This window comes from Choloepus didactylus, chromosome 6, assembly GCF_015220235.1.
Source record: "Choloepus didactylus isolate mChoDid1 chromosome 6, mChoDid1.pri, whole genome shotgun sequence".
Classification (NCBI taxonomy): Eukaryota; Metazoa; Chordata; class Mammalia; order Pilosa; family Megalonychidae; genus Choloepus; species Choloepus didactylus.
Window position 1 is genome coordinate 75,671,399 of NC_051312.1, and position 288,358 is coordinate 75,959,756.

Genomic DNA, 288,358 nt, shown 5'->3' on the forward strand with positions numbered 1-288,358 from the left:
CTAGGCCAAGGGCTTGCCATGGCCGTATTTCTGTTATGTGTTTGAGTCCTTTGGGAATTGCTGAAGTCCTCAAGTCCAGAAGGGTGTGTGCCAAGTACATCCACAGGTGTGCTGTTTCTCCCACAGATGGGCCTATGATCTGGTGGCACTAAGCACTGACGAGGGGCTGGGCAGGGACCCCCAATGGCCAGGATTGTGGTAGGACAATGAAGCCTGGATGTCACTGAGTTGGTCTGAGGCAGAGAAGGTCCTCAGCCCCACCACAGGGCAAGGGCTTCTCCGACCATCACTTTTCTTGGAGGTAAGTGGTTTGAATTCCTTCTGCATTTTCTAGGAGCTAGCTTGTCTCCATCACTACTTCTGTCTACAAGAGTAGAGCAAATGGTTTATGATTAGAACCCAAAGCAGCAAGATCCTGTGCTAGAATTGTTTTAGTGGTGGGTAAAAGTTTAATCTTTTTTCTCAGTCCTCAACCCCTAGATAGGTAGAGTTTCAAGCCTGAAATCTGCTTTTCCCAAACTAGTGGTTTACTTTGCCCCCTGGAGTCAAAGAGGTCATGAATTGAAGGTAGGTGGGAAAATCTTTCTTCATTTATATAAACATCTTCTTCATGGATAAATCAGAAGACAAAGTTCCCTGATGAGGTTTCCTGAACCTGATCTCTTCCGAGCTGGAAAAGATCCTATGGAAGCAGTGGTGCCACTGAGGTTTATGCATGGGAAGAGTCCTTTAGGGGGACAACTGCTGACAGCTACTGCTACATGGACTTGGAAAATGCACATAATGGAGCAACAAATTCAGCCAAATGTCAATATTTGGTCTGCCAGATATAAGAAGCATTCAAATAATTTATAAACTTTTCTAGTTTATGGAACTCTTTAAAGTCACAGACATACCCCTTGGGTTTCCTTTGAGTCCATCTTTATTTCCTTTAAAACCTCAAAGTCACAGACATACCCCTTGGGTTTCCTTTGAGTCCATCTTTATTTCCTTTAAAACCTCAAGATCAGTAAACTTTAAAACAAAGAAAAAAATCAGGGATGCTGCATCTGATCCCATGTTGTCCTTATTCTTACTGTTTTGGTAACATGGATATATTCTACTTTGTTTTAGTTCCTGGAGGGAAAAAAAGGAATACCTTTCAGCAAGGAGATGTCAAAACCAAGTGGCAGTTGCTGCCCAAATGACATTTTCTTGACCCAGAAACCCCAGAGGGGTCTCAAGGGGGCAGGGAGGGCCAGCCATTGTTAACACACTAGTGCGAGCCAGAGGACCCACCATAGCAAGTCAGGCAGCTTCATCTTGCAAATCCTCCAGGACCAGGTGCACATCACACTACATGTCACTGGCCCCTCAGCGTGGATTTCAAGAGTGGCAAACATTGGAAGGCAAAGTTTAAATGTCTTTCAAAACTATTGATGCTGTTCAAGATGGTGTCACAATTTTGTAGAAAACAAGATAAAGCAAATAAATACATTAGAAAAATATTTACTTTGGTTGAAATACTTTCAACTCCAGGTGTTCTAATTCAGAAAAGAGCATCCTGCTGCTTCTCTTCCTTTTTTTATGTGATGGTCAGGATGCCTTCTTCCCCCCTCGGGGGCTTGGTCCAGGCTGCCTGGGTCTCATTCTCATAAAACATTTTTTAATTAATACTTTCCATCTAGAAAAAAAAAATTAGAAAATACTGTCCATAATGTTGGGCCATAATGGAAATTTGTTACTTGGCTAAGATAGCCCATGAGCTTTCTTAGTGCAGGCCCAAAGGGCTCTCAGCAGAGTTCCAATCTGAGTTTAAAGACAAGTAGGCAAGGAGACAGCATTTTTTTTTTACCAATAAAAAAATGTACAATTTGTGGCCACGCCTTTCTTTATGAACCTCTGTTTTGCTCACATATTTCTGGTGCTATTTTCAGGTAAGGATTATTTGAAAGCTTTATTTTAGAGCTAAAATTTTAAATTTGCTTCGAAAATGCCTCAAGGATAAAATATGCATATTTTAAAAAATGGATTAAGGTAAACTTGGAATGAAAGTAAAACTTGTTTCTGGAAGGTTTATATAGTTCATTTACTCATTTCTGAAGCCTGAATATGCACTTTCAGACATTTGAAGAAATGATTTTATTTCATTATTCTCTGAATTTGATGAATTTGAAAAATTACCTTTCTTTGATGAATTCAAATCTGGATGCTGTCACCAGACAAAAAAAGATTTTGTCCAAATGATTTTTAGGAGGAAGTCAGTATCTTGGATACGATGTTCACTTGATAGGAAAAACCATTAATATTCCTATGTCAAATGATGGTTTTGGAAATAACTTTAATGTAATGGATAATTATTAGAATAATAACCACAATGAATTTAGTACTAAGAAATTAACTTTTTAAAAAACTATCTTTACTGTTTGGGAAAAAAAACTGAGTTTTCAAAAAATAAGGAATATCATATAAACTATGCCATGAATTGTAAACTATTAAATGCAATGTTAATTTGTCTGGCAACACTGATCTATAGCTTCACGGAGAAATCTACCTTATGATGAAGTTTAAAGAGGCAATGACTTAAGAGGAAAGCACTTCTGGCCCAGGACCCTTTGGCCTGTTCCTCCCTTTCCAACAGGAGGTGCCTCATGAGGAGCCAGCTGTTGGGGAAAGTTTGGCACCGGCCTGTGGATGAGCTGGGTGGCTTGAAGCCACTAAGGAGACTAGACTGCAGAGGTGGCTCCCAATCCTCTGAGGCCTTCGGGACCATCTTCAGTCTTGGCTCTTACTCCTTACCTGGCCCAGAGCTACTGAACACACGTGGGAAGGCACCCAGGGAGGGAAGGTCAGAAATGATTATATCACTGGTTTAGTTTTGCAGCCCAAAGGCCCAGGGAGCCTAGGCAGTGACAAAAGAAGTGTGATCCTGCCAAAGTTCTTGGGAGAGCCTTGATCTGTTCTCTGGGAAGACTGAGCAAAGGCTGCTTTTCACCTGACTTCAGAGAAGCTGGGGGCAGGCCAGTGGTGCTCAGAGCCTCTGTTTGCCCCACATCTTTCAAGAGCCAACCCTCTCTTTTTCCATTATCCTTGGTCTTGTGCTGCAGCTCTTCCCTGGGATACTCCCTTGACATGTGAGGCAATTTTATTCTCTGATTATTTTATTTTCCTCAGCTTTACCTTCTTACCTCTTCCACAAAGCTCAGCCTATCTTGGAGTGCAGTGCAATAGAAGATGGACTGGAGTGTGCTATCATGGAACGGCTCACTCATATGTGTCTCCTCTTTGGGAAGGGCATCTCAGAGACACATCAGAGTACCCTAAACATTGCCAGTGGCTTGTCTCTGGCTTAGAAGGTCCCAAAGTAGCACCAAGGAGGGGGTGCTCCAAGTAGGGCTCTGGAAGGGACCTTAAGCAACAGGTGGGGCCATCCTCTCTGGCTTGAGTGTGGGTGTCAATTCCTGAGGCTGGACATTCCCAGGATAGACACTCCCAATAGCCCCTAGTTTGGTCATCTGTGAAGCGGGTGACCATGAGCAGTTACATGGCCTGAAGAATTCTCAGGCTCCATACACAGGCTGCAGACATTGTTTGAGGTCATGTGCACATCCATGTTTATGTCCTTTTCTTGGTTCACATTACTGTCTTATCTGAAATTTCTAGCAAGGTGGCTGAATTGGGAGAATGCCAGGGTGGGAGAAGGACAGTGGACTAGACCCTGACTATTCTTTATGGCAGGACTGCTGCAAGAGAGGGAGGGACAGACAGACCATCAGAGGCACCATGGCAGCACTAGAGAGTGAGGACTTCATGTGAGGGAGCAACTGACAAAGGGTTACATTCATTCAAACTACATTTGGGAAAATCCCTCTCTCTTAATTGACTACAATCATTCTTTTTGAGGTGAAGTCTTCAGAAAAGGGACAGACAGCCTTAACTTAGCATTTTCATCTCTAACTATACTCCAAAGCATGGGACCTTCCTGTTTGCACCTTTACTTTGGCTGAGAGATGATCAAAAACAACAATAAAAACAACAAACAACCCCACATCCAATTCAAGCTTTTGAACTGTCAGCAGCATGATAATAATCATGTTTTTCCTCCAGGGTATCTTGTGACACTGTACATGCTGTCTCAGTCTTAATCAGTTGCTCTCCTATGCTCTGTTTGACTGTGCATGGATAGTGCTGCCCTCTCCCTCTCCTTCTCCCCTCCTTCTTCTCCCTCCTTCCCCATGCATGTCGAACATTCCATGTGCTTTTAAAGTGACAGTTGTCCAGAAAGTTTTGACTGGGTGACCTCCCCAACCTACTCATATACCCACCATCTTCAAAGATGGCCCTGATAAGTCATATGTTCCAGTACTCCATTCTGGAGTAATATCTTCCCATTCGATCTGGGCTGGCCCTATGATGTGATCTTGACCAAGAGAACGTGGTAGAATAACCCTGTGTCATTACAGAGGTTATTTAGAAGAAGGTTTGCAGCATCTACCTGGGCATCTTGCAATGCTTTCCCTGGGGGAAGCCATCTGCTAAGCAAGGAGTCTAACTACTCTGAGACCTCCATGTTGTGAGAAAGCCCAAGCTAGCCATGAGGTGAGACTATGTGGAGAGAGATACCCAACCAGCCTCCAGCTGTTCCAGCCATCCCAGCTGAGGAGCCAGACGTGAGTAAAGCCGTTATGAACATCCAGCCCCATCAGGCATGCAGATTGATTCCAGCCTTAGCTGCCATCTGACTGCAACCATGAGGCTCCAAGAAAGAACAATCACCTAAGCCCAGTCAACCCAATGAATCATGAGATGATAAATTACTACTTAAACCACTAAGTTTTGTGGTGGTTTGTTATGCAGCAACAGACAATTGAAACACCCACCACTGCAGGACAGGATGGTCATGAAGATTGCAATACATTTTACGTATCTATCTTTTGTCAGTCTTCTTGGCTTAAGTGTGAGAGTATAACTTTCTTCTCTTCATATGAAACATAGTTCTATTGATGGCCATGAAGTCTAAATCATTCCATTTTGAGTCATGATTATTGGAGTATTTGGAAAATATCCACATTGTTGAAACTTCTTTCCCCTCCCCGACTGCCTCTCTGGTCATTCACCAGTGTATCTTGGATATCACCCTGCCTGCTGAATGTGCTCTGTTCACTGGCTGAGAAAATGCTATGGCAGCAACACACATCCAGGGTAGACCTCCCTGAAGAGAAAGACAGCAAGAGGAAGGGGCTGAGAATCCAGGCCAGGTGGGAAGGGGAAGACACTGGTATCTCCCTATCTCTTGGTATCAGCTGTCCCCAAAGTCTCTTCCTAGGATCTCACCTGGATGTTTCTCTTTCCACTGCCATTTCCATTTTTTTTCCAAGGTATTTCAATTGCCTTGCTTATCCAGGAAAAGATGTTTGAGGATCCCCTTCCCCCCAAGTTTAATGAGACAAGGTTGGAATTTTTCAAAAGGAGTATTTACTAGGAAACTAAAGGGAAACCAAACAGAATGCAAGAGAACAGAGGCAGATACAGATGGGCTCAGGGAGTTCAAATTTATAACTGGCCTCTGGCCAGAGCTGTATTGGCTAGGTAAAGCTTTCCAGACACAAAGCCACCAGCTGGCCATGTTGGGAGGCCGCTTCGCCTGCTGGACCCTACAAAGCCACCTTCTGTTTCATACCAACAAGTCAGAGAGAACTCAACACACTAGTACCCCAGGGCTGCTAGCTCTCTGGACAAGAAGATCCTGAGATGGGGAACAATAGGCACAGCTGGCCCCAGCATCTCCTACACTGGCTCTCCTTGCCAAGGACATGCCAATGTCTAACGGGATGGCTGCCAGTCTGGTTTCTCTGGGGCCATTCTTCTGGGCTCATCTGCCTGGCTCTAGAGTCAATATTTCCACTGACTCACCTGCTGGCACAAGCCCTTCATGCTTTGGTTCTAAACACTGGTGTGGTGGAGAATGTCTGAATGGGAGGGGTGAGTGCAGGGGAATCTTGGGCTAAGAAAGTTGAATTCTTCTCATGTCATCAGACAGAGGCAGAACCTTGGGTTCCTTTTGATTCTGGGTGGTTGAAAGCCAATCAGAGATGGAAATGGATTAAGTTGGCTGGGGAACAGGTGAAGCTTGAGTGTAAAAACACTGCCTTCACGCCACCAAAAGCCTCCATCCTTTTTAGATCTGTCATCAGAGTAGAGCTTCTTGTACCAGGTAGCTGTGGCAACAAGAAGACATGCACTGGTTCTGCTCTCACCCAATTAGTCCCACATTGAAATGTTAAATGAAGACTGTGTGCTTTCCAAGAAGGTAAACTATAATCCAACTCTGGATTCTTCTGCAAAGAGATTGTATGAAGAGGGAAATGTTATCTTGGAGAAGTGGTACAAATGTGTGGGTGAGGGTGCCTAACACCCATAATCGAAGAGAGGGGACTATACTAGGTGACAACCCCAGTCTCCCCCAGGTATGCCGAAGCCTTTGGTTTCATTTGTACGGAGGCAGAAGCGATGAGGAGTACAGCTGGTGGCGGGTTGGTGGACATGGCCACAAAGGAAGCTGAGTAATGAATGAGATACCTGGGGAGAGTCCTTGACCTTCACTCTTGCAGGCATTTCCATTCCCCAAGCGCTGTGAAAGTGATATATGTGTCTGAAAGGGAAAAGGAAACTTCTCTCTGTGGCTGCCCAAGGCTATGCCTCTGGGCTGTTGCATATGAAAATATCACAGAAAGCCCTCAGGCCAAGAAGGCCCAAATGCTGTGCCTTCCTTCAGGGGATGGCTGTGTTATATTTGGTGACCTCATCTCACACAGTGCTACACACATTTCTGAGGTTGCACCCTTGGTGGACAAATATGCCTGGAAAAGGACAATATAGAATGCTTGTACCATTGAGATGTGTGCCTCTCTAAAAGGGTAGACAATTAACTTTCATTCTAATGTCAACACCAGTTGAAAGAAATGGCTGTTGGCTACCTAGTAACCTGTGTTGGGGATTCTGACTCATCAGAATCTGGGTTCAGCAGAAAAGGGGGCCATGTTCAACTGGTACTCTCTGCTGTGTACATTGGAGGGGGCAGTGAATTTGCTGTGAACTTGTCCTCTTTGCACTAGATTTTTTTCTAGGGGAACAGCTTGCTTGTGCTATTACTCTTCCGGGGTCATTCCTTGCAAAGCTGGAGCACTCCTTGGGGAGAAATTTAATTTTTGGAGACAGTTACGAGCTCAAAGGTGAATTGAGATCCGCTACCTATTTAGCACCTGGATGTATTTTTTAAATATTCTGCCTTCCAGGGCATTCAGCAAATAACAAAGTGTCAGAGTAACTGCTGTCAGGGCAGTACTAGGTCTCCACCACCAGGGGCCTTTACATGAATCATTAAGAGTCCTGGTACTCCGGATGCTCTTGGTACTCTCACTATACAGTTGGCTTCTTCCACAGACCGATCTTGGTTCTTGACAACGCGACATGTGCTTCCCCTGCTGCGTACCGCTGTGGGCCTGTTCACGTCCACCGCACCCAATCTGGAAAGAGGGCCAGTTACTGCTGTGGTTACAGCTGAGCTTTTGGTCACTGGAGTCGTCCAAGTATTGTTGGATGGGAAAAGTTACTTAAGATCTTTTTAGATAGTTGTCCACCGTGTCCTTGGCACAAGCAGTCCTCTTACCCATAGTCATCGTTTCTGTAGGAACAAGAAACAAAAAGAATGCTATGGTTTTCATTCATTTGACAAACTTTAAGTGTGTCCCAGACAAGTGCCAGGTGAGGATACAGAGACCATGAGTAAGACTCAGACTCTGCTTTCAAAGGGCTCAGAGAGGGAAAAATTACAATGTGAGAAGCTGCTGAGTAATAGCATAAAAACACTCTCGGTGGTGTAAATCTCCCTGACAACACGGGACATGACTCCCGGGGATGAGCCTGGACCTAGCATCATGGGATTGAGAAAATCTTGAGCAAAAGGGGGAAGCGAAATGAAACAAAATAAAGTTTCAGTGGCTGAGAGATTTCAAATGGAGTTGAGAGGTCACTCTGGAGGTTATTCTTATGTGTTATATACAAATCTATTTTTAGTTGTTAGTGTATTGGAATAGCTAGAAGAAATATCTGAAACTGCTAACTGCAACCCAGTAGCCTAGATTCTTGAAGATGAGTGTATAACTATATACCTTACACGGTGTGACTGTGTGAATGTGAAAACCTTGGGGCTCACACACCCTTTATCCAGTGTATGGACAGATGAGTAGAAAAACGGGGACAAAAATTAAATGGAAAACAGGGAGGGATGGGGGGAGATGGAGTGCTTTGGGTGTTCTTTTTTACTTTTATTTTATTCTTTTTTTTTTTTGGAGTAGGGAAAATGTTCAAAAATTGATTGTGGTAATGAATGCACAACTATATGAAGGTACTGTGAACAGTTGATTGTACACTTTGGATGATTGGTATGTGAATAGATCTCAGTAAAACTGAATTTTTAAAAAATGCCCTTGGTGCAAAGAGGAGTAAGGGACTACCTTTGAGGGGATTGAGGATCTACAGACGGGATTATGAAGGATGTCTTAAGCTGGGCCATTTAGATTGAAGAGGAATCCATCATGCAAAGAATGGGGAAACTCTATTTCTGGTAGAGGAAAGAGGCTGCGCAAAGGCACAAAGGCAGGAAAAGACATGGCATTCTGGAGGAATCATAAGAATTTGGTGTGTCCAGCCTTTAATGGGAGGAGTGGAGTGGTAGGAGGTAAGGCTGGGGAGGAGGGAGGGAGTCCTTGTTCCCAAGCTGTGATGCATGGGCTTTCTTATGGTGGAATCCCAGACTTGGACTAAACTTAATTTAAACTCAAATCTTACAGTACAAATTGAGGGTATTAATGCTGTAGCCACAGAAAAAAGGAACACTGGAGTCACAATGATGGATACAGTAATACGGTGATAGCAAAAATTATGCATGTAAACTATGGGAGAGCAGCAAACATTCTCAAACTGAAACATAGGGACTGCATTTCAGAGATCATTCTGAGACTATAATTTGGGGAAAGTAATAAAAGCCAGAGTGTACACTGTAGAGGGAAACTACTTTGGCTTCCTAGCTTCTTATTCCATTTCTCTGGATTTCCTTGGCTAGGGACCTGCATGTGTCTCTCTTTTGCCCACTCAGTTCTAGGCAAAATCTCATTCTTCGTGGAGATCTCAGTTCCACTCTCCACCGCAGCAGTCCCTTCACTCACTGCTTTGGGTACAGCTCTCCCAAAGTATCCAGCCATAAGGGCCATCTCGATACCCAGTTTGTTGTGGTCCAATCCAAGGCCTGCTTGGAGGACCGGGAGGCCATGCTGCCAATGGTCAAATCATAGCGTAGTTCTGACCTGTTCGCCAAGGTAGCTGGGCTTTGCTCACTTAAGTGAATTTCTTTAGGTATGCAATTAGCTGGAATCAAGCTCAACTCCAAGGAATACTGAGGAGTGGCCTACTGGTCTCCTCCTTCTTCAGGGAAGCCCTTCGGCTGAATTTCCTTGGCTCTGATCCTGCCTGGTTCCAGCATCCTTTGCTTTCCTCCTCTAGATGATGCCACTAAAATCCCAGAATCCTTCTGGTCTGCCAGCCCACAAGAGAAAGCAGTTTCAGTACAGATCGGCGGGAACATCTCTACCAGGGATCTTGCAAGAGAAGTTTTTTGGAAACAAACACCCTAGAGAAAGTCAGGCATATAAGTCAGCTCTGTAAAAAGAAATTTGGTTGACCTCGGAGAAGGGCAATTTTGAGTATGGCATTGGTAAACTGTCCTGGGGCCCAGCCTCTTTTGTCTGTCTTTTGTAAAGAAAAACTCAGCTAAACAAAATAAAACTATAATGCCTTCCCAAACCCCTATAATCTAAAGAGCTGTTTCTCAACCAAGATTTCTATAAAATGGGGTGTAAGGAAAGAACCCCCATCCCCAGTGGGGTTTGGGTGGGGGTATGGGGTGGAGGGACAGTGACAGTGGCTCAAGCACTGGTGGCTGCAATGCTGGCCTAGCTGGTTCCGGTGCTGGCGCCAGGTCCATTTCAACGGGCAGCAGCAGCAGTCCCGTTATCAGACTCAGCGCCAGTGGTTTAGATGGTACCAGGAACTTCGACAACAGCAACCAGAATTCTATCTGAGCAGAGTGGATTTTAAGTTAATTAAATTGTCCTGAGACATATGCTTCCGATTTGAATTAAATTGAGATTTGAATTAAATTGAATTGAAACCAAAGATGGAACTGTCCCAATGAAAACTGGAATGCAAAGTGACATTTTGATTACAGAAATGACAGCTGATGTGAGACAGGCCATTGAAACTGACCCCAAGTTAAGAACATGAAAAGCCTGAGTGGAGCATTAGATGGTATCTTCCTGTGAATTTGAAAACAGGCTTTGATTGCAGGAACTGTCTCAGGGCTTTGAACCAAGAAACCCGTCAAAAATTGAAGTGATTCATTACATGATTCAATCTTATATGTACTTGATATTGTTACACTTGCATTTTAAAATTTTATTTAAAAAGCACTAAAGTCTCCAGACTTTGTTGACAGTTTATGGTTTAGCACAACTTTGTAAATATATGAAGAAACATCATGCCCTGCCTGCTCAGAATCTGATGAGCCTTCTCCTTTCCATAAAGAGGGCATTCTTCTTTCCTCAATCCCCTCTCTCCACCAAGAATCAGTATGTTAAAGAAAGAAAGTACCATGAATATAACTACACTGCCAGTCAGGAGACTGAGGGAGTGACATGGTTAATCAAAGTGTCCATCTGGGTAATAGCTATTACTTATTAGGCACTTAAGCACCAGCTCTATCCTAAGGGCTTTGCATACCTCATTTCATTTAATCCTTGCACAACCTTCTGTGATATAGATTATAGTTATATTTTTACAGATGATGTAACTGAGTCCGAGAAAGGCCAAATAACAAAGGTAACAAATGGCAGAGCCAGAATCTGCCATCATTCCTTTATGGATCCGAATGTATGCACATAAACACTGTGCCAAGGATGGCAAATGATTGCACTTCAGATGCCAACTCTGCTCAATTGTTAGTGGCTGCCCTGAATGTCATTCTTAAAAGGACTCTGAGACAAGAAAGGAACTCTCAGCAGCCCAGACTTGGTAGGAAAGTGTGTTAGGATCCATTATCAAGCCAACCTCATGGGGTGGGGGGCCGGGAACAAATGGTAGCTGGTGTGACATGGAGAGTGCTGTTACTGAGAGGGGTTCGTTAGAAACAAGTGAGAAACAAAGGGCCAGAGAGGATGTGTCTTTAGAAGGCAAGAGGAGTACAGTCATATTTTTTTAAATGAAAGGGCAGTTTAGGGAATTACTGCAGGGAAAAAAAATTACTCTATCTGACAAAGTAAAGTGAAGGATATTTGGAGTTTGTTACTCCTGGTTTACATTCATTCATTCATTACATTTATTCATTTGTTTATTCAACAAACATACTGAGCACCAGGCAAAGGTGTTGAGCACTAGAAAGATGACGATGAACAGCATGTGGCCTACTTTTGAAGAGCTCACAGTTGTCAGTAAATGTTAATAAATGACTACAGAATCATTATAGAGAAAGAAGACTATAGAGAAAGAAGAGAGAGTAAAATGAAGTCTAATTAGGAAGCAATCAGAGTAGCAACTACCTGTGAGTGTAAGGGTGCAGAATTCCATCTACCCAAAGCAGGGGCTAAAAAAGGAAAAAAGAGTGTGATTAAAAAAAAATGGCTAAGGGTGAGAGTTGAAAGATCCAAGGTTACATGTGATGCACTGGATTGTGAAACAACATCCCATTTAAAAAGCTTGGGGATGCCTCCCACTGATAACACAGCAAGCAGAAGCCGACCCTAAGAAGGGACTTGCCTTGTTAACTTCCAGCTCTGGTGAAGTTCCTCCAGGAGGCAACCCATGCCATGCCTCAAGTCGGTGCACAATTACCCTACCTCCACAATTTGGAACTCAAATCTCTGAACAGTCGTCTGTAATCTCAGTTGCTCAGAGTGTCTGAGCTGACAATTCTGTTCCTGTTAACTGGAAAAGTAACTTTGCAACTTCAGAAAGGTATAACAAATAATTATAAATGATGAAGTAATGAAGCTTTTGAATATGGTATGTCAAACTCTCAAATGCTATTATTTTGCTATCATGATCAGGCTCTGTGATACTTTGTTTTTGTTTTTAAGGTAAATGCTTACAACCTGATATATTGGAAAACTACTAAATTTATGATTTTAATAGATCTTTTTAGGAGAACTTAACTAGCATACTGCTTAGGAAAATCCAGTTTGCTAATATTATAAATTTAAGTTTTAAGATGTTGAAATGCTTAAGCTAATTTAATATAAATGTCTAAGATTTTATTTAATATCCTTGTAAGAGTTTTTAAGTGTCTGAGAAAAATTTTGATTGCTAACATCTTCTCTGTTAAGTGTTTGATATAATCATTCTAAATTTGTGATTTTAACTTAAAATGTTTAAGGGAATGTAGCTAATCAATTGTTTAAATGGTGTTTTCTTCTTTAATTTGAAATATTTAAGATAATTTGATTAAGTGTGAAATTGGTATTTAGAAGTTTAGGGAAAGTTAATCTGTCAAATTAATGAGCTAATTGATAATTAACTAAAGACCAAGTGAAAATGAATATTTTAATTTCAAAACAAGATGATTATATATATAAATAATCATTATTATACATATTAGCTATTATATATAATAGCTATTATTATATAGCATTTAGTATGTACTGTTCTAAGAGTATTACATATATATTAATTCATTTATTCTTTAATGTAACTCTCTGACGTAGTGTTAATATCACCATTTTACAGATGAGAAAATTAAGGCAAAGAGATGTTAAATGACTTGTTAAATATTAAATGATAAATGTTCTTGGCTTACCAAGAACATCAGTATCTAGCATGTTGATAAACTCAACGTCAATTTCAATCCTTACCTTATTTAACGTATTGGCAGCATTCGATACAGCTGACCATTCCCTCCTCCTGGAAAGTGTCTTCTCTTGCCTTCCAGAATAATACACTCTCTTGGTTTTCTTCCTACGTCAATGACTTTCTCCCTTCTTGGTGTCTGTTAGTTTCTCTTCTTTCCATACCTTTACAAGTTGAAATATTCCAGGACTTAGTCCTTGGATCTCTTCTCTTCTCTGTTTACATCTCAACCATCTCCAGATTTCTCTATCTCACTCTACTGGATGTTTGTGTGTGGACATCCAATAAATGCTTCAAACTCAGTATGTCCAACTCCTGGTCACCCTGCACAGGTGCTCCACCTGCATTCTTCCTCAGCTCCCTTCATGTCAACTCTATACTTCCAGCTGCTCAGGCCCCAGCTGCTCGGAATCATTCTTCACTTCTTCTCATACCCTACATCTTGCTGCACCCACCTCCAACATTTTTCCAGAATTTAACCACTTCTCCTGCTCCTACCCTGGTCCAAGTCTCTATTATCTCCATCCGGATTTTAGCAGTGGACTCTCAATGGATCTTCCCACTTTCATTCTTGCTCCTATACAGTCTATTCTCAACACAGCACCAGAGAGATACCTGTAGATTTCAAAATATGACTTGCAGAATCTGTCTAAGAAATTGATGATCATTTTCCAAGTTTCAGGATAGAAGAAACTGGAATTCTATCCAGCAAGAATTTGATACTGACATTGTACAGGCATTTTGCCAGGGACTGGTTATACAGAGATGAAGAATACTCAGTGTCAATCCCGAAAGAGCAGCTGAATGTGCTATGGACGACATATATACAGGTTATATCAAGTGGCATCACATGGTATGTTAGGGATATTCACAGGGCACTAGGAGAAGAGAGCACAGGCAAGAGACAACTAATTCACACTAGGAGGATCCTCACAATACTTCCTAAAGAAGATGACAACCTATCCAACTCTTAAAAGGTGAGCAAGAAGAGGTAGAAAGGATAATACAAGAAGTTAAGGCACAAACAGGGGCATGGAGATGAATAAAAAGCATGGTGTGAACCACCTGCGATTAGGCCTGGTGCCAACATGGAGAGCAAGGAGGAGATGGAGGCAGGAGATAAACGGCTCAGAGGGCCCTGAATGCCAAGGTAGGAAAACTGATCTTGATCTTGTTCAGGATAAAGGGTAGTCATAGAAGGATTTTAAGTAGGGGAGGAACAAGGACATATTTGCTTCTTGGGACTTGGACTCTGGAAGCAGTGTAGAGATTAAATTGGAGAGCACACAGGGGAACTGGGAAACAAGAGTTGACAGTGTGGGGAACAGCCCAACCCCCCTTTTGCCTTGATAGATGTGGGTTACTCTGGCCACGTAGGAGTATTGGTGAGTGACGATGGTAAGGAGGTAGTTGGCTTTGGGTCTTGAGAGCTCTACACAGCTGGTCCCAAAACAGGACCAGAGAGTTCTGCATTTCCTGTAAAGTGACAAATCTAGCCCTGAAAAATGCCAAAGAGCCACAAATATAAATTCCAAAGAGAAGATGAAGAGTCATAAATCAACCCCCACCTTACCTACTCTAAATTTTAGCACCTAATAAAATGGATGCTAGATTTATTCATCTATGAACTTGACTTCAGGATATCACCATCACCACTTACGGATGGTGGGCATTTTCTGGCTAAAGAGCAAGACCCCGGTGTGCTTTGGGCTCTCATTTGCCTGACATGAGGAAGACATGGAGGGAAATGCACCTAGCCTGTTGGGTCTGGGGGATGCCCTGAATATCTCCACTGGGTGCTGTGGCCCACTCTGAGGAGCTGGGTGCAGACTGGATCTGTCTTCACCCTCTTGGGCACTCTCACACTGACCAGCTCCTTCCTGCCTGGCAATCATCACATATTGGAGGCTCCACCATGGAAAAGAGAGAAAAGGCTCAGTTACCATCTGTAGCAAAGATCAGTAGTGAGCCCAACTGGCTAAACACATCAACTCAGTGAATAGTGAGAGGCCCTCCCTTTCATCAGGGGGAGGGATCACAAGCTCAGACCTCAAGGGGATCACAGTCAAGAGGGAAGACAGATGCACCCAACTAATTACAAAGCAAAAGCAAGAGGCGGCAAGTATTTTGGTAGTATTATGGGAGTATTTTGTTCTAAGTGGGATGTAGTGTGTTGGAGACTTCACAAAGGAGACAGCTCTTAGACTGAATTCTGAAGATTATGTAGGACTTACATGGCGAGAAAATGGAGGAAAGATATTTGATCTAGGCTGAGGGACCAACAGGATAGAGGTACAAAACAGCAGATTTATTTACAGAATGGAAAGAGATCTAGGGAGCCAGTAGAAGACTTTGGTGAGGGGAGACATGGTCATATCTGGGTTCTCCTTCCTGTGTTAAAGTGAGAAGAAAGGAAATGTGGGAACCACTCTGGGGCTGTTGAAATAGTTTCCACAGACCTGCTGGTGAGATGCCAGGCACTGGGTGACCTCCTTCTTGGGCATCCGCTGGGATGTGGTTGCAGGGAATGAACACATCTAATATGTTGAACAGAACTTCATTTTGAAAAGTCAATTGAATGTACTATTTTTAAAAAATTTAGTGTGTCTTGTAGCGTACTTCTCATTAAGAGAAGAAGAGAGAGGTTTTTAATCTGTTTGCAGTTTGAAAAGAGGGTATAAAACACTTCTTTTCCCCCAAAGGTTTAGAGGCTTATATTGCTATGACTTTTGGTAATATTACTAGGATTAGCTTTTCACCTCAAAACTGCTCATAATGTAAAAAAAACAAAAAACAAAACTATCAGCACAATTAATTTTCTCTTAGCTGAGTATCAGCTCTCCTCTGAAAAACACAGCTGATGGTAGACGATGAAACCATCTCTCTCCACAATGCCATTAGCACTGAGCCTTTATGTGAATTAGAAACAGGAGGCCCCTCAGGCAAACCTGGCGAGTGGAGAGGAAACTGGACTTCAGCTTCAGGCCTCCCATCAGCCTGGTGCCCTAGCAAAGGGAACACCCACACAGCAGTTTGCCGTGGCCCTGGGGGAGAAGCTCTTGGGGAGCTACTGGGGGCTTTAGGTTATGCAAAGATAAAGGCCAGGTCCAGCACAGAGGCTGAGCTCTGTGAGGCTGTGTTCTGCTTAGCAACAGAAAATGTGTTCCCTGTAGGCAGTTTCCTTTTGGCAGGGACAGTTATGATATTAAGTGGATGTTTCTTTCCCTGGCTACAGGATTTTCAGCTTCACATCATCTGTTTTGTCCTATAATTCAGTGTTGTCCCTAACCTTGAGAAGAATTTTATTAAATGCTAGAGCCTGACATCAGCTGTGGGGAATTGAGGACGGGGCTATACCCAGTCTTGGGATAAGCAGGGCAGGGAGAGGATGGCAGCCTGAAGCAGCAGTCCTGAGACCTCTAAAGATGCAAAAAGAGAAGCCAGAGCACAGATGAATGGGCAGAGATGTGAGGCACATAAACAAACATTCTTCAGGGAATGGCAGAGCCATTCTGGGGAGAAGTAAGTGATTTAGGGCTAGACAGAAGGGGTGGAGGTTCAGATCAGGTGTTTGTGCATTAAATGAAGGGTGATTCTTGGAAGTGGAGAACCCAAGTACCTTGAATTCTCACCAGGAGGCTGGAAATAAGGGTGGGCGATAAGGAAGAGGGAAAAAAGTGACTGAGGATATAGCAACCACTGGGAAAGGGACAGCTCCTCTTGGATTAATTAGGATTTGGCTTGTTACCTGCAGGGAAGCTGAGCTCACTTGGCCCTGGAGGGAGTGTCTGGGCCTGTCAGACAAGAGGAGACCTCAGAGCGGACAGGCTGAAGGGGACAGGCTGAAGCTCAACTCCTCTTGCCTGGTGCTCCTGCTTGAAAGGGAGTGCCATCAGAGCCCTAGGGACATTCCTACTCCTTATGTGGCCTGGAATCCCTCTTCCTCCTTGTCCCCCACCATGCCCACCCTGCCTCACTCATCCATGCCAGCCACACCCGCCTCCTCTCTGCTTCTGGGCATGCCACCCTCATTCTTGAAACTGCAAAGCCTCTGCACTGGACATCACCTCTGTGATGTGAAATGCTCTTCCCAGGTCTTTGCTTGGCTGTCTGCTTCTTGTTAATAAGGTTCTGCTCGGTGACCACTTCTTAGCGAGGCCTTCCCCACCACTCAACACAAAAGTAGCTCCCAGTCACCCCATCACTTCTCTTGGTTGTATTTTCATACTTGAACGTACCATGACCTATTTTCCTGCTTCACTGATAGAGATTTCTCCTGTCCCCTTCTATGAGAAGGCCAGTTCCGTGGCAGCAGCAGCAGTGATCTGGCCTGCCTTGCTCAAGAGCATATTCCTAGCATCTGGGTGGCACACAGCAGGTGCTCAATAAATGTTGGCTGAATAGAGGTACAACTGGCAGAGCTCAGGACAACTGAAGACTACTGTGGGAACTGATGATAAAAATGCTTACAGTCAACCCTCAGGGGTTAGGAGAACACATTTTGGAGTTTCTTCCCAGCTCATGCTGACAATATCCCCCATCTGAAGTGCCCCCCACCCACAACAATGAGTCCGTGGCTCTGCTCTCTACTCCCCTCTATGGCCATCCCCCACCCCATATCCCAATGCCTCAGCTATCTGGAACAAGGGTGAACACCCAGCCGAAGATGGGTGAATGAAAGGCCCTCCAAGAAAATAGGGGAAGAGGAAGAAATGGAAAAACGAGGTAAGGAAATGAGAATACTGAGGTGGGGGTGGGGTGGCATGAAGTAGAGGTTAAGAGAGGAGAGAGGAGAGACAGAGAGAAAATTAAAAAAAGTCTGGCTTCCCCAAAATTCCCAGTTTCCAGGCTCCATGTCCTTCCTGGAACCTAGATGCATTTCTGTCCTTGAATTCCACAAAAGTTTCCTATTTCCCTACAAAATATCCTGAGCAAGTTCCATTTGGTTTTTATTACTTATAATTAAAATAAACTAAAATAAAAGAGGTGGCACTGGACATCAATGCCATTCTGTGCCTCCCGAGAGCCTGAGGCTTCCTGGGCTCCTCATAGGAACAAATGCTGCAGTTTCTTCAGGACCTACTGAGTCAGGAAGTGCATCAGAAGCCTCAAGTATGTGGCATGGAGTTATTCTTGCAGTCCCTGGAACCAGGTGAGTTTGCAGAGCCACCCTTGTCATCCACAGGTCACAGGGCTGCCTGTCTGAACCAGGTCCGTTCTGTCCTTATCGGTCTCAGGTTCTGGCCTTAGCTCCATGCTGCAGCTTCTTCAGAGCCTACTTTGGTGGAGGTCCTGCCACCCTGCCTGCTTCTGCCAACCTTGAAACTTATTGCTGGCAAAGGCCCTGTGGCCAGTGCCCTGTCGGCCAGCCCATCCTGCACAGCTATTCGAGCCTTCTCCACTGAATCCATCTGCTCTGTCTTCCTCTCTTTTCACTGCTTGTCTTGTTCAGGTGCTGGCCTGTTCTACCCTGAGGTCTCCGAAAGTGACACTGTCAACACTACCATCTGTCAGTCAGCCTACCATCTCTCTCTCTCTCTCTCCATCTCCCACCCCCCGTCTCCCCCTCCCCCACTGTCCCCTATATGTGAATGTCTCTCAATTCAAATTACTTAGCAAATCCTAGGTGCCAGAGACTTTGTTAGTTGATTCATATACAGTATTTAAGTAATCTCATCAACAGTCCCATGGTTAAGTATTCTTAAACCTATTTTGCAAGTGAGAAAAAAATAATTTTAGTAAAGAGAAGGGACATAGGAAGGTCACATGACTTGAAAGCTGCAAAGCTAAGATTAGCTGGCAGTGCTGGAGCTGTCACTAATTCCCTCTCTTCCTGTTTTAGTCTTACTCCAACTCTCTTATATTTCCCTGACTCAGTGAGGCCTCAGGTACACTTTGGTTCTGGTTGGCATCAGGTATAGCTATGAGGTCTGGATTGGCTTTAGTCATTTCTTATAAATTTATAGTACAGAAGTTTTCAAAATATGCAAGTACTCATCACTCAACTTCAACAGTTACCCTCATTTCACCTGCCTCTTCCCCATGCTGGTTTTGAAATCAAAACCCAGACATTATATCATTTTATCTGTCAGTAACTATGCATCTCTAACAGAAAAAGACTTTAAAATATATAACCATAATACAAAATTAACAATAATTCTGGAACATCATCTAATACCTGTTTGTGTTCATATTTCCCTAATTGTTTAAAAAAATAGCCTTTAATAATTGGTTTGTTTGAATCAGGATCCAAACACATTGAATGTGGCTGATTTGTCTCATTGCTTATAATTTCCACCCCCTCTCCATTTTATGCTGTTTATTCTGTAGAATCCTCCATATTCTAAGTTTGGTTGTCTATATTCTCATGGTCTGATTTATAATGTGTTGTTCTACCCCATGTTTCCTGTGAACTGGCAGGTGGATCTGGAAGCTTGATTCAAGTCAAATTTAAAAATTTTTGAAAGAATATTTCACAGGTGGGGAAGTGTTGTATTAAAGCAAGTGGCATGTCATGTCTGGTTGTCCCATTTTTAGTTATTTTATGATAGATCAGTGGGTTTAGATGTCATGTCTGTCTTATCCATCCGTCATAAAGTTGGGCAGAGTCAAGAGAATCCTAAGAGAACTGGAATCCTAATGACATAGTAAATGTCATTACGCACCACTGGTCTTATTTATGTAAAATAAATGCCTTTTATTGTTTAAATGTCTGAATTGGGTTTTCTGTTCCTAGAAACCCAAAGCATCTACCTGATTCACGTGACTCTCCTGATAGTTCCAATAAAACTCCTGGGCCTAAATTGGGTCAGGAGCCCATCCTGAGCCAATCCCTGAATATGCTGCTTGGACTCAGACCTGGGACACACAGACTCCCAAAACTGAGGGTTCAGTTACCTCTACCCAAACCACATGGGCAGAGAAGAGAGGAGCATGGGTCCTCTTACCAGGAGAGAGGAGAAGGAATATGGCATAAGCCAAATCATAATTTTTCACTTCAGGGCCTGTGCTGTTTTGGAACTGTTATGCACCCCACAAAAGGCCATGTTCTTTTAATCCATTCTTGTGGGTATAGACCTATTGGGGGTGGGGCCTTTTAATTAGGTTGTTTCCTTGGAGCTGTGACCCATCCAATTCAAGGGAGGGTCTTAATCCCTTTACTCGGGTCCTTTATGAGGATTAGAGAGATGAGAAATGCTAAGCAAAGCAAGAAGAACTCACAGGAGCTGAGAGAAAGAGTCATTGAAACCAGAACCCAGGAGAGAAGGACCAGCAGACATTGCCACATGCCTTCCCCTATGACAGAGGAGCCCTGGATGCCAGCGGCCTTTCTTCAGAGAAGGTATCCTCTTGTTGATGCCTTAAATTGGTCATTTTCATGGCCTTAGAACTCTAAAATTGTAACTTAATAAATCCCTGTTGTAAAAGCCAACCCATTTCTGGTATATTGCATTTCAGAAGCTTTAGCAAACCAAAACAGGGCTTTTCAAACTATGACTGGTAGGACAAATCATGCTCTGATTTGAAGGAATCAAATTTTTGTAGCCCCAATATTTACTCTTATCGGAATATAACATTTAAAAACACATTTGTGGAAAAACCTGCAGAACATAAAATGACTACTCAAACAAAAAAGAGTACTCCATTAGCTTTTAGGATTAAAAAAAAAAAACAGGCTTTCAGGTAATCAATTTTACTACATATTGTTTATTGTGCATCATACTGGTTTTGAAAATTATGGTTATATTGAAGCAGATGATTAGGTGGAGGAAGAAATAGCAGAAGCAAAATGACTAAAAGTAAATTAGCAAAAAACTTACATCACAAATCATTTGGGAATGTGGAGTCATAGTGGATAGTGAACTGGTGCCAGCAGGACAGGAACAAGAAAATTTTCTTGAAAATTCTTAGGTATTGCTTTAGTCCTACACTCTTCAGTGAGCTGGATAATCAACAAACAGAAGGGAAAAATCTTTTGGAACCAACATAGCTGTGTGATCCATAAACTGAACCTGAAAGAAACTGGTTGTGTTCTAATATAGCTGTGTTTCTTCAGAGCTGCCTGGTCTTCAGAGAAGCAGTTTTGAGATTTGCTGAGATGTGTAGACATATACACATTTTTCTGAGAAGGCAGAGGAAGAAAAAGAAAAGTACAATCTGAGCACCTAAAGGCTGCCCAATTTATATTGACAATAAAGTCATAAAGAGAGAGAGTCTTTCCTAAGGGAGCAAAGAGAGGTTTACTTGAATTCAGTCAGAATAACTTGGGTATGTATGCCCAAGAAGCACTGCAGCTTTCCAAAGAACACCGTGATGTTAAAAGCACAGTATGGAATCAGATCTCATATCAAGCCTGTACTAGCTAGCTTTTGCTGTAATAACAAACAACCCCAGTGCAACTATTACAACAATATATATTTATTTCTTGTTCATGGCTTTGTGGGTTGGCTGCAGCTGGACTTGGCTCCAGACAGATATAAGTTTACTTCTCTGTTTTCTCATTCCAGGACCTAAGCTGAAGAGGCTGCCCTTATGCCAGTATATTGTTCCCGTGACAGATGCTAAAAGCTCAAGGGGGTAAGTAGAAACATGTGATGCTTCTTAAAACCCTCACTCAGAACTGGTAGATTGTCATCCCACTCAAAGACAAGTCACAGATCCAAGCCCAAAGTCATTGGGGTGCAAGATCCTAATAAGGGTGTGGCGGTAACAAATAACCATGAACAAATAATACAAGCCACTTCATTATGCTAGCTTTACCACTTATTTGCCTTACGATGTTGGATAAGTTAGTTCATCTGTGAGGTGGGGAAAATACTGTTTACCTTACAGGGTGAGGGTTAAATTAGAGGATGCATGCAAAGCACTTTAGCACAGTGCCCTGGATAGAACAGCCATTTGAAGAAGGAAAACTATCATGATATTCTCATTACTCTGAAATATGGCATGATAGGCAAGATGTGCCAGTTTGTCAGAGGCCATGGCTGGCACTGGGAAGAAGGCAGGACACACTGACAGCTTAGACGGGCACAGTCAGGATGGCAGAAGAAGAGGTGGTGGTCAGGCAGGGGGGGAAGGTGTGGAGGTGGTGGGAAGCCCAGTGCTCACGAACACTGGGCAATGGACGGATGGACGAGAGAGAGCTCAGGCCGCAATGGATCCCTCACACAACTCTGAGAGCGCAGTTAGTGTGAGGGTGGCTGTGTCTTTATCCTCCCAATTCTAGGGCGGCCAGGTCACCTCACTTCCCTCAGGTAAGGCAGACTTTGCTCCTGGAGTCCAAATCCAGAAGCCTCACACCCTTGCTTTCCTCATCTACTGCCCTGTTGTCTCTCTTCTCCCCATTGTCATCCACATCCTTCCTGGTGCTTCCTCTTCTCTGAACCAACCTCCTTCTTTCCATGGTTTCCAACCCTCCTCTGTGCAACAGATGGTTAATTGTCTACCTTCCCTACATCCTTAACCCTTTATTAAAACCTCTTCACCTGACTGAATTCTGGTTCTCCTCTGAAGTCAGCTCTCTCAAAAGAAGGCTGTCTAATCTCTTTTACTCCATGTATCTCAGGGTGGGGTGGTGGTGGTGCCTATTTTGTTCTTTAATGCCTCTGCTTCTCCCCTTCTTATAAAACCCCCACTCTACCTTCTACCCTGCTCACTGCTACCGTCAGTCACATCCCGGGCCACCCCTCTTCATTCTATGAAGACGAAGGCCCCTGGCTGCTCCCAGTTTCCCCTGCTATTGTTCCACATTAATAAACCTGGCTTTGTAGCTGGCTCAATCTTGGAGTTGACTCATGGGGCCATGAAATCACAGTCGGGCATTATAGGGAAAGATTCAGGTTTCTGGGGAAGTTTTAAAGGCACAGCCTCTAACTCAGTGTGTCCATTGAAGAACTATGTTTTGAAGGCCTATGAAAGGTGAGTTAATTTGAAAGAATTCTTTGTGCTCTGTAATTAGCAGAGATTTCGGAACTTTATCAAACTATTCCAGAAAGGCTGGCAAACAATACCATGTGGTACACAACTGAAGACACAGTGGGTATAGTTGCCATTTCCAGCATAGGTTGAAGAGGAATAATTGCAGCATGACATTGCAACAAATAAAGCACAGTCATATTGTTGAAGCCAGCACATTTGTCATCTGGATGCTTTCTTCTCCAGAGCAGGAGGTGTGTGTGTTACCCTGTCCTTCCATCTTGGGGCCAGCCACCACAGGGATGTGGAGTCCTGAGCTGTGAAGATAAGAGCTGCACCAAGAGACCAGGTGGGCTCTGCTCGTTTATCAGGAGCCATCAAAGGCAATGAAAATGCACTCTTGTTTCCCCACCAAGCCTCAAGCTAGGGCCCTTGATCTGAGTCTGCACCTCGCACTGCAAAGGCTCTTTTCAGCATAGATTTGAGAAGCAGCAGATGGCTCTGAACCCCTTCTGGAGACCCTGGCCTTCTCTACCCTACTCTGTCCTCGTTCCCTGCTGTCTTTGTTCCCTGCTGCCTCCTGTCTCTTGCCTTCTCAGTTTCACAAGCAAAGTCACTAAATCATCTTGAAATGTGAAATATCCCAAAGTTGACAGGACCTCAAAGTCCAGCAGTATTTCCTTCTTGAGGACCTTCGTAAAAGACCCTCCAGAGATTCCATACTGTTAGGCAAAGCATGAAATACTGTCATTGAAGGATTTTTCTGTTCAGCTTTGTAGTGGGTAGAACTTTAAACACACGAATCTGCTGAAATTGTACAATGACTGTCAATGAAAAGAGCTTTGTGGGCCCCCAAAGCCTTTATCTGTGACTCAGGAAAGGGACTTGCACGCCTCATGCTGAGCACATGGGAATCTGTGCCACTGAGAATGTGGGTCCCCCCCTCCTTCCCTCATTCAGCCAGTACTGAGCACCGACCCATGTGCTGGGGCCTACACAAGGGTCTAGGAATTCAGAGATGGATGAGATACAATCCCCGTTTTCAGGAAACTCACAGCTTATATAGGAAAATACACATGGTGTTACGAAATAGCATTATGGGAGCTAGTATGGCTATGTTTGGGTTGAATCCCAAAGAAGTGCTCATTTGCAAGGCAGCTGTGGGGAGGTATCCCAGCAGAGCGAACAGTGTGTGCAAAAGCAAAGTGGCATCACAGGGCACAGTGAGTTCAGGGTCCTAGGAGTAGCTTGTTTGGTGTGGCTGCGGTATAAAATGTTAAGAGGCAGTGATGAATTATTACTCAAGACAGATGAGAAGCGGCCAGGTCATGAAGGGCTCTGTGTGTCACTCCAAGGAATTTGGGTTCTACCCTGTAAAAGGAAGCCAGGAAGAGTCGGAGAGAAAGATAGAATTGGGGTGAGATGCCAGAGACCTTTCCTGGGTGTATTTACTGTGGCGCTGGAAAGCTGGTAGCATGTCTCCTGCTCAGAGTGGCTCTGACACATGGTTGAGATTCATCAGACCCAAAACCATTGCGCCCAAGGCATTGGAAAGCTCTAGCAGCACCTCAGTCAGTGACCTCTCCTGCTCTGCATTTCAAAGTCACCAAACTCCACATGCCAAAGCAAAAGGGCACCAGGATGTGTGGGCCCTGGGCCTCGGGAGTGAAAGCCAAGTAGCAGTCAGGCCAGGTTCTGCTGGGACCCAGGGTAGACAACCCCAGGCACTGCTGGTCCCAAGGTGTGCCCTGGGCTTCCTTCCTAGCTCCTGTCAAAGATTGGGTCCTTCCTGCCTAATGGAGGGACAACATTTTATTATTCTGGAGTCACTGCAAGAAGCCTGGGGTACTGCCAAGGGGCCAAGGCTGGCTCAGAGACAGAAAGGCAGGGCGGGAACCCACTAGCACTTGTTTTCCAGGAAGAGAAGATGAGGAGCCAGGAGGGGGATGAGGCAGGCCTCAGTGCTGGGCATCATGAGGCAGTGGCTGCCACTGAGGCAAGGGGACCCAGCCAAGGACAATGAAAGAGAAAGGCAGCAAGTTCCCTGCTTCTGAGGTGGGGAACTGGGAGGAACTCAGAGCAGAGTTCAAGGCAGAAACTCAAGTCTACCGACTGGACCAGTGTGGGGCTGGAAACCTGGTGGGATGAGCTGAGATGCTAAAGGGCAGCACAGGCACCTGCTGCTTTTCCTGCTGGCACCATGTCCAGGTGGACTTGCAGACACGGGGAGTCGGATCAATGTGGAGGTTTTCCAGTCATATTAGAGACAGCCCCAGGATCTCTGAACTCTGACCTCTGTGGAGCAGGGTAAGATGGTTAGGGCTGTAAAGGGGATGGGTGAAACACTGGGCACGGTGTGCCATTGCTGTGAGGGTTAACTGGATTAATCCATGCAAGGGGTTAAAAACAGAGCCTGACACATAAAAAACAGCACATAAGGGTTAGCTATTATTATTATTACCACTATTATTGCATTACTGTCATTGTCATCATCATCATCATCATTATCACCATCATCAGGCTCATCCAGACAGTAAAGGGAGAGCCTGAGGACCACGGCAGATGAGAATCTCAGTTCCTCCCTCTGGCCTGAGAATGTACCCCTCTGCCAACATCACCAACAGGCTGTGGCTCAGCTTCTGAAGGATCAGTGCAGGGAGCTCTAGGTTCAGGTATTTCACACAGGGCAGCTCTCCCAGGTGGGTGTTTCGGTTTGCTAATGCTGCTGTTATGCAAAACACCAGAAATGGATTGGCTTTTATAAAGGGGGTTATTTGGTTACAAAGTTAGAGTCTTAAGGCCATAAAAGTGTCTAAACTAAGGCATCAAAAACAGGGTACCTTCACTGAAGAAAGGCCATTGGCATCTGGAAAACCTCTGTTAGCTGGGAAGGCACATGGCTGGCTTCTGCTTGCTCCTAGGTTGTGTTTCAAAATGGCGTTCTCCCAGGACATTTCTCTCTAGGCGTCTGGGGGATTCTCTTAGTTTCTCTCAGCAAATTCTGGGCTATTGTCAGCAAAAGTCTGCTTTCAACAGCCACGTTCAAAATATCTCTCTCGGGTGGAGCAGTGTCTAGGCCTTGTGTGGCTCTTTTTATAGGACTCCAGTGATTAAATCAAGACCCACCCTCAATGGGCAGGGCAAAATCTCCATGGAAACATTAAATCAGAATTATCACTTACAGTTGGGTGGGTCACATCTCTATGGAAACACTCAATCAAAGATTTCAACCTAATCAACACTAATATGTCTGCCCCCACTAGACTGCATTTAAGAACATGGCGTTTGGGGGACATAATATATCCAAACGAGCCCAGTGGGTATCTTCCTTAACTAACCCCCAGCCCACGCTGAGCACTGTGCAGGCAGGACAGGCCATGGTCAACTTTGTGATCTGGTGCCTAGTAGAAGACGTGGCACAGAAGTGTTGTATAACTATTTGCTGAATTAAATTTTTAAAAGAATGCTACCTCCCACAGATCACCCAGACAGAAGTTTTTGATGGGACTGCATTTATACATCTTTCCCAGGCCTCTCTTCCAGTCCAGCAAAGGTTACTGCCCTTTGGTCTCTATGTGCACTGGAGAGAGTTCAGGGTTAGTTACCCTGTCTGCTTCCCCTTGAAGGAATCAGCACAAGGTGCCAGGTGGCTGGTGCATGCTGGAGGTGGAGGGAATGGTCAGGGAGGACTTTTCCTTCCCTTTCTCTGGGCTGTGCCAGGACCCAGGTTATTAAGAGACCTCGCTGTGGTTCCTGTGGTACCAAATACTGGGTTTGGGGGTCAGGAAGTTGTCACGATGTTACTGGGCCTGGAGGTCACTGGGCAGGAAGAATAGCTCAAGAGAGGCCTTCCGGGGAGCTCCCAAAGCAGGAGAAACAGGGTCTGGCCAGGACTCCATGAGCCCCGTGAAGCCTGGTTTCTCCTTCATTAATAACAATAGCTAATATTATTGAGCACAGACTATGTACACTGCAGTATTCTAAGTGATTTATTTTATTAACTCATTTAATTCATACAACTCCAGGAGGGAGATAAAAAATAATTTCTACTTTATAGGATAACTATAAGTATCCATGAGCTTAGAGACTAGACACTCCAACTCCATGAACTTCCCTGGTTGGGAGCATCTCATTTCCTCTGTGGCCCTCCACTCAGGGCTGGGCACAGCTCTAAGGTCAGCTGGGTGCCCTCCAGGCTAGTGTGGCACCTGGACTTGATGCCGTGCCTGGGGCTCATTCCCACCTTGGGGCTTCCAAATAGCTGCTGCCCATGCTGGCTACAAAAGCTAGGTCTTTTGAGTAACCTCAGAAGGAGTCATGTGCTGTGTGCAGGAAGGAAGAATGAGGGCAGCCCAGACTGGCCAGAGAACTGATGCGGCAGTCATGAAGACTCAGCTCTCAAGTAGGGGACTTCTGCAGGGCTCCACCTGTGTGGATAGTCCCTCTGGGATCCTGGCGTTAGGTACAGAGGTACAGAGCCCGATAGCCCCGCATACTAGAATTCTCTCTCTGGTATTAGGAAGTTGGGAAGCAACCGCATCCCTGTGGGCCACCAGTTCCCTCTCCCCAAAGCTGCTTTGTGTGATGTAGAAAGAACTGAAAGTGGCAGAAGATAGAAACCGCCCACAAAATCCCATGACAGAGACTGGGAAGGGCAGTCAGAGATGTAGGAAGAAAGCAGGATGGTTCAGGGAGCTAACAGAGCACCAAGGTTTTGGAAGAAGCCTCGGGGGCAGGAGCAGAGTGAGTGCAGGGTCAGGAAAGAAGGGGTGCAGAGCTGAGCCTGCAGCCAGGGCCTTCTAGCTGGGTCTGAGGCGGCCAGGGCTGGACAGGGTTCCGGCTGCTTTCAGAGGCTGCAGGCTGTCATGGCAGCAGATATTGGACACTGCAATTCTCCCTTCTGCTTTTCTTCCTCCTCTGTACATACTTGCATGTTAACATCAATTATTAAAATTTACCTGGTATCCATTAAGTGCAGATACTGTGTGGGGCATGTTGCATGCATTTGCTCACCTAAGTCTCATATCAGCTCTTATTAGGTGGGCTTTATTATTGAGCCATTACAGGTGAATAATCTGAGGCTTAGAGAGGTTAAGAAACCTGCTCAAGGACACATTGCTGGTAAGTGGTACGGCTAAGACACGAATCCAGGTGGTCTGGCTTCAGCTCGTGCTTTTAAATGGAAAGCCCCAGCCTTGGCTTTGAGGAAGTGAGGGTGGCCCAGGACCCCTGCAGAATCTCAGCAGAGGACTCTCCTGGAAGCTGTGAGGCAAAACAAGCTTCCCTCCAATCTGTCCCCAGCCACTGATCTCTAAGTCCCAGGATTAATCCTGCTTTGGAAAATCATGAACTCCATGGAAGATTGAAGGCACAGTCCAGGCTCCTGCCTGTCAGCCCATTCCTGCTTGGCCCTTCGTGTGGCGGAGGTCTCCAGGGAGGCAGCAGCTACAGGACACGCAACACATGCTACCTCCGTGGGGAATGCACACACACAGGCCTCCGTTTGCTATGGAAATTGGACAGTTTTTCACTTAAAATCATCTGAAAACAAACTTCAGTGACTTCAAAGTTATGTATTCACAGAACATTTCTAGACTCTGGAATAGGATTAGATGGTAATGAGTTAATTGATGGTTAAGTGTGTAGATAAAATGAACGTGCTGAATCTTTTCCGTAATTATCTCTCCAAGGAGCCCCAGCAGCTGTAATTACTGTCTGAAGCCGAAATTACAAACCAGCTATAGTTTTAAGTAAAGAGAGTTGCAGGCCCAGCTCGGTCTCTGAGGAAGTCAGTCCCTACCAGCACAGGAGTCCACTAGGACCCCTCAAAGAGGGAGCACAGCTCTTGAAGAGGTTCATTTCCCAAACCTCAGGGAGAATGTTCTTACAGCTCTGTTCTGTATCCCTGTATCCCTGCACACTGCTGTGCTCCCTCTCCCCTGCTGCTAGAAATCCTTCTGCCCTTTCTTGCCGGAACATTTCTCAGACCAGCCAGCTCACAGGGATCTCTCACACTGGGGGCCGGAGAACAGACTGAACAAAGGGGCACTTAGGGATGGTGGTGGAGCCTGGAGGTTGACTGGTCGTGCCCCTACAACTCAGAGTCTATAACCTGTTGGTGGCCAACATACAGAATGGGGTTATAAATCTACTTCCATCTACAATTAACCAGAACGGCTGCCTTCACTGATCAAATGAGTTCAATCATGATCAAATTATTTGTAGGAGCTAAGTACCTACCTGGATAATTATGCAAAATCCACTTATTCATTCAACAACTACCACAGAATTAAGGTTTACCTCCTATGCGCCAAGTTCTATGTGATGGAATGAGTATCTGCTGGTGAACAGAGCAGACATGGCTCCTTCCACAGCGAACTGTGGATCCTGAGTTATCCTCTACTTAACTTGGAATATGTCAAAGGTCCTGGCCAATTCAGTCTCAGACATCTGGATCTGCCTCTGGAAAGGAGGTAGTCGTGTAGAAGAGATTTTCGGGGATGGGATGGGCATGTTGCCGTGAGGATAGAGTACATGACTGCTGATTCCAGCAGAGCTGGTTGGAGACATGGGCTTGGGCCCTTAGGGCCTTTCCTGCTGCAGCCTCTTTCATCCATCAGCACTTCCTGAGATGCCTACCATATACATAGACTGTGCTCCTCTGTAGATCAGTCCTTGTACCCCTCAATCCATGAATCCTGTGCCCTATCCTTACGCAGGGTTCTTACTAGGTATGAACCAGGCAGAACACAGCACCAGGTATTTTTGCTTGTAACACTGATCACAACTTATAACATTACAAACAACTGAATTATTTATTTATGCCTAGCTCTTTAGCCAGACTACAAATCCCATGGGGGATGGGACCAGCATCTCCCCACTATATCTCCAGTTCCTGGCAGAGTGCTTGGCAACTGCTCAGAAATATTTGGCTGATGAATGAAAACAAGTCCTAAAATGCTAGGGAGGAGGAAGGCAGATGTGACTGGCATGCTCCACTCTAGAGGAAATCAAAAGTCCCCAACTACATCCTAAAGGGGAAGGGGTGCTCAAGTCCAAGGTGCTAAGTGGTAAAGTCTGTAGAATGATGAGCAAATCTAGGCTTCCACATGGGTACAACAGCACTATTTCTCATTCTCTCTTTCATTCATTCCCTCTCTCTCATTCTCTCTCTCTCTCTCTCTCTCTCTCTCTCTCTCTCTCTCTCTCTCTCTCTCCCTCTCTCTCATTAGCTTCCGTCACTAGACTTTGCTCCTGGTTGGCAAGCATCATGTCTTTTTATTTGTGAATCCTCAGTGTCTAGACATTGTGTGGTATAGACTGGCCCTAAATAAATGTTTAGTCAATGAACTTCAATGAACCCATCAGAGCCTGGAAGGGTTACCTGCAGTGACGTCGATGGCCAGTGGAGGGCAGCAAAGGGTAGTAGAGCCAATGGCCGAGGGCTTCGGCAAAACGCTATTTGCTTGTCACTGGATGCCTGGCACTGAGGCAAGGGACAAAGGAATATGTGGGGACATCAAGGGCACCAGGACCAGAGGAAACTGCTGACAGGAGTCTAGTGAAGCTCAGGGTCATAAAGAAGGAAGAGCAAATTGAGTGAGAGCTAGAGAAGTTTGTGGCCAGTGCTGGGGGTAGAGGTGTGCATGGAGAGAGAAACTGAAATCCAGGATCCCGAGGTGTGTAGAAACAGAGTCACAGTGCTAATGGTGCAAGCCTTGTGCTGAGCACCCCTGGAGCTTCGGCTATCTCTGGTTTTCAAAGTGCCAAGTGCCCTGAGAGTCAGGCCCAACACCTTCTTCCAACCTGGTCTGGGCTGAGGGATGTGAGGTGCCGGACCAGATGAGGGACGGGTGCAGAGCCATGTTCTCAGGTCCCTGCCTCAGGTGCTGCCACAGGGTGGGAACCAGCAGAGTTTTTGGTCTTCAGAAGAAAAGCTACATCTTCTCAGCTGGGTTTCACTGGGTAGCAGAGAGCTCATGGCACATGCAGAGCCATGATGGAGGCAGGTGGGGACTGGGTCATCAGCTACCTGCCAGAATCATCTCTTACCTGGAGAGGTTCTTAATGCAGGACTGCTGGTGTGGCGAGCGTCGGGATCCGGACTTGATTTGCAGCTGTGTGGGGCATAGGTTGGCTTGAGCCTTTTGGAAACTGACTAGAAAATGGTTTGTTTCTAGGAGGATGGATGTGAAGCCCAGAGTTATAGGAAAAAATCTGGGTGGGGTATCACAGCTGGACGTATGGGCAACCGCTAGGGAAGAAGGGGATTTGTGTTTTTCTTCAGTCTGAAAATGGGACTGGGCTCTGCTTCTCACGTCCTCATCTCCTCTGGGTCCCATCCCTGCTTCATTTTCCCGAAGGCCCACAGGTTTCAATCAGAGCTTTGAAGTCTCTCTGCTCAGTGTCTCCAGCCCTAGCTCATGGTTCACCTCTTACCTCCTGGCCTATTTTCTCACTTGGTGTTGCTCAGCTGTGGCACCCTTGGCTTCTTGGCCTGAGGTCCAGTTTCTTGGAGGGCCTTGGAGGTGACACTGGTGTCTGAATACTGGCTTCTCCTTGGCACCCATGCAGGCTCCTTGACATTGGACATGCACCACCTCCTTTCTGGCAGCCCACCATATGCCCCAAGGCTGACCCTCCTCCGTCTCCTGTTCCTTGTTTCCTGGAGCAGACAAATTTGCCATTTTCCCAAGAGGTTTAAATTCACTTTCTTAGTGCAGGTCTCAAACCATCACGAAACCACTGGAGATCGAGCAGCTTTTCCTTCTCTGTTTGTGTGTTTGTCTCCACTAACTATGTATAATTCCAGTTTATATAATTTTTTCAATTCTCTCCTGGAACTTTGTCCTTGCTGCTAAGACACATTTTTAGGAAAATTTTCCAGTCTGCCTCATCCTGGAGTCTGTATGATTGAAACCAAAAGGGCACAGTGGGTGTCTGCATTCTGAGGAGCAAGAGGCGGCTTCTCTGGTCGGCGCTGAGCCCTTCAGCACTTTAAAATAAATCCTCAAAAAGGGCCCTTTAGGACTCTAAAATAAATGCTCAAAAACCAGTCAAAAACTACTCACAGCTGGACTGGCTGGTGTGAATGGGGGTGGGAGGGAGGGGCAGGGTGCCAGTCAGAGCTGGGCGGAAAGGATGCCACAGGGAGAAGCTTCTGCATCAAGGGATGATGCTGACATCAGAGATGAGGTCGGAGCAGAGGTGTGGCACATCCATTCGCGTGTTAGGGGTGGGACACAGGGGAGGACACACAGGATGACAGACCCGAAGGCTGCAGTTTCAAAGTGCAGAGGAGAGCGTCGAGAGAAGGTTGGGCCGTTCCACAGAATCTGATCAAAGGTGATGAAAGAATAAGAGCCGGGTCTGGATATGGCAAAAGGCCCAGCAGGACCAAGGTGGGGAAACAGCTCTGGCTGAGCCAGGGTGGAACTTCTTCTAGGACACAAGAGTGAGCAGTAAGTACACAGAGAAAACCCGGGTATCAAGAGACCCTGCCGGAGAGGAGGCAGGCAGGTGGCTAGAACTCAGTTCTGGCAGCTACTGGCCTATCCATTTCCTTCCCCTTTCAGCCAACAAACTTGAAGGAGTTGTCTGCATTCATTAACTCTAATTCCTCACTTCCAGTATCCTCGCTCCTGTCTCCTTCCACTCTAGAGGCCACCAGAAGCCACCACTCCCCTGAGACCGCTATCCTCGAGAGGAGGAAGGCAGAGAGAGAGACTTGAAGCAGCCCAACCAACCCCTGGATGCATGGAAGAGTACTCTCTTTTTCTTAAGAAATTTGAGAAATCTGAAGGGAAACTGAAGGATGGGGCACAGTGTTGGGGAATGATCTTAAAATATATGAACTTTAATTTGAAACCGATTTGAACACATTTTGCCACGCAGGCCTGGTCGGCGCCCTGACACTGACTGTCCTAGTGTGTTACTCTGTGCTTTTGTGCCTCTCCCAGTCCTTGCTCCCTGTCCTGCTCCTTGATAGGAGGAAATCTCCATCTGATTTTCCTTGCTGATAGTTGTTCTAGATTTCTTTTTTCAGTCTCTCACTCTGGGCCTCAGCAAGGAGAGGGCTGCAATGCAAAGAAACTGCCTGTCTGACTCGAGGTCCTTCTCACCACATTAGGGTCACCCCCGAGTCTGGAGCTCTCCAGGGCTCATGCTGATTCACTGGCCAGTTGGGCAAAACTGCAACCTCCCTTAAAGGGGGAAAGCTTTGTCAGAAAAGCTCAGAGCTTCCTGGCATGCACTTCCCCAAGGGATTAAGGGCTTAAAATTCAGGCTAAGTAGCCTTTTGTCAGGAGATTATGGGCATAGGCATTTTCACTGAAAAACAGGTGAGCCGATGTGCCGTCCTTCACATGAACACAGGCCCAAAATAGAATCTGACTTACTGTCAGCTAAAAGGGTAGGAGACAGGAGCACGATGAGTATGTGTGCGCATACACTCAGGAGAGAGAATGTGTGTGCATCTGTGAATGAGGGTTGTATGGATATACTCAATCTATCTTTAGAAGAGCATCCTTCAGAAGGTAGAAAGTGAATGGGTACATTTTGTCAAATACTGTTGTGCTAAGAACATACTAAAATTCCTTAATCTTCCCCTCTGTCCTCATCAGCTCTCCCTCTTCCTCAGCCCCTCACCCCAAATGCCCCGTCTTTTCTCTACCATTGTGTAGCTCAGTAAATGGCACAGCCATCCATCTGGTTGTCACAGAGGCCTGGGTATCATCCTGGACTCCTCTCTCTCCCTGACCTCTCACTCGATTTTAGGTGATAAACCTTCTTAGGTCCATTCTTTCCAGTCCACCCCTCTACTGCCCCACTCCTCTGGCCCTGAGCACAGCTCGCCCTGACCACAGCAGGTCTCTCTGCCTCTGGTTCAACCCCTCTAGTCCATGACCAGAGTATGTGGCAGCTCTTCTTCAAATCATTCCAAAGCTCCCCCATGGCTTCAGCAGAAAGTCCAAACTCCTTATCGTGGCCCAACAAGCCTCCTCCTCCTTTCCTAGCCTCCTCTCCTTCCCCTGTGCACCCTGTGTTTCAGTCATCCCGAACTCCCTGTTGTCCAGGCACCAGCCCTCCTCTTTCACATCCTTGAGACTTCAAACATGCTGATCTTTCTTCTGGAAATTCTCTTGCCCAAGGGGAGGATTCCTACTCATCTTTCAAGAGTCTGCTCAAGAGAGGTCAGCTTGGCTCTCCTGTTTACTCCCTCCTCTTTGGGAGGCTGGGAAGCGTTAGGATTGAACTGGATTCCCCCAAAACACACGTTCAAGTCCTAACCCCCCTGTCCTGGGAATGTGAACATATCTGTAAATGGGATCTGTAGACATTATTGGTTAAGATGAGGCCAAACTGGGGTAGGCGGCCCCTTAACCAATATGACTCATGTCCTTATAAGCAGAGGAAATTTCAACACAGTAAGACAGGGACAGACAGAGATAGACAGCCACCATGTGACGGGCGCAGAGACAGAGCTATGCCACAAGCCAAGCAACTACATGGATTGCCGGCCACCCACCAGGAGCCAGAGAAGCACGGCACAGAGTCTCCCATTTAAGAAGAAACATGGCCCTGCCAAACTCTGATTTCAGACTTCTAGTTTCTAAAACCCTGAGATCATCAATTTCTGTTGTTTAAGCAAACTAATCTGTGATACTTTGTTACATTAGCCCCAACAAACTAAGACAAGAACTCACCCATCTACAGCTTCCATACAATTTCTGAAAACCATTATATAATTTATTATATTATATTGCAATGATTTACTTGTCAGACTCCCCTACCAGACTCCCTGAGGGCAGGAACTCTGTCTTCATCCACAGCACATAGTACCTGCACCAAGCAGCCAGCAGGTGACCTCCTGGGGAGAGTGAAGGGGTCAACAGGTAGCCAGTTACCTCAGGGGACTCTGTCACAGCTCTGACTTATGACACAAACATTAGACAAGAGTTGCCTCTTCCTTCCTTCTGTGGATTTAGACAATATTTTTCTTCAGTTATAAACACCCAGTTGGTGTCTCTGTGCTGTTTCGCATTGTATGGCTAAACACGGCTCCAGACCAGAAGGTTAAATACTTGTAAAAATAATCTATCTGTGCTCATGCAAATGTGACAACCCAAACTCAGGCATGCAGCATCCTATGCAGAGAAGCTAAAACCAAGGGGGATGAAGTTGACTGGTGAATGTACGTGGTGAAGAGTCTAGAATTCTGGTCTTAAGAAGAAAAAGCACTCTTGATGGCCCTAAAATTGCAAGTAGTTGGTTATAATTCCCTAATACCTCTTATTATTCTCATATTGGATCAAAATTACATTGGCCTTCCTGAAAATGCATTCTGTATTTCAGTGTTTTTCATAGTGTAGATTGTGACTCATTATTGGGTTTCTAAAAGCAACTTAATGACTGCTACTTTTCTTTTTCTTTTTTTTTTTTAATGAAATAAAAATAACTGAGTTATCACATGTATGGGGAAGTATTACTTCATTAAATTTTTGTTTTATATCTGTGTGTGTCAAAATGTAAAATGCCTGTCTTAGGGTGCATCCCAGCCAAGATCATTTGAGGCACACTGCTCTGTTCCACAGACAACTGGGAACTTACTGAAATACTCTGCCACACCTTACATTCTTGATGCTAAAGTCTGTGAAATTCCAACAGTCAGAGAACAACAATTTGGAATATCCTTAGAAAAGTTATCATTTGAGCAATGCAGTAGACCATCGAAAGTCAGCTGCTGAAAATTCTGGCTGGCTGCAAAAAGGAAACAAATATCTGATGAGCATCTTTCACTGCCATTCACTGTGTTAGGTACTTTCATATATTTTACATCATTTAATCATCACAACAGGTACTCAAAAGTAGGTACTAGTATTCCCGTTTTATGGAGGAAGAAATTGATCCCCAAAGAGATTAAGTAATTTGATGAGCTCAGACAGCTCAGCTCATCATGTGGCACAACCAGCATCAGATTCTCCTTTCTGTTGGACAAAAGTCATAGCAGAACTAGGGTAGCCCACTAGGAAGTTTAACTGTGCCATGCCTTCTTTGTTGATTAAATGATGTTGCTTTTCCTCAATTTTTGTCTGCTTCAACCAAAGTAGCTTGTCTTTGTCTTTTACATATTCAGTTTCTAAACTAAATTAAAAAGTTCTCAAAAAGTAAACAAACCAAAAAAAAAGCACACAAACAAAAGCCTGGATACCATGGTGCACCGGTTTGAAACTGTTACAGACCCCAAAAGAGACACGATCTTTAACCAATCTTGTTGGGTACAACCTTTGATTGAATGTTTCCATGGAGATGTGACCCATCCAACTGTTGGTGAGATCTTTGATTAAATTTTTTTATCTTAATGGATATGTGACTCTGCCCATTCTGGGTGGGGCTTAATTAGATCACTGGAGTCCTTTAAGAGAACTCACGGAGAGAAAGCGCTCAGAGAAGCTGAGAGAGACATTTTGGAAAGAAGCTAAGATGTAATCCAGAGTTTGCCCCCCGGAGAAACTAAGGACCAATGCAGACCCAGGCGCTTGGAGATGCAGACAGAAAGACGTTTGGAGATGCAAGGCTAGGAGACAAAGCCCAGAGTTTGCCCTGGAGAAGATGGGAGAGGAATTCCAGATGCTTGGAGAGAAATGCCACAGGAGAACCAAGCAGAGAGTTGAGAGAAGCTAAGAGAGACAGAAGCCCACAGACATTTTGGAGAAAGCCATTTGGAGACACAACCCAAGAGCAAGGGACCAGCAGACACCAGCCACGTGCCTTCCCAGCTGACAGAGGTGTTCCAGATGCCATCAGCCTTCCTTCATTGAAGGCATGATGATTTAGTTTGGACACACTTGTGACCTTAGAACTGTAAATTTGTAACCTAATAGACCCCCTTTATAAAAGCCAGTCTATTTCTGGTGTTTTGCATAATGGCAGCTTTAGCAAACTGGAACACATGGGAAACAAACAATCTAGGTCTTTATGCTTAAATCTGCTAAGAACTAACGTAAACTTGTACATATATATATGTATAAGCAACAAATTACAAATAATCTACAATCAGCCAGGGCTGCTGTGGACCCTCCAACTTGGGGGCTAGACTCAGCAAGTTCTTATATTCCAATCCAAATGCAAATTCATGTCAATTCTCCTGCAGATTTCCTGGAGCTATGAAGGTTACCTTGTCTCTTGCTTAGCAAAACTCACTCCAAATCTTCTTTAAATGTCTTTTATTTTTATGTCCTTGTCCCCTCCGCTTTCCCCACCTCCTGCTGCTCCACCACTTCTCTCTTTCCCAACCTTCTCTTCCTTCAGTTTCTTTGACCTTGCAGAAGGTCCCTCAAAACCCTTCCACCATATCCCACTCAGCCACTATTCAGCAAGCGTCTCCCAGCCAGGAACATAAAGCCCCTCAAACAGGCCAGTTAACATTCTCTGAACCTGGCGATCATGGAGCAAGTTCAGCCCTTAACTTCTAATTCCTCCTCTCTTGGATGTGAATGGGGGTCTGGTCTAGCTCTGCTCTTTCTTTAGTAGGCTCGCTTCTCCATTATTCCCTGGCTCATGGACTCCTCGTCTGGCTTTTGCAGCTGATTTCCTAACCAAAGAGTTATAGCACCCTCTGCCTGCATTTGCTCAAGAACTCTTTTTTTTTTTTAAATTCAGTTTTATTGACATATATTCAAAGTACCATCATATAGCTGTGCATTCATCACCACAATCATTTTTCCAACATTTTCATTACTCCAAAAAAATAAAAAAATAAAAATAAGAATAAAAATTAAAAAGAACACCTAAAACATCCCCCCATCTCCCCATTCCACTCTATTTTTCATTTAATTTTTGTCCCCATTTTTCCACTCATCTGTCCATACACTGGATAAAGGGAGTGTGAACCCCAAGGTTTTCACAATCACCTGGTCACACCATGTAAGATACATAGTTATACAATCGTCTTTAAGAATCAAAGACGATTCTCACTTGCAACTGGGTTGCAGTTCGACAATTTCAGGAATTTCCTTCTACTATTCCAATACATTAAAAACTACAAAGGGATATATAGAGAGAGCATAAGAATACCCTCCAGAATGACCTCTTGACTCCATTTGAAATCTCTCAGCCACAGAAACTTTATTTTGTTTCATTTCTCTTCCCCTTTTCTCAAAGAAGACCTTCTCAATCCCATAATGCTGGGTCCAGGCTCATCCCTGGGAGTCATGTCCCACGTCGCCAGGGAGATTTACACTCTTGGGAGTCATGTCCCACGTAGCTACATCTGAACAACAAAAGAGGTTCTCTGGGGGAGACTCTTAGGCACAATTTTAAGCAGACTTAGCCTCTACTTTGCAGTACCAAGCTTCATAAGGGCAAGCCCCAAGATCGAGGGCTTGGCCTTCTAAATTGATAGTCAAGGACTCTCTTTTGAAGTTCAGAGACCATCCATCTCAACAACACAGGACTCAGCCCTGTATGTCCATTGCTACTGCCATTATTAATCCAGTTTCTAGCTCCTGCTACTGAGGAAGTCCATATCCAGAAGGGCAGTCTCCTGGGCTCCCATGAATTCAGACACAATCTGTAAAGACAGAGAAAGCAGCTACAGCTGTGCTGGGCGCTTTAGAGAATTATTGGCTTGAAGCAGTAAGAGGTACATCTTCTGGGCTGAGAAGTCCTTGAGGACTCCCACGTGATTCAAAAGTTCTTTTCTTCCCTATTATTCCCTCTCTAGCTTTCAAGCATCTCTTGCAGAAGCAGCTGAGGCTAAAAGCTAATTCCCTATTACAAAACGGCAGCTTTCTCAAAGCTTTTGCTATTAACTCTTTCATGCCCGCTTACATGGATGGGGGTGAAGCAGAGGGACTGGAGGTAGAGCTCATGGTGCACTGTGTGCAATGCTTAGATTCTACCTGGACGCAAGTGGTATGATTGATGACAGTATCCCTGATTTCCCCTTAGTATTCTGAGTGTGCAGGGTTGCTTTGAGTTACTATTTCTTTCTCTGCAAAATCCCTGGGTCCTCCTGATAGGAGATTGGATTCTAAGTAAGCTCACATTCACATGCTATTCTGTTCTACAATTGAAGTGTAATGGAAGTGCCAAGTTATTTTTGAGCCGTAGGATAAGAGACCTTGACACTCATCCTGGGAGTGGGCATTCTGTACCTTTAAGGAAAAGAAAATTTTAACTGCAAGTGAAAGATCAGATAGTGTCACCTCCAACTACTCATCCGTGAATACAATGTTGACTTTCCCCCTGCAGGCTCCAGGTGGAGAGACAGAACTGCAGCTCTGAGGCTGCCCTGCCCTTGCTTTGGGGACCTGTGATACAATCTTCCAGAGCCCAGGGGCCTTGGCTGTCAACTCCTTGCTGGACCTTTTGTGCCAAAGAGAGCCCTGCTCCCTCCACCCTTGTGCCTCCTCCACCAAGCTGACCTGGCCTGCCCTGCTGGAATCCAAACTCAATCCTAGAAGTTTGCCATGAAAGCTCTCCCATCATTGCCTTCTCCAACGCAGCTTGCTTCTTGAGGTGACCCTGAACCCAGTCCTCAAGGAGGGAGAATGCAGATAAAGCCCAGCAAGAGGCATTCTATTTGGATCCATTTCTCAGTGCTCCTTCCAAGACCTCATTAAGCATTCATAACAGGAAGGAAAAATCCAAAATGTTTACTTTTTTTAATTTGTAATTTAATTTACTTTCTGGATTGGTTTTATGATCTTTCGTCTAGTAAACTTTTTCAATCTGAACATATTACTTTTATATGAAGGATCTAAGCATAGACCATTCAGATCCTCAGCTGTGTAGGAAAAAAATCACTCCTTTGTTTTCCTGCCTCCTCATTCAAATCTGCTTCTGATTCTGACAATCTGAGCACAACTCAGTATAGAATATCATATACCTAAAAGTTAAGATTGCATTATGTAATTGCTAAATGACTTGTAAATTACTCCTTTCTTGATAGAAATACCCATTTCAATTTTCAATGTTTTCACATTTCATGTTCTGAATTTTATTTAAAATGGAGAAAATATGTAATTCTACTATTACTGACCACAGACTTTAAACATACAATTGCACTTTAGCTTATAAACAAGAATAAAAGATATTAGAGATGCTAAAATATTGCTATTAAAAGTATAGATTTTCATTTTCATTTTTAAATAAATGAATAGCAGTATATGATAGGAGATTTTAATGCAAAAGGATAGTTACGTGACTGATATTCACTCCTGACTCTCTGTGCCTTTATCAACCCAAGGCGGTGATCTTAAAATGGAGAGCTTCCCACCCCACCAGTTTCCCCTTCAAGGCCATGGAGGATTTGAATTTCCCTCTGGGTAAAAAAAAAATGCAATAAGGAAAGCAGGTTTTTCCCCTAACTTTATACAGTGTTTACATGCCACTGGGAAGGAAATACCTCACTTTTGGTCATGACTGTTTGAACACACAAGCTACTTAACCATTTAAAAAATAATATTTTTTTATCAGGAAAACTTTCTGAGAGTCTACCACGAGCCAGGCACTTTGTCAGGTGTGGTACAACACATTAGCGAGCAAGACAGATGGTTTGATCTCAATGTCAGCTTTGGGAACAGCTCTCTTCACCCTGAGACAAAACAAACAGGTGTGGGGAAGGTTGCAGGGGTTGGGGGTGTCCATCAGTGTCCTGGATAAAATGTTTTCAGTTTCAAGTAACAGAAATTCCACCTCATGTTGCTTACATAACAAAGGGAATTTATAGGCTTACATATCCATAAAGGACAGAGGTAATGTATGTTCAGGAGAGGCTTGATCCAGCAGCTCCACCCTATGACGAAGGGCCTGGTTCCTTTTAATCTCTCTACTCTCCCTCCTACGGGGTTGGTGCCACCAGGTCATAGCTCCTCCTAGGTATAAGCATTTTTGTTTACATTCGACAAGAAAGAGAGAGCATCTTTGTCCAAGCATTCCCACCAAGAGTTCTCTAATACTCTATGACTGGATCATTTTGTGCAATGCTAATCTCTAAGGTTGGCTGACTTGTTTAGCTTAGGACTAATTCATATTTTCTGCTTATTCAGCCAAGGATGGAACCAGGCTCCCTAGAAACCCCAAACAGAAATCAAGGCCATCTGAAAGGGGGGACTGATGCTAGGGAGGCAACTAACAAATGTTCATACAGTCTAAGTGAGGGCACCCACAGAACTGGGCAGCTTTCCTTCTGCTTTCTGTTTGGGGCCTAAGAAGTAAAACCATCTATCCCAACATTCCCTACAAAGTCAACTCTACATCAACCTGACTTTACTAGGTATTGTCTTCATTAGTACAACTTTACTATTCCAGGAGACGCTTGCCAAGAAGCAGAAAAATTGCAAACATTATTCTTCATTATAGCAACCACGCAAAAGACCATCAACTCTTTCTTAGACACCATCAACATTTATTCTCCAAGACTCTTTAACTCTGGCCTCAAATCCTCACCTAAACTATTATATCATGATTCTTACCAAATTCTAACCAAGCTCCTCACTCCCTGTCCTCCTCCCTGAACTGAAAGACCTACCTTAAATCAGACTTCAAAATCTCAACAAATCAGACCTTGCTCCTTCCCTGTCCATTACTGGCAGAAGCAATAAACTCGGCTTTGCCTTATTGCTGGTGATATTTGGGAGGTAACATTCAACAGGCACATCTCCAGAAAGACTCATTTCCAGGAGCAGTGGCCTTCCTGGATGCCCTCTGCTAGGTCAGGTCACTCCAATGTTGCCCCAGGCCCCTTACCCCAAACTATCAGGAGGGGGTGTGGTCCTTTCAGAGAGTGGCATAAATCATTCTGGTTCATTTCATCTGCAGGGGAAGAATTAGATCAACATATTAGCAGTTGTCTCTGAATGCCATTCTTGGAGATGGAGAGAGCAGAAGGCTCAAATCCATTGTCATCCAACTTCCTATTTAATCACTATTCAAGTGTGCACACAAAAGCTTCAGGGCAGTGACTGCTGGGGCAAGGTCATTTGTGAACGAGAGGGAGAGTCAAGACGCAGTTGACTTTCTGTTCAGGCAGAAATGTGATTTTCTACCACATAGTTATCTTTTATACTTCTAGTGTCTATCCTAAATGCTCCCATGTATTGTAGGACTCCTACCACTACAGACCTTTGGAAGAGTCACTGTTCTTGTATCTCAGGAGTGGCTGAGAAAATGTCTAGTATCCCCCCACCTCCCGTCCTCCACCAGGTAATTCAATACAAGAAAGACGACTTATCTGGGAAATTCCGAATGATCTTGGGTTTGTTTACTGACCACTTCCTCCACCAGCTGGAAACACAATGCCCCATTAACACTAACCATGCCTGTTTGTCCAAACTGCATTCTGGCCAGTTATATCAATTGGCACAGTTTCTAACAAGCTTGTTAATGTTTTTCAGATTCCAAACATGTAGCACATTTTTATGTTCTCTGCAATCAGCTTTGCTTCAGCAGCCTTGCAAGTGTTTACGGATACTGACATGTACCTCCAACCAATAAAAATTCTTTTATTTTGTAAATTTAAAAAAATCTCAAAAAGAAGTCTTTCATTTTGTCCAAAAAACACTTCCCCACTAGTTTCTCTTCTCTGTCTTCACAGGTAAGTGGAGCTAATCACGGCCTTGTATAAAATGGCTGCTAAAATGTTTCACTGGTGATTGAAGCCAACCTGTGGGTAACTGTCCTGGTCACTTCCTGATCAGTTCTCATTCAGGGTGCACCAGCCTGCTATTCACCACACGGATGTCCGCAGCATTTCTGCTTCCTCCCCCTCTTATGAAAGAAGATACTGAGGTACTTCTAGGACCTGGGCACCTGTATCAGTGCAAGGGAGACCTTCACTCTTTCCTAAGGTGCCTAAGTTGTTGTTTAGAATATTTCTCAACTATACTCAAAGCCATTACCATCCATGAGAAGGCAGTTCAAGGGAACCAAGAGAGGAAATGACCTCTTATGTCTTTCTCCTAAATGGAGGAAAGGTAATCAAAGCTTGGGGCTTAAGTGTCATTTCCAGTTGAATAACCTGCTGCAAATTCATTCCCAAAACCTTTTACACTTTGTCCCAAACTGACTCCTACTCTGGACTTCACTGAATGTGAACTTAAGGAACTTCAGAATTAAAGAATCCAATTTTTTTCATTATATATCTCATTCACCATCAAATATTAATTCAATGCCTATGTAACAGGGATGGAATTTTCATTCTCTGTAAATCATGTTGTCCCATAGTTCCCCCATGCACTGGATCCATGCGATATATTCTTGAAGCTGGGAGCAGATGACACAGAGGTCAATGATAAGCTAGTTCCTAGTGAAACAAGAGTCTTGAAAGCCAGACCTTGTCAAGAGAAAAGAGACACTTCTAAATTCCAAATGTTTCCTTTTAATATTGGGAGGAAACCTTGGAGAGCTGCACATAATTCAAGGGTAGGGAGAAATCATGCTATGATATATCCACAGATAGGTAGAAGTAGAGAGCTTCCAGTAGAAGAGATGGGGAGAGGGGATGAAAGAGGCTCTGAGAGGAAGGTCCTGGCTTCACAGCTCAGGCTTGAAATCTCAAATTCCCAGTGCATTGAGGGGGAAGCTGAAGGCAGATGTGGCCTCCAGGCTATCATGGGGCTACCAGAACAAAGTAGAAACGGCCACGTAACTCTATGGAGAGAGGGAGGGAGCCTGTAATGACACCGAGTCTCCCATTGCTCCATGTGTCCTGAGTGACCAGAGGATGTGGAAAGGAGGTAATGTATTTGACGGCAGGGAGTCAGGAGGGTTCCAGCAAGGGGGAAGTGACCCTGCACCAAGGGCTGCAAAGATGCTGTCTCAGGCCAGGCACGACGGGGGTTCCGCCAAACCTTGGAGATCCGCAGGCTGTCAGGAGCAAAAGTGGGGCCATGTCAGCCCAAAGGGTGGCCGGGCACTCCGGGAGCAGACTTCTTGCCTGGCTCGTGCTGACAGCACAGGCAGAGACACCTCAGCAGCAGAGGCAGTGAGAACAGAGCCTGATCCTGACACGAGCAGCACAGCACACCCCAGTCAGAGGAAAGCACACAGACTTCCCACTGGCACGAAGGCCTTCCTGATTCCTCCTCCTGACTCCATCTCGGGAAGGAGGAAAGAGCGAGGAACCCCTAGAAAGACGGCAAAATAGCTCTAGTAGGGAATTTGAACCTTACATTTCACTATTTGAATATTTACCCCAAAGTAACTGAGATGACCTGGAAAACACTGAGAACTGTTTAATTAGCAAATTCAAGCTTATTTTTTCCCCCTCCTGTTCCTTACCAGGATGGTATCATTTTAGATAACAAACTTGCATTTTCTTACAGAGGCATACCTTATTTTATTGCGCTTCATTTTATTGCCTTTCGCAGTTACTGCGTTGTTTACAGATTGAACGTTTGTGGCAATCTTGTGTGGAGAAAGTCCAATGGCAACATTTTTCCATACAGCATGTGCTCACTTCATGTCTCTGTGTCACATTTTGGTAATTGTTGCAATATTTCAAGCTTTTTCATCATGATTATTATATTTGTTATGGTGATGACCTACTATTGCAATTGTTTTGGGGCCCATGTAAGATACCGGACTTAACCAATAAATGTTTGAGCTCTGACTGCTCCACTGACTGCCCTTCCCCCATCTCTCTCCCTCTCCTTGGGCTTCCCTATTCCCTGAGACGCAACAATATTGAATTCAGGCCAGTTAATCACCCTACAGTGGCCTCTAAGTGTTCAAGTGGAAGGAAGAGTAGCAAGTCTCTCACTTGATGTCAAAAGCTAGATTAAGCTTAGTGAGGAAGACATGTCAAAAGCCTAAATAGGCAGAGAAATCTTTCATGAAAGGAAATGTCAATCGATGTGGCAAACTTCAATGTTGTCTAATTTTAAGAAATTGCCACAGCCACCCCAACCTTCAGCAACTATTACCCTGAGCTGTTGGCAGTCATCAACATTGAGGAAAGACCCTCCACCAGCAAAAAGATTACGACTTGCTGAAGGCTCAGATGATGGTTAGCATTTTTCAGCAATAAAGTATTTTTTAATTAAGGTATGCACACTCTTTTTTAGACATATGCTATTGCACACTTAGACTTGCGCACACAGTCCAGTGTAAACATAACTTTCGTATGCACTGAGAAACCAAAATATTCGTGTGACTCACTTTACGAGATACTCGCTTTATTGCAGTGGTCTGAAATGAACCTACAATATCTCCAAGGTATGCCTGTGCTATTTTTATGTACTTTAATGTTTCATAGACTGTCCATTTCCATACAGAAAAAAACATTTTGTTTTCTGAGATACTGAGTCATTATGTTGGACCATGTATATTGGGTGCCTGTTATAACATGGTGTGTATGTGTGTGTGTTTTGACAGCATGTGGCCCTCCAGGCACCAACTACTCATCTCCTCCGTTACCTCTCCACCACCAACACACACATTAGGCTCATGCTCAGCCCACTTTCCCAGTTCCTGAGCTATTCCCTCAGTGGACAAGGTATGTGATCACCAGCCTCAGCACACTACTGACTGAAGACTGGAGTTCACATTGTTTCCAAACACCTACAATCTGGGGTATGTATGGGCACCTTCAGTTTGTCACTGCTTGCTGAGTGGCAGCACTTTCTATGGATTTTCCCATCCTATGCCTCAGTCCATGCTTTATTTTCATCTCAGATGCCTTCCTCGGTGGTTCAGCTCTCTCCAGGACCAAAGCCCTGCAACATACCCAAACCCACTGGATGGGAACCTGATCTACTTGGCATTCTCTAGTTCTGTCTCCCCACCCTTTCTTGCAGAATGGCTCCTGTTTCCTAAATTTGCTGTGAATAACATTTTTCCCAGAATGTTAAAGACTCTGGCTACCTCACTTCAAAATCTTCTGGGTAGCAGTCAGTTTAGTGAATTTCCCTATCTTGCCCAGGAACCTTCTCAGGGAGTGTACTCCCAAACTCCTGCTGGAGTTTCCATGACCCCTGAGCTATAGTGAATCTCCCATGGGATTTGTGGAACACAGAGACTTCAGGTAGGCAACCGAGGAATAATATCTAGAGCAGGTTTAAAGGGCTTGCTCGAATAACTGCTAGACATGGTGGGTAGCTGATGCCTGTTTTAGTTCTACAGCTCTATGTTTACATCTGGCTGAGGGTGATAAATGACCATGTTCTTTCCAAGGTATTCTCATCATACCTGCCTATTTATGTTGGGAACTATATAACCCTGAGTGGAAGAGGGGTCAGTGAGGTGGTCCCAGCAGAAGCCAGCCTAGGTGGGATGCAGAACTTTAGCCTTTGTACACACACATATAAAAGGCTGAGCTTGGAGAGAAGAAGTTGACCCCTACTCACTCAGACTTATCCACGACTGAACGCCCCTTGAGTAGGTCTTTGTCATTTAGAATTTTGCACCTTTGCCAATCAGGATAATGTTACTGATGTTTATTGTGTATACCGATTGGATTATCTTTCTTCTCTTCTCTTTTAGAAAATTAAAATTTGATTCAACCAAATAGTGTCTGTGTCTGGTCTTCCCAGCACACTAAGCTCACTACTTGTTAAAACAGAGGTCATGCAGCACCACACAGGGAAGCAATGAAAACCTGGAAGTATTTCCTATTATTTCCCCCAAGGCTGATGATGTAGGTCAGCTCTACATCCAGGAGGGTGAGAAGATGTAGTCAGGCCACACTTTCTTTGGCTATAGGGAGGAAGGTGCTGTGGTAAGGAGCCCAGGAGAGCTCTGTCATCTCCTGAGATGACACGGAAGGGATGCCCCTTGCCCCCAGTCACAGGTAGCCTGCTCTGGGGAGTCTACCCAGCTTTATATGCTATTAACATCATGGAGAGTAAAGGGAGCAGTGTTGGCTGACCTTTGAGTGTGCAGTGAAGCCATCCAGAATCCCTGAGAGAGGATGGATTTTTTAACTCATTGGCTTTGAAGTCTCCATCTGCCACCTGCCCTGGCCAGGTCAGGGTGTACTGGATGCAACCCCAAGCAGGCTGCCAGATCTCTGTGGGGTTCAGTGCTCAGGCCTAACCTGGTCCCTCAGTCCCCAGCAGTGAAGCGCTTCTGCAGAGACTACCTCCCTTCATATTAATCACAACTTCCCTATTCTCTCTTTCATTCATTCATACATGCTTATGGGTACACACACACACACACACACACACACACACACACACACACACCAACTTATGGAGAGTACTGGAATTTAACTGTTTTGTTTTAAAATAGAAATTTAAAAGATTCTTAGAAAGTGTAACGTATCTTTGAGGCCAAGGCAAAGAGGAAAAAAGACAGAATTTAAATATATGCAACTCTGTCCAGCCAAGTCCTGAATGGCCTCCTTCCCCAATTTAAGGTGACTGCTCACTGGGGGTGGGGGTGATGTGGGAGTGGGATTAGGGTGTGGGGAGTGGAGGATCCTCAATATTTCTTTTATCCTCCATGACAAAATGATGGATGATGTTCCCTTGTGTGACACAGTCCCACAAGAACACACAGCAGTCCCTCGGAATGTGGGACATATATAACAATGATCAAAACTGAGTACTCTACTTTATTAGGTGCCACTATTGTGCTGTGTGTCACAAATGTTAGATTATTCAACCCTCATAACCACCTTTGTGAGATAGGCATTGTTGTGGTTCCTTTCAGATAAGGAGCCTGAGGTGCAGATAAGTAATAACAAACAACTAGTAAGTGGCAGCACCAAAATTCGAATCTAGGTCCATCCAACTCCAAAGTGAGTGCTTCTAACCACTCTGCCTCCATCCTCACGGCTGTTAGCAAAGCATTCTGGCCTCTCCAAAATATTGCTTTTCATCTCATCTGGTACCATTGCCCCAATTCTGCCAGTCATAGGTTTATTTTTAAAAGGGAAAGAATTGCTTCTCCTTTCAGGGTGGAGCTGGAGTGCTGGCATACACTTCAAACAGACAGAAAGCACTGGGAAGGGGCAGCCTCCCTGGGTCTGCTGTGCATACAGAGGGTACAGGCCTTTCATTTCCGTAGGTCTGCTGCAACCCTTGAGAAAGGACCATCGTATCAGTGGGAGTAATTCTAGCTGCTGTAACAGGTGAACTCCCAAATTCAGTGGTTTAACCCTACAGAAATTTATTTCTCACTTACATAACTGAAGAATACAGATTTGCAAAAACCCAGGAGCTCAGCATTTAAGGACTATGTGCCACATGGTCAAAGTCATGCAGCACTTCTTCCTCAGCACTGAAGGAAGTCCCCAAGGCCTGCTTTCGACACTTTCCTCTGTCTAATGTGCATGTTCCACCACTCAGAGCCTGGTGTATGACATGGCACCGTGGTTATTCCCGTTAGGGTTATGGAGAAAGAACGGCTTGTCCACAGAATCAGGGCTCATCTCTCACCCCCACACCACAACCCGATCCTTGCTACTCTCCTACTCTCCCTGTTTCCGGAGTGGCACTGAGCTTCAACACCATTACAAATAAGAATTAAAGTCAACAGTGACTTCTAGGGGTGCAAAAAGTCTATTCCAACTGCTCTAACTGTCACTGCTAGTGACAGACCCCGATGATTTAATGAGCCCACAGATGGATTCCTTTGAGAATTCCATCAGGAGCTGAAGAAGCAAGGTGCAGTTCAGTCACACCAGTTCCTCAGCTAGGACTCCAGTGGTTTATAGGTCCTATGTGTCTGCTTTAGGGTTTATTAATTTTGGGTCCAGGAAAGAAAGAATCATGGCTTCTACAGCCCGTGAGCAGAGACGTCCTCAGGGACCCTGCAAATTAGAAGGCCCCAGGCTCTCCTTGAATACACCAGAGGCCCTGATGCTTAGAATCAGTCCATAAACCTTGCCTTGCCTTTCTTATTGTACCATTTTCAACAAAAAAGGGAAGAGAAATGAAACAGTGAAGTTTCAATGGCTGAGAGATTTCACACGGGGTCAAGAGGTCATTCCAGAGGTTATTCTTATGTATTTTATAGATATTCCTTTTTAGTTTTTAGCGTATTGGAATAGCTAGAAGGAAATACCAGAAACTGTTAACTGCAACCAAATAGCCTTGATTCTTGAAGACGATTGTATAACTATATAGCTTACACTGTGTGACCATGTGGTTGTGAAAACCTTGTGGCTCACACTCCCTTTATCCAGTGTATGGACAGATGAGTAGAAAAGTGGGGACAAAAATTAAATGAATAAAAGGGGGTTATAGGGGGATGGGATGTTCTGGGCGTTCTTTTTTACTTTTATTTTTATTTTTATATTCTTTGGAGTAATGAAAATGTTCAAAAATTGACTGTGGTGATGAACGCACAACTATATTATGGTACTGTGAACAACTGATTGTACACTGTGGATGACTGTATAGTATGTGCATATATCGAAATAAAACTGAATTTTAAAAAAAAGGAGTACATGCCCATTTGGTTCTTGCCCTTTTCCTCCTTTCACTGGCCTGCAAGACGTGATGGCTGGAGCTCAGCAGCCATCTTGCACAACAAGGTGACCTCAAAGAAGAAACTCATGCTGGAAGAGTCAAGAAGAAAGACAGAAGCAGCCTAGGTCTCTCTCTGTTGAACACTGAGCCACAGTAACACCACAACAGCTTTCCTCTGAGCCTTGTTTATGTGAGAAAGAAATAAATTTTCATTTCATTTGCTGTTGTTTTTGATTTTGGGATTTTACCATATGTCGCTGAGGCTGATCCTAATTAACCATAGTAAGTGAATGAATGAAGAAATGATGAGGGAGACAATTAGGAAATAAAGGAGTGAGCCAATGTTGCTAAGTGGCTCCTGGAAGAATGTTTCAATTATAATTCTTCTGAGTCTCTACCCCTGCTGGGAGACAGGCTCTTCCCAGGAGCCAGCTGGAGAATGTGAGCCCTTTGAGTTGTTTTCCATCTTTATCACAAGGGAGAGGGGAAGCCATGCTGCCATCGAACAGAGTCATTCATGCCCTGCTGGCTACCTTGTAGGACCCTCTTTCAGGGAGTATCTTTCCAGAAAGGGTCACTAGAGACCAAGCCCAAACTCTGGCATAGCCTGGCTTGAGAACAAAGTGGGAATGTCCTGCTCAGGGACAATGTACTAGGAGGGCACACCAATTAGGACTGCGAACAGGCTCAGCCCCACTCCTCCACAGAGATTAAAGGTGATCAGGCCTCCCTCAATAGTGGGCTTGAGTGATTACAAAGGCCTTTATGAAGTCAGGTTGAATTATGTAGGAAACTCTGCTGTAGACCTTTCAAAATGTCTGAAAACAAATTCTGACTTCATCATCATTCTTTTCAATGAGACTAAATAATAACAAAAAGAACTCCATAGTTTTACTCTTTTTAGTACCTATCACATTTCAGGCACTTTATATACTTTATTCCATTCTCACAACAATCCCATGAAGCTGGTTTTATTGTCTTACTTGACATGTGGAGAAACTAAGTCTCAGGTCTAAACAACCTGCTCAGAATCACAGGCCTCCTTTCTCCTAGTCCAGGTTTCCTTCTGATCTCAAGCTATATGAATGTCTGAAACTCCAAACTTACCCAGGTCCTGCAGATGCCCCCCAAAGGTCAAGCCAAAGCTATAACATAGGGTCAGAGAGTCTTGGCACATCTTTTTCTTTAAGACAATCACAGTGAGGGGGTGGCTCCGCATTCTGTGTTCAAAACCTACCATGCTGGTGGTGAGACACAGTCTCAAATTGAATGTAAGTCCTGAGGCCCCCAGGAAATGCAGCCTGGGAAACCCATCTATGACCGTAGGTCTTGGGGCACTCACATTTTTGGTGGCTCCTGGATTTCAACAGTGAAGCATTTATTCTCCTGCAAAGTGGAACATGTAGGGGTGATGTCTTACCTCCACCAAGGAATGCCAGTGTGCGATGGGTTTCCGAGGATATGACAACATCTCACTCCAGTGCTCTCTGCCCAGTCTCTCAGCCTCGTTGCCTACTTGACACACGCCGATGATCTCGTTGTGACCTACACTGTGAAAATGCCCCCAATAGTTTTTTCTTAAAATTTTTATATGTAAGAACAACAGGAATTCAGTTAAGCTGATGGAGGAACTGGGAATTCACTAACTTAAAACTGTAGGCCAAGCTCAAAAGCCAACAGGACTAGGGGTTCAATATTGTACTCAGTGGCACAGAGAGGAAGGGCAGAGTCTGGCCCTCACACACTTCAGTTTTTGTACCATTGGCATGGGTTAGCTTGCTCCCAAGGACTACCCCCAAGCCCCCTATTCGAAGAACTCCCTGGTGCATGCTAAGGATGTCACTCCTGATTCTGGAACTATGGTGACCTCTAGGCCTCCCAATCACGTAATGACAAGGGGGCCATTTGAAAGGAGTTGCTTGCAATAATGGCTGTTCAAGTTTCTGCAAGAAGCAATGAAGGACGTGGTAAGGGATCACATCTGCAACTGGCAGCTGTAGTCTTGAGCCTACCCAGAGGGCCAAGTGGAGGGGGCTCCCCTCTCTTTAAAGAGCAGTTTGTAGTCTCATACTCTCCCTCTTTCCTTCCAAGCTCAGCTTAGCTTCTTTGACCCAATGTGATTTCCCAACTGTAGAGAGACACTAAACTCCTTTTTTTAGAGTCAATATTTTTGAAACTTTCCTTGGGTGGGTCCTTGCCTTGGGCCAGTTTTCTTCATTAATTAGCAGTTTTTGGTTAAAAGTCTTTGCATAACTGGAATGATATGGCCCATACTTTAATACTTTGGGATCCAAATTCACATATTATTTCCCTTTATTTTTTCCTCCTGCAAAAAGATGAGTGGTTTTTCTCTTTCTATTTGTATAGGGGAAAATGAGAGGGAGGCAAGGGTGGGGAGGTAGTGTGAAAGATATTTGATTCTATGCTCATTAAAATCAGTTGCATGCAGAAGCCCTGTGAATTTTGCCATGGATTTTTTCCAGGCCAGAGTCATGAGTTTACTGAGAATTAAATTGAAGCAGAGCTCACATAATCAGATTTGTCAATGTAGGAAACGTGGCAATAGCTTGAAAAATGCTGGCCCAACCTTCTACAGTTGGTGAGCCATGTCCCCTCCCGTGGCCTGACAGTATCAGTGTTCTGTGCTGCCCAGAGGAGGCAGGACAAGGTCTACTGCCCAGCGTGGGCTGTCACACCCATGGGCAGCTGAGCCAACCCACATGCTCCTTGGGTTGGAAGACAGTCATGCTTTACCCAGGCACCTGCTGGAAAGAGTGTTCAGAGCACTGAAGCTCCCTCACTGACAACATTTCAGAGGCATGTGGGCAGATTTTTAGCTCCAAATAATATTTGTAAGATTATATTAGAAGTCAGAATGGCTTTTTTATAATTGTGCTCAGACCACGTGGGTGGTTTCCAATTAGAAAGAGACTTTGAATTTCAGTCTAATGACTGGTTTAACATGTATAATTCCCTGTTGGTACTTCCTTTGCATATTAAAATGACTGTTTCTCAAATCCGTCCTTTAAATACACAATTGGCTACAATGCAGGCTATAAATATCTGTTCTGTGCTGTATTAATTAAAAAGTCAAGCATCTTATACATTTTAATGCCCACTGTCATCCATACTGATTCTAGCGTTTCCAAGAGAACATTTCTGTGTTTGCTATCAGACTTAAGTAGATGGAAATGATCTTTACTAAACACTTTGGGAGAAGAAAAAGAAGATTGAAGTAATGTATTTAAAAATGTTGACGGTCTGGCTAAGGTAATTATTCTGCTACTTTGAGTGGAATCTTTCTCATGAAGGGCAAGCCTGTGAGAAGAAGATAAAGATTGGTGGGGTGACAGTTCTTGAAGCTGAGATTCTAGGGGGCATGCAGAGATGGAAAGGGGGAAAAGTGAGGGAGTGGAGGAGATGGAGGAGGAGAAAGAATTAAGAAAGAGAAGGAAGAGAATGAGAGAACCAGGACGCAATTTGGTAATTTGATTCTTGTAGCATGGTTTGAAAAATGTGGCTTCTTGTCCATCTGCTTTCGACCACCACTGCTGGTTCAACTCATTTCCTGCAGCCTGGGACACCAGCTAGGAATCCATGACTATGCTTGCCCTCTGCCCTCCCAGCCCCAGCACAGGAGATTTACACTAAGAGCAGCATCTCACCGGTCGTAATCCATGACCGCTATGGACAAGTGGATTTGGTCAATGTTCTCGGGAGGGACATCAAAGACTATGGCTTCATTGTAAACAGGGTTCAGCGTGTTTCTCTTGGTGGACGTTTTCCTCTTCTTCAGGCGCCTGCCGTCGCACATCAGGGAGACTTTCACATAGGGATCTGTACAGACCAGGAGAAGCAGGGGTACTGTGAGCATAAGTGTAGATTCAGGCTGGCAGTAATGTCACTGTGGGGTGGGCTTTCACAAACCATGATATGCGGAGCTCCTTCACCAGCCTGTGGCCTGGATTTGGAGGGTTTTAATTAACAAGACATGGGCAGCGACCGCAGTTGGGATAATTAAGTCATTCATCCAAGAAAAAGCACAGGACACTGTCTCCTCAAAAAGCGTGAAATTTAAAAATAGTGTGAAAACATCTGTTACCAAATCAGAAAACATTTCAGCAAGCATTCAAGATCCTCCTGGCTGCAGTAGGAAGAGAAATACATAGGCATTTCTAAGCCGGACTGCAGACCCTGGAGGCCACAGGTCTTAAAGAAAGGGGAAAAGACTGGGGGTCGATCTTCTTGCAGTCCTGGGTCTGGAGCCCCCAGAAGGGCTGCAGTCAGGCTGCAAAGGAGGAGGCTTGCCAGGGGAAGAAAGGACCCAGGCTTACTCATAGTGAAAGGCTGTGATGGGGGCAGGTGACAAGGCTGGCCTCTGCTCCAGATGCTCTCCTGGTCCCTCCACCTGCCTCACTGTCCTCCCGCCTTGTCATGACTCCTGGGCCACTGTCCAGGAGGGACTGAGGGCCAGAGGAGTCACGCCTGTTTTTACTGTTTAGAAGAGCCATTCAGTGTAGGAAGCAGAATACGTGGAATCGGACGTTCTTTGATTTCAACAACTGGGAGCCAGCGTACTGGGTGTTTTGTGCCCACATTTGGGGAGGCCCTACAGAGACTGCTTGTAAATTTGATAGTAGGAACTGAATAAGGGACATTTTTTTTTTGGGGGGGGGAGCAAATTTTGTTAGGGTTTAGAATTTAAATGTACATGCTCAAGTCACTGGATAAACCAAACTGCATAGTTCACTGATGAGCGTTTTAAAAGGAGATAGGACTGGCCTTCAATTTAAGCCTGGGGCAGTGCTGCTTGTATCTGAGGAAAAACACAATTTGATGAGCTACGTCAACACATGCAAGTAGGTCCAGTTCACTATCATGGCAAGGTAAAAGACCCAAGAAAGAATAATAATAATGATGATGATAGCTAACATTATGCAGCTTTTAGTATGTACCATGCACTGTTCTTATGGCTTTATATGTATTAATTCAGTCTTATGCAACCCAGTGAGCCTGATACAAATATTACCCTCATTTTACAGATAGGGAATCTGAAGCCCAGACAAGTTAAGTGACTTGCCCAAGATCACACAGCTAACAGATGATAGGACTTGGATTAAAACCCAGGCAATTTGGTTCCAGAGTCCACACATTTTACTACTTCACAAGGTACATTAGAACCACGGAGGAAAGTTGAATTTGAGAGTGCCCCACCTGAAGCTCCTGTTATGTCCATTGCCTTTAAATTCCGGGCTTTTATAATGGTAATGGTCAGCCTGCCAGCAGTTGGAAGATAACAGAGGGAAAACATCAGCTCTCCAAGATCCACATTGTCCTGTTGAGAAAGCACAAACTGCACATTAGCAAGTGTCTTCAGCCTGGTGTGCCTGAAGATCAGGTGGCAGGAAGAGGCCACCGTACCCTTTTTGCTGATCACATGAATCCCTGGAGTCTCTTCCTGCCATGTCAGTAACATGGGAAAAAATAAATCCCTGCACTTTGGGAGCTCCTAACCCTAAGGAAGCATAGTCTGTCTTTAGAGGGCAAAGCTTTGGAAGCTGTCCAGGGCCTTTGCCACCATTCATGCAGCCACAAATGGTCCTGCACAGCCTCATGTAGGTCCACATAGCCAGAACACAGCCCCTGGTGCAGAGGTCCCGAACCTCCAGCCTTACACAATCCACAATCCACACAGACCCCCAGGACAAAGGGACACAAAGAGGTGTGCACAGCACTGCACAGGACACAGCAATGCACAACCTCACAGGACTGCCAGCCCCACAGGACTACATGGTCCCACACAACTACACGGCCCACAGCACTGCACAGCCCACAGCACCGCATGGCTCCACAGCATTGCACAGCCTCACAGGACTGCCAGCCCCATAGGACTACATGGCCCCACAGCACTGCATAGCCCAAGCACTACACAGTCTACAGCACTGCATGGGCCCTCAGCACTGCACAGCCCACAGCACTACTTGGCCCCAAAGCACTGAATGGCCCCACAGGACTGCATGGCCCCACCGACACTCTAGCTCATGATTCTGCACACAGCCTCACGCAATATTGTGCAGTTTCTCAAACAGGTCCCCACATAGCACCGCATAGTTCCTTGTCTTTCACACTGACCCACACAACCCCCCCTGCCAAGAGCCCCACAGAGATTCTCCCCTACATTGCCCTACACAGCCTCTACTACACTTTCTCACAGAGACCCACAAAGTCACCTGTGGAACTCTACACATTTCTCCAAATAGTCCCCCCTCCATACACACATGCTCCATACACCCCCCTCACTCCCCTACACAATCCCCCCAAGTTTTCTACAATACCCCATATATCCCTGCATATTCTCCCTCCCACAGTGCTTCACAGCCCTGCATGGCCCTCAAAGCACTGCACACACCTGGTCACACACAGTCTGTTCAGATTAGCACATGGCTCCACCAACCCTGGGAACTTTCACCCAGCCCCTTACACAGTTCGGCACGAAGACACTGCAAGGGGCTCAGAGTGACCCCACACTGCCACAGCCCCGCACATACCCAGACACTGGCCTGGTCCCACCCAGCCACTCACAGTTGCCAGGCACCCTCCCTTGGACCCAGACCCTGCAGGTGCCTCTGCTGCTGGCCTCTGGGGGTTCCCACTTTGCCGCATCTCTTGCCTTCCCTTGGTTGTCTCTAAGGAGCCTATTTTCCTCTGCAGGAAAAGACATTTCCTCGGGCGGTTCTCAGTCATTCAAATAGGTCAGAAGACTCTTCTCCTTCTCCCTTTTAGCCCAAGGAGAGTTTAACCAGAAAGGAGAAAAACAGTTCATTAAGTTTTAATTTCTGGGAGATATGGGAGGTTATTGAGCTGGGTGCCTGTGTCTAATTAATACAGTTTCATACTGACAATGCTCTAGGGAGTCAGGTTTTTGCCCTTAACATCCACAGCCTCCCTCCCCTCCCAGGATGCTTCTATCTTTAGAAGTACAGATTCAGCTCTGGAAGGTCACCTCGCACAACCTTCCTTCCTTGACTGCATCCACACGAGGATGAGGCAAAGGGAATCTATTTGGTCACTAAGGCAGATGGATTGCTCTGTAACTTCGTGCATCCCTTGCATTGGATAAATAAATTACCTCAGCTTGCAAGCTTGTTCTTGGTCTGGTTCTTGGAACCTGGACCTCAAGAGACCCAGGCGGCTGAGCCTTTCCATTTGGGGTTGGGTGGAGGAGTAGGACGGGACAGAGTTCTCACATGGGGCAAGCTTTGGATTGTTTTGTGGTGCTGAGTTCTCAATTGCAGGAGGAGCAACTACCTTCATTGAAAAGGAAAGATGAGCTTCCTGCTGGTGGCAGAGGGCAAAGAGAAGCAAGGGCTGTCCCCACAAATTATCTTTTTCCTTTCTTACTCCCTGGCTTGTTCCTTTGCCATTTGACTTCTCCTGTCTGCTTTAAGCAGAAATGCCCAGACACCTGGTTCTTCCCTCAGATGGCTTATTGCTGTACTTAGCATTCTTCTCCTTTCCCTTCAACTCCCTGGAAAAGAGCTTGATTTGACAAAGCAAATATAAGAGTAACCAAAATTGTGCTTATATAACTTGACAATCCTTAATTCTTTCAATACACATTTCCTGAGGGTCTACAAGGTACAGATACTCTGCAACCTTCAGGATTTAAAAATGTATAGAGTTTTAGTCCCTGCCCTCAAGGCTGACGCATAGAATTAAATGTGATCTGTAAGATTACTTCTGTGCTAAGTATGTTGTCTTTTTTTCTGACATAAACCCCATTTTACAAATATTTGTATTTATGGCTGGTTGCTTGTTAAAAGGACAAGCTCTTTTCCAGGTGTTGTTCTGGGAGCTGAATCTGCAGTGGTAAACAAGGGACATGGTCCCTTGAGGAGAGATGGACTTGCTGGGATATAGAACAGGAGTTCATGGGTACCTGCTGCTGGTTCTGCTTTCTCCCCATCAGCTGATGCTGATTTTGGGTCAAGAACCTGTAGATCCCCATGTTTGTAAACATTCCCTTAAACCAGTGATTCTAAACCAGGAGCAATTTTCCTCTCCCAGAGGACATTTGGCAATATTGGGGGACATTTTTCATTGTCACAATGGGGGGCAGATATTACTGACATCTAATGGGTAGAGGTCAGGAATGCTCTACACATCCTACAATGTACAGGGCAGCCCCTCACAACAATAAATTACCCAGTCCAAAATGTCAATAGTGCCAAGGTTGAGAAACCGCCTAGCAGAAGTGCTTATTAGATTGTTAGTAAAAGTTTTTCTGGAATGCTGATCAAAGTCAAATGAACTGATGGTAGAGTGTTTGGCTTCTTCTTTAGTTTTACAGGAGTCAGTTATTCAGAATTGTCACTTGTAGCCGATGTCCCTGAAAGTACAAAGGAAAGGAAAATGCCATACAAAGAAATTCTTTATTTCCTCCTGTTTTGTGAGGCCAAGTTCAGTATTGTTGGCAAGATATGGAATACGGCAAATATATGTTAAATCTTTACGTGCCAATCTGTAACTCCTTCTGCATGATGTGCTTACCTGGCGTGGCCTATGACCGTTGTAGTTTCTGTCTACCTCATGCACTTTTGCATTCCTCTTCTTGGACTCTTCTGGCGAGTACCTTCCCAAATCTCTGAGGTTCTGGGAGGGCTGCTGCAGGAACTCAGGTTGACCAAGTCATTCATGCCCCTGTTCACTGCTGTTTGTTTAGGGATGGGTATGTAAACCAAGCAGGGCCACTTAGATTCCACCTTGGGATGGAAACTTTAATACTGGGAGAGGGAAATTCTCATTCTATTGGGTGTATTCATTAGGAAGACATGAAATAGAATTCTTGCAAGGTTCTTATACTATATATGAAGTGGTATAATATTACTTAAAGTTAGACTGTATAAGTTAAAGCTGTATACTATAAACTAGAAAAAATGACTAAAATAAGACAATAAAGAGATATCAACCAAGGAGATAAAATGGATTCTTATACTCAATTAATCCAAAAGAGGAAAAAGGGAATAAAATCAGATGAGAACTCACACCTAGTAGAATGGCCATCATCAAAACAAACAAACAAACAAACAAACAAACCCAACAGAAAACTACAAGTGTTGGAGAGGATGTGGAGAGAGAGGTACACTTATTCACTGTTAGTGAGAATGTAGAATGGTGCAACTGCTCTGGAAGGCAGTGTGGTGGTTCCTCAGGAAGCTAAGTATAGAACTGCCATGTGATCCAGCTATTCCATTACTAGCTATAAACTTGGAGGAACTGAAGGCTAGGATACGAATGGACATTTGTAAACTGATGTTTATGGTGGCATTATTCATGACTTCCAAGAGATGGAAAGAGCCAACATGTCCATCAATGGATAAGTGGATTAACAAACTGTAGTATATACACATAATGGAATATTACGCAGCTGTAAAACAGAATAAAGTCATGACGCAAGCAACAACATGGATGAACCATGAGGACATTATGTTGAGTGAAATTAGCAAAAAACAAAAGGACAAATACTATATGGTCTCACTAATATGAATTAACTATAGTGAGCAAACCCTGAGACTTAAAGTTGAGAACACAGGTTATCAGGAGGTAGAAAGGGGGTAGGGATTGGGCTTTTGATGCTGTAGGAGTACAGAATGTTCAACAGAATTAACTGTAAAGAGCCAGAAATGGATAGCACAATACTATCTGATGATAGCACAACATTGTAAGTATAATGAACAAAGGTGAGTATGAGTATGGTCAAAAGAGGAAGGCTAGAGGCATGTATAACACCAGAAGGAAAGATAGAGGGTAAAAACTGGGACTGTATAACTTAGCAAAACTTAGAGTGGACAATGATGGGGACTAAACGTAGAAATATAAGAAAGGTCTTACATGGGGGAGAAGAAGTGAATATCAGCATTGCAAGGTGTTGAAAATGGGATGGTATATGGGGAAAAAATACAATCAATGCAAACTAGGGTCTATACTTAACAGTAACATTGTAATAGTCTTCCATCAATTGCAACAAAGGCAATATACCAAAGCTAAATGTCAATGGGGGATATAAGGGAGGATATGGGATTCTTCCTGTTGTTTTTCCTTTTTATTTTTTTAATTCCTTATTCTTTTATTTTTTTTCCTCCTCTTTCTTTGCGGAAGAAATGGAAATGTTCTCATATAGATTGTGGTGGTGAATGCATAAATGTGATAACACTGGGAGATACTGACTATTCACTTAGGATGGATTGTATGGTGTGTGAATGAAACTGTTTAAAAAATAAACAGAAAGATACAAGTCCTGGAGAAGATATGGAGAGAGAGATATACCTACTCACTGTTGGTAGGGAAGTAGAATGGTGCAGCTCCTCTGTAGGGCAGTGTGGAGGTTCCACAGGAGGCTAGATATAGAGTTGCCATATGATCCTGCAACCCTGTTATTTGGTATATACTTGGAAAAGTGAAAGCAGGGACACGAATAGGCATTTGCACACCGGTGTTTATGGCAGCAGTATTCACGATTTGCAATGGATGGAGGTGGTCTAAGGGTACATCAACAGGTGAACAGAAGGGCAAACTGTGGTGTATACATATGACGGAATATGGAGCAGCTGCAAGAAGGAATGAAGTTGTGAGGCATGCAACTAGGTGAATGAACCTTGAGGACATTAAGTTGAGTGAAATAAGCCAGAAATGAAAGGACAAATTTTGTAAGGCCTCACTAATATAAACTAACTATAATGAGCAAATGCTGAAAATTGAATTCAAGAGCATAAGTTATCAGGGGATCGAATGTGGGCAGAGATCGGACAATTTGGTGATGCAGGAGTACAGAATGTTCAATAAGGCTTACTGTAAAGATTCCTAGATTGTAAGCTTTTACAACAGTCACACCTATACCTGAGTTTAAACTGTTATTTAAGAGATGTCTATTTGTTACAAAATTTATATTCTCTATACCATACTATCTAATTTAACCTGGATGGTCAGTTTATTTAAGCAACATAATTACATGGAAACGAGAATAGGGAATAAGATCTTGTTATTCTGTACAGTTTAATGTGATACCCTGATACATCCCAGAGTATTTTGGGCAGAAAATAAAAAAGTATTTGCAAAGTCCCCTTGAGGGACTGGGAAAAAATGTGGAAATACTAAACTTCCCCATCTAGGGAAATCCTGATATTCTTGCAAGCATTGGGGATTCCCAATTTAATAAGCCAAGCCCTTAACCTTGGGGCTGGTCCTTACAAAACTTATTCCTGCAAAGAAGAAGTAAAGCCCATTTATAATTATGCCTAAGAGTCACCCCCAGAAAACCTCTTTTGTTGCTCAGATGTGGCCTCTCTGTCTCTTAGCCAACCTGAAAATAAACTCACTACCCTCCCCGCTATGTAGGACTTGACTCCCAGGGGTGTAAGTCTCCTTGGCAATAGGGGACATGACTCCCAGGGATAAGCCTAGCCCTGGGATCGTGTTGTTGATAATGCCTTCTTGACCAAAAGGGGGAAAAGAAATGAAAAAAAATAAAGTTTCAGTGGTAAAGAGATTCCAAATAGAGTTGAGAGGTCATTTTGGAGGAATTATTATGCATTATGTAGATAATCCTTTTTAGTTTCTGGTGTATTAGAATAGCTAGAAGGAAATACCTGAATCTGTTGAACTGTAATCCAGTAGACTTGATTCTTGATGATGATTTTATATAACTATATAGCTTTTATTGTAGGACCATGTGATTGTGAAAACCTTGTGGCTCACACTCCCTTTATCCAGTATATGGTCAGATGAGTAATCAAATAAAGACTATATATATATAAATAAATAATGGGGGAGAGAAGGGGCATGGGATGTTTCAGGTGTTCTTTTTTCTTTTTATATTTTTCTTTATTTTGGAGTAATGAAAATGTTCTAAAATTGACTGTGGCTATGAATACACAAATATATGATGATACTGTGAGCCACTGACTGCATATTTGGATGGATTATATGGTGTGTGAATATATCTCAAAAAATTGCATTTTTAATAAAGAACAGATGAGCAACAGAGAAAACAAATAGTAAGTTGGCAAATTTAAACTCAACTATTTAAATAATTACATTAAATGTAAATGGTTTAAAAATACAAATAAAAGGCAAAGTTGTCCAACTCAACAAAAAAGCAAGACCCAATTACATGCTGCTAACAAGAAGTATACTTTAAATATAGAGATATACATAGATTAAAAATAAAAATATAAATAAAGATATGCTCTATTAACCCTAATAAAAATAAATCTGGAATGGCTAAATTAATGGCAGACAAAGTAGATGTCAAAGCAATGGATAGTATCAGGAATAAAGTAGGCTATTTCACAATAAAGGGGTCAATTCATCAAAAGCACATACAATTCTAAATGTTTATGCAACTAGTAATACACACTCAAAACACATGAAGCAAAACCTGACAGAACTACAAAGCAAAGTAGACAAATCTTCCATTTAGTTAGAGATTTCAACATCCTTTCTCCATAAGAGATAAAATATACATGAAATCAGTGAGAATATTGAATAAATGAACAACAGTATCAACCAACTTTACCTAATTGGCAATTAGAAAATATTCCACCCCAAAGCAGTAGAATATGCATTTTTTTTCCAAGTGTACACAAAACATTGAACAAGATAAATTATATTCTTGGCCATAAAACAAATCTTAATAAAATTTAAGAAGACTCAAATAATGCAAAGTATCTTTTCTGACCACAATACAAAATAAATTAAAAATCAATTAACAAAAGAAACCCAGAAAATCTTCAAATATTTGGAAACTAATTAACACACTTCTAAGTAGCTCATGGGTCAAAGAAGAGCTCAAAAGGGAAATTAGAAATTATTTTGAACTGAATGAAAATGAAAACAGCATATTAAAATGTGTTGAACGCAGATAAAGTAGGGAAATTTTCGGCGCTAAAATGCCTATGTTAGACATGAAGAAAGATCTCAAATCAATGACTTCAGCTCCCACCTTAAGAAATCAGAAAAATAAGAGCAAATTAAACCAAAAGTAAGCATAAGAAAAGATAAATCCTCTAATAAATATTAGAGGATAAATCAATTAAATAGAAAAGAAATTAACAACAGAGAATATCAATGAAACTAAAAGCTGGTTATTAGAGAAAGTAATTAAAATAAATAAACCTCTAGACAGACTAATCAGGAAAAAAAGAGAGAAGACACAAATAACCAAAATAAGGATTTAGAGAGGCAACTTTACTACCGATTCTACAGTTATTAAAATGATATTAGGAAACATTATAAAAAATGTTTGCCAACTTACATGATATGGACAAATTCCTTGAAAGACACAAACTAGGAAAAGCTTGTTCATTAAGAAATGGATAACTTGAAATCCCTATATCTATTAAAGAACTGAAATCTGTAGTTAAAACCTCCCCTTACCCTAAACCTACAGGTACAAATGGCTTTTCTGATTAATTCTAGCAAATACTGAAAAAAGAAATAAGACCAAGACTAAACAAAATCATCTAGAAAATAGAAAGGGAGGGAATACTTCCCAGTTCATTCACTGGTTGTCTGGAATTTGGTAAGGTGAAAGGGGGTGTTTATAAAAGCATGAGGAAACTTTTGGAGGTGTTGTATATGCTCAATATCTTGATCGTGGTGACAGTTTCAAGAATTTATATATATATATATAAATACACTTTAATCATGTGCACCTTATCATATGTCAATTATATCTCACTACTGGCTGCAGAAGATGTGTTATGTACAGAACAAAGATAAGGACAACAAACTTCTCATCAGAAAATATAAAAGCCAGAAGACAATGGAGCAACATTTTAAAATACCATGAAAAAAATTAAGCTTGGAGAATTCACCACCAGCAAAACTGTACTACAAGAAATGTTAAAAGAAGCTCTTAAAGCAGAAGGAAATTGATAACAGGTGGAAATTTTGATATCCATAAAGAAATGAAGAGTGTGGAAAATATATATCAGTAAATATAAAGACATTTTCCTAATTTTTAATCTCTTTCAAAGTAAACTGCCAGTTAAAAGAAAAATAGTATCAATGTATTATATGGTTTATAACTCACATAGAAGTAAAATGTATGACAAAAATAGCACCAGATTGAGAGGGTGGAAAGCATAACTTCTGTAACATTCTGATAATCTACATGAAGTGGTATAATATTATTTGATGGTAGCATCCAATAAGATAAAAGACGTACCTGTTGAATACTAGAGCAAACACTAAAAAATGAATTTAAGTATATTTAATAGTCATTATTAGAGATAAAATGGAATCATAAAAATATTGAATCCAAAAGAAGGTAGGAAGAAAAAGAAAAAAAAAAAAGGAACAAAAGTATAGCTGGAACAAATAAGGTAGATATAAATGCAACCACACTGATAATTACATTAATTGTATATAGCTAAACTTCAACTGAAAGGACAGATATTGTCTGATTAGATAAAAAGCAGAGCAAGACCCAACTATATGATGTCTACAAGAAATCCACCTAAAATGCAAGAAAAAAATAGGTTGAAAACTAAGGGATAATACCACGCGAACACTCACCAAGAGAAAGCTGGAGTTGCTATATTAATATCAAAGAAGGTTTCAGACCAATGAATATTACCAGGAAAGAAGGGAGAAATTTTATTTGAAAGGGGTCAAAGAATCAAGAGGACACAAGAATCCTAAATGCATATACATCTAATGACAGCCTTCTAAAATATATTAAACAAATGTGATAGAATTGAAAGGAGAAATGGGCAAACCCATGAGAAGAGTTATGAGATTTCAACACTCCTCTTAAGTAATCGATAGGAAAGCAGGCAGGAAACTAGTAAGGATATAAAAGACTTGAACAGTATCCACCAAATTGACCTACTTAATATTTACTCCACCCATCAATATTCCACCCAACAACAGCAAAATACACATTCTTTTCAAGTGTACACAGAACATTCACCAAGATAGACCACGTTCTGGGCCATAAAACAATTCTCAATAAATTCAAAGATTGAAATTACACAAAGTATGTTCTCTGATAGAAGAGAATTAGACTAGAATTCAATCATAGATATATAGAAAATCTCCAAATTCTCATTATTATTCACAGTACTACTTTCTACCAAGTCACTACAAACATTGAATTAAGGAATAATGAATTTTGCTCTCAGGGAAAATACAGGGTTAGGTTACTGTGAGCCTCTGATCACATTTTCACATCAGCTGACCAATACTTAATATTGTTTTACATGTGTTTCTATTTCAAGACATCTTATATATATATATATATATAAAATAAGTTAGACAAGATAAATTATATTCTTGGCCATAAGACAAGTTTCAATAAAGTTTAAGAAGATTCAAATCATGCAAAGTATCTTTTCTGATCACAATACAAAATAAATTAAAAATCAATTGACCAAAGAAACACATTGCATTGCATGTCTCACAGCTTCACTCCTCCTCGTAGTTGCTCAATATTCCATTGTATGCACACACCACAGTTCACCATTCTGGATTGGCTTTTATAAAGGTGGTTTATTTGGTAACAAATTTACAGTCCTAAGGCCAAAAAAGTGTCCAAACTAAGGCAGCAACAAGAGGATACCTTCACTGAAGAAAGGCCAATGGCGTCCGGAACACCTCTTTCAGCTGGGAAGGCACGTGGCTGCTCCTGAGTTGCATTTCAAAATGGCTTTCTCCTAAATGTCTCTGGGTTTCTCTTAGCTCCTCTCTCTCAAATCCTGTGAGTCCTTGCTTCTTTCTCCCAGGATGTTTCTCTCTAAGCATCTGGGGGTCCTCTCTTAGCTTCTCTGGGGCAAACGTTGGGCTTCATCTCTTAGCTTAGCATCTCCAAACGTCCTTCTGTCTGCATCAATAAGCATCTCCAAGTGTCAGCAGCAGTGTTGGCTCCTGACCTCTCTTAAGTCCTCCAGTGAACCAATCAAGACCCACCCTGAATGGGTGAGGTCCACACCTTCTTGGAAATAACCCAATCAAAGGTTTCACCCACAGGTGGGTGAGTCACATCTGCGTGGAAACAATCAAAATATTCCACCCAATAAAAATTGGGTTAAAAGTTCATGGCTCTAAGGACCAAACTCCACTTTGTCTAGTTTATGGATGGATGTGTAGAAAAGTAGGGGAAGGAAACAAACAGACAAAGGTACCCAGTGTTCTTTTTTACTTCAATTGCTCTTTTTCACTCTAATTATTATTCTTGTTATTTTTGTGTGTGTGCTAATGAAGGTGTCAGGGATTGATTTAGGTGATGAATGTACAACTATGTAATGGTACTGTAAACAATCGAAAGTACAATTTGTTTTGTATGACTGCGTGGTATGTGAATATATCTCAATAAAATGATGAAAAAAAAAAAAAAAAGTTCATGGCTCTTCTGGTGTCCATAACAGTTTCAAACTGGCACAGTTATCAGTATCAAAAATGGAAGAAAGCACATCCCTAGAGATCCAATATATCTTAAAAGGATAAGAAGGGAATACTAAATTTGACAATACATAAATATGACAATAAATGTTACAGTTCATATAAAATTGACAAATTAAAAGACAAAATTCACCATGCCACACTAAAGAAGCAGACAACCTGAAGAGTCTTTTTTTTTTTTTTAAATGAAAGGACAATATATATTTAAACAGAGCTCAAAGGGGGTAACCCATGATCTCATCGGAGTGCATCCAGAGGAAAAAAGGGAAGAGGGGCCAAATGAGACTCAATCAATGGCACTCCCACACCTTTAATGTTTGATCTATACTGCCAGTAACCACATACGCTACCATCTTATGGAAATACAAGGTGGTAACAAAGTGTTCATACACATTGAGGGTCCTCATGCATCTCTTGTTCTTGTAATCCCATACAAATTGGGTCTTGTCATCAGCACAACTCAGAATAAACTTCCCCCAAGAATGGAATAGAACTCCATGTATCTAGTTATCATGACCCACAAGGGTCATACGGCACATGCCAGTACTGACGTCTCACATCTTAACTGTCTTGTCTCTGCATCCAGACAGCAAAAATGGCCCAGGTTTGCCACTTTTTAAAGTCTCAGATCCTGTTCCTTCAGAGATGGAAGAATATGAGCTTTCTGGAGCCCAAGAAATGCATTCTACCACATGCTCTTGTTCTCAGAGCTTGGCTTTGCATTCCTTTGTTGCTATAACCCATACGCATGCTGTCCAGTCATTGGAACAGCTAGCTATCAGGGTGCCATCCTGATCTGGCCACACCATATGTACCCATTCTCTATGTACTGTCTTCACACAGTAGCCAGCATTTCCCACATTCTTATAGTTTTATCCCTCGAGGCAGACACTATCTGATCTCCATTGGGCATGATGGCTCCTGAAGAAACACCGTGGTCATGGCCATGCATGGTTCTGATACATTCAAAGCCCTGCAAATCCCAGAGTTTAATGGTCATATCTGCAGAACAGGAAGCCAGAACCTTGCCACTGTGATCAAATGAAATATCCTGTACAGAGTCTGTATGCCCCTTAAGAATTTGTTCAAAATCTCCAGTCTCATAATCCCATACCTTAATTGTAGCATCCTCTGAAACAGAGACCATAACACTAAACACAGGATGCAAAATGACTCAAGTGACTGGACTCCTATGACCAGTTAATGCATTATTTTTCTGGTGAATGGGGAATCTATTCTTTTGGGTCTTGTTTTTGACCAAGAGGTCTACTCGATGTAAATTCTTCTTTTGCTTCATTTAGTTTTGATTCTAATTCCATAATCTTCTTTTGTAATCTAATAATAGACATCCATTTTTTTTTCAAAAGACCAGCATACTTCTTATCTAATTCTTATTCATATCTAATTCAGCTTCCTTTTTAAAAACTGAATATGCTTCTTCATAGCCATTTGAATGAAGATAATCTGCTATAGCTTGATTTAGTTCTTCTCATTGTCTCTGGGACAGCACCATTTTGGCTGTAATGTCAAACTTATGTGACATAGTGGTATCTCCCTTCTTTGGGAAATCAAAATGCTTTACGATCCCTGTTTTTATAATTAAATATGCCACTAAGTAGCTTCCATGCAGGAAAAACATGATTCTTTGTTCAGTGAATCCAACCAGTAATCAGAAGATATTCAACAAGTAAGGTTCATTCCATCTGATTTGGTGGGTGGATACTACAGATTGTTCGGTGGGCCAGCCCACTCCTCCTTAGTGGGGGTTAAGGATGGACCACTGCAAAGCGGGTGCCGTAAGGGGGTTGGCTATCCTCCTCAGGTCAACCCCATCCCAAGGACAGGTGGGGGATGGAATGCCTGAAAGACAAAATTTACCATACCACACTAAAGAAGAAGTAGATAACCTGAAGAGTCTTATATCCATTAAATAAGTTGAAGTTGTAGTTAAAAACCTTCCTACAAACTAAACTTCAGCCAATTTAAGGAAGAAACAACACAAGTTCTATATGTGCTCTCTTCTAGAACACAGAAGAGGTAGAAACGCTTTCTAACTCATTATAAGAGGCTGGCAATATCCTGACACTAAAACTAGGCCAAGAAATTATAAGAATCCCTCATGAACATAGACACAATTATCCTTAATATTTTAGAAAACCAAATCCAGCAACATATAAAAAAGGATATGCATTCTAAACAAGAGGGTTTATCTTGGGAATGCAAGGTTGGTTTAACATTTGAAAAGTAATCAAGGTAATTCACCCTCTCAACAGATTAAAAAAAGCACCATACAATAATCTTAATAGAAACACTTGACAAAAGTCAAAACCCATTCATGATTCAAAACCTTCAGCAAAACAGGAACAGAAGGGGACTTCCTTCTGTTAGGAAGGACATCTATGAAATATATAGCTAACTTATTTAATTATGAAATATTGAACACTTTTCCCTAAGACTAAGAAATATGATAGAAAGTCTGCTCTTACTATTTATATTCAACTCTGTACTAGAGCCTCTAGCAAGTGCAATAAGGCAGAAATAAAAGGCACACATATATGAAATGATTTCTTATGGGGGAAATCCTCAGGCATCTGTAAAAAGCCACTAAAACAAATAAGTTTGGGCTAAACTTACACTAACAATGAGACAACTGAAATTTTAAAATATACCTACATTTATACTTAGGGAAAAGTTTAATAAATTATGCACAAAACTTGTACACTGAAAATTGAAAAACATTGCTGAGAGAAATTTGATGAGACAAATAAATAGATATTCCATGGTCTAGTGTTTTTATGTTTCCTATTTCTTTATTTTCTTTTATTTATTATTTCCTTCCTTCTATCTACTTTGTGGTAAATTTTCTCCAGTTTTTCATAGTCCTTAAATTGGAAGCTTAGGTCATGGCTTTGAAATGATAACTTCCACTCAAATATAAGGATTTTATGCTATAAAGTTCTATTTTTAGGTGACAAATTTCTAATGTCTATTAGGTCAGGTTTGTGAATTTTGTATTCAGTCCTCTTTATCCTAGAATTCATTATGCATCTGTCTTTTAAAATATTGTTTCTTACTACCCTACTATGTTTCACAGCCAAATTATTAACAAATATTAAAACTATGGTTAAAATTTTCTCACTTCTTTGTTCATTGCAGTTTCTTGAATCTATATTGTTCTCTTTGTAGATAATATTTTTATTTTGCTTGGGTATGTCCTTCAGAGTCTTTCTTCCAATCAGGATTCCTAAGTAGTTAAAAAAATCTTTATTGCACTCCAATTCTTTTTTTTTTTTTTTTTGTATTTTTTATTGTGAACTTTAACATATATGCATAACAGTGATAACTTTCCAAGTACAATTTTAGAAGCAGTTAGACAGCAAATTTCAAAGTATGTCATGGATCACAGTCCCACAACTTCCATTATTTTAAAATATAACATACATACAGAAAGGTGTCATCTCTTGATGTACAGCTCAACAAGCAGTCATACAGGTAATTTCAAAAAACTGTTACGATGTGGGAGGACAAATGAATGTCAACCATGCAGAGTGTGGGAAAGGGGATGGTACTGGGGAAAAAATATAATCAAAGCAAACTGGAGTCTATGGTCAACAGTAACACTGTAATTTGCTTCCATTAAATGTAACAAAGGCATATACCAAAGCTAAATGTGAATGAGAAGAGGGTATAAGGGAGGGATATAGGATTCTTGGTAGTGGTGTTGCTGTCTGACCCTACTACTGTATTGTATGGTATTTTATTTTTCTTTTTATTATCTTTTTTATTATTTGTTAAAAAAAACTTTTTTTCATAGTAATCAATGCGTTCAAGTGCTGACTGTGGTGATAAATGCACAACAGTATGATGATACCATGAAAAACTGATTGTACACTGTGGATAACTATATGGTATGTGAATATAGCTCTATAAAACTGTAGGGAAAAATATAAACAGGGATAAAAATGCTGGAGAAAACATGGAGAGAGGGATGTATGTATTTACTGTTGGTTAGGAGGGAGAATGGTGGAGCCTTTCTGGAGGACAGTGGGGTGGTTCCACAAGAAGCTAAGTATGTGGGTGCCATAAGGTCCTGCAACCTCATTAGGGGGCATATACTTGGAGGATCTGAGAGCAGGGACATGAACGGACATTTGCACACTGGTGTTTATGGAGACGGTATGCGTGATTTGCAACAGGTGGAGGTGGCCTAAAGTTACAATGACTGAGGAACAGAATGGTGAACTGTTCTGTGTGCATACAATGGAATATTAAGCAACTGCAAGAAGGAGTGAAGCTATGAGACACCCAGTGAGGTGAACGGATCCTGTAGACAGCATTTTGAGTGAAGTATGCCAGAAACAAAGGCAAACACTATGATGCCTCACCAATATGGACTAACTACAATGTGTAAACTCAGAATTGAATCTTAGAGCACATCTTATCAGGGGAATGGTTCCTAGATTGTAAGCTCTTAGAGCAATCACATCTATTCTGAGATGCTGATCCCTTTGTGTATAACCTGATCGATCCCTGGAACTTTGGGTGTGACACCTGAAACTCAGAGCTAGAACTTGGCAGATATGAATGCCAGTATTAGCGCATACAGTAACTGTTAAAAAAGCTGAAAAAGTGTTCAGACTTCAATTAGAGATATGAATGAAGAAGATGTGGTTAGGACTAGGGCAAATCTGGCCAAAGGGCAAAGGACGATACTGACTATGTTTTAAAACTTCAAATTCCATGTGAGACTAAGGGAAAAAATGTTTTATTTGGTGCAGGATCTATATTTCCTAAACAATTTAACTCGTACAGTTTGTTCAAATACCATAATTACATGGAACTTTGAATAGGAAGTGAGACCTGGCAGGTTTGCATAGGTTAGTGTGAAATAGCAACACACCCCAAAGTAATTTGGGCAGAGAACATATGCATGGCCCCCCTGAGGAGCTGGGGGAAAATGCGGAGGTGTTGGGCTTCCTCACTTGGATTGTTGGCTGATGTTCTCACAAACACTGGGGACTGGAGCCCTGTGCCTTGGGGCTGGCCCCTATGAAGCTCATTACTGCAAAGGAAATCCTAAACCTGCTTATAATTGTGCCTAAGAGTCTCCCCCTGAGTACCTCTTTGTTGCTCAGATGTGGCCCTCTCTAGCTAGCTAACTCAGCAGGTGAACTCACTGCCCTCCCCGCTACGTGGGACCTGACTCCCAAGGATGAATCTGGACCCAGCATCATGGGACTGAGAACATCTTCTTGACCAAAAGGGGGATGTGAAATGAAACAAAATAAAGTTTCAGTGGCTAAGAGATTCCAAATGGAGTCGAGGGTCACTCTGGTGGGCATTCTTACACAATATGTAGATAACCCTTTTTGGGTTTTAATGCACTGGAATAGCTGGAAGTGGATTCCTGAAACTATCAAACTGCAACCCAGTAGCCTTGACTCTTGAAGATGATTATGTGGCAATGTGGCTTACAAGGGGTGACAGTGTGATTGTGAAAGCTTTGTGGATCGCACTCCCTTTATCCAGTGTATGGATGGATGAGTAAATAAATGGGGACAAAAACTAAGTGGGGGGAATGAATTGGGTTTTCTTTTTTACTTTTTTTTTTATTCTTATTTTTACTTTTTCTGGTACAAGGAAAATGTTAAAAAAATAGATTGGGGTGATGAATGCACAACTATATGATGGTACTGTGAACAGTTGATTGTACACCACAGATGACTGTATGATACGTGAATATACCTCAATAAAACTGAATTAAAAACCTGTTATGGGTTACAGTTCCAAAATTTCAGTTCTTTCCTTATTATGCAATACAAGGTATATACAGAAAGGTGAAGACCTTCAAGGCACAATTCAATGAGCAGCTATAGAGCAAATCCCAAAGGATGCTTAGGCTACAGTTCCACCAGGTCATTTACCTCCTTCCAGCCATCCCAACACCCGAGCATCCAACAAAAATCTATAATTATATCAAGTTTCAGCATTCATAGACCTTTGTTAAATCTTGTCTGTTGCTACCCCTTCCTTTCACTTAATCTCTCGCTCCATCTTCAGGGGTGTGTAGGCAGTGAGCACCCTAACTTGCTCATTTTGAAAGGGGGTGTTGACAGGATGGGGAAGGGGGCCGCCTCTGATAGTTGATCTTAAAAAGGCTGTTGCCCCCAGGTGTTAAGATTTGTCTGGTATAGGAACATACTGGTGGATTTAAGTTTCCGAAAGATAAAACTTAGTGAGTGCATCTTTTATAGAATCTCTGGTAGGGACCTAGGTATTTGAGGGCTACTTTTGCTAAGGGCATGGCACACTGTGGCCATCTGGGATATCTAGCTGGAGCTTGCATAAGAAAAACCTCCAGTATAGCCTCTCAACTCTATTTGGGATCTCTCCGCCACTGTGACCACAGCTTGTTACATTTCTTCACCTCCCCCCCCACCCCGCCCCCGCCTTTTGGTCAGGTAGGCATTTTCAATCTGTCGCTGCCAGCCCACATAGCCAGGAAGATTCATTTCCCCGGGAGTCATGTCTCTCGTGGGGGGCGGGGGGTTAATGAATTTATTTGCCAAGATTGTGCTCCAGTTCTTAAAATAAGTTGGCTGGGCATAGAATTTAGTTGTTTTATCTTATAATTATTTTACATTGTTACAATGTCTTCTAATACTTGATTTCCAACTGAGGTATATGATGCCATTCCTTTGCAGGCTTTTCTTTTTCTCTCAAGCAGATTTTAGGACTGTCTCTTTGCATTGTACTTTGTCCTTTGTACTTTCTGAAATTTTCCCAGGAGGTATTTAGATATCTTGTGGTTTCCACTGATCTTGCTTGGTCCTCAGTGATGGATGTTAATTAGAATTTTTCCTTCTTGCTTTGATATATTTCTTTCAGTGATCAGTTGATCTATTTGCTTATTTGGGACCTTCTTTTTCATGAAGTCAGTTTTCCTCAGATTCTAGGACACCCTTAATTGTCTATACTTATAATTGAAGGGTAAAAGCAAAAGACCTCTCCTATTATATTTGTCTGTGTGCATTTATGCCTTTTTAGTTTCTTGACTATCATTTTAAGAGGGGCTTCAGGAGGAACGGAGGGCAATCTCTTGGTTTTTATCCAACACATTTAACATTTAATTCTGATGAACTATTTTTTAATACAATCTGTCCAGTATTACTACCACCAAACTTAATGAAACTCTGGCTTTATGGGAGGTTACATAAGTTAGGCAAAGAGAGTATTATTATTAACAGACTTTTGATAACCCAGACTTCTCATTATATTTTCAGCACCACACAAACCCTCATTTCAGCTTACTCTTTCACATATGTCTTCCTGTGCTGAAGTGGGGAGAGGTGGTTGTGGTCCATGTGTTCTTGTACCCAGACCTCACACATCCTCACCCAGAGACCAACGGGTGATGTCACGGAAGACATTCTGGAAACAGGTTAGCTAACAGCAGGGCCTGGCAGAGAGGTCAGATAGGACTGGGGACAACCATAACGCATAGAACTAGCAATCTACAACAAAAAAATATGTAGAATATTTCTGTATGTTTGGAAACTAAGATATATACTTCCAAATAAACCATGGGTCAAAGTAAAAATCTAAATGAAAATTAGAAAAATATTGAACTGGATGATAAAAATACTACATTTCAAAAGTTGTAGGATGCCAACAAATCCATATTAGGGAGACATTTTTAGCTTTAATTGCATACAATAGAACAAAATGAGGCTGACAAACAATGATTGAAGCATATATCTAAGAACTTATAAGAAGAAAAACAAATTAAACCCAAACTAAATAGAAGGAACAATGAAGAGCAGAAATTAATGAAATTAATTTCTAATTAATCTAAATTGTTGATTTAGAGAGAATCAACAAAGTCAAAAATTGGCTCTTTGAAAGACTAATAAAAATTGCTAACACCTTACAAAAAAGATATAAAGGATAAAAAAGAAAGGGAGCAGGGGAGAAAAAAGGTACAAACAACCATGTTAGGGTTGAAAATGTAACACGCTTCAGATCCTAAAGGAATAAAAAAATGAGGATTTTACAAAGAACTTTACACTTACAGATTATTAGATTTAGATAAAACGGAAAAAATCCAAGAAACACAAGATTTACAAAATAGTTATAAGAAGAAATAATGACTCAGTTTCCATATCTCATTAAAGAAACTGAATCTGTAACTAAAAACCTCACCACAAAGAAAATTTCAGGCCCAGTTGGGTTTATTGGTGATCTACTAAGCATTTAGGAAAGAAAGAAAGCCAATATTACACAAACACTTTCAAAATAGGAAACGGGGAATACTCCCCAACTTAATTGCTTTGAAGTCATCATATTTTGGATACCAAAACCTGATGAGGCCATTATAACAAGCCAAGCAAAATTACAGTCTGTGTTAAGGTCTGAAGGCGCTAGGACAGTTGGTCTTCTCCTTAACTATCATAACTTACCCACCAGGCACTTTGTGGAACAGGCCTGAAGATAAACTTCTGGGAATAGAATAAAAATTAATATAGGAACAAAGAGACGAAAATAAGAATAAGGTCCAGAGGAAAGTGAGGGAATGGAACAGAGCTAAGAAATCTTAGAAAGCAAACTGTCATATTTTAAATATGATATAACAAAAGAAGATGGAGTCTGTGAAGGTAGAGCTACTCTAAATTATGCCTCCTTTTGAATGTTTAGGAAAACAAATTTCATGTAAAAAGGGACAACTAAAAGTATAAAGTCAAATCCTTACCAAGTGTTTATAAGAAAAAAAATTAAGGAGAATATTCTTCCTGAAGACAATGAAAGCATGCCAGGAAGACATCCTCACAGATCAAATAAACTTTGACTTTCTATTTCAAAATGAGCTGGAAAACATTAAGAAAACAATGACATGAACACATCCATAATATGACAAAGCTTAGGAAAGAATTTAGAAATAAAAGAAAAATATTAGTTCAGAAGTGAAGACTAAACTAGAAGGAACACTTAAAATGAATAAACCGACAGATTACATCTTATGAGAAATAGAAAATGAAATGGAGGAAAATGTTAACAATTTTTAAAAAATAATGAATGAATTAAAAATAGATTTACGAGAAAGTGACAGATATCAAACTTAGGCAATGAAAACCCAAGCTATGGAACATAACCTGTAATAGTATCTATATAAGACCATATCATAAGGTCTTGATTCTCATGAAACATGCAGCAATCAAAATCAGTTTTTAAGTATGTAAATTTCTATATGAAAGCAATGAATCAGGTATTTATGTGAATGATGGTTTTGAGGATGCGAGACTGAAGAACCAATGAGAGGGGTGCTATAAAGTCCAGGTTCAGGCAAGCAGGCACTAGATCGTTATACCAAGAGAAAGGATGGAAGGAACATGGTGAAGTGACATCTATTCCACAGGAAGAATCCATGGGAAATGGCCAAAATGACTCTGTGTTTTCTAACCAGTCAACTAGAAGAAAGGCAGTAACAGACAATATAAGCAGATAGGAAAATGCAGGTAACACTGCTAAAACTTCAGTACATTTCCACCCTTTTTAGTTCAATAAGCATATTAGGTAGGAAAGAAAAAGAAACACTGTAAAAAGAAAATCCAACTTGGCATTTAAATGAGAAATAAATGTGAAAATTTCATAATTATAAACCTTGGAAGGCTTAAAATGTTGCAAAGGTCAGAACTAATGCAAAATGGAAACCGTCTGATCAGAAATAGCTAGAGAACTGCCCATTTCAGTGCTTCACTTCACATGAATGCTGACCAGCCTGGATGCTCTAGGTCAGTGGTTTTCACACTTTTGGGTCTCAGACACTCTTTATATTCCTAAATATTATTGAGGATGCTAAAGAACTTTCATTGATGTGGGTTGTATCTATTGATATTTACTATATTCAAAATTAAAACGGAGGACACATTTACACATATTCATATTAATTAATTTTAAAACAGCAATAATAAATTCCTTATATGCTAACATATTTCTATAAGATGCTATATTTTCAAAAGAAAATTAGTTAAAAGTTACATTGTTTAACATTTTGCAGATTTCTTTAATGTCTGGCTTAACAGAACACAGTAGGATTTTTCTATGTCCTTCTTTAATCTGTTGCAATAAGTTGTTTTTGGTTGACGCATATGAAGAAAATCCAGCCTCACGTAGATATGTAGTTGAAAAGGGAAGAGTATTTTAATAGCCTTTTCAGGTGATTGTGGATGTTCTTCTTTGCACTCAAAGTATATAAGCAAGAGATTCTTAAAGTTTAGTTAGAATGTGGAATGTGACACTACATAAAAGAGTTTTTCCTACTCTGTTACATTAAAATCTATGTCTGCCTTGCACTTTGAATGTGTCTATTACCCAAGCATGATTTTGTAACAGTAAGCATTATATTGTATTTTTAAAACACGAGTTTACTGAGTTATACAGATCTTCTCTAAATATATTTCATAATTCTGTATAAAAATCACAATAATTGATCTCATCAAAAATATCTCTAAGTACTAGGAAGCTGTAAAGCTCACAGTGGCAGATACAACCTTTTCAAAGTTTTGTTTGAAAGATCAACTTTTTTTCTTTGGTAACATCCCTGTCTATAGTTTTCCTTGATGTCACAGATTCACTTCATTCATTTTTGAGAAAATGTTTTCCAAATGCCCAGGTCTGTATAACCGTAATTTGCCACTCAGTCATTTTTTCAGGTAAAATGATGTTCCATGAAAAATGTAGCTAGTTTATCTGGCAACTCAAACAATCACACAATTGCTTTCCCTCAAGACAATCACTGTACTTCACTCTACAACAGAAATGCTACACACATTCTTTTCATTTGGTCACACAGCATATTAAAAACACATATTCAATGGTCAAATTTTAATAAAAGTACTAATTTTTACTGCTTCATCAAGGACATTCCTATGTGAAGTGGGCATTAAAAAAAATGAAAACTCTGAGTGTGTGGTGGTGAAGGCTACAATAACTTCTAGCACAGTGTGGTCCACTACCTAAGTCACAGCAGTTTTGCCTTCCATTGCTTTTGTACCATTAGTGCAAATGTTACCATAGTGAAAAAGATAAATTATGTCTTAGTATTATTATGAAAATAATTTTGACCTAATGACCCCGTCAGGGTCTTGTGGTCCTCCAGTGGACTGTGGACCACACTTTGAGAACTGCTGTCTTACACTGAAGCACATCGATCGTCAAGCCCAGCACCCCCACACAGTGTTTCTAAGCAGCTTTTTGATGCCTCACTCTAAAATGTGAGCAGATGGCAAAAGAACAGAAGACATCTGAAGAAAATCTCTAACATGAAAACAGAGTCCAAATAAAATGGAAAACAGCAGCCCAAAGAAAACAGATACAATACAGAGAGTAGAAGAAAACTAAAATAAAACCAATCAAGAACATTATAACTAGTTTATCAGAGACATAAAAGAAGACAGTGTCTTAACTAACTAGAACAAGCATTCATTTACATAGAATATTTGGAAAACAGAAGTTTTGGAAATTGAAATACAGGGCAGAAATTTAAAATTAAAAAAAATGGAAGGTCATGTTGAAGAAATCTTGCAGGAAACAGAATAACAAATATAGTCTCAAAATGTACAATAAAAGTAATTACTCAATAAAATGGATAAAATAATATATACAATGAAGACATGTCATTGGGAAATTTCAGAGCACTAGTTATAAAGAAGAAGAAACAGAGTTTCTAGAGAGAATAAGCAACAGGTCCATAAAATGATCAGAAGCCCAAACTGCATAGGCCTCTCAAGAAGAACACTGGAAGTTAGAATACAATAAGGCAATGCCTTCAAAATTCCCAGGTAAAAATAATTTCCAAACCAGAATTCTACACCCAGCAAACTGGCACTCAAGTATGAGGAAAGAATGAAGATATTTCATATAAAAAAATTTCACATGCATGCACACTTACCTCATAGTTACTGGACAATATAAACCATCAAAACGTGAGGATTAGCCAAGAAAAAGGGTTACATGGGATCTAGGAATGAGCAATCCAAAATAGGAGACAGGCAAAGGAAGCTTCCAGGATGATGATAAAAGGAGATCCTAGGAAACAGCTAAGGAACAGCCCAGATAACCTCCAGGTGATGCTGAAGTTAAGAACACAGAGGGTTTCAGAAAGGAACTTTACTCCAAGAAAGAAACAAAATATATTTATCAATATTAAGGGATACTTAACTGTCTGCCAGAGTTTGGGATGAATTAGCAATTGATGTGGCTCTCCCCCACCCCACGGCAAATGGAACCAAGATAAATCCTTTCATCTATTACATGTTCAACATACACTTATGGAATGCTAATTATTTGCCAGGTAGTCTTCTGATTGTTGGGAATCCATCAGTGAACCAAAAGGCAAAAATCTTTTACCCTCATTGGGCTTACATTTCTTATGATCATGTGAAGATAGATAATGAACAACACACACACATATGATGCAATGGAGAGAAATAAAGTAGAGAAGGGAGATAAGTAGTGTTGAGGGGTTAAATATTAAATAGGGTGGTCAGGGAAGTACTCGTGAGAGGGTGACTTTTGAGTAAGGATCTGAAGAAATCAGGTGAGGGAACCAGTCATGCAACTATCTGAAGAATATTCCATGCAGCCAAAGAAGCAAGTGTAGATGCCCTAAGGTGTAGGTACTTGTGTCTGGGGAATAGCAAGGAGATTAGTGGATGGAGTGGAGTGAAAAAGTAAGAGAGTAAAAGCGATGAGGTCAGAGAGGATGTGGTGGCCAGATCACGTAGGTTATCAAGAACACTGGCTTTTTCTCAAATGGGAATGGAAGCCACTACAAGCATTGAAGCAGAAAAGTAGCACAATGTGACTTCCATTTTAACAGGATCACCCTGGCTGCTATGCTGAGAACAGTGTGACAGGACAAAGGCAGAAGGAGGGTCATCAGTTAGAAGGTAACTGCAGTAAACCTGGAAAGAAGTGACATAGCTTGGTCCAGAAAAAGCTGTAAGGTGGTGAGAAGTCGTCAAAATTTGAAGAACATCAGGCTCTTCTGATAGATTAAATGAGGGAAAGGGAAGAATCAAGGATGACTCCAGTTTTTTTGGCCTGAGTAAATGGAAAGATGGGACTGCCATTAATCTCTATTTCTAAATAGAGATTTATTTAGGTAATAGGCTATGGGGGAGAGCAGGAACCCAGTTTTTCATGTGTTAAATGCAAGATGTCTATGAGGCATCCAGAAGTGAATGTTGAGTAGCCAATTGGTATATGAATATAGAGATCTGGGGAACCAACTCTTGGGGTTGTGTAAAAAAGGGAATGTAATCACAGAACACTACATGGGTCAGCTGTAAATTAAGTTTACTTAATAATAATGATATAAACATGAATAATTATCTCCACAAATTTATGTTATAACTATTTTGAGATGGGAGAAGTATGATGTGTGAGAGTGTATGTGTGCGCATTCAGTTTATGAGCTAATCCTTCCATAGGAAAATTCAGAAGAAATATAAAACAAAAAACAAATAAAATTAAGCATTTTATTTAAAATATGGAGGTGTATTTCAAAAGAAACAGCTAAAGTAGTTGAAAGTGTGTGCTTCTAAAGAATGAAAATTGAAGTTGGGGTATAACATAAAGATGACTTCATCTGTATTTAAAAGCTCCTGAAGCCTAGACATTTAGTACAATTGACTGAAGCTGAGTTCAAGTCTGGGCTCCTCACATGCTTACTATGCACGTTATATATGCAGTACACAAATATGAGGTGGGAATTATTACTATTGTACTTGATTATGCATTTGCCACACGAACCAGTTTGGAATCTACAAGGGAAAGCCTGCTTATCCACCTCTCCCAGTTGACACTTAGGCGTAACTCAGTCCATGTATCTTGAATTAATAAATCAATGCACAAATGAAGGGAGGATGCAAGGTCCTTGCATAAGTGCTGCAGCCTCAGTAGTCCAGCTTCCTGAGTCTTTGAATCATTTGCCCCAGGAGCCACCAGGCTGTGGGACATCTGGCCCCCATATTCCCTACTACTACTCTACTGGCTCACTGAGAAATCCTGTTATTTATAGGACCTCTTTATTTTTTTATTTTTTTCAATTTGCATAAATAGATTGTATTTTTTTAATTTAATAAATTTTATTTTGAAATAAATTCAATCTTACAGGAAGAGTTGCAAAAACAGTACAAACCCCATCCATAGAACTCCATCATACCTTGACCCCCCTCCCCCGATACCCCGATCCACCACCTTCAACATCCTGTCACACCAGAATTTCTTTCTTTCTCTCCCTCTCTCACTCACTCCCTCCCTCCCTATCATCCATCATCTATTGCTCTGTATAGGACCTCTTCAAAATACAAAAAATCTCGTGAGATACAGCAGCAAGAAATCTATTATTTAGCAAGAGCAGAGGAAATTCTAGTTGTGACATTGCTCTCAGGTATACTTCATCCTCACCTGTAATAATAACACTGCTCCAAACCTGGCCCATCAGTAACATGGAAACTGTTAATGATTTGATCATTTTATTTTCTCAAAAACTCCAACTGTATTCCTGATACTTGCCCCAGACATGACAAAATTGGCAAAAACACTCCTTTTCAGTGACAGATCCTACCAATAATTAGCATGCACTGTTAAAGTAACTGTTGTTCACACTTTATTTATAGATATTAGCATGACTAATTGCATTGGAAGTGTGCCTAGAGGATGATACTTTCTGAGCTAGTGCTGGGTCACAAATGAACCCAACAGCCCTCACAGGGTGATGGGAGAGGGTTGGGACCAGTCTACTACTTTTCTCTCTTTTAACTGCTCACTCATATCATTCTAGGTCTAATTCCATAGGACTGACCCCACTTTAGAAAGGATTTGCTTTGACCAAAGATATATTCAGCTAGGACAGGACGGCTTATAACATCACATACGTGTAAAGCACTTTATAGTCTACAAAAAATGTTCACATGCACTATTTGAAATGAACTTATCCAGTTCCTGAGTTTAAAATGCCTCTTATATATGAGTTCTACATCTCCATCCCAGCCTCTTCCCTGAGTTACAGATTCATCCATTCAAATGCTTACTTTAGATCTCTATTTGGTTATCTAATAGGCAACTCAATCTTAATATTTAAAAATATGGAGCTGATTTCCATCCTAGTTCTCCTGCCTCCTATCTAAATGTTCCTCATTCAGTTTGATAATAACTTCCTCCCAACAGCTGGGGCTAAAATTTGGTAGACATCCTATATTCCTCCTCTTCTCTCATCCTCCCACATCTGCAAGTCATGTTATCCAAAAATATCTAGATTCTGTTCAATTTTCTCCTTCTATATAGTGCTACCCTGTTCCAAGATCCCATGATCTCTCTTGCATGAACTACTGCAGTACGGTGAAGGAAAAGAGAAAACAGTGGGGCAGGATGGCTGCTGCAATATTCTCGTATCATATGATTCTATGTCATACAGCAGGCTCACAATTGGTCAAGGCAGAAGCAAACCTCCGCTGCCTGCTTACATACCTCCATACCTCCCTGGTAACATGGTTCTGAGCCTGGGAGTCCCAGGCAGGTCTGGCCCACTGGTGAGAACTCAGAGGGCTTGAGAAAAGGGATAGTTCTACCTGTGGAGAGGACGAGACTTTGCAGTTCCTACCCCCAACACGTATTGGTTTGGGGTGTCCTTCAAAGGCTTCTGGAGTACCACCCAGTGGCTGGGCGCTCTCACCACATCTCCACCATACAGGAAGATGGGTGCATACTAGAGTTGCAGTGGCAGATGGGATTGAGGATAATAATAATAAGAATCTAATGTTAATAATAATAATAATAGCAGCTCAATCTGAGAAACCTCTTCATCTTCCTGTAAAATAAGTTAGCTTTGGCTTTTCTTGAATGGCATGATGCCTGGTTTTGCACAGCTGGAATTTGAGTCTTCCATATTTCAAAATTTACCCCAAACAGAAGGGAAAATGTGGTGAATTTGGCTAACACTCTCCTCTGTGACATGATATCTCCCTGAGTGCTTTACTAAGTTTTCAGCTTTTTGCAGTACTAGAGAGTGAAGGAAAAGCTTGGCAACTGGGCTACCGTCTCATAGGGGCTGACCATCGAGGGAGGCAGTACAGAGCTTACACCACTGGGCAGAGAGGGAAACCATATATTCAGGTAGAAAGAGCTTAGCCTTTCTCCTGGAAAAGTAAGCTTAGTGTTCACCTCAGATATGTTATCAACATTGGTTATTAAAAGGCATGGCTTCTTAGACACTAACAAATATTGAGTCCTTATGGATTCATTAAAAACAAGTGATACTAAACCAATATGACTTCCCTTTTTTGACTTGGGCTGTCTGACTCAGAAATTTTGTAGGCACAATCTGGAAAGTTCTTGCCTGATATCCCTGTAGATAAATTTAAGCTGGTTGATATAAAGTACGTAAAGTAAGGTAAATTCATATCTAGTTGAACAACCATATGTAAAGGGTACTGATTAATGATTCAACAGCCTGGGAATTTTCCTGTTATATAATTTTATCAATGTTTGAGAAAGAGAAATAGAATTTGGGTATAACACAACAGGCATAGTAAGTTAACTGGAATCCAGAATGAAGATCCCTAAAGATCCTGGCAGGTTAGGTGGGATGGAAAAAACCTAACAATATACATTTATCAAGATAAATCGTTTGAGGGTCTAAAGAATTAGTGATGCAATATATGAAGTAAATGCAACCTAATTCAAGTGGAAAAGAGGTTTATGGTTTAATCTCATTTTGAATCAAAAGGTGATATAGCTGCCATAAACTATTATAGCTTTAGCATACCTCAATAGATGTATGGTCCAGAGAAGGTGGGTGATAAAAACCTTTCTTTACTTTACTCCAGTCACACTGTACCTGAAACATTAATTCTGTTCTGGGCATCTCAATTTTAGAGATATATAATCAGCTGGAGGATGGTGAGAAGAGCAATCATCACAGGAGAGAATCAGGATTATATGAGGGACAATGAGGCAAATGGAGCAATTAAAATCTTAAGGAAAAGGTTCAAAACAGACAAGATTCAGCAAATGACAAAGTGGTGTATTATCGAAGGGGACCTAAACTTGTTCTTAACAGTTCCAAGGATTAGAACTAGGACCAACAAGTGGAAGCCACAAGGAGATGTAGAATAAATACTCTTTGGCTATCACATCCAAATCCACAGTTTTTGACTAAAGGTAGTGAGTGCTCCTTCATGGGCAGGTATGCTTTAGAGAAGAATTGAATATCAAATAGGCAGTCTGGACAAATGTAAAGCCTCTTCCAGCCCTGGTATCAGGTGATTCCTGATTTCAGATATTAGCTGGTAGACAAAGGCAGACAATAAAGGTTTTAGGGCCAGGTGACTGCGTTATCGGAACTATGATTAAAAAGATACAGTTTGGTGGTATATGCAATGGTACTGGAGAACAAGAGATGGAGGCTGGGAGGACAGAAATGGTGAGGACTGTTGACTAATAACGTGAAGTCAACATCTTAGGAACATGTAAAACTTAAAGGGGAACATGGGAAAGAGGTAGTGAAATCTAAGCATTTGTGCCCCTGGCCCAGGAATTTTGGGTTTTGGAGTCCTCCTAACCTTCTTGTTTTTCTCAATATGCTTCTCTGATACCTTGAGATTCACACATGAGTTGTTTTTTTTTTTTTTTTTTGGAAACAAATTCAAAGTTATAGGAACAGTTGCAAAAACAATACAAACCCCATACACAGAACTCCAGCATACCCTGAACCCCCTCCCCCAATACCCCAATCCACCAACTTTAACATCCTGTCACACCACCATTTCTTTCTTTCCCTCCCTCCCTCCCTCCCTATCATCAATCATCTATTGCCCTGTCTTCTGAACATATGAGAGCAAGCTGCACACATCCTTGAAGAAACAATGTAATTCACATATACATTTCCCATGAACAAGAACATTCTTTTATGTAGTCACATTAAGCTCCGTTAAGAAGTTCAAGAAATTCAACATTGATACAAGGCTTACATTCTATATTTCCTTTTTTTCCTTATGTCCCAATTGTGTCCCTTTGAGCCTCCCCTCCTTCATCCTCAGATCCCATCCAGGATCATCCTTGGCATTTAATTGTCATCTATTTAGACTGTCTCAACTGTGGAAACATATATACAGCCTAATCTTCCCATTCCATCCCCTCCCTAGCATTCCATTAGTGGGATTAATCACATTTAGAATGTTGCAATGCCATCATCTTCCCACCATCCATTATTAGAAATTTCCCTTCACCCTAAACAGAAACCCTACACTCATTTCTTAACTCCCCATTGCCCCTTCCACCATTTCTCGTAACCCATACTCTACATCTCTATGGTCATATTCTCTGATACTTTCTTTGTGTTTACCGTGGGGCTTAAATTTAACATCTTAAATCTAAAACAATCTTGTTTTTCTCTGATACCAACTTAATTTCAATAGGACATATAAACTATGTTCCTATACTCCTCCATTCCCCCACCTTTATGTAGTTCTTGTCAAAAATTACATATTTTACATTGAGTCCAAAGCCACTGATTTATCATTACAGTTTATGTATTTTAGATCCTGTAGGAAGTAAATAGTGGAGCTATGAATCAAAAATACAGTAGTAATGGTATTTACATTTACCATGTGATCTTTACTGGAAATCTTTATTTCTTCATGTGGTTTCAGTCAATTGTTTAGTGTCCCTTCCTTTCAGCCTGCACAATTCCCTTTAGCATTTCTTATAGGACTGATCTACTGGTGATGAAGTCCCTCAGCTTTTGATTATCCGGGAATGTTTTCATCTCCCCCTTATTTTTAACCTCCAGGTGTTAGTGAATTTTCTAAGTCTCTGATGGTTATCGACTTCTATTTGTATTCCACTATGATCAGAGAATGTGCTTTGAATAAATTCAATTTTTTTAAAATTTACTGAGGCTTGTTTTATGTCCCAGCCTATGGTCTATTCTGGAGAAGGATCCATGATCACTAGAGAAGAATGTGTGTCCTGGTGATTTGGGATGTAATGTTCTATATATGTCTGTTAAATTTGTCTATATCTCTCTCTCCTTTCTTTGTTTCTCTGTCAGTAGGGCTCCCTTTAGTATGAGAAGTAGGACAGGTCTTTAATTAGCAAAATCTCTCAGCATTTGTTTGTCTGTGAAAAATTTAAGGTCTCCCTCAAATTTGAAGGAGAGTTTCGCTGGATAAAGTATTCTTGGTTGGAAACTTTTCTCTCAGAATTTTAAATATGTCATGCCACTGCCTTCTCACCTCCATGGTGGCTGCTGAGTAGTCACTACTTAGTGTTATGTTGTTTCCTTTGTTGTGGTGAACTGCTTTTCTCTTGCTGCTTTCAGAACTTGCTCCTTCTCTTCAGTATTTGACAGTCTGATCAGAATATGTCTCGGAGTGGGTTTATTTGGATTTATTCTGTTTGGAGTTCGCTGGGCATTTATGCTTTGTGTATTTATATTATGTAGAAGATTTGGGAAGTTTTCCCCAACAATTTCTTTGAATACTCTTTCTAGATCTTCACCCTTCTGTTCCCCTTCTGGGACACCAATGAGTCTTAAGTTTGAATGTTTTATTTTATCTATCATATCCCTGAGATCCATTTTGATTTTTTCAATTTTTTCCCCATTCTTTCTTTTGTTCTTTCATTTTCCATTCTGTGGTCCTCGAGGATGCTGAGTCATTGTTCAGCTTCCTCTAGTCTTGTACTATGAGTATCCAGAATCTTTTTAATTTGGTCAACAGTTTCTTTTATTTCCATAAGATCATCTGTTTTTTTTTATTTACTCTTGCAAGCTCTTGTTTGTGCTCTTCTAGGGTCTTCTTCATGTCCTTTATATTCTGTGCCATGCTCTTCTTCATGTCCTTTATATCCTGTGCCATGCTCTCATTGTTTGTCTTTCATTCTTTGATTAATTGCTCCAAGTACTGTGTCTCCTCTGATCTTTTGATTTGGGTGTTTGGGTTTGGGTTATCCATATTGCCTGTTTTTATCATATGCTTTAAAATTTTCTGTTGTTTTTGGCCTCTTGGCATTTGCTTTACTTGACAGGGTTCTTTCAGGATATGAAAAAACACCAATCTCTAATTTGTCAGATCTACAGCTTGGTGGCATACACTTTCTCCAACTAACTAGCAGATGGTGTCCACGGGTCACCTATTCCCCTCAAGTCAGTTCTCTCCAATTTTGTCTTTGTGGTGTGTGGGGGTCTGATTGTTCTGGGGTTCAACTGGTGTACCAAGTTTGGGTGTGTTGTTGGTGCTGTCCACCCTGAATCTGGGGCGTGTGCCTGAGTGGTTAGGGAGGCAGGGCAGCTTTAATAATCAAACCTCCCAGGTGTTCCTGGAGATTTAAGGCTGCTGTACAAGTCTTAGCCTTCATTTCAATCTCACCGCAGATTGTCTCTGCTGCTGACCCACAAGTCCTTGGTATTGGTGTAGGGTCCCTGGGATTTCCGAGAGGGTCCCCCTTCCCAGCTGTGCTCTTCCAGGACCTCTGCTGAGGGAAGGCTGTGCCACATCAGAAGTGCACGCAAGCCCTCCAGGGAAGCCCTGGGCCATTGGGCCATGCAGGGGCATTCCCAGCCTGCTGCAAAGATGGCTGAACGGGGCATGTTAATTTCCCCTTTTTAGCACAGCTCCTCCTTCCCAGCTCCAGGACAATTAGGCGTGGGTGCACTAAAGACCACTGTCCACGGCTGATATTGTGGCATGTGCGTGTGTTGCAGGAAACACTCCTCATCACACTGGGACCCTTGTCGTGGCTCTGGGCTGTGGCTCTGGCCCCGGGCAGGTGCATCCCCAGCCCTCCAGGAAGATGGTTGCAAGGGGTGCGGTTTCCTTCTTCTTTTGGTTCCCCTCTGCCCTCCTGGCTCTGAGACAATTAGCAGCTGGTGCAGGAAGGGCTATCTTCCATGCCAGATACTGAGGCATTTGCAAGGCCCACTCCTGCTACGCTTCACTGCGCCATTCTCGCCGCCATATCCACAGCCGCTCCCAGCTTTTTTTTATTTAAAAAGAACTAGTCCATCTCCAAATGCCAACCCATGGTTTCCCCACACTGCAGTGTGGCCACCGGACTTTCAGCAGGCTCACTCACTCGTTTCAGAAAACAGACTCCCGGTTTCACCCAATGCATGGTTCCTGTGGATTTAGCAGACCTTGTCCGGCTGGTGCATTGCTGGAAATGGTGTTCTGGGTCACTTTCTGGCTTTTATCTAGTATTTTTCATGGAGGTGTTTTTTGCCCTGTCTCACCTAGCCGCCATCTTAGGTTCTCACACATGAGTTTTTAATAGTCTGTCTCTTATGAAAATTAAATGAACAAATATGTGTAAAGCACTTATCACAGTGTCTGAAATATATGTGTTAACTCATTATCTCTGTCACTTCTACCTGTCTAGAATTATTAATTCCAAATGCATCAATGAACTAATTGCAGTAAGAGAAGGGAAAGATAGATTTTTCAGGGGCAAGACAGAGCAGGAGCTCCTCTCCATCAGCTTTACCCACATTTGGAGGCACTCACACCCTGATTTACATGTTGGATAAAGGAGACATACAGCTGCTGGAAGAATTTTGTAGGCTTACGTACAGAATTAAGCAGGAAAGAAAACAAATGAAATAGCCTTTAAAAATGGTATAGCCCTAGGAGCTGCAGAGGGTTACCAGATATCATCAGAGAGGTTAAACAACTTGCCAATGATTGCAAGGTTCGTCAGTGTCAAGAATGGGTTTGATCTCAAATGGCCACAGTACGCCATGCCCTTACCAAAAGTAGTCCCCAAATACCTAGGTCCCTACCAGAGATTCTACAAAAGATTCACTCACTAGGTTTTATCTCTCAGAAACTTAAATCCACCAGTGTTCCGATGCCAGACAAGCCTTAACCCCAGAGGCAACAGCCTCTTTAAGAACAACAACCAAATGCAGCCCCTTCCCCATACTGTCAACACCCTCTTTCAATGTGAACAAGTTAGGGTAGTCACTGCCTAGACACCCCTGCAGATGGAGAAAGAGACTAAGTGAGAGGAAGGGATAGTAACAAACAAGATAAGATTTAACAAAGGCCTACAAATACTGAAACTTCATACACACACACACACACACACACACACACACACATAATTTTTCTATATAAATATATGGTAGGGTGTTGGAATAGCTGTAAGGAGATAAATGACATGGTGGAACTGTAACCTAAACATCCTTTGAAATTTGCTCTATGGCTACTCGTTGAATTGTGCTTTGAAAGTCTTCACCTTTCTGTGTATACCCTATATTGCATAATAAGGAAAGAACTGAAACTGTGGAACTGTAACCCATAACAATTTTTGAAATTACCTGTATAACTGCTTGTTGAACTGTACATCAAAAGTTAACACCTTTCTGTATGTATGTTATATTTTACAATAATGGAAATAGCTGAAGTTGTGGAACTGTGACCCATTACATTCTTTGAAGTTTGTTCTCCAACTACTTGTTATAATTGTACCTTGAAAGTTATCACTGCTATGTATACATGTTAAAGTCCACAATTAAAAAATGCATTAAAAAAAAGAATGGGTCTGGAAGACACTTTGCATCCCCATGTGCTCTCTCTGACTGTAAGTCTTCATTCAACAATTGTAATTTTTAGAATGCATCAAACAATCCTATTAGAATTCCAGAACAAACCTCCGACTCCAGTTCCAAGGACTCAAAAATATATGAAAAGCATAAAAAGGTGCTTAACATCATTAGCCATTAAGGAAATCCACAAGGAACTACCATCTCTGGGATAGCTAAAATCAAAAGCTGACAACACCAAAATATTGGAAGGGATGTGGATCAATGGGAACTTGCATATAAAGCTAGTGGAAGTGTGAAGTATTACAGCCACTTAGGGAAACTATTTTGACAGTTTCTTATAAACAGAAAACTATCCTATGGGCCAAGGAATTCCACTCCTAAGTTTACCCAAGAGCAATAAAAACACATGCACATGATTAGAATTCTTCAAGAATTAATGTTAGCCATATTCACTTAGCCAAGAAAAACCGGACATAACCCAAATGTTGACCAGCAGGAGAATGGATAAAAAAATTGTGGTATACATGTAATATTACTCAGCAAAACATGGAAAAAGGTCACTGATATAAACTGCATAACTGACGAGTATCAAAAACATGTTGTTTCTTATTCCAGCAAAGGAAAGGCTAAGACTACTAATAATTATGCCTAAGAGTCACCCCCAGAGAACCTCTTTTGTTGCTCAGATGTGGCCTTTCTCAGCCAACTCTCCAAATAAACTCACTATCCTCCCCCTCTACGTGGGACATGACTCTGAGGGGTGTTAAGTCTCCCTAGCAATGAGAGACAGGACTCCTAGGGATGAGCCTGGCCCTGGCTTCATGGGACTGAGAAAGCCTTCTTGACCAAAAGGGGGAAAAGAAATAAAACAAAATAAAGTTTCAGTGGCTAAGAGGTTTCAAATAAAGTGGAGAGGTCATTCTGGAGGTTATTCTTATGCATTACATAGATATTACTTTTTAGTTTCTAGTGTATTAGAATAGCTACAAAGAAATACCTGGATCTGTTGAAACTGTAATCCAGCAGACTTGATTCTTGATGATAACTGTATAACTATATAGCCTTTTTGTGTAACCATGTGATAGTGAAAACCTGGTGACTGATATTCCCTTAAACCAGTGTATGGGCAGATGAGTAATAAAATAATAACCAAAGACATATAAAAATGGTGGGGGATAAGGGGTATGGGATGGTTTGGGTGTTATTTTTTATTTCTTTTTAAACTTTTAAAATATATTTTTTCTTCATTTTTGAGTATTGAAAATGTTTGAAAATCAACTGTGATGATGAACACACAACTATATGATGATACTGTGAACCACTGACTGTATACTTTGAATGAATTATATGGTGTGTGAATATATCTCAATAAAATTGCATTTAAAAAAGAACATATTTCTTCAGTAGCACATTACTGTGTGATGATAGCACAATACTTTAAGTGTAATTAACAAAGCTAAGTGTGAGTAGGGTTGAAAGAGGAAGGCTAGGGTTGGGTATTTCACCAGAAGGAAAGCTAGAGGAGAAAATCTGGGACTGTATAACTTAGCAAAAATTAGAGTGGATGATGATGGTGGTTAATTGTACAAACATAAGAAAATTCTTCCATGAACTACAACAAATGTGTATCAGTATTACAAGGTGTTAATAATACGGTGGTATATGGGAAAAACACAATTAATGCAAACTAAGGTCTATAGTTAACGGTAACATTGCAATACTCTGTCGCCAACCATAACAAAGGCACTATACCAAAGCTAAGCATCAACAACAGGGGGATATAAGGGGTACGGGATTATTTTTTCAGAGGAAATGAGAATGTTCTAATATTGATTGTGGTGGTTAATGCATAACTATGTGTTTATACCAAGAGCCATAGATGATACACTTAGGATGGATTGTATGGTGTGTGAATAAAGCTGTTTATAAAAAACAAAAATATACTGTTTCAGTTTGCTAAAGGTGCTGGAATGCAATATATCATAAATGGGTCAGCTTTTTCAATGGGGATTTATTAGGTTACAAATTTACATTTCTAAGGCCATGAAAATGTCCAAATTAAGGCATCAAGAGTAAGATACCTTCTCTGAGGAAAGGGTGCTGGCATCCAGGGTTCCTCTGTCACATGGGAAGGCACATGGTGATGTCTGCAGGCCCTTCTCTTGTGGTTCTGGTTTAAATGGCTGTCTCCTAATGTCTCTGGGCATTTCTGTCTCTTTTAGCTTCTCCTGGGGCATTTTCATTCTTTAAGCTCTCTGTGTGAGCTCTCTTAAAGGACTCCAGTAAAGGGATTAAGAACCCTCTTGAATTGGGTGAGTCACATCTGCACGGAAACAACCTAATCAAAAGGTCCCACCAAACAATAGGTCTGCACCCACAGGGATGGATTAAAAAAACATAGTATTTTCCGGGGTACATAATAGATTCAAACCAGCACACATGTTGACACACACAAAAAATATGAAGTGTAAGAACCAGACAGAAATCTATGGTGACAGAGGTCAGAAAGTGTCTGCTTTTGGGATAGGTGTGGGGGATTGACTGGAATGGGGAATGAAATGGGGTGATGAAAGTGTTCTATACCTTGTTTTAGATGGCGGTTACATGGTGAATACAAATGTCAACAGTAATCATTCTGAACACTTACAATCTATACATTTTATTGAATACAAATTATACCTCAATTTTTATAAAATAGTTGTTCCATACATACCAATGAAGAAAAGAGATTTAAAAAATGAAAGAATGACCCATTCTCAATGGTGGCAAAAATATAACCTATGCAGGAAAAACTTTAAATATAAATATAATGAATTTAGATAAAGAGATGTTATAAAACTTTCTTTTTTTGAAAAAGAAAAGTGAATGGAGACGTTCTATGTTCCTGAATGAGAATATTTAATATTGTAAAGACATTAATTCATATCAAAATTATATATAAATATAAGTAAATTTCAAAGCAAAAGCACAGTTCATATTTAAACATCTTTTCTAAGTCATAAAAAGTTTATTTGCAAGATTAATGGGATGAGAGTAAGAACTTCCAATTGACCAAGACGGCAATGCCAGATGCTCCAGAGTTCCATTTCCCCACTGAATCCTGGAAAAAGTAACAAAAACTGGCATAGCCATTTTCCTCATAACTCCAGAAAACAGTCAAAGGGTTGCAGTAACTGGGCAAACACCAAATCGAGAAAATAACTTAAAAGCGATAGAAGCTTGGGGCACCCTGGTTTGCCCCTCCACCAACCCCTCCTTTGCAGGGTGTGGAGCCTCCTGGTCTCTCATTGTGGGCTGCTGTTCTGTTCCAGAGTAGCGAGGTAACTAACCCCTATGCTCTGAGGTGCCTGTATGTCAGTGTTATGTACGTGGTGACAACCCAAAGGAGTGTACCAGAACACTCGTCTCTGGCTTGCCCTCCAAGAACTTGCCCTGAAGGCAGAAGCAGCTTGCTATAGCTAAAGCAGTATAAGAAACTATCAAATCCAAGTGGCTTGGGGCAAAGGATTGCTGTTCCACAGCAAGCAGAGGAGGCATTAAAATGCCTGTAAATAGGGGAATTCCAAAGGCCATGAGCACATGCCTGGGACAAAACACATGCTCATAAGACATGAGGAACCCATGCTTTCTAATCAGGCTGATCTTGGTAAGATGGCTAAACTCTGAAAGAGCGCACCAGCCAACACAGAGTCAATTTGGAAAAACGGTGAAAAGTGTTTTTTTGCTTTGGTTTTTCATTTTTGTTAGCAACTAGTGCTCAAGGAAAGTCATATCACTATCTGGATAAAAACTTAACAGACAGCTCAAGGACTAAATGCCACAGTTAATGTTTTGAAATATTAAAATGCCCAGTATACAACAGAAGATTACAAGACAAAAAAAGGGAAAGGAAATGATGGCCAGTCCAAAGGAACAAGACAAAAATTCAGAAACCATCAATGGAGACCAGACTTTGGACATACCAAAGACTTTAAAAAAATGATTTTCAATATGCTTAAGGAGAAAAGGAAAACACAAAGAAAGAACTAAAGGATATTAGCAAAACAATGAATATACAGTATGAAAGTCTCAAAAAGAGATGGAAATTTTAAAAAGAAACTAAACAGAAAAGCTGGAGTTGAAGACACCAATAACTGAAATAAAAACAATTTTCTAGAGAGCTTGAGCAGCAGATTGGAACTGGTAGATAGAAGAATCAGTGAACTGAAGGATAAAGCAGCTGAAATGATTCAGTCTTAGGAACAAAAAGAAAAAAAAAATGAAAAAAACTAAACAGAACCTGAGAGGCCTGTGGGATGCCATTAAGATCAAGCATACTGATATATGTATTATGAGAGTCCCAGAAGGAGAAGAAAAGAAATTGTATGAAGAAATATTCAAAGAAATAATGGCAGAAAACTTTTCAAACTTAGAAAAGACATGTGAGCACCAAACAGGATAGATTAAAGGAGAATCATGCCAAACATGTTTTAATCAAGCCATCAAATGCTAAAGAGAATGAGGGAATTCTGAAAGTTGCAAGAGAAAAGCAACATGTTCTACACACGGAAGTACCAACAAGATTAAGCACTGATTTCTCTGCAAAGCTATGGAGGCAAGAAGGCAGGGAAGAGTCAAAAGAAAAGAAATGCCAACCAAGAATTTTATGTCTGGCAAGACAGCCTTTCAAAAATGAGAGAGAAAGTAAGGCATTCCCAGATAAACAAATGCCGAGGGAATTCAGCAACATTAGACCTGCCCTATGACAAAGCTAAAGTGACTTCTTCAGACTTTAAGGAAAGGACAAAAAGACAGATCCAAGAAGCATAAAGAAAATCTCTGGGAAAGGTAACCACAGGGGTAATTATAACATCATTACTATTGGGTTTTGTTCTGTTTTTTTTTCTTTTTTTTTTTTTTTTTGGTATGTAACTCCCCTGTTTACTTCTCACACATTCTAAAATGCAAATATGAAAAGTAATGATAAATCTATGGTTTGGGATATAAAATGCATTAAGATATAATTTGTAATGAGTACAACAAAAAGGTGAGGGGAAAGAGAGGTGTAAGAACAGTACTTGTGTATGTTATTGAAGTTAAGGTGGTGTAAAGTCAAATGTGATTTTTATAGAGTTAGGATGTTAAAGGTAAACCCTTTGGTAAGGGCAAAGAAAATGTCTGAAAATATATAAACAGAAGGAAATGAGAAGAGACTCAAAAATGTTCACTATAAAAAAATAAGTATGAAAGTAGGGAGTAATGGAAGAATTGAGGGGGCAAAAAAAGATGTAAGAAAGAAACAGAAAACAGAAACAGAAGAGATCTCTATTTTATCAGTAGATATTTCATATGTAAGTGGATTAAACTCTCAGGTCAAAAGGCAAAGACTGGCAGAATGGATAAAAAAGGATGCCCCAGCTATATGCCATTTGCAAGAAACTCACCTTAAATTCAAAGACGTAAGTAGGTTGAAAGTGAAAGGATGGAAAAAAAAATTCCATGCAAACAGTAACCAAAATAGAGCTAGGGTAGCTATAGTAATATCAAATAAAATAAACTTTAGCAAAAAAACTGTCACAAAAGACAAAGAAGGACACTATATACTGATATAGGGATCAATTCAACAAGAAGATATAATAATTATAAACAATAAACACCTAATGTCAGACACCCAAAATACATGAAGCAAATACTGAAAGACTTAATAGTAGGAGACTTCAATACACCACTTTCAATAATGGGTAGAACATCTAGACCGAAGATCAATAAAGAAACAGAAGACTTAAACAATGCCATAAATGAACTGGCACTAATACATACAGAACAATGCACTCCAAAGCAGCAGTATCCACATTCCTAGCAAGTACTCACGGATCATTCTTCAGGATAGTCCACATGCTAGATTACAAAACAAGTCTCAATAAATTTAAAAATACTTAAATCATACAAGGTATTTTCTCCAACCACAATGGAATGAAGTTACAAATAAACACCAGGGGGAGAACTAGAAAATTCAGAAATATATGGAAATTCAGCAATACACTCGAACAATTAATGGATAAAAAAAGAAATCACACGGGAAATTAGGAAATATCTGTAAGTGAATAAAAACAAAAACACAACGTACCAAAACTGTAGTAAAGGCAGTGTGGAGAGGGTAATTTATAGCTCTACATGCTTACATTGAGAAGGAATAAAAGATATCAAATCAGAGGCCTAATGTCACACTTTGAGGAATTAGGAAAAAAAAAAAAAAAGAGCAAACCAAACCCCAGGGAAGCAGAAGGAAGTAAATAATAAGGATTACAGCAGATATAAATGCAATAGAAAATAAAAAATAAAAGAGAGAGAGGATCTAAGATGGTGGCATAGAGAGGAGTAGAAGCTAAGTAGTCCCGCTGGAACAACTAAAAAAAGCCAGAAACAACTAGTAAATAAGCCAGAATAACTGCGGGGAGACAAACATGCCATCCACTCATCATACACAAACCTGAATTGGGAGGAATGCTCGAGATCAAAGCATAAAATCTGCAAGTAAAAACTGTGGATTTGGACCTCCAGAAGATGGCAGTTAGGAAAGACAGGCAAAAAAAAATACCTCTGCAAAAAATACTAGATAAAAGCCAGAAAGTCACCCAGAGCACCAGTTCTAGCAATGCACCAGCTGGACGGGGTCTGCTGAATCCACAGGGACCGTACACTTGGTGAAACTGGGAGTCTGCATTCTGAAGCAAGTTAGTAAGCCGCTGACTATCCGGTGGCCACACTGTGGTTTGGGGAAACTGTGGGTCAGCGTTTGATGTTGGACTAGTCCTTTTTAAAAACCCAGGGGTGGCGGTGAGGGTTGCACAGGGAAGCACAGCAGAAATGGCATCTCCACAACCTGGGAGTATGCCTCGGTATCTGGCGTGGATGATAGCCTTTCACGCACCCGCTGCTAAGATAGCCTTTTGCACACCCTCTGCTAATTGTCTTGGAGGGAGGCAGGCAGAGGTGTCCTGGTTTGCTAATGCTGCAGAATGCAAAACACCAGAGATGGATAGGCTTTTATAAAACGGGGGTTTATTTCGCTACACAGTTACAGTCTTAAGGCCACAAAGCATCCAAGGTAACACCTCAGCAATCGGGTACTTTCACCGGAGGATGGCCAATGGCATCCGGAAAACCTCTGCTAGCTTGGAAGGCAGCTGGCATCTGCTCCAAAGCTCCGGCCTCAAAACGGCTTTCTCCCAGGACGTTCCTTTCTAGCAAGCTTGCTTCTCTTCAAAACATCACTCCCAGCTGCACTCTCTTTCCTCTTTGAGTCAGCTCATTTATATAGCTCCACCGATCAAGGCCCACCCCGAATGGGTGGGGCCAAGACTCCATGGGAACATCTCATCAAAATTATCTCCCACAGCTGGGTGGGGCACACTCCAAGCAAATCTAACCAACACCAAAACTTCTGCCCCACACAAGACTACAAAGATAATGGCATTTGGGGGACACAATACACTCAAACCGGCACAAGAGGTGAGCCAAAAGAGGAAAAAAACCATGCCCTTTGCAGCCATCTTCCCAGCAGGCTGGGAACGCTCCTGCCCGGCGCAGGCACCACAGCCCAGACCTGCACCAAAAAACCCAGTGTAACAGGAAGTGTTTCCAGCAATGCACGCACATGCTACAGTGTCTGGTGTGGACAATAGCCTTTCGTGCACCCGCAGCTAATTGCCCCGGTGCTAGGAAGGCAGAGCAGTGCAAAAAGGGGGAAATTAACATGCCCCATTCAGCCATCCTTTCAGCGGGCTGGGAATGCCCCTACAGGGCCCTGCGGCCCAGACTTCCCTTGAGGGTCAGCGCAACTTGTGATGTAGCACAGCCTTCCCTCAGCAGAGGCCTTAGAGGGTCACAGCTTGGAAGAGGGACCCACTGGGAAATCCCAGGGACCATACACCAATACCAAGGACTTGTGGGTCAGCGGCAGGGGCAATCTGTGGAATAGTCTTAAATCTCCAGTAACACCTGGGAGGTTTGATTGTTAAAGCCACCCTCACTCCCTAACTGCTCAGACACACACCCCACATTCAGGGCGGACAGCACCAACTACACACACATAACTGGTGCACCAATTGGACCTCACAAGAATCAGACCCCCACACACCACAAAGACAAAGTTGGGAAGAACTGGCTTGAGGGGAATAGGTGACTCGCGGACACCAACTACTGGTTAGTTAGAGAAAGTGTATGCCACCAAGCTGTAGATCTGAGAAATTAGAAGTATTTGAATTAGCACACATACCCTAAAAGAACCCTATCAAGTAAAGCAAATGCCAAGAGGCCAAAAACAACAGAAAATTTTAAAGCATGCGAAAAAACCAGACAATATGAATAACCCAAACTCAAACACCCAAATCAAAAGATCAGAGGAGATACAGTACTTGGAGCAATTAATCAAAGAACTGAAGACAAACAATGAGACCATGGTACAGGATATAAAGGACATGAAGAAGAGCATGGCACAGGATATAAAGGACATGAAGAAGACCCTAGAGGAGGAGGGCAAGATGGCTGCATAGAGAGGAGTGGAAGCTAAGTAGTCCCCCTGGAACAACTACAAAAAACCAGAAACAACTAGTAAATAATCCAGAATAACTGCGGGGGTACAAACGAGACCATCCACTCATCCTACACCAACCTGAATTGGGAGGAATGCCCGAGAACACAGCATAAAATCTGTAAGTAAAACCTGCGGAACCAAGTCGTGAGACCCCCTCCCCCATAGCCCGAGCTGCAAAACCTCGTGGTGCCAGAGAGAAGCTCTCTCCCAGCAAGCAAACATAGCTCAGCTGAGCTCCAACTGGGGTTTTAAGTAGTGAGTGTGAATTGCTCACTACAGGTACGCATCCCGAAAAAACAGACAGAGGCTTTGGGTGACGACTGACCTGGGAGAGCTGGAGGGTCGCCTTGGACTGGATCTGAAGGGGACTATCTGTTTCTTTTTTGGCTCAGTGGAGAAAACCCCAGTCATTTTCAGTTTCCAGGGCTGTGACTCCGGGAAGGGTGGAGACAGGACAAGCAGAGAGCGAGACCATTGAAATGCTAATGACCTCCACCTGAGGGGTCTGTCTTCCCTAGGAGAAAAGGGGTGGAGCCCTTTCCATTCAGAACCAGACCCCAGAGCCTGGGGAAACACGGCCATACCTCCTCACACCAGTCAAGAATTACAGGCTAACAGGCATCACCTGCTAGGCAGAAAAGCACAGTGACCTGAGGCATCAAAGGGTGGAGCAATTTTCTAAGACACACCCTCAGGGAAACCAGATACTGAATATTTCTTCCCTCTGGGACCTGAGCCTGTTCTGGTCTGGGAAAACCTGAGTTGGATAACCAAGGAAACCATCCCTAGACAACAGAAAATTACAACCTACACTAAGAAAAATAAAGTTATGGCCCAGTCAAAGGAACAAACGTACACTTCAACTGAGATACAGGAATTTAAACAACTAATGCTAAATCAATTCAAAAAGTTTAGAGAAGATATTGCAAAAGAGATAGAGGCTGTAAAGGAAGCACGGGGCATGTATACGGCAGAAATCAAAAGTTAAAAAAAACTACTACTAGAATCTATGGAAATGAAAGGCACAACACAAGAGATGAAAGACACAATGGAAACATACAACAGCAGATCTCAAGAGGGAGAAGAAAACACTCAGGAACTGGAGAACAAAACACCTGAAAGCCTACACGCAAAGGAGCAGATGGAGAAAAGAAAAAGAATATGAGCAACGTCTCCGGGAACTCAAGGATGAAACAAAGTACAATAATGTACGTATCATTGGTGTCCCAGAAGGAGAAGAGAAGGGAAAGGGGGCAGAAGCAATAATAGAGGAAATAATTAATGAAAATTTCCCATCTCTTATGAAAGACATAAAATTACAGATCCAAGAAGCGCAGCGTACTCCATACAGAAGAGATATGAATAGGCCTACGCCAAGACACTTAATAATCAGATTATCAAATGTCAAAGACAAAGAGAGAATCCTGAAAGCAGCAAGAGAAAAGCGATCCATTACATACAAAGGAAGCTTCATAAGACTATGTGCGGATCTCTCAGCAGAAACCATGGAGGCAAGAAGGAAGTGGTGTGATATATTTAAGATACTGAAAGAGAAAAACCTCCAACCAAGAATCCTGTATCCAGCAAAGGTGTCCTTCAAATATGAGGGGGAGCTCAAAATATTTTCTGACAAACAGACAATGAGAGACTTTGTGAACAAGACACCTGCCCTACAGGAAATACTAAAGGGAGCACTACAGGGTAATAGAAGACAGGAGTGCGTGGTTTGGAACACAACTATGGGAGATGGTAGCACAACAATGTAAGTACACTGAACAAAGGTAACTATGAATACGGTTGAGAGAGGAAGGTGGGGAGCATGTGAGATACCAGAAGAAAGGAGGAAAGATAAAGACTGGGACTGTGTAACTTGGTGAAATCTAGAGTATTCAACAATTGTGATAAAATGTACAAATAAGGTTCTTTTACGAGGGAGAACAAGCAAATGTCAACCTTGCAAGGTGTTAAAAATGGGGAGGCATTGGGGGAGGGATGCAATCAACATAAACTAGAGACTGTAACTAATAGAATCATTATATTATGCTTCTTTTATTGTAACAAAGGTGATATACCAAGGTGAATGCAGATAAGAGGGGGGGGATAGGGGAGGCATGTTAGACACTTGACATTGGTGGTATTGTCTGATTCTTTATTCTACTTTGATTTAAGGTTATTTTTCCTTTTGCTGCTTCCTAGCTGTCATTTTTTTTTCCTCTTTCTTTTGCCTCTCTACCTTCTTTGACTCTCCCTCCTGCCTTGTGAAAGAAATGTAGATGCCCTTATATAGATAGTGGTGAAGGTGGTGAACACATAAATGTATGACCATGCAGAGAACCATCGATTATTTACTTGGGATGGAATGTATGGTGAGTGAACAAAACCATATTAAAAAAAAATGGGTTGATGACAAAACCTCGAGGGCAATATACTGAGTGAAATAAGCCAGACACATTAGGACAATTATTGCAGGGTCTCACTGATAGGAACTAATTATAATATATAAACTCATAGGAATGAAATATAAGGTACCAAGATATAGGACGAGGCTTAAGAATGGGGAGTGGTTGCTTAGTATGAGCAGAATGTTCAATTAGGATGAACTTAAATGTTTGGAAATGAACAGGGGTGTTGGTAGCAAGATGTGAGAGTAACTAACAGCGCCGAATGGTGTGTGAATGAGGTGGAAAGGGGAATCTCAGAGTCATATATGTCACCAGAAGGAAAGCTGGAGGTCAAAAGATGGGAATGTATAAAACTGAATCCTATGGTGGGCAATGTCCATGATCAACTGCACAAATACTAGAAATCATTTCCATGAACCAGAACAAATGTATGACAATACAATTAGAAGTTAATAATAGAGGGGCATGTAGGGAAGAACTATATACCTATTACAAACTATATACTACAGTTAGTAGTATTTCAACATTTTTTCATAAACAGGAACAAACGTACTATATCAATACTAAGAGTCAACAATTGAGGGGGGTTGGTTAGGGATAGGGGAGGATTAGAGTTTCCTTTTCTTTTTTTCTTTTTTCATCTTTCACTTTATTTCTTGTCTGGAGTAATGAAAAGTTTCTAAAAATTGAACAAAAATTAAGTGTGATGGATGCACAGCTGTATGAGGGTACCCAGGGGCAAGTGATTGTACACTTTGGATCTTTGGATAATTGTATGGTATCTGAACAATCTCAATAAAAATGAAAAAAAAAAAAAAAAAGAAGACCCTAGAAGAGCATAAAGAAGAACTTGCAAGAGTAAATAAAAAAATAGATGATCTCATGGAAATAAAAGAAACTGTCAACCAAATTAAAAAGATTCTGGATACTCATAGTACAAGACTAGAGGAAGCTGAACAATGAATCAGCGACCTGGAGTATGACAAAACAGAAAATGAAAGAACAAAAGAAAGAATGGGGAAAAAAATCGAAATGGACCTCAGGGATATGATAAAATAAAACATCCAAATATAAGACTCATTGGTTCCCAGAAGGGGAAGAGAAGGGTAAAGGTCTAGAAAGAATTTTCAAAGAAATTGTTGGGGAAAATTTCCCAAACCTTCTACACAATATAAATACACAAAGCATAAATGCCTAGCGAACTCCAAACAGAATAAATCCAAATAAACCCACTCCGAGACATATTCTGATCAGACTGTCAAATACTGAAGAGAAGGAGCAAGTTCTGAAAGCAGCAAGAGAAAAGCAGTTCACCACAACAAAGGAAACAACATAACACTAAGTAGTGACTACTCAGCAGCCACCATGGAGGTGAGAAGGCAGTGGCATGACATATTTTAAATTCTGAGACAGAAAAATTACCAGCCAAGAATTCTTTATCCAGCAAAGCTCTCCTTCAAATTTGAGGGAGACCTTAAATTTTTCACAGACAAACAAATGCTGAGAGATTCTGCTAATAAAAGACGTGTCCTACTTGAGATACTAAAGGGAGCACGACTGACAGAGAAACAAAGGAAAGAGAGATATTGAGAAAGGTTCCATAATATTAGATGAAGATGTGTTTTTTAAGCCATATAGTGACCGCTGAATATAAGTTTGGCTTTATTATCATCATAGTCATCATAAGACACAACCCTATATTAAATTATTTTTAATTCTGTATTTCAGAGAGGAATAAACAGACATTGTAGAATGGTGACATTATGAAGGAGAAAACATACTTGATATCACATCCTATTCCATGCTACATTTCTTTCACTCTATTTCAATTGGATAACTCAGGTTTATGGTATGGCATTCTTTCTGAAACACTAGAAGTCAGAAGATGAAGATACATGCCTCACTTTTCTGACTTGCCTATTGTAAATGTGGTCATCTCACTTAACTTGTAAGATGACTCTTAGTTTCCTAATTGATAAAACAGGAATTAGACTAAGAATAATTAAAAAGTATTAAATTTAAGTCTGAAAATAGACACTTCTTTTGAAAATCCAAAGGAATACTCCTATACTTTTTGAGACCATTGAAAAATGTGTATGCTCAGTTATGTTTTATTGGTTGGTGTAGATTAGATGTCATTGTCTGGAGGTAGGCATGGGATATAGAGCAAATGCATATAGGGAGCAGTGTTGGTGAAAATGTCTGTTTATATATGGAGAGACATCTGTTATTGTAGTCTTTGAACCACTAAATTTAAGTGGCAATTATTAACTTCTATTTCATACACTGAAACAAAAGAACATTAATTGTGGACCCAAGATTTGCTACTTATTGCATAGTTAATGGAAAATACTGAATGATTTTAGCTTCTGAGTTCAGATAGAGGGTTTGGCCAAAAAAAAAAAAATCTATTTACTCTCTGATTCTTAAGCTTGTAAAGTTTACAGTAAGAATTCCAATAAATAAAACAAAATAATCTCAATGCATTTAGTTCCTTGGTTCAGATAAAAATAATTTGAACAGCAAGTGTTATATGTAGGCATGTTTGTAAATATACAAAGGAGGAAGAATGCTAAGTATTGATCTGTATTCAGATTTATTCTGCAACCTAGATATGGTGAGAATAGTGCAACAATATCCTCATCTGTAAAATTTATAACATGGCCACTATTTTGTGATATCAAATAAGATGACTGTAAATATCTGAAAATTAAATACTATTCTGAAATTTTAAAAAAAATAATAGAGGGGCATATAGGGAAAATATATACCTATTGCAAACTAATTACAGTTAGTATTTTAATGTTCTTTCATCAACAGTAACAAATGTACTATACCAATACTATGAGTCAACAAATGAGGGGGGGTGGTATGGGAAGATTTGAGTTTCCTTTATTTTGTCTGTATTTCTTTTCTGGAGTAATGAAAATGGTCTAAAAATTGAAAGAAAAAAGTTAATTGTGGTGATGGAGACACAGCTGTATGATGGTAACGGGGGCAACTGATTGTATACTTTGGATATTTGGATAATTGTATAGTATGTGAACAATCTCAATAAATAAAAAATTAAAAAACAAAACAAAACAAAGCAAAACAAAAAAAAAGTATATAAATAAATAAATACATAAAAGAGAAAATCAAAGGATCCAAATGTTGGTCCTTTGCAAAGGTCAATAAAATTAAAAATTAAAAAAAAACCTTTAGCTAGAATGACAAAGAAAAAAGAAAGAATGCAAATAACTAAAATCAGAAGTGAAAGGGGGGACATTACTACCAATACCAGTGAAATAAAAAGATTTATCAACAATACTATGAACAACTGTACACCAACAAATTAAAGAACCTAGATGAAATTTGACAAATCCCCAAACACACAAACTACCTACACTGACACCAGAACAAACAGAAGATCTCAACAGGTCAATAACAAGTAAAGAGATTGAAGCACAAATCAAAAATCTCCACAAAAAGAAAAGCCCAGGACCAGATGGCTTCACAGGGGAATTTTACCAAACATTCCAAGGAGAATAAACATCAATCCTGCTCAAACTCTTCCAAAAAGCTCAAGAGGAGGGAACACTTCCTAAATCATTTTATGGGACTAGCATCACCCTACTACCAAAGCAAGATACAGATACCACAAGATAAGAAAATTACAGACCAATATCCTTTATGAATATAGATGCAAAAATCCTCAAGAAAATACTAGTAAACTGAGTACAACAGCACTTTAAGCAACTTATACAACACGACCAAGTGGAATTATTCCAGGAATGTGAAGATGGTTCAAAGCAAAAAAATCAATTAATATAATACACCACATTAACATAACAAAGGAAAAAAAACATGATCATATCAATTAATGCAGAAAAGGCATCTGACAAAATCTAGCACCCCTTTCTGATAAAAACACTCAGAAAACTAGGATTCAAAATATACTTCCTCATTCTGACAATGGGCACATATGAAAACCCCACAGCTAACATCATACTCAATGGTGAAAGTCTGAAAGTTTCCCCTCTAAGATCAGGAACAAGACAAGGATGCCCACTGTCACCACTGTTATTACACATTGTATGGAAGATCTAGCTAAAGCAGTTAGGCAAGAAAAAGAAATAAAAGCATCCAAATTGGAAAGGAAGAAGTAAAACTTTCCCTATTTGAAGGTGACATGGTTCTATATATAAAAAGTCTGTAAGTATTAGAGCTAATAAATGAATTCAGCCAAGTGGTGTATACAAGATCATCATGAAAAAAATCAGTGTTATTCTGTTCACTATTTTTTAACATAATTTTATTGAGATATATTCACTAACCATATAGTCCATTCAAAGTATATTATCAATGGTTCACAGTATCATCACATATTTGTGTATTCATCACAATGATTATGTTTAGAACATTTGCATTACTCCAGAAAAATAAATATAAAGAAAAAAGAAGACCCCAAACATGCCATACCCTTACCTCTCCCTCTTATTGACCACTAGTATTGCACTCTATCCAATTTTAAGACTTACAATAGAGGTAGGTTAACTAAGACAGTGTAGTATTGCCTGATAGATATATATAGATCAGTGGAACAGAACAAAACATCCAGAAGTAGATCCATACAAACACAGGCAACTGACTTTTTTTTTTTTTTTTTTTTTTTTTTTTTTTTGCTATATAGTTATCCAATCGTTATCAAAGATCAAAGCTACTGGATTATAGTTCAACAACTTCAGGTATTTCTTTCTGGCTATTCTAAACCACTAGACACTAAAAATATCTATATAATATATCAGTAGTCACAATCATTTGTTAAATGCTAATTTCTCAAGTTACACCTCCTCCCTGTCATTTCAGCTTTCTCTCAATCTTCAGGGATATCTGGGCAATGACCATTTTAACTTCTTCATGCTGGAAAGGGGCATTGACCTTACGGAGTAGAGGAATGATCTATTCATTATTAATGAACAATCTGAAGAGGAAATTAAGAAAAAAATTTCATTTACGACAGCAACTAAAATAATCAAAATCTACAAATAAATTTAGCCAAAGATGCAAAAGACTTGTACATCAAAAACTACAAGACATTACTGAAAAAATTAAAGACCTAAATAAATGGAAGAACATGTTTATGGATTGGAAGAATAAATATTGTTAAGGTGTCTATTCTCTCCGAACTGATTTACAGATTCAACACAATCCCAGTCGCAATTCCAACAGCCTTCTTTGCAGTACGGTAAAAGTCAATCACCAAATTCATAATGAAGTGTAAGGCATCCCAAGTAGCCAAAACCACCTTGAAACAGAAGATCGAAGATGGAGGAATCACACTTTCCAATTTTAAAACCTTTTACAAAGCTACAGAGAGTAAAATAGTGTGATACCGGCAAAAGGACAGACTTATGGACCAATGGAATTAAATTGAGAGTTTAGAAATAAGCCCACATATCTCTGGCCAATTGATTTTTGACAATGATGTCAAGTACGTTCAATGGGAAAATAATAATCTCTTCAACCAATGGTGCTGGGAAAACTGGATAAACATACATAAAAGAAAGAAGAAGGGCCCCTATCTCACACCTTATACAAAAATTAACTGAAAATTGATCAAATACCTAAATATAAGAACCAGGACTATAAAATCCCTAGAAGAGAATAGGGGGAAGCATCTTCAGGACCTTGTGTTATGCAATGGTTTCTTAGACTTCACACCCAAAATTTAAGTAAAAAAAGAAAAAGTAGACACATGGGACCTCATCAGAATTAAATATTTCTGTGCATCAAAGTACTTTGCCAAGAAAGTAAAAAGAAAACCTACAGAATTGGAGAAACTATATAAAAACTATATAGTTGATAAGGGTTTAATATCCAGAATATATATAGGAATGCTACAACTCAAAAACAAAAGAAAACAGTGTAATTAATAAATGGGCAAAAGACTTGAGCAGACATTTATCCAAAGAAGATATATAAATGGCCAGTGGGCATATGAAAAGAAGTTCAACGTCATTAGCCATTAGGGAAATGCAGATAAAAAACATAATGACACACCATTTCACACCCACTAGAATGGCCACTATTAAAGAAATGGAAAGTGTTGTAGAGAATGTGAAGAAATAGAAACCCTCATTCATTGTTGATGGAAGTGTAAAATGTTGTAGCTGTTATGGAAAACAATTTGGCAGTTCCTCAGAAAGTTAAGTATAGAATTACCATATGACCTGGCAATCCCATTCTAGGTATATACCCCAAATCACTAAAAGTAGGGACTCAGATATTTGTATACTGATGTTCATAGCCACATTATTCACAATTGTCAAAAGATGGAAGCAACCCCTGTCCATCAACAGATAAATTTATAAATAGTAGTAACATTTTCATACAATGGAATATTATTCAGTGTAAAAAGGAATGAAGTTCTGATACATGCGACAACATGGATGAACCTTGAAGACATCATATTGAGTGAAATAAGCCAGACAAAAAAGGATGAATATTGTATGATCTCACTGATTTGAAATAACCAGAATAGCAAATTCATAGAGTCATAAAATAGAATATAGTTTACAAGGGTCTGGGGGGAAGGTAGGAACTGGGGAGTCAATGCTTAACTTTTTAGAACAAGAGTTTCTATTTGGGGTGGTGGAAATTTTTTAGTAATTGATGGTAGTGTTGGTAGCACAAGATTGTGAACATAATTAGCAGTACTGAATTATATATTTGAATGCAGTTAAAGAGGGAAATTTCAGGTTGGATGTATGCTACTAGAATAATTTTTTTTTTTAAATAGAATCATACAATACAAACAGGGAACCCTAATGTAATCCATGTAGTATAGTTAATAGTAATTTATAATAATATTCTTTCATCAATTGTAACAAATGTGCCACACTACTGCAAGGTGTTTAAAATTGGGGGAGTAGTATATGGGAATGCTGTTATTTTCAGTATAATTTTTCTGTAAACTTACAACTTCTGTAATAAAATGGGCAAAAGAATTCTCAATAACACATTACTAGTAGCACAATTTTTAACAATATGTTCCCAACATTTTCTTTAATTTTTAAAAGAGCAACTGATTGAGGTTAACGTGAACTATTTTCACATTCTAATGTTTTCCATTATGTGGCCTATACTTTATGATTAATATTAGTTCTTTCAATATCCCCTCTTCCTTGCATTTTATTTAGGTGGGGAGGGGTAAGAGGAATAGGGTATTTTTTTCTTTTTAAATAACTCTTTTGAGATAAAATATACTTCCCATAAAATTCACCTGTTCTAAGTGTAGAATTCAATGAACTTAGTATATTTACAGAGTTATACAAACATCACTGCAATCTAATCTTAGAAGATTCCTATCACCCTAAAAATAAACCTCGTGCCCCTTTACAATCAACTCCCCACTCCCACCCCCAACCCCAGGTACCACTAATCTGCTTTAAGTCTCTTATTGATTTGCCTTCTCTGAACACTTTATAGAAATTGAATCATGGAATATTTATTCCTTTGTGTCTGGCTTCAAAATGAGGACAAATGAGACACAAGTTTTAAATAATAATATAGATATCATTAATCCGGTGAAGATGAAAATAATTCTGAAACAGGCCCATTTCAGCATTGACACTCTGAAATAGTTCTAAAGCTGTATCAGATGATGGATCAAATGTCAACTTCTGGTTACCAGAAGTGGTTTAGTGATGTCAATATACAAGGTTCAAATGTGCAGACTGAACAAAAGTAAAAAATATAAGATCTGTTACATGACAAATTGTTAGCTTATTTAGGAAAAGTCTGATTTTAGGAAAAGTAGAAAACTGACTATTTAGGAGAAATTAATTAAGATCAATAGCTGTTCTAGTTTGCTAATGCTGCTGGAATGCAAAACACCAAAGACAGATTGGCTCTAATAAAAGGGGGTTTATTTGGTTACACAGTTACAGTCTTAAGGCCATAAAGTGTCCAAGGTAACACATCAGCTATTGGGTACCTTCACTGGAAGATGGCCAATGGTGTCCAGAAAACCTTTGTTAGCTGGGAAGACACGTGGCTGGCGTCTGCTCCAAAGTTCTGGTTTCAAAATGGCTTTCTCCCAGGGTGTTCCTCTCTAGGCTGCAGTTCCTCAAAAATGTCGCTCTTAGTTGCATTTGGGATATTTGTCCTCTCTCAGCTTCTCCAGAGCAAGAGTCTGCTTCCAACTGCTGTCATCAAACTGCAGTTCCTCTCAGCTTCTGGGCATTCTTCAGTGTCCCTCTTGGCTGTAGCTCTTCTTCAAATTATCACTCACAGCTGCACTGAGTTCCCTCTGCCCCTCAGCTCATTTATATGGCTCCAATGATCAAGGCCCACCCAATGGGCGGGCCAACACTCCATGGAAATTATCCAGTTAGAGTCATCACCCACAGCTGGGTGGAGCACATCTCCAAAGAAACACTCAAATAAATCTAATCAAAACTGATAACGTCTGCCCACACAAGATTACATCAAAGATAATGGCATTTGGGGGGACATAATACATTCAAACTGGCACAACAGCTTATAGGTACACCAAAATAAATTCCAAATGGGTTCAAGTATTAAAGTAGAGATTGTGGGTTTGATTTCTGGGGTTGATTTCTGGGGCTCTGCCACTCACTATGTGTAATTGAGCAACTCAGTTAACTTTTTAGTGTCTTGGTTTCTTTATTTGTAAAATGAGGATAATAATATAATATAGGTTGTTGTGATGAGTAAAGGAGATAATAAATAAAAAGTTCTTAGAACAGGGCCAGATGGTTACGTACTCAGTAAATATTAGTTCTTGCTGTTGCTATTGTTGATGACATAGGTGATTTTTATAACCTTGGCAGTGAGAGAGAGGATGGGAGGGACTTTTCAAGTACAACTCCAAAGGCAAAGACTCCAATGGAAGACTATTACATATGTGAATACTGCCAAGTGTAATATGGTACTGAACCTCAGACTATGGGATAGAAATGGATGGGAAGGGTATGGAAGTCTGATATTTATCAACAGTAAATATGATCTCTAATGACTTCTAATCCTGCTCACATATTTCAAGATTTTAAGTCATTTGGGTAGCTAGAACAGTAACCCCAAGTACAAGAAAAACAAAAATCAAAACAGCTGAGAAAATCCCCTGAAAATGTCAGTAAAGAGAAAGAAGTAAGAATCAGAGGCCAATGAAAACTGTTGGTGAGAATACTCCAAGAGAAAAGTTTAATTAGTTCATTCATTTATTTATTAAAAAGAATTGCCACCCACAAGATGATCAGATAGGGCATGCGATGGTAGGGTTTGGGGTGTGCAAAGGCAAACAGAACACAATTCCCTGACCCTGAGGGCTCCCAATCTAGTTTGCTCAAAAGTGCAAATAAAATACAACCTACAGTTAAACAGACATAATGCAAACATTTTCAGAACATGATATAAAGTCTTAATCTTTTTTAGGATTGCAAACACAGAAAATGATAAATTTGAGTCTTTCTTCATTTTCACCTGAGAAAATAAAAAAAATGCTGTTCTCCGAAATTGGGATGAGAATAAAAGATTGAATTTTTCTAGGGTGGGATGTCTGTTTTCCTAAAGATTCATCTATCCCCACCCCATCCCCATTCCCATATTACAGATTTCATCAATTTTTGTTTCTTCTTCACAGTCATGAAGAAAAAAATGCCTGTTGTTGTAGCTTTCCATCTTATAAGTCTTCTGGTTATTGAAGGATTTCACTGCATAAGGCAATGAAAGGTGGGGTTAGGTGGGGTCAAGCAATGGGACAAAAACAAGAGAGCCCATGAATCCTGAGAGGCTGGTCTTCACTGCCTGGATGGAAAAGTTGAGTTTAGGACAGATTCTCTTTTCTTTCCTTTCTCCTTCTAGCATTTGCTCCCTTATCCATCTGTCACAGCTGCAGAGTTCCCCAGCCATGAAGGAATCTGACCCCAAATTCTATTTTAGTCCTAGCGATGCCTTGCATTTATCAGAAAAAAAAAATGTAACCACTGAAGACAACTAACTATGCTCATGCATTTAAGGGTTTTCAACTGGGTCACAAAAGGATCTTAAATATCCATACAAACTGTAGAAAGGCCAATGGAGGGACAGCAGAGGATTTCCAATTAGCCAGAGAAAAACTGGAGGAGATAATTTCTGTCTTTGCCACACTCTTCTAATTAATTCTTCACATTGAAGAGTCAGTTTTAAAGTCAAACAGATCTGGAGTTCAATCGCAGTTCTGTCATCCACTAGCTGTATGAATTTGGGAAAATTTCTTAACATTTGTTTCCACATCTGTAGAGTGAGAATAATACCATTTACTTTTTTTTGTGTGAGCACGTGAAATAATGTATGCCCTGACACTAAAAATTCAACAAAGGTGACATTATTTTCCAATTGATCAGGCCTCCTTTTCCTTCTCAATCCTCTGAACTTTACCCTTCACCTCACTATCACAAACAAATGACTCTGCTTCCTATTTCATGGAGAAAACAGAGATCATTAGACAAGAGCTCCCTCAACTTGCCGCCAATCTAGCTACAAAGAGCTCTGCATCTTTATCCTTGCTTTCCACATTGGAAGATGAGCTCTTCATTCTATTAAGTGGGATTGATGCCCCACCCCAATAAACTTTCTCAGAAACTCAACTCAGTGAATTATCTCTGCTCTCCTCCATTTTCAGTCTTTTCTTTAAGTTTTTTTTAGTTTTATTTTATATACAAAGAGCTAGCATTGTTTCCTTAGTCAGTTAGATGTCCTGGAATATCAAAGAAGACCACAGTCCAACTTGAAGAATCCTATATCCTCCACGCACTAAAGGAAACTGGATATTCTTTATCAGTATTTAAACATATTTTCTAGATGTTTAAATAAAACTCTCCCTCGAAAATGTGTTGTGCTCCTTTCCCAGTTACTACCCTGTCACCTTCTTATCTAATCTGGCCAAACTTCTCTAAAAAGTTGTTTAGGCAAAATTTCTCCAATTCTTTATCTCCAACTCATTCCTCAACCCACATCAATCTAGTTTATGCATACAGAGCCCCCTAAACCACTCTCATCAAGGTGCCCTCCATGTTGCTAAATATAGTGGACACCTCTCTGTGCCCATCTTGACCTTTAAAACTAATAGGTTTCATGGTTTGGTCCTATAGATTGCTTTCTTTTCACTCTAGGTCACTTTAAGATGATCCATCACATGCCTTTAACATGTCCAGGCTAGCCCTGTATTTAAGTTCCAAACTCATATATCTGATAGCATAACCAGCATTTCCATTTGGATAGCCCACAGACACTTCACATTCATTCTGTACAAAAGTGATTCATGATCTACCACTCTAAACTTGTTTCATGTCTCCTATGCTCCATTCCAGTAAATGGTGTCACCTTTTTCCTTTTATGAGTCCCTGGTGTTAAGAGTGCTTAATTTTATTGGACATACGGGTGAGTCCAGGAAGAATTTAGGTTAGCTGTGGTAGTGGTTTGAAGCCATATGTACCCCAGAAAGGCATGCTCTTAAATTTAATCCATTCCTGGGGGTGTGCACCCATTCTGGAATCCTTTATAAATGGAATGAATACAGAGAGAGAGAGAGAGAGAGAGAGAAAGTCAGGGAAGCAAGAAGCTCAAAGCAATGAAACTCGGAAGATAAGGGAGAGACCAGCAGATGCCACCATGTGCCTTGCCAGTGGCAGAGGAGCCAAGGATTGTCAGTCGCCAGTCTCTGGGAAGAAAGCATCGCCTCGATTTGGACGTTTTTCTCACCCTCAAAAGTGAAAGCTTAATAAATTCCCATTGTTAAGCCAACCCATTTCACGGCATGTGCTTTCAGTAGCCTAGGAAACTGAAACAGCTGTTTTCCTTCTAACTTCTTTAGTTAATTCAGTGATATCATTCCGAAACAGCAGCAAGAGTTTGGATTCTGGGAGGCCAAATAGGATGCTGTGGAAAAAGTCCAGCAGAGAAATGATTGCAGATTGAGCTAAGCCGGTAACAACGGAGATTCAAACTAAACATGGAAAATGAGATTTACAGGAACTGGTAACTGAGGAAATGTTAGAGGAGAGCAGTGTAAGGTATAAGGGAGTCTTTCGGAGTTCCTCATATCAATAGCTGGTGAAAGAAGGGAAGAGTGGACAGCAAAAGAAGTGGTCAATTCTGTAACTGATAAGAAAAATGAAAAAAGAGGCAAAAAAAAATCACCTGTGTTAACTAGAAAGCATAGAAATAAATATATATTAATAATGGCAATATAAGTAAATGAATTAAAATTTCAATCAAATTATGAAAACTGATTAAATTTAAAAATACAGTTCTGTGGTATTTACAGGAGACATCTCTAAAATATAGCACCCCATTAATGCTGAAAGTAAAACAGAAAACACATATGAGGCAAATAACCAAAAATTAATATATTCTTTAAGGTGAAAAAGCATTTTCAATTCAGTATGCAATCTCCCCATCTTCCTAATGGAATCCCAGTTTTGTTATGAGCAACAACGGATACCATTAAAAATACTTAATTTTCTGGATTCTCTTATACCAAGGGATGATCAGTGAACATTTCTGGCCAAGAATACGTAGATGGAAATCTACTGGATGATACTTCTGGGAAAGCTATTATTTTCCTGATGTAAAGGAATCGTCTTAGCTGGCATATGACTTTTGTCCTTCGACCTCCTACCCATCTTTTTGAATGTAATGCAGAGTTGATGTCAGAGGTAGAGCAACCATTCCGTGACTATGGAACTGAAAGTAAATTGTAAGACCAGTGGAGTCGGAAGTCAGAAGGATCCAGGTCCTTGAAAACTTCCCTGAAGAGCATGACCAGCCCTGAGATGTCTATTATCAGATTCTTCATTTCTTGAGAAACATGAAATTCTATTTCACTAAGCCGCTCTAGTTGGCTTTCCACAACATGCAGCTGATCTCATTTCTAGCAGACATAATAACATAAGGAACAATTTCTCAGGAAGATATAACTATCCCAAAACAGCATATATGTACCAAGCTCTCAGAAAGAGAAATCAACAAACCTATCATCAATGTGGGAAATTATAACATAGTTCTTTCAGTAATTGATATGTCAAGTGGACAAAATAAGTAAGAATATAGATTTTTATTTGAAACAATTAACAAGCTTGATCTAATGGATACATATGAAACCCTGACTTCAACAACAGGAGAATATATATTCCTTTTAGGAACAGTTATAAAAGCTGACCACATAAAAGACCACAAAGCAATTAGAAGTAAATCCAAAGAACTGATATTTTTCAGACCATGTTCTCTGATGAAACTGCAAAAGAATTATAAATCAGTGATAAAAAACCAAAATTTGGAAATTCAAAACCATACTTTTAAATAATTAATCAGTCAAACGGGCAATTATAATAGGAATTAGAAGATACACAGGACTGAATGACTTGTGGAATGCAACAAAAGACTACGAAAAGTTAGAAAAATCATGACAGACTAAACCACACAAAAAAAGAAGGGGACAATATTAAAAATGAAGAGGATGAACTATATTAAAAGTTGGTTCTTTGATAAGCTGTAACAAACTAGTTATAGCCTTAATAAAACTGATCAAGAAAAAAAGAGATAAGGGCCAAATAAATAATTTTAGGAATGAAAAAGACGTTATAACTATACTTATTTTAGAAACTTATCTATGTTAGAGAATATTATAACCAACTTTATTCCAATAAATTTGAAAAGTTAATGAAATGGAAATTTGCCTAGAAAAATATAATTACCAATTTTAGAGTTAAGAATAGATAACTTGAAAAAATTATAGCCATTAAACCAATCAAATCAGTTATTCAAAATCCACTTCAAAAACCTACTAAGACAGATCGCTTTACAGGCAAGTGTCACCAGATCTTCAAGGAACAATACTCTCTGTTATACAAATTGTTCTAGAGAACAGATTTTAAAGAGGAACTTGTTCTAATTCATTTTATGAAGCTAGTATAAGTTTGACATAATATCCAGATGTAGGCAGTTTAAGATAGGAAAATTATAGAACAATTTCCTTTATGAAAATAGATGCAAAGATGCTAAATAAATTATAAACAAGCCAAATAAAGCAATGTACGAAAAAAATAATACATCATGGCAAAGTACGGTTTATCCCCAGAATTCAAGGATGATTGATTTAACATTGTCAATCTAATGTCCACTACATAATAAATTAAAATTGGAAAACAATATTGTCATCTGAATAGTCAGAAAAAACACTAAAATTGAATACTTACTCATGAAAATTATATTATGAATCTTTAATGTGATAAAAGATGTCTACCAAACACTCACCAAGAACATCATAGTTAATGACAGAAACTTCCCCTTCAAGAACAAGACAAGCATGCAGACTTTCACCATTTCTGTACAATGTTAGACTGGTACATAAGATAAGAAAAAGAAAAAAGGAATGAGTATCAAAGAGAAAGAAACATCATGATAATTTGTTTAAAATAACAATTTAAAGAGAATCTACAAATTAATTCAAGTAATAACAAAATACAGACATTTGCTGGATATCAGATCACTCTTCAAAAAGCAAGTATTTTAATTCACAATTATAATTTATATAAATTATTTTAAAAATTATAATTTTAAAGGAAGACAAGTTTCATAGTAGCATCAAAAACTGTATTATAATTAAAATTAAATCTACAAAGTTTTTCAAGTTTTTAAGAAGAATATTGTTGTTATTGAGGGGCATAAAAGAAGACCACGCTATAGAAAACAGTACTCACCTAAGTGCTGTTCTTTATCCCTCGTCCACACCAATTTTTCTTCATAGCACTTATTACCTCCTGACATAATATATTTGCATTTGTTTATTGTCTGCTTTCCCCGACTACACTACAAGCTCCTCAAGATCTGGTACTTTTTCTGTTTTTATTCTCTGCTGTCTAACAGGATCTGGAGTAGTGCCCAGTATATAATATGGCTCAATAAATTTTTTTTTTGAATGAACTAATGAACATCTAAATCAATGGAGAAACAAATTATATTTTTGGATAGAAAAAAATCAATATTATAAAGATACCAATTCTTCTCAAATTAAGATATCAATTCAATGCAATTTAAATTAAAATATATGCATTGGTTTTCATGGAAGTGGATAAATTGATCTGAAAATTGTTGAAGAATAATGAACAGCTAAAAACAGCTAATTCATATGAGAGGTAAGTGAGGAAAGTTGAAAAAGGAGTTGAATGGGAGGAGACTCACACTACCAGATTCAACAATTACTAAAATGCTATAGAAATTGATGAAAAATAGACTGATGGAACAGAACAGAGTGCTCAGAGGAAGATTTTATATATATGTATCTACAGAAACTTGTCATACGGCAGGTGAAATACAGATTATTCAATAAATGGCATTGGAACAATTGGCTACTATAGATTTATGTAGATTGCAAAAATGGCCCCCATTCCTCACCCCTCTCTGTATGATGCCGTTTGCAAATTGACTTTTCAGCTCCTCCCAGGAAGAGGTGGCCTATTTCTCCACCCCCTGAATCTGGGCAGGCCCTACAAACTGCTTTGGCCAATAAAATGAGGCTGAAGTGACAGCGTGTTGGTTCTGAGTCTAGGCCTCAAAAGGTCTCATGTGCTTCCACTTTCTCTCTTATTCCATGAGAACAAGACTGGGGAACCACAGGATGCACAGCTAAGGACAGCTGAACCAGCAAAATCCTCAGACACATGAAAGAGTCCAGCCAAGATCAGCAAAGCTGCCAGCAGACAACAAACCTATGAATGAGCTCTACTGGGCCCAGCTCAGATCAGCAGAATTGCTGAGCCAATCCAGTGGCTCCTGAGCAAAAATAAATATTGACTCTAGTAGGTCACTAAGGTTTTGTGGTTGTTATGCAACATTATTGTGGCAATAGATAACAGATCTAGTTATCCTTATGGAAAAAGACAGACTCCAAAAAAAGAAAGATTCCAAACTCACACTCTGTATACATAAAAACAAAATGCAAACAGACCAAATACTTAATTGTAAAATGCAGAACTTTAAAAGTTTTAGAAGAAAACCTAGGAGCCTCTTTTTATGATTTTGAGTATGGAAAGTCTTCTAAGGCAGAATAAAAAAGCAGAGACCATAAAGAAAAGAATATGCAAAATTAACCATATTAAAATCAAAGGCTTTTGTATGACGAAAGACATAAAGTTAAAAGGTAAGCTCCAGAGTAGAAGATGTTCACAACATGCATAACTGAATAAGGATTTACAACCATAATGTAAAAAAATTCTAACAATTAATGAACAAAAGTAACCCTAAGAGAAAAAGAGGCAAAATATATGAACAAGCAATTCTTAAGAACAAAAATCCAAATGGGATATATATACTTATCGGATAAAGATATATATATATATATAAAATAAGACGTTCAAGTCTTGCTAATAATTAGGGAAATGTAAATTAAAATAATGAGATAATACCTGTCAGATTATGAAAAATTAACTGAGTTTTGGAAAGCATGTGTGGATACTGAAACCTGTATATTTCAGTTGGGAGTAATACTACTTGGGGAAGCAATTTGTAAATACCTAATAAAACCGAATTATGTACATATTCCAAGCCTTACCAATTCATTTCTAACAATGCCCCAAAGAGACATACAATGATATTCATGGCAGTATTGTTTGTAATAGCAACAAGTACAACTGCTCTATCCATCATTGAGAAAGAAAAAGCAAACTGTAATTTATTTATTAAGTGGCATTCTAAACAAGTCAAGTGAATGATCTATATGAACAAGTATCGGTATGGATAAACTTAAAGAATATGATATTAAGAGAAAAAAAGCAAGTCACAAAAGGACATAAATTATGCTATTTATAAAAAACTTGAATGACATATGAAGCAATATTATATTTTGTTTTACGGATATATCCATATGTAGCAAAATAAAAACATGTCTAGGAAGGATATACCCTAACATCAGCAGAGCGGTTATCTCAGGGGGTTGGGAAGGTTTTGGCTATGTGGGTACTTTTTTGTTTCTTTATGAAAAAATTCTGGAAGCCAATATGACAAAATACTAATTATATGAGTAATATATTTTCTGTGTATTTTTCTATATGTTAAAATACTGAGAATAAAAGACATAAAAATAGAAATGGAAGGACTTTGTAGCCTTGCCCCATACCCCATACCACCCCCCACCCCCAATTTTCCCTGACCACTCACTCAATCCCTGCTCCCAAGGCAGGATATCCTTAATGTGGATATTTTTCCAAGATGGATATGCCTGGTAATAGATAAGCAATGGCTCTTCCTGGATTGGATCTTGATTTTGTTAGGATCCTATTAAGATCTATTAGGAAAATAGGAGGAATAGGGTTGGGGTCTCAGGTAAATAATTTTCATTTACCTGAAAATTATTATACCAGTGGCTTATTTCTCACTGACTTAATATCTTTATTACACTCTCAGAGAAGCTAGGTCCAATTACTACTTGCTCATCCACATTACCTTGTTTCAAGAGACTTGAAATTTAAAACATTTTAAAATTCAGGTCTAGATGACCAGCGTAAAATTTGTGTGTGTGGTTTTTTTTTTTTTTTTTTTTTTGTCTTATCCTGGTATTTACAATCAGTCATTGGCTCTCTTTTCCTCCTCTCCCAGGTTAAGATAACAGCAATAATAAAAAGTCCTTAACAATTTCACCAGGCACCACTTCACAATCTCCTCTCTACAGAACAGCCAGACGGTTATTTTTCAAATGCATACAAATTCAGATCATTCTCCTCCTAAAAATCCATCAGTAGGTCTGAAGGATTGTTGTTTGGGGAAAAAAATCCAAATACTTAACATGCCTTGGTTTTTCACCTGGAATGCTCTTTCCACAACTTCTTAATCCTCTTCTTTTCATTAACTTTTTTTTTTTCTTAAAACAAAAGAAATTTATTGTCTCCCAGTTCTGGAGGCCAAAAGTCAGAGATCAAGGTGTTGGCAGGGCTGGGCTCCTCTGGTGGCTCTAGGGGAGACTCTGTTCCTTGCCTTTTCCTTTCTGGTAGCTGCAGCCTTCCCTGACTTGTGGCCACATCACACCAATCTCTGCCTCTGCAGTCACACTGCCTCCTCGTCCATTCTGTTTAATCTGCTTCTGCATTACTCTTAATTTTTATTTCCAATTTTTCTGAGAGTATTTTTGAATAGTTTTTTTAAAGGTAATTTTATTGAATGGATTGTATTCACACACCATACAATCCATCCCAATACAATCAAGAGACTTAGAGCCCAGTGCACTCCAGGGTTTTCAGGAATACTGTTGGTTGGGGCTTGGCATACTGTGGTAGTTTGCAGTATCTGGCTAAAGCATGTGTAAGAGTAATCTCCAGAAAGACTCTCGACTCTATTTGAAATCTCTTACCCACTGAAACTTTATTTTGTTCCATTTCTTTTCCCCCTTTTGGTCAAGAAGGCATTCTCAATCCCACTTATACCCCTGGGAGTCCTGTCCCACGTAGTGGGGAGGGCAGTGAGTTTATTTACAGAGTTGGCTTCAAGTCTTCTTCTCAGTAACTTGTATTCAGGCTTCTGCCTCAGCACAAACAGCATGTCTTTAGGGACTCTTTCTTTGAATACTCAGCCCAGGTTTTGACCTCTTGTTACAGGCTCTCGGAGCATCTTGTACCACTTTCCACAGTTTTAACAAAATAATGATCCAGGTAATTATTTGTTTAATAATCAATTAATAACTAATTAATCTTAGTTGGGACACCATGAAGGCAGAGACCCTAGAACACAGCACAGTGCCTTGCATCATAGAATTGTGAAATGCATGAATTAGCATGTTTTAATGTTGTTACTAGGGAAAAGTAAAGTAAAAACTATTTTCCCCAAATAAGTAAGTATTGCTTCAATCACTGATAATCCCAATTATATTTAATTACATTTGTTATAACAGTTGACAGTCTCTAAAAGGACCCATTTTATAAAGTTCGAAAGATTGTTTTTATTACTGTCTCAAATGCTCTCAATTTACAGGTTTAAGTGATTAAATCACAAGGGGAAAGGGCATTGGTGAAATGCAGTTGGGGTAAGATCCCGCAGCGTGCCCTGTCCTCCTTCCCTCCCTTGCAGGCTGGTACTACATGGAGTCAGTCAGGTTGGGAGAGGCAAGACGGAAAGAACAGAAGGGGCAAAGCCCCCAAACCAGGCAGGGGTTGCTGAGGCCACAGCCTTGTATTTTAGAACTGACTAAATCGAATGCTGAAACACAGAAGTGGCCATTTCTCCCAAGGGGGGAATCTGGATGCTGGATGTCAGAGTTTTAAAGAAGGTGTTAAAATTAAATTTCAAGAACTAAAATGGTGGTTCTAGTTTGAAAGTGCAAGTGGTAGACTCATCAAACATTTCAGTTTCTCTTTCTGTGCTGGAACTATAATTGGAATCCAGACAATCAGCCTCTCTGAACTGCTTCTTCTATTTCTTTGACAGGCTCATTATTACCATTCGTTGACTTTAACCACAGTGACCAATCCCAGCTCCTGGACAGGCTCAAATATATGAGTTTTCTCAGCCTAGACCTAAGACAGTTAATGAGCAAAAGAGAAACTACCATCCTTCTGGAATGATTCAAGTTTGATTACCAAATCAAAATAAAGGGGAAGGCTTGGGTGTGACCAATCAGGTTCAAGTAAGAAATGTTTCATGTGCTCCTACTTTGTGCAGAGCCCTGGACAAGGCTCACGGTGACAGACACAAGTTAATCAACGAAGAACTCAGCCTCCAAACAGGTCCTGATATAACTGATGAGAGAAGGCACAAGCATGAGAAGTGCACAAAGCACAACTGTGGACAGTTATGAGAATCCTGGAACTCCAATTTCAGCTCTGGGTGACACTGGACAAGTCCCACTTAACCTTGATAAGGCTCCTTTCCTCTGTCTATATATTATTTGACCAGATGATCTCAAAGGTCAACCCCACTAAACCCCTCCCCATTCTTTAATTCAGTAATAGGGAATAAGAATGTCCCAAAGCAGTATCTGAGTATCTGGTCAATTGTCTAATTGATGGACCAGACAGTAAGTGTAGTGGAAGCACATGAAGGAAGGTGCGGTAACCTTCATGAGATGGATGTTTCTATTCCTTCTGATCGAGGAAGTCAAGGAAGAAGGTGAGACTTGACTTGGAGCCAGGGAGATAAACCAGAGAGATAGCAGAGGAGTAGTAAGAAGGTAATGCTAACACAAGGGCTTCACAAATACTTCATGTGGTGGCAAACATTGAAAGCCATGTCTCTAATGCACATGGGGGTAAACCAGCTAGGCTGTTTGGGTGGGCAGGTGAGGCTGGAGGTAAGGGAGGCCCACCTGGCCTCCCAGAAAGCTGATGGAAAGTCAGTGTCTCAGCACACCTGTGTTCTGTAGCACACCTGTGTTCTGCAGTGTGACAGCTGGGAAGCTTAGATCCAGGAGTCTGACGGCAGGAAGGAGCAAACTGCCTCTTTCAAGTTTCAAGTGAGATCAGGTGTGAGAATAAGTGTGCAGACTGGCAGGGAGAAAACCTAAGACATGTATTTTTATCTTAGCAAAGATCTTGAAAAAACAATGGTTACCGTTTATTGAACCACCTACTCCAGGCACTTCGAAAACACTGTAACTCGTTTTTTTCTTCATAATTACATGGGTAGATACAAGTATTACCCTCTTTTTCCATATAAGGAAATTGAGGCATAAAGTAGTAACAAGCCCAAGATCTTACCAATGGTAAGTGGTGAAGCTGGGATCACAAATCAAGGCCCAGAGAATTGGTGAACAAAGTATTTCTGAAGGAACAGTCTGGGAGAGTGTTCACAGGCAGCAATGTTGCCCCGTGGAGGATGAGGTGATAGTGCCAGGTAAGACAATGGACCTATCTCCACAGCCCCTGCCCCCTGAAAGCCTGGATGGCACCTCTCCCTCGGAGAGCAAACTGCAGAGACTCATGGCAGACCCAGCACATCAGCAGCTTTTTTTTTTTTTTTAAGATTTTTATTTTAGTAACAAATATGCAACCTAAAATTTCCCCCTTTAACCACTTTAGATAAACAATTCAGTGGTGTTAATTACATTCACCATGTTGACAGGAGCAGCTTCTTGCTGAGAAGCAGTAGAGCATTAGGCTGAAGAAGAACAGGTGAAAACACCAAGCACTTGAGAGCAGGGGGAAGCAGGACGTTGAATTACTCAACTTACTCAAAAGCTTTTCAGAATGGAGGTAAGGGTTGCATGTCTGACTGAAGGAAGGAAGTCCAAGCCCTGCAAGGAACTTGCCCTGCAAGCCTCAGGACCTGGGATACAAGAACAAATACTGGGCTGCAGGATCCCTGAGTTTTGTTCCCCACCTCAGGCATCTTTGTGAGGAGAGTGGGGTAGGTGACAAGACGGGTGACAAGACTGGGGAAGAAGACACATGTGGGTCCTGCCAGGGTTTGGACCATCAGATTCTCCAAGATATGAAGGCATACAAGTTGGCAAACTGGTGGTCTAATCAAATGGCCTGTGGCGGATATGTTTTGTAATTTATCATAGGAGGAGTAGGGAGCCAGTGGAGTATATTAAGCAAGAGAGTGGCATCATGTTTTTTATGTAGATCACTACAGCTGCAGTATAGGGACATGAACTGCAAAGGAGACGAGGTGATTTAGATCAGGGGTGTCAAAAGAGGGGATTCATATGCCCCAGAGATGAGCAATATGGTGCTCTGGAGTAGGATGAGAAAAATCAAATAACATCTACTTATCTTTCTTTATCTTAAAAACAAAATAAGGTCTAACAATACTCAATGGAAAGACAGACACAGGCAGCCTCAGTCAGGCCCTGTGTCAGAAAACACATATAATACGTGAAGTATCCTGACAAGTGAATGGGAGTCCCACAACGCAAGCGGTTAACAGAGGGCCCTCCCCCTGTTTATTCATTTTCACCAGATGGCACTGTGTGTCACTCTGCATAGTTTTATAAAATCTACCTTTAACTCATACTTAAACATACCAAATGTACAACATTCCTGCAAAGAGTCATGGATTGAAGATAATATATGATAAGCCATCAGAAGCAAGCTACAGAAGCAATGGCAGAGCTGACACTTCTCTCCTAGCATGAGCAGTTTATTGGCCAGGTAAAAAATTATAATGATCTAATTGAGATCCATCAAGAAAAAAAAAAATCTCAAAAACACTATTTGAAGTGCAGATATTTGACTACTACTATGAATGGTTAACCATGTCCGGTATATATTTGTGACTTGAGATATTTGCTAATGATAGTATAGAGACGTTCAATTGGGAAGGAACTTAAAATACAATATTTAAATATATAATATTTCATCTTTATCTCTTTAAAATTTTTTGTCGACGTTTTAAAATGTTCATAAAAATTAGTAAAATATTACATGAATACAGATGACAAATGAAAATATATATGCATTGGCAATACATGCTCAAAATTCAAATTACACTGTATAATCTGGATCCAATTAGAACAGAGAAACCCACAGTAATTTGAGTAGGGAAAATTCAATATAAGGAATTATTGTCTGTAAACGGGAGTAATGAGTAATGAGGGAGTGGCTAGCAATAAGAAAAGCAAATTCTAAAGAATTTAGGAATAGCAGATAAAAGGTGCAGCCATCTTCCCGTGGGCTGAAATAGGGTCTCTGAAGCAGAGGCTCTTCTTCCTCTGGGCTGAGACCCAGACCTTGTTGAAGGTGGCAACTGTGTCTCACTGAAGGCAGAGAAGCGGCTGGGTGCTGCGGCAGAACTTGCTGGAAATTGCCATCTAGGTGCCTAGAAAAGCTGCTTATGGGGAGGCATCTCACTGAAGGCACTTGTATGCTAGGGGGTTCTGTGGGGAAGCTGCTGGCCACTAGGTGCTGCTAACCACTGTGCCCTGCACAGGCTGGGCACTGGAGGAGTCACCTGTGTTGTGGAGCTTGCACTTCAGAAGGTGCCCATACTGCAGGAGCTGGGCCTTGGGTAAGCCACATATGCTACAGGCCCCGGGTGCTGGAGAAGCCAGGCCTGCACTGCAGAAACTGGGTGCCCCGAAAGCTGTGCTTGCTGCAGGAGCCCAAGGAGAGGAGCACATTAGAACTAGGAAGAAAAAAAAACCCTTCCTCTTGCAATTTCTCTCTAGCACTATTTTCTGACAAACCTAATATCCTGCATAGGGCAAAGGAAACATTCCTAAAGGTCCCAACTTTGTTCTTGCAGAGCAGGCAATGAAGGGTGAACTTGGAGTTGAGAGACAATAAATTGGTAACAGGCACATGTATTATCAAAAAACATTTTGAGCATGTATCCTCAGCATATCTTTACTTATTTATAAATTATATATATAGAATATAGAATGTATATAATAAACACATACAAAAAGAGAAATACTAAAGTTGAGATAATATAAATAGAAGTTCTAATATTTTATTTTTTCACCTTCTTGTTTTTGCTGCCCCCTACCCCTTTGGAGATTATTCCACCCAGTCAAACCCTCAGACCACTGCCAACCTGCTTGCTCCATCATGCCTTTATCACTCTATTTCACAATAATCTCTGTGTATTTCACGTTTGTGTGCATCTTGCATTATATTGTTACTGCACTGTTTTGAAGGTGTGCCTCTTCTTGCCTAACAACTGCAGGGAACACGTCACATTATTCAATATTATTTCCCATAGGACTTGGCAAAAATTACAGTCATCACAGATTTGCTAATGGTAAATTCACTGGTTATTCTTAAATAACATAGCTATCTATCTTAACACTGTTATTCTTTATTATTTAGATCATACAACAGCCAGAGGCATTGTATTTTTCCAGACTTTATACTATAAATTGTTTCACTCACTTTATCCAGGGATCCAAGGTGAGTGAGTGCTTAATAAAGTGCATTAATTGATGCTGTGATTGCAAGTATGTTGCACAACTTTCTGACCTGTCTATATAAATCCTCTGTCAATCCCAGTGCAAATGTCCAGGGCAGCTATGCAAACCCAGCTGACCTACTGGAGAGACATTTATCTCTTCTCCATGTCTGATATGCCTAGATACCAGTTATATAGAAACTCTTGAGATTATCTGTTTGTATGTATTTATGTCTTCAGGATGCAAAAAGTCCATTTCCTATAAAATCATTTACGTCAGAAGTCTGCCTGAGGTGGAGACTGCTCTACTCTGGGTAAAGTCTCACAGCACTTCACACACATATTTTCCAAATCCCTCAGGGATGGTTACTGGGCTGTTGAGCCAGTTGGGGTTTGACCAAATAGCAACACAACTGCTCACCATCCAGGCCCTCCTCAGACTGAGGACAGACCTGGATCTACAAAGGAAAGAGAGCTCTGGGGGTCCCTGTGCTCCCCAGGTCCCTCCTGTCCCCAACACTCCCACAGGGATTCTATCCTGGAAAATGTATTCACAGGCCAGTCACCACCAACTCACCCATATAACAGACTCTGGAGTAGAGTGGTTGGTTGCTAATTTTTTCTGCCTTTCTCCTTGCTCCCAGGCATGAGTGTCACACACTTCCGGTAATGCATGTAACATAGGGTCCTCCTGGCACTGGGTGCTCAAATACCAGTAAGAGTAGTCCCACTGTTTGTCTGAGGATACTTTGCTTAACATAGCAGCTAAATGTTGGCAAAATATAGCTTAGCCGCATCTCAAGTTCCTACTTCCATCTTCAGAATCGATGAGAATTCTGGAAAGTGCATCATTAATCCCATTAGTCATCTTATTGAAGACACTGGTGTTGTGTTTACAAAAGGAAATGCATTCTTTCCCCAGAAAATCAATGATGACAGTGTAAGGCTCTGGGCAGGGAATGAGCAGTCTGATGCTCTGAGTCCGACACACAACTCCCAAATGGGGAGACTGTAAACTCTCAAAACTAGGCCAGCTTCACCACTGCATCTGTGCATTAGGGAACATCGTGTTAGAGAGGATGCCCAAAGCCTCAGGGCCCCCTTGCCCTGATTGCCCAAGTTTGACCCTGGGTAGCCACATACCTGGTAAATGAGCACAGATGGCAGACTCTTTGAAATGCAATTAAGGCCGAATGATACATCATCAACACTTTTGTTGTGCTAAAAATCTTAGGAGAACTTCCAGTCAACCAAGAGGTCAGCCTAAGATGCTCCACAGTGTTGTTTCCCAACAACTAGCAAATACTGTCACAGTCATTTACCTCAAACCTCCAGAAAATAGTTAAAAGGTTTCAGTAACTGGGCTAGTGCCAAAGCAAGAAAATGTAAGAGAAACTCGTGGCACCCTTGCTAGCCCCTCTCCAACATGGTGCAGAACTAGCCTGTGTTCTTATTGTGGGTCCCTGGCCCTGTCTGCAGGGAACAGAGTACCCCTATGTGCATACTGGGATGTCTATGTAGGTGCCAATCTATCAGTGGCAGCTGAAAGACTGAACCAGGAAACTCGTCACTGGTTCACCCATGAAGAACTTGCCCTGCAAGGAGAAGCAGCTTGCTGACAGCTAAAACAGTGTAAGATATAATTTAGTCAAAGTGGCCTGGGGCAAAGGATTGTAGTTTTTAAGACATACAATAGAGTACCCTGGAGGTGGGGGTACTCTCTTTCAGAGGGAGTAGAGGGGGCACTCGGATTCTATAAATGGTGGCGTTCCTAAGACCACAAGCCAGCATGAATTCAGGACAAGACACAGCCTCAGAACAGACAGAGAGGACCCTGCACCTCACTTTGCCTTAGGTTGATCTTTTCCATGGGAGGGCTAAACTCTGAAGAACACTAGCTGACACACAGACACTCCGCAAAGATTGTGAAAGGTGTTTTTTTTGTGTGTTGTTTGTTAGTTCCTGGCATTCAAGAAAATCTCTGTCATATCACAAACTTAAGGAATAGATAGCTCAGGGACTAAATCTCAGAGTTAACACTTTAAAATATTAAAATGTCCAGTGTGCAACAAAAGATTACAAGACAAACAAAGGAACACCCAAAAGGTCAAGATAAAATTCAGAAATTATCAATGAAGAAGACCAGACTTTGTACATACAGGACAAAGACTTAAAAACATTGATCTACAATATGCTCAAGGAGATAAAGGAAAACATGGAAAAAGAACCAAAGGATATCAAGAAAACAATGAATGAACAATATTAGAACCCAAGAGAAATTTTTAAAGGAACAAAAGAGAAATACTGGAACTGAAGGTCACAATAACTGAAATGAAAAGTTCCCTGAGAGTTTCAACAGCAGATTGGAGCTGGCAGAAGAAAGAATCAGCAAACTTGAAGCCAAGGCAATTGAAATGTTTCCATTTGAAGAAGAGAAAGAAAAAAGAAAGGAAAAAAGTGAACAGGGCCTAAGAGACCTGTGGGACACCGTTAAGTATATCAATATATGCATTATGGGAATCTCAGAAGAAGAAGAAAGAAGAAAGGTGCAGAAGGAATATTCAAAGAAATAATGGCTGAAAACTTCCCAAATTTAATGAATTTAATGCATAGTCAAGAATCCGAACGAGCCCCAAACAGGACAAATTCTAAGGGAACCACACCCAGACACATTATATAAAAAGTAATGGTAAAATATGGTGTGAGACATATAAAGATATAACTTGTAACAAGTGCAAAAAAGGGTGGGTAAACAGAAGGGAACAGAAACAGTGTATGTGTATGCCACAGAAGTTGAGTTGGTATAAAATTAAACATGATGGTTATAGATTTAGGATGTTAAATTAAGGTACCATGGTAACCACAAAGAAAATATCTGAAAAATATACACAGAAGGAAATGAGAAGAGATTTAAGATGGTACACTACAAAAAAAATTCAAATATGAAAGCAGGTATTAACAGAACTGAAGGACAAAATGTTGTAAGTCTTAAAAAGAACAAACAGCGAAATGGCCATCATTATCAATAGTTACTTTAAATGTAAATGGATTTAAACAATCCAGTCAGTCAAAAGGCAGAGATTGGCAAAATGGATAAAAAAGCATGACAACTATATGTTGTTTACAAAAGACTCACCTTATATTCAAAGACACAAGTAGGTTGAAAGTGAAAGGATGGAAAAAAAAAATACTCTGTGCAAATAGTAACCAAAAGAGTGCTGGATTATCTATACAAATATCAGATAAAATAGACTGTAAGTCAAAAACTGTTATGAAGGTAAAGAAAGACACTATAAACTGATGAAGGGGTCAATTTAACAAGAAGACACAACAGTTAAAAATATATATCAACCTAATGGCAAACCCCCAAATATACAAAGTAAATATGGACACATTTTAAGGAAGAAATAGACAACTCTACATTAATAATAGGAGACTTCAATACACCACTTTCAATATTGGATAGAACATCTAAGAAGAAGATCAATAAGGAAATAGAAGACTTGAACGATACTCTAAACCATCTAGATTTAAAAAACATATATAGAACACTTCACCCAAGAGCAGCAGAATACACATTCTTCTCTAATGCATGTGTCATTCTTCGAAGCAGACCAAATGTTAAGTCACAAAACAAATCTCAATAAATATAAAAATATTGAAACCATTCAAGGTATCTTCTCCAAGCACAATGGAATGAAGCTAGATATTAATAAAAGAGGGAGAACTAAAAACCTCACAAATATGTAGAAATTAAACAACACACTCTTAAACAACCAGTGGGTCAAAGAAGAATCACAGGGAAATTAGGAAATATCTTGAGGCAAATGAAAAGAAAAATAAAACAGCAAAATTTAAGGGATGTAGCAAAGGCAGTGCTGAGAGAGAATTTTATAGCTCTTAATGCAAAAGATCTCAAGTCAGAGACTTACCTCAGAAACAGAGAATCTAGACAAAGAAGAGCAAATGAAAACCAAAGCAAGCAGAAGGAAGGAACTAACAAAGATTAGAGTGGAGATAATTGAAATAGAGAATAAAAAACAATAGAGAGAATCAACAAAACCAAAAGGTGGTCTTCTGAAAAGATCAATAAAATCAACACACCTTCAGCTAGTCTGACAAAGAAAAAGAGAGAGGCTGCATATAACTAAAATAAGAAACGAGAGGAGTGATATTACTACTGACCCCATAGAAATAAAAAGGATTATAAGAAAATACTATGAAAAACTGTGTTCTAGTTTGCTAATGCTGCAGAATGCAAAACACCAGAGATGGATAGGCTTTTATAAAACGGGGGTTTATTTCACTACACAACTACAGTCTTAAGGCCACAAAGCGTCCAAGGTAACACATCAGCAATCGGGTACCTTCACCAGAGGATGGCCAATGGCGTCCAGAAAACCTCTGCTAGCTAGAAAGGCAGCTGGCGTCTGCTCCAAAGCTCCAGCCTCAAAACGGCTTTCTCCCAGGACGTTCCTCTCTAGCAAGCTTGCTCCTCTTCAAAACATCACTCCCAGCTGCACTCCGTTTTCTTCCCCCGAGTCAGCTCATTTATATAGCTCCACTGATCAAAGCCCACCCTGAATGGGCGGATCCACGTCTCCATGGGAACATCCCATCAGAATCACTACCCACAGCTGGGTGGGGCACATTCCAAGCAAATCTAACCAGCACCAAATGTCTGCCCCAAACAAGACAACAAAGATAATGGCATTTGGGGGACACAATACACTCAAACTGGCACATTCCACCCCCTGGACCCCAAAATGACACTATCTTTCCAAATACAAAATGCATTCATTCCACCACAATCTCACAAAAACTTAAATCATTTCAGTAACAAAAGTTAAGCACAAAATCCCATCAAAATCAATTTAGGCGTGATCAGTCCCAAGGCACAATCTTTCTTTAGCTGTGGATCTGTGAACTTAGAACAAGTTATGTGCTCCCAATATACAAAGGACAGACATTCATAGGATAAACATTTCCACTGCCATAAGGAGAAAGAGTAAGGAAAACAGGGTTAACAGGAGCAAAACAGTTCCTAAAACCCGCAGCACAAACTCCATTAGATTTCCAAGTCCGAGAGTCATTTACAGAACAATGTTGCATCCTTGGGGCTTGAGAGAGCGGGAGTCTAAGGCTTCCTAAGTGCCTTTGTGGCAGCCCTTTTCTCTCCAAATGCTTGGGTGAGTGCTCCAACATTTCCACACATTGGGGAGACCACCTTCTCGGCCCCACCCTCCTCAAACATCGGGGCGGCTCCCGGATTCCCTTCCATCTCCAGGGCACACACTCAACCCCTTCAGAACAGTGTGGTGGCAGCCAGGCTCTCCCCAATTCCCTGGGAATGTGCTCCGCCCTCCTTAGGACCTCAGATGGCAAAACTCTTCCAGAGCATCGAGGAGGAAAGCCCGCCCTCGACCTCCAGGGTGTGGATTGTGATGGGTTAATGTGTCAACTTGGCTAGGTGGCCTAGCTGTCTGGTCAAGCGGGCACTGGCCTGACGATTGCTGTGAGGATATTTGAGGCTGGTTAATAAACCAATGGGCTGGTTTGTCGGATCATCAGTCAATTGACTGCAGCTGACTGATGACTCATCAAGGGGCGTGCTTCCACAGTGAGAGAATGCAATTGGCTGGATTTGGTCCAGGTGATCAGCCGGTTTGTCGGATCATCAGTCAATTGACTGCAGCTGACTGATGACTCATCAAGGGGCGTGCTTCCACAATGAGAGAATGCAATTGGCTGGATTTGGTCCGGGTGATCAGTTGGAGGCTTATAAGCCGGACGGTTAGAGAGCCTTCACTTCTTCTTCGGCTGCTCAGTGAAGCATTTCCTGGGGAGCTCATCAAAGTTGCCGGTTCGTTTCCCGAGGAGTTCATCAGAAGTCTTCCTTGGAGTTGACAGTCTGTTGACGGCTCTGCAGAATTTGGACTCGTGCGTGCCTGCAGTTGCGTGAGCCACTTTTACAATTTGATAATCAGAGACATCTCTCATTGATTCTGTTTCCAAGGAGAACCCTAACTAATACAAACTGTATGTCAACAAATTAGATAACCTAGATGAAATGGACACATTTATAGAAACACACAAACAAGCTACACTGACTCAGGAAGAAATAGAAGACCTCAACAAACAAATAACTAGTAAAGAGTTTGAGTCAGTATTCAAATACCTGCCAAATAAGAAAAGTTCAGGAGAGATGGTTTCACTGTGAATTTTACCACACAGAAAAGTAGAATTAAAACCAATCCTAACAAACCAATAACTAGTAAAGAGGTTGAATCAGTAATCAAAAACTCCCCAACAAAGAAAAGCCCAGAACCAGAGGGCCTCACAGCATTCCAAGAAGAATTAACACCAATCCTGCTCAAACTCTTCCAAAAAATTGAAGAGGATGGAATACTCCCTAACTCGTTCTATGAAGCCAACGTTACCCTCATACCAAAGCTAGATAGATACCACAAGGAAAGAAAATTACAAACCAATAAGTATCTCTTATAAACATAGATGCAAAAATCCTCAGCAAAATATTAACAAACTGAAGCCAACAACATATTACAAAAATTATACCCCATGATTAAGTGAGATTTATTCAAGGTATGCAAGGGTGGTTCAACATAAGAAAATCAATTAATGTAATCCACCACATGAAGAGAATGAAGGGAAAAAACCACATGATCATCTCAACTGATGCACAAAAGGCATTTACAAAATCCATCACACCTTCTTGATAAAAACACATAGAAAACTAGGAATACAAGGAAAATTCCTCAACACAATAAAGGGCATATATGAAAAATTCACAGCTAACATCATATTAAATAGTGAAAGACTGAAAGTTTCCCTATAAGATCAGGAACAAGACAAGGATGCCCATGGTCACCACTGTTATTCCACATTGTCCTGGAAGCTCTAGCCAGAGCAGTTAGGCAAGAGAAAGAAAGAAAAGGTATCCAAACTGGAAAGGAAGAAGTAAAAAACTTTCCCTATTTGCAGATGATGTGATCCTACATCCAGAAAAAGTCCTGAAAAATACACAACAAAGCTACTAGAACTTAAAAGGAATTCAAGAAAGTGGCAGGTACAAGAATAATACACAAAAATATATGGTGTTTCTATATACTAGCAATGAACAATCTGAAGAGAAAAGCAAAAGAATAAAATAATTAGGAATAAAGTTAACAAAGGATGTAAAGGATTTGTATATGGAAAACTATAAAACATTGCTAAAAGAAATCAAAGAAGACCTAAATAAATGGAAGGACATTACATGTTCATGGACTGGAAGACTAAATATTGTTAAGAGATCACTTCTGCCCAAAGCAATTTACAGATTCAACACAATCACAATCAAAATTCCATCAGCCTTCTTTGCAGAAATACAAAAGCCAATCATCAAATTTGTATGGAAGGGTATTGGTCCTCAAGGAGCCAAAACCTTTAAAAAGAACAATGTTGGAGGACTCAAACTTCTTGATTTTAAATCTTATTAAAAGCTAGAGTATTAAATCAGCAAGCATAAGGACTGACTTATAAACCGATGGAATCAAATTGAGAGTACAGAAATAAACTCTCACATATATGTCCAATTGATGTTTGACATTGGTGCCAAGTCCACTCAAAGGGTAAAGAAGAGTGTCATTAACAAATAGTGCTGGGGGAGTGATGGAAATGTTCTGACTATAAAAAATGATGATAAAAAAATTTTTTTTAAATAGTGCTGGGAAAACTGGATATCTATATGCAAAAGAATAAAGGGGGACCCCTAACTCACTCCATGTACAAAAATTAACTCAAAATGGATCACAGAGTTATACATAAGAACCAAAACTATAAAACTATAAGAAAACAGAAGGAAGCATCTTCAGGATTTTGTTAGGCAACAGTTTCTTAGACTTTATACCAAATGCATGAGCAACCAAAGAAAAAAACAGATAACTGGGACTTCATCAAAAGGAAAAATTTCTGTGCATCCACAGCACTTCATCATAAAAATAAAAAGAAAACTTACTGAATGGGAGAAAATATTTGGATGCCACATATCTGATAAAGGTGTAATATCCAGAATATATTTTAAAAACTGTACAACTCAAAAGGACAAATGGCTTAATTTTAAAATAGGCAAATATCTTGAATAGACATTTCTCCAAAGGAGATATACAAATGCCCAAAAAGCACACGAAAAGATGCTCAACATCACTAGCCATCAGGGAAATGCAAATTCAAACCACAATTGAGATAGCATTTCACATCCACTAGAAAGGCTACTATTAAAAAAAGGGGGAAATAACAAGTGTTGGAGAGGATGTGGAGAAATTGGAACACTTGATTTTTGTTGTACAGAATGTAAAATGGTGCTGCCTCTGTGGAAAACAGTTTGGTGGTTCCTCAGAAAGTTAAGTATAGAATTACCATATGACCCAGCAATCCTACTTCCTGGTATATACCCAAAAACATGGAAAACAGGGACTGGAACAGATATTTGTACCCCAAGGTTCATAGCCACATTATTCACAATTGCCCAAAGAGGGAAACAATGGAAATATCTAGCAACAGATAAAAGGATAAACATGGAGTGGATATATAATATATATAATACATACAATGTATATATAATACATACAATATATATTATTTGGCCATAAAAAGGAATGAAGTCCTGATACATGCAACAACATGGATGAACCTTGAAGACATCATGTTGACTGAAATAAGCCAGACACACAATGACAAATATTGTATTATCTCACTGATATTAAATAATTAGAATAAGCAAATTCATAGAGTCAGAAACTAGAATACAGGTTATTGGACATTGGGGTAGGGAAGCAGGTGTTAAAATTTAATTGCTATAGAGTTTGTATTTGGAGTGATGGGGAAGTTTTGGTAAGGGATGGTGGTGAGGGAGCCGTAACATTGAAAATGTTATTAACACCACTGATTTATATATTTTAACGTGGTTAAAAGAGAAATGGTAGGTTGAATATGTATTACTAGAATACAAATCTTAAAAACACATATAGGACTACAACACAAACTTTCAACTCTACTGTAAATTACGGATTATAGCAAACAGTATAATTATCATGATATTATTTCATCAACTGTAATGAAGGTACCACACTAATGTAAAATGTTAGTAACAGGGAAAAGTGTGTGTGTGAAGGGTGGTATATATGGGAATCCTGTATCTCTACAAGGTTTTTCTGTGACCTACAACTTAAACTTCTCTAGTAAAATTAAATAAATTTTTTAAATTCTTAGGAATTGTTGAGTTTTTAAATCCTTTCCCCACCAAAGTTCACAATATTCAACCATTTAGAAATAGGTGGTGCATGCCACTCTTTTTCTCAAGGTGGCAAAAAAAAATCATGAAAAATAATTTTTAAAACTCTGGCTATTTATATGGAAGCTTAAAGTGGTCACGTCAATCTGGATGTTTTACAGACAGGAGCATCATATCATAAAATCACTGGTTTTATTACCAAGGTGATGCCTACCTTCATCCCTGACCCCACTCCATTAGTGACTGTCACTCACAAACAGGATGAGGGTTAGCGATGCGGTCAGGGATCCCCTAAAAACAGATTTATCATACATTATTTAGAAATATTTTTAAAAGCTGTACATTTGATCATTAGGCAGTGTCAGAATGCACATAGCATTTATTTTCTCCCTCTTGCCCCCACCCTCATGTCTTCTGGATAAAAACAGGCTCTCCGGCTGAAAGCTGGTGGTAGCAGAAGCACAATGCCGGCTGGGAAAGGAGGCACCGGGCGAGTGGCACTGAGGGGAAAGAGGACTGGACCCGAAAGAAGACAAAGTGAGGCCTTGGCAACAAGCCTTGAGAGAAGGAAGATGAAGGAAAGGCGGCACAGGCCACTGGACTGCATTTTGGTTGTATCTATGAGGTAGACATTGGCTGAGACCCATGAAAGAGGGATGAAGGCCTGTGGCCTGCAGGACAGACCAATACCTATGGGCAGCTCAGGCAGGAGACTACTTTGGCCGCCCTTCAAACTGCTATTATTTAAATACTTGCTCAGTGTTTTCTTAGAAGAGAAAAGCTGACTGACCCACATCTTCAGGAGACAGGCTGGTGAGCATTCACCGCAACCTGGGCTCTTTGGAATGTCACTGCTCTCCCTAAGTGACTTATTATTTCCGAAAAACATGTAATCTCCTGAAGAGAAATGCTAATAAATGTGATTTCCTCCACGTCACTTGTTTAGCACTCTTTATAAGTAGTTCTATGGAAATCCGTCTGTCCCTTATTCAGGCTCTGTTGTATCAACTATTCAGTCAAAACTCCATCAGGGAATAAGGGGCTGTGAGTGGGTCCTACTGGCATGAGCAACTCACAGGGCACTGGGGAAGCTACGATGAAAAAAAAAAAACAATTACTAGTGGCTCTCATAAGTATGCTGGATGGATTCAAATCACGATGCAAACTCATTTTTATTCCACACCTGATTAAAGGCATTGTCAAGTTTATTTTTCTATCAGGACAGATATTTTGAAGTGTGGTATAAGGGAAAGAAGATGGGTTTTATATCACTTTGTTTTGCCCCTTGTTACATCTGTGGCCTCAGGCAAGTAATTATCTCCTCTATTTACCTTGATTTCCCCTCTTCTGTGAAAATTAATTGGGAAACATATAAAAGCCCTGAAGCTGGTGTCTGGCACACAGGAAGTGTGCATTAAACTTGAGTTCCCTTCCTCCTCTTGCACAAACTGGCTGGGAAGCTAGCCCCAAGCGGGCATTCAGGGTCTGAAGGGTTAAACCATAGTGCAGCTGTTCCTTGAGGACTTTCATGATCCATAGGAAAAAAAAAAATGTTTTTTTTTTTTAAATTAAGGTTTTTGCTTTGTTTTTCCAATTGGTGTACTCAGTACCCAGGAGGGAACTTTGATAGGGACGGTGAGGGAGGTGGGAACTAGGGAAACAGTGAAATAAGATGGGTGGATTTTGTTAGGACACATGTTGGTAGGTGGTTGGTCAGGACTCTGGGGCTGAGGGAGGCCCAGCCCCCGCTGCATGAGCTTCTTCTAAAGTGAGGAGGAGCCACCCTCATGGTCACTGCTCCCCGACCCGAGCTGAGGCAGGGGCAGCGCTCAGTGCTCTGGTCGGAGCTCCCGCTATCTCAGGCTCTCTTTCACTTCCTTCTAGAGGCTTTTAATCCCCAGTAAGTAGAGTAGTGGGGTTGACAGTGGGCCCCTGCATCAACTTGAGAAGCCAGCTCTGCTGGAGATCTCCTGAAATCTCCTATTCCAAACCCACTTCTGAATTTTCTGACCCCTTTTGAAGCTATTCCCCCAAAGTTCTGAGGAGCTCAGAAACCACACCAGGGCATGTGGCCCCTGTGCCCGAGAGCCCAGCAGCACCCACTAACTCTGCCCCCACCATGCCCCCAATCATCACCACCTCAGCTTGTGGAGTTCAGCTTCTTTTTCTTTCTCCTGGATCAGCCAAAACTGACCTCATCTACTTATATAACTGCTAAAATTAAAAACACACAGACCAGAGCCAGGATAAGGGTCTGATACCTAAGTCTGTGAATGAAATCTAAGAGATAATAAAAGAAAAACCCATTGCTTAAAAGGACCAGCTCAATTCCTAAAAACCACCCAGTCACAATCTGAAAATACAGAAGGATTCTCTTCCATAAAAAACGAAGTCTGATGGCTCTAATACCTGGAAGCGATTAAATGCAAAAAACAGTTCAAGGTATTGAGAATGCTAAGGGAGCATGCAGTTCATGAAGCAGAGGGCAGTATAATCTGGTATTAAATGTTAACAAGAGAATTCTTACAAAATATCCAGGATCTGTGACTCACTGGGGCCCTCCTCCATTAAACATAAAAGCAATATTCTTTAATAGCAGCACTATTGTGGTCCCTATCGTCTAACCCAGTATGCAACGAAAGCACTAAATGCCCAGTAAAGGATCTAAAACTGATCTGAAATGAAGGAAATGAACTACGGATTAGATTCTCTAATGCCTCCCTGTTTTGAGTGAAGTCATGCTGACGGCCAGGTGACATTTGCAGTGTCATTTGCAGGGCCATCTGGTGACATTTCTTTTTGGGAATGGATTAATAGAGACTAGTGAGAGTGATGGGGTTGGCACAGGGGCCAACTTACATTTCTCAGGTGGCTTCCTGGGGCCAGTGTATGTCTTTGAACTAAAGAGGTCCCCTATTTTTCCTATAAAAATGTGGTCAAACTACAGTTCTTAAAAACTGCATGATCTGAGGAGGGATCCCTATGTAGAAGGGGTTCCTTTCAACTCTGAATGCATCTATTAATGTGGCACCAGGTATTAAGGAAAGTTCCTTGTTAGGAAATTGTATCTTCTCCCTCTCCTCACTTTTCCAGGGTGAGAGGGGAATATATGCAGCTCGAGATGAGCTCCTTCTTGGAACTATTCTCTGCTCTCATGCTACAGACTTAGCCTCCTGCCAGCCTACAGTTTCCTCCTTCAGCTTCCCTGTACATCTCAGTGTCTAGCATCAAACCTGACTCAGAATGACCAGTGAAAGAATGATTGCTTCACTGGGCCTTTCCCACATGCTCTGCTGTCACTAATTTCTTGATCTCTATCTCAATATGGCAAAATTCCAAATTTCCTCTGTTCTGCTTCCCATACCCTCAACAAGCTGCTGTCCACATCCGATTGTAAGAGAATTGTGAGGCCTTTCCTTCCAGGACTCTGTGGAAGCCCCACATACCTGCAAACTCCTTTACTCCCCAAAACTAGAGACATACTTTTTTTTGCAGAGATGCTGGACCCAAGATCCCTGAAGCTGTACCCCAGGCCTCCCCAATGCTTGGCCCTGCAAGCATTACCCTGCTTTTGTTGGAATAATTTTGATGAAAACCATTTGAAAGCAGCAATGGTTAATTAATCAGTGTCAGCTTCTTTCCCAGACATATTGACTATGACCCCTCAGACTTCAAAGAGATTTTCTTTTTCACCAGAAACAGCTTCTTTATTCAAGTCTACGTTTGCAGCATCCCCCAACCTCACATCTGTGCACTAGGCCCTCCCCCCAGCCCCAGCTTATCCTGGGCCCACAGCCCTCTTCCCCACCCCCTCCAGCTCTGCTCAGGGCTGCTGCTCCTGGAGGTCTGCTCTCAGCCTCTAAGGTGCCCACCAGCGCCTTTGAGGGCCAGGCGCCCAGGCCCTGCTGGTGGAGCAGCACAACCACCTGCTGGAGGGTTTCCTGGTGGGGCCCAGCCTTGGCAGCCTGGTAGGTCTTCAAAGCCAGGAGGTGCGGCTTCTCCAGGGCACAGGTGGCCTTGCAGAGGCGGGAGGCTGGCCCCAGGACACCATCTGCCTTCACACGCCCATTGGCCACGTCTACAACCTCGATGGTCCCCTAGGCTCCAGTTGAGGCTCACACTGGGGCAGGGGTTGGGAGTGGGCTCGGAGGGAGCCACTGGCAGCCCTGCAAACAGGTGCAGGGTGGTTGTGTATAGGGAGGAGGCTTTTTTTTTTTAATTCAAAAAGCACAATCTTTTCTTTGAAAATCTATATAAAGTACAACTTGCTTTTACCATGATTACTTTCCTAAATAAAAAGACAAAGAATAAATAAATAAATAAAAAGACAAAGAATTTACTTATTTTATGTTAATTACAGGCACGAAGCAAAAAGGTTTTCTTTAAAAAATTTTTTTCTTTAAAAAAATTAAAAGTGCAGTCATGTAGGGCTGTGGTTAGTTAACCGTACTGAGTTTTCTATTTAGCATCTGTGGCTTGTTGGAGGGAGTGGTATTAACTATTTAACATGTAATGGTGTACTTTAACTCTTATCTAGCACGTTGTCTTCTCATTACTTTGGGGGAGGGAGGGTCTCTGCTGGCACTACCTAACTTGCTTACCTGCTGAATTAGCAGTTTGCTTGCTTAAAATACTGGGTGGAGTATTGTAAAAATAATAAAAAATTGTATTAAAAAAAAAGAAAAAAAAAAGAGAGAGAAGAAGCCAGACAAGCTTCCTTTGTGCCTGCCCTTGCTGACAAGGAAGCGCTGATCTCAGGAAACACAGGTGAAGGAAACTGGTCCCTGTCCAGCTTTCAGAGAACCCACTTGCAGAGGGGTCCTCGGAAATACACAGCTTTGTATTTTGCTTCTTCACTTAAACAAATTAAAGCAAAGAAATAGGAGGCAAATCAAATTACAACCATGTAAATTTTGCAAATGAAGAACTATGGACAAAATTATATAAGACAGACATAGTAAAACTTTAAGAGGGGTTATCTTTAGGGGAAGGGATTGTGGGTGACTTTGTACTCAGTATTTTCCACTCTTCTGTTTTGTTTTTGTTCCCAGGTTTCCTTTACTGAGCACATTACCTAATAAAGGAAAAAGCCAGCAAATTAGGTAAGAAAAGTAAAATGCAATTTACATGAGTAGAAAAATGGGGACAAAAAAGTAAATGAATAATTGGGGAGGGGGGTGTTTGGGGTGTTCTTTTTTACTTTTATTTTTATTCTTATTTTTATTTTCATTACCATTTTTTGGAGTAATGAAAATGTTCAAACACTGATTGTGGTGATGAATGCACAACTGTATGATGATACTGTGAACAACTGATTGTACACTCTGGATGACTGTAATGTATGTGACTATACCTCAATAAAATTGCAAGGAAAAAAAAATACAATCTAAAGTCTAAAACACAACCAAAGTCAAAGTGAGACTGAGTTAAACAGTTACCTTAAAAGAATCTGACCAGTACACACCAAGGGACTACAAGCTCCCTGAATGCAGGGACTACATTACATTTACTGTTGGCATGTGGTCCTCTCTCATACTTTACAGAGAAGACAGAGCCATCAGATGAGTATACATTTAACTTCCTACCTTTGGATCCATATCCACCATCTCTGTTCTGGATCCCATCGCCTCTCACCTTCCAATGAGCTCTTAGCCACTGGGCCTTCCTACACTGGTTATTCTCTCTTGCATTATCAGCCTCCTCCACTTTATTGGCTCCTACCTGCCAACATTTAAATGTATGGCCCATATCATTTTTACAAAACCCATCCTAATTCCAGTGTCTCTCCTCTTCTTTGCAGCCAAATGTATCAAAGTACTTAAACATGTTGCTTCCCCTGTTCCCACCCATTCACTTCTACTTTGCCTACTCTGGCTTCCTTACCAATCTACTGAAACTCCTCTTACTAAAGTCGTCAATGTTTTCATGCTACACAATCAGTGGATTCTTTTCAGTCCTTTCTTAATTAACATCAGTGCCCTTGTAATTCCACCTGACCTTTGTAATTCCTTTAAACATTCTTCTAGTGGCTTCTGTGATGCAAAAATCAACCAGTTTTCCTTCTACCTCTCCAGCTATTTCAATTCAAGTTATTTTAAGGACTCCTTCTCATCTAAACTCTAAATATCAGTGTTCTTCAGAGATTGGTCCCATGTCCTCTTCTTTCTTTACTCTACATTTACTATTAACTATAAACTAGAAGTTTATCAACTTCTATAGTTCAAATACCATAAATTCTACATGTTGACAAGTTGAAAATTCATATCTCCCACTTCTGAGCTCTGGCCTAGAATATCCAATTGCTTTTTTTTTTTTTTAACACTGGAGTGCCTCACAAGATACAAATTGAATAAACTAAAAAATGGAACCCATGATATTCCACTCCTGTAAGAAAACAGTCTATTCTTCACTCAGTGCTTCCTGCCACAGCAAATGCCAACACCTTCCTTAAGGCTGTACTTGCTGGAAACCAGAAATTCATCTTTGACCACTCACTTTTTTTCAACTCTCAAAGAAAATCAATCATGTCTGACAATAATGGTAACAGATTTACCTTCACATCTTAACTAAAAATCTGGACAAAATATTTGAAACAATGGTTTTCAGGACATTGGACATCAGGCAAAATATCAGTAATCCTCGAGTGACAGGTAAGTCCTACGATTGCCCCAGCTCAGTACCTGGAGAGAGTTTCCAAGCCACAGCACAGGGAGGGGGAACCCAGGCAGAGCCTAGTGGTCTCCTCGAGTTCAAGCAATGGAGCTGGGAGTCTGGGGAGTCCATCTAGAGTCTGGGGAGTCCAGCTAGAGTATGCGAGGCAGAGGACCTGAGAGGAAAAGATGAACAATGGGAGAACTCCAGAGATCTGCAGAGGACTCTCCCCTGGGCCTCCAGCTAAGTACTGATCAGCAGATACACATGAGAAAACTGCCTGAGACTGGGAAAGATTCATCCAAAAGGATTACAGGGAATAGTACCGAGGTTCACATGGGGATGGAAATAGTTTCTGTCCCTACCAGCCAGACTGATAAAGTTCATAATCCAGGGGCTATGAGATAGAGAACTCAGATGGGTTTTATCTCAACTGAGGTACTGAAATATAGATAGAAAATTAGGCAAAGGAAAAGAATAGAGAGTCCAGAAAGAGACCCATATACATATGATCAATTGACTTTCAACAAAAGTGAAAATACAATTCTATGGATAGAGTGTAGTCTCCTCAACAAAGTGGTGCTGAACCAACTGGATATCCATATGCAAAAAAATGAACTTCAGCATGTATGTTAACATTATGTATAAAAATCAACTCAGTGGATCACAGTTATAAATGTAAGAGTTAAAGTATAAAACTTCTAGAAGAAAATAGGAGAAAATCCTACTCTAAGAACTTGGATTAGGCAAAGAATTCCTTGACATGACACCAAAAGTATGATCTATAAAAGATTAACTTGATAAATTGGACTTGAGCAAAATTAAAAATTTCTCCTCTTCAAAAGACATTGTTAAGGGAATGAAAATACAAGCCATAGCCTGGGAGGAAATATTTGCACATCATATATTTGATAAAGTACTTGTATCCAGAATATATAAAGAATTCTTACAATTCAATAATAAGAAAGCAAACAACACAATTAAAAAATGGACAAAAATTTGAAGAGACACTTCACCAAAGAAAATATACAGATGGTAGATAAGCATATGAAAAAGTGTTCAATATCATAAATGACTAGGGAAATGCAAATTAAAAAGACTCTACTTCACAGCTTTTAGAATTTCTAAAACTAAAAACTGACCATATTAAGCGCTGGTGAGGAGCATGTAGAGCAACTAAAACTTTCATCCATTGCTGGTGTGAATGTAAAATGGTCCGATTACTTTGGCAGTTTCTCATAATGTTAAATATAATACCTACTGTATGATCTAGTCATTCCATTCCTAGGTAATTGTGTAAAGGAAATGAAAGCACATATCCATATAAAGACTTGTATATGAATGCTCATAGCAGCTTTATTTGTAATAATCTAAACTAGAAAACAACCTGAATGTCCAGCAACAGGTAATGGATAAACAATCTGTGGTATATCCACGCAATGGAATAGTACTCAGCAAGAAAAAGGACTGACCTATTAATACACAAAGCAACATAGATGAATCTCAAATTAATTATGCTGAGTAAAACAAGCCAAGTGAAACAGAGTTTATACTCTAAGATTCCATTCTGTAAAATTCTATAAAATGAAAACTAATCTATAGTGACAGAAAACAGAGGGGGCTGCCTGTGGACTGGGGGATAGGTGGCAGGGAGAGGAGGTGAAGTGGGATTACAAGGGCCCAGGGAAAGTTTTCAGAGTGACAAATATGTTCATTATTATGCTTTTGGTAATGTTTTCACAAATGTATACATATGTCAAATATTGTCAGATTATATACTTTAAACATATGCAGTTTATTGTGTATCAATTATTCTTCAATAAAGCTGTTTTTTTTTTTTTAAAAAAAAAACTTATCTGGACTCTGGCACATTTCTCCATGTTTACTACCACTACCCTAGTGAGAAAAATCATGTCCTTCCTGATCTTCTACAATAGCCTGACCCCTCTTGCCCACCATTAATACCATCTCTGCACTACAGCCAGAATGATATTTTAAGAACATAAATCTATTGATGTCACTTTGGTGCCTAAAATCTTCAAAAATTATTCAAACAAAATAAAGACCCAAAGGCTCATTCTTGACTAAAAGGCCCTACTACTCTTGTTCCTGACTGCATTCCAGTCTCTCAGTCTTTTCTACATTTTGTTTCCCCTGTCTAACCACCCTGCATTTTCTACTTCTGGAACTTGCTGGAATTGCTCCTGCTAAGGCCTCTGCACATGCCCACTCCTTTCCTGGGACTTTGCCCTTCTCTAGGTCAATTCCTAATCAAACTTCTCAGCCTCAAGGTAATTTCCTCCAAGCAGCCTTCTCAGACATCCTAGCCCAGGTTAGGTCCTGCACACGGCACCTGCCTACGTCTCCTTCGTGGTTCCAGTCACCCAAGTATGTAATAACCTGTGCAATTTTTTGTTCACTATTCGTCCTTCCCACAGTCCCATCTCCCAAGACCATAAGCTCCAAGAGAGTAGAGACCCTATGTTCTCAATGCCTAATACACCTCCTGGGACATAGTAGGTGTTCAAAAACACTTTTGAAATGACTGAGACAGGACTAGAAATCACTTCCTGACTCAGAACTCACTCCCTGATTTCCAAATTAGATTTTCTTCAAAACACTCGTGAAATCCATCCCTCTGTATCTGACAGCCAGGTGTATTTTACCTGTAATTACTTAGGTCTTAAACTGGGAAGACTTAAGAGATGCAATAGAGGGGTATCTTTGAGTATTAAATACAAAGTTAGCAATGTTTAACATAGGTGAATTTATAGATCAGTTTGGGTTTTTAAAAAGTCAGAGGCTTAATTTAATGATACATTTAGTCCGAAGTTTCTCCTTTAGACAGTTACTAGTTAACAAAGTAGGAAACCAGATGGGGAAGAGACTAGAGAGTCAGGGCCTTGCAGGAAATGAAGCCACAGAACGTCGCTGAAGGCTGAGTTTAATCCAGCACTGTTGCATTTTCAGCAAAGCAGCAGTCCAGATTCTCTGTGTAGCTGAACACAAGGGGCTGGGACGCCACAAATTGCAAACATGGATGCTTTCCAAAACAGCTTCCTAAGAAACAGCCTATCTTCCCCCTCCTACTTCCCACTATGCTTATTTAGACTCTCCTTAATTAGAGCATTTCAGCATGGAAGCATAATCCAATCTGAAAGAAAATTTCCCTTGGGAGCCATCGGTCAGAATTAGACTACACTTAGCTACTGGACAGTAAGGCTATCAGACTGCTTAGATTCTCTAAAGGTTGAAAATTCATTTTCCAAGCAAGCAAATGCCAATCCATGAGACAACACTTTCTGTCAGGAAACGAGCTGCCTCTTTCTGACAGTCATGCTTCCGCAGGTAGAAGGTCACTATAAGCAGTCCTGGGGGACATTCCACCTGACCAGACTTACCTTTCTTCAGAAGTGAACTTGCTGTCCTTGACAACTCTATTATAAAGCTTTCCTTCAGATGTTCCAGGTTTGCAGAGTCCCATGCACTCAGCTGTGAAGTAATCGGACTGTGAGCTGGTACCTACGCTGAGCTCACTTTGGCTCCCCGCAAAGCCGGGCCTCCCTCTCAGGGTCATCCAACTCACCAAGCAGACCCCTGTCTTTCATGCACATGCCAAGGCAGCAAGCCTTGCCCGAGAAAGGAGTGGCAGGGGGAGGGTCCCCTCTCTCCATCATTTTCCTACATCTCAGGGGTCCCAGGAGTAAGAGTTCCTCCTGTGTCTTCATAATGCCCTTCCAGTGTTTTGTTATATCACACTGCAGTAAACCCTATTGTGCCTCCCAAACCCCCTTCACTAGGCTGGTGTGTTCATCCCACAGGTGCTGGGAGTGTCAGCTGCTAACAACTCACAGCTGCATCCTTCTCAGGAGAATTCCCCTCAGCTGGTGGGAGCCACCTTATAAATGACTGGCAAGTTACGCCCTCTCCTCAAGGGATGGCCTACAGCCAATGACAGGCTAGTACAGGGTGAAGATTTACTGAAACTCTAATTGGAAAATTTAAAAACACACTTTCATGTGACATATAGACCAAATCAAAAATTACACTTGATATTAGAAAACATAGATCAGAATAATAATGAAAACTAAATAGCAAAACTTGTGGCTATACAGCTAAATCAATACTTCAAAGGAAATTTGCAGTTTTAAATGCATACTTTAGAAAAGAAAAACAGACTACAACTTACTAACCTAAAATTAAAAGAAGTTAGAAAGAAAGTAACTGAATAAACCCAAAGAATAAAAAAGAAAGGCAATCATAAAATTAAAAGAAGAAATGGAACACAAAAATTCAAAAGAGAGAATCAACAAAACTAAAATCTGGCTCTTTGAAAAGACTAATAAAATTGGCAAACCTACAATGGATCGATGAAGAAAAAAGAGAAAAGGAATAAATAATCAATATTATGAATGAAAAAAGGACATAACTACAAATGAAGCAGAAAACAAAGATATAAGAAAATATTATGAAGAACTTCAGGTCAGTATGTTTAAAACACAGATGAAATAAGCAAATTATAGAAAACTGTAAATCACAAAAATTGATTCATGAAGAAACAGAAAACTTGCATGGTGCTATAACTATCAAAAGAGTTTATCAATTTCCCCTAAAGTAAAACCAGACCCAGATAGTTGTGTAGGCAGTATCGGCTGAGAGAAAGATGGCCAAATGATTTTTGACAAGGGGGCAAAGACCACTCAATGGGGAAAGAATAGTCTCTTCAAAAAATGGTGCTGGGAAAACTGGATCTCCATTTGTTTAAAAAAAAAAAAAAAGGAGGGCTCCTACCTCATATACCTAATAAAAAAATCAACTCCCTAAATGGATCAATGACCTAAATGTAATTATGAAAACTAGAAAACTCCTAGAAGAAAACACAGGAAGGCATCTTCAGGGCCTTGTGTCAGGCAAGTTTCTTAGACTTTACAACCAAAGCAAACATAACAAAAGAAAAATTGTATAAATGGGACCTCATCAAAACTAAAAAATATTCTGTATCAAAGGGCTTTATTTGGAAACCACATACTCTATAAAGGTTTAATTTCAACAATATAAAAAGAAATCCTTCAAGTCAACAACAAAAAGACAACCCAATTTAAAAATTGTGAAAAGACTTGAATAGACATCTCTCCAAACAAGATATACAAATGGTTAGAAAGCACATGAATAGATGCTCAACATTATTAGTTATCAGGGAAATGCAAATCAATCAAACACAAAACTTCAGGAGAATAGGAAAAGCGAGAACGCTCCATAACTCTTAACACATTTTTAAGGCAAGTATACCTTTGATAATAAAACCAGATGAAGAAATAAGAAGAAAATGAAGTCACAGGCTAATCTCACTCATAAACTTAGTTGCAAAAGTCTTTAACAAAATATTAACAAACCAAATAGCTGATTACACACAAACATGTTTATGTATGTATATCCATGTATACAAAAACTACATCATGAACAAATTGGATTTAACCCAGGAATACAAGTTTTCATCCAAATTAGAAAATATGGTAATATAATTTATCATATTAAGAGATAAAGGAAGAAGAACTGAGAGCAGGGAGAGGAATGGACATTTGTACACTGATGTTTATGGTGGCAATATTCACGATTTCAGAATACTGAGTGGCTGGAAGATGGAATGAAGTTGTGAGGCATGCAACTAGGTAAATGGATCTTGAGGACAGCATTTTGAGTAAAAAAGCCACAAATGAAAAGACAAACATTGTAACACCTCAATAGTACAGACTAACTATAATGTGCAAACTGAGAATTGAATCCTAGAGCACAGGTTATCAAGGGAAGACTTATTGTAAAGGTCCCTAGATTTTAAACTCTTACAACAGTCACATCTAGTTGTAATGGTTATCTCTAATTTCAGAGATGCTGAGCTGTTTGTATATAAATTGTTCTGTCCCTGGAACTTTGGGTATCTGTGTGACACCTGAAACTCAGTGCCAGAGTTCAGCAGCTGTGAATGTCAGTATCACCCCATACAGCAGCTGTTAAAAAAGCTGAAAAAGTTCAGACTTCAATTAGAGATAAGACTGAAGTAGATTTGGTTAGGACTAAGGCAAATCAGACTAAAAGGTAAAGGAAGATATTGACTGTGTTTTAAAACTTCAACTTCTGTGTGAGACCAAAGGAAGAGATGTTTATTTGCTGCAAAATCTGTATTTTCTGTAGCACACTAAATAATTTAACAGGTATGGTCAGTTTATTCAAGCACTGTAACTACATGGAACCTTGAACAGGCAGTAAGATCTGATTGGCTTATACAGGTTAATGTGAAACCGTGATACACCCCAAAGCAATACGGGCAGAGAATAAAAATGTATGTGTAAAGCCCCCCTCGCCCCCACCCTGAGGGACTGAGGAAAAATGCAGAAATATTAAACTTCCCCACCTGGGGAATTACTGATATTCTCACAAGCATTGGGGACTACCACTGGGAACTACCAATTTAAAAGGCCAAGCCCTCAATCTTGGGACTTGCCCTTATGAAGCTTTTTACAGCAAAGCAGAGGCTAAGCCTACTTATAATTGTGCCTAAGAGTCACCCCCAGAGACTCTCTTTGTTGCTTAGATGTGGCCTCTATCAATAAGCCTACTTGAGGTAAACTCACTGCCCTCCCCACTACATAGGACATGACTCCCAGGGATGAGCCTGGACCTGGCATCACGGGATTGAGAAAGCCTTCTTGACCAAAAGCAGGAAGAGAAATGAAACAAAATAAAGTTTCAGTGGCCGAGAGATTTCAAATGGAGTTGAGAAACCATTATGCATTATATAGATACTCCTTTTTAGTTTTTAGTGTACTAGAATGGCTAGAAGGAAATACCTGAAACTGTTGAACTGCAACTCAGTAGCCTTGACTCTTGAAGACGACTGTATAACTATGTAGTTTACAAGGGGTGACAGTGTGATTGTGAAAACCTTGTGGCTCACACTCCATTTATGCAATGTATGGACAGATGAGTAGAAAAATGGGAACAAAAATAAAATGAATAATAGGGAGAATCAGGAGGATGGGATGTTTTGAGTATTCCTTTTTACATGTATTTTTATCATTTTTTTGTATTTTTTTGGAGTAATGAAAATGTTAAAAAAATGATTGTGGTGATGAATGCACAACTATATGACAGTACTGTGAATAACTACGTACATATGGATGACTGTAGAGTATGTGAATATATCTCAACAAAACTGAATTTAAAAAATAAAATAAACCATAAAAAGCAAAAAAAGAGAAAAAGATAAAGGGAGCAACACATATGCTCATCTCAATAGATTCAGAAAAAAATATCTGACAAAATTCAACACACATTCAGGTTTTCAAACAGTCTATGGCCAATGTCCTACTTAATGGTGAAATACTCAATGTATTCCTTTTAAGATCAGGAACAAGCTAAGTATTACTCTATTGACCTTTGCATTGATGGTCCTAGTGAATGCAATAAAACAAGCAAAAGCACTTCTAGGAAGATGGCAGAGTAAGTGAGGCTAATGGGCTTCTCTTCTGTGAAAGAAGCTAGAGAGAGGCTGGAGGATGCCCAGAACCGCAGTTTTGGGGTGTGACCAGCCACAGAGAGTCCTTCACAGTACGTGGAGGGGATGTGGACAAATATGCAAGAGACTGCAATTCGAGGGATGGGGTGAGTTGTTTGGCCAGGTCCACCTCCCAGGCCAGCAGTGACCCGATGACCTACAGGCAAGGGAGTGAGCAGTGCCTCTCCACTCTCGTGTACCTACCTTGCTGGTTAGCTGGTGAAATGACCCTCCGCTGCCAGACCGGGAAGCAGTATTTGCTCTCCCCCCAATGAAAGTCCAGGGGGTCCACCTGTGAGAGGTGGGGATAGGAGAGAGTGCCATACTAGTGCATCAGGAGCCCCTCCCATACCCCAGAGACTCATGTTTACACAGAAGGCAGGGAGGAGTATGTTTGATCGGTAGGTTGCCCTTGAGCAGACTCCCTGCCTAACTGCCCAGGGCCCATGTTGCAGCCCCAGGGCAGGCAGTCCCTAGAGTACACAGAGAACTGGTGCACTGATTGGTTCCCCATCCAGTTTGGATGGACTATGCCCAGAGCACAGCAGAATTTTGAGGAAGATGAACTTGAGAGTACCACCTACTGGTAGGACAGGAAAACTGACTCTAGGAAGCTGTAACTCTCCCAAATTACATATAAATGCTCAAATAATCCTGCATTTCCCAATATAACCTTATCAAGACAAGCAAATGCGCCAAAGCCAACAGAAAATCACAAAGCACTTAAGGAATCTAAGAGATATGGACAAGCCAAATGAACAAATGAAAAAGCCAGAAGAGACACAAAATATAAAGCAATTAATCAAAGAAGTAAAAGAAATCTCCACAACTTCAATGAGAAGGTTAAAAACATAAAAGAAATCAAAAAGACTCTAAAAGAGCATAAAGAAGAATTTGAAAGAGTAAATAAAAAATAGCATATCTTATGAAAATAAAAAACATTGTAGATCAAATTAAAAATAAACTAGAGACACACAATAGCAGATTTGAAGATGCAGAAGAAAGAATAGGTGAACTAGAAGATATCACAATCGAATGCGAATGCACAAAAGAACAAATGGTGAAAAAAATCAAACAATTTGAAATGGATCTCAGGGAAATAATGGACAAAATGGAGCAAATAAATATAAGAATCATTGGTATACCAGAAGGAGAAGAGAAGGGTAAACGGCTAGGAAGAGTGTTTCAAGAAATAGTTGGGGAAAACCTATGAACCTTTCTAAACAACATAAATATGCAAATCAAAGATGACCAATGAACTCCAAATAGAATAAATCCAAATAAACCTACTCTGGGACATATACTGATTAGATTGTCACATGCTGAAGAGAAGGAGAAATTTCTGAAAGCAAGAAGAGAAAAGCAATTCACCATATACAAGGGAAACAACATAAGACTAAGTATTAAATACTCAGCAGGTACCATGGAGGCAAGAAGGCAGTAGTAAGACATATTTAAGATTCTGAAAGAGAAAAATTGCCAGCCAAGAATTCTTTATTCAGCAAAGCTCTTCTTCAAAATTGAGGGAGAGCTTAAAATTTTCACAAACAAATGCTGAGAGAATTTGTTAACAAGAGACCTGCCTCGCAAGAAATGCTAAAGGGAGCTATACCAGTTGAGAAAAAAAGAAAGGAGAGAGAGGTCTGGAGAAGAACACAGACCTGAAGAGTATTAGTGAGAGTAACTTGAAGGAAAAAAAGAAAGTGGAGGAAAAAAATAGATCTAACAACTAAAAACCAAAGGACAAGATGGCTGGTTCAATAACTCCCTTCAAAGCAATAACTTTGAATGTGCATGGATTAAACTCTTCAATTTAAAGAAAGAGACTGGTAGAATGGATTAAAAAGTAGGACCCATCAATATGCTGTTTACAAGGGACTCTTCTTAGACCATGTGACACAAAGCAATTGAAAGTAAGAGGATGGAAAAAAATATTCTAGGCAAACTACAATCAGAAGATAACTGGTATCTATACTAATATCGTTCAAAACAGAATTTAAATGCAAAGATGTCATAAGAGACAACGAAGGACACTATATACTAATAAAAGGGACAATTCACCGAGAAGAACTAACAATCATAAATGTTTACACACCCAATCAAGGAGCTCCAAAATACATGTGACAAACATTGGCTAAACTGAAGGGAACAATAGACACACCTACAATAACAGTGAAAAACATCAATACATCACTCTCTTCTATAGACAGAACAACTAGACAAAGGACCAATAAGGAAATTGAGAACCTAAACAATATGATAAATGAATTAGACTTAAAACAGACACACAGAGATCGTTACATCCCAACGTACCAGGATATACATTCTTCTCTAATGCCCATGGAACGTTCTCCAGGTTAGATCATATGCTGGGGCACAAAACAAGTGTTAATAAATTTAAAAAGATTGAAATTACTCAAAGCGCATTCTCTGACTATAATGGAATGCATCTACAAATTAAAAACCACCAGAGAACCGTATCTTTCACAAATATATAGAGGTTAAACAACACATTCCTAAACAAAAAGTGGGTCAAAGAAGAAATTGCAAGAGAAATAGGTAAATAACTAGAGATGAATGAAAATGAGAACACAACATATCAAAACCTGTGGGATGTAGCAAAGGTGGTGCTGAGAGGGAAATTTATAGATCTAAATGCCTTTATGAAAAAGTAAGAAAGAAAGAGCTAAAACCAAAGACCTAACTGGAAACTGAAGAGGCTAGAGAATGATCCACAAAATAACCCTAAAGCAACTAGAAGAAAAGAAATAACAAGGATTAAAGCAGAAATAAATGATCTGGAGGACAAAAACCAATAGAGAGAATAAATAAAACCAAAAGTTGGTTCTTTGAGAAGATCAACAAGATTGACCGACCCTTAGCTAGACTGACAAAGTCAAAAAGAGAAAAGACCCAAATAAACAGAATCAGACATGGGAGGGAATAATTACTATAGATCCCGAAGAAATAAAAAAAAAAAAATCATAAGAGGATACTATGAACAACTGTATGCCAACAAGCTAGACAATTTACAGGAAATGGACAATTTCCTGGAAACACATGAACAACCTAGACCGACCCAGAAGAAATAGAAGACCTCAACAAACCAATCACAATCAAAGAGATCTAGACATCAAAAATCTACCTACATTTAAAAGCTCAGGGCCAGACGGCTTCACAGGGGAATTTTACCAAACTTTCCAAAAAGAATTGACACCATTCCTGCTTAAACTCTTTCAAAAAATTGAAGAAAAAGGTACACCACCTAACTCATTTTATGAAGCAAATATCACTCTGATACCAAAACCAGATAAAGATAATATAAAAAAGGAAAATATAGGCCAATCTCCCCAATGAATACAGATGCAATATATCCAAACAAAATACTTGCAAATTCAATCAAAAGGCATATTAGAAGAATTATACACCATGACCTAATGGGGTTCATTCTTGGCATGCAAGGGTGGTTCAAGAAGGAAAATCAATTAATGTAATACAATACAAATAACCTAAAATAATTACATTGCTTCCAACATGTTCCTACTACACCCAAGAAAATGTGCAAACGATAACCATTCCTGAACATTCCCATCATATTGAGATTACCCTCAACAGCTTATCTATTCTTATTAGATTATCATTCCCACTTCACCAGTTGCTGTCTGTCTCTAGGTCCCTTACATTCTACAATACAAAATATTTATTTTACATTTTTCACCGAGTTCACATTAGTGGTAACATATAATCTCCCTCTCTCTTTTTAATTTTTTGATAAAGTAAAAAAAAAAGCTATTGCATTTAAAAAAATAACTTCAATGTAGTTATTTTAGGTTACTTGGTTTTTCTTATGCCTTTGTTTGATTATGTTTGTTAATTTTCTTGAGTACGGTAGGAACATGTTGGAAGCAAAGTAGTTATTCCAGGTCATTTGTTTTTCTTATTCCTTTGCTTTGTTTTGTTTGAAATGTTGCGTTTTTTTGTTTGTTTTTAAAATTTTTCAAAATAAAGTTAAATAAAAATTTAAAAAAAGAATGAAGATAGACCCCTACCACACAGCGTTCACAAAAATTAACTCAAAATGGATCAAAGACATAAATAACAGAACCAAAACTATAAAATTCCTAGAAGAAATTTATGGAAACTCTTCAGGATCTTGTTTTAGGCAACGGTTTTTTATATTTTACACCAAAAACATAAGGAATAAATGAAAAAATAGAAAAATGGCACTTCATCAAAATTAAAAGTGTTTGTTCAACAAAGGACTTCATGGAAGTAAAAATACAACTTACAAAATGGGAAAAAATATTTGGAAACCACATATCCAATAAGGGTTTAATATCTAGAATATATAAAGAAATCCCACAACTCAGCAATAAAAGGACAAATGACCCAATTAACAAATGGCCAATAAACTTGAATAGATACTACTCCAAAGAAGATATACAAAATGGCCAAAAGACATAGATGCTCAACATCTTTGACCATTAGGGAAACGTAAATCAAAACCACAATGAGATATCATGTTACACAAACTAAAATGGCTACTACTTAAATAAAAAAAAAAAAAACAGAAAATATCAAGTGTTGGAGAGGATATCGAGAAACAGGAACACTTGTTCTTTGTTGTTGGGAAATTTAAATGTGCAGCTGCTGTGAAAACAGTTTGGTGTTTCCTCAGAAAGTGAAATACAGAATCACCATACGAATAAGCCATTCCACTTCTAGCTATATACCCTAAAGAACTGAAAGCAGGGACTCAAACAGATATTTGCACACTGATACTCATAACAGCATTATTTACCATTGCCAAAAGATAAAAGCAACCCAAGTGTCCATCAACCAATGCATACATAAAAAGATGTGGTATATACATATAATGGAATATTATTCCACTGTAAATAGGAATGAAATTCTGATACATGCAACATATGGATAAACCTTGAAGATAATCGTGTTGAGTCAAATAATCCATTCAAAAATTAGAAAAATTAGAATACAGTTTACCTGGGGCTGGGGTAGAGACAGGGAATGTGGAATTAATGCTTAATTTGTACAGTATTTCTGTTTGGAGTGAGGGGAAACTTTTGGTAATGAATGGTTGTGTTGGAAGCAAAACATTGTGAAAGTAATTAACACCACTGAATTATGTAGATGGATGTTTAAAATGGGGAATTTTAGGCTGCATATGTTAAAATACTAAAAATTTAAAATAAAACAACCATTGGACTGCAACATACAATGAACTCTAATATACACTATAAACTATTGATAATAACACACTTATAATAATATAATTTCATCAATTATTACAAATCTACCACACTAATACAAAGTGTTAATAATATGGGTGGGGGGGCTAAATTGGAATTCTGTATTTCTGCATGATTTTTTTGTAAACATACATCTCTAATTAAAAATTATATATATAAAAAATACAACACATGAACAAATCAAAAGGGAAAAATAAAATGATCATATCAATAGATGCTGAAAAAGCATTCAAAAAAATTCAACATCCTTTTTTGAAAAAAACATTTCAAAAGGTAGGAATTGAGGGAACCTTCCACAATGTGATAAAGGGCTTGTATGAAAAACCCACAGCCAGCATAGTACTCAATGGTGAGAGGGCTGAAAGCCTTCCCCCTAAGATCGGGAATGAGAAAAAGGTGCCCACCGTCACCTCTGTTAGTCAACATTGTGCTAGAAGTTCTAGACGGAAAATTCACCAAAACAAAGAAATAAAAAGTATCCAAATTGGAAAGAAAAAGTAAAATTGTCATTATTTGCAGATGATATGATTTTATATTTAGAAAATCCTGAGAATTTGATGACAAAACTACTTGAAATAATAAGAAAATTCAGAAGAGTGGCAGGATATAAGATTAATGCACATAAGTCAGTAATGTTCCTATTCACTAGAAATGACCTAACTGAAGAGGCAATAAAAAAAAAAATTCCATTCACAATAGCAACTAAAAAGTCAAGTACCTAGGAATAAACTTAACCAAGGACATAAAACACTTTACTAAAAGAAATAAAAAAGGACCTAAGTTGTGGAAAAAATATTCCATGCTCATGGATAAGAAGACTAAACATTTCTAAGATGTCAATTCTACCTAAACTGATCTACAGATTCAATGCAATTTCAATCAAAATTCCAACAACCTACTTTGCAGACTTGGAAAAGCTAGTTATCAAATTTATTTGGAAGGGAAAGGGGCCTCAAATTGCCACAAACATCCTAAAAAAGAAGAACAAAGTAGGATGAGTTACAGTTCCAGATTCTGAAGCCTACTATAAAGCCACTAGAGATGAAGTATGGTATTGGCACAAAGACAGAAATATTGATCAATGGAATAGAATTGAGAGTTTGGAAACAGACCCCTAGATCTATGGTTCACTGATTTTTGATAAGGCCCACAAATCCACAGAACTGGGACAGAACAGTCTCTTCTGGGGCCAGGAGTACTGGATATCCGTAATCAAAAGAATGAAAGAGGGTCCCTACCTCAGATGATATATAAAAATTAACTCAAAGTGGATCAAAGACCTCAATATAAAAGACAGCACAATAAAACTTTAGAAGATAATATAGGGAAACATCTTCAGAAACTAGTAATAGGAAGTAGGTTCTTAGAACTTACACCCAAAGCACAAGCAACAAAAGAAAAAACAGATAAATGGAAACTCCTCAAAATCAAAAGCATCTGTGCCTCAGAAAACTTCGTGAGAACAGTGAAGAGGCAGCCAACTCAATGGGAGAAAATATTTGGAAACCATATATCTGATAAGAGGCTGAGATTCTGCATATATAAAGAAATCTTTCAATTCAACAACACTAGTACAAACAGCCCAATTCTAAAATGGGCAAAAGATACGAAGAGGCATTTTTCCCAAGAGGAAATACAGATGGCTAAAAAACACATGAGAAAATGTTCATCTTCACTAGTTATTAGGGAAATGCAAATCAAAATCACAATTAAGGGGAGATGGAAGAAGATGGTGGCATAGAGAGGCGTGGAAGCTAGTCAGTCCCCCTGGAACAACTAATAAACAACCAGGAACAAATAGTAAATAATCTGGAATAACTGCAGGAGGCAAACGTGACCATCCATTCATCATACACCAACCTGAATTGGGAGGAATGCCCGAGATTGCAGCATAAAATCTGGAAGTAAAAACTGTGGATACAAGCCGGAAGCCCCTCCCTCCATAGCCCAAACTGTAAAGCCTCGCTGTGCTAGAGAGCAGCACTTTCCAAGCAAGCGAATATAGCTCAGCTGAGCTCCAATTGGGGTTTTAATTAGCAAAGATGGACTGCTCGATACAAGCTACAAATCCCCAACAAGCAGACAGAGGCTTTTGGTGACAACTGACCTTGGAGAGCCGTAGGACCTCCCTGGGAGGGAGGGGGAGCACAGAGGACTGGGTGCTGTCTCTGGCCTACTGGTGAAACTGAGGGGGGCCACAGACTGACCCTGAAGCAGGTCTTTCTGTCCCTTTTTCAGCTCAGTAGAGAAAGCCTCAGCCATTTTGAATTCCCAGTGCTCAGATAGCAGAGTCAGAGACTATTCAAACGCAAATGACCTCTCCCCAGGGGGTAAATGTTCCCTAAGAGGAAAGAGGTGGTACCAAGCCCTACTACCCACCTTCCATTCAGAACTAGACCCCAGGGGGAAAACAGCCATGGGCCACACCTCATTACACCAGTTGGGAGTGACAGGCTGACAGGAACCACCTGCTGGGCAGAAAAGCACAGTGACTTGAGACCTCACAGGATGTACCAATCTTCTAAGACACACCCTCAGGAAGACCTGAAATATTGCCTGCTTCCAAGACCTGAGCCCGTTCTGGTCTAGAAAAACCTGATTGGGATAACGAAGGAGGCCAGATGCCTAGACAACAGAAAACTACAACCTACACCAGGAGGGGTGAAGTTATGGCCCAATCAAAGGAACAAACTTACACTTCAGCTGAGATACAGGAATTTAAACAACTAGTGCTGGATCAATTCAGAAAGTTTAGGGAAGATATGGCAAAAGAAATGAAACCTATAATGAAAACACTGGGCGTACATAAGGTAGAAATCGAAAGTTTGAAAAAACAACTGGCAGAATCTATAGAAATGAAAGGTACAACAAGCAAGATGCAGGACACAATGGAAACATAGAACAGCAGATCTCAAGAGGCAGAAGAAAACACTCAGGAACTGGAAAACAAGGCACCTGAAAGCCTACACACAAAAGAACAGATAGAGAAAAGAATGAAAAATATGAGCAATGCCTCCAGGAACTTAAAGACAAAATGAAATGCAGGAATGTAAGTGTCATGGGTGTCCCCGAAGGAGAAGAGAAAGGAAAAGGGGCAGAAGCAATAAAAGAGGAAATAATCAAAGAAAATTTCCCATCTCTTATGAGAGACATAAAATTACAGATCCAAGAAGTGCAACGTACCCCAAACAGAACAGATCTGAATAGGCCTACGCCAAGACACTTAATAATCAGATTGTCAAATGTCAAAGATAAAGAGAGAATCCTGAAAGCAGCAAGAGAAAAGCAATCCATCACATGCAAAGGAAGTTTGATAAGACTATGTGCGGATTTATCCACAGAAACCATGGAGGCAAGAAGGAAGTGGGGTGATATATTTAAGATATTGAAAGAGAAAAACCACCAACCAAGAATCCTATATCCAGCAAAACTGTCCTTCAGCTATGAGGGAGAGCTCAAAATATTCTCTGACAAGCAGACAATGACCGAGTTTGTGAACAAGATACCTGCTCTACAGGAAACACTAAAGGGAGCACTACAGACAGACAGGAAAAGACAGGAGTGAGAAGTTTGGGACACAATTTTGGGAGATACTAGCACAGCAATGTAAGTACACTGAACAAAGATGACTGTGAGTGTGGTTGAAAGAGGAAGGTTAGGAGCATGTCGGACACCAGAAGAAAAGAGGAAAGATAAAGACTGGTACTGAATAACTCAGTGAAACCTTGCATCCTCCACAACTGTGATAAAAGGTACAAATATCTTTTTACATGAGGTAGAACAAATGAATTCCAACATTGCAAGGTGTTAAAAATGGGGTGAGATTGGGAGAAAAATACAATCAATGCAAACTAGAGACTATAGTTAACAGACACATTGTATTGTGCTTCCTTTAATATAACATAGGCAATATACCAAAGCTAAATGCATATGGGGGGGAAGAATTTAGGGGAAGGGTATGGGACTAGTGGCATTGGTGATGTTATCTGACTTTATTCTACTTTAGTTTAATGCTATCTTTCCTTTTGTTGCTTCCTAGCTGTCATGGTTGTTTTTTTTTCTCTCTTTTTTTCTTTTTCTCCTGTCTCTCTACCTTCTTTGACTCTTCCACTTCCTTTGTGGAAGAAATGGAGATGTACTTATACAGATAGTGGTGATGGTGGTGAATAAATAAATATGTGACTATACAGGGAACCATCAATTGTTTACTTAGGACAGAATGCATGGTGTGTGAACAAAACCATCTTAAAAAAAATGGGTTGATGAAGAAACCTTGAGGGCATTATATTAATTGAAATAAGACAGACATACAAGGACAAATAGTGCAGGGTCTCACTGATATGAACTAATTATAATATGTAAACTCATAAACATGAAATGTAAGTTATCAGGATATAGAACTAGGCTAAAGAATGGGGAGAAGTTGCTTATTATGAGCAGAATGTTCAACTAGGTTCAACTTAAACGTTTGGAAATGGACAGAGGTGATGGTAGCACATTGTGAGAATAACTAACAGTGCTGAAAGGTGTGTGAAGGTGGTAGAAAGTAGAAGCTCAGAGTCACGTATGTCACCAGATGGAAAGCTGGAGGTTAAAAGATGGGAATGTATAAAACAGAGAATCTTGTGGTGGACAATGTCCATGATTAACTGTACAAATACCAGAAATCTCTCTAATGAACTAGAACAAATATATGACACTATAACTAGAAGTTAATAATAGAGGGGCATATAGGAAAAAATATGTACCTATTGCAAACTATATACTACAGTTAGTAGTATTTTAACATTTTTTTCATCAACAGTAACAAATGTACTATACCAATACTATGAATTAATAATGAGGGGGTAGTGGTTAGGGGCATGGGAGGATTGGAGTTCCCTTTTTTTGTGTGTCTTTATTTCTTTTCTGGAGTAATGAAAATGTTCTAAAAATTGAAAAAAATTAACTGCGGTGATGGATGCACAGCTGTATGATGGTACCATGGGCAACTGATTGTACACTTTGGATCTTTGTACAATCGAATGGTATGTGAACAATCTTAATTTTAAAAAAATTTTTAAAAGCCCTATCTCAAAAAAAACTAAATTAGAGGAATTATTGTATTAGCATTATGCAGCTAGTTTATAATTTTTTTTCTTTTAGTCAAAATTTTGCTGGAAAAACACAAAACTGGAAAATCCAAGAGAGGAAATATATTAAAAGAAAACTTTTCAATGAAGGAGCAATAAAATTGTTTTGCTTGTGGTTATTAAAAAAAAAACACAATAAGATAGTATCTCAGACCAATAAGAATGGCTGCCATTAAACAAACAGGAAACAATAAATGCTGGAGAGCATGTGGAGAAATTGGAACTCTTATTCATTGCTGGTGGGAATGTATAATGGTACAGCTGCTGTGGAAGATAGTTTGGTGATTTCTCAGAAAACTGGATATTGAACTACCCTACAATCCAGCAATTCCACTTCTTAGTAAATACCCAGAAGATTTGAAAGCAGTGATACAAACAGACATTTGTACACCAATGTTCACAGAGGCACTGTTCACAATTGCCAAAAGATGGAAAAATCCACGTGTCCTTCAACAGACAGGTGGATAAATAAAATGTGGTATATACATATGATGGAATACTATGCAGCAGTAAGAAGGAATGAGGTCCTGAAACATATGGCAACATGGACGACCCTTGAAGACATAATGCTGAGTGAAATAAGTCATACACAAAAGTAGAGATATTATATGTTACTCCTATGAACTTCCTGAACAATGTAAAATCAATGTCTTATAGAATATTGGGGACCTAGTGATAGACAGAAGATAGTGAGAGGGAGCAATAATCTACTATGTTCAGATATGTTAATGATGGTGAATTCAAAGGTATGGGAATGGATAGGGGTAATGGCTGTTCTTTTAATGGGATTATAAGTATCAGTGCTGTACTGATGGTGAATAGGATTGGAAGGGGTTGTTTAAAGGCATGTATCCCAAAGATCATGCTATACTTCTAAGGTATGACACTAATACAGAGAGTCAACAACAGAATGGTATATGGGAAAAATCTACCTATTGCATACTAAGGACTATAATCAATAGGAATATCACACTAGTACCACACAAATACTAGGGACAAATAATTAAGGGCTAAAAAGAGCTAGGAGGTGGTTTTGGTCATGAGAACTGTTTATAATGGAGAGTGATACAGATTGTATAACTAAGTGATGATAATGCGAGATATAGATGGATTATCATGGACATAACATATGCTCTGTGAACTTAGGAACTCCCTACTTTATGTCTAGCCTTTGAACTGAGGCTTGCTCTGGTGAAACTTATGATTGTAAAGGGGAGGCTAAACCAGCCCACTTATAATTATGCCTAGGAGTCTCCTCCAGAGAACCTCTTTTGTTGCTCAAATGTGGTCCTTTTCTCTCTAAGCCTAACTCAGCAAATAAATTCATTAACCTCTCCTGGACATGGGACAGTTCCCCAGATGAATGAGTTCCCTGATGATGTGGGACACAGATTCCAGGAATGAGCCTGACCCTGGCATCAAGGGGTTGAGAATGCCTTTTTGACGAAAAAGGGGGAAAAGAAAGGCAACAAAATAAGGTTCCAGTGGCTGAGAGAATTCAACTAGAGTCAACAGGCTGTCCTGGAGGTTAGTCCTATGCAAGCTTCACCTAGATAAGCCAAATGAACACAGTATGATAAACCCAAGTCAACAGTAGTCCCGAAAACCCTAAAGAATACCTGGTTCCCTATCTGAGACTCTATGAAAGTTTCATTCACTAAGTTTATTCTTCAGAAATTTAAATCCTCCAGAGAACTCCTATGTCAGCTAAATCCCGAAACCCAGAGGCAATAACCTCTTCAAAAACATCAACCACGTGTCCCCTTTTCACATAATTTCAACACCCCTTTTCAACATGAACAAGTTAAGGTTGTCACTGACTAGACATCCCTGAAGATGGGCAAAGTGATAACAGGAAGGGGTAGCAACAGAAAAGATGGAATTTAACAAAGGATTATGAATACTGAATCTCTATATAATTTTCTTCTTAGTTGCTAGGGTACTAGAATAGCTGGAAGGAAAGAACTGAGATGATGGAAATACAAACAGCAGCATCCTTTGAAATCTGTTCTATAGCTACTTTTTAAATTGTAATTTGAAAGTTATCACCTTTTTGTATATATGATATATTTCACAATAAGGAAATAACGAATTATGGTACTGTAACTCTTAACATTTTTGGAAATTTCCTACATAACTACTTCTTACATCATATTTTAAAAGATATTATCTTTTTGCATATGTATTATATTTCACAAGAAATAATGAAACTGTGGAACTGTAACCCATAACACTCTTTAAAATCTGCTAACTAAATACTTGTTAAATTGCACTTGGAAATTTATCACTTCTTTATATATATGCTATATTCTACATTAAAATATGATTTTAAAAAACAAGCAAAAGGAGTGGAATAAGGGAAAAAGTCAAAAGAATTAAAAAGGAAGGAAGAAACAAAACTATCCTCATTCATACATGGTATAATTGTCCATGTATAAAATTCAAAATTATTAGACTTAGAGTGTTTAACGATTTCAAGTGTTGGAGAGAATATGGACTACGTGGCTCATATACTGCTGGTAGGATTGTAAATAGGTCAAACAACTTTGAGATATAATTTTCTTTTATCTAGAAATTCCATTCCCAGTTATTTACCCTAGAGAAATTCTTGCACATATTTACCAGGAGACATGTACAAGAAAGTTTACAACAGCATTTTCTGAAATAGAAAAAATACTAAATTAATTGAAATTGAAATATCAATTGAGAATAGATAAATAAATTAAGGTATAACATACAATGGAATGTCAAACACCCATGCAAGAAAAGAACTACAGCTATGTACATGAATATACATAATTTCACTACATAATATTGGACCCAGAAAGCAGTTTGCAGAACACATACAATATAATTTCAGTCACACAGATTTCAAAATAGGTAAAATTGAACAACATATTCTCATATGATAAAATCATTTAAATAACAAAGGAATTGTAGACATAAAACTCAGTATATTGACTACATTTGGGGGACTTTTTTTTGGGATGGAGGAGGGTGCTTTGAAGAGACTGATCATGTTCTTTTTCTTCAGCTAAGTTCTGTATTGATTGATATGTATTATTATTTTAAAACCATGCATATACATGATAGGTACTCTTTTCTATATGTTATGTATTTCATTTAAAAATTTAAATGCTTTGTCCTGGCACCTACACTAGGATAAAAGTTATCAAATTCTCTGTTAGAGACTTTTCTTGTTAATCCTTTCCTTAAAGTGTTCTGTCCTGCAGTTCTGCCATTTTCACTCCCTTTGAATAACATAGACATCAAGGGGGATAACAGACATGACTTAGGGAGTATGAGTGAAGAAAGCAATAGGGTAGGATTCAGAGGAATATCATACATACACAGCTCACTAGACCCCAGTGATGGCTTGACTCCATCCACAACCACATTACACAGGGACCTTGGCTTCCCTCTGGTCATTTGGAAACCAGGGTTTTCTATGGGGAGTTTTAAATTGTTGGTATCTTAGGATCAATTAACCAACCAGCCCTTAGCATTTTGAGTACTACATAGAATGGTATATTGGAGCTGGCTCATACCACCTGGTGCCAGCTTGTGAGAGCCAATTACCAGCATCTCTTCCCAACTCCAACCTCAGTGACACACTAGTAGCTTGATACTGGTCCTGGTGGGAGTATTCACACTATGGAAATCTGCAAATGCTGCAAATCAGGGCTCCCTCCCCCACCTTCACCCAGCCAGTTGTTAAACATCCACCAGCACACTGCTGAATTTGACTTAGACGTAAAATCAAGATAATTTTATCATGACCTACAGCGCAACTGAATGAAATGAGATTTAAATTAATAAACTTCTCCAGTCACAGAACCTGTGTTTTTTGCCCCATTTGTATTCAACTGTGAGGAGCAAGCATCCTGGGCCTCACTGAATGTGTATTTATATTCTCCCCTCTGTGATTACAGCTGTCTACCTCTTATCAGGTCCGGGAATGGCCCCAAGGCCCTGGGAGATGGAACCGGGAAATTCCCAAATTGGTCACTGCAGAAATAGTGGACCTTGCAATAACTCACAAAGTCAAATTCTGACGGCAGCCTAAGGTTTTAAAATTCCGGATCTTAAAAGAAAGCCTATGCTGTTATAAACTGTACCCTTCCCTTTTCTAAATGGGGATCACAGGGGGAACCCCCTGATTTCTATCTGTGATCACAGAAGAACTCTGACATCTCCTCCAAATCAAGACCAGCTGAAATGATCACAAGTCCCAGAGAAACCACCTAGACTTCTGAACCAGCTTTTAAGAGAGTCACTGAGACTGGGATTCATGAGGGGCTTAATGATCACTTGCCACAGAGCCAGTGATGAGTGGGGCATAGCCCAGCAGCCCACATTCGCCCAGACCACCAAGCTTGTGCTCTCACAAACGCCGGCCTCACCGCGGATGCTGTCTTCTTTTCTGGTGACTGATAGACTCCCCATAAAGATGCATTACACTATTATTAATTGATCTGGCTTCAGTAGTTGACAGGTTTACTTAAACTATCATTTTTATGCTCAATAATTGCCATTTTGTTCCTTCACAGGATGATTTGATGATTAATATTTATTTGAGCTAACATTTATAAAACTTGTTTCTCTAAAGAAATAAGGAAATTAAAAAAATTTAAAAAAAGATTAGTTTATGGGTTCAGCTCTGGATAATACCCCCAACCCACCTGGTCCCTAGAGCTTCACTAAAGTAGCCCCTCATCATGAGCGTCATTCTTTTCAGCAAGTGCTTATGACGTATGTCATTATCAGATGCCGTGCTGGTCCACAATGGTGAACAAGTCAAATATGGTCTTTGCATTCAGACAGCTGTCCACTGGAGAAGAAAGAAAATTGAACAAATACATAATATTAAGGTATGATGAGTAATGACAGAAGAAGTACAGTGTCATGGAAGCAAATACCAGAAAAACCTATCCTAACTGAAGGCTCAGAAAAGAGTTCTCTAAGGAAGTAGCATTTAAACTGGGATCTAAGAGGTTAGTAGGAGTAAGCCAGGTAAAGAGAGGAAGGAGAAGTAAAATCACCTATATGATAATTTAGAGGAACCTTTCCATGAATAGACTGAATTGGCCATTGAAAAACTGAGTCTAATCCCTATTTGGCCATTATCCAGCTATGTGATTTTGGTGAAATCTCCTGATGGCCTTCCACTTCTGTTTTATCTGCCAAATGAGTATTTTAGATTATAAGACAAGCTCTTTCTGGCTACTGAATTCAAGTCAGTATAATACATAGATTACTTTCCAGTTATTAAAAGGAAAAACTGCTTTTTCTAGCAGGCTTTGAGCAATAGAGCACAGTGTTTCCAGCAACAGGGTGGACTAACTGTTCACAGAAATTCTTCCCAGTAAAAATACTGGATTGCAAAATCCTTTTCAATTCATAGGTGAGGTGATGAGACAGAAATGCAAGTTTTCAGTGGCATGAATCCACAGAGGAAGGTAAGCTCTGCAGCTGGAGCTTGACTGGAGATAAATACAAATCTCTGGTGGGTTAGTGTCTAGGTTTTAGAGGACTGCAGGGGAATGCAGCAAAAAGCTGTGTCCCAAAGCCTGAAGGCACACACTTAAAGGATAAACAAAACAGAACTTCTGCCCTGCATAAGACACTGGGGATACATAACTATCTTGGACTTGCCTTAGGTACAGCAAGAAAAAAATGTCTCCTCTGCCAGTTTCTAAACATTAATACAAGCCTGTACTTACACAATGGGGGCTTAAATTCACCTAATCTCTGTATTCCAAAAACCCTCTGCTCAAAATTTAGCTTAAAGTGGTCCCAGGTTGGTAGTTCACCCAGGTACCTATTAGAGGCAATCACAAATCATCTCTGAAGGAAAGCACTTTAAACCCAGGCCTCAAAAGTTTCTACTGACACAATTACAAATTACTAACAAGAGGCAATAAGGCACAATGAGTTAAGAGTCAATGGACAGGCCAAACAAAAGAATCAGAGCTGCAGAGTTTACAGCAATTGGAGTTGTAACGGAATATAAGAATAAGTATGTATGGTATGTTAGAAATAAAAATAAAAAAGGGAATTGAAAGTATGCTGAAGAAAAAAAAAAGACTATCAAATATACTAGGCAAATGTGAAATCGCATCAAATAGGATTTCTAGGATAGGAAAGGAGAAAACGGTTGAGAATTTTCCAGAAATGATAAAAGGAAACAACCTCAGATTCAGGAAGCCCAGTGAATCTCAAACAGGATAAATGAAAAGAGATGCCCACTCAGCAATATTATAGTTGCAGAATACAAACAGAACACTGAAGAAGGCAAGAACTTGAAAGCAATAAGAAAGAAAATTAAAATTACCTGCAAAGGAATAACTATTAGACAAAACAATGACTTATCAAAAAAAGAGAGATCAGAAGACAGAGGAATGAAAGCTTCAAAATGCTGAAATCCAAGTAACTGAGAGTTTCATGACTCCAAATTTTTATACCCAGAAAAATAATCCTCTAAGGACAAAAGCAAAATAAACACATATTCAGGAGCTATAGTTGTCAGTTGAAAGCTATTGCCAGCCTAGAGATACCCCAAGGAAGTTTACCAGGGGAGTAAATAACCTGACCTCACTCTCCTCCCTCTACTATCTGAATCTAACCAAAGTCAGGATGAAGGAAATCTTTGGCCTTTGAAGAAAAATGAAAATGCTAAAGTCTCCAAAGGCACTGAGCAGAAGCAAATGTAAGGTATCCAAAATAATCCCACAACTAATTTTACAGAACAACAATTACCTTTATTCCAAACCAGACAAGAGCAGTACAAGAAAGCAAATTACATGCGTCACTCATGAACACAGATACAAAAAATGCTAAACAAAATATTAGCAAACTGAACTCTGCAATGTACAAAAAGGTAATATATCAAGGCCAGTTTTGATCATAATAGAAAGACAATGCGGGCTCAAAATTAGAAAGCTGATTCATATAAATGACCATGACAGCAAATTAAAGGGGAAAAAACCCACAGGATCACAGCATTTGATAAAACTCAGTGACTGTTTATGATTAAAAAAAAAGTCATAGTCAATAGAAATAAAGGGATACTTTTTAATCTGACAAAGGCATCCACAAAATATCTATAGCAAAATCATACTCACTGGAAATGTTAAAGATATTCCATTCAAAATAAGGAACAAATCAAGGATGTCTACTGTCATAATTATTATTCAGCACTGTACTAGAGATCCCAGCCTGTATACTGAACTTTAAAAAAATTTTTAAAAATGAATAAAGGTACATGAAAGATATACAGATTAGAAAGAAAGAAACAAAACACCCTAATTCGGAGATGATGATTATCTCAAAGAAAATCCAGAAGAATTTACAATCAAATTACAAGAATTAATGAGTTTTTCAAGATTGCCAAATAAAATATCAATATACATTTCAACTGCATTACTATCCAACAGCAATAGTTAGAAAATGCAATTTTTGAAAAGGTAACATTAGGAAAATTCGATATTACAAAATATATAAAATTTCCATAAATAACTCCATAGATTTATCAAGTTCAATCAATGTCTCCCCCAATTTTTTTCTTTAATTTGACAATTTGATGCTGAAATTTATATAGAAAAGTCAAGTATCAGCCATTGAAGAAGTAGGTTGAATGATGTGCTCTTCCAGATGTTAAGGCTTATCATAGAAAGGTAGTAATTTATAAATTGTGCTATTGGTAGAGATAGTCAAGTAAAACAATGGATAGAAAAGAGAACCCAGAAACAAACTCTTCATATATGTAAATCTATATAGGACAGAGCATGCACTGCAGATCACTGGGAAGATACATCAGGAAAATTGGTTATCCACATGGAAAAAATAGATACGGATTCCTATATCACACTAAGAAACAACTGCATTCCGGGTAGATTAAAATCTTACATGGGAAAGTCAAAACTTTAAAACTTCTGATAGAAAATATAGGAGAAATATCTTTATGACAGAGTAAGGAAGGATTTCTTAAGATACAAAAGTGCTAATTTACAATGGAAAAAACTGATACATTTTACTACGTTAAACTTGAGAACCTCTGTTTCTCAAAAGATACCACACAATGATTACAAAGACAGCCATAACTGACAGAAAATGTTAAAAACAGACTTAAATCAACAAAGGGGTTGTATGCAGACTACATAAAAAACATATATGAATCAAAAAGGAAAAGAAACCAATAGAAAACAGTGCTAAACAAGCCTTTCACAAGAAAGGAAACACAAAGGACCAATAAATACATAAAAAGATGGCCAACTTCGGCAACCAAGGGAATACAAATTATATACCATTTTCACACCATGCACAAACACAGTGTGGCAATGCAAGTGCAGGTGAGAATGTGGAGCATCAGTCACTGCCATAACCTCACTGGGGGGAGGATCAATTGTACCATCACTGTGGAAAAGAACTTGGCATTACCTCAAAAAACTGAACACATATATACCTTACCTTTATCAGGGATATAACCTAGAGACAGTATTGCACATATGAACCAGGAGCTGTGTTAAAAAATGTTCCCCACTGTATTATTCGGAATCACCAAAAACTAGTAACAGTCCCCAAATCTACCACTATAAGAATGCTCATTTGTTGTATATTAATACACGGGAATATTACACAGCAATGAAAGTACATGGACCACATTTTGCATTCATCTCTATTGTTAAATGCCAGAAACAATGTAGATTAGGGGGGAAACAAAGTCAAAGAAGACCAAAGGAAAGCAGAAACAGGCAAAATCAAACAATATATTCTCTTACATATTTGTTACAACATAAATAAAATTCAGGATAGTGGTTTCCTCTTGGCAGGAGTGGGCTGAGTAGAGAATGTGATGAGAGAGGGTACCTCAGGACCAGAAAAAGTATTGGTAATTTTCTATTCTTAAGGTGAGTGGTGGGTTCATTCCCATTCATTTTATTACTCCTTCATTGATCTGTATATATACCTTATATACACTGCATTAAATGCACACTATATCACAAAAAAGGAACTTGGCAGGTCTCTGGCCCTCATGTCCAGTTTCTGTACAAAGTGCCATTCAAAGAATGTTACAGTCAAAACAGACTCAAATGAAAGTTTTAAGAATGGAATTTAAAACACATGGCAAATTATTAAATGACTTGTAATTCCATTCACAGAATCTGCCCTCTCCTGCTGGCAACTCAAAGACTGAGATCAACATTCAGAGTATTTATAGTTGGACTGAGGAAGCAAGCAAGAAAGTTAAGGCCTTTAACCATACCAGTTTTCCTCCTTCATAAATAATTTCACATTGTCCTTAACTCTATCGAAATCTAGGATTGTCCCACAGTGGTCGGGAGACTCTTAGTCCCTGGAAAATGCTGAAACGGAGCCCAAAGGTCTCCACAGCCTGCCACTGTATGTTCTTGACCCAGCGGACACTTCTCTGGGAGAAGTTCCCACCAGGAATCATCAACCTTATCCATATTTTTATCAGCCACTGTGTGCTCAGTGTTGCTCTTTCCACAAAACCTCTAGAAAGCAAGTCACAGCAGGATCCCTGGTAAGCTTTCTAATAACCCCTCCAGCTATTTTATGGAATTCATTTGTCAAGAGATAAAAAGGTGTCACACTAGATGGTATGACCAACCTGTTCCTACCATACCCTGAGAGCAGACATAGTCCAAGGCTCATCACTGCCTGCTGGCAGGGTCTCAGCTTCACTATCCAAGGGGACCTGGCAAATACCCCAATGAGAAGGTTAATTCTTGAGTCATTCACATTTTAGTATAAGCAGCCTGCCTGTTTTGTTTCTTTAAAGCTTCTAATGCTATTTCCTGATTTTTGGCAACTGGGATTTGGGAGACAAACCTTGCTTCCCCTTTCTGGAGTTTACAGATATTACAGCATTTCAAGATTGGGCTTACAGCTAATACAACCTTTCAAAATTAAAGAGATCGATTCCTTTCCCAATTTCCCAAATAACCTTAATTTGATCAACTGTTGTTCTCTGCATCTTCTCCAGCTTCTTTTCTTTCCTCATCAATACAATAAAGGCCAGAAGAACTCCATGCTACACTTTGCTGATCTGAGTGATGGGACAGAGCTCACACTTATACCTTGTGGCCTGTGAAGAGATGTCCCTTAGGTCAAGTGAAGTCTGGGTGAGTCCCCAGTTTGCAAAAGTGGCTGGGGATGGGAGAGTACTAGTGTGGCTATTTGGTTACTAGACAGATATTTTGTGTGTCCTCTTCCTAAGGAGAGTGACAGCCTTTCATTAAACGGGCTCCAAACTCAAGCTGGATCAGTGTCTGAGCTGAGTAAAGACTGTGGTACTTGGTGTTTTGGGGATGCCAAGGCAGTGAAAGAGAGTTATGCTGGCCTTGGAAGGGCTGATAATCAAGAAGACAAACTAACAAAAGCTTTCTCAGGGAATCTGAGCAAGTAAAAGAAACAAGTGGTTTTAAAATATCAGAGTTACTAGAGAAAGTCATCGATTTTCCTTTCTATTTCATAAGTGCCAATGCATCTACACAGGATAGTAAAAAAAAAAGATACAAATGGAGTTAAATATCACTTCTGCAATCTTGTGTTTAAAATGTAAACATGGATATATAGTACTGCTATACAGCACCTCTGCCCTCACTCCTGAATGCTAAATTAGATTCGACCTTCTATAAATTAGTTTTGCCAACAGCAGTAGCTTCCTTTCAGACTGACCTACTTGTAACTTTGATTCTGGAAGCTCCACATTTAAAAATGTGTTGCCAGCTCTTCTCAACCACTCCTCCTTCTGAGGTAAAGGCTGAGGATCTGATCATGGAAAATCCTACTGAGCTGACCTGAGAACGTGGGCAAGAATTTAATGCCTTAGAGAGTCGGGCATCAGACTCTTAGCTGCAGATACAGTTAATAGGATGCCAGGATCCATTTAGCACAAACAACCTCAGAGAGCTCTAAAGAAAATGTGGTAAGGAAGGCAGATACTGACTCTTATCAGGAAATAGCTAAGAATCAGAAAGTAGAAAGAGAGACTGTTATTCTTTAATATCACGCTCATGAATAATTCTTGGAAATCTCAAAAGAATATTGTTAAAGATCTGTTTCTGGGAAGGTGCAAGGATGCTTTGAAACAATATATAGGTTGATGTGAATTTTATACTTTGCCTCCCAAATAAAATAAGGTGTAAGTAATCTATTTCCATGCTGACCAAGAAGCCCCCCAAAATGAAGAAACGCTGGACTCACATTGGTGACATATTCGATATCCTTCCAAAGGATGCACTCTCTGGGGAAGTCAGCCAAGTCTAAGAAGTGGTCCACCACCACTTGGCCAATGAGGTCATGGCGAGAGAACCTGTCGAAGTCGTATACAGAGAAGTGAAGCTTCCGCCCTGCAAGGTCATTGTACGGAACTGGGAATAAAAACACTTCATCAAACACAGGGTTCAGGGTCTTTCTGTGAACTTTAGTCTGGTGTTTAGTTTTCCGATCGGGGAGCAAATAGATTTTGACATATGGATCTGAAGTCCCAGAAAAGTCTTTTGCAGGCAAATTGACAGCTTTGTGAATCTTCACCATGAGCTGCTCTAAGTCGCAATCATACTTTAAGATGAAGTTCAGCTTTCCACAGGCTTTGCTGTTACTCCTTCTCCCATCATCATTATCCACTGACCTCTGCTTATATAACTCTGGTTTAATTCGACCAATTCCAGTCAACTGTTCCTGTTTTTGAAGCTGCTGGATATTGAAGTCTGGGTTTGACAGGTTGAGTTGTCTTCGGATTGAATTATGCCTTGAGTGAAGAGCAAGAGAAAACAAAGTTATAACCTATATAGGTCTTTCAAAAACTAGTGACTTAGTGACTGTGATGTAGGTAAACTGTTATGCTCCCTTATAAGCTTAAATTTGTGGGCTTTTTTTTTTTGGGCCTAAATTCAAACTGCTCATCAATGTGAGTAAGCTGCTCCCTAAGGCTTGAGGCTCAAAATTGAGGCTCGGTATCAGGAAATAAACTTACTAACATGTGACCTTGGAGCTTTAAAGGTTTAATGCACTTTCTGAATTGTCTTATATGTCATTAAAAAGCACATTTGGTTGGTGGAATGGAAAGAGATGCACAAAGTAGTTTAAATATAAAATTATTTACCTTTATATATAATATCATCCTGAAGTTGATATAACTAGCTAAGTGTCTTAAGAATGAATGTTTCTCTGAATTACATGGGATTTCCTGTGCAGTTTTATAAAGATGAAAATTCTTACTGTTGAAATCCAACCATCATTTCATTGCAAGAACACAGTTTTTGTTCAGGTGAGAATGTATGCAATTGGGGTGCATCTGGTTGTAGTGGACTGTGTCGGCTGTAACATGTAGAAGTGACAGCTCTGTGACTGTGCTTTGGTTTAGCACAAGGGTGATTAGTGATCAGGAGGGAAGGTATTTCAGGATGAAGGGAAATGTTCAGCATGACAAAATCTGTGAAGACAATGGAGAATAATTTAAAACGTGTTGTTGGGTCTGTTAATCCCATTTTTACCTCTCTATTTCATAAAGAAAAAAATATACCCAAATTCAGATGTCTGGTCTACCTCCCCAACTAAATCCCTCAAAAACAGTCCAGCTGTTCCCTTTCACCTTCTGGTGGAGAGCCTTTTTTTTTTTTTTTTTTAAATTACAGAAGTTGTGGGTTTATAGAATAGTCCTGCATAATATACAGGATTCCCATACACCTCTCTACCACCAACATTTGCATTGGTGAGGAAAATTTGTTACAACTGATGACAGCATTTTTTTAAATTCTACTGTTTTTTTAAACAGTAATTTATATTTGTTACAATTGATGAAAGATTATTAAAGTAGTACTATTAACTACTGTCCATAGTTTATGTAGGGTTTTCCTCCCATATTTCCAGTTGATTACTATTATTTTTTTTTCATACATGTCCTTAGAGAGGCTATTTTAATTAAGGTTATTGAATGACTGCAGACAATACAATGCAATGACTCTGAACTCTGAGCTAAAAACAAACAAAAATGATCCTAAAGACAACTTTGTATGTAAAGACTCTTTCTCTCAACTTGTGAGGACCCACATGGATAAGGTAATTTTAAAAGAGAATTTCAGGAAGACTTCTAACCCAAACCAATAAACTTTATATAGCCCAAAGAGTAGACTTAATTAGCAAATATTTAATTTGCAAATATCAGTCTCCAACCTTTTCTTACTGAATCCCTATATGCTTTATACTAGCTCACCTTTAGTTTTTGTGCACTTAGAGTTTATTTCAGAAATAAAGCCCTCCCTCCCGATCACTAACAACTCAGGTGGTACAACAGAAGCCCAATCTCACAGCTGGCACTGGTACCTGTCACAGCTAACACAGTCCACTGCACTCAGACCTACCTCAGTCACATACATTCTCACACAAGCAAAAACTGTGCAGTCTGAAGGTTGCTGCATGATTTGTGGTGGAAGGTGATAAGTAAGGGAAGGCAGGAGATGCTGCTTAAGCACCTAAAACTGGGTCTCTATGCTATGACAACCAGATCAGTGCCTTGTCCAGAAGCTGAAGTGACAGAATAGAGCTTTACTCAGCAGGGGCTCTGTGGACAGCAAGGACCGGCAGGTAGCAGCAGTATCCAGCCCTATCCAGAGGCCATGAGGGCTGGTACTAGCTCAGTCTTCCTCTACTGTTGCTTTTCCTCTCCAGGCTGGATTCAAAAAAGGGCCATACTCTGGTCCTGGTCCACCAAGTTATGGGCCCTTCTGGGTGCTTAGTGGTCCTGTTTCAATAAATAAAAGTGCACCCTGACACCTGCTGGACCAGGGTCTGTGTGGAGCATGGATGCTGGGTCTACACTCAGCCCCATTCCCTGCTATGGTGCTGGGGTTCTCTGCTTTCCTCCAAGGGTAGTCACTGAGCAGACTCTCTCAGCACCACAATTTACCTGTTTTCTAAGTACTGGCTTTAGATTCTTAACAGCAGCATTCTGTCTTAGCTTTTGTCTATAGAACTAAACTTGCCCATGTAATTTTAAATTATTATTTAATATACATGGATTTGGCTGCTTCGCAATGGGGCATATTCTGTTTTACATGCACATTTTTCTAAGACATGAAATCTGAAGAGAAACATATTCCTACTTGCTCTCCTCTTCCTAACCACAATGGTCTGCAGTGGGTAGAGGGGCTGAGATTTATACTTCAGGGTCCCAAAGGAGATCCCATTCCCTCAGAGCCAAACTGCACAGGAAGCTCCCATTCAAAATTCCATTTTAGCCCAAAGATTATTTTTCATAAATCAAGTACAGATATGAATATCTACCCAAACGTTGGACATGGTTAGTCTAACTCCCAACACCTTCCTCCCCATTCAGAATCACACTTGAAGTTGGGAAAACACAGTTGAATCTATCTGTAAGGTAGTGGCTTAAAGTAGGTAGCAAAGACTATACCAGGGCAAGACAGTTTCTCACTCCCTGGGGCTCCCTTTCAATTGTTTTTAATTTCCTTTCAGGAGAGAGTTAGCGAATATTGGAGTTGGGGGTTAGAGTAGAGAATTTAAGTATAGTCAGAGGAACTGGGTAACTCATAACCTCCTTGCATAACCTCTGAAGCTCTCAGGGCTGAGAAAAGAGAAAGTGGAGCATGGATGCTTCTCCAGGGACATGAAGGAGAAGATAAGAGGAGGAAGTGGAAAATCAATATTCCATAGCTCTTAAAAGCTACCTGAACAGAGGCGGGAAGAAAAAGCAAGTCAAAAGGAAGAAGGAGAGAGATATGGAGCAGAATGTTCTAACCTAGGCCTCCCACCCCTAGGTGGAGGGGGTTCTAAATGGCCACGTGAGGTGGTCCTTGAGTGCAGTAACCAGAGGTTCCTCAGGGCCTAGTATTTTACTGCCACTGAGCGGGTGTGGCAAGGAGGGATCCGTGTCTGAGGCAGACTCTTGTGAGTAGGTCTGGGGAGTCCTGTATTTGGTGCTCCCAGGACTTGATGTGCACATGAATGGACAGAGAGGAGGTGCACCCCCAGGACTGCGGGTGAGGAGGAAAGCCAGGAGATGGGTGCCGCTTATAAACGAGTCACTACAGCTGTCTCAGAGAATCCGGCCACAGGGCTTAGACCTCTGAGCTTCCTCTACTTCCGATTCCCCTCTCTGTACTGGCAGAGGTTATTACCAGTCATGGAAGAGATAGGAAGAGAACTTAAAAACTGGACTTGACTGCCCCAGACCTGAGTTGGAATACTGGTGGCTGAACCTGGAGAAAGTCTGAGCTTGAAGACGGCTAATGAAATTTGTTAAAGCAGATTTTCCATAAGAACACTTTCATGCCTGAAGGGATCTGAACCCTGTGCTGAGTTTCAGCTGTGAATTAGGAGAGGCAGGTAGCCAGAGGCAAAGGGTTTTTCCTCCTCTCCTTTCCTCAGATTTGAATGAGCAAGAACCAGGTCCCAGAACTTAGAATTTCCAAACAAAGTCTCTATCCGTGAGTCATACCCCAAAAGGCTGACTCCTTCCAGTGGATCTAGCAAGGCATCAAGTGGAGCGGAAGGCAAGGAGAGGCAAAGCCTAGTCACTGTTTCAAGAAAAAGGTGGCTAAGGGGGTGATGAGATAGTCACGTGGTAACCGTAAAGCAGGGCAGAGGAGGAGAAGTACTAACCCGAGGTTAGAGAGCCCAGTTACGAAGCAGAGACAGAGAGAAAGGCTTCTGGCTGGGGAAATTTTCATGGGGGAAAAGGTTCTTGGGCTGGGTCTACCTACTTAACTTTGTCTCATCCTAAACAGCCTCTAAGCTGATGCTGTAGACTTTAATAGGGAAATGGAATTTTCATCTGGGAACTCAGCTCTCCAGCAGGGTAGGATCTTCAGCTATTCTGCCCCAGCAGTTTTCTTGAGTCCCTACAGACACCCACAGTATCTTCCATTTAAGGCTCTGTAGAAAAGCCAGCGCTCAGAATCTTCAGCAGCCTTTCTATCTCGGAGTTTTCTGTGCAACCAGGAACAAGCATATGATCTACCATCCCTCCCCTCAGGGACCCCATCTCAGAGGTGAAATCTGGCCTATCCCTTCCCTGGTTCTGGGAAACCAGTATTAACAAGGCTTCGTTTGGGGTCCAAGGAGAGGAAAAAGGGAAGCAAATTATGATTTCAGAACCATCATTGGTTTCTTCCCTGGGTTCAAGTCAAGACAGAGAAGTATGGCAACAGTGGAAACAGGACCTTGTTATCCTTCTTGTAAAACCCCTGGTGATGGAGAGAAGAGATTTGGGCCAGCCTGAACCACAGGCAGACACAGAAAAAAGGGAAGACTTGGACAGGGACAGGCCCAGTTAACTGACTACAAGGTCAGGAGGAAGTGGGAATCAGAGGCTTTCTTGGCTTGAGCTTTAGGGGCTTCTACAGCGAGTGAGATAATGGAGATGTAGGCATCAGGCTTTGGTGTCGGTGGTGTGTGGTGAAGTGAAGATGGATACACTGAAGCGTGGCCTGACTCCTCCTGCTGCTTCCTAAGTTAAATAGGTTAGAAACCTTTGTGTTACCTTCAAAACCCTTATCCTCTGGAACCAAGATGACCCTATGTCCATCATCACTTTCTCACTCATGCCTCTTTCCATCCCCATTGCTTTCATTCAAGTTCTGGCTCTCATTATTACAAGTCTGAACAGTTTTGTCCCATGCATCTTATAAACTTTGGCCAGATCAACCTTCTAAAGACTAACTGGAACAACTCAATATGTATAACTGGCGCTCTTCATGTATATTTCCCCAACTACACTGTGGGCCTTTTGAGGGTAGGGTTACACATTATTTCTCCCTTTATTATCAGCACCTGATATAGAAGAACTTGGAACATAGAAAATGCTTAAATACACTTGTCTAGAGTAAATATATCAATGTCATGGACATAAGTCTTCCTGATAATTAAATATAAGAAGGGAAAATATGCATTTAGGCCAGGTTTTAGGGTCTCCTGGAAGTTGAGAGAGGTCTAGGCAACTTCCATTTTTGAAACTGTCAGTTTATTAAAATCTGAAGAAATAACTAAAAGAGTGATTCAAAAATTGTTTTACTAAGGCTCTCAACACACACACATTATATATATATATATATATATATACAGCTTAATATAACTGTGATACTCACAGGGTAATTACAAGATTTACTTCTAGTGTACTACTAGAGCAGTGACCAGTAAGGGGACCCAAATTCAAAGTGTAATGATTGTTTTCTTATTTCAATCTTGTCAGCTAATTCTGTGACTCTATGGATTGCTTAATTCAGAAATAAGGTCAAAAGTCTGTAAGGCTCTTAATGAAAGTGAAGCCTGGGACAAATGGACTTCCTCCAGCTTCACACAATTATGGGGCCAGCTCAGTTTATTCTTCTGGCCTGTTTCCATTCTTGTCAGCAGAACAGATTAAAGTGGCCTGATATTGACCAGTTTATTCACTCATTCATTCATGGAAAAAGTCTGCTATGTGCCAGGGGATGAACCAGGGGCAGGATCCAGTGAGAAACAAAACCGATGTGGTCTCTGACCTCTTAGAGCTTATGATCTAGAAGGGGGTTTAGGCAATAAACAAACTCGTAATCGTTTACTTAGAAGTAGAGTTCAGTCTTGTGAGGGAGTACAAACAAGGCAGCATGAGAGAGAATTCAAAGTGTGAGGGGGTGGAGGAAAGAATGCATCCTTCAGATCGGGTGGTCAGAAAGACCTTCCTGAGGAGGTGACACTTTAGCTGAGACATTAAGGCTGTGAAGGAACAAGACATGGCAAAGATAAAGGAAAAGCATTCCTGTCTGAGGGAACAGTATGTGTGAAAAGGAGGAAAGGGCTTGACATACTGAAGGAAATAAAGGAAAAGTCAGCATGGCTGGAGTTTAATGAACTTTTTCAGGTAAAGCCTCCTACTGAGTCCATGTGAACAGTATCCTCTCGGGTTGTGCAACACGGTGGCCCTAGCCAGGAGGTGAGGCTGATCAAAGAATACGGCAAGATCGTGCAGGGCCTTAACATGCCTGATAAGGAGTTTGTGTATGACAATTATAATTTTTATAAAAGCCAAAATGTTACATAGGAAGATTGAGAAGGATTAAAAAAAACTGCTGAACTTTCATCTTGGCACATGAATCAGGGAACAGATTAGATGACTTGCAAATTCCTTCTATTTGGGGGACCTAGGGATTCTCAATATACTTGGAGTAGAGATCTTCAAAATGCTTGGGTATTGAAAATTTTTGATAAAAATATTCACATTCCAAGGATATGAGGTCATCATACAAAAGAGATTTCATCCAAATAAAAAAAGAATCAACAGGAATTTTGCAAGATTCTACTATTAATTGAGCTAACTAGAAACATAGTGCTAATGTACTTAATCTTGGAAGAACAATGGAAAAGTCATCCTGACCAAAAACATTCTTAGAAGATAAAACAAAGCTCCTCTTTAGGACATTCCATTAAGGCACTGGTGTGAGCCTCATATATCTAAGCTGAAAAGGCCAGGTGAGGCTGAGATTTTGAATGCAAATTCTGTTACAGAAGTTATGTCAACTGCAATGACAGGTGAGGATGCTCTTTAATATGAGTCTGGTCTTATGCGCACTGGGCCATATAGGTCTCCTGGGGACCCTGGGACAAGAGATAAGCACTGTGGAATGGAAACAGTAAGCCACACTGGATATTGACAGAAAGAAAGAAAATGAGAGCAGTGAAAAGGTAAGAACATAATGAGATAGAAGAGAGAAGAAATAATGACTAGAAGAACAGACTGTCTAGCATTCTCTCAGCAAAGTCTACTTTGCAGTGAAGAATTAACTTTACCCAAAAAGAAATCTGGCTTTTGCCCTCAGGTACTAGGAGGTAATCTCTAGGCCCTCCGAATGTCATGCCTGATGGGGGTGTCTCTGTTTGCTGACAGACCTTGGATACTGGACAGTCTAACAGTGTGATTTATTATGAGAGCTTTGGGTCATGCTGTGCCACTTCTTCCCCTGGAAGGGCTGGAAACTAAAGGCCAGCCATGTGGGATAAGTTCTACCTCCAGAAGGACTGGGGACGAAAGCTCAGCCACGTGGCTGGTACGTGATCAAGCCTCAATAAAAGCTCTGGACACCGGCTTGGGATGGCAGGAGAGTAATGCTGCTCACGACTCCCGGGGAGAGGGCAGTAGATGGTCCCTGCTTGGTACTTCCCTGGACTCTGCCCCAGGCTTTTCTTCCCTTGGCTGATTTTAATCTGTATCCTTCCCCTGTAATAACCATAACCATGAGTATAACAACTTCAGTGAGTTCTGAGTCCTTCTAGAAAATTATAGAATGTGAGGGTGGTTTAGGGAATCTTCTGAACTTGGCAATTGGTGTCAGAAGTGAAGGTGATTCTGTGGAGACTGTTCTCAAGTACCTCCCTTCCCCACAAATGTGGTATAAAAAACATAACTTTAAAAAGAATGTTAAAAATGTTTTGGAGCAAAGGAAATTTCTTTCATTTTCCCATTAATTTTTTTTATAATGTAACACAATCCCTAAAGAATTAGAAGATAAGTACATTACTACTATTTTTATACTGAGACCATGAGACATGAGATATGTATTTCCAGATAGAACCTATAAAATTAAGTCAGTAGTAACTTAGGTATGAATGTTTTAAACGCATAACAATGCAAATTAATGGTCAATATTAGGTCAAATGCCACTAGAAAGAGTTTAGTTTTCCTATGGTAGTTTGTATATTACTACACTTGAGTGTGGGCATCAGAAAAGATAATTTAATTGCATGCCTCCAAAACTAAAATAAATATGGATGTAAAATGCATTTTACAGTGATAATTCCTTTACTCTCCTTATTTATTTTTGTGCCTTCTACCAATTTTCCACAAATCAGTGTTGAAGATATCTATAAATTATATATTTGAAACACAGAGTAAAATATTTATATATTTTTCTAGTTTAGATATTGGGTAATGATAGTATTGCTATCAATTCATTAGAAGTATGGCAGAATCCTTACATAAACAATCTAATAAAGCACAGTATTATCACCCAACATTGGCAGAACCCAGATCAGAAAAATTACATGCACAGTAGAACTGAATAGGAATCAATTTCAATGTAGACTCCATCTGAAAGGCTCTGGTTATTGAAATAATGAAAGGTTTTTATCATGAGTCTGCTTACATGAACTCCATGGCAGCATCAAACAGAGCTCTTGTTATTTTTAAGTCTTAAATTTGAAGAGAAATCTTGGTGATAAAATCTAAGGATTTCTTTTAAATCAAATGGCAAACAACCATCCATTTTTTCCTCACAGAGGAATATTTTACTTCTAGCTCTTTGATTCAGAATTGGAAACGATACAAAAATAGGTTTCTGAAAAAATTAAATTATAAACTGTCTGTCATATCCCATCCCACTTAATGTGAATGAGCAGAGCCTCCAGGATAAACTTGACTAACATAAAAAGGGTAAAATCTTATTTCTGTTTCTAGAGAACAAATAAAAAAGATTTTTAAAAAATACCCTCAAATTCTACTCATACTTTCCAAATAACACCACATGCCATTCCTCTGGCTTTTGCTTAAGCAAATATTTTCATTTTTAAAAAGCGGCTTCTTGAGTCTCTTTTCCTGAAATTTCCTATTGAAAATAGGTTTTTACATCCAGTGATTTGAAACTGGTTATTCCGCCTCAAACCTGACTTTGTGCAGCATCTGGGCCTTGGAAGAGGCCTGTCTCAGTCATAACGATAATGATAAGAGCAATACAAAAACAGAATGGCAGCTCACATTTTGGAACACTTGCTATGTGCAGTCCTGTGCGAAAAGAATGACACATGTTATCCTTTCATTTCTAAAATCACCTTTTTAGTCAATACCATTACTATTCCTCTCTTTCAGAAGAGGAAATGGAAACATATGGATATTAAGTGAGATTGCTCCTCCCATGTCCCAAGCTAAGGAGAGCCAAGTTCATCTGACCCCTGAGCCCATGCTTTTAACCAGTATGCTACATTATCTCTCTACTGCTTAAGACCACAAGGGATCCAGCAATGGGGAGGAGAGCAAGACCCTAAGTCTGGGTCTTCTGTAGGCCTCGCAAAGGCCAAAGATAGACAAGAACCTCCAGCCACACTGTGGAGTCTGAAGAGAGCCTGTGGGTGACAGCTAGGCTAGGTCAGAGGCACAGTGAACAAATTCCATAGTACCAGGAGGAAAGCACGGAATAGTGGGTAAAGGTTCAGTTCTAGTGTCAGGTGAACCAGGTTTCAAATCTCGACCTGCGCACTTATTAGCATATGACTTTGTTACTTACTCTTGACATAAGTTCCTTCTCCTGTAAAATGAAAATAATAATAGAATCCATCTCACTCAAAGTTGTGAACATAAGTAAATAATGCATATGAAGTTCTCAGTGGAATACTTGACACCAGGTAAGTGTTAATAATGTTAACCATTATTATTGTGGACTAGGTAGAGACTAAACAGAGCTCCAGGAGGCACTGAGTTTTCTCATACCCATGTTTCTGACACCTAGACAGACAGCTAGAAGGTTACAGGCTCCTTGGCTAATAACCAAAGCCACTGCTGCCAAGGGAGGGGAAGGGGGCATCCCTGAGCTGCACTGAGAAAGGAAGATGGCATTACTGACCGAGCTGACGAGGTTGGCTCTGTGACTTGGCGCTGTACACGGACGCCATGGGCACAGTTCTCCTGGACCCCCACCTGGGTGGAGAGGGGGATGTCAGGGGAGGTGTGGCTGATCTTCATGGAGGAGTCCGGGCAGGGGGTGGGAGGGTCTAGGAAGTCCTCACTGTTCTCCTGCTCATTGGTCTCTGTGTCCGTGTAGTTAAGAGGCTCCTGGTTGTTGTCTTTGCTACCAGAGAGCAGGCCTCGTTCTCGCCAGGGAACCCAGCAGAGTTTCCAAGACACGAAGAGAGACACACCGAAGAGAGCGAGACCACAGGCAGTGACCACAAGAGTCAGCAGGCTCACTGAGATATCTGTAAAGAAGCAAAGATCAAAGGTCAGAGTGATTGCTCCTTCCATGTCCACCCACGGCATGGTGTGAGCAGCACAACGCTCTCATCCATCCATCCCTCAGGAGAGACTGGAGAAGGCCAGGTTGGAAGATGCTCCAGGTCACTGCTCCAGAACGGTGACAACAAGGATTCAGACACAGATCAGGTGACCAGTGAGCAAAAGCACAGGGGAGGTAAAACACAGACCATGTTTAAATACAGTAAGCAGCCTGCCATAGCAAGAGACAGGGTATACTCAGGGGGGCTAAGTGTGCTCTGCAAATAAAATCCTTTCCTACAGACAATACAAATCATTGATGTTATGTGGGCAAGGCAGTTCAACAGTCATAAAAATTACCCTGTCATCTCACAGACCTGTATAAACCTAATTTCAGAATTAAGTAATGACTTTTAAAAACACAAAGAAATTAGTGCTTTCTTTTCTTTTCTTGCTATTACCTTTTAAGGGTCTAAGCAAAATGAAGCTCAAGTTCTCAAGATGTTGCAGCCTTAACAATATCACCAAAGGTGGTCAGGTCCCCGGGTCTCAAGGCGGCTGTCATAGCTTGGGTTTCCCCAGTAGCAGAGCCTGAGACAAGTATTCAAGGATAAGAGTTAAAATGAGAGGTAAAGGAAACACTGGTAGGGAAGTGGCAAAGGGAGCCAGAGAAGGCAGCCAGTAACGGGTTACCACAGTTACCACAGTGAGGGACTGGAGATTACACCTGCTGGGGACGTCCCATACACCTCAAAATTATCTCACACAGGGGCAAGGGACCTGGGCTATTTATACAACTCGCTTCAGTCTTGATTTGAGGGCAGCTCTCGGGGGGCATTAAATCCCTGGCACTTCCAACCTACAGCATGAGTGGGCAAAGTGGGCTTCAGTGGCCAGGAAAAGCTCACATTCAAAGACAGGTGCTATCAGTTGGAAATTAGCAAACATGCCTGTGGTGTTAAGGTTGAGGAGATATGGATGGGTAATGATGGAATCTGTTACATGTACCTTGGCCTCATGGCCTCAGCCTGGACCCCTAGCAGTGCAGCTTTCAGTGACTTTGCTCCTAATTTCAGAACAGGAACCCCCTCCAGGCATCCCCCCATCCTTCAATAGAGCCAGGATGCTGAGGCATCAACCTGAACTCATTCCTGCCATCCTTGTGGCTGTGAACTCCTTACTTTAAAGGCCAGCTCTACCTGCATTTACTGTGTTGTACTACACTAATGAGCCCCAAGAATTCTCCAGGGTTTTGCCTTCACCATCCATTGTTAATACGTGTGCTACTTCAACTAAAGTTTTCTGAATGCCTACTACATGTCAGGTACAACACCAGGGAACATCAGAGACACATTCCATATCTTCATAGGACTCAGCCAACTACCCACCAGTGGTACCAACAATCTGTCATGCACAGAAATTTGTATTCTCACTGAGGCATGCATTTGAACCCCTCCTGCAAGTCACTTACCTACTGAGTCAAGCTGACCACCTACCACCATATGCTTTTCAACATGAATCTGAAGGTACCTGATCATTCTTAAGAAATAATAAACAGTTTCTTCATAGAAAAGTTGCTCATGAAAGAAAGCCCATGCTGGTGATGGATCTAATGTAACTCTTCTACCCCTCCCAATCAATCTTTGCCCAATATTATATCTGTTTGAAAACACTGGGGTTCCAGTTTCAGTACCGATAACTGAGCTCAAAACTTTGCCATTTTTTCTCTCCCAAGATTCCACTGAGAATTGGATACGTAAACTACACAGCAATGGAAAACAAGGATGTGTATCACTAATCTATCAGTGAATCAATAACTTTGAGGAATGTCTAGAATTGTGTTAAAGGAAATGTCAAACAGTGCTAAACACAACACAGGTTAATGAAAGGACACTGACGGAGATAAAAACCAGACACAGGACATGCTTTAGGGTGGCAGGGCAAGATGGCAGCATACAGAGGTATGGAATTTAGTTAGTCCTCTGAAACAATGAGCATATAAACAGGAACAACTAGTAAATAGTCTGGAACAACTGTTGGGGGACATTTGTGACCAGACAAACAATGTACACCAGTCTGGAATGGGTGGAATGGCTGAGATCACAAAATAAGTACTGTAAGTAAAACTCCCAAATGGTGAAGCTGGGGCCCCTCCCCCACTGGCATGGCAGGCTGAGCTGGAAGACTTCCCTGAGGGAAGAAGCAGCAGCTTACTAGGAGGAAGGGAAGGCAGCTCAACCAAACTCCAATTGCAGTTTTAATTAATGAACTTGGACTACTGAATACGAGCTATGAGCACAGATAAACCCGGAGCAAACAGGAGGGTTCCTACTGGCAGAGAGGAGGTGGGGCTGATGGAAAAAAAATACATAAATAAATAAAAACACAGACTTTTGAAATTGTCTGAGCTCAGAATACTGGAAAAGGGCTGTGTCCCAAGAAAAGGGGCACACAGACCTGTGCACCAACTCTGGTTCTTGACTGGTAACTGGGGGGTTGGGTCTTGGCTCTGAGAAGGGGATTTCTTTTTTTCCTTTTTGTTTTTCTTTCAGTCTAAGTAGTTTACTAGAGAAAGCCTCAGGCATTTTCAATTGTTAGTGCTGACCTTGGCAATGGAGGAGTTAAGATAGACAGTCAAAGGAAGAAATCAAGTGCAGGAGATAAATCCGTAAGGGTTATCTTCCCTAAAAAAAGGTGTAGGTGGGTCCCAGTTCAAGTGGCTGCCCTCCCTCAGAGAACTCAGACCCTAGGGCCTGGGGGAAAAAGAAAAAAAGAATCAGCTTAAGCTTGGCTTCTGACACTCTTAGCCCCTGGCAGGGACAGGGTCTACTGATAATTAAAGGCAATGCACCTCTTTATGCTGGTAGGGAGCCGCGGGCTGACAAGCACCACCTGCAGGGCAGGATGAGAAAAGCACAGCATCTAGAGACCTCACAGCAAAGTCTGACAACTTTCTAGGTCCTATCCTCAGGGAAACCTAACACTGATTACACCCTGTTTCTGAGACCTGGGCCCATCTGGTTGGGGAAAATCTGATTGGGTAATCAAGGAAACCAGATGCCTAGACAACAGAAAATTACAAATTACACTAGAGAAAATGAAGATATGGCCCAGTCAAAGGAATAAACTTACACTTCAAGTGAGATACAGGTTTTGAAACAACTAAAGAAAGACCTTCAAACAAATATGCTAAATTCATTCAAAAATCAAATCAATGGGTTGAGGAAGATATGGCAAAAGAGATGAAACATATAAAGAAGACATTGGGAGAACACAAGAAAGAACTTGAAAGTTTGCAAAAACAATTGGCAGAACTTATGGGAATGAAAGGCAAAACAGAAGAGATGAAAGACACAATGGAGACAAACACCAGCAGATTTGAAGAGAGAGAAGAAAGGATTCAGAAACTAGAGGACAGATCATCTGAAATCCTACACAAAAAAAGAACAGATAGGGAAAAGAATGGAAAAATATTAGCCTGGTCTCAGGGAACTGAATGACATCATGAAACCCAAGAATATATATCATGGGTTTCCAGAAGGAGAAGAGAAAGGAAAGGGGGCAGAAAGAATAATGGAGAAAATAATCACTGAAAATTTCCCATCTCTTATGAAAGACATAAAATTGCAGATCCAAGAAGCTCAGCATACCCCAAACAGAATAGATCCAAACAGAACTACTCCAAGACACACAATAACCAGATTATCGAATGTCAAAGCCAAAGAGAGAATTCTGAAAGAAGCAAGAGGAAAGCAATCCATTACACATGAAGGAAGCTCGATAAGACTATGTGTGGATTTCTCAGTAGAAACCATGGAGGTGAGAAGGCAGTGGCATGATATATTTAAGATACTGAAAGAGAAAAACTGCCAACCAAGAATTATATATCTGGCAAAACTGTCCTTCAAAAAGGAGGGAGAGTTGAAAATATTTTCAGACAAACAAACACTGAGAGAGTTTGTGAACAACAGACCTGCTCAACAAGAAATACTAAAGGGAACACTACAGGCAGATAGGAAAAAACAGGAACAAGAGGTCTGGAGAAGAGTGTAGAAATGAAGACTATTAGTAAGAGTAAAAAGAGAGAGAGAGAAAATAAACATAAGATATGACACATAAAATCCAAAAGACAAAATAGTAGACAGTAGACATTACACTGAGTGAAATTAGCCAGAAACAAAAGGACGGATACTCTATGGACTCACTAATATGGACTAAAATTGATGAGCAAAATTTGAGAGCTAAAGTTGAGAACACAGGTTGTCGGAGAGAGAAAGAAGTTATAAAATGGGCATTTGATGCTGAAGGAGTACATAAGATTCAAGACGATTGATTGTATAGATCCAGAAATGGATAGCATAATACTGTGTGATGGTAGCACAATATTTTATGTACTCTGAACAAAGTTGAGTGTATGGCTGAAAGTGGAAGGCAAGGGGCATGTATGACACCAGAAGGAAAGTTAGAAGATAAAGACTTCCATAACTTTAGAAGTCTGTATAACTTAGCGAAACCTAGAGTGGCCAATGATGGTGATTAAATGTGCAAATATAGAATGTTTTTAAAAGAGGGAGAAAAAATGAATGTTAACATTGCAAGGTGTTGAAAATTGGATGGTACAGGGAAAAAAAAATCAATACAAACTAGAGTCTATAGTTAATGGTAACACTGTAAGATGCTTCTATTAATTGTAACAAAGGCAATATGCCAAAGCTAAATGGTTATAAAATTGGGATATAAGGGAGTGATATGGGATTCTTGATGGTGGTGTGCTATATGACCTTTTCATTTTATTTTATTTTACTTTTGTTTTTCTTCTATCTTTCACAGTTTTATTCTTTATTGTTTCTCTCCTTTTCCTCTTTCTTTGCAGAAGAAATGGAAATGTCCTCATATAGACTGTGGTGGTGAATGCATAATGAGGTGATTATACAGGGAATCACTGATTGTTTACTTAGAATAGATTGTATGGTGTGTGAATAAAACTGTTTAAAAAATAAACAGAGGGATATAATGCTGGAGAAAACATGGCAAGAAGGATGCATCTATTCACTGTTGGTAGGAAGTAGAATGGGGCAGCCCATCTGGAGGGCAGTGTGGTGGATCCACAGGAAGCTAATTATGGGGTTGTCATATGGTCCTGCAACCCCGTTACTGGGTATACAATTGGAAGAACTGAGAGCAGGTACATGAATGGACATTGCACACTGGTGTTTATGGTGGCAGTATTCATGATTCACAATGGGTGGAGGGGACCTAAGGGTACATCAACTGATAAACGGAATGGTGAACTGTGATGCATACATACAATTGAACACTGAGCAGCAGCAAGAAGAAAAGAAGTTGTGAAGTATGCAACTAGGTGAATGGATCTTGAGGACACTATGTTGAGTGAAATAAGCCAGAATCAGAAAGATAAACATTATAATGCCTCACTAATATGGACTAACTATAATGTGCAAACTCTGAGAATTGAATCTGAGAGCACAGTTATCTGGGGAAGGCTTATGGTAAAGGTTCCTAGATTGTAACCTCTTAACAGCAGTCACATCTATCCGTGAGTTGTAACAGTTGTTTCGGTATACTCTGGTTGGTCCCTGGAACTTCAGGTATCTGTGTGACACCTGAGATTCAGAGCCAGAGTTTTGTAGCTACAAACATCAGTATTACCTCATATAGCAAATGTTAAAGAAGCTGAAAAAGAGATCAGAATTTGATTAGCGATATGAACAAAATGGACTTGGTTAGGACTAAGGTAAACCAGACTAAACCAGACTAAAAGGATGATATTCACTATGTCTTAAAATGCTGACTTCTGTGTGAGACCAAAGGAAGAGACGTGTATTTGGTGGAAAATGTACATTTTCTGTAGCATGCTATACAATGTAACTTGTATGGTCAGTTTACTCAAACACCATAATTAATGGAACCTTGATGAGGGGGTGAGATCTGGTTGGTTTGTACAGGTTAGCATGAAACCCCAATACATCCCAGAGTAATTTGGGCACAGAATAAAAAGTATTTCCGATGCTCCCTTGAGGGACTGGGGAAAAATTGGAAATATTAAACTTTCCCATCTGGGGAATTCCTGATATTCTCGCAAGCACTGGGGATGACCATTGTAGTAGGCCAAGTCCTAGATCTTGGGGCTTGCCCTTATGAAGCATGTTACTGCAAAGGAAAGGCTAAGCCTACTTATAATTGTGCCTAAGAGTCACCCCCAGAAAACCCCTTTTGTTGCTCAGATGTGTCCTGTCTCTCTAAGCCAACTCTGCAGGTACACTCACGCCTTCCCCCCAACATGGGACATAACTCCCAGGGGTATAAATCTCCCTGGCAACGTAGGACATGACTCCTGGGGATGAGCCTGGACCTGGCATCATGGGATTGAGAAAGCCTTCTTGACCAAAAGAGAGAAGAGAAACGAAACAAAATAAAGTTTCAGTGGCTGAGAAATTTGAAATGGAGTCAAGAGGTCATTCTGGAGGTTATTCTTATGTATTATACAGATATCTCTTTTTAGTTTTTAGTGAATTAGAATAGGTAAAAGAAAATTCCTGAAACTGTTGAACTGCAATCCTGTATCCTTGATTATTGAAAATGATCATATAACTATATGGCTTATACGAGATGACTGTGTGATTGCGAGAACCTTGTGGCTCACACTCCCTTCATTCAGTGTATGGACAGATGAGTAGATAAAAGGGGGACAAAAAGTAAATGAATAATGGGGGGAGTATGAGATGTTTTGGGTGTTCTTTTTTACTTTTATTTTTCTTATTATTTTTATTCTTATTTCTTGGAGTAATGAAAATGTTCAAAAAATTGATTGTGGTGATGAATGCACAACTATATGATGATACTGGGAACAACTGATTGTATACTTTGGATTATTTTATGGTACATGAATATATCTCAATAAAAATTGCATTCAAAACATGCGCACACACACACACACACAGAGCACGTGCTGGGATTAGTGGTAGAGGGTAGAGTCAGTGGAGAAAAAGAAAAGGCACTAGAAACCACACTTGTGCCCCAACATGAGGTAGGGGAGAGCAGCGTTTGACCCCTGGTCTCACTTGATTCTGACAGTTCACACTGCAGAGTCGAAAATTTGTTTGCACAGACTTTTATGACATGTGGTGCCCCTGGGGTTGCAGGGGGAGACCCCATCCCAGTTAATCAGGCTGCTACAACAAATGTCAAACTCCACTGTATCCATCAAAATCTAAAAACAAAACAAAACAAAACAAAACAAAGAATGTTCCACACAGCAGCAAAATCCCTTGATATATTCTGTAATCTAGATTACCTTCAATCAAAACTCCCTCCCTACATCTTCCTAGTAGCTACAGTACTGTCCTGACACAGAAACTGCCAGGAGACCACCAGCAAAAGCAGTAGGTTTTAGGAGGATGTTGTGCTAACTGAATTATTGTTTACCAAGTTATCACTCTCCCCTCCACAGCGCCCCCTTCTGAGGGAGGAGTAAACTTCCCTGATGTTGGTGTTGGCCATGTGACTTGTTCTAGCAAATGAAATATGAGTGGGTGTGGCCCACACTGCCTCTTCCAGAGGCCTCTTGGGCCCCCACCACAGCCATGACAAGCAGAGGTCTCAGATAAGGGCTGATCTTTCAGCCTGGCAGCCTTAATGAGAAGACTTGTGGAGAAGACCCAGAGTCCAGAATGAGGCACCAACTTAAATGTGACCCATGGCCTGGGGCAGAGCTGCAGCTGATGCACAGACCTGTGAGCAAACACTAAATACTTGATGTTTTAAGCTACTAAAATTTTGAAGATATTTGTTACCACGACAAAAGGTAACTAATACAGGTGACCATGTAATTTACTGACCAAAACTGGGATGCTTTTAAGAGTGAAAGGGGATGACATTAATTACTCATGGGGATAAGAGACTTAACTAAGGATTTTCCAGGGTAACTAGGACATTTGGTCATCCCTGCCTTAAGAATCTCATCCGAGCCCTGAATTCATCGGCTTGGTACGTGACCTCTCAGGATTTACTTGGGATAGAAAACATACTAAATGAATTGAAGCCAGAGGTCACTTTTAGCAGTAATCATAGGGCAGCCAACCCAACTCAAGAAGACCTCCAGCTTATTAGTTGACTTCCAGCTCATGCACTCAAAAAACAGCTCACTCACAAATGCAATCATGGGGCATCCATGAGAATAGGGATCTTGTCTGTCTACCTCAACACTGAATCCCAAGCATCTAAAAGAGCATCTGGCATGTAGCCAGCCTTAACAGATGTTTGATAAAGCCCACCTGAAGAGCCTTGTAGACACACGCTCTGTTTGGGGAGGTCCAGGACCTTGAATTATGTTTGCATAGGTTGTGGCCTGTAAACTCTAGAGTGTGCATGTCACACTCCTAGTCATCATAGATTTGAGCTTATAGTTATTATGAAAAATTTCTGGCAAATAGCAAGAGTGGCTTTTTCTTGTTCACACAAAGATGCCATGTGGGCCAGGAAATGCCAACAGCGGGAAACCAACTGGTGACCTACACAATCATGGAAGCCACGAAGAGTAATCACTTGGACTTCTGTTTACAAATAGCTCAGGATGCCCTCTAGACATCTCTTTTTTTTCCACAGGAAAGCACTAGAAAACTACCTTGGAGTCTCTAAGGCTATGCTACCCACCTCAGGCCCATGACCTCAGAAAGGGGAGAGGGAAACTCAGCCTAGAATCACAAAATAGCTTTATTTAGAAAGAAAAATTATTTCTTACAGTAGGAGTAGATATATGGTGTTCCAGTTTGCTAATGCTGCCAGAATGCAAAACACCAGAGATGGATTGGCTTTTATAAAAGGGGGTTTATTTGGTTACACAGTTACAGTCTTAAGGCAATAAAGTGTCCGAGGTAACACATCAGCAATCGGGTACCTTCAATGGAGGATGGCCAATGGTGTCCGGAAAACCTCTGTTAGCTGGGAAGGCACATAGCTGGCGTCTACTCCAAAGTTCTGGTTTCAAAATGGCTTTCTCCCAGGATGTTCCTTTCTAGGCTGCAGTTCCTCAAAAATGTCACTCTTAGTTGTCTTGGGGTGTTTGTCCTCGCTTAGATTCTCTGGAGCGAGACTCTGCTCTCAACGGCTGTCTTCAAACCGTCTCTCACCTGCAGCTACTCTCTTAGCTTCTGTGCATTCTTCAAAGTGTCCCTCTTGGCTGTAGCAAGCTCACTCCTTCTGTCTGAGCTTATATAGTGCTCCAGTAAACTACTCAAGGCCCATGCTGAATGGGCGGGGCCACACCTCCATGGAAATCATCCAATGAAAGATCTAGCCCTCAACTGAGTGATCACATCTCCACGGAAACATCCAATCAAAAATCTCCAACCCAAACAACACCAATAAGTTTCCTGCCCACACAAGACTGAATCAAAGATAATGGTGTTTTGGGGGACATAATACAAATAAACCAGCACATATGGCCATTATAAAAATTGGAAACAGTGACATCAAAAATAATTGTGTGAGATACTTGTTTATAAGAACTATAACAGGAATTGGTGCTTTTGCCCAAGGGTCAAGGGAATCACCAGATGGAAGGAAGCAAATGGAAAACAAATTCTGATCCAGAATGCTGGAGGAATTGCTGCTTTGGGGGTGACTGTGCACTACGCAGAGCACAGTAGAGGGCATCTTCCTGGGGAATATGCAGAGTGGAAAGCGTGCAATCAGACCTGACCTTCAGAATTATCTTCCACCGGCTATTACCCCTACCCATAGGACATGATGTACTTCAGCAACATCCCTGGACACCAGTACACCTCACTGTTACACACTGTACCCAGGACACATCCCAGAAGGACTCCTATTATTCTAGGGGATCCACAGAAGCCTAAAAGGAGAGGACTTGTTTTGGAATGGCAACATTACTTGCCACTGAGTGAATAACTTGCACATCCATATGTGACATATGGACTGAGGAACAGTAGTTGTCCCCCAAATCGTGAAGGGCTAGGAAGAGCACATGAACTGATAACAAAAGATTAGTCATGAGATAAATAGGGCAAAGCTGCTCAAAAGAGGCTAACTAAGCTGAGCAATCAGAATAAATGGCTCTGACATAAAACAATAGAAGTAAATTAATTTGTATACTCAGTGAGATTTTAAAGAGTGAGGAGTATGGTTACAGTGGTAATAAAAAAGACACCCTTCAGATCCCATCTGATCTAAGGGAAGGGGATTGTGGCCCTAGAATTTCACAGCCAGCCACATTACCACAGAGGAAAGAGAAAAGCATTTCAGCAGTCAATAACTCAGAAAATACAACATTGAGATACCCTTTCCTACATAAAATCCATTAAGGAAATTCTCCAAACAAACAAACAGAAAATTATGTCAGAATAGAGAACCAAAGAAGGAAAGAGCAGAGTATATGAGATAGTGATAAGCAAATGAGAGTAAAAAGTGTATTAAATCTAAATAACTGCTAGTTATGAAAAAATGTAGTATAGCTGTTAAGAAAAAAGTTCTTAAAAGAGAAAAGGAGTTAAGTATAGATACATTTAAATTCCAATAATTTCAGCAAAACATGAGAGGTGGAGGTAAACAAGAAAGTAAAAACAAATTAAATGTCCCAAATTGTTAGTAGGGGAGATAACAGATACTTTAACTTGATGTTGATAAGAAGATACAAGTGCAGATATGTTTATAAAATATTCAAGGGGGACACTGATTCAAAATGGCAAACTTGCATACATATTTATCTCCTCTCCCTCCTGAGACTCCTATTAAAGTTAGAGCAAAAAATTTAAAAGTATAAACCCACAATCATACAAAGAACAGCAAGGGATCATCAGCAAATGAGATTTTAAAGCAAATTTTCTTGAAGACATTATGTGGATGGAAACGTGGTACAGGATGCCACAGGCCAAGAAAAACAACAAAATATATATGCAAAGGGCACTGCATATGGGCCCACCCAATTTCCTGAACTCCAGAGAGGCTCCGGACTCTGACATTCCTGCTATGATGGTGGGTAAGAGTGAGATGTGGATAGATAGATAGATAGATAGATAGATAGATAGATAGATAGATAGACAGATAGTATAACAAGATAAATAAACTTTGTGAGGAAATCAGGGCCAAAGGCCAAAGAGAAATAAAAGTAAAGTGAAGACAAAGTGAGGGGTAAGATACATACTCCAAATATAAGGTTTTGTAAAGTTGTTAGAGGTGGCTACAGAATTGGCTCCAAGCATCCAAAAGTATGAATGAAACATAATCAGTTACATGATTCAGCATTTAAAACAGTACACTTTAAGAAACTTGTTTATCAGAAAAAAAAAAAAAAGGAAAATTTCAACTGGAAATGCGATGCTATTAGAGATTATGGTTAATTACTTTCAGGTATGATAATTGTATTTTGGTTATGTTTTATAGCTACCTATGGAAATATTCAAAGGTTATGTCAGAAGACTGACCATGAGTTGATAATTGTTGAAACTGGGTGATGAGCATGTGATTTATTTTATTAGTCTCTCTACTTTTGAATAGTTTGAAAATTTCCTAATGAAAAGTTAAAACCAATCAACCAACAAACAAAAACACCATGTTTGGGGAGGGGTAAAATGTTGAATTCTGGCTTCAACCTTAACACATTCTTATTTAATAGGTCTTGTATGCTGTTCCAGAATCTACATTTTAAAAAGCATCTCAGGTCTCAGATGAATCTGATGTAGATGGTCTATAGTTAACACTGAGTAATCCTAACCAAAGAGATTAAATTATATATATATATATATATATATATATATATATAGTGGTTCAGAGAACAAAATGCTTTTCATGATCCTAAGACAATTGTGTCTTGGGAGGTCTAATAAAGATAACATGGGGAAATATAGTTAGAAAATCAGGCAGTAGAGACTATGAGGATATAATGTGGTGCCTTCTGGGTAAAGCAGTAATGTAACCAGTAGAGAAGACAGGCAGGACCTGGATGAGGCACTAGGTGTTTTGGGAACCAAACTGATGAGTTAACAGTGGATTAGAAGAAATCTTAGGGCTCATCCTGTACCCTAATGTTGGAATTCCCTCGTCAACATCCCTTCCATGTGGCCATGAGGCCTTCACTTGAATACTTTATTTTCTAGTTTTTAAACTTTATACAATGAACATATATTTACTTTTGCAATTTACAAATATAATATACTAATAAAAAGAAAGCTGAATTAGTTAAAAAATTTTAGCAGTCTGGAGTCATCCAGTGAAAGGAAACTTGGCTTCAAAACACAACCCCATAGTCCAGAGGGCATCTTCCAAACATCTTGGATAAGAAGCATGTAATAGATTTTAGGCTAAAATTAGATGTTTTGGTGTATAAATGATTGAACTTAAGTGGTCTGGGAAGTGCAATCTTGCAGAACCCTTGTTCTTGAATTACACTGTAGGTACCATAGCACCGTAGTTACAAACACAGGTTCTAGAATCACATAGTCAAGTTCTGCAACTTGACATTAGTAGTATAACCTTAGGTAAGTTTCTCTGTATCTTGTTTTTTCATAGTAAAATTGGGATTATAATAGTATCTACCTCTTGGGGTTGAAGTGAGTGCTTAGAAAGGTGCTGTCACTTAATGTTTTTGTTTTTGAATGAGGAATCTGAGGATCCAGCTACTCCATGCTAAGATTTATTCTTGCTGCCAAGAAGTGATCACTTCGGTTACTAGATAGTGAGGCCAAGGTCCTGTAGCTTTGTAAAATGGGCTGGCAACAAGCAAATATTGAATGCTCAATAAGTGTATATTGAACTGAATTACTGAGGACAAGAGAAAGCGCTCCTATTGAACATCTGACATTTGCTAAGCACTACACTAGGGGTATAAAATATAATCCCTGCCCTCAAGGAATTACTGATCAAGAAAATTTCAAGTGTTATTCACAATTTGCAGTGTACTACTGGAGAACAGATGTGGGGGAGGGGGTTATATAACCCAATCAAAGGGTTCATAGAACGCCTCCCAGAGAAAAAGTGCCAGGGATTTAACACTCCCTGAGATCTGCCCTCAAATTAATGACTGAAGGGAGTTGATGTATAAATACCCCAGGTCGCTTGCCCCTTGGTTGTGGTAACTGAGATGTATAACCACATCTCATATGTAAAGACCAAACTAAGGTCATTTGGCCATGTACTTGGACAGCTTCACCAGAAGAATAGGAGGGCCAGGGCTGCTGGTTTTGGCCACGCATGTTACATAAGGCACAACTTTCTTAACTGCACACAGTGACCCTGGGGAAGAGCTCACACATTCCAAGGACTCTAGGACCAGCTTTGACACAACTTACATTTTGTGACCTTGGGTAAGTCACTGCCCCTCTATCTTCTGGTTTCCTCATCTGTCATAAAGGGCCTGAACCTGGCTTTGGCATTCTGTGGTTTTTGTGAAACTGCCAAGTGACCTTGGGTTCACAGCAATGAACCAATATATGTGAAGCCAATATAATAATTCCCATTCGTGCCCACAAGCCAATGAACGCTACGCAATGAGAGGCTACAATTTAGGCTTCCTTTTTTATTCTTGCAGCAGACTTGAGATTCTCTTAGCAGTGGCTCATGGTGCAGATTGCAAGGATTAAGGAGCATTAACTTGGGTCTGCAGGAGCCGTACAATTATTAAGGTACTGAGCCAGGTAAACAGAGCCTTCTGCTGCCTTAACTCTAAGAAGTACGTGGACTGGTAAAATAGATTAGAAGACAGAAATTGCCAAGTGGCATCAACTGTGTTTTTCTGTGACTGACATAAAAGGAGGAGTGTTTGTAATATGACTATGGCTCTGTTCCTCATTTCCTTTCCTTAGGATGCCCAGATGATTCTGCCTGTGTTAACTAAACAGATAGCCTAAAATTAGCATTGAGAGAACACTTTCTGTGGCACCTTCTATTTGCAAAGTGCTGCCTCATCAGTGTGACCAGCTCTTCCTCACACTGGCATCACCACCTCTGCTTTGGCAAGGTGGGGCAGGAAGTGCAGAGGCTACATAGTGGCTGGAGCTGTAAACACTGGTCTGGATTTAGTCCTTATGTCCATAATCCCTCACCTCCCAACTCTGCTCTCTGCATAACAGGAAGGTTCAGGAATTATCATCAGGTTTGCTATTGCGTTCCGCTCTCTTTTTACTCTGTCTCTCTAGAAATTATTTAATTTTGAAAAAAAATTCACTTAAAAATATTTTACCACCCACTATAGCTTAATTGGAAGTACTTGTGAAATCTACAGTGTTTGCTGTATCATGGGATTCTGGCCTGTGCAGCAGAGTCTTTTGAAACACTCAGATGTGCTGGAATCCTTGGGAAATAATAGGAAATATGGTGTGCAGAGTTTTTGCCTGAAAACAAAAATCAAGAACATGAACTGACGGGGTAGGCCAGAGAGTCATCAGCCCTCCTTGGCATGTCTGCAGGAAAAAGGGGCCCCACCCCCTCCCAGATCCCACCCCACCCTGCAGTGCTGTCCAGCTGGACAGGAACAGGAGTTAGCAGCTAGAGGCTCCTCTGCTACCTACATTGAGATTTTGTGATGCCTGCAACCTCCCACGGGCCATTTTCTCACCTCTAAAATGGGGAGAAAATTCCTCTTCGCCTGACTTTTTTCAAAATGAGACACACTTGCATATGTTACAGCACAGTCATAGGGTCATAGTGGTCCCTGGAATTGTTTTTAAGCTTGACACAGCTGCATCAGCCCAATAATTTACATCTCCCACAGGACTCCTCTCCAGTTTTTCAGTTAGCGTCATTTCCTAGGCTGGATCTGGTCTTGCTTTGATCCACTTAGTGTTTAAATCTCCCATCTACCCAGCAGAATAAGATCTAAACGTTGCACTCAACCACCTTTGAGAATCAGTATTTAGAAAACTCTCATAAAGCAATGTATAAATTAGAGTGGGAATTCTTCTTCCCATTCCTGTCTTCCACTAGCAGTGACTTTTTCCTAAACCCTCCTGGCCACTTATCCCTTCTTCTTTCAGAGGTGGAATGGATTAGCAGATTAGAAAGCTCAGGACTCAGCTCTTCCTCTCCCGAGTATTTGACATCTGCCCACCTGCAAAGAGCATGATCCAATATTGGGAAACCAGTTATTGCTGAGAATCCCAGAATTAAGCAGACTTTCCCCTCTGATCACAGGCATAGCAGGACGGCCACAGAACAAGACTCTGGACTCTTAATTAAAGTATGGCCTGGCTGAGAGCAGACCAGAGCAAGTGCTCTCTGCCAGCTGTGCCTACACCAGCATGGACAGAGGACGCCCAGGATAATGTTGGCATGAAGGGAGGAACATAGGGTGGTATTTTTTTTCAGAGCACAGCAGTTGGGTGAGAGACAGGAAATGACCCAGAGCCTGGGAAGACTTGTGGTTAAATACATGTCAGATACTCTCTAAAGCCTCCTAAGAATTCTGGGAAGAAGAACTTGAGGCCCTGGTGAGTCCCTGGTGAGCTGCTGGGGACAAAGAGCCAAAGAATTTTGTGTATAGTATGTGCAAACTGTTGAGTTTCTAAGCATTTTTAGGTTACAATTCTGTGATTCTAAACAGTATTTTCTCCTTCAAATTAGAAACTCAAAAAAAATCCTATACTCAACTAATTTAGTATTGGTATACGAAACCCTTTATAATCAAAGACCCTTTTCTAACATACGATTAATCTGGAAATTATGTCCTAAAATTTGGATAACTGAGGAAGGAATATTAGTGAATTCCTTCTCATTTTAAGTCTTCTAATAGGAAACTGTGTGCTGTGCAACTTCCACTTACCACTCCAAATCCACTGTCCTCCTCCTTTCACTCTGCTTTGGGCCCATTTGGACTGTATGAAAGGGCTCCCTTGACTGAGGCTGCCACTGAGTTCAGCCAATGGGAGGCCTGTATTAGTTGGGGTTCTCCAGAGCAACAGAACCGACAGGATATGTATATGTGTATTTGTAGATACACATACATAAATACATACATATGCATATACATACACATATATATAAAGAGATTTACTATAAGAATTAGGCTCACACAAACATGGGGATCGGCAAGAATGAATTCATAGGTCAGGGCAGGCCACAGGTAGGAACTCTGATGAAGGTTTCGATGAAATCCCCAGAAGTAGTTGGCTGGCTAAAGAAGAGAGAAATTCTCCCTCCAACTGCTGAAATCATCAGTTCTCCCTTTAAGGCCTTCAGCTGACTGGATGAGACTTCTGTCATTGCTGAAGGCAATCTCCTTTGTAATTAGCCATAGATGCAAGCAACTGACTAATGATTTAAATCAACAAAATATACTCACAGTAACCATCAGGCCAGTGCCTGCCTGACCAAACAACTGGACACCGTAACCTAGTCAAGTTGACACATGAACTTAACCATCACAAGGCCCTAGCAGGAAATTGGAAGGTGGGAGCAGAGTGAAATTATGTTTTTAATTTTCCTGGCTTTCTTCTTGCTAGGTAACATGTTGACTGACTGCACCCCTCTACTGAAAGCCACAGCTCCTTTTCTGGGTTGTTTCAGGTTTATGGGTAGCTACAGCTCCCTACTATTACTAGCCCTGGAGTACTGCACTATCACTTGCTGTTTTCCTTAAAGTATGACCATGCTTTGGGGAAAAGTTTCTACACTCAAAACTCTCCTCAAATTACCTGGTTTGATCATGCCACCTCTTTCCCCCTGGGACCCAAAATGATACACTATAGAATTAATTATTTTCTCTTCTGGGCCCTACTCCTGGTCAACTGGGTGACCTTGGGAAACCTGTACTTAAATCTTGGCCTGAGTTTCCTAAAACACAAAACAAGATGGGATGGAAGGGTTCTTTCAGTTCTTATATTCTTGAACTGAGTGAGAAATTTTATCTCTGAAGCATCCTCTACACACAGGGGATGCTCAATGTTTAATGCACAATAAAATTCTAAGGTACGTTTCATTTCCACTTTACATCCACTCCTAATTCCACTAAAAAAAAATGTACTTCAGAAAAAGGAACTAACAAAGAAGCTATGTGTTTAGGTATATAAAGAGAGCATTAAGATTGCCTTCTCATCCTTACTGAAAATCATACAAAATTTTGTGATTCTCTGACCATTTAGGATTCCACAGCAGCAGCTCAGTGTTGTGGAAGGCACATGGACTCTGGAGACAGGCCTCATTCATTAAAGTATCTTCACAACTCAGTATATTAAGCTACCTCTCATGAAGATACTAATGTAAGTTCTCTTAATGGCAACTCACTGGAGAAGTGTGATATAGACATCCCCTAGAGATGATGACAGTGAGAAGCACATGTTTTCTGCAACTCTCTCTCACATTGCAAATAGATGAGACTTGGGAGTGGAGTGACCCATCCAGAGTACCCCAGAGAACTAGGTCAGAAGCTCGAATCTGTGCCACCGAAACTAAGGCAAAGCTTTCAGAGCCATTCAATGTCTCCACATTGTCTTGCTTCATTGGTCAACACAAACCCTAGCAGAACCTCTCCTGAGAAACAGTTCCAAGCCACAAGGCTGGATAAAGTCAGAGCAGAGTGGACTCATAGTTCAAACTCTTCCCTATTCCTTTTTCTCTTGTCTGGCTTGAACCCTGACCCATGGCTAAAAACATACTCTCTGTTCTAACACATGACCCCTTCCTAGCTTGGACTTCTAGACCCAAAACCCAAATGTATCCCTAGGTCATAGATTAGCCTGTGTTAAAAGCATCATCAGGTTTGACTATAGGTTAAAAGCAGGGGCACCTATGTTTTTGTATTTAATTGTCAATTTTCTACAAAATATATGTTCTGTAGTTAATTTGCTTGCAGTAAATATTTCATGCTGCTGCAATGAAGATGGTTTCTTTGAAACTGCTAATTTTCATCAGTAGTCATGCATAGAAATTGGCATTTATTCATCATCAGAATGATAATCCTGGTATATGACCAATAAATGTAGTGATTATTCTAAAGAACACTCGTCAATAAAGGAAAAAACTACTAAATATTTTAATACAATTTATTCTTAACTCTAACTGGAAGATACAGGGAACACCAATTCTTTTCAAAAGTTGTTCTCCATAGGTATGTCCTCTCCATGAGTTCCACTGCATTAACAGGCGGTGGTCAGAGCCATAACTGTGAGCAGGCACTGACGTTTTTTCCTAAGATACTTCCACAATCCTCACTTCTTTTTAAACTAGGTAGTTTGTTTCACTTTAATGAAAGTTGGTCACCAGACAGGATCTTCACCTCCGAAAAGTACATAGAGAAGAACTGGAGCATTTCAGAGCCAGACAGCACAGGCAGGCTGCTGCATGAACACTGAGTACAGAAAAGGTCTGGTGCACACCACAAACGGAGATGGGAAAAGGGACTTCAAATTGGAGTTTCATTATCTCCGGATACTCTGACTCTGGATGGAAATGTATTCTTCTGAGAATGCACAGGACTTCTTCCTCCCTTTGCCATTCATCAGCTCCCTGTATCACGAGGAGTCCAAGCAGCATGGCCATGAGACATTATCCATACACACTGGGCTTGAGATAGGAAAAGTGCTTCCCGAAAGGCTAGAAATACGAGCACCAGAGAAAGGAGTAATGAGGGACTCTAAAAGCATCAGTAGAGAGGGCAGCGTTCTCACACCTAAAAGGGGTAGAAGAACTTGAGGCTATGTTACTATTAGTGATCAGGTAGCAGCCTATGAACAGAGTAGAGATCAGCAGGCAGCCAGGGCATGGAAAACAGGAGCAGTCTAGGAGGAGAGAAATAGCAAGGACAGCAAGGGTGGATTAGAAGGATGACAAAAGCAGTAAGTCTGGCTGGCTGAAAGGTCACAAAGTCAAAGGGAGTGGCTCATTTTAAGTGGGGCATTATTCCCCAGCATATCCCTCATGGGAACTCGATAGAAAGGCACAAGAAGTGCAAGGACAGGGGCCATTCCTATCCCTTGGCTGGTAAAGTCTAATGATCCACCAGCACTAGATAAGTAGATAAGTAACCTGTATCCTAATTTCTGATTCTATGAATTTGCTTGTTCTAATTAGTTCATATCAGTGAGATCATTTAATATTTGTCCTTTTGTTTCCAGCTTATTTTACTTAAAATGAGGTCTTTAAGGTTCATCTATGTTGCAGCATGTATCAGAACTTCCTGTATTTTTCATTAGAGAAGCTATAGGTCTACAGAAAAATCATGCAGATAAGTATAGAGTTCCATATACCCCACCCTCATACACACAGTTTTCCCTATTATTAACACTTTGCATTAGTGTGGTACTTTTGTTACAATCAATGAAATGATCTTATTATAATTATACTATTAACTGTAGTCCATAGTTTACATTAGGGTTCACTATGTTGTACATTTCTATGGTTTTAAAAATTTTTATTCTGGTAACATATATACAATCTAATGTTAACTACATTCATAATGTTTTACCATCACCACCATCCATTACCCAAAGTTTTCCATCACCCCAACAGAAACTCTGTACCAATTAAGTGTTACTTCCTCATTTCCTACCCCTACTACTGTCCCTGGTAGCCTATATTCTAATTTCTGACTCTATGAATTTGCTTGTTCTAATTATTACATATCAGTGAGATCATACAATATTTGTCCTTTTGTGTCCTACTTATTTTACTCAAAATGATGTCTTCGAGGTTCATCCACATTGTAGCATGTATTAGCACTCCATTCCTTTTTTGTGGATGAATAATATTCCATTGTATGTACATACCACATTTTGTTTATCCATTCATCTGTTGATGGAATTCACCAATCTTCTGATATTAGGATAAAGTTCTTTTCTTTGACTATGGGTCCTCTGACTGAAGTTTTGTTTGTCTTTTTTACAACAAACCTACTCATAATTCAGTTTCTTTGTGTTCAACTTGGTTTCCTTTAAAGTAGAATTAGAAGTTAAAGATATTGTGGAGCAATCTGAGTAGAGAATCCTTCTAGAGTTTCACCATTGTTTTCAACCTTTCACAACTGCTGCTGCACTCAATTCAATACCATTTCCAAAATAACTTGGTTTTACTGAATCTTACAAAGCATTCAATTTTCACAGAAACCACAATTTTTAGTACTCAGACTTCATCAATATATGTAATATTTAATTAAATTACATAATTGCAATAACAGGTAACACCAAAGTAAACAAGTTTGGGACAAAAATAACTGCTTCTTAGTAAGCATTCAGCTTAACTTGTGGGAGCAAAAATAAATGGACATAGTAGTGAACAGCCTGCTATCTGTGAGCACTCAGCATGTTGTGGTATCTATTGAAATGTTTTCTAGAATAAATGGAAACCCCATATAATTCTGGCCAGTCAGATGACTAGATGCCGGTTAAGAAAGCATCAAATGAATCATAAACATGGTTTGTTGGTATGTAATATTTAGAATTAACATACAAACAAAACATGGATGATTTAACTATGGTTATAAAACAGAATGTAAATTTTACCATCACAGTGTAATAACAATATAATAGCTAATCAATATCCTCAGTCTACAAAGTGGGGAGTCCAGAAATAACGTGTAAAGTTGATACAACAGGAAATGGAAATTATTTTTTTTTTTAAAGTTTAAAATGTAACTAATAAAACAGTTCAAAATAACACAACTGATAAAAATTGGATGAGTCTTCCTGGCAGATGAATGAGTCTTCCTGGCAACGTGGGACACTGATTCCAGGAATAGGCTTGACCCTGGCATAGAGGGATTGAAAATGCCTTTTTGACCAAAAGAGGGGTTAAAAATTGGGAGTGGGAAAATTTCTCATCTCAAAATATTATTATTTTAAGTTTGGAAATAATAAAGTTTAAGTGCATGTATATTATTTAGCATTATGGAGATAACTACCAGAAACCTAAAACCAGAAACGATAAATAAAAATGGTTGACTATGGGAGCGAAGCTGGGTGAGAGTGAAAGCTTTTCTTTCTGCTTTTTTTTTTTAACATATGTATACATTACTTTGATCATTATAATTAAAAATTGCAAATAAAATGTGGAGAAGTTAAATGTAATATAAATAAAGAAAACATGCTTGAAATTAGGAAGCAGAAACATTCAAAATTCTGACTAAAGAGCATCATTAATGGCCCAGGAGGGGTTCAGCCTCAAACAGAACAGCTCCCAGAAAGCACACTAAGGCACCTGAGAAGGTTTCTGCTCATAAACTTCCCACAACTCTGCCTACTGGCTACCCTGGGTGGAAACCCATACGGCTGCCAAAGACATCCCTGGGTCCAGGCCCATGCCCAGCACACTGTGCCCTGAAGGGCGCTCACAGGAGGAACTATAATTAGGCACTGCCTGTCATTAGGCTTTCTGAAGCCAGGGGTGCCTAGCCAGCCATCTGTCTACCTGCCTCTACGAACTCACCTCAATACCTACCTGCCCAAAGTGGTTCTTATCTTGAACCAGAGCAATGGAATCAGCTGTACATACAGTAAGAGATCTTCTATATACAATCGTCTTGGGGTGCAGAGAAAAAGGGGAAAATGGCATCCATTTAAGCCTGAAATTGGTTTGTGGTCACCTTCCAGCCAAAAGATTCTATTGGGTTTTACACTGCGTGTTTTATAATATGGGAAAAAAGCTTTTTGTTTCATAAATGTAGGGTTTTATTACAATATTAGGAGAGAAGCTCTGTTGCCTCAGTGAAGCATCAGTGGACTCGATAAGCATTAAGAATTTTAACTTGAGGAAGCATTTGAGGGCCTGTAGGTGATCTCTTATGGCTGAAATAGCCAAGCTGCTGGGTCACAGCCAAGGTCCACAGCAGGAAAGAACAATTAGCAACTTCAAGTAATTTCGTGTTTATATTCGTGGGCAAGCAAAGCTCTGTTTAAGTGTGCCCCTGTGCCATAATTACATGGGTCAGTACAGAAAATATTGATAGAGCCCAGGTCTCTACAGTGGGAAGTTCAAACACACTTCAGTAAATGCTCTTGAGCAACAGAATGAAATTATTTAACAATTTCCTTACAAGCATAACAGTGAGAGAACAGGAAGACAAAATGTGATTATGCATCAGAGGCATATTACTTACTTCCTGAATACCCAAAACCGTATCAAAAAAACAACATCCACAGCACTGTCTGTTCTTAGTAAGAATTTACATAAAGATTGTGGCTCAAATACTAATACCTTTTTGGCAGAGAGCCTCAAACTTCCAGCTCCAAAAACCTACTCTAGTGGACACAGCCAGGTCACCATCAGATTTTAATCACAAAAGGACTGCTCTCTTATAGAACAGGTGTAGAAGAAAAAAAAGTAGAACAGTAAGAAGCAATAATATTGTAGCCTAACTGTATTCAGAAAGTTGACTGGAGAGTGTCAAAGTGTCAAAAACCGTTTTGCTGAAATCAGTTGGATGCAACACAAGAGCATTATCTTTACATGTCAGAATATCTACGGATGCAAAATGCAGAGCTGGCAAAGAGCATGAGTCATAACTAGTTTCCCAGATCTGACAGAGGAAACCTGTTCTGTTGGATCTGGCCTCATCTGTTAAGGAATTCCTTTCCACTCTCCACTCTCCACTCTGATGCTCTGGGGTCGGGACACATGAAACTGCAGGCTCTGGTTCAGGAGTGCCCCGTTTTAATACAAATCTCAAAACCTGTCTAAGTATCATATTTGTGCTCCTGCATAAAAGCAAAGACATAACTCTGTCACACATCTGTAAGTTCAGAAAACTTGCCCTTACTCAGTGGTGGGTTAGAGCCAGCTCATAGAAGCTCATAAGAGCCAACAGTTAAATTTTCACAGATTTGGAAGTGGTTATTTAGAGCAGCCATTATTAAATTTAAAAGATATGAGCTCAAAATTAATAAATTATATTGAAAAAAGGTAGCAAATACTCAAAACTCATCACTTCCTAATCATTTCACTGCATTTTGCTATTATTTATGCTCTTGGAGTTATTTGTATCTATATCTATAGTATCTGAATGGTGGAAATAATATACCTCTTCTCAACTCCACATACAATGACATCATGTTGGTAGTTGAAATGGGTCACAGTGGGAGCATTTACATCTCAGAAATTGAAAATACTATAAATCATGGCTTGAATTATTAATTTGTTGACTATCTAGTCTTAAGACAGTGATGAAGAAAATGTTAATAATGCAGATTAAAAGTGTGTCATGTCCAGTGTGGTGGTTCCACAAGAAGGTAAGTATGTGGGTGCCATAAGGTCCTACAACCTCATTATGGGGAACATACTTGGAAGATCTGAGAGCAGGGACACAAAGGGATATTTGCACACTGGTGTTTACAGTGGCAGTAGTCATGATTTGCAATGGATGGAGGTGGCCTAAGGGTATATTGACTGAGGAACAGAAAGGTCAACTGTGATGCGTGCATACAGTGGAATACTGAGCAGCCGCAAGAAGGAATGAAGCTGTGAGACATGCAACTAGGTGAGTAGATGTTGAGGACAGCATTTTGAGTGAAATACACCAGAAACGAAAAGACAAACATTATAATGCCTCACTAATATGTACTAACCATAATGTGTAAACTGAGAATTGAATGTTAGAACACAGCTTATCAGGGGAATGCTTACTGTAATGGCTCCTAGTTGTAAGCTCTTACAGCAGTCACATCTATTCTTGAGTTGAATGGTTATCTCTAAACTCTGAGATGCTGAGCTCTTTGTGCATAACCTGATCAGTCTCTGGAACTTTGGGTATCTGTGTGACACCTGAAACTCAGAGCTTGAATGTCAGTATTGTCTCATACAGCAACTGTTAAAAAAGCTGAAAAAGAGCTCAGACATCAATTAGAGGTATGAATGAAGCTGATGATCTGGTTAGGACTAAGGCAGATCCGACCAAAGGGTGGAGGATGATATTGACTGGGTTTTAAAACTTCAACTTCTGTGTGAGACCAAGGGAAGAGATGTTTATTTGGTGCAGGAACTGTATTTTCTGTAGCACACTAAATAATCTAACTTGTATGGTCAGTTTGTTCAGACACCACAATTGCATGGAACTTTAAATAGCAAGTGAGGGGGCAAGATGGCAGACTGGTGAGCTGTATGTTTTAGTTACTCCTCCAGGAAAGTAGGTAAAAAGCCAGGAACTGCGTGGACTGGACACCACAGAGCAATCTGTCTTTGGGCATACTTCATACAACACTCATGAAAACGTGGAACTGCTGAGATCAGCGAAATCTGTAAGTTTTTGCGGCCAGGGGACCCGCGCCCCTCCCTGCCAGGCTCAGTCCCGGGGGAGGAGGGGCTGTCAGCTCCGGGAAGGAGAAGGGAGAATTGCAGTGGCTGCTCTTATCGGAAACTCATTCTACTGATTCAAACTCCAACCATAGATAGACTGAGACCAGACACCAGAGACTCTGAGAGCAGCCAGCCCAGCAGAGAGGAGACAGACATAGAAAAAAAACAACACGAAAAACTCCAAAATAAAAGCAGAGGATTTTTCGAGTTCTGGTGAACACAGAAAGGGGAAGGGCGGAGATCAGGCCTTGAGGCGCATATGCAAATCCCAAAGCAAGGCTGATCTCTCTGCCCTGTGAACCTTTCCTTAATGGCCCTGGTTGCTTTGTCTATTAGCATTTCAATAACCCATTAGATCTCTGAGGAGGGCCGTTTTTTTTGTTTTGTTTTGTTTTGTTTTTTTAAATCCTTTTTGCTTTTTCTAAAACAATTACTCTAAGAAGCTCAATACAGAAAGCTTCAAAGAATTGAAATTTGGGCACGTCAAGTCAAGAGCAGAACTAAGAGAGCTCTGAGACAAAAGGCAATAATCCAGTGGCTGAGAAAATTCACTAAACAACACAACTTCCCAAGAAAAGGGGGGTGTCCGCTCACAGCCACCATCCTGGTGGACAGGAAACACTCCTGCCCATCGCCAGCCCCATAGCCCAGAGCTGCCCCAGACAACCCAGTGTGACGGAAGTGCTTCAAATAACAGGCACACACCACAAAACTGGGCGTGGACATCAGCCTTCCCTGCAACCTCAGCTGAATGTCCCAGAGCTGGGAAGGGGGAGCAGTGTGAATTAACAGAGCCCCATTCAGCCATCATTTGAGCAGACTGGGAGCCTCCCAACACAGCCCAGCAGCCCAGAACTGCCCTGGGGGGACGGCACTCACCTGTGACATAGCACAGTCATCCCTCAACAGAGGACCCGGGGTGCACAGCCTGGAAGAGGGGCCCACTTGCAAGTCTCAGGAGCCATACGCCAATACCAAAGACTTGTGGGTCAGTGGCAGAGACAAACTGTGGCAGGACTGAACTGAAGGATTAGACTATTGCAGCAGCTTTAAAACTCTAGGATCATCAGGGAGATTTCATTGTTAGGGCCACCCCCCCCTCCCCGACTGCCCAGAAACACGCCCCACATACAGGGCAGGCAACACCAACTACACACGCAAGCTTGGTACACCAATTGGGCCCCACAAGACTCACTCCCCCACTCACCAAAAAGGCTAAGCAGGGGAGATCTGGCTTGTGGAGAACAGGTGGCTCGTGGACGCCACCTGCTGGTTAGTTAGAGAAAGTGTACTCCACGAAGCTGTAGATCTGATAAATTACTGATAAGGACTTCAACTGGTCTACAAACCCTAAAAGAACCCTATCAAGTTCAGCAAATGCCACGAAGCCAAAAACAACAGAAAATTATAAAGCATATGAAAAAACCAGACGATATGGATAACCCAAGCCCAAGCACCCAAATCAAAAGACCAGAAGAGACACACCACCTAGAGCAGCTACTCAAAGAACTAAAGATGAACAATGAGACCCTAGTACGGGATATGAAGGAAATCAAGAAGACCCTAGAAGAGCATAAAGAAGACATTGCAAGACTAAATAAAAAAATGGATGATCTTATGGAAATTAAAGAAACTGTTGACCAAATTAAAAAGATTCTGGACACTCATAGTACAAGACTAGAGGAAGTTGAACAACGAATCAGTGACCTGGAAGATGACAGAATGGAAAATGAAAGCATAAAAGAAAGAATGGGGAAAAAAATTGAAAAACTCGAAATGGACCTCAGGGATATGATAGATAATATGAAACGTCTGAATATAAGACTCATTGGTGTCCCAGAAGGGGAAGAAAAGGGTAAAGGTCTAGGAAGAGTATTCAAGGAAATTGTTGGGGAAAACTTCCCAAATCTTCTAAACAACATAAATACACAAATCATAAATGCTCAGCGAACTCCAAATAGAATAAATCCAAAAAAACCCACTCCGAGACATATACTGATCACACTGTCAAACATAGAAGAGAAGGAGCAAGTTCTGAAAGCAGCAAGAGAAAAGCAATTCACCACATACAAAGGAAACAGCATAAGACTAAGTAGTGACTACTCAGCAGCCACCATGGAGGCAAGAAGGCAGTGGCACGATATATTTAAAATTCTGAGTGAGAGGAATTTCCAGCCAAGAATACTTTATCCAGCAAAGCTCTCCTTCAAATTTGAGAGAGAGCTTAAATTTTTCACAGACAAAGAAATGCTGAGAGAATTTGCTAACAAGAGACCTGCCCTACTGGAGATACTAAAGGGAGCCCTACAGACAGAGAAACAAAGACAGGACAGAGAGACCTGGAGAAAGGTTCAGTACTAAAGAGATTCGGTATGGGTACAATAAAGGATATTAATAGAGAGAGGGAAAAATATGGCAAACATAATCCAAAGGATAAGATGGCCGATTCAAGAAATGCCTTCACGGTTTTAACGTTGAATGTAAATGGATTAAACTCCCCAATTAAAACATATAGATTCGCAGAATGGATCAAAAAAAATGAACCATCAATATGTTGCATACAAGAGACTCATCTTAGACACAGGGACACAAAGAAACTGAAAGTGAAAGGATGGAAAAAAATATTTCATGCAAGCTACAGCCAAAAGAAAGCAGGTGTAGCAATATTAATCTCAGATAAAATAGACTTCAAATGCAGGGATGTTTTGAGAGACAAAGAAGGCCACTACATACTAATAAAAGGGGCAATTCAGCAAGAAGAAATAACAATCGTAAATGTCTATGCACCCAATCAAGGTGCCACAAAATACATGAGAGAAACATTGGCAAAACTAAAGGAAGCAATTGATGTTTCCACAATAATTGTGGGAGACTTCAACACATCACTCTCTCCTATAGATAGATCAACCAGACAGAAGACCAATAAGGAAATTGAAAACCTAAACAATCTGATAAATGAATTAGATTTAACAGACATCTACAGGACATTACATCCCAAATCACCAGGATACACATACTTTTCTAGTGCTCACGGAACTTTCTCCAGAATAGATCATATGCTGGGACATAAAACAAGCCTCAATAAATTTAAAAAGATTGAAATTATTCAAAGCACATTCTCTGACCACAATGGAATACAATTAGAAGTCAATAACCATCAGAGACTTAGAAAATTCACAAATACCTGGAGGTTAAACAACACACTCCTAAACAATCAGTGGGTTAAAGAAGAAATAGCAAGAGAAATTGCTAAATATATAGAGACGAATGAAAATGAGAACACAACATACCAAAACCTATGGGATGCAGCAAAAGCAGTGCTAAGGGGGAAATTTATAGCACTAAACGCATATATTAAAAAGGAAGAAAGAGCCAAAATCAAAGAACTAATGGATCAACTGAAGAAGCTAGAAAATGAACAGCAAACCAATCCTAAACCAAGTACAAGAAAAGAAATAACAAGGATTAAAGCAGAAATAAATGACATAGAGAACAAAAAAACAATAGAAAGGATAAATATCACCAAAAGTTGGTTCTTTGAGAAGATCAACAAGATTGACAAGCCCCTAGCTAGACTGACAAAATCAAAAAGAGAGAAGACCCATATAAACAAAATAATGAATGAAAAAGGTAACATAACTGCAGATCCTGAAGAAATTAAAAAAATTATAAGAGGATATTATGAACAACTGTATGGCAACAAACTGGATAATGTAGAAGAAATGGACAATTTCCTGGAAACATATGAACAACCTAGACTGACCAGAGAAGAAATAGAAGACCTCAACCAACCCATCACAAGCAAAGAGATCCAATCAGTCATCAAAAATCTTCCCACAAATAAATGCCCAGGGCCAGATGGCTTCACAGGGGAATTCTACCAAACTTTCCAGAAAGAACTGACACCAATCTTACTCAAACTCTTTCAAAACATTGAAAAAAATGGAATACTACCTAACTCATTTTATGAAGCTAACATCAATCTAATACCAAAACCAGGCAAAGATGCTACAAAAAAGGAAAACTACCGGCCAATCTCCCTAATGAATATAGATGCAAAAATCCTCAACAAAATACTTGCAAATCGAATCCAAAGACACATTAAAAAAATCATACACCATGACCAAGTGGGGTTCATTCCAGGCATGCAAGGATGGTTCAACATAAGAAAAACAATCAATGTATTACAACACATTAAAAACTCGAAAGGGAAAAATCAATTGATCATCTCAATAGATGCTGAAAAAGCATTTGACAAAATCCAACATCCCTTTTTGATAAAAACATTTCAAAAGGTAGGAATTGAAGGAAACTTCCTCAACATGATAAAGAGCATATATGAAAAACCCACAGCCAGCATAGTACTCAATGGTGAGAGACTGAAAGCCTTCCCTCTAAGATCAGGAACAAGACAAGGATGCCCGCTGTCACCACTGTTATTCAACATTGTTCTGGAAGTGCTAGCCAGGGCAATCCGGCAAGACAAAGAAATAAAAGGCATCCAAATTGGAAAAGAAGAAGTAAAACTGTCATTGTTTGCAGATGATATGATCTTATATCTAGAAAACCCTAAGAAATCGACGATACACCTACTAGAGCTAATAAACAAATTTAGCAAAGTAGCAGGATACAAGATTAATGCACATAAGTCAGTAATGTTTCTATATGCTAGAAATGAACAAACTGAAGAGACACTCAAGAAAAAGATACCATTTTCAATAGCAACTAAAAAAATCAAGTACCTAGGAATCAACTTAACCAAAGATGTAAAAGACCTATACAAAGAAAACTACATAACTCCACTAAAAGAAATAGAAGGGGACCTTAAAAGATGGAAAAATATTCCATGTTCATGGATAGGAAGGCTAAATGTCATTAAGATGTCAATTCTACCCAAACTCATCTACAGATTCAATGCAATCCCAATCAAAATTCCAACAACCTACTTTGCAGACTTGGAAAAGCTAGTTATCAAATTTATTTGGAAAGGGAAGATGCCTCGAATTGCTAAAGACACTCTAAAAAAGAAAAACGAAGTGGGAGGACTTACACTCCCTGACTTTGAAGCTTATTATAAAGCCACAGTTGCCAAAACAGCATGGTACTGGCACAAAGATAGACATATAGATCAATGGAATCGAATTGAGAATTCAGAGATAGACCCTCAGATCTATGGCCGACTGATCTTTGATAAGGCCCCCAAAGTCACCGAACTGAGCCATAATGGTCTTTTCAACAAATGGGGCTGGGAGAGTTGGATATCCATATCCAAAAGAATGAAAGAGGACCCCTACCTCACCCCCTACACAAAAATTAACTCAAAATGGATCAAAGATCTCAATATAAAAGAAAGTACCATAAAACTCCTAGAAGATAATGTAGGAAAACATCTTCAAGACCTTGTATTAGGCGGCCACTTCCTAGACTTTACACCCAAAGCACAAGCAACAAAAGAGAAAATAGATAAATGGGAACTCCTCAAGCTTAGAAGTTTCTGCACCTCAAAGGAATTTCTCAAAAAGGTAAAGAGGCAGCCAACTCAATGGGAAAAAATTTTTGGAAACCATGTATCTGACAAAAGACTGATATCTTGCATATACAAAGAAATCCTACAACTCAATGACAAGAGTACAGACAGCCCAATTATAAAATGGGCAAAAGATATGAAAAGACAGTTCTCTGAAGAGGAAATACAAATGGCCAAGAAACACATGAAAAAATGTTCAGCTTCACTAGCTATTAGAGAGATGCAAATTAAGACCACAATGAGATACCATCTAACACTGGTTAGAATGGCTGCCATTAAACAAACAGGAAACTACAAATGCTGGAGGGGATGTGGAGAAATTGGAACTCTTATTCATTGTTGGTGGGACTGTATAATGGTTCAGCCACTCTGGAAGTCAGTCTGGCAGTTCCTTAGAAAACTAGATATAGAGCTACCATTCGATCCAGCGATTGCACTTCTCGGTATATACCCGGAAGATCGGAAAGCAGTGACACGAACAGATATCTGCACGCCAATGTTCATAGCAGCATTATTCACAATTGCCAAGAGATGGAAACAACCCAAATGTCCTTCAACAGATGAGTGGATAAATAAAATGTGGTATATACACACGATGGAATACTACGCGGCAGTGAGAAGGAACGATCTGGTGAAACATATGACAACATGGATGAACCTTGAAGACATAATGCTGAGCGAAATAAGCCAGGCACAAAAAGAGAAATATTATATGCTACCACTAATGTGAACTTTGAAAAATGTAAAACAAATGGTTTATAATGTAGAATGTAGGGGAACTAGCAGTAGAGAGCAATTAAGGAAGGGGGAACAATAATCCAAGAAGAACAGATAAGCTATTTAACGTTCTGGGGATGCCCAGAAATGACTATGGTCTGTTAATTTCTGATGGATGTAGTAGGAACAAGTTCACTGAAATGTTGCTATATTATGTAACTTTCTTGGGGTAAAGTAGGAACATGTTGGAAGTTAAGCAGTTATCTTAGGTTAGTTGTCTTTTTCTTACTCCCTTGTTAGGGTCTCTTTGAAATGTTCTTTTATTGTATGTTTGTTTTCTTTTTAACTTTTTTTTTCATACAGTTGATTTAAAAAAGAAGGGAAAATTAAAAAAAAAAAAAAGAAAGAAAAAAGACAAACAAGGAAAAAAGAAAAAAAAAAAAAAAGATGTAGTGCCCCCTTGAGGAGCCTGTGGAGAATGCAGGGGTATTTGCCTACCCCACCTTCATGGTTGCTAACATGACCACAGACATAGGGGACTGGTGGTTTGATGGGTTGAGCCCTCTACCATAAGTTTTACCCTTGGGAAGACGGTTGCTGCAAAGGAGAGGCTAGGCCTCCCTGTATTTGTGCCTAAGAGTCTCCTCCTGAATGCCTCTTTGTTGCTCAGATGTGGCCCTCTCTCTCTGGCTAAGCCAACTTGAAAGGTGAAATCACTGCCCTCCCCCCTACGTGGGATCAGACACCCAGGGAAGTGAATCTCCCTGGCAACGTGGAATATGACTCCCGGGGAGGAATGTAGACCCGGCATCGTGGGACGGAGAACATCTTCTTGACCAAAAGGGGGATGTGAAAGGAAATGAAATAAGCTTCAGTGGCAGAGAGATTCCAAAACGAGCCGAGAGATCACTCTGGTGGGCACTCTTACGCACACTTTAGACAACCTTTTTTAGGTTCTAAAGAATTGGGGTAGCTGGTGGTGGATACCTGAAACTATTAAACTACAACCCAGAACCCATGAATCTCGAAGACAGTTGTATAAAAATGTAGCTTATGAGGGGTGACAGTGGGATTGGGAATGCCATAAGGACCAAACTCCACTTTGTCTAGTTTATGGATGGATGTGTAGAAAAGTAGGGGAAGCAAACAAACAGACAAAGGTACCCAGTGTTCTTTTTTACTTCAATTGCTCTTTTTCACTCTAATTATTATTCTTGTTATTTATGTGTGTGTGCTAATGAAGGTGTCAGGGATTGATTTAGGTGATGAATGTACAACTATGTAATGGTACTGTAAACAATCGAAAGTACAATTTGTTTTATATGACTGCGTGGTATGTGAATATATCTCAATAAAATGATGATTAAAAAAAAAAAAAAAATAGCAAGTGAGATCCAGTGGGTTTGTATAGGTTAGTGTGAAATTCCAATACATCCCAAAGGAATTGGGGCAGAGAATGAGGATATATTTGCAGGAACCCCTGGGGAACTAGGGAAGAAGGCAGAAATGTTGGACTTCCCCACCTGGGTTGTTACTGGTGTTCTCACAAACGTTGAGGACTGACAGTTTGGTAGGATGAGCCCTCAATCTTGGGGTGTGCCCTTGTGAACCTTGTTGCTGCAGGGAAGAGGCTGAACCTACTTATAATTGTGCCTAAGAGTCTCCCCCAAAGAACCTCTTTGTTGCTCAGATGTGGCCTTTCTCTCTTTAAGCCCACATGGCAAGTGAACTCACTGCCCTCCCCCCTACGTGGGACTTGACTCCCAGGGGTATAAATCTCCCTGGCAACATGAGACATGACTCCCAGGGATGAGCCTGGACCAGGCATGGTGGGATTCAGAAATTCTTCTTGACCAAAAGGGGGAAGTGAAATGAAACAAAGTTTCAGTGGCTGAGAGATTTCAAATGAAGTCGAGAGGTCACTCTGGGTATTCTTATGCATTATACAGATATCCCTTTTTAGTTTTTAGTGCATTGGAATGGCTAGAAGGAAATACCTGAAACTGTCGAACTGCAATCCAGTAGCCTTGATTCTTGAAGACGACGGCATAACTATGTAGTTTATGGGGTGTGACCATGTGATTGTGAAAACCTTGTGGCTCACACTTCCTTTATCCAGTGTATGGACAGATGTGTAGAAAAACAGGGACAAAAACTAAATGAAAAATAGGGTGGGATTGGGGGTGGTGGTGGAATGTTTTGGGTGTTCTTTTTTACTTTTATTCTATTTATTTATTTATTTACTTTTTTATTTTTTTTGGAGTAAGAAAATGTTCAGAAGTTGATTCTGGTATTGAATGCACAACTATATGATGGTACTGTGAATAACTGATTGTACACTGTGGATGACTGTAGAGTATGTGAATATATCTCAATAAAACTATATCATAAAAAACAGTGTGTCATATCAGTAGCTGTTACATTGTGACCAGTACAAAAATTGGGGATATAGTTTTCCAACATTCAACACCTATTAACTGATCAACAAAGAAATTGCTCACATCATTGACAAATGAAGTGAAGCTCTGACACACGTCCTTATTGTTGCACTTTCATCTTTCTTGTTAACATAAATAAAACCAACAACCAACATGCATGTTGGACCTACACTCGTCAATTGCAACCAAAGTTTGGCTATGAATATAGAAGTTTGACACAAATCAAGGAAAGTATCCTGTATCAACTGCAATGTAATCAATAAAGTGAAATGTATATTTTATTACATCCTTATTATCAATAAAATTTATAATAAACATATGCACATATATTTATGCATATACTCCCCTCCCCTAGAGAACTGCCTGTTAAACATGCACCACCACACCACTGTCCCCAACCCAGACAGTGTGGAAACTTACTTTCTGAAGATTTCTACAGAACTCAGTTTCTTCCCCTGCTCTTTACCTAAAGTCTTTACTTGACACAGAATTCCAATTTTAGTGCTCAAATGATTTGCCTTGTCAGCCCAGTGCTTTTAGCACACATGACGGTCATCTGATGGCAAAAGGAGTGAGTTTGACCCTGGGCAATCAGATGTAGAGGAAGGTCAGAAATTTCCAGGTCACAATCACATACACAAAAAATCAATCTGTTTATAAAACTAAGAATTCCTTTACTTCTCTAACTAGGTACATTTTTCACAGCAGATGATTTTATATTTAAAGCAACAGTTCTAAAATTTATGTGTTTTTGATAATTGCCAGGGAAGTTTGTTAAAAGTACAGAATCCTGGACTGTGCCTTCAGGCTTCCTGAATCTGAGTGAGGTCTAAGTAGGTGGGGCTCATGGTTCACATTTTCTTTTTTTTTTTTTTTAATTAAATATAGGTTTATTGAAATACATTCACACACCATACAATCATCCATGATATACAATCCACTGTCCACAGTATGATAACATAGTTATGCGTTCATCATCACAATCTATCTCTGAACATTTTCCTTACATCAGAAAGAACCAGAACAAGAATAAAAAATAAAAGTGAAAAAACAACACCCAAATCATCCCCCCATCCCACCCCATTTGTCCTTTAGTTTTTATCCCCATTCCTCCACTCATCCATACACTAGATAAAGGGGGTGTGATCCACAGGATCTTCACAATCACACTGTCACCCCTTGTAATCTACATTATTATATAATTGTCTTCAGGAGTCCAGACTGCTGGGTTGGAGTTTGGTAGTTTCAGGTATTTACTTCTAGCTTTTCCAATACATTAAAGCCTAAGAGGTGTTATCTATATAGTGCATAAGAATGTCCACCAGAGTGACCTCTCAACTCCATTTGGAATCTCTCAGCCACTGAAACTATTTCGTCTCATTTTCCATCCCCCTTTTGGTCAAGAAGATACTCTCAGTCCTACGATGCCGGGTCCACATTCATCCCTGGGAGTCATACTCTGCATTGCCAGGGAGATTTACACCCCTGGGAGTCGGGTCCCACGTAGGGGGGAGGGCAGTGAGTTCACCTGTCGAGATGGCTCAGTTAGAGAGAGGGCCACATCTAAGCAACAAAAAGGTACTCAGGGGGAGACTCTTAGGCACCATTACATACAACTTTAGACTCTCCTTTGTGGTAATGAGCTTCATAAGGGGAAGTCCCTTGCTCGAGGGCTCAGCACATCAAACCGCCAGTCCCAATGTTTGTGACAACATCAACACCAGTCCAGGTGAGGATGTCCAACACATCCGCACCTTCCCCCAGATCCTCAGGGCTGGGGAGGGGGAGGCTGTAAATACGTTTTTTATTAACTACCCAAATTACTCTAGGATGTGTCACTATTTCACTCCAGCCTATACTAACCTACCATATCTCACTTCCTATTCAAAGTTCCATGCAATTCTGGTGTTTGAACAAATCGACTGTAGAGTTGTACCGTTTAGAAAATTTAGATCCTGTAATGGTTCACATTTTAAGAAATACAGTACTAAGGGACACTCTGAACATAAACATGGTAGCTTAGCCTAAACTCCCCACTCCTTTCTTAAGCCTATTCTGGCTTCACCAAGCTACAACAAAATACAAAGAGGTAACTTTCTGTCAATCTGGCTTTTCTCTTGAGCTGACAAGAACCTCACCCTACCCACTGTTTCCCCGATTCAGATTCTTTGTCCCCAGTGAAAAAAAAGAACATGTGCTCTTTATCATAAACAACCTAATGAAAAGTCTTGCTAAAGTCATGAGTAGTTAATTACCCTACCAATAAAGGAAGCACAGGAAGTTTAGCATGACTTGGTCTTAATAAACCAACTCTGGAGCACCTTTTCTAAGTACTCACAAACCATCTGCTAAATTGGCTTAGGACCTTGCCAGGGATGGACATCAAGTGCACAAGACTTGAGTTTCTAGATTCCACATATCCTCCACAGTGAGGACTGGGCCATCTGCCCAACTCTCTCTGCTGGCATGGCTCCTGCCTCTATCGGATGTCTCCTGGCATCTGTTACCATTACTCCTCTCCCCAGAAGAGAGATGTCTTCCTTCATGGTTTGAACATAAATAAAATAATGTATTTCTGATTATTCTTTGAGTATTTCCAAAACACTAATTCATTCTGGCCATCAGCATCCCTTGAAAATATCACTGGGGCAAATGTCTCTTAAAGTTCCTAGATGTGTATTTGCCTGGCCCCTCATTGCGTGTCACTAACCCTTTCTATTTGTGCTCATCAGAGAGCACTAGTTTCTGAGATAGGGGAATCTGCTTTTAAGAGTTAGAGTGTGAGAATCTAAAAGATCATTTATGTCTTTCATTCCTCTTGGGCTATTTGGAATCTAATTACATGGAATTATATGTTTTATCACTTAAATTTTTCCTATATTATAGGACCCAAGTCCAGCTATATGCAGCCAAATCAGGTCAAATATAACACCAACTGAAATGTAACAAAGAACCACTCTCTATGCACCAAGAATCAGTGCAGCTGCTCTGGCTGCAGTGGGAGTGAGGTGTGGCTTCAGGTTCATCCCAGACGTCCACCTTTATGTGGCCCCAAGGCAGTGCTGCAGAATCTCAGGGCTCACTAAAACAGGGTATTAAAACCACTGTGCAGATTCAAACACTTATTTCAGTTTGGGTCTGGTTTTTCACTGCCATTTAAGTGAAGTGCAGCATTCCCAGCTTTTAACACGTTAACAGCATCACTGGCACAGTGCCTTTATTAGTGAATCTTTACATGCCACTGTGGCAGAGTTGTTCAACTCAAAATATTCTGGGCATGAATTCCAACAAGTTGATGATAAAGTTCTGCAACAGAAACATATTTTTTTTTTCACATTTAAAACTCAAATCCAGTATGTACTCCAGGGGAAGGAGCATTAACTTTCAACTAAGTATATGCCAAGTCCTTTAGAAATTATCACTAAGTCATATTGCCCACAAGCCTAACACAATATATATCATAATAACAGTATAATTACTTTACATAAGAGGCCAATGGATGTAATCTTACAATAGTCCTTTTTTCTTTTAGCTTCTTTTCTTGATAGGGCAACAGGGATGGAAGACATGGGCACTTTCTGACAAGTGAAAACAGAATGTTCTCCAGCATAGAGCACACAAGGATCTCTCCTATCTTTCAGGTTCTATAAGGGCAATTTCGTGCCAGAAGTTACTGATAATGACAAGAATTCTGCCAGAAACACCCACTGAGGCCATTCATTCATTCTTTCCTCTATTTAAACATTTATCAAGTATGCAATATGGTTCAGTCACTGGGTTAGATGAGGTGAATAGAAAGATGAATAATACACAGTGCCTTCCCTCAGAGTTCATGGTCTAAGGAAAGAGGCAGATACATGGACAGATAATACTTCAAGTGTAGGTACAGTGATGGGGAAAATGCACAGGTGCACAGACAGAGCACAGGTGAAAGAGATCCCAAAGCTGAAGCTTAGAAGACTCCAGAGGAAAGAGAGGGGCAGGAGAGAAGAGAGTCACTCTAAGCTGAAAGGAAGCTTGAATAAAGGTGTTAAGGCAAGAAGCTGCAGGGCACACTCTATTGTTAGTGTAAAGCAAGTGATGACATGTCGTGTGACCCAGTTTAGTCTCTTATATGTCATGCTAAGGAGCTTGGACTTGATTCTGTAGCTCAACAGAATGGCTGAACAGCTGACAAAGGAAAGCAGCAGGATCAGATCTGCCTTTTAGAAAGACCAGTCTGGCTTCCACAGAGGCTGGACTTGGGTGGTTAAAAACAAAGGCAGGGAACACATTAGGAGCCGCAATAATATAGGAGAGAGGTTGGAGGGCCTGAATGCAGGCGGTGGTAGTAGGAATGGGAATGGGAAACAGATTTGAGAAATAACTGAGATCATACTGGCAGGAATTGGTGAGGTGAGGCAGGCAGGGTGACTGATGGTGAGGGAAGTTCCTGGAATGACTCCAAAATTTCTAATTTGAGTGACTGGGGGTGGTGGTATCAACCACTGGAATCAGTCTGGGGTTGCGGGAGCTGATATATTTATTCACTTAACATTCACTTAATAACACCCACTATGTTCCAGAAGTTGATCCAGGTGCTAGAAATATAATAATGAGCAAGAGAGATAAATAGAGCTTACATTTCAGTAGGGGAAGGCAAATAATAAACAAGTAAAAAATAATTATATCATATTAATTCAAATAATGATATGCACTCTGAAGAAAAATGAAGTCAAGGAAAAGGCCGATAGGTGGCTATTCTGAGAAGGTGATGATTGAGCAGACAGACTGAATGAAGTGAGGGGGTGAGCCATGTGGAACCTGTGGGAAGGATATTTCAGGCAGAGGGAATGGCAAGTGTAAAGGAGGGAACCGAAGTGTAAAGGCCAAAATGATGACTTCAGATTTGGACATGCTGAATTTGAGGTGACTTCTGGGTATCCAGATGGAGACGACTAGGAGACATCTAAATGTACAGGTCTGAAGCTCAGCAAAGGCTGAGCTTGTATATGGGTTTGGAGCTATCAGCACGTTTTAGGCTGGTGAAATCTTGAGAGTGTAGGGGACAACCTTGGAAAAGTGCTTAAAATCAGAGAAACAGTGGGCTGAGCCCAGCAATGTAACAAACACCAACATTTAAGGGGCAAGAGGAAGAAAAGAAACCCATGAAGGAGAAAAATCAGAATGACATTCAATGTCTCCGAAGTCAAGAAAGCAGGAAGCAGTGATCACCATTTCAAATATAGCAGATTCCAATAACTGAAACGTGGCCTCTGGGTTTAGCAATTAGTAGGTCATCAATGGCTATAATTAAAGCAGCCTGGGGGAGTGGTGGGTGTGGGAATTGGACCACAGTGGTCTGAAGAAGGTGAGGAAGAAATCCAGTAAGCACATTACATCTCATCAGAAGTGTGACTGTGAGGAGAAGAGGTCATTTTGGAGAGGCAATGGACAGCAGAAAGAACGTCTACGATGGCAAAGTCCCAAGTTGGCAAGTCAGAGACAATATGCTAGAGCAGAGCTGGCAGGCAAGGGTCATGCCCTGGACTGGAGCAAAGGCCGCATGCACTCTGCCAGCTGGATTTGTGTAGCCCTGGCTCCCAAAAACTAATTCCAACCAATGGCTCTGACCAGGATAAAATGCTGGATCTCCTAGCATTTCCTCACTCCAAGGATTTTGAGACCCTCCAGGAAGCTCTCCCAAATATGTGTGGGGGAATCAGGTATGATGGGAGACATGCAGGCAAGACAAAATAAATGACACTTGTCAGCTGATGGGCTTGGCCAAGAGGAAGGGGTTGGGAAGCCCCAGGTGTATTTCCCAAGAAGGTGTCCTTATGTATGGCTACCACATCCATCCAATTCCATACCTCAGGTAGGAATGTGAGAGCTGAAGAAAGGGAAATCTCAGTAGGATGGAGACAGAGGGCACAGCTGGACGGGGAGAAACTGATCAAAGAAACTAGTATTAGGAAAATATTAACTTAACAGAGGCATGATGAAAAGATGTACTTAGAGGCATGATCAAAAACTATACAATCATGACTGATATGAAAAATAGAAACATGGATTTGGTCAGTCTTAAAATATAAGAATGAGGGGGCTCTATTGGAAGCAAAAAGAAGTCAACTTCTGACTAATCAAAGGCAGTTCTACATTCCTGGCAGGTAATAAACTTATCAGACTTTCACTCAAAGGGCATATAAGTCAGAAATAAAAATAGACTCCAAACATTTTTATATAAATTCATGAATAACAAAACCAAGGCCATTTCTTTAACAAAATTAAGTGATCTAGAGACCTTTCTAATCTTAGAAATTAAGTAGGATAAAATCTTATTTATTACTCATCCCAAACCCTCATTCACACACTTCTCAGAGACCACCATCAGCCCATGTTGTGACCACAGGACTCACTTGGAATGGCACTTCTGCTTCTTGGAAAGAAGTCAACATATAAGCTCCTGTAAGCAACTCCTGTGATGCCAGAGACTGAACATGCCTTATTTTATTCTAATCACCTTCACAAGAAATGCACATTGAGTTCACTTCCCTACCCCAACTACGTTTCTCTTATACTTTGATCCCTCTTGGAAACAAATATGATTGAGCCATCATTACTCAATCATGCACATCAAAATGTAAGGATAGGCAGAAAGACCAGAATCATGTAAAATACAGTAGGGAATAACAAATACAATCACTATCATAATTACAAAAAAATATTTGCAATTGCTTTTTCATTTGAGACTGATATTTACAACTACTACATACCTCAAACACACATTTCTAAAACTCAGCTTAGTCTCTCTCTCTTATTCCCTCAATCTGCTTGCTCCCACTTCTGAATTCTGTACAATCCAGTTGCTTCAATCAGAAACCTCAGACTTCCTTTATACAGCTCTCCTATTGCAACCCATGTTCTATGGATTGTATCATAAAATAGATCAATATTACCACTAAAATAAGATTCAGTTTCTTAACACAGTTCAGAAAGCCCTTACTGACCTCTCTGGCTTTATCTCTCATCATTTAAAAACTCCCCATCCTACATCCCAAATTCAACTCCACCAACCCTAAACTCATCAGGTTCCCTAGGGTCATGTGGAATTCAAACCTTCAAGCATTTGCACAAGATGTTTTCTTCCCTAGAAACTCTTCCTCCTAATGCTTTGCCTGAACTTTCACTTCCATAACGTGACAGTGCTTATATAATTCTTATTTGGGGAAGCCTTCCTTAACACCACTCCCGCCAAGTCTAGGTTGGGTGCTCCTCCTTCTGTGCTCTCACAAGACACTGCATTTTCCATTATTGCACTGAATTGTAATTGCCTGTTACTTGTCTATATCCTCACTTGAGAAAAGGAACCACATCTTCCTTAGTCACAAACCTCCAGCACCAAGGACAGTACCCAGCACATGGTGGGTTGGGAAATGTGATGAATGAGCAGTTAGATTACATTACATTCTCACTTACGAAGAGAAGCAGAAATGAGCCAAGAAGTTTGGAAGCTAAAATGAAGGAAGAGGGATAAAATGAAGAAAAAACAGAGAAAATAATAATGCAGTAGGGTACCAGAAGAAGAGAAAAAAACAAAGAAAATGGAAGAAGTAAAAGAAAGCAAAAATAAAGAAGGGGTGGGAGGCACTTGTGCAGATTTTTGTGAAACTTTGGAAAAGTCTCTGCCAATGGGGTATGTTTTGGTCTGCTAAAGCTGCCGAAATGCAATATACCAGAAATGAATTGGCTTTTTCATGGGGTGTTTATTAGGTTACAAATTTACAGTTCTAAGGCCATGAAAATGTCCTAATTAAGGCATCCAACAAGAGGATATCTTCACTGAAGAAAGGCTGATGGTGCCTGGAACACCTCTGTCATCTGGGAAGGCAACATGGCTGGGTGTCTGCTGGTCCTTTGCTCCCAGGTTGCATTGCTTTCAGCTTCTGATGCCAGTGGCTTTCTTTTCAAGCATGTGTGGATTCTCACTTAGCTTCTCCGGGGCAAACTCTGGGCTTCATCTCTTAGCTTAGCATCTCCAAACGTCTTTCTGTCTGCATCTCCAAGTTTCTGGGTCTGTGTTGGCTCTGAGCTCTCTCTCTCTCTCCCTGAGGTCTCTTAAGGACTCCAGTAAACTACTTAAGACCCACCTTGAATTGGGTGTGGTCACATCTCCAAGGAAACAACCTAATCAAAAGATCCCACCCACAACAGGTTTGCCCCCACAAGAGTGGAATAAAAGAACATAATCTTTTATGAGGTACATAACAGATTCAAACCAACACAGGGAGTAACAAGGAAACTAACATTTACTGAATCCTAAATTCCAGGCCTTGTGCCAAATACACAATTTACACCATACAGCTCATTTATATCATACAGCTAGCTCCCCCATAAACAAAACTATTCTTATTTTTCCGGTAAGAAAATTGAGACAAGAAATTAGGTAACTAACTCCAAGTTATAAAACTATTAAGTTGTAGTGTGTTATTTGAACCAAATTTACAAGGACTTCCAGGATACATGCTCTTTCCTGGAAGTGTTCATTCAGGAAGTATTCAACTGTGGAACAAAGGCAGATTTTATGATGAAAATTTCTCAGCAGCCAATCTTGAAAATGAAGCAGTGATTTACTTCCATATAGTTCAGCTCTTACTTTTTTTCCCTTTAATTTTCCATCTTCTAGCTCTTCTGGGAGCAAGCAGACTATTCTGAAGTCAGCAGCAGCTGAAATCTTATGTGGAACTGAAATCAGGGCTATCCATTCCTTCCCACTGCCTCCAGGGAAGTGAGTTGTCTGCTGGCCTGTGCCAGGGACCCAGGGCCTGTCTCTGTACAATGGGCCTGCTCTAGCCCACTCTTTCCTACAAGCTCCAAATGGGGATGAGAGTGCTGCTACTGCTTGCAACCAGCAATGCCGGTGCACACTACACAGTCCAGCCCTGGCTTTCCGTCTTCTAGGAGTACCCCCAAAATGTTAACTTCTGGTGGTGCAGGGTTTGTCAGCAAATACAGGCTTCAGATAAGGTACCTACCAAGGCCAATGGAAAATTTTTCCTAAATTGGCCTTAAAAATGGACTTGGAGCTAAAATACATATTGTATTATTTTATATTGAAAAATGATTCTCCATCTTTTCCAAACTTCTATAAAGTATGACAATAAAATAGCTTTGTCATGGCAGTTAGCATTCACAGATGCAAGGGAAGGAAGGCTACTCCTCTAGCTAAACAAAAGCTCAAATAATGGCTATTATGCCTCCCCTTCCCTCATTTTTATGTCTTCTCTCTCCAAGTAGACAGCAGAGTCCTTAAAGCCCTCCCTCATCTTTCCTCACTTTTTGGGTTAATTAGGCAGATTTTTCTCTACAAATATTCTCGCAACCAATGACACACATATATATGTACATATTATATATATATATATATTTTTTTCTTGTGCAGCTAAACACCAAGCCAGTACCCTCTCATGGAAGCAGCTATTCAGAAGAAATTAATTTTAACTGATTCAATTCATCATCTAACAGTGGTTACCAAGGATACCAAATAGCCAAAATCACTTGCCTCCAATTTGCTTGTTAAAGCAGAAGACGTTAACAGAGAGCTGTGGGGACATACTGCTGTCTAAGTGACAAGACAATGACCAGTGTCCCTCCCAATGTCCCAAGTCCTGAACTCGGTTAAAAACATTCCAGTCTATAATAACCACTAAAAACATGCAAAGCTTTTTCTAGGATTTGAAATTCATTCACTGGTTAGGGTTTAGAAAAATGACTGCTAATGGTTTCACTTTAATTCACTTCCTGATGGAGCACTGAACTGAGAATGGCTACTGATTTGATTTTCTTAACAATCTGAAAGCAGACTATTCCTACCATGGCAGCTAACTGAGCATTCAGGTCATCTATATGAATCGGTCCTAAATCAAACGGTCCATCTCTCTGTGCATTTCTTAATACAGAGTAACGTTTAACAGACAAGCCTAGAATGTACCCTTGAGGAGCAGAGAATTTGAACAAAGACACCCAAAACAAAAAATGCTTCCCTTTACTAAAAGGTCAATGTGGTTTAAAAAAAACAGTATACATAAGATTGAGTACTGTCTATAACTTATTACTTACATTTAAAGAGGAATCAAAGAATTGATACTCTTCCCGAGAATGGGGAGTCAAGTTTCTTACCAATTTGTATATTGCTTTATATTTAAAGAACATTAATTCTGTCATTCATTGCAATTTTTATTTGTGATTTGACTTAATTTTGTTTATAAAGCCTTTTATAAACACTGTCTTTCACGGTTGATGTTTTTGGGTGATGCTAAGGAAGGCCTCGCCTACCTCAAGTATGGAAACACTGTTAGTTGCCAATCCAGTGACCATTTTTCCCACTTCCCAAAATAAGAGAACTTCAATTTTATTTGGGATGACAATAAACCAAGCTAAAAAACTACCTGTAGCTAGACATGGCCATGTGACTAAATTCTGATTGGAGATGAATGCCCAAGTGTTGAGTAGGACTTCCAGAAAGTTTACTTTAAAAGAGAAAACTCAGGTTAAAGGTGGGTCTTTTTGTCTTTCTCATCTTCTTCCTTTCTGCCCAGGAATGCAAATGTAAGTGCTGGAATTTAGCAGACATTTTGGCCTATGAAGTGACCTTGAGGTTAGAAGCTGTGCACTAAAGAAGGCAGAATAAAGACAGAAGGAATCTGGGTCTTTATGATTACATGCAGACTCCCAGACATGGGCAGCCTATGCCTAGATTCCTTTACATGAGATAATTTTTAAAATTTACCTTCTGTGTTTAAGCTCCTCTTATTTTTGGTTTTCTGTTACATGAAGAGAATCCTGGTTATAAAATGACCATGTTATAACTTTCTTTCTAAATGTAATAGTTTATTTTTTGTGAAATTTGAACCACATGAAAATGTTTGAAGGTGGTGCAGGAATATAATTTTTTCCCAAATAGTTAGCTAATTATCTGAACACCATTTACTGAATAATCCATTTCTCCCCACTAATTTGAAGTGCCACCTTTACCAGATACTAAATTTCATTTTACTTCGTTTTAGGGTTTTTTTTTTTAACAGCGTTTATTTTTCCTGAGAGGTGCTAAGTACAGTTTATGCAGAAAGTTGAGAATAAAGGTGGAGCTTCAGATGGATGGAGAAGGGCAAAGAAGAGGTCAAATGACAAGGAAGAATATCAAGTAGCACTGAGGTCCCAGCTGAGATTAGAGTCTCCATATTTCAGCAGTAGGGTTAACAGAGTGGACCCTTAAACCAGGGTGCCTGAGTTCAAATTCCAGTTCCAAGACTTACTTGTTGTATTCACTTGTCTGGGCTTTGGATTCCTGATCTCTAGGATGGAGATAACACTAGAACCTACCTCACTCATGTCGTGAGTGTTAGGTGACTTACATAAAATGCTTAGAACAGTACCTTGCAGTATGTTCTATTTAAGTATTATTTGCATTAATAGCTGTAATATTATAATTGGTATTGTCACCATCATCGTCATCCTTATCATGTTAAGATAATGACTTTCTTTGTTTCCTACGGTATTAGTAAGAAAAATGTTGAATTTTGTCAAATGCCATTACGACATCTCCGGAGATGATGATATGTATGTTTGTTTGTACAAAAACTTTTAAGTGTGAATGCAATATCATTTCACATCCTCCAGAACAGCTATAATTTAAAAAGACAGATAATGACAAATGTTGGTAAGAATGTGGATAAATGGGAACCTTCATACACTACTCGTGGGAATGTAAAATAGTGCAGCCAATTTGGACAGGAGTTTGGCAGTTTCTCAAAATGTTACACATACAGTTATCATATGGCCCAGTAATTCCACTCCTAGATATATATCCAAGAGAAATGAAAACACACATGTGCACAAAAACTTACACACAGATGGTCATAACTTCTTAGCAGCATTATTCATAATAGCACAAAATTGGAAATAACCCAAACGTCTATCAGTTGGTGAATGGAGTAGTACATCCATGTAATGGACTACTATTCAGTAATATAAAGGAAAGAACTACTGATACATTCTACAAACATGGCTGAACCTCAAAAATACTATGCTAAATGGAAGAAGCCAGTCACAAAAGAGACCACATAGCAAACGACTGATTCCATTTATATGAAATGTCCAGAAAAGACAAATCTACAGGGAGAAAACAGATTAGTGGTTGCCTGGGGCAGGGATTAACAGTTAATGGACATGAGGGATCTTACTGGGGTGACAGAAATGTTCTAAAACTGATTAATAGTGATTGTTGCACACTTAGTAAATTTACTTTAAAAACCATCAAACTGTACACTTGAAATGGACAAATTATGCAAAATATGCCTCAGTAAAGTTATTTTCTTAAAATGGGATGACTGGAAATAAAATTGAAGGAAGATATGTGCATTTTATCTCACCTATTTTGTATAAACATGGTCAAAACTTAGAATCAGTAATTAAAAAACAAATTTAAAAACTTTTAGTGCAAAAATAGATTTTAAATAAAAAACAAACATAAAAACCTATAATGATTTCCTAAAACTTAACCATTCTTATATTCTTGAAATAAATTCTACAAGGTTAGAGCATATCATTCTTTTACTACAAAGCTGTATTTATTTTTCTATTATTTAACATAGAATTTGTGCATTTATATGCTTCACTGAGATTGGCAAAGACTTTTTTCCTGTCGTCTTTTTCAGATTTGGTATCAGAGTGATATTAGCCTCATAATGTAAACTGGAATGCTTTCTATATTTTTTCTCTGCTCTTGAATAGCTTTAAAAGTATATGAATTGTAAAACTTTTCTAGAGGACATTTTGATAATATGTATTAAAATATTTAATGTGCATAAATCTTGATCCAGCAATTCCGCTTCTAGAAAAAATGCTAACAGTGATTCTACTAGGGTAGTGGAAGTGCTGGTGATCTTCATATAATTCTTGTGCTCATTTAAAATGCGCTTTTGCAATGAGCATTTAAAACAAAATTTCAATAACTGTTATGGTTTCAACAAATAAAAGGGATAAGATTTTACTGATATTTTGATAGACTTGACCCATTAAAAAACATGGGGAATAAGTTCTTTGACATCTTTCAATTTTTTATAAGAATTTTTAATACCCACTATGAGATAATTTAAATGTTTATACCTTCCATTCAATTTGTATTTCCATGTTTTTTAGAAAAAGTCATTTTCTTTTGATTTTCAATCTCTTCTGTATCTGTTATTAAATCCCTTTCTCATTCCTTTTGCTTTATATTTGTTTTTTTCTCATAATTTTTCTTGGTCAGAATAGCAACATATTTATTACTTATATTTCAAAGAAACAAATCTTGACTTTGTTTAGTAATCTCACTTCTTTGTTCTTATTTCATTACTTTCTCTTGGTTTTAATGCTTTACTCCTACTTTTTTTCTTAATTAGAGAAGTTGTGGGTTTACAGAACAATCAGACATAAAATTCAAGATTCTCTATTCATCCACCACCAATACCTTGCATTGGTGTGGGACACCTGTTAAAGTTGATGACAGCACATTTTTACAATGTTACTATTATGAATTTTCATCTAAATTCAACTTTAGCTGGACTATACATTTTTGACATATAATGCTTTCACTTCCATTGAATTCTCAATGTCTATAATTTCAGTTTCCATTTCTTTCTTTGTTCTCATGAGATCTCTGCAAGAGTTCAATTTTCAAATGTTTTGTTTTGTTGTTGTTTTATTGTTACCTATTACTAACTAATTAATGGTTTTATTGCATTATGGTTATCAAATGTGGCCATACAATTCTTCTGTTTTGGAATTAAGGTTTCCTTTTTATGGTCTAGCACAATCAGTTTTTAGAAATGTTTCATGAACATTATTTTTCTCTTGGTAGAGTAAAAAATTCCTAAAGTGTTTCCTGTAAGTCAAACTTTTTAACTATATTATTTCTACTTGCTACATGTTTATTTTTGTCTTGATCTGTCAGATTCTTAGTGGACTGGGTTAGTCTCCCACTTATAATCTCTATTTTTCTAATTTCTCTTTGTAGTTTTAACAATTTGGTTGTACATATTTAAAAACAGCTTTTTTCATTAGAAGTAAAAGTTTATGACTACTGAATCTTCATTGTTCATTGTACCATTTATCAACCTAAAATTAGTCTTATTTAATGACTTTGCTGTCGTTTTCAGTATGTTGATAATAAGAATGTTCGTTTAATTGTCATGAGGCTTTAGAAAAAGCGCAAAGAAAATATAAAATCCAGACAGATATTTTACACTTGCTATTTTAAATAATTTTAATGAAATGATTTCCTGAACATTTAACAAATCAAGTGTCTATAGATCCTTCTCCAACATTTCTCCATGTCCTACAATGCCTTATTAATGTCATTTCTTAATACTCACTTCTCTGCATGAGTTTCCCTGGGTCAGACTTGCTAACTGTCCACAGCATTACAGGATATAATCACAGACCTACAACATCACCTTTTACTGTAAAGGCACGCGCTACAGAGCTTTTGTTTTGCAAACCTATCCAATTTAACTTCCCAATTTCTACTTACTGAGGCACTGGAAAGACAGATGTTATTGAGTTACTGAAGCATAAGACAATATAAAAATTAAAAGATCAAAAAACCAATATAATGGAAAGGGAAAGGATCTACAATTTTAATCTTTATCAGCCCGCAGAGTCTCAAACTGAACCTTTTGGGATTAGATCTTCCCCCAGAGAAGCCTACAGTAATCCACACATAAATGGCTGCTGAAGCACTGTGTAGTCGGAATCAATGGATGTTTCTACCAACAGCATATGGAAGGAAAAATGAAACACTTTGGGGGATTTTCTAGTACTCTTTGTAGACTCTCTCTGAAATAGATTCCATAACAGATGATGAATTTTAGCTCACTGAAAATTAAAGTAATACACACAAATCACTTTAAAAACCCCAGGAAAAGGATGACCTATAAATTTGGGATATTACAGTGACATTCAATCTGATGTAGCAGTCACAGTAGAACAGATTAAAGAAGAGCAAACAGCACTGTTTACTCATTCTCTCTGAAATAATTTGAGAACCCTTCAAAGCCTGCTCAGCTATGCTATCAATTGACATCATATTATTTGAAAAAAATCAGAACGGAAAATATGTTTGAATTGGGATTTTCTGAAAGAAGTGTTAAAAACAGCTCTAATGTGTTCTCCTAATTCATGTTCAGTCTTTCTTTATTTCACAGTTTTTTCTAACAAGTGAACATATTGATAAGAATGGCATACCTATAGGAATCGAGCAGCCATGTTCTCCTCTGACTTCACAGCCTACTTAGAGTTTGTTGTTGTTGCTGTTGTTGTTGTTTTTTACAGAGTTTTATGGTTATTCTAAATTGGGAATAATATGGTTATTCTAAATTGGGAATAAATGATAATCGTATTACACACCTAGCCATAAAGACCATGATTTTAGTTAGCACTAGAATACTACAGCTACATCTTACAGCTAAATTTCGACAGGATTTATTATTAGTTGTGCCAATAGCAGCTATACTTACAGATACTTTGAGTAACTCCCACTGTGGTAAAAAAGACTCAGTGATAGATAGCAAACATATTTTTGTGCTTGGATTTCCTTGCTTAACATTTTATAAAAGTTTTATACAGATGGTTTGAAAATTTATTTTGACAATGGAGCTGCAAAAAGTAATTTCAATCTGTGAAGGCCACAAGTGCATGTCGTTTGCAACCCTGGCTGCCCATAACACTCATATACAGATATTTTAGGTGTCACCCCAGAAGACTCTGATATAGTTAGTCTGGGTACAGGACAGTTGTGTCTTCAAAAATCTCAGAGGATTCTGCTGCATAGCTGGACTGAGAACCACTTTCCAAAAACCTTTGAGTCAGAAAGGGCCTTAGAACTCAACCATTTCTCCCCTCCTTGACTACCAGTAACTTCTTCCCATTGGTCCACTCCTACCCTTGGATGTCTCCACCAAGAACTATACATCTTCAAACTCAATGTGCTTCAAGTTAAACTCATTATTTCCCCCTGCAAACATGTTCAACTCCCTGTACTAAATCTAATAAATTGTAGGACTATCCTCCCAGGCACTTAGGCCAGAAATGCCGGAATCAGGATCCCTCTACTTCATATCACTGTCTCAACTGTTTGACCTCTGGAGTATTATTTTTTAACATCTATTCTCTCTTTTCCATCTTCAATACCTTAAAACATTCCTTCATCAGTTCTGCCTAGATAAATACTAAGCCTACTACCTGTTGGTGTTTTCTCTAAAATCCCCCAGCTTTGCATATTATATGGCCCGGCTCCATCTCCACATCACTATTCAGCCTCACTGCAGACATCTATCATTCCCCAGGTCACTTCCCTCCATTCATGGAGGATCCCACCTGCTGGCTCATTGTCACTCTCTCCAATACTACTTTTGTCATAATTCGTGGTTAATTCAATATCCATGTAAACAATTCTTCCCAAACTCTGGCCTTTCAGTTCTTTCTCTCCTATTCTTCAAGACTTATCTTCTCCCTACCCAAGTCTAACTCCTGTGATCATGCCCCAGACCTGGCCATTACCAACAAGTGTAGCCCCTTCATAATCATGATTTCAAACATACCACTTTCTAGTGCTGTCCTCTTCACTGCATTCCCAGTGATAATCCCACTCCTCCAGGACCCACAACCCATTAATCCTACCACCTCTTTGCTCTTCCTAACCTCCCTACATGTCCACTTTTCTCTCCTTACTCAGATAAAATTTCAGAGTTAATCACTCTAGTTACTCCATTCTATAAACTCTCCACTCTTTTGCCACTCTTTCACTGACATATGTAAGCACATCTCAGGTTAAACATGAACTTCTTTCTCTACCATGCCTGAACAAACAAAGCTGAACAATGCAAGAGTAAAACACACTCCTATGCTGACAGACATCACTCGAAATTAGTGATAACCAACCTCAAGTGGGCCCTAATGTTGCTTGTCAATCATACTCCACTTCCTTTTCCATTCACTTGCCCACTCTCTAGGCAATCATTTCCACCTCTCCTGTTTACAAACCTTCATTACCCCCTTACTCTCACTCTTACTCTTAGCTGATAACCCTGCTGCTTTCTATTTCACTGAGAACTCAGAAGCAAGCAGAAGATAAACTTCTAGAAGATCCCCAAACCACTTCTACCCACCTGTGCCCATATATTCTACCTTGACTCCTTCACAATGAATGAACCCACCTACTCAAACACATCACTCCAGCAGTTCAATCCTCTCTGCCTTGTCTCTTTTTCTCCATCATATAAATGCAGTTATTTTCTCCTTTCTTTCAAAACAATCTTTTGATTGTATAACTAAGTGAAGATAATTTAAGAAACTGACCATTCGTCTTGGGATAGAACACATATTAAGTGAAATTAGGAACCCACTACTTGATAAATCAAGCCCTCAACTTGAGGCTTGCTCTTGTGAAACTTAGAGTTGTAAATGGGAGGCTGAGCCCTATAATTATGCCTAAGAGGGATCTCCAGAGAACCTCTTGTTGCTCAGATGTGGCCTTCTCTCTCTAAGCCCAAATCAGCAAATAAATCCATTAACCTCCCCCAGTGAGGAACAAGACTCCCAGGGAATGAATCTCCCTAGCCACGTGGGACATGACTCCCAGGAATGAGCCTGACCCTGGCAACGAGGGATTGAAAATGCCTACTTGACCAAAAGGGGGTAAAAAAGAAAGGCAACAAGCTGACGTCACAGTGGTTGAGAGACCCCAAATAGAGTCGAGAGGCTATTCTGGAGGTTTCTCTTATGAAAGCTCCAGCTAGACATCCCAAATGGCCACAGTATGCCATGCCCTTAGTAAAAGTAGTCCCCAAATACCTAGGTCCCTGATATTCTATAAAAGATTCACTCTCTAAGTTTTATCTCTCAGAAACTTAAATCCATGAGTGTTCCTTTGCCAGACAAGTCCTAAAACTCAGAGGCAACAGCCACTTTAAGATCAGCTATCAGAGGCAGCCCCCTTCCCCATACTGTCAGACACACCCCTTTTCAGTATAAACAAGTTAGGGTGGTCACTGACTAGAAATCCCTGAAGATCATGAAAGGGATTAAGTGAGAGGAATGGGTAGCAACAAACAAGACAAGATTTAATAAAGGTCTATGAATACTGAAACTTTATACAAATATATACATATATATATTTAGATGCTGGGGTGTTGGAATAGTTGGAAGGAGGTAAATGACATGGTGGAACCGTAACCTATAACATCCTTTGAAATTTGCTCTATAGCTACTTATTGAATTGTGCTTTGAAAGTCTTAACCTTTCTGTATATACCCTATATTGCATTATAAGGAAAGAACTGAAACCGTGGAACTGTAACCCATAACAATTTTTGCAATTACTTTTATAACTGCTTGTTGGGTTCTATATTGAAAGTTAACACCTTTCTGTGCATATATTATATTTTATAATGATGGAAACAGCAGAAGTTGTGGAACTGTGACCTATGACATTCTTTGAAATTTGCTCTTTAACTACTTGTTAAATCGTACTTTGAAAGTTATCACTGGTAGGTATATGTTCAAGTTTACAATAAAAATGTATTAAAAATAGTCTTTGAATCATTTTCTCCTCTCCTTCACTACACAGCAAAACTCACAAGACGGGTTTATATTTTCTTCACTTTTTCTCCTCTCATTCAAAGTCTCCAACTAGACTTTAATCAACCCCTCTCACCCACCCCTCATCCAAAATCACTCAGGTTCACCAATAAGCCTCCACACTGCTAAATGCAATGCTCTGTTCTCAGTCCTCATCTTACTTGACCTACCAGCTACATTTCACCCAAGGATCACTCTCTCCTCCCAGGAATACTTTCTTCACTTCCAGCCCACCACATTGCTGATTTTAATCCCACTTGACTGGTTCCTCCTTCTCAGTCTCCTTTGTTGGCTTCTCCTCATCTCTCTGACTTCTAACCAGTTTTTCCATCTTTGGTTTTTCCTTTTCTATTTTCATTCACCCCTTGGTGAACTCATTTAGTTTCTTGGCTTTAAATATCATCTATAGACTGATGGCTCCTAAATTTATATCTGAAGCTCAGGCTTCTTCCTTGAACTCCAGGGAAGTATACCCAACTGCCTACTGAAGGATATTCCTCTGGCAATCTTCCCTTCTTTATCTTACATCATGAATTTTTTTCTTTCTAGATCCTTCCCATCATCTTAACACTGTTATTTCTTCCATCTTTAAAAAACAAAGCAAAAAACTCTTGATCCCATCTCCCTCACTAGCTACTGTCCCATTTCTCTGCTGTTCTCTGCAGAAAACTCCTTGAAATATTAGTCTATACTCACTACCCCCAATTCCTCTTAAGGCCCTTCCAATCAGCTTCTTGTTCTCACCTCTCAACCAAAACTGCTTGTCAATGTCACCTTCAATGACCCCTACATTATTACATACAATAGTCAGTATTCAGTCTTCAATCAACTTGACCTAAAAGTACATTTGAAACAGCTGTTTATTCCCTCTTCTTGGACATATTTTCTTCTTCATCTTGGTTTCCATGGCACTCCTCTTACTTAGATTGCCTCCTTCATTTCTTCTCTTAATTAGTCTTCCTTTGCTGATGTCTCCACTTCTCTCCAATCTCTTAATGTTGGAGAGTTCCAGAGCTCAGTCATGATTCTTTTCTGTCCTCTATTCTATTCCTCTATTAAATGATCTCAGCCTGAGTCATTTTAAACACCATGTATGTACTGACAACCTCCAAATTAATATCTGCAGTCCAGCATCTTATCTAAAATCCAGGCTCATATATCCAACTTCCTAGTCTATATCTCCATTTGGCTCACTAATAAATTAGCACTTCTGATTTATCACATGTAAAATTGAGTTCCTAATCATTCTTCCAAACTTGCTTCTCCTACAACTCCATTCTCCAGGCTGCTCAGGCCAGAACTTTGGAATCATTCTCAATTCCTCTCTGCCTTTCACACCCCAACATCCACCCTTCAGCAAATGCTGTCAGCTCTTTCTTCAGCTCTTCCAGAATCTGACCACTTCTCACTATTTTCACTGTTATCATTCTTGTCCAAGCCACCATTACCTCTCACCTAGTTTATTCCAACAGCCTCATAACTGCTCTCCCTGATTCAACCTGTACCCATTTGCAGTCTATTTTCTATATGCCAGTTAGTCATCATTTCAGCGTCTAAGTCAGATAATATCACTCCTCTGCTTAAAACGTTCTAAAGGCTTCCAATTTTACTCAGAGTAGAAGTCACGTTGTTTACCATGGCTTACAGGGCCCTGTGATCAGTCTGCCATCATCTCTCTGACCTCACCTACTACTTTTTTCCTCCTTGCTGACTCTTCTTCTGTACCACTGGCCCCTAATTCTTGAACATGCCAGGTATGCTCGTGCCTCAGGAACTTTATACCAGCTGTTGCCCTGCATGGAATGCTCCTTCCCCTGAGATCTGCCTGTCTTGCTCCCTTATCTCCTTTTGACCTTTACTCAAACTTCAATGTCTCAGCTCAGTGATGACACTCTAGTCCCCATTCCTCATTCTCTTTCCCTGTTTCATTTTTCTCCTTAGCACTTATTACCAGATAATATATTTTATAATCAATTAAATAATTTTATGTATTGTCATTTTCCCCTCATCAACTTGTCAGTCCATGAGAACAAGCTTTTAATTTCCTGTTTGGTTCCCTGCTGTATTTTACAATATTGTATCTACAATATCTAGAATATCTAGAACAGAGTCTGGCACATAGCAGATGTCCAATAAATATTTGATATCCCCAATCACAGTCTCTCTGATTCAACCTTCAAGTCTCTAGAATGATCTAAGAAGAGATAAATCTGCTCACCTCAATTTATAGCTTACAACTTTTCACTGGGTCCACAGTACTGTAGCTGATATAAACTGAAATGTCTTCAGTAGCAAAGCATACCCCATAAATGTGAAAAAGTGTAAGGAGTGGGGGTATATAAAGGGGATAGTGTATAACCCACCTAAGGGCTTTCAATTCAATTATTTTGAAGTCCTGTGTCTGCTGCTTGGCAGCCCTTGTATGCAGAATAAAAACCATCTCTAAGGCATGGATTGGTGGGTACTAGCCCTGAGCCCTCCTGAGCCCTGTAACATCAGAGGAAAAGAACTGTGCATATCCACAAAATGAGTGGTTGCAACACAAATGAACACAATGAGTTTTCATTATTAAATAACCAGACAAGGAAGTAAGGTGTAACTGTTGGCATAATCAGAAATTGTATCTGGACTCCAGATGTTTGAACCAGATGACCAAACTTGCTAAAGACAGTTTTTACACTACACGAGGTAATTATGCTTGCGTTTCACGGTGATATGATTGGGGATATAAAAGCTTGGTAATCTCCCATTCAGTGTTTCCAGTCTGTCAGGATATCAACATGGACAGGAAGATTATCACCACCAACTTGAGCATATTTTCATAGAAAGCCAGGGAGACTTGAGAGGCTGCACTCACGGAAACGCCTCCAGAGATCTCCTGGTGTGCTTTGCAGAGAATGGATTCTTTGGGCTAATGGCAGTAAATTTTACCTCTTTCAAAATTTCTGTGTCAGAATGCTCCAATCCAGTCCTCCGTAGGACTTTGACAATGGCATACAAGGGCTGCCATGATGTGACCAGATGTTTACTAGAGCAGAGACATCTCTCAACATTCCCCCACACATTCCACTTGCTGTTTCCAAGGTTCCCTTCTCTCTCTTGTCTTAGGATCTTTTTAAATGCTTGAATGCCCATCCCACCCACAACTGCTATGCAAACTGCTCCACCCAAACATCAACTTCTCTAGGAAGCTTCTGCAGATCCACTCCAGTCAGCTAATTACTTCTCTCCCCTTTTCCTGCATTAAATCCAGTACATGTATTCCTTCTTGTCTTTATTTTATTAATAATTATTGCTTTATCTCAATTCCATGGAGGCAATTACCATGTCTAATGTATTTTTGACTCACTGATGCCTAACTTAATACTTGGCACTTAAGAGGTGCTCAGTGAATGACTTTTGAATTTAACTTAATTATAATTGGAAAAGAGTAGTCAGGTTAGTGTGATTCGAGTAAATGTTACTTAAAGTGCCTTTGGGGGGATAGGAAAGAGGAAAAGAAAACATAAAGAAAAAGAGACCCAAATTACATAACAATTTTTTCCTCATATTTCATATAAATAAAGGCAGCACTATGCACTGGAAAGAATGTTACAACAAATCCCTGTTTGCTGATGCACCCCTAAGTTTTAAAAGGCAATCTGGTGTAATCAATAGATTATAGTCAGACAACCCGCGCTTATTCACTATACAGTGTTCCTTCTCTGAGCTAATTCAACAGAATATTTACCTTCCAACACAAATTGGTAAAAAAAACACTAAGATTCTCTAATAATAAATTGGCACATAGTAGAGAAAAACACAGAAATTCCACATAAGAGGAAATACAAGAACGATTAAAATATTTAAAATATCCAAATCCACCACCAGTAACAAAACATTGAAACAACCAGGTAGTTGCTTAAGTGGTCACTTAAAACCTTTTAAGTCAGCAAACCTTTTGTTCAAATTATAACACCTAGTGCTAGTGAACTATCCATATGTATGTAGCAGGGCTAAGTGGTATAGACCTATTGGAAAGCAATTTGAGCCCACTGTTGATAATTTATCTTCAAGAAATTTTCCCAAAGGGGGTGGGAAAATATTATTTGGAGTAATGAAAAATTAGAAACTAGAAACTTCTCAAAAGAATGCTTATATAAAAAAAGTATACCCACGCTTTGGAATATTGTGTGGTCATCACAATAATTACACAGCCATGATCATAAAATGGAAAAATTATAATAATAATAGTAATAAAGGCTAACATTCATTGAGCATTTATCATGTGCCAGATACTTCGGTAAGTATTTCACATGCATTATGAGATAGGTATTAGTATGGGGTTGCCAGATTTAGCAAATAAAAATGCAGCATGCCCAGTTTAATCTGAATTTCAAATAAAGAATGGATAATTATTTAGTATCTGTCCAATATTATTCCATTATCTGGAATTCAAATTGATCTAGGCATTTTATTTGACAACCCTATACTACTAACCCTATTTCACTGAGAAGGAGACTAGGACAAAGAGATTAAATAACTTCTCCAGGGACATAACAGCTAATAGTGGAGATAAATGCTAAGTTTACAAAAAAGTAGAAGAGAAATTTTGTCCAAAAATGAGTACAAATAGGTAATATACATGCCCACAGACAGGGCTGAAAGGAAACATGGGCAGATGATACTTCTATCAACAATATCCATTTATTGAGCACTTACTCTATGTGTGGTGCTGCAACAACCTTAACAACCTTGCATTCCAATAAAGCAGACGAAAAAAATGAGGAGTTGAAGAGCCTGCTCAAGGTCACAAAGCTAGTAAGTGCAGGCTCAGATTCTGACTCCAAAGTTCATATTTATTCCACTTCGCCAGGATCATTTCCTGGGTGACTTTTTTCCCCTTCTTTTAGGTGGAAGTCTATCAATGTTGATATAAAAGATTTTGTGTGATAAAATACATGCACAAGCACACATAAATACATCAAGATGTGCAAAACCCTAGTCCTTGGGGTTTGCTTTGGACCAAAGCTACTTCTAGAACCAAAATTCGTGGTGAAAGAAAAATGTGTGATGAGTATTTATGGCTGTAAGGAAGATCAATTATCATAGTGAAGACTTCTCCACAACTCAAATTGTGCTTTCATTCAGAAAGTAGAAATACATCCTGGATATTCATCCTTTTTAAAATGAGACAGTTCTCCTACTCTTGCATCTTGCTAAACTCCTCCCCTTTCTTTACATACTTTGGCATGTGAACTTGTTAGTTCTTGCATGTAAAGCAGTTAAAAAGGAATTACGAGATTTTTGAAGCCAACCATATGGAAGAGCACGGGCACACGCAAACACAAAAGTGCCAGAATGTTTTCTCAGTTAAGGCAATGCCTGTGCTCTATACATCATAGGAAATTTTAGTGTGATTTCCCTTAAGTGTCAACTTAATTTTTCTTTGGTAGCTTAGCCCACATCAAAAAAGTTTGTGCTTTTGATTGTTTATTCTGAAAGAGGCAGCTGGCCACAGGGCTGCCTGTGATGCCTTTACCACAATTTGCTTTTGTTTTTCCCTCTTGATAATTACCTCATGACTAAACCACTCAGTGGTCCATGTAGAGGAATCCCACAGAGATAAAAACACACTTGTGTAAATAAAATATTTATGAAGAAGCCCTTAAATGTCACTGAAGTAAATGCAAATTAGATCTCCACATATTGTGCCTCCAATATGTCACTCATTCCTTAGAAGGTTCTCTATTTCCTGATTGCAATTAACATTAATTTTTAAAAATTAATCCCATTGTGCATAATCACACCCAACGTCTATTCATAAAAACCCAGTGCTTTAAAGACTGACTCTCTTTTGACTATCTTTGAAAATCTGAATTATGGCTAATAGTTTCTCAACAATTATTTTTAGTATTTTTCCTTAGAAACTATATTTAATTATTATTCTACATTAGAAGGTGTTCAAATAAGTGATTTCATCATAATTCAGCACAAGATGACATTAATTAAGGTCCCACATTCTAGACTTTTCATGAAATACCATTTGGACAAGATTTCCTCAATTTGTTAATTTTTTTCCAAGTTGAGTGAACATAATAGATTCTTCTGGTATTTTGGGGATAATAACGTCAAAAGAAAGTTAAGAACTAGTTGATACTGGTACTAACTGTACAAGGGTAACAGTTAAGTTTCCTGGTTTTTGATGCCACTTTTCCTTTGCAAAAAAGAAATGTGAACTGAGTTAAAAAGAATTAGGTGGATCCATTATTCACCTGAGTCTTAACAGTTACTCTCCACTTGGATGCACATAAGAGTCAACTGAGGAACTTTAAAAAAAAATACTAATACCAGGCCCCACTCCCACATATTCTGATTTAATTGGTTTAATGTACAACCCAGGCATTGATAAGTTTTTTGTTTAATTTTTGTTTGTTTTTTAGAGCTCCCTAAGTGTTTCTAATGTGAAGCCAATGTTGAAAACCATTGGTCTAGAAAAAGCTTATGCCTTACTCTTGTACAGAGCAATGTCCACCTAGATGAGGAATCACTAATGATGCATCGTAAGGCTCTGACCTGGTGAACACTTCATAGATCTTGAGTACAGATTTTGAGGGCACGCAGAAAAAGTCCCCAGAAACACGAAGCTGGAATGTCAGTGGAAAGCCACTATCCTGGAGAACAAAACTCATATTCAAAATACTGAGTTGATTCTTTATAACTACATAGAATTCAACCTACACTGAGGGATTAAATCCATTACACAGGTACAGACAGAGAAACTAGGGCTAAAGGTGGTTCTTGTTAAAAAGACCTAGAGAATTTTCATCAAAAATAACTCTTTAGTTCTTAGCATATATGATGTGGCTACCTAAGGAGCTGCTTTGCTTTAGAACCAACTTTTACCACTCCACGTTTCATTTTACTCATATATACCAATCTCCCTTAGCAGTGCTTCTTAAACCTCATTGTGCCACAGACTACCTGAATCTATAGATTCAGATTTAGTAGGTCTGGGGTGGGGTCTGAGGTTTGACATTTTCAACAAGCTCCCAGATGCTGCTGATGCCACTGGTCCACAGTCCAGCACTTTGGGGAGTGGGGTCTTAGAAAACTAATGAGGATCAAACAAAAAGACCTACACAGAGGGCTTGGAAGAGATAGGATGGTGCCCAACAGAAGAAAAGACTTACAAGGAAAACAATAAAACATGTTTAGAACTTAGAAATCCCACGACTCAATCTTCCTTTCTTACCCAGATATGCAAACAAAGCATCTAGAGAAGAGATAGCTGTCTCCTAATAGTCAAAGGTGTATAATGGAGAAGAGTGGTGAAACATTCTTTTTGACTGCAAAAAGTACCATCAAGATCAATGAGTGGAAGTTAAAGAGAGCTTTTAATTCCATACAAGGAAAAACCCTGTACCATAAAGCTGTTCTACAACAAAATGAGTCTCTTGAGGGGGAGATTGAAGCCCAGAGTGGACCAGTTGGTGGTGTTAAAAAAAGGCATTAATGCCTCAGGTCATTATTGAACTACAAGACAGTGGGGTTGTTTAAGAGGGATCACATACTTGGTATGTGCCTAAAAACCCCGCAATAAACAGAAACCCCTGGATTTCCCTCCCCACTCTAACCCTTCTCCTCCTAACATCTTCCACTACTCAGCAAATGAAGTTGCTTAGGTCCAGAAGCCTTGGGGTCTTCTTTAACTTCTCTTCTCTCACCCTTCATATCCACTTCATCAATAAATCCTAGTGTACATTCAAACTCTGTCCATATTCTGATTATTTCTCACCACCTCCATTACAACAACCCTGGTCCAAGCCACTGTCATCTCCATCTGGATTACTGCAATAGCCTCCTGACAGGTTTCTGTCTTCACCCCTGTCTTTTCTCAACATAGAACCCAGTGTTGTTGTTTCTCTGCTCAGCACCTTCTAATGGCTTCACGTCTCACTCAAAATAAAAGAATACCAAAGTCCTTACAATGGTTTGTAGGACCCTACATGATTTCCACCCCCAACTCTCAACCATAATTTTTGTCACTCTCCATCACTCCCACTCTGCTCCATCCATCCTTGAAGTCACGGTTCCTTGAATCACATCGAGGATGCACCCACCTCAGGACCTTTGCACTTGCTATTCCCTCTGCCTTGAAGGCTAGTCTTAGAGACCTGCAAGTTTACGTCCCACATTGCCAACATATGAAACAACATGAAGACACCCAACAGAACAATTCTACTTGCTTTCTACAGACTGAAGGGCTCACACTCAGCTTAAGGATCGGTATTTCACTTTACACAAGTTGATAGACTGCATGAGGCATTCCAGTTCCAATTGTGGCTTAACCTCATTTTTAAAACCGCACTTTCCCTGAGTGGTCTGTTAATACCAAGTCAGGAAGACTCAGTGTTGTATCCCCAATCAGGACACTACAACAACCTGGGCAAAGAATAACTCTTCTGATGGCTCAGGCCCACCGGTCTGTGACCCAGCCTTACCCCAGCTCTGAAACATTTAACAGCTATCCTACATGCAGTGTCACTTTGCCATCCACAGGGAATCCACCCATTTTCCAGAGATGAATCTCTTGTGACTCACGTTCCAAGGCTGTGCATAGTTGCTCAGGTTCCCAGTATACCACTGCACCAAGAACAGAGGCACCAATCCCATTTTGCTTTACAGAGCAGCTACCCCAGCCACTCAGGTTTCAGGACTCAGAGATCAAAGCCACTCCTGGTGTAAACAACCAAAGAGCTTCAGAGAGATGGGGATAAATGCATCTGAAGTTAGAATTAATGTAGGCAAGGAGAAGGAGGGAAATGAGGAAAGAGTTTGGCCTGAGAGCTGAAGTACCCTAGAGGAGAGAGAGCACTTTGGGATGTAGTCTTTAGCCTCCTTTGCTCTCCCCTTACACCCCCTAACCCCTATCTCATGAGCAGACTACCTTCTGACATAAGCCAAAGAGCCAGAGGAGCATGGGGCTATCTCAAAACTCCTGTGCCCTACCTGAAGAAAGCAGAGCAGTGCTTTCAGGAACTCAAACAGCAGCAAGGCAGACTCTTATCTACAGCTGTTTCTCAGGCAAGGAATCAGATTTCGTCTCTTCTAAGGAATCTCCTCTGTAACTCCCCCTCAAGGGGTGCCCAGTGCAGGGTCTAAGAAGAATCTGAGAACATGGATTTCAGCCCCTGGACTAAAGGAGAAGAGGTACAGAATCTGCCAAAAAGATGTGGAGTGTTAAACATGCAATTCAAAGAATTCATCCCATCTTCTCTTGCTTACATGGGATAAACATGTGAACTTGCAATATATTCACAGACAAGAAAGTGGAACATTTCAACACTTATACCTACTTTGGGTGAAGCCTATTAAATAATTTTCCAGTTCCTGATGCTTAAGGACAGAACTTTTCCCATTTAAGACATCCTGGGACTCCAGTTCATGAGACGAGGCACTCTCATTCACACCACATGGTATCCTGCAATGAGCCACACACAGGCAGGACTTTGAACCTCTGGGAAATCATTTGGGATCAACTGTGTTTCTTGACTTAATTCTGCACTTTGAAGTAACACATTAGCCATTAGCTCTTAAATGCACTTAATTAGTCAAAGGCAATGGAAAACAATCTTATTTTTTTTTCAGTAGGGAAAAAAGATCTTGGGTGGGGAAAATATGATATAAGCATGTAATAGACTTCCCTTCACCCCACACACCCATTTTGAATATACTATTAGGGGCATGCTACTTAAGTCAGGTCCAGCGGGAACCCCTTTTTAAATCAAATAATTATTTAATTTATCCTTTGGGTAAATGGATTTTTATATAATGGATTTGCTTAAAATCAGGTAAACTCATACTGGATAATTTATACAGCAATAGCTCATTTCCAATAATCACAGACAGGAATATCAGGGCAAAGCCCATTTTCTCATCCCATCTTTAACAATCCAACCACAATGCTTTTTTTCTTTTTTTCTCTTTCCTGTACTTAGGTTGGGAAAATATTTGAGAAAATTATTTCTCCAGGTGAGAAGCATCTCAAGTAAACATTTGAAAGGAATGTGTCTTCCAGTAACAAGTAGTGGATGGGAAGACGTAGGAGAGACCCAGGGCCCCTGGGGAAAGCAAATGGCTCCACCAAACTCCCTCCTCCAACCTTAATTGGTCAAATGCCAAAGTAAATGAACTTTCCAAAGTTAGGAGCCTCACAACTTTCACTAGGGATAACTGCAGGTGCACAAGCCATGACCGGCGAGCCCACCGACCCCGGCGTGCCGGGCGGCGACTGCTAGCCAAGCCGCGCGCCCAGGCCCAGGCCGCCTACGCGCCGGGCGACCCGCGGGGAACGGGTTCCGGCCCGACTGCCCATGACCCGGAGCTCCCAGTCCCCGGCCCAACACCATATCCCGCCCCACCCTTCTCACCCCAGATCACAGAAAAAACGAACATAGCTCTCGGGGGCAAGAGCAGTGCCTAATGGGATCCAGCCGCAGCCCGGGGCCGTCACCAACTCCCAACTTCCCAGAGTTTCCTACGGCCTCGTTCCCTTTCCCACGGCTCCGGAGGCCGCCGCGGCCTCCCCTCGCCCAGAGCGCAGAGCAGGGGAAGTGAAGCGCAAGGCTCGGGAGCCGCCCCCTGGAGCCTGAGCGGTAGGAGCGCAGGTGGCGGGCGTGGTCCGTCCACTGCTGCCCCAGCCCACCCTGACTCGGCCTCCGCGCAGCAGCTTCGGCCGGGGTTCCCGCCCGGTTCTAGCATCAGGCCACAGTGCGCTGGATTCCGATCCCCGCCCCTGGCTAGGTTGCCCGCGCCCCCTTCGCAGTCCACATCGCTCCTCTCCCTCAGGCCCCCGTGAGGCAACCACTCCCAGCCCAGGGCCCTCGGGTTGAGCCCGGCGGCGCAGTGGCGGCACTCACCTGGGTCGCGGAGCCGGGGTCTGGTGCGGTCCCGCAGGTGGTAGATGAAATCCTGGCAGCTGTCGTGCTCCAGGGCCCCACGGGCACAGAGCTCGGCCAGCAGCTGCAGCGCCTGGTGACAGAGCGCGTCCCTGGCCCCGGGCATCGCCCCCCCGCATCCTCGGACCGCGCCGGGCAGGCGGGCGCGGGAGACAGCCCTCCGCCTGCCAGCTCAGCGCAGCCGCCTCCGGGCCGTCCACGCTCACCGCCAGGGATCTGCCGAGAAACGGCGTGAACTCGAGCCCCAGCCCCAGCCTCCCACCGGTTGCATGCAGCTCTCCGTCAGGCGGTCAGTCGGGCTTTCTCTCTCTCCCGCCTCGCCCCTCAGTCCCTCCCCCGGCACGAAGGAGAGGCGGCGCCGCACAGCCCAGCGCGCCTCTCGCCTCGCGCTCCGCCTGCCACTCTCTGCCGCCGTGGGGCGGGGCTGGGTCAGGGGTGCGCGGTGGGGTAGGATCCGCGCAGCCTGTGCTTGGACGCCAGCCGTATACGCGGGCGTTTGCTGGCTCCCGGCGGAGTGCAGGACTCGGCTCCGGACCTCGCACTCCGAGCGGCCGCGCCCTCGCTTGGGGAGTCTAGGCGGTGCGCTCTCGGGGCGCTCCCCGACCCCCGCCCTGATGCAAACCAAATACCCCCTCCCACAGCCACCCTCCGAGTGTGTCCAGAGCACGTTCTTGGAGGAGTGGCGGGAAGGGCGCAAACTGGACCACACCCGCCAGATCGGGAGAACCGAGTCTAGGCTTCGAACTTGGAAAGCGCGGCCTGGGCATACGCCATGGGCTTAAGGGTGCCGGAATCGGTGTTTGGGGCCAATATTCACCAACAAAGGAAGGATTGCCCAAGCTCAGGACCATGGTGACCACCATGGTGATTTAGAGGAGGTGGGGACTTTCGGATTAGAGCTAAAATCAAATAAATGGCTCCTGGGAAAGACGCTGGGGTTTCTCTGGAGCTTTGTAAATCCTGGCCCGTTTTCTAAATAACTGATTGGAAACCTGAGCTTTGCCAATTAGTCTCCAGTACCCACCAAGGAAGAGTTATCACAGAATCTTGGATATTTGGAAGGGGCCCCAGGGCATCTCTCATCCATCCACCTCTTCAACCTTTCAGGCAATAAGCCCAGAAATAACCATGAGCATTAGGCTCTGTGTGTGTGTGTGTGTGTGTGCGCGTGCTGGGCACTGTGCCACAGCCTTTTAGATACATAATCTCTTTAATTCCCTGGATAGCCCATCAAGGTCTGTATAACTATTATCCTCATTTTACCAAGGAGAAACCTGGGACTGAGAAAGGTGTCACTTGCCCAAGTTCATAAATGTGAGAGAGATTAACCTTGATTTTTTTTTTCTTTGCTTTTACATAATACTATGCCCAGGCCCCACTCTAGAGCAGAGAAGAATCTACTAGCCCTCAACCCATAAGGTTCTAGTGTCACTAAGAACTTATAGCAAATTATATTGTGCAGAAAGACAATTCAGAATGCTATAGAATGTTTATCCAACAGACAAGCTAAAATTCTGCTGTGAATGGTGCAATGCCACAAGAAGCTTATATTAGAATAGCAGAGAAAATACAGAGTTGTAAAGATGAAGATAAATCCAGAGTTGGGAAAAAGCAGTTACTATCCTGGGAGAATCAAAAAGAAGAAGAAATGAGCTGAGAGGGAGAGCAGAAGCTGAGAGGTGGAGCAGAAGCTGGTTCTTAAAAGGAGGAAACACTTTTTTAAAAAGTAGGGAAAACCCATGTGGCAGTGTACATGGCACCAGAGAGAGCATGATGCTAGGACTGGCTTAGTCATGGTGGAGAGGGGCATGTGCTATAGAAATATAACACTGATACCACAAAGGATGTCAGAGAGGAAGTGAAAGCAATGCATTCACTTAAGAAATTCTATAAACCAGGCAAGATGTGAAAGGTGCCTGGTCCAAGCCAAAGGCATTGGGTGATAGACACAAACATCCAGATTTGAAAACATTTCGAAGCATAATTGACAAGATTGTGACAGACTGACGAAGTATGAAAGAGATGGAAGTTTCAAAAACTCACCTGGGTCGTGTGTGGTGAGACCCAGATGACATTTAGAAAAGTAAGCCTAGAGTTTGGGTGGGGGGAGGGGTTGGCAATCCCATCTGGAAAAGCAGAAACTGAGTTGCCAAATTGGATAAATCCCCCCCTCCCCACCAAAAAACAGAGAAATGAGAGAGAACTTTTGGTACTCGAAATGTGACTTACAAGGAGTAGGGGGCAAAAGGACTGACGAGAAATCAAAGGAGGAAAAACTGGACAGAGGGGAGTCATGAAGGTGGAGGGGAGAGGAGGAGTGTCTGATGGAGGAGTGATCAACATGATCAACAGCATCAACCCCCCCACAGAGTTTAGGGAAAAAAAACTAATTAGTGTCCTTTGGATACAGCAGGCGGTAAGACATTCATGACTTAGACAAAATAGTTACTGTGCAACCTTGTAGAAATTAACATTTCTATATTTAGCAGATAATACTAATATGTAACATTTCTATACCTTATCAGATATACTAATATGTACTTTATTGGGTTATTATAAAAAGATTACATAAGTTGATACATGTAAAATACTTAGAATAGTGCTGCCACCTAGTAAGGCTCAATCAATATGTTTTTATTGTTGCTGCTGCTGTGTGTCTATTGTAGTGTGTTAGGTACTAAACACATTTTCTTAATCTATTGCTTACAACATCTCTAAGTGGTAGGTATCATTATTCCTCATTTTACAGGTGAAGAAACTGAAATCAATTGTTAAAAAACTTGCCCAGGGACAAATTCATAGATTATTTTGAAAGATAGCCACAACCATCTGTCATCCCACATGTCCTTTTACAATGTGACTTTACTGTAGAAGGTGCACAAAACCAAATCTGGGTTTGTTGCTGGGCATGGCCAATAGAAGTTACACTCAACCAGGCTGAAGAGGAAAAGACGGTTTATTTACACTGGTGGGAAACAGGGGAAGCTTTCCCAAATCTCTCCCCCCTCCCCCGAAGTGTTTCTTCAATTGGTTTTCATACCGAGACAAAGAGAGATAATAATTTAATTAACATACAACAAGAGTGACAGATGAAAGGCTTAACTGTATCTGGAAGGTTTGGGGCAATCTTCCGGAAATGATTCTTTAATTGGCTGAATCCATTAGAGACAGAGGGAGTTAATCATTTTAGTTAACATGTAACAGGTTTGGAGAACTTCAGTAATTTGGTTATTTCCTGTTTTCTTTGGGAACCAGGTGACACCTCTGAAAGGTGCAAACTACATTTACATATTGTTGCAGACGTTATGTCTTGCTCTTTTGTGAGACCAAGGGTCCTCACCCCCTGCCCACTTCCTGTTCCAAGATTACACTGAAAAGCTGCTTTAGGTTACATTCCAAGGTTAATTTACAATTTCCTGCTTGCTTACAGTTTTAGGTTATATTTTAAAAGTTACTGTTACATTACCACTCCTCCCATTAAGAAGTGGAGTCTTTTTCCCTTCCCCTTGAATCTGGGCTGCTCCTGTGACTTTAACAGATATGGTGGAAGTGATATTCTGAGACACAGGTCTTAAAGCATTTGCAGGAAATCCTGCTGGAGAAAGGGCTTGAAGAATGAGAGACTTTGTGAAGAAAGAGATAATATGGGAAGAGAACTGAGACACCCAGCCAACAGCCAGCACCAACGCCCAGCCATGTAGACGAGGTGGACCTTCCAGCCCACCTGCCAACTGAATGAAGCCACATGCATGAGCCCAGTCAACAGTAAGTGGAGGGGAGATGATGCCTGACCGAATTTCCGACCCATGGAATCACAAGCAATAAAATGGTGATTGTTTTAACTAAGTCACAAAGTTTTGGGGTGACTTCTTCTGCAGCAATATACTTTTTAAAATTTTGAAATACTTTCAAACTTATAAGAGAGTTAGAAAAATAATACAAACCCCATACAGAGAACTCTAAGAAACCTCATCCTCTCAGATATCCAGACTGACCAATTTTTATATTTTACCACATTGACCATATCATCCTATCTACCCTTCTGTCAATCCATCTATCTGTCCATCTGTCTGTCTGCTATTTATATATTTATCAATCCATTTTCTCAACACTTGAATGTAGGTTATATATATCATGCTCCTTCAATGCTTAATATTGCCATGTACATCTCCTAAGGACAAGGACATTCATTATGTAACCACATTAAGTGCAGTTATCAAATTAAAAAAATTTAACAATTGATATAAAGCTTACAATCTATATTCCAATTTTATCATATGTACCAATAATGTCCTTTTGAGCCTTTCTCCTTTCTTTGTTAAATCCTAACCAGGATTACATATTGCACTGAATTATCATTGTCTCTTTAGCTGCTCTTTTTTTTAAACATATATACAACATAAACTTTCCCATCATAACCATTCTCAAGCATACCATTCACTGGGATTAATCACACTTTCTATGTTGCCATATATGCACTACCTTCCTTTACTAAAACTTTCTCATCTCCCCAAAAAGAAACCCTATACCCATTATGTATTAACTCCCCATTGCCCATCCCCCACTCCTGACAACTTGTACTCTTCTTTCTGTCTCTATGAGCTTGTATATTCTCTGATATTTTCTTTGTAGTTATCATGGAGCTTAAATTTAACATCCTAAATCTATAAAAATCCCATTTGCTTTGATACAAACTTAATGTCAATAGTATATACCAATTATGCTCCTATACCCTTCTGTCCCTCCATCTTTATGTAGTTCTTGTCACAAATGACATGTTTATACATTAATGAATCCAAAACCACTGAGTTGTCATTACATTTTATTCATTTGCCTTTAAGGTCCTATAGGAAGTAAAAATAGGAGTTACAAACCAAAACTACAATAGTACCAGCATTATATTTACCTATGTCATTACCCATACCAGAGATTTTTATTTCTTCATGTGGCTTCCATCTGTTCTCTATTGTCTTTTCCTTTTAAGCTGCACAACCCTCTTTAGCATCTCTTATAGGGCCAGTCTACTGGTGACAAACTCCCTCAGCTTTTGTATATCTAGAAAAGTCTTAATCTTTCCCTCATTTTTGAAAGGCAGTTTTGCTGGATATAGAAATCTTGGATGGCAATCTTTTACTTTCAGCACTTTAATATGTCATCCCACTACCTTCTTGCCTCCATGGTTTCTGATGAGAATTCTGTCTAGGGAATGTTTAATTTCTGTTATATTGGTCTTCAGCTCTGTTTGGTTTCTTTTCATAATTTCCATCTCTATTGATACTCTTTTTGGGTTAAACTGTCATTTTCCTGATTTCATTTCATTCTTTGTCCATGTTTTCCTTTAGCTTTTTGAGCATAATTAGGATGATTTTTTTTTTAACGCTTTGTCTTGTATGTCCCAGGTTTGGTCTCTCCTCCTTGATGGTCTCTAATGCTTCAATCTTCTCCTTTGCCTGGGCCAGTGCATCCTGTTTCTTTGTATATTTTGTAATCTTTTGTTGAAACCTGAATATTTTGATATTTTAACATATTATTGTTGGAATTTAGACTCTGAAGTATCTGTTCCTTAAGACAGCAACCTAGTGTTGTGACAGATTTCCTTGAATGCCAGGAGCTGACAAAAAAAAAAGAAAAGAAAACACCTTTCCAAGTCTTTCAAGATTGACCTGTCCAAGTGCTCTCATCCTTCAGAGCTTATCCATACAATGAGTTTAGAGAACAGCTTGAGGCCAAAGCACAGGGGCCTCCCTGATCCTTTATGCACATGTGTCTTGTGTTAAGCATGTATGTGTGGCCCTAGGAATTTCCCAGTTTACATGAATATGAATGTAGCCTCTTCCTAGGAAAAGTTTCTTCACAGTCTTGGGCTCTGTACAGCACATCCTACAACTGGGAATTCCTTGCCTCCAGCAGTCATGACTTCAGAGAGCTCTACCATAGTGTTCTGGGGGAGCTCTATGAGCTGCCTTATACATGCATGGCAACTTCTGAGATGGTGACCCTGAGATAAGTGTCTTTGTTCAGTCCCTCAGGCCACCACCAGACAGACTGGGTCAGACGTATTGTTGTAGTTTGCTAAAGCAGCCAAAATGCAATATACCAGGAATGGGCTGGCTTTTAACAAAGGGGATTTATTAGTTTACAAGCTTACACTTCTGAGATCATGAAAATGTCCAAATCAAGGCATCAGCAGGTGATTTGGTGATGCTGGATTCCTCTGTCACATGGCAAGGCACATGGCAGTATCTGTTAGTCCCTTTCTCCCAGGTTTCATTTCTCTTTGTGTTTTCTTCTCTGAATTTCATCCTCTTATAAAGGACTCCAGTAAAAGGATTCAGACCCACCTGGGGCATGCCTCAACTGAAATACCCTATTCTAAAGGTCCCATCCACAATAGTTCTACACCACAGGAATGGATTAGCTTTAAGAACCTGATCATCTGGTATCCTTAAAGCTTGAAACCATCACATTCATATACTCCCAGTATGTGCATGGGGTTACTCTGCTCACTTCAGAAACAGGACCAGGGACGTGTACTGGGAGGACATGATGGCTCTGTGTTGAGGTGGTATAGGGTGAGGTCAGGGCCAGCCAGGGCACTACAAGATACTATGGTTTTTAAACTAATGTTTTTCTTGATTCAGTGCTTGCCCTGTTACTACAAAGTTTTCACTGTTTTATGGAGCTTTGAGAAAGATGTTTTTGTCATTTCTTGCTGGTTGTGCCAAGCCTCTGTGGGGGGATGGAGCTCTGAAGCTTCTCACTCTGCCATCTTGATCAGAGCAGGCAGCAAGAGACATTTGTAATAGACAAAAAGCTATTAAGCAATTGTGGTGGCCTGAAGTTGTATGTACCCCAGAAAAACATGTTCTTAAGTCTAATCTGTTCCTGTGGGTGTAAACCCATCATAAACAGGATCTTTCAATGTGACTGCTTCAGTTAAAGTGTGATCAACCTCATTCGGGATGGGTCTTAATCTTGTTACTGGAGTCCTTTATAAACAGAATGAAGATAGATAGAGAGAGAGAGAGAGAGAGAGAGAAGCTGATTTTGACAAAACCCAGGAGAGAAGGGAGAGACCAGCAGACACTGTCATGTGCCTTGCCATGTGGTAGAGGAGCCAAGGATCACCAGAAGCTAGTCTTCAGGAAGAAAGCATTGCCTTGATGAGGCCCTGATTTGGACATTTTCCTGGACTCTAACCATAAGCAAATAAATTCCCATTGCTTAAGCTGAACCATTTCATGGTATTGCTTTCAGAAGCCAAGGAAACTAAAACAGTGATAGCCACAAGATTGGAATCCAGATATATGTGTCTATGAAGCCTCTGTTTTTTTGCAATTATAGTAAGGAGGGTACAACTAGATGAACAGAGGATTTGTGAGTAAATGTAAGTTGAGGAAGTAGAATTAACTAATATATGCTACTCTTCTCCAAATATCTATTCTTATAGTCAATGGACATATATTTAGTAGGTCTCCCCTGTATCTCAGGAAGGGTTCCCATCCCTGGACAGATACAGAAGTAAGCAATGATCCCTACTCTCAGCTTTGTACTTGTCATAGCATAGACAGAAGATGAACTTTTTACATCTCTTTGGGATAACAGACCAGGCCATTCATGACCAGCAGGGCTTGAGGCTGAGGGGATCAAAATCTCAGCACAGGTAAAACCCATGTATAGAATACCAGGCTTCCCTGACACCCTGGTTGGGAAGCTTTGCACTAGAGACTTACTGTCTAGAAGTAACTTGGCTTTGAAAGAAGGACAGAGAAGCCAGTAACTAAAAAGAAATGTTGAACAGTAGGAGAGGCTAGAGAACACTGACAGCAGTGTCTCTCAAAGTAAGATTCACAGACCCTCTGCTTCAAAATCAACTGGGTTTCTTACTAAAGTGCTGGTTCCTAGAATTTGCCCAAGACTTACTACTCTTCTTTTGTGTGTGTGCGTGTGTATTTTTTTATTAGCAAAGTTGTTTACAGAACAATCATGCATAAAATACAGGATTCCCATATACCACCCTATTATTAACTCCTTACATTGGTGTGGTACGTTTGTGACAACTGACAAAAGCACTTTTTTTTTTTTTTACATTTTTTTATTGTGAAATATAACATATATACAGAAAAGTGATAACTTTCAAAGAATGATTTAACAAGTAGCTATAGAGCAAATTTCAAAGAATGTTATGGGTTACAGTTCCACAATTTCAGTTATTTCCTTATTGTGAAATATAACATATATACAGAAATGTTATAATTTTCAAAGTACAATTTAACAAATATCTATAGAGCAAATTTCAAAGCATGTTATCGGTTACAGTTTCACCATGTTAGTTACTTCCTTCTAGCTAGTCTAGTATCCTAGAAACTAAAAAAAAAAAAAAAAAAAAAAAAAAAAAATTATATAAAGATTCAGCATTCATATCCTTTGTTAAATCCTGTCTTGTCTATTGCTACCTCTTCTCTCATTTGATCACATGAAAGCATATTTTTAAGTAAATTCAGTTTTATTGAGATATATTCACATACCATACAATCATCCATGGTGTACAATCAACTGTTCATTGTACCATCATATATAAAAATAAAAAAGAACATCCAAATCGTCCCCCCCACCCTACCCTATTTTTCATTTAGTTTTTGTCCCCATTTTTCTACTCATCCATCCATACACGGATAAAGGGAGTGCAGTCCACAAGGTTTTCACAATCACACTGTCACCTCTTATAAGCTACATTATTATACAATCGCCATGAAAGCACATTTTTATACTTGCACTATTTATGTTTTAACTTAGGATTCACTCTATGTGTTGTGTATTTCCACGGACTTTTAATAAAAATTTTATTCTAGTAAGATATATACAACCTAAAATTTCCCCTTTTAACCACATTCAAATATATAATTCAGTGGTGTTTACAAGGTTCACAATGTTGTGCTACCATCACCACATCCATTACCAAAACATTTCCATAGTCACAAATGGAAATTCTGTGCATATTAAGCCTTAACACCCTATTCCCTACCCCACCCCATCCCCTGGTAATATTCTAAATTCTGACTTTATGGGTTTACTTATTCTAATTATTTTATATCAATGAGACCATACAATATTCATCCTTCTGTGTCTGTGTTTTTCATCCAACATGATTTTGAATCCATGGTTCATCCATGTTGTCACATATATCAGAATTTCATTCCTTTATATGGCTGAAAAATATTCCACCGTGTGTATATATCCATTCATCAACTGATGAACACGAGTTAACTCCATCTTTTGATAATTGTGAACAATACCAGCATGAACACTGGTGTGAAAATATCTGTTGAAGTCACTGCTTTCAATTATTTGAGTATATACCTATAAGTGGCATTGCCATGTAATAGGGTAATTCTAAACTTAGCTTTCTGAGGAACTGCCAAACTGTCTTCCACAGCAGCTGCAGCATTTTACATTCCCATAAGCAATGAATGAGTGTTCCTATTTCTCCACATCCTCTCCAACACTTGTAGCTTTCAATTTTTTAAAAATAGGTATTCTAGTGGGTGTGAAATGGTATCTCATTGTGGTTATGATTTGCATTTTCCTAATGGCTGATGCTGAGCATCTTTTCATGTACTTTTTGGTCATTTGTATATCTTCTTTAAAGAAATGTCTATTCAAAACTCTAACCCACTTTTTTTTTTTTTATCATCATTTTATTGAGATATATTCACATACCACGCAGTCATACAAAACAAATTGTACTTTCAATTGTTTACAGTACCATTACATAGTTGTACATTCATCACCTAAATCAATCCCTGACACCTTCATTAGCACACACACAAAAATAACAAGAATAATAATTAGAGTGAAAAAGAGCAATTGAAGTAAAAAAGAACACTGGGTACCTTTGTCTGTTTGTTTCCTTCCCCTACTTTTCTACACGTCCATCCATAAACTAGACAAAGTGGAGTTTGGTCCTTATGGCTTTCCCAATCCCATTGTCACCCCTCATAAGCTACATTTTTATACAACTGTCTTCGAGATTCATGGGTTCTGGGTTGTAGTTTGATAGTTTCAGGTATCCACCACCAGCTACCCCAATTCTTTAGAACCTAAAAAGGGTTGTCTAAAGTGTGCGTAAGAGTGCCCACCAGAGTGATCTCTCGGCTCGTTTTGGAATCTCTCTGCCACTGAAGCTTCTTTCATTTCCTTTCACATCCCCCTTTTGGTCAAGAAGATGTTCTCCGTCCCACGATGCCGGGTCTACATTCCTCCCCGGGAGTCATATTCCACGTTGCCAGGGAGATTCACTCCCCTGGGTGTCTGATCCCACGTAGGGGGGAGGGCAGTGATTTCACCTTTCAAGTTGGCTTAGCCAGAGAGAGAGGGCCACATCTGAGCAACAAAGAGGCATTCAGGAGGAGACTCTAAGGCACAAATATAGGGAGGCCTAGCCTCTCCTTTGCAGCAACCGTCTTCCCAAGGGTAAAACTTATGGTAGAGGGCTCAACCCATCAAACCACCAGTCCCCTATGTCTGTGGTCATGTTAGCAACCATGGAGGTGGGGTAGGCCAATACCCCTGCATTCTCCACAGGCTCCTCAAGGGGGCACTACATCTTTTTTTTTTTCCCTTGTTTTTCTTTTTTTTTTTTTTTTTAACTTTCCCTTCTTTATTAAATCAACTGTATGAAAAAAAAAGTTAAAAAGAAAACAAACATACAATAAAAGAACATTTCAAAGAGACCATAACAAGGGAGTAAGAAAAAGACAACTAACCTAAGATAACTGCTTAACTTCCAACATGTTCCTACTTTACCCCAAGAAAGTTACATAATATAGCAACATTTCTGTGAACTTGTTCCTACTACATCCATCAGAAATTAACAGACCATAGTCATTTCTGGGCATCCCCAGAACGTTAAATAGCTTATCTGTTCTTCTTGGATTATTGTTCCCCCTTCCTTAATTGCTCTCTACTGCTAGTTCCCCTACATTCTACATTATAAACCATTTGTTTTACATTTTTCAAAGTTCACATTAGTGGTAGCATATAATATTTCTCTTTTTGTGCCTGGCTTATTTCGCTCAGCATTATGTCTTCTAGGTTCATCCATGTTGTCATATGTTTCACAAGATCGTTCCTTCTTACTGCCGCATAGTATTCCATCGTGTGAAAATGCCACATTTTATTTATCCACTCATCTGTTGAAGAACATTTGGGTTGTTTCCATCTTTTGGCAATTGTGAATAATGCTGCTATGAACATTGGCGTGCAGATATCTGTTCGTGTCACTGCTTTCCGATCTTCCGGGTATACACCGAGAAGTGCAATCGCTGGATCGAATGGTAGCTCTATATCTAGTTTTCTAAGGAACTGCCAGACTGACTTCCAGAGTGGCTGAACCATTATACATTCCCACCAACAATGAATAAGAGTTCCAATTTCTCCACATCCCCTCCAGCATTTGTAGTTTCCTGTTTGTTTAATGGCAGCCATTCTAACCAGTGTTAGATGGTATCTCATTGTGATCTTAATTTGCATCTCTCTAATAGCTAGTGAAGCTGAACATTTTTTCATGTGTTTCTTGGCCATTTGTATTTCCTCTTCAGAGAACTGTCTTTTCATATCTTTTGCCCATTTTATAATTGGGCTGTCTGTACTATTGTCATTGAGTTCTAGGATTTCTTTGTATATGCAAGATATCAGTCTTTTGTCAGATACATGGTTTCCAAAAATTTTTTCCCATTGAGTTGGCTGCCTCTTTACCTTTTTGAGAAATTCCTTTGAGGTGCAGAAACTTCTAAGCTTGAGGAGTTCCCCTTTATCTATTTTCTCTTTTGTTGCTTGTGCTTTGGGTGTAAAGTCTAGGAAGTGGCCGCCTAATACAAGGTCTTGAAGATGTTTTCCTACATTATCTTCTAGGAGTTTTATGGTACTTTCTTTTATATTCAGATCTTTAGTCCATTTGAGTTAATTTTTGTGTAGGGGGTGAGGTAGGGGTCCTCTTTCATTCTTTTGGATATGGATATCCAACTCTCCCAGCCCCATTTGTTGAAAAGACCATTATGGCTCAGTTCAGTGACTTTGGGGCCTTATCAAAGATCAGTCGGCCATAGATCTGAGGGTCTATCTCTGAATTCTCAATTCGATTCCATTGATCTATATGTCTATCTTTGTGCCAGTACCATGCTGTTTTGGCAACTGTGGCTTTATAATAAGCTTCAAAGTCAGGGAGTGTAAGTCCTCCCACTTCGTTTTTCTTTTTTAGAGTGTCTTTAGCAATTCGAGGCATCTTCCCTTTCCAAATAAATTTGATAACTAGCTTTTCCAAGTCTGCAAAGTAGGTTGTTGGAATTTTGATTGGGATTGCATTGAATCTGTAGATGAGTTTGGGTAGAATTGACATCTTAATGACATTTAGCCTTCCTATCCATGAACATGGAATATTTTTCCATCTTTTAAGGTCCCCTTCTATTTCTTTTAGTAGAGTTATGTAGTTTTCTTTGTATAGGTCTTTTACATCTTTGGTTAAGTTGATTCCTAGGTACTTGATTTTTTTAGTTGCTATTGAAAATGGTATCTTTTTCTTGAGCGTCTCTTCAGTTTGTTCATTTCTAGCATATAGAAACATTACTGACTTATGTGCATTAATCTTGTATCCTGCTACTTTGCTAAATTTGTTTATTAGCTCTAGTAGCTGTATCATCGATTTCTCAGGGTTTTCTAGATATAAGATCATATCATCTGCAAACAATGACAGTTTCACTTCTTCTTTTCCAATTTGGATGCCTTTTATTTCTTTGTCTTGCCGGACTGCCCTGGCTAGCACTTCCAGCACAATGTTGAATAACAGTGGTGACAGCGGGCATCCTTGTCTTGTTCCTGATCTTAGAGGGAAGGCTTTCAGTCTCTCACCATTGAGTACTATGCTGGCTGTGGGTTTTTCATATATGCTCTTTATCATGTTGAGGAAGTTTCCTTCAATTCCTACCTTTTGAAGTGTTTTTATCAAAAACGGATGTTGGATTTTGTCAAATGCTTTTTCAGCATCTATTGAGATGATCAATTGATTTTTCCCTTTTGACTTGTTAATGTGTTATAATACATTGATTGTTTTTCTTATGTTGAACCATCCTTGCATGCCTGGAATGAACCCCACTTGGTCATGGTGTATGATTTTTTTAATGTGTCTTTGGATTCGATTTGCAAGTATTTTGTTGAGGATTTTTGCATCTATATTCATTAGGGAGATTGGCCGGTAGTTTTCCTTTTTTGTAGCATCTTTGCCTGGTTTTGGTATTAGATTGATGTTAGCTTCATAAAATGAGTTAGGTAGTGTTCCATTTTCTTCAATGTTTTGAAAGAGTTTGAGTAAGATTGGTGTCAGTTCTTTCTGGAAAGTTTGGTAGAATTCCCCTGTGAAGCCATCTGGCCCTGGGCATTTATTTGTGGGAAGATTTTTGATGACTGATTGGATCTCTTTGCTTGTGATGGGTTGGTTGAGGTCTTCTATTTCTTCTCTGGTCAGTCTAGGTTGTTCATATGTTTCCAGGAAATTGTCCATTTCTTCTACATTATCCAGTTTGTTGCCATACAATTGTTCATAATATCCTCTTATAATTTTTTTAATTTCTTCAGGATCTGCAGTTATGTCACCTTTTTCATTCATTATTTTGTTTATATGGGTCTTCTCTCTTTTTGATTTTGTCAGTCTAGCTAGGGGCTTGTCAATCTTGTTGATCTTCTCAAAGAACCAACTTTTGGTGATATTTATCCTCTCTATTGTTTTTTTGTTCTCTATGTCATTTATTTCTGCTTTAATCCTTGTTATTTCTTTTCTTCTACTTGGTTTAGGATTGGTTTGCTGTTCATTTTCTAGCTTCTTCAGTTGATCCATTAGTTCTTTGATTTTGGCTCTTTCTTCCTTTTTAATATATGCGTTTAGTGCTATAAATTTCCCCCTTAGCACTGCTTTTGCTGCATCCCATAGGTTTTGGTATGTTGTGTTCTCATTTTCATTCGTCTCTATATATTTAGCAATTTCTCTTGCTATTTCTTCTTTAACCCACTGATTGTTTAGGAGTGTGTTGTTTAACCTCCAGGTATTTGTGAATTTTCTAAGTCTCTGATGGTTATTGACTTCTAATTGTATTCCATTGTGATCAGAGAATGTGCTTTGAATAATTTCAATCTTTTTATATTTATTGAGGCTTGTTTTATGTCCCAGCATATGATCTATTCTGGAGAAAGTTCCATGAGCACTAGAAAAGTATGTGTATCCTGGTGATTTGGGATGTAATGTCCTGTATATGTCTGTTAAATCTAATTCATTTATCAGATTGTTTAGGTTTTCAATTTCCTTATTGGTCTTCTGTCTGGTTGATCTATCTATAGGAGAGAGTGATGTGTTGAAGTCTCCCACAATTATTGTGGAAACATCAATTGCTTCCTTTAGTTTTTCCAGTGTTTCTCTCATGTATTTTGTGGCACCTTGATTGGGTGCATAGACATTTACGATTGTTATTTCTTCTTGCTGAATTGCCCCTTTTATTAGTATGTAGTGGCCTTCTTTGTCTCTCAAAACATCCCTGCATTTGAAGTCTATTTTATCTGAGATTAATATTGCTACACCTGCTTTCTTTTGGCTGTGGCTTGCATGAAATATTTTTTTCCATCCTTTCACTTTCAGTTTCTTTGTGTCCCTGTGTCTAAGATGAGTCTCTTGTATGCAACATATTGATGGTTCATTTTTTTTGATCCATTCTGCGAATCTATATCTTTTAATTGGGGAGTTTAATCCATTTACATTCAACATTATAACCGTGAAGGCATTTCTTGAATCGGCCATCTTATCCTTTGGTTTATGTTTGCCATATTTTTCCCTCTCTGTATTAATATCCTTTATTGTACCCATACCGAATCTCTTTAGTACTGAACCTTTCTCCAAGTCTCTCTGTCCTGTCTTTGTTTCTCTGTCTGTAGGGCTCCCTTTAGTATCTCCAGTAGGGCAGGTCTCTTGTTAGCAAATTCTCTCAGCATTTCTTTGTCTGTGAAAAATTTAAGCTCTCCCTCAAATTTGAAGGAGAGCTTTGCTGGATAAAGTATTCTTGGCTGGAAATTTTTCTCACTCAGAATTTTAAATATATCGTGCCACTGCCTTCTCGCCTCCATGGTGGCTGCTGAGTAGTCACTACTTAGTCTTATGCTGTTTCCTTTGTATGTGGTGAACTGCTTTTCTCTTGCTGCTTTCAGAACTTGCTCCTTCTCTTCTGTGTTTGACAGTGTGATCAGTATATGTCTCAGAGTGGGTTTATTTGGATTTATTCTATTTGGAGTTTGCTGAGCATTTATGATTTGTGTATTTATGTTGTTTAGAAGATTTGGGAAGTTTTCCCCAACAATTTCTTTGAATACTCTTCCTAGACCTTTACCCTTTTCTTCGCCTTCTGGGACACCAATGAGTCTTATATTTGGACGTTTCATATTATCTATCATATCCCTGAGGTCCATTTCGATTTTTTCAATTTTTTTCCCCATTCTTTCTTTTATGTTTTCATTTTCCATTCTGTCATCTTCCAGGTCACTGATTCGTTGTTCAACTTCCTCTAGTCTTGTACTATGAGTGTCCAGAATGTTTTTAATTTGGTCAAAAGTTTCTTTAATTTCCATAAGATCATCCATTTTTTTATTTAGTCTTGCAATGTCTTCTTTATGCTCTTCTAGAGTCTTCTTGATTTCCTTCATATCCCGTACTATGGTCTCATTGTTCATCTTTAGTTCTTTGAGTAGCTGCTCTAGGTGCTGTGTCTCTTCTGGTCTTTTGATTTGGGTGCTTGGGCTTGGGCTATCCATATCGTCTGGTTTTTTCATATGCTTTATAATTTTCTGTTTTTTTGGCCTCGTGGCATTTGCTGACCTTGATAGGGTTCTTTTAGGGTTTGTAGACCTATTGAAGTCCTTATCTCTAATTTATCAGATCTACAGCTTCGTGGAGTACACTTTCTCTAACTAACCAGCAGGTGGCGTCCACGAGCCACCTGTTCTCCACAAGCCAGCTCTCCCCTGCTTAGCCTTTTTTTTTGGTGAGTGGGGGAGTGAGTCTTGTGGGGCCCAATTGGTGTCCCAAGCTTGCGTGTGTAGTTGGTGTTGCCTGCCCTGTATGTGGGGCGTGTTTCTGGGTAGTCGGGGAGGGGGGGTGGCCCTAACAATCAAATCTCCCTGATGATCCTAGAGTTTTAAAGCTGCTGCAATAGTCTAATGCTTCAGTTCAGTCCTGCCACAGTTTGTCTCTGACCCACAAGTCTTTGGTATTGGCGTATGGCTCCTGAGACTTGCAAGTGGGCCCCTCTTCCAGGCCGTGCACCCCGGGTCCTCTGTTGAGGGATGACTGTGCTATGTCACAGGTGAGTGCCGTCCCCCCAGGGCAGTTCTGGGCTGCTGGGCTGTGTAGGGAGGCTCCCAGTCTGCTCAAATGATGGCTGAATTGGGCTTTGTTAATTCACACTGCTCCACCTTCCCAGCTCTGGGACAATCAGCTGAGGTTGCAGGGAAGGCTAATGTCCACGCCCAGTTTTGTGGTGTGTGCCTGTTATTTGAAGCACTTCCGTCACACTGGGTTGTCTGGGGCAGCTCTGGGCTATGGGGCTGGCGATGGGCAGGAGTGTTTCCTGTCCACCAGGATGGTGGCTGTGAGCGGACACCCCCCTTTTCTTGGGAAGTTGTGGTGTTTAGTGAATTTTCTCAGCCACTGGATTATATTGCGTTTTGTCTCAGAGCTCTCTTAGTTCTGCTCTTGACTTGACGTGCCCAAATTGCAATTCTTTGAAGCTTTCTGTATTGCGCTTCTTAGAGTAATTGTTTTAGAAAAAGAAAAAAGGATTAAAAAAAAAAAAAAAAAAAAAAAGGGCCCTCCTCAGAGATCTAATGGGTTATTGAAATGCTAATAGACAAAGCAACCAGGGCCATTAAGGAAAGGTCCACAGGGCAGAGAGATCAGCTTTTCTTCGGGATTTGCATATGCGCCTCAAGGCCTGAGCTCCGCCCTTCCCCTTTCTGTGTTCACCAGAACTCCAAAAATCCTCTGCTTTTATTTTGGAGTTTTTCGTGTTATTTTTTTTTTTCTATGCCTGTCTCCTCTCTGCTGGGCTGGCAGCTCTCACATTCTCTGGTGTCTGGTCTCAGTCTATCTATGGTTGGAGTTTGAATCAGTAGAATGAGTTTCCGAGAAGGGCTACCACTGCAGTTCTCCCTTCTCCTTCCCGGAGCTGGCAGCCCCTCCTCCCCCGGGACTGAGCCTGGCAGGGAGGGGCGCGGGTCCCCTGGCCGCAAAAACTTACAGATTTCGCTGATCTCAGCAGTTCGACATTTTCATGAGTGTTGTATGAAGTATGTCCAAAGACAGATTGCTCTGTGGTGTCCAGTCCACGCAGTTCCTGGCTTTCTACCTACTTTCCTGGAGGAGTAACTAAAACTTACAGCTCACCAGTCTGCCATCTTGCCCCGCCTCTCCTCTAACCCACTTTTAATTGGGATGTTTGAGTTGAAGAATTTCTTTATATATTCTGGTCATTAAACCCTCATCAGATATATGGTTACCAAATATTTTCTCCAATTGTGTAGCTTGTTGTTATACTTTCATGATGACGTCCTTTGAGAGGCAAAGTTTTTAACTTTCATGAGGTCCCATTTGTTTCCTGTGTTTTGGGTGTAAAGTCTAGGAAATTATTGATTAAAGCAAAATCCTGAAGATGCTTCCATTTGTTTTATTCTAGGAGTTTTGTTTTTGGTGTGAGGTAGGGGTCCACCTTCATTCTTTTGAAACCGGAGATCCAGTTTTCCCTGACCATTTGTTACAGAGACTATTCTTTCACCATTATGTGCACCTGGCACCCTTGTCAAAAATCAGATGGCCATAAATGTGATCGTTAATTTCTGAACTATCAATTCTATTCCACTGGTCCATATATCTGTACTTGTGCCATTACTATGATGTTTTGATTACTGTGGTTTTGTGATAAGTTTTAAAATTGGTAAGTATGAGCCTTCCAACTTTACCCTTCTTTTTCAAGATGGTTTTGGTTATTCAGTGCCCTTTACCTCTCCACATAAATTTGATGATTTGCTTTTTCATTTGCGCAAAGAAGGTTGTTGGAATTTTGATTGGGAATACATTGAATCTGTAAATCATTTTGGATGGAACTGAAGTCATAACAATATTCTGTTTTCCAATCCTTGAACAAGGAATGTCCTTCCATTTATTTAGGTTTTCTTTGATTTCTTTTATCAATGTTTTGTAGTTTTCTTTGTACAAATCCTTTACATTCTTGGTTAGATTTATTCTTATATGTTTGAATCATTTACTTGTTATAATAAATGGATTTTTTTCCTTGATTTCCTCTTCTGATTATTCATTACTAGTGTATAGAAACAGTACTGATTTTAGGGTGTTGATCTAGTACCCTGCCACTTTGCTCAACAAGGAGCCTTGTTGTGGATTTTTCAGGATTTTCTATATATAAAATCCAGTCATCTGCAAATAGGGAATGTTTTGCTTTTTCCTTTCCAATTTGGATTGCTCATTTCTTTTTCTTGCCTAAATGCTCTGAACTTGCTGTACAACTTTGAATAGCAGAGGTGACAGTGGGGATCCTTGTCTTGTTTCTGATCTTAGGGGGAAAACTTTCAGTTTTTCACCATTAAGGAGGATGTTAGCTGTGCGTTTATCATATATGCACTTTCCCATCCTGAGAAATTTCCTTCTATTCCTAGTTTTCTACATGTTTTTATCAAGAAGGGGTGCAGGATTTTGTCAAATGACTTTTCTGCATCAACTGAAATGGCCATGTGAATTTTTTCCTTCATTCTGTGTGCCAGTTTAGATGTATTAAGCCCTCAAAATGCCATGTTCTTTAATGCAATCTTGTGGGGCAGACATATTCGTGTTGATTAGGTTGGAATCCTTTGATTGAGTGTTTCTATGGAGATGTGATTCAATCAACCATGACTGAAATGTTTGATTAGTTTATTTCCATGGAGGTGTGGCCCCACCCATTCAGGGTGGGTCTTGATTTAATCACTGGAGTCCTATAAAAGAGCTCACAAGCAGAAGGACCTCAGAGCAGCTAAGAGTGACATTTTGAAGAGCAGCTGAGAGACATTTTGTAGACAGCTGCTGAAAGCAGACTTTTGCTGACACTTTGGGGATGCTAGTCCAGTATTTGCTCTGGAGAAGCTAAGAGAGGACAGAACACCCCAAAAGCAACATTTTGAATAACGTACAGGAGCTGAGAGAGGAGTGGAATACAACCCAGGATCAGCAGATGCCAGTCACATGCCTTCCTAGCTAACAGAGGTTTTCTGGATGCCCCTGGCCTTCTTTGGTGAAGGTATACTCATGTTGATGCCTTAATTTGAACATTTTCATGGCCTTCAGACTGTAAATTTGTAACCATATAACCCCTCTTTATAAAAGCCAATCCATTTCTGGTATTTTACATAACGGCAGCATTAGCAAACTGGAACATTCTATTAATGTGGTGTATTACATTAGTTGATTTTCTTATATTGAACCAAACTTTGCCTACTTGGGATAAATCCCTCTTGATCATGATGTATAATTCTAATATGCTGCTGGATTTGGTTTACTAGTGTTTTGTTGAGGATTTTTACATATTGGTCTGTTTTGATACTGGTCTGTAATTTTCTTTTCTTGTGGTATCTTTATCTGGCTTTGGTATGAGGGTGATGTTGGCCTCATAGAATGAATTAGGCTGTTCACCCCACTTCAATTTTTTGGAAGAGTTTGAGCAGAATTGGAGTTAAATCTTCTTGGAATATTGGGTAAAATTCTCCTGTGAAGCCATCTGGTCCCAGGTTTTTCTTTGCTGGGAGGTTTTTGATGACTGATTCAATCTCTTATACTTGGTCTGTTGAAGCCTGCTATTTCTTCTAGAGTCAGTGTAGACAGTTTGTTTTTCTAGGAAATTTTCCATTTCATCTCATTTGTTAGCATACAGTTATTATACTCCTTTTTATTTCATTGGGGTTGGTAGTAATGTCTCCCTTTTCATTTCTGAATTATTCATTTGTTTCCTCTTTCTGTTTTTGTCAGTCTTCTTTCTTTTCAAAGAACCAACTTCTGGTTTTGTTGATTCTATTTTTTTGTCTCTTTCATTTAACTCCATTCTAATCTTTGTTCCTTCCTTCCTTCTGTGCACTTGGGATTTAGTTTGGTTTTCTTTTTCTAGTTTTTCCAGTTTCATGGCTAAGCCTCTTATTTGAAATATTTATTCTTTTTTAATGTAAGCATTTAGAACTATAAATTTCCTCCCAGCACTGCCTTTGCAGCATCTCAAAAGTTTGTATGTTTTATTTTCATTTTCATTCTCCTCAACATATTTCCTAATTTTCCTTGTGATTTCTTCTTTAACCCATTGGTTGCTTAAGAGTACGTGGTTTAATTTCCAAATATTTGTGAGTTTCCCATTTCTCCCTCTGTTATTGATTCCTGGCTTCATTCCATTGTGGTTGGAGGGCATATATTGTATGATTTCAATATTTTTGAATTTATTGAGACTTATTTTTTGACCTATGATATAACCAATCCTGGAGAATGATCCATGTGCACTTGAAAAGAATATGTATTCTGTTGTTGTTAGATGAAATGTTCTATATGTGTCTATTAGGTCTAGTTGGTTTAGAGTGTCACTCAAACCTTGCATTTCCTTATTGCCTGTCTAGATAGTCTATCCATTATTGAAAGCGATAAATTAAAGTCTTCTACTATTAATGTAGAGCCATCTATTTCTCCCTTCAAATCTGTCATATTCTTTGCTTCATATATTGTAGGGTTCTGTTGTTAGGTGCAGTGCTAGTTTGGATATATTATGTCCCCCAGAAAAAGCCATGTTCTTTAATGCAATCTTTTGGGGGCAGATGTATTAGTGTTGATTAGGTTGGAACCTTCAGATTAGGTTGTTTCCATGGAGATGTGACCCACCCAACTGTGGGTATTACCTTTGATTGGATTATTTCCATGGAGGTGTGGCCCCACTCATTATGCATGGATCTTGATTGGTTACTGGAGTACTTTAAAAAGAGCCACACAGGCACAGATGATTCCTGCAGCTTACAAAGACATTTTGGAGAACACCATTTTGAAACGCAACCTGGAGGCAAGCAGATGCCAGCCATGTGCCTTCCCAGCTAACAGAGGTTTTCCAGACACCATCGGCCAACCTTCAGTGATGGTATCCTATTGTTGATGCCTTACCTTCGACACTTTATGGCCTTAAGACTGTAACTTTGTAACCAAATAAACCCCCTTTATAAAAGACAATCCATTTCTGGTGTTTTGCATAATGGCAGCATTAGCAAACCAGAACAGGTACATATATATTTATAATTCTTACATCTTCTAATTTTTTGACTCTTTTATCTGTATATAATGACCGTCTTTGTCTCTCATAACTGTTTCGACTTTTCATCTATTTTATCTGATATTAGCATAGCTACCCAAGTCTCTTTTGGTTACTACTTGCAAGATACATTTTTTCCCATTCTTTCACTTTTAAACTACTTTGTCTTGAATTTAGGATGAGTTTCCTGCAGACAGCATATAGTTGGGTTATGCTTTTTTATCCATTCTGTCAATACCTGCTTTCTGAATGGGGAGTTTAATCCATTTACATTAAAAGTCACTAATGATAATGCAGGACTTTCTTCTGCCATTTTGCTATTTAGGTCTTATGCACGTTTTGTCCCTCAATTCATCCCCCAATGCCTACTTTAAATTTATTTGATATTTTTTTGTTGTTGTTGTACCATATTGAGAGCCTTCTCATTTCTGTCTGGAAACATATTTTACATATTATCCTTGTGATTCCAAGGGAGTTAAAATTTAACCTTCTAAATATATAACAATCATATTTTACTTGATACCAACTTGACTTCAATAGCATACAGATCAATAGTTCCTATACCCCTCTGTCCCCCCACATATTTTTGTAATTTGTAGTTGTTACAAATTATATCTTTGTATATGTTATGTCCCAAACCATAGATTTATCATTACTTTTTATGCATTTGTGTTTTATAACCTGTAGGAAATAAGAAGTGGAGTTACATACCAAAAAATACAATAGTACTGACATTTATAACGAGCCAAACAGTTATCTTTACTGGAGGTCTTTATGTCTTTATGCTGCTTTGAACCAATGTCTAGTGTTCTCTGCTTTCAGTCTGAAGAACTCTCTTTAGCATTGCTTGGAGGGCAGGTCTAGTGGTGATGAACTTTCTTGGCTTTTGTTTATCTGAAAATGTCAATCTCTTCCACATTTTTTAAACAAAATCTCACCGGATATAAAATTCATGGACTGGTTTGAAGGTATTATGTCGCCCAAAGGCCATTATCTTTGATGTAATCTTGTGTGGGCAGACCTATCAGTGTTAATTAGATTGTAATTGTTTGAGTGTTTCCATGGAATGTGCCCCACCCAACTGTGGTGATATCTCTGATGAGATAATTTCCATGGAGGTGTGGCTCCACGCATTCAGGGTGGGCCTTGATCAGTGGAGCCATATAAATGGGCTGAGAAACAGAAGGAACTCGGTGTAGCTGTGAGTGACATTTTGAAGAAGAGCCACAGCCAAGAGGGACTCTTTGAAGAATGCACAGGAGCTACAGATGAAAGACAGTTTGAGGACGGCTGTTGAAAGCAGACTTTTGCTCCAGAGAAGCTAAGAGAGGAAAAACACTCCAAGAGCAACTAAGAGTGACATTTTGGAGGAACTGAAGCCTAGAGAGGAAGGTCCTGGGAGAAAGCCATTTTGAATCCAGAACTTTGGAGCAGACGCCAACCACATGCCTTCCCAGCTAACAGAGGTTTTCTGGACACCATTGGCCATCCTCCAGTGAAGGTACCTGATCTTGGACACTTTATGGCCTTAAGACTGTAACTGTGTAACCAAATAAACCCCTTTTATAAAAGCCAATCCATTCCTGGTGTTTTGCATTCTGGCAGCATTAGCAAACTAGAACAGCTAGCAATTGTTTTCTTTCAGCACTTAAGTATATCAACCCACTGTCTTCCTGCCTCCATGGTTTCTAGTGGGAAACTGGTACTTAATCTAATTGGGATTCCCTTGTACAAAACACAATGCTTTTCTCTTGCAGCTTTCAGAACTCTCTCCTGGTCCTTTGCACTTGAGAATCTGATCAGTATGTGATACGCATATTTTTCTTCAAGTTTATTGTTTGGTGTTCTCTGGGCTTCTTGGATGTGTATACTCATGTCTGTTTGCTAAGTTCAGGAAGATTTCTGTCATTATTTCTCTGAATAGTCCTTCTGCCCCTTTCTGTCTTTGTTCTCCTTCTGGGACCCCCATAATGCATATATTGGTATGCTTGATGGTGTTCCAGAGATCTCTTAGGCAATTTTGTTTTTTCATAATTCTTTTTTCTTTCTACTCCTCAGCTTGACTTATTTCAATTGCCTTGTCTTCGAGTTTGCTGATTCTTTCTTCTGCCAGCTCCAATCTGCTGTGAAACCTTTCTGGGACTATTTCATTTCAGTTATTGTGGTCTTCAATTCCAGTAGTTCTGTTTGGTTCCTTTTTAAAATTCTATCACTTTACTGAGATTCTCATATCAATCATTACTTTTTTTTTCCTTGTATCTTTCACTTAGTATATTTTCCTTCATCTCCTTGAGCACCTTAAAGATCATTTTTTTAAAAAGTCTTTGTCCAGTGTATCCATAATCAGGTCTTCACTGGTATTTTCTGGATTTTTATCCTCTTCCTTTGGATGTCATTTCCTGTTTCTTTGTTTCATAATTTTTTGTTGCATGCTGTACACTTTAATATTTTAAAATGTTAACTCAGGTATTTATTCCCTGAGAGGTCTGTTTTTTGAGTTTGAACCAGCTGGTGATATGGCAGAGATTTTCTTGAGCATCAGCCCTCCTATCAAGAAGGTCTGCCCAAGGCAGATACAAAGTTCAGGGTCCTCCCCATCTTTTTGAGGCCTACATGTTGTCCTGGGTATGTGCTTGCTAGTGGCCTTAGGAACTCCCCAGTTTACAGGAGTTTGTATTCCCCTCTACTTCTCAAGTGACAGACTTTCTCCATATTTGAAGTTTCCACTGCTGGACTCACAGCAGGTAAGGCTTTACCACAGGCCATGTACCTCAATTGTTTCTTACACTGCTTTTGTTGTCTTAAGCTGCTTTTGCCTGAAGGGCAAGTTTCGGGGAGAGGGGTGGACGGGACAGAGCGGACTTTCCCAAGTTAGCCTTTCCCAGGTGGAACAAGACCAGGGATCAACAAAGGGAGTGCCAACCAGCTCCAAACTAACCTGGAGAAGGGATGAGGGAGGGGCCAGGAAGGGTGCCAGGAGCTTTTTCCATGGCTCCCCAAAGCTGCCCTTTCTTGACTTGGTCCCTGTCCAGCAATTGCAGCCCTTCAGCTGTCCTCTGCAGCTCTGAGGAAGCATACCATCTCTAAGTCTCCTCTGCTGCCTTTGTCTCCCTCAGGGCCAGGCCCCCCACCATCTGTAGTAGCTAATCAAAAGTCATGATCATCAATTAGCTCACGCCCACCAAAGATCCTGAGGAAGTGGATTTTTAGGTCCCTCTCTGGCTTCAGCAAGCTATGCCAGGGGCCAGACCCTACTGCTGCCTGCTGTGAGAGTTGGGGGTGGATGCTAGTAAACACTATACAGAGAGAGCAATTTACTGATATTTACCATAATTTTCCAGCCTTTTCCTTTTGCTCTTTCCTAGATGCTGCTGTACAGTGTTCTACTGGACTGCAGAATTTTGAAATAGTTGCTTCAGACAGTTCCTGCCCGTTTAATAGTCTTTCTGATGGAGGGACTGATTCTCGGAGCTTCCTAGTCCACCATCTTCCCACAATCCGCTCCCCACATTATTACTTTAGAAAGCATTCCACATGATGCTTCTAAGCAATCACATTTGAGAATCTCCAATTTAAATGCTGAGGAAAAGAGTCACTGGAAAAAAGATGTTGGAAGTCAGCTATGATGCCTCCTGAGTAATACTTTTAATTATTATAAATGATATTTATTGAGCATTTATTATATACTAAGCACTTTTTATACCTTATTGCATTTAATCTTGAACATCCTACAAGGTACACACTACGTCTCCATCTTATATATGAGGAAATAGAAGCACAGAGAGATTTAGTAACTTCCTTAAGATAACACAGCTTATTGGAGACAGCAGTGTTCAAATTCAAATGTAACATATCTCACTCCAGAGTCTACATTTTCACATTTTCACAGATGCTATCAACTAACTAATGACTTAAATCCATGAAATATCCTCAAAGTAACACAATCAAGTCAAACAACTGGACACCATAACCAAACCAGGTTGATACAGGAACTTAATCATTGCAGGTACTTCCTGCTCCCTGTCTGCATTAGGCTTACGGTTTTGCTGCTTATATTACAGCATCTCAATACACTGTGGATGAAATCTCATGAATATTTTGCTATTGCTCTTAGACCATATCCTCATCTCTTCTCCCCAAACCCAGATTCTGCACTTAGGAAATAGTCTGGGATTCTTAAAAATAGAACTTCATATTTATTCCTACTAATTGTCATTTTGTTTGATTTAATTCCTTGCCACATAATTGCATTTAACAAAAGAAAACAAGATTTGTCTAGCCTGACTTGTTCTCAGTGAACCCATGCTGTCTCCTAGCGATTAGCACTCCCATGAAATGCTCACAAACCTCTTGCTTAATTATCCAATTTAGGTGTTTATGCTCATACTCGCTCTATGGCCCACAGCATAACTCATCTGGGTCAGGAGACTAGAACTGTCTTAGAGCTAATGTTCTGTTAAAACCATCGTCTCATCTTGGGCATCAATTCCCTTTTCAAACCTTGAACTGAATCCTTTCCTGTTTGGAGTGAATTTTTCTTGAGAGATGAAATGAAAGCAAACTGGGACTTGAGTAGCTCCACTTTTCCCATGTGTCTGTTGTCACTGCACCATTACCCCAAGTAGCAGGTTGTTCTGGTATGGTCAAAATACTATTTCCTATTTCCTGGACTATGTGCTTCCATTCCTGGTTTTATGATTGCCAATTGCAGAGTTGTAACTCCAATATCTTTCCCTTTAAAGAAAGTAGAGATGTATCAGCTTTAGCACTTAAAAGATATACCGTGAAAGAAATATACTAAAGGGAACAGAAGGTGACACTCAGGGTCAGAGAGCCTGGCCTCCCTCCTGGCACTCCGCTGCTGTCACTTCTTAGTAGACATCTGTTCTTTTCAGAATGAGGACAGAGGAGAGAGAGCAGAGGTCATATTTCTGCTGGTTGAGAAAAACCTGGACCTTAGCATCTTCCACCAAGGTCTAGGATTTTTTTTTTTTAATTTAAATAATTTTTTTAAATAGTGTTTGTGTCTCTGGGAGCTGCTTTCACTCAGATGCCTGCTTATTAAGGGAAGAGATAAATGTGCATACTTATGAATAAGAATATGGGTTGGAAATTAGATTTCTGTATTTATGCTTTCTTCCTCTTCTTATATCTTACTTTCACTATTCTAAACTTTATCCTCTTAGTATTGTTCACACTTCTGAGTTATCTCTAGCACAAATTTTCTTAACTTTTCTTTCCCACCTGTAACCTATCTGCCCCTACTTTTCTTCTGTCTTATTTTCTTTCCATAAATTCATTCTGCAAAGCATTTGTCGGGAAGCAAAGCAGAATTCGGAATCTTAGGAGTCTGCTTCCAAGTTATAATAGTTATTATATTAAAATCAGTTTCACTATAATTTTTTGAGATCATGTTATACGCCAGGTACTCTTAAAATGCTCTAAATATATTATCTCATATAATCCCCACAACAACCTTATGAGAAAGGTATTGATATCAATGATCCCAAATTTTCATGTGAGGAAACATAGGCACAGAAATTAAGTTACCTGCCCAAGATCACACAGCTAGTCAGCGACAGGGATGGGCCAGGTGACCCTGAGCCCTGCTCTTGACCATGGTCCTCCTCTGCAGGTGGGCATGGTGGGTCCAGGAGACAGCACAGAGCCCAAATCCTGAAGCTCACCAGGCCCAAATGTCCAATAAGAGCAGTGCTAGCATTGTGCCTTCATCAGCTTTGGTGAATACATCTATGCCTTGATTTTGTTTTTTTGCAAAACAAAAACAGGGCAGGATCTGTCCAACATACATTTCTGTCCTGGGTGGCTTTCCAGACAGACTTATGAATTCATTTATGGCCAGCATTTATTAAGCCATTGCTCTGCATTGCATGTGGTATGCTGTGCTTTGCATGCTCTGTTTAACTGAATTATTATCACAACCATTTGAAAAAGATACTGTTAATATCCTGATTTTATAGCAGAAAAAACTGAGACTCAGAGACCCTAAGTCACCTGCCCAAGATCATACAGCTACTAAATGATGGAACAGGGATTCGAACCCAAGTTGGGGAGACTACAGAGACTGAAATCTCACCACCACACAGTATGCCTCCCCATGAATCTCACGTCAGAATTTCCAGAACTGACAGGATTTTTCAAATTTCATACACATTCTTGGAAACTCTTAATGATCCCTCCAGACAAATTTAGGAAAACAAAACCCACAGTTTGAAATGAATTACATACCACCAAAGAACTGATTAAAGCAAAGATGTATATATTACAAACTACAAGCAAAACAATCTGTGCTGTTATTCTGCTAATCCAGTTCCACCTGACTAAGGAATCGGTGACCCCACTGTGGTCTGCATCATCTCCACTGCCTTTCTTCTGGTAGGCATTCTTACACTGCTTCTCTCCTGCACTTCTGCCTTTCATGTCCATATGCATTTGAATTATCTCCCTCCAACACAGAGACCTCAGTTTCCCTATTTGCTCTTCATCAAAATTCAGATTTTTGCATAGTTTCCATTAACTGGACATAGTTTTCCTACCATTTAATAACTGCAAAATAATCGCTGTCTTTTACTACACCAATTTTTTTTCTCTTCTTCCAGCTGGGCAACACTTTGCTAAGTTTCTCGGTTATCTCTTTTCTTTCTCTCTCATATGGGCCTCTAAAATATGTGCTCTGTATGTGTGTGTATGTATGTGTGCCTACTTGTTGGGAAAAGAATAACTCTTTCCAGGGCTTGACCATTACAGGAAGTTATGGACTCTACTGCCATATGGAACACCTTCCCTTGATGCATTGCAAAAAAGCAATTTCTTTTCCCCTTTAGAACCTTTTTATTCCCTGTGGAAGAATCTTTGTTCCTTAGGAGAGTCAGAATCCTTCAGGTTCATCAGGGTACAGCAGTGAGCCAGGGTAAGGGCTTATTTAGCATTTCCAGAAGGGTCTTTTGAGTTTGGACCTCTGATAATAGAGTGCCCTGTATTCAAAGAAAGGGAAACTAATCAAGTCCAGATAATGAAGGCATTATGCAAACTCTGACTAATGAACCCTAGATGGCTGCCTGACTTTGAGGGTTTAATTAGAAGAAAAGGTGTACCTTTTAAACTATAACTTTAACCCTCCTTCATTAAAACAAAAACACATATGCCTTTATAGCTTAAAAAAATCACGTCCTATTTGAAATAGTTTTATTTAAAACAACATAATGTTATTTGTGAACTTCTTTAAAGATACCACCTAAATAAAAAATAGTATGAGCTGGTCTCATTCACTTTTTGTTTTAAAACGTTTGGGGTATTAAAAGACATACTGAAAGCTTGTCTTGCGAGATTTTTTTAAGGCTCTTAAAATGACATTTATGAGGAAATGTCTTGCATATATAATTCAAGAAAGAAAAACTAGGCAGACTTTCCAAAGCATTTTTCCCTCAATTATGTTCCTTTTTTTTTTTTCTCCCAGACCCAGTGGATTTTAGGCTCAGTTAGGGGTGAAACTCAGAGAAATATGACATATGAAATTTTAAACACAGATGCAAATTAAAATGCAGGAGATGGTTTTTACCTTCATACATAAACATTCCTGGGACAAAGAGGAACTGGGACAGGTGGGGCTGGAGAACAACCTGGACTGCTTCTCAGCCTCTGAGAGCTCTCTTGGTTTTTTCCTTATCTCACAGACTACCCTCTCTCTTTCATTCTCTTTTACTTATTTCTCTTCTTTTACCCGAGACCTTTAATTTGTTGGAGTATCCCAGAGTTTGGTTTTTGGACTTGTATGCATCTCTTGCTACACTCTTCCCAAAGGGATTTCATTCAGTCTCATGGTTTTGAATTCCTTTATGTACTGACGACTTTCAACTTTGTATCTCCAGCCGTGATTTCCCTTTTAGCTCCAAACTCATATATTAAACTGCCTACTTTGTAATTACTTGAATGAGTAGCCTCACCCTCATCTCAACCTGTTTCTTCCCCAACCTTCCTCATTTCAGTAAATGAGTAATCCAATTTCTCAGGTCTCAATCAATGAATCCTTTCCTCTTTTCCCTTTCACTTTCCTCTTCCACCCAGTCTAATCCAGAACAAATCCTTAAGCTTCTAGATGTTTAATATATTCCCATTATGTTTCCTTCACTCTTTCTCCATGGGCATTTTACCTTAATACAAACCACTATCAACTTTTGCCTGCACCCTGTAATAACTTCCTATAGTAGACAGTATTGGTGGCTTGCCCAGCATTCATTAATCTCCCAGAAGAGCCCCAATATTTTTCATGTAGCTACCTTCTTTCACATGTGCTAGAAGCACATGGCTATGTCCTTTATGGGGGTCTGGATCCATCCCAAGCTCCAGAGGATAGACTCTAATCAGTCCCACGCAATTGTGGTAATACCACTCCCCTTGCCAGTGATTAGCTTAGGAAGGAGCATTTGACCCAATTATGACTACGGAGATAGGAAGGAAAGTCTATGGAGGGCTCCTGAGTAAGATTCCTCACTCTTAAAAAGGGACACAAGGAATATAAAGCTTCCCCCCACTTCTAGACATTTTCATGTCTAATCTGACACCTGGAACTGGAACAGTCAAACTGCAACTAGCCAGAGCGGATTGAACGAACACAGAGAAGGTCAGAGCCTTGACAACTCGAGTGAAGTGGAGCCAGAGCCCTGATGTCACATCTCCGGAGCCTCTGTCTGCTGGACTTCTTGATGTGGGAGGGAAAGCATTTCCATATTATTTAAGCCACTCTGAGATAGTGTTTTCTGTTATTTGCTTTCAAAGCCTTCTGTTTCAGTCTGTGTTCCTAGTTGCCAACAATAGAACCCACTAGAGAGTTTGAGCAAAACATATGAAAGAATATGAAAAACTCTCCCCTAGAATCAGGCTTGGAGGCTGAGAAGCTAGAAACAATATCCATATCACACCAACAAACTGCTTCAGTGGAGGCTTTGCCACCTCCACCACACAGGTACAGCAACTCACACTGATAGAGGCTGGGCATGGGATTCATCCCAGAAAACTTACCTTCGACTCCTCTGAAAGTGGAATATCCCTCCACCACCTTCCTCAGAATCAATTCTCTGCAGCTCCCCCTTCTTCATGTCATTCTTTTCCAAATTGAGGTTTCAGTCAGATGTGTCCAACTGGCAAAGCTCATGTTATTTGCCTTTGCCCTGGCTTGTGAGGAAGGCTAATAAAGAGAGTTTCTGGCTTCCACCTTGTAGTGGCGAGGCTCAAAAAGGGGGATTATAAATTAACTATTACTATGTATCAAATTACCCCAAAAATGTTTCAACTTAAAAGTACAGGCATTTATTTCAGAGTTTCTGAGGGTCAGGAATATGGGGGCAGCTTAGCTGGGTGGTCTGGCTCAAGTTTTCTCGTGAGATTGCAGTCAAATTGTCAGCTAGTGCTGTAACACCGGAAGGCCTGACTGTGGGTAGACAGTCAGCTTACAAGAAAGCTCATTGCTGCCATTTGGCTGGAAGTCTCAGTTCTTCACAACGTGGTCCTCTCCACAGGGCTGCCTGGATATTGTCAAGACCTGGAAGCTGGCTTCCCCCCGAGTGAGTGATCCAGGAGACAGGAAGAGCCCAAGACATAAGCTGCAGAATTTTATAACCTAATCTTAGAAGAGCTATATCATACTTTTGTCAGGTTCTATTGGTTACACAGCTAAACCCCGGTACAATGTGGGAGGGTGTGAACGCCAGGAAGTGGGAATCACTGGAAGCCATCTTGGAGGCTGGTTACCACACAGGGAAATTCTCCAAACATAGAAAAAGTGTTTAAAAGGAGCTTGATGACCAGAAAGCATGGAAAAGGTTTATCAGAGCACTGCTATCTAATCTTTCTCACATCATGGCAGACATGTAAAACGATGCTATTTATTCAACACACTCAAGTTAAAGGATGAGTTCTGTTTATAACCAGACCCGCCTTGCAGCTTTGGCCACCTCAGGAATCAAGGACTGAGGAGGTAAATATCTCTATATCTATAACTTGTTTATGTGCTAAAACATCCTAACTGACACACTTCTTAAGTGGTGTTCCTGCTTCCAGTATTACCTCCTACAATCCATTCTCCACAGAGTGGTCATAAAAATCTTTCAATTCATGAGTTAAATCATATCAATTCCCTGATCAAAAGGCTTCCAACTGCACTGGGAATTAACTCCACCCTCCTTTGCTTGATCTACAGTGTCCAGTATACCCGAGAGCCCCTCTGACTTTGACACCATCCTGTACTACTCTCTGCCTTGCTCAGTTTGTTTCAGTCACATTGTTCTCTTTATTCCCCCCAGTCAGCTTGTTCTCAATTCAGTGATGTTTCACTTGATCTTTTCTCTACTTCAGGTGCACCTCTGCAGCTATTCATGTAGATGCCTCCTTAGTTTTCTTCATATTTTAGTTTAAACATCACCTTCTCAAAGAGGCCTCTCCTGATAACCCTCACCATCAGATACTGTCTTGCTCATTCATTCAAGTCACAAATATTTATGTGCCAGAAACAGTTCCTGGTAGATATTTTCTTGATTTTTTTTTGCTTATTCTCATCCCCCCTTCTCTCTACCAACTGGGATGTTTATCCCATGAGGGTAGGGACCTTATCTGCCTTGTTCATTACTGAGAATTCAGCACTCAAGAGAGTGCCTTCCACATAGGAGGTATCCAGTGAATGTTTGTTAAATGAAAGAAGGTAGATAATGAAGGTGGGCTGCTGTAGTCACAAGAGCATGGGTCAGGAGCTTGGCAAACACGTAAGAATCATGCCATATGCCAAAGAATCATGTGAAGCAGAGGATCAGAATCCAAGTGTGCAGCCTGGAACTGGGTTTATGCAGGACAGGGAACAAGACTATGGAGACCCAGAAGCCAGATGGAAGGAACTGGTTCACGGAGACAATGTTCAGCTTCAATCTCATCATTCCTTTTACTGTCGAACTCACCTACACAGATCCAAGGTAGCAAAGTGCAATGACAGCTACACTGTATTTTTTTTCTGGGCATAAAGTAAGTGTTCAATAATTCAGCTGGGCATGTTTATAGCCAACAACTTGCCCAGTGTTTGGCACAGAGCAGATGATATTAAAAAAAATGCTTGTTGAAATAAATGTTTGATGATTGAGTGACCTTGTATAATTTCAAAAAACCCTTAGGAGAAATATAACAAAACCATTCAATGTTTCTGTCTGTGAATAATAAGAGTCAAGAGAACCTGAGGAACCTGACCTTTTCCTTTTGATTGAAAGGAAAATACATTATCTTTGTCTGCAAAATTATATGAGAACTGAGGTCAAAATGGATAAGAAAACAGAAAGGCTTGAAAACAGGTCTGTGATTTATATGCCAACTTTGAAATATTTTACCTTGAATTTGCATCCAAGATTTAATGTGTTACTAACTGTGCTAACAACAGGTGTAAGGAATGGAGCCCTGCACCAAGAGTAAAGTTATCTGGACTAAAGTTTCAGCTCCTTTCAGATCACATTAGATAGATGGACGGAACATCCTCTGGATAATTATGATGTTGATAGGCACTGTGGGCTTTGTAATCATGTAAGATCAGGTTCCCACTTTAGGGACCTCAGAGTCCCGGGGAGGTACAGACGTGGGAACACCTAGTTATAACAAAGCCGTATTAAAGCTTTTAATAGAATTACATAACAACAATAAAGAAGGATGAAGATAGTAATTTTATCTAGAAAAGCTGGTCTATCATCTGGCTGTGTGACCATCAGAAAGTTACTGAATATCTCTGAATAGCAGTGTTTTCATCAGCAAAATAAAAGTGTTTGTCAGGATGAGGTCCTTTGGGTCCTTTGGGTGTTGACCGTATAACTCTGATTAGTCTGTTTCATGTGTATTAGTCTCAGATTCCCCAGAGGACTGTCCTTGGGGTGGGAATCATGTCTAAATCACCTCTCTATCCCAGTGCCCAGGCCACTGCCTGGCCCACAGCAAGCATCAGTTAAGAGTATGCTGATAGGATGACGACCGAAATTCCTCTTCCTCTCCTAGACTGGCCTCTCAGAATTAAGTAGAACCCAGGTTCTCAAACAGACTTCAAACAACTCAACTCAAAGACACATATTGAATACCTGCAGGGACTAAGTCCTGGCCTAGGGCTTTACCTTCATGAATGCTAAGGGCTTCAGAAGGGCTCTGTGCCTCAATTATACTCTGATAGATGGATAAAGCTCCCTTTCCTGAATCGATTTAAGCCCCTCCGCAATCCCACCCCCCAGCTCTCTGGCTCTGAACACCTGGGATCTGTGACCCTGGCAAATCTGCCCGTATGTGTGTCTTGAAGATGTATTTATATAGGAGAATGGATGTGTTTGTGCACATGCACACAGTGTAAGAGAGGAAATGTGAAATTCTGGAGCGTGCGTATGAAAAATGTCTGAGAGTGTGCTTGTGTGTGTTGATTAGTCCAACGGGAGGAAAGGAGTTCTTTACACCTGTAGAATTTCCTGCCTAACCTCTGAAACCAGAAGCCTTCCTCTGAATTGCAAAGTGTATCCCAGGGAATGAGCCTGGGTGGACCTAGCGCCACATGGTCATCAGTCCCTGGGCCCTGTTCCTTGGGGGGAGAATTCCACTCATTGTGAAGGTTTAGATGAAGATGACTACGGAAAAGCTACTGGCCTCTGTTTTTTTCTTTAGAGTGCTAAAAGACAGCAATCACGCTCGGCTTTCTCTACAGAATAGATGATGTTCTGTTTGTCAGAAGGACTGTTCTCTGGGAAGTTTTTTCCACAGACAGTTGTTTTCAGGTTGTGACCCACTCTGCTCCCAGAGGGGCATGAAAAAGTCATTTGTTTTCTTTTTTTGGTATTTGTTTCTCCCAATAGAAAAGAGAGAACCAGAAAATAAAAAACAAAGGCACAATAAGCCTTTAAACTGAGTTTTTCCCAGCTTAAGCCATACGTGACTGACTGAATATGTATGCGTTAAGGTCCAACAGGGCCAGGCCGTAAGCAGGTCCAAGTCTGGGCCTCCAGAGACCACCCCAAGAGTATTAATATTAATCTGGATTTTCAGACAACACAGAATGGCCTTGTGTCACACCACCAACACTGTTTCTGGGTCAGAATCACTCCTGAGGCAAAAGGAACTTCTCTGCATTGGGGAAGCTTAAGGTTTCTTTTCTTGCCAACCATCAGCCCCACCTCCCTCAACATTTGCTATTCTATTACAGAACTAACACCAACACAGAGTGAGCCCCATCTGTGGAGTGTTGCTGTTCTAAGCACTTTACAAGCATTAACTCATTGATTCCTCAGTGCTGTAGGTAGAAGCTATTATTATCTCTATCATTTACATGTGAAAAAGCTGTAGCTGCAGAGATTAAGTAACTTGCCCAACGTCACATAACCAGTAAGTGGCAGAGCCAGGATTCTAGCCCAGAGGTCTGGCTCTTAAGCCTGCTTTATTAATTGCAACCCCACACTATCTGACTAAGCCAGCCCCTGTTGCAGACAGGTACTAGAAATGGACTATCATGTCAATTTTAATAAAATCATAGTTTAAACTAGAACAGAAATATGGCAATTATGTATTTGGAGATTAATTAATTTGAAGGATTATAACAAGGCAAATATAAGGATGGAAAACAATGAGGATTTGTTGTAACAGTCCATGGTTATAATAAAAATGTACCAATAACTTAAGAGTGGGGAGACTTCAATGCCCTCTTTGCCTCTACACTCTTATACTATCAACTTGATATCTCTAGAGGCAATGCGTAACCATCTGTCCATATATGTCCTCAGCTATATTGATTCCTGGAAATTGAATTCCCTAAACACATACAGAAAAAGACTTACTAGATTGGATGCATGTGGTTGGAGGGGGGTGGGTGTAAGGAGAGTGGATCTGCAGCCTTTGGTAGGTGAAAGCCCTGGACCTCTTAGCATCATACTCCCTTAAGGCCCCATCTACCTCTGGTTAGTTGTTTCACATGGGATCTACCAGATTTTTGACCAAATTCCTATGTAACTCTCTGTGCTTTCTTGGTATGTCACTGGGAAGTAAAGGAAGACAAGTCAGGGTCATCTAGCTAGGCCCCACCTAAGCTTTGGTGCCTTCTCTTCTAAGGAATATATATATATATATATATATATATATATATATATTCAGAATCAAATGGAATCATGAAAATGGATGATTTGGTATATCCTGTGGCATCCTTGAACATACAATTTTATTCCTCTCACTTTAACTCTGTTAAACATTTGGTTCCATTCAGAACCCCGAACTGAAGTCCCCGGCCAAAGTTCTCGGCTAATCATCTGTGACATATGCTTGATTATTTTTCCCATTGAATTAATTATCTATTGTTACATAACATATTGCCCCAAACTTAGCAACTTAAAACAACAAACATTTGCATTTCTCATAATCTTTGTGGGTCAGGAATCCAGGTGTGGCTGAGCTGAGTTTCCCTGGCTCAAGGTTTCTCATGAAGCTGTGGTCAAGTTGTCAGCCAGGGCTGTGGTCTCATCTAAAGCTTAACTGGAGGAGAAACCCCTTCCAAGTTCTTTCATGTGGTTGTTTTCAGCTTCAGTTCCTTGCAGCCTGTTGGACTGAGGGCCTCAGTTTCTTGCTGACTATTGGCTGGAACCCTCCCTCAATTCTTTGCCATACGGGCCTCTCCACTGGGCAGCTCGCAACATGGAAGCTGGCTTTCCTCAGAGCAAGTGAGTGAGACAGTAAGAAAGAATGCCCAAGATGGAAGCCACAGTCTTTTTGTAACCTAATCTTGGAAGTGACATCCCATCACCTCTGCTGCATTCTATTTTCCAGAAGCAAGTCACTTAATCTAGCCCACTCAAGGAGGGGGATTCACATAAGGGCACCAATATCAGGAGGTGGAGGTCATTGGAGGCCATGTTAGAAGCTGCGTACCATACCCATTTAGCACAGAGTCATTACAACTGTGGAAGTTAGATATTCAAGCATTTGCAATCTAGTAGTCCCCAAATTCTCCATTTTTCAAGTCTCACCTTTTGCATTAATTTCCAAATAAGATGGCTCAAGTGGCCAAACCATATACCAAAAGAAGTATACCCTCACCTCTCACTGGCATTTCCTTACATTTCCAGGGGAGCTTTCATGTTGAGTCCACCCTGTATCCTACAACACCATTGCTGCAGGCTCCTGATCGGTTTCCTTTACTCTCTGTAGCTGCTACCTCTCAGAGTGGACTCTTTTCCTCTTCTTACTGGTGCCACTAACACATTCTTAGATGTCAGAACTTCTTTTCCATTTTCTTCTTACCTGGTGCCACTAACACCAGATTACTCCTAGATGTCAGAACTTCTGAACATTTGGAAATGATGAAAGATAGTCACAGTCAAGAAAGAAAACACCCTCAAATTTAATAGAAGATGGAATTATTCCTAAAAATGTATTAGCAATTCTCTACCATTAGAAATTTCTCACTGGGTGGGCCCCTCTGTCTGTACTAGCTTAACCTCCCGACACATTGTTGGGGCTTTTCTCCATCTCCAGGTCTGTCGTACCTCTCCTATTTCTCCCTATTCTCAGGAAAGTCAAACTTTCTCAGTTCTCTTTGGGACCTTCTTCCAGTTGTGTTAAATTCAGCCACTCATAATCCATCTGAGAAATTCTAATAATGTTGACTCTTGAATGGGAACAGTTTGGAGCCTCCATCTTCTGGGAAGGTCTCAGAAATTTTCCTTCTGTTCAAAGGACAAAGGTTCCTACATATTTAGGAATACTGAAAGAAGGCAGCCTTGGTAAAGACACAGAAGTTTCTCTATGCCTTCCCCACAGGGCAACAGATGCCTACTTGCCTAATATTTACACAGTAAAGTTGGGCCATTCAAATTCATTTCAATGTGAATTTTTATGTCCATCTAGAAAAAGAAGCATTTGGCAGCTTCTCTTTCTAGAACATTTTTAAAGTTCTGCTCTTTCAGGCCCCCTGTTACTAGAATATGATCTTATTTTAAAAAGAAGAAAAGGTATACACATAAAAATATGCAAAATATACCTAGACAAAAAACACAACCAACCATTAAGAGTAGTTATGTCTGAGGAGGGGAATTATTTTGAAGGGGTTCTGTAAAAAGGGGAGTAGAAGGACTAAGTACTGAGAGGGACCTTACATAGTACATACATCTGTAAATTTTTAAATAATCAAATGTGTCATTTTTGTCATATGTAAAATTTAAGAACAAAGCATCTTGGCATTAAAGAAAAGGAAAGGTTATCAACAAAGAACAAACGTCTGCTTCATAATACTCCTCAGCAATACTAAGTGGTTGCTCCAGAAAATACGGAAAAAAAATTGTTTATAATGTATGCATGTCTATGTCTCACTTCAGAAAATCAGGTAATGAATCAAAAATAAAGAATCAAAGAATGCAAAGTTCATGGTATAAAATAATTGAAAAAGGATATTAAAATCAATAAAAGAGAGAATTCATTAATTCAGTGAACAAATATTTACTGAATACCAACTAAATGCCAGGCATGCTTCTAGGCTCTTAAAATGCATCAATCACTAAATAAAACAAAAACATCTGCCCTATTAGAGCTTGCACTCTAGTCATATAGTATGTTAGAAGGTCCTTGTTTTGGTTTGCTACAGCAGCTGGAATGCAATATACCAGAAATGGGTTGGCTTTTACAAAGGCTATTTATTAACTTACAATTTACAGTTCTTCTGCTGTGAAAATGTTTAACCGAGGGCATGAACAGGATGACACCTAGGCTCTGAAGACAGGCTGCTGGCATCTGGGACACCTCTGTCACATGGAAAGGCACATGGTGACATCTGACATCTCTTGGTACTTCTCTGCTGGGTTTCGTTGCTTTCAACTTCTGGCTTCTCCATCTGTGTCTTCCTTCCTCTACTTGTGTGTCTTTTTCTGTGTGTTTTCTGAATTTCATCTCTTCTCTTCTGTATGTTTTATCCTTTTATAAAGGACTCCAGAAAAAGGATCAAGACTCACCCTGAATGACGAGGGTCACATCTCAATTGACATGACCTAATCAAAAGGTCCCACCCCCAATAGTTCTGCACCCACAGGAATGGATAAAAAGACCATGGCCTTTTCAGGCGTACATAACAGCATCAAACCACCACAGTCCTATTAATAAAACAGAAGAGGGATGCCTAGTAACGGGGATCTACAATACAGGGAAATGGGATGAAGAGGTTACAATTTTCACATCACCATTTTAAAGATGCATGTAAAAATCTTAAATAAACCAATGAAAACAATGGAGCAGCATATTAGAAGAATAATATTTCTGGAATATGCAGATTTTATTCTCAGAATACAAGACTCATTTATAATTAATAACATTAATATTGTCCATCAATAATAGGTTAGAAGAGAAAAGCAACATAATCACTCCCCATAAATGTCCTGAAAGCATCTGATAAAATTTAATATCCATTCCCAGGAAAAGATCTTGGAAAATAAGCATGGGAGGAAACTTTATTAACCTTAAAATGAATACCAAAATTTAGACATCACATTCTGAATGATAGACCACTGGAAATATTTCCTTTAAAATTCAGGGACAAAAAATTATTCATAGTATCTTCCTTATTATTTAGCATTATTTTGTAAATTCACAACACAATAAAAGAGCTACAGGGAAAAGCTGCAGGTAATTAAAATAAGGAGAAAACACTTTGCAAATTATTGATTTGTTTACCTAGAAGACCCAAGAAATTTTAATAAAAGTTATTTGAACTAACAAGAGAAGTCAGGAAAATCCCCAGATGCAAAAATAAATATAAAAAATTAATAGGAGTTTCTTTTGACTAGCAATAATCTAATAAAAATATGATAGTGAAACTATTTTATTCTTATGTCATCAAAAATAATTAAGCAAATTTACAAATAACCCTAATAAGAAATCTGTGAAAAACTATTTGGAGAATTGTGCATGATGTCTATGAAAAGAATTAAAAAAATATATGGAGACATACCATGTTCCTGAATGGGAATACTAAATATTATAAAGATAATTGTTTAATTCTTCTCAAATAATGTAAAGGCTTAATGTGATGCCAATAAAAAATTTCTAAAAGAACTCTTCTTATTTTTACTTGACAAAGTTTTAATACAGCTCATTTAAAAAGTATATAGTTTTGAACGTGAAAATTTTCCCCCCCAAAAAAGATAAGAAAGATAATGAAGAGGGATTTGTCTTACAAGATAATAAAACCTACAATAAACTTTCAGTTGTCAAGATGCTATGTATCTAGGGCAGGAAATAACAGCTTGACCAATGGAGCAATATAAATATTTTAGAAATCGATGCTCATATATGTGAGAATTTAATACAGAGTTAAATTTCCACCATAAATCAATATGTAAAGGGCGGAGGAGAATTCATAAATGATGCTGGAACAACTGGTTAGGAATTTGGGGAAAAATAAAGCTAGATCGAAATGGCTTAGTGATATGCTTAACATTAAGATACAACAAAACTAAACTTAAGTAAACTAATCTAAACTATAAGTGAACATTTTGTAGACCTCAGGAAAGGGAAATTTTTTCCAAGCGTGAAAAATATAGAAGAAACACAAAGAAAAAAACACAGATTTAATTACATAAAAATCTAAAACCTGTTTCTCATAAATTCCGTAAAATAAAATTAAAAGTTAAAAGAAACATGACAAACTGGGAACTTAATTATGGATAAAGGATAAATCTTCTTAAAATATTTTTAATTGCTGTCAAATCAAGAAAAACACACTATCTACCTCAATAGAAAATAATAAAGGACACCAGCAGGTAATTTACCAAAGAAGAAACATAAGGAGCTAAAAAAAAAAAAAGAAAAGAAAAAAGAAAACGTTTAATCTGTTCAGTCATGAAAGAAATGCAGGTTAAAATAACAAATAAACAACGTCTTCTTCATTCTAAAGTTGCCAAAATACTTAGAAAGCTGAAATTCTCAGTGTTAGTGAGAGTTACACTATCACTAGGTGTGCCCTGTCTGAAAAACAATTTTGGAAAAAATATACCAAAAGTATTAGTGAAATACTCATATCCTTTGACTTAACTTTACTTATTGGAATTTATGTGTTTGAAATAGCAGCTATTTGAAACAGTTTGGTTATCTAATAATAGGGCAGAATAGTTAAATTTTCATAGAATCATAATATATTTTTACAGAAATTGTAAATCATATTCTTAAATTCATTTAATAACAATGAAAAAATGTTTGCATGCAGTGTAATGCTAAGTGAAAAATTAGAATGCAAAATTTACATAATGTGATCATAAGTTTCCGTGTAGCTATGTATATAAAATACACATACACACAAGCACCAACATGTGTACATAAAAATACCTAGAAGGAAATCATTAAAATCTAATTTTCTTTTTATGGGTAGATTATGAATGAGTTCTCTTTTATACTCTTTCTCTTTCTTTGTGTAATGTTGAAATTATCAGGAATCTGATATATTTATAGCAATTTTAAAAATGTTGAGAAGAAGGATAAGGGGATTCATCTAGAATCTAGGGGACACTTATTCATGTACTTATTCAACAAATATTTACCAAGCTTCCACAAGTGCAGGCACTGTTAGGTCCCTCTACAAAAAGGATGAAAAAACAGGTGTGATTCCTTCCCCCAACACCCTTAAAGCCCTTGTGCCTCTCAAGGTATGTATTTCTGGTTTTTAGCCTCTCCTTTTCTAGTATTATCTCAGTCAGAATAAATAAGGTTACATTTTTCCTATACTGAGCAAAAAAAAAAAAAAAAAAAAAAAAAAATATAGCTTGCTTTCCCACAAAGAAAACCTAGCAACCAATTCTCCTAACTTCCTATCCCTTTGCTCTAATAGGCAGCCTTCCCTGGAGCTAACGTTTTTCATGAAAGATGACTATGTCATCAGCAGCAGCCAAATTGCCAAATGATACCTTCCTTTCTCTCTGATGTGTTACCAACTCAGGAACTGAGTTTAGCAGAATTCTGTGCTGAGGTCCCGAAAAGAATGGATTGTTTCTTTTAAAGAAGCTTTAAGATAAGCTCTAGGATGAGCTACAGTAAGCCTTTTTCCTGAATTTTGCTCTTATTCCTATAATAATTGTTGTGCATGTGCGTGCACACATGACTGTGTAAGTGCTGTATACAATATGTGTGTATTATATTTCCCAAATGAAACTACAATTTCCAAAATATATATTTGTTAGGTGATTCCAAAATTAACCTTCACTATTGCTAATGCACTGCAATTAATGATTACCTGGGCATGAATTTTAAGACTTCTTTTCCTGCAGTGGGAAACAGTTTCTGTCAGATCATCATTCAGCATTAGAGAATCTCTTCTAAGTACCAGTAATGATCTAGCCACTGGGAATATTGAGATAATTGAAGCATAGTCTTTACCCTCAATCCCCTTTCAGAGGTATGTATTTGACAACCCTGCCAGCTAAGGACCATGTTCAGGGCAAGTGCAAAATGCTTTGAGAACCAAAGAAGAGAGCATCTAAAGAAGTCTCAACATATGTTGTTTTTACTAAGTTTGCAAAGTTGTGTAGAAGCTGGAATGGCAGATAAAATGTGAACAGGAATTCCAGGCAAAGTAGGAACCCTAAAAGAAAACTATAAGGTGTGTATCAGGATAATTCAAGCTCTGCTGCTGTAGAAAAACTGGAAAGGATGTGAGCTCTTTGTTTTTCTCATTGTCTTTCTCTCTCTTTAGCATTCTGATGTTACCAGGCAATGTTCTAAATCAATAAATAATAATAATTCAATAAATCTTCATGATAACACTATGAGGGATGAACTATTACCATCTCTGTATTACAGATAAGAAAAGTGAAGCACAGAGAAAGTAAGTAATTTGCTGGTTAGTGACAAACCAGAAATCAAACATAGGCCGATTGGGTCAAAGTCAATATGCAAACAAAGGGTTCATATTCAGAACATATAAAGAACGCGCAGAAATCATTAAAAAAAAAAAAAAAACAGAAAAACTGGTGACAGATTATACAATCATAGAGGGGATCTAAATGACCAATAAGATGGAAAAAAGCTACTCAACCTCATCTGAATTCTGGGAAATACAAAGTAAAGCAACAACACAATGCAATTTTTCTCTCATCAAATTGGCAAATATTTAAAACTTGGAAAATATCGATTATTGTGGCAAGGATTTGGGAAAATGGGATTTTCATACATTGCTGGCAGAAGTATAAATCGGTAAAACAATTTCAGAGAGCAATTTATAGCAGCTAGCAAAATTGAAACTATGCAAACCTATGATCCGGTAGTCCATTTCTAGACAGACTTACAAATTAGAAAAAATTCTCAAGTGCATACACCACAGAATACGTACAATAAAAATAATTAATCTATTCTTTGTGTTACTATAAACTTCACAATAACCTAAATGTCTATTATAAAGAGAAATAGATAAATAAATAAAAGTTGATGTATTTACAGTCATGCAATGAAATAAATACTCCAGCAAACAAAAATTTTGGACTAGATCTATATGGTTTACCTAGGTCTATAAGCAATTAACCACCATTAATTCTGGGTTGTGGAAGAATAGGTATTTGTCATATTATTTCTTTGTGTTTTTCCATATCATTAACATTTCTTGGAAAAACGCAAAGAAAAGGACTACCTCTCTTCCTATCTTTAGTGACAGCGTAAATCCTACAAGACACCCTAAGTGTCTCAGATCTCAATTGTATTTCCCACTTTTTCCCATTTCCCTGCCTTTATAGGGGCAGATAATTAAGTCATTGCAATTTCAAAAGGCTTTTGATTATTTGACCACTCCCACCCCCAGCTCTGAGATTATTGGCACCAGGTCTAAGGACATCTCTTCACAAAGCTGTTATTTTAGTTGTGCTATTTTACAATTTTAAGATGGACCAGCTTGAATCAAAGCTTATCATTTTTTACTGCAGGACCTTTATGAAGAGCACGAGAAGTAGCAAATATGCTTCACCACCCTTAAATTTTTCCACCAAGTCTCCCGAAATCCCAGCTTTACAGTAAGCACGTAAACTGACTCAAAGACCCAGTAGACAGCAGTTTACCCAGACGCTTCATGACTACTCAACAAAGCATGCCAATTTCTCAGCAAGGGGGCCACACTAACCCCACATCAGGGCTCTCTTCTTCTAGTTCTCTTCAAGGACAAGTCGGTCAGTTGTACACTCCAACTTCAGCACCACTTGTGGGTATTAATCAGATTCTTTAGATTGCAATATCGGACCCCCAAATTCAAACTAGCTTAAATAAAAAATGAAGCGGATGACTCAAGACCTGGAAGTTTTGAGGGTGAAATGTCTTCCTAGGTATAACTGGAATCTGGAACTAAAATTTAGTCAGATCTCCATCAATCTCCCTGCCCCTCTCTCTCTCTCCTCCACTGCTCCTCTCCTCTCCAAGCATTCTGAAGACCTGACTGAGGAATGGAGGGTGTCTTGAGTGGTTAATCCAACTGCTCTCAAGAAGCAAGAGGACTCTGAAGGCTATAGTTTCAGTATTTATCCTGTGCCTAGATGGTTAATAACTCACTTGTCCTAGAAGTTTTATTTGAACTCAGCCATAGCCATCACCATCCCACATTTCTGGGTGCAGCTTTAGCTCCAGTGTCCACTCACAGCTTTCCCCTCCTTGTCACCAGGGCTGCCTGCTTTAGCCTTATCCTGCTTAACCCACTCTCTATTCAAATGAAGTGTGAGTGCCTTTTATCTCATTCCCCAGGGGAAACATCTGCCCTCACTGACTGTGGGCATGCTGTGAAAAGAGATACAGTATTGCTCTACAGCCTGCTTCTTCTGTAGCTGATCACCATGCAAATGTCAGAGCAGCTGGTACTCATCAGTTTCACCCTCTGTGATTTCAATACCAATTAGAGCTGTGATCTCCTAATGGCCTCATTTCTAGCCACATTTTAAAGTATTAATAAGTATTGAGTAATGCGTTAATAATACCCTTGACATTTTTTCTGACGATCAGCTCCTGCATCTAGTCATCTTTAGACCTGTGGGAAGCTTTGCATCTGAGGTCATATCTTGTTAATAGCCCCTAAGCTGTCCTGTAAAGCAATCATTTCTTAGCAGGTCAATTTGCTTTCCTCTTCCAAAGCGGTAAGAAAAAGAAAAACCACCTTCAAACTGCTATTTGTCAGATCTGTTTTTCCTCTACTCCTGCTGCCCCCGCCCCACCCCCACTCCTTTTCGATATCCTATCACCAGAAAATAATTTACAGGGCTTGGTTGGCCATAGGGTATCTCCAAATAATTGGTCTTTCTATTAATTACTTCTTCTTTCTTTCTCTCCTGATGGACAACTTCTCTCTCTCCCTGGCCTTTTTAATCCAGAAGAAAAATGTACTAGTATCTCCTCTCGAAAAGAAAAACAGCTTTCCTCTGCCTTTCCCCTCTCCTTTAGCTGATACCTTTTATTACAAGTAGGCCTTTTCCAACTGCATTGATCTCTTAGGAAAAGGGTCATCCCAATGTGCAGACAAGTTGATAGGGGTTAGAACAGTGTCTCTCAAAGGGGTGGTGGGGTAAGGAAAAGAAGATACCAAGGGTGGACACAGGGAGGCAAAGCCATCTCTCCCTGTCTCTAATGCCTGATCCCGGTTGAAAACTGCTGCTTTAAAATTGCATTCCATTAACTTCTCATATTGTGGTCTTTTGATCAGTCCCCCAAATGATGAAATAGAATGGCTAGTTACACCCAAATCAGGGAGACAAAACATTATACATATACATACATACACAAACGTGTGTGCACCATGTTTGATTTGTTCTTGATACCTTAAATCTGGAGTTTTTTTCAAATGAAGCAGTTATACAACTTACCGAGATACATTTTGAGCTTTTAAATATATATATAATATCATAAATACTAACTTTCTAAGGTTGGATTCCCCAGAAGCACTCTGTGACCAAGATTTGAATGCTGGAGGTTTATACCCTTGGGTATAATACTTATAAAGGAGTAAGACAAGCTGGATTCTACCAGGAGAGAGGTTAAACTGTGATACAGTTGCAACTGAGGTTTAAACCAATTCCATGCGAGCACTGAAGTTAGGATTACCCTTTGGAGATGTCCCAAATTGAGGCCAGGGACCAGGTCTGGAAACATGCATCAACCACTCATTACATGCAGGCTGTCTCTGGAAATGGTGTGTAACCATCAGGGAGGACCATTTCTGGGAAGGGATTCAGACATGAGCTACCAGCAGTCACCCTTCTTGACAAGAATGAGTGCTTCACTTCTGGAAGGGGGATCCAAACAGTACAACACAGCATCCAGTACACTCACCCTTCCTCTGAGTAACACTCCTCTAGCCTATTCAGGTACCTAAGCCTTGCTATCCCTTCCTACGCATAGCCCTGGTGGGGTCCTTGCAACACTAAGGTGTTGTCCATATGCTTCAACCTGCTCTGTAATATCATCCTTCTTACAGGGAAAGGATTTATTTCATCCTTCCATCCCCTTTCCAGGAATTTATCTATACTCTCTTCCAACAGTAACTAACCAGTTTCTTTCACAGAGACTTCTTTCTTATTTCAGGGACTTCTCCCAGACCTTGTTCAAAAGCTGGAAAACCAAAGTCAAATTCAATTCTGAGGAAAGAGAATGGAACTCTTCCAATCCTTCCCTATCTTTGTCTATCTTTCCCTTTAATTAGAATTTCAGTAACTTCCTAATTGTTAAAGCCAAATGATGCTTTTTAGTCTCAACTTATTTAACACCTCTAGAAATATGGCTTTATTCTACTCTTTGAAACTCCCTTTCCTCCCTCCCATACTTTTTTTTACCTCACTTTCTCCTAATACTCTTTTTACCACTCTGGCTCTTATTTCTGAGAGTCTAGAAACCTCTCTTTTGTCTATCTCTAAAGCACTACTATGGAGTCTAAACCAGACTAATAACTCAAAAATTTTATTTAGTAGTATTCTTCCTTTATGCAGCAACCAAATGCAGTTGATATCTGTATCTATAAATCTGCTGACTCACACATCTTTATTGAATAATTCTGCCATGTAGATGGATGTATAGGTGTATATGTTGAACTTATCTGACATCAAATGTCATAGATAAATTAGATACAATATGTCCTCTTCTTCCCTCAACCCGATTCGACACACCCATCACCAAGCCATTCTAGGCCCTGCCTTCTTCTCATCCCATAAATAATAAATCACGACATCTGTTTATTCTACTTGCTAGGTAGCTATCAAATTCAGTGTTCTCCACATTGCTACTGACTCTAGCAGAAGCCTCGTAAATTCTCACCCAAACTTCTTTAATAGCTTGCTAATGGGTTTCCTCACT

General features: G+C 40.0%; 1 protein-coding gene and 1 pseudogene across 2 annotated transcripts; both read right to left on the bottom strand.

The window, feature by feature from the left end:
• Positions 1-5,456: 5,456 nt before the first annotated feature.
• SYT9 (synaptotagmin 9) lies at positions 5,457-241,857 on the bottom strand. 2 transcript variants are annotated; one of them, XR_005217357.1, is made up of 7 exons: positions 241,569-241,857; positions 178,713-179,064; positions 168,307-168,853; positions 54,486-54,606; positions 52,937-53,108; positions 50,692-50,816; positions 5,457-7,663 (listed from the first exon to the last, which is right to left on the bottom strand). XR_005217357.1 is itself a non-coding variant. In XM_037838817.1 (7 exons), the coding sequence occupies exons 1-7, from the start codon at positions 241,711-241,713 to the stop codon at positions 7,655-7,657; spliced, it is 1,476 nt and encodes a 491-aa protein (XP_037694745.1). In that variant the 5' UTR covers positions 241,714-241,857; the 3' UTR covers positions 5,457-7,654. The 2 variants fall into 2 exon arrangements, 1 of the variants encoding a protein (XP_037694745.1); XM_037838817.1 differs by having other exon boundaries at positions 50,692-50,821.
• On the bottom strand, positions 66,023-67,245 carry LOC119535854 (annotated as a pseudogene).
• Positions 241,858-288,358: the final 46,501 nt, after the last annotated feature.

Bases quoted from the DNA above. Each gene is read 5' to 3' on its own strand.
- SYT9 (XM_037838817.1), bottom strand. From the start codon at position 241,713: ATGCCCGGGGCCAGGGACGCGCTCTGTCACCAGGCGCTGCAGCTGCTG. The intron at 168,854-178,712 runs GTCAGTAATGCC...TCTTCACTCAAG, and splicing joins GAGCCAACCTCGTCAGCTCG to GCATAATTCAATCCGAAGAC. The intron at 54,607-168,306 runs GTGAGTCCAGCG...CTTTCTCAACAG, and splicing joins ATATCGAATATGTCACCAAT to GACAATGTGGATCTTGGAGA.